Consider the following 282,500-nt stretch of genomic DNA (forward strand, 5'->3'; position numbering starts at 1 on the left):
AGAGAGAGACTATGACGAATCTTGGATTCAAGCTGCGTCTGATCGCTTTAAAAACATGGGCCAAGAAGAATGCCTGGATAATAAAAGACAGGCCAAAACTGACAAAAGACTGACCTGTGTCTCACAATACTCTCCACTCAGCAATGAGTTTGAGAATATTGTGCGTAAACACTGGCCTATTCTATGCTCTGACCCTGCATTACGAGATGCGTCGTTTAGAGATCCGCCACGGTTCGCCTATAAACGCTCGCCAAACATCTCAAATTTGGTCGTAAGAGCTGACCAACCACCAGAAAAACCTGCGTCGTTTCTCTCACCTATCCCCGACGGAAATTACAGATGCGCCCATTGCGCGCAATGCAATTTCACTTATAAGTGCAACACTTGTACCCATCCACACACCGGGAAAGTGCTGAAAATAAAAGGAGTCATATCATGTAACAGTAAGAACATTATTTACATGATCAAGTGCCCGTGCGGCCTCGCTTGCATAGGCAAAACCACACGTTGCATCAAGACACGCATTGCGGAGCACAGAAGCAGCATACGCCTCAATGACCAAAAAAATCCAGTGGCTGTGCATTTCAACACTTTTAGACATAATCTGTCAACATTAAAATACATTGGCATTGAGCAGGTCTCCACCCCCTGACGCGGAGGAGACATTGATAATATTCTATTGAGAAGGGAAGCATACTATATTTATATGCTAAATACTTTGTCCCCCAAAGGTCTCAACATGGAATTTGACTTGAAGCCCTTACTATGATTAGACTATGATATATTGATGCACGTAATGTGTCTTCTGCACAAAAAATCCTTATTTATAATTGTGCAAACTATTGTGACTGATTGTCTTTACAGTGTGTTTTTTATCTTTTTAATCTGCTTTGTTTTTCAGTTTTTTTGTTTTCTTCTGACCACCGGTTGTGATCACTGGTCTTGAATTTGTATGCCAGCGCGCCAAGGCGCATGCTATGCCACTTGTCACCTTAGGGTGCGCTCACCTTTCTGCCAGGTAGCCTACCTGTAGGTCATGTGATATAAGTCAACTAAGACCATTGTTCTCATTGCCTGAGGAAGATCCCTCTGTTGGATCGAAACGTTGCCATATGTTTAAATGAAATAAAGTATTTTTGGAGTTAATACACAGTGTGCAGACCGCTTCATCACACATCACCATAAAGCTAAAATATTGAGACAGCTTATTTACTCAGCTTGAGGTTACTACCTAGACAACCAAGCCTACCTCAAAAATAGCCTACCAAAATGACCACTGAAAATAATTTAAAAACACCAGAGGACTGGAATGTGGCAGTGTCCTTTACTTTGCGTAGGGAAACACATTAAAAATCGCAACAAAAATCGCACCTTTCACTTCATGCCGCAACAAAATCGCAACAACACAGTAAGAAGCTCTGCAACTTTTATCGCGATTTTCTGGAAATCCTTGTGCACCATCCTGCAATTCCGACCGTGATTTTTTGAGAAAATGCCCCCGATTTCCTGGTGGGACTGATATGTGTAATGTTGTGTGTAATGTCTTTGTGTCTTCTTCTGTATTTATGTATGTATGTACTGTATGTATGCTACTTGACACCGAAATTTTCCTCGGGATCAATACATGATACTCTACTCTACTGATGTGGGTGGATATCTGTGTATGCACAAGCGAGCCTTTGAAACTAAAGTGTTTTAGGTAGCTCAAGTCGTTTGTTTTTAGAACATTGCTAAGAGAACTTACAGAGACTAAGAATAGCTTCAGTAGGTTTCTGTCGAGAGCGGTGCATATGCATTTTATTGTGAATGAATAATGTAAAACACCATGATGAACATGTTGCACGGCAAAGCGTTATTTACAGAATAAACTTCAAAAAGTCAAAACGCTATTATTATATACATCATATGAGAGACAAAAGGATTCTTGTTGATGCTGCATCCCTCCCCCACAGAAGTGAAGGGCTGATTATGTCTCTACAGTGAGTCTGCACATGCTATTTTATGCTGAAATTCAGCATACAGCAACACAAAATACACATTTCTTTACAAAAACAATCACTCACTACTAACCACATGTTTTAGCTTATAAGTATTCAAATCATTGTTATTGTCTTTTCATAACAAAGCTCTACTACTAAAAAGACCTGACATCAGCTAGTTTTTAAAATGCTATCCGGATATTTCTGTAATGGCCTGGGATATTTTGCAGAAGACTGTGCACCACACATTCACACACTTTGGATGGTTCCTGGATCCGTTTTCTTCTGCTAAACTGTAGGTGGTGACCAGGTAAAGGGGGACATTGGTTGAATCTTTTTACTGATGAAAAGGGGTATACTGTGTGAGAGAGAATGCGAATTAGTATTTGGCTGGACAACATGTACTAAAATAGAGATCGCAAGCTTACTTAGACTGGGTGCCTAATACAGCATATCACACTCATTTCAAGAGAAGAAGGCTTACCACAACCTCGCTATAGGCGTCTTCAAGATCACCACCTGAAACACAAACATGAGATCACTTACCACACAGGACTGGTGTGTGTGTGTGTGTGTGTGTGTGTGTGTGTGTGTGTGTGTGTGTGTGTGTGTGTGTGTGTGTGTGTGTGTGTGTGTGTGTGTGTGTGTGTGTGTGTGTGTGTGTGTGTGTGTGTGTGTGGTGAGGTTAGGAATGTGGGATCAAAATAAATAGACTGTGGGACATACTGTACGTGGTTAGTAATATGTGTGAGGATAAAAATAAGTAGACCATGGGAAACTGCAGTAGACTACATGTGGTCTGCCTCTATGGCCACTGCCACTAATGACCAGGCCTGCTGACAGCTTTTGTTGGGCCCATGACAAAGATTTGGTGAACATTTGCACAATGATCAGTGAATGAGAGAAGAGCCCAACTCACCTGAGCAGAGACATGATACTGTGAGAACAACCAGGAGTAGACCAACTAAAGATGCCACTACCACTCCAACCAGCACAGGCCAGGGAGCTTCAGTCACAGATGCTATTTAGAACAGGGAATATGACAACCACAGCTGGGTTAGAAATTCAAGACAACCAATCATCCTGAAATCATCTAGCACCTTCTCGCCCCCAAACAATCAACATGAACCACTTGGGATGAAAACCTTTCTTGGAGTAGGTCCACTGCATCAAAGTTATTTTGAGGAATTAAGGAATTTAATAATGCAGTGAATTAAAATGGAATACATATGGTAACAACTACCTTGCTCAGAGGTTGAGGGTATTTCAGGTGTTGGTGGTGGTGTTGTCTGTGTTGTTGTTGCTGTGGCTGTTGTTGGTGGTGGTAGTGGTGGTGCTGGTGTTGTTGTCATCTTTGGTGAAGGGGATGCTGGTGGCATGGTGATCTTTGCTGTTACTGTGGTGTGCTTCAATGTTGTTGTGACGAGATTCACGCCTGTGACATAAAGAAGAAAATAATACAAAGAATCAGTCATGACCACAGAAGGGTAGCCGACAATATTTTTTTAATTGTTACCAAATTCAACAAGTGTAATGTGATATCTTACCTGTAAATTTGAACGGATCACTGCGTGGAGATACAGATGGAGGTTGTGAGTCCACTGTATAGTCACAGCTCACCTCTCTGCTCCTTAGTGACTGTAGACGTTTGAATAAAATATCTTTATTCAAAGCGAACTTACAGAAGAGGTCTCCAGACTCTCTCCTTGATGTGTCTGATGTCAGGTAGTACTGCGGCTCATCTCCAGTGTAGAGACGGCAGCTGGAGGCCTGGCCATAATGTTTGGGAATACCACAGAAAATGAAGATGGAGATGGAGATGTGCTCAGACACGGTTATGTCTGGCGTCTGCAGTCTGTCTGTATTGGGGGATCAGGCAGGTGTGACATAGTTTGATCTGAGGTTGATTGAGGCTGATATTTTGTTGTATTATTGTGGGAATGCCTTTCATCAGATGAGACATACTACATACTATAAAATTGTATGTTTTTTCAGTAAATGAGCAGATACTCACTCAGAACAGTCACCGCAACAGGGTCAGAATGATTAGATTTTATTCGTTCCTCAAGTGATGCCGTAAGATAGTAGCACCCCACTTCAGCCTCCAGAGGGGAAGTCTGACGTGCCCAACGCAGAAGCTGCATACCACTGAGGGAGATCTGACATGATGGGCGATTGTAGGAAGCAGCTTCTACCCCATGCAGGTAGAACAAACACAGAAATGCAGACTGAGACTGGGGTACTTCACAGCTCATCTGAACTGAGCCGCTCTCTCTGATGACTGCAGGGGAGATCTTCAGCTGGGGCTTTACAGCAGGAATTTCTAAAATAAAAATGGGGAAAACATTTAAGAAATAACTTTGTAGTGCTGACCTGTTGTTGTAGATAGAATCTAAAGAAAATTCTGAAGTATGCAAGACATTTTCAGACACGGACATTCAAGACAAACTTCACCTTTAACAACAACGATTGTAACAGCCTGTGAGAGGTGTGATGGTTGAGCACTGGTAGAGCACTGAACTCTGACTTCAGCAGGAAATGTGACCTGGTGAGACCACTTCATCATTTCTTCTCCAGTGAAAAAATTTTGGCATAATGTACTTGCTGTCGTGGCTGCTATTTCATCAGCTAAAGAGAATGTGCAGTAAGACACATGGGTAGATCTCTGTGGACTGCAGGTCAGTTGAACGGATTCCGTCAATAATAGAATCTGAGAAGATGTAGTCAGTATTGGGTGAGCACCTGCAATGCAAGATGTTATTTGACATGATTGTTTAATTAGTCATGCTGCCAACAAGTGAAGCTGGGTGGTGTATAGATAGACCAAGGCATCTTCATATTTCTGTGCAACAATTGAGCAGTAACTCACCTTGGGCTTTAGCGAAATTAAATTGACCTACGTTTTACAAGAGAGAGAAGGATACATGATGAAATGTGATTCCTTATCATAAATGGATCGTGTCATTAAACTACAGTATATTGAATATATTAAAATACGATCAAAGTAGTCAACCGGAATGTTTAATAAAGTGCATTTAAATTATTAATAACATGAATTAATTATGACATTAATGATAACAACAACAACAATTACATACATTAATTAAGTAGCGTGCCTCGAGCCAAATATAATCATTAGTCTGGGAAACATTTCAAATGTAAAACTGAGATGAAGGTGAAATGGTCACAATTTCAAAATAATAATAATCCTTCGGAAAACAATAGGGCTTCGCACCGAGAGGGCAAAGGGCTACCGCGTGGCCCTTGCACTTCGCTGCTCGGGCCCTAATAAGCTATTAGAAAAAAAAGTGGACAAAACAGGCTAGTGCTTACTTAAATACTTGCTATACTTACTGCATAAGAGGGTAAAAAGAAATACTCCATAGAAAAATATCTCTTTTCTGCCAACTGCCATCATGCTAAAGGAGATCTCTTCATGTGACAAATTGTCTGTGACACAGACAGATATACAGCACATGCCTGCAAGAGGAAGTAGAGCCACATGACCCCTCTCACACTAATGGCCTCATTATGATGGCGATAACTATTCTGAAATCAGCATGTGGTGTGAAAAACCACATGCAACTGAGTTTTTGCAGTCTGACCACACACAACATCACCCACACTCAGTATAGTGTGAGCTTCAGCACTTAGCCTGATTATCATCGACTTTCAAGTCTCTTTGACACTTGGTCTGAGCTCGAGCAGGCTATTCCCAAACGGCATGGTTGACCCGTCTTCCTCGGTTTGCTACTGGTCGAGGCCAGATAAGGCTGAGCCAACATTTAAACAAGACATTTTCCTAGTCCCAATAAAACTCCTCTGCTTAAACCACATCACTGCCTTGAACACACCTCTTAACAAGGGCCGTTGGAGCTGCTCAAAGTTGATTGGTTCCTGACAAAGTGGGTGGAGTTCATTATTTTTCCTGAGATCAGAAACTATATTTATATTACTCGAGGCCTGATTAGGGCATAGCCTGGCTGTTCAGCACTACAGTAGCTGAGTGCGGATTACTGGTAGGGGTGTAACAGTATGCAAAAATCACGGTTCGGTACGTACAGTACCTCGATTTTGGGATCACAGTTCGGTACATTTTTCGGTTAAAGGGACACTGTGCAGGAAATGGTCAAAAAGGGTACTGCAACTATGCTGCTCATTGAAACTGGGCTGCCTATTGCAAAATTTGATCTTTACATGAAAGTTTACTAAGTAATAAACAAATATTTTCCAGTATGGTCAAAAGTAGAGTCATTTTTGCAGCTAAAAATGGCTATTTTTGGAAATTCAAAATGGCGGACCATGGAGAAGATCCCCCTTTTCATGTATGAAAAGTGCAATTTTTCCAGTGATAATGAATACTTAGAATTTGATGGTGGTGGTAAGTATTCATGAAAAAGGTAACATTAGTGAATGGGCAGCATGAATTCTGGAAATAAACACGTAAAAATCTCACACAGTGTCCCTTTATAAAAAGAAAATACATTCAAACTGCTACTTTGGTTTGGAGATTTCATCAATATAAGAAATAGTAGGCCTACTTTTCTCAAAGAAAAAGCCTCTGCACTTGTTTTTTTTTCTTGCATTCTCTCTCAGCGTTCTGCATGAGCCACTGCCTGTAGTGGCAGCATAATGTAAAAACATGGACAGAGTTCCCTGTCAATCTACCTTTCGGTACAGCACTGTTCGGTTCGGTACAGGTCTGTTTGGTTTGTTACAAATAAAATACAGTGTACCTTTACAGGCCTACTGATTAGCCTAGCACAAACATAGGGCTACATTACAGTATCTGTGTATAATCATAAACTGATAGACAGTTAGCCAGGCCACACCTTCCTAGTGACGCCACACCTCCGGTGTAGCTAATCAGGCCAACTGCAATATACATATCGTTTCTGAACTCCACAGAAATTGCAAACCCCACCCACTTCGTCAGGAATCAATCAACTTTGAGAAGCTTCAACAGGCCTGGGTATAGGCTCCAGAGAAATCAGGGACTCCACCCACTTTGTCGGAAACCAGTCAACTTTGAGCAGCTCCAACAGTCCTGGGTAGAGGCGTGTTCAAGGCAATGATGTGGTTTAAGCTTCAGCACAACCTTTTCTGGCCTTGACCAGTAGCAAACCGAGGGAGGCAGGTCAACCATGCCGTTTGGGAAACGTTAATCCTTAAGCAAATGATTAGATCAAGACTCGAAAAGAGATTTGAAAGTTGATGATAATAAGGCATATAGACAGTATAGCCTATTCAGACAATGCTGATGCAGAGAGGGTGCAAATCAGTGTAGGATTGCCACTGATATTGCACATGTCAGGGTAGGTAGTAAGTTGGAGCTGAAGTTAAAAACAATGACGGGGTGGTAGAAACTCTCTCACCTCTTCCATATTTCCATATTTCCTAATTATAGGATGAGGATGGTGATGTAACACGTTCGCGCCCCAAGGGGGACGAACAGGTGCAAGATGTCCTCCATCACAGTGACGCTCAGTTGAAGGGCTGCAATGATGTAGAATTTGGACCATGTGTGCAATAGAAAAGACAATTTGCCAAAGTGAAACACAAGTGACAGTCATGCTTAACCTGGTTCTCACACGATCTGGAACATTGATTGGAGAATTTAAGTGGCTTTTTAAAATCACATAGGCCTATTACTTCAACCACTGACTTGTACATACCCCACGCCGCGATTTTGATTGCACAGGCTGTAAAATTTCTGATTCCGTTCGGGCTTGTCTAAGATTTCCAGACCCTCGTGCGAGCTCATGAAGTTGAGCGGAAATGCACGAAGGGTCTGCGTGAGAGCCAGGCTAAGTCATGCCCACCAGATTGTGTGTTCTCCATCTGAATACACTATGAGACAGACCCATTCAACACATCTATTATGAGCCTCACGCAACACACAAGAGAAAAAACACACAGCCACAATGACATCGTATTGTGGGCAATGCTATTATGAGCATCAAGCTGGCACTGTGAGAAAGATCAGTTGGGTTTCTGTGTGGCAGCAGGTACTGCATGTGGGTGTATGTCTCTTGCAGTGCCACAGAGATAGCATTATAGACTACTATCCCTTGGCACCTTTTGGGCTGTCACCTTGCAACAGGTGTGGTATGAAGGCATGTCATTGTGTTTGCACTGTGTCGTATTACAATGACAAAAAAATGATTTTCACACAGAATTGACAGGAATTTCTACTCTTTATTGACTTCCAGCTGTTTATAACTGTAGGCCTACTCTTCTTCGGCTGCTTTTCTTTTCCTTCTCAGGTGATTAGCACCTGAAGATCATATGCTGGAAGACAGTGTCCAGTCAGTCTTGCTACAAAAAAGGGTCCACCCTGGGCAAATCAGTGGGGGATTGCCAGCCACTGATACATGTTGGGGTGGGTATGGAAATTAAGTTTACTCCTCATGTAATTGGACTATAGGCAGTTGTGAAGCCAATCGAGGATGACTTTCATTTCACCTTGTTTTTTCCCCAACAACCAACAGTTGATATGGAAATAATGCAATAGGCTATGTGCATGAGGAGACAAAGACAGAAGCAGAATATTTTGTCAACCACTACATTAGAAACACATATCACCCTTGCACTAAAATTAAGAAGCTGCATAGGAGATATTTTTGAAAATGCATTGGCCTCTCGTTTCAAAACTCATCTAAAAAAATTAAACAAAAATCTCATTTAGGTGGCTGAAATGCACCTGCCACAATGGAGTTTTTAAAAAATGGAATCCTCATGTCGCATTTACACGTAAACAGACTTATTTAAAGAATATTTAAAAACAGCATATCACGCCAGAACCTGATGGCTTTAAGGATCCAGTGACTGGCAGGGGCCTCCATGGTGGTCAGGAGAGTGAAGGTCAGCCAGATGTGGATGATTGACAGATGTGCTCTCAGTTATACAGAAATGTATTGTTTGTCCTATAGGTATGAAGAGGAAAGGAAACAGTGGAAAGGTACTCGTGAGCTTCTTGGACAGAGATGACTTTTATCACTGCCACAGTGCTGGAAAGGGGCACTTTTGAGCTACCTAGCAGTAAGACGGGTGCACTGCTCATGAGCTTCTTGGACAAAGCCACAGTGCTGGGAATCATTCAATTTTGAGCCGCCTATAGCAATAAGGCTATGCCAAACTGATATGAAGAAAACACATCTATGATCCACCCTTTGCAAATATAATGTCTCTTTTCATTGTTATGCTGATGATTTATATGCACTGTAAGACAAATGCTTTAAATCTACTACTTGACTGACTTGAGGACATCAAAGCATGGATGGCCTTACATTTTTTAAGTTTTAACAAAAGTAAAATGAGGTCCTTGTCTTTCGGCTTAGTACTACCTCTATCCCCTCAAAGGATTTAGGCCCCCTCAAACCATATGTAAAGGACTCAGCTGAAAACCTTGGGGTGTTTTCAGATTCATTTTTTTAGCATGGAGAAACAGGTCAATATGGTTGTTAAGTCTAATTTTTATCAGTTACGAGTAGTATCCAAGGCCAAACCCTTTTTATCTTTTAAAAACTTTGAAAGAGTCATCCATGCTTTTATCTCGTCACGCCTTGACTACTGCAATGCCTTGTATGCTGGCCTCAGTGCTTCCTCCCTCTCCCGCCTGCAACTTGTGCAAAATGCTGCTGCCCCCCTCCTTACTAAAACTCGAAGGAGGGAGCATATTACGCCTGTGCTTGCTGCTCTTCACTGGCTCCCTATACGATACAGAGTAGATTTTAAGATTCTTTTATTTGTTTTTAAAGCTCTTCATGGCCTGTCAACATCTTATTTATCTGACCTACTAAAAGTAAACGCCCCCTCCAGGTCCCTCAGGTCATTAGAACAAGCGCTCCTCATTGTACAGGTTGAAAACCAGAGGAGACAGAGGTTTTGCTGTAATGGGCCCCAAACTGTGGAATGACCTGCCACTCCATATCCGCCTGTCCCCCTCCCTAACTGATTTTAAAACTCACTTTTATGCATCAGCTTTTAACACTGTATGACCTCTGTGTATGCACCTAGTTATTTATCTATCTATTTCTATTTGTATTCGTTTTATTTATTTCTTCTTAAACGTTGATCATCCCCTTAGCTCTTATTTTTTCTTATTTTTAAAATGTGTCATTATGAAACTGTCCTTTTATGGTTTGCCCTATAACATAACCTACACCCCCCCCCCCCCACACACACACACACACACACTTTTTTTTTGTTCTACATGATGCTCAGTTTTTAGATCTTATTGATTGTGATTTTTCTTCTTTATTTTGTCCTATGTCCTCAAGTATGTCTATGTGTTCTAAGGTTGAAAGATTCCTTTCAAGTCCTCCTTCTTGTCCAGCACTTTGGACAGCTAGCCTACCTCTGTTGTATTTTAAAGTGCTTTATGAATAAAATTCACTTGACTTGACATCAATGACCCTGTTTTGAGTGCAGTAGTTAGGAGACCTGCATGTTCTTTACACCAGTGTCCAAGACACCATTGAAAACAGATAGGGCCTAAACACCCAAGTTGGGCCTACAAACTCAAAAGAGGTCAAAGTCGGGGAAAGAAAGAAAGAAAGAAAGAAAGAAAGAAAGAAAGAAAGAAAGAAAGAAAGAAAAGGGGAAAACAGTTTTTGAGCTACCTATCCAGACAGCAATTAGATTTGGGGCGGGTCCGTTTTCAAGTCAGCAGATCCGCATAGCAGTCACAGTCATTTGCCGATCAGCGGCAGCTCCGATCCGGACCAGTAGTTTGACAGTCCGTTTTGAAGGCGCCTGGCAGATGCGGGCCAGATAAGCAATCCGGATGCGCCATAATAAAATAATTCAGTCCGATTTGAAGGCGCGTGGCGGGTGCGGGCCACCTAAGCAATCCGGACGCGCCAAAACTGAATTTGTTCCCCAACTGTCACTTTCCCGTAACCCTCAGAGAGAGACCGTTCTTCAGTTTACCTCAGCTGAACTCAACTATCCGTCTGTGTCGCGTCTCGTCCAACACTGCACTGTCGTGACTTGATCATTCAATGGTAAGTAATTATTTAACTAGGGTTAGGGTTTCTGTTGTGTTCGGGTCATTTTTGACCAGTTTTCAAATTTTAGTGTAAAAAAACACACTCTCCATTATTTTCTTGGAATGAGGCTTCATCTAATCCTCAGTCACAAGTGCAATGGGGAAGTATGCATGTATGAAGTACGATGATGTTTGTAATTTCGGACCTCAATGAGACCCTCTTACAAGTTGCTGCCAGCGTCGTTTTCACCAGAAACACTCGTATGGAACTGTGCAATCTTTCGTACAATCGCCCCCAGCGACTTTGAAGATATTGCACCTAACGCACACGTTTGGCTGCCGTGTTTAACGCGTGCGGAATTGACATTAAATAAGCATGAACGAATCGTGACTGCGCAAGCGTCTCCTGCGGCAAGCATGCCGAGACCCTTACTCAACTGTGGTATGGTCAACACTGCAGGGAAAAAAGTCGGCACTTTTTTAGGAGAAAAAAGAGCAGACAAACCCATCTCCCTAGAACACAAATTATTTTGTTTGTTTGTCTATCAATATGGAGATAAATTGGCAAAAACACACTCCTCCTCAACAGTCATAGCTGATGTGTAACACCATTGACGGCGACACATCTTGACATTTCAGCCATTTTCAGGGTGTTGTGCTAACTGAAGACCTCAGAACTTCCACCAAAACACCTTAATCAATTCATGTCTTTGTATGCTTTATCTGTGTTTTTCTACTTTTGATTTCGAACTCAGGTTCTGATTATGTTGAGAACACAGTTGAGAGGCAATTTTGCAGCTCTAAAACCATAAAAAATAAAGGATTAAATTATGCAAGAGGTACCATTATATTACATTGCATTTGGCAGACGCTTTATAACCAAAGCGACTTTCAAAATAGGACATAATCAAGCCAACATCACAAGCCAACACAAAGTGCACAGGAAATATACAGAACAAGTGCAGTTGTAAAGAGGGGTTCGTTTTTTTTTTTAAGAGTAAATAAAGAGTAAATAACGAGTACACACACAACACACAAACTAACCCAAACTAAATTAAATTAAACTAAACTAAATTAAACATCATGTCAATAGTCTGCCCTGGGGCTAGGCCAGCTCAAGCATTAGTCTAGTACATTGATTCTCAAAGTGTGGTCCGGGGACAGTGCACAAGTGGTCCGCGAGGGGATTTCTACTTAAAGGCTAGCTAGGAGTAGGCTATATTTGTAACATAATTACAAAACTAAACATAGCTGAAGTATTATTTTAACTACAAAAATGCAGTCTTGTAATGTGAATATATTGCATCAAAATGAGCAGTGTCAAATAAGCACCCCTCAACTGTCATTTTCCATGATATTTGGGAACTGTACAGTGTATTCCAAAAAATGTAGGGCGCTCAGACTTTAAAAGATGAAATAAGAGGGACTCAATAACAGCTTTGGGACAAAATGACCTTACGGTACCCTCTACATCAGGCCTCAAATTAACCATGTGGGCACTTGATGACTGGAACGCCCTTTTAACCCCATGTACAGTAGCACTGTATCAAACATTCAAACTAAGTTCTTCATATTTATCTTGGCCTTCAAAGTATATGTTTTTCTCTCTATCTTATCACAGTGTCTGTTTTGTTTGCTGCCATCTGCTGGTATAAAAAAGTAACAACAGCGTAATGTAAGAGAACAACAGGGGCTGGAAAATCTTGCACATAACTTACCAATAAAGCACTGTAATTACTATACTGTAGGTACAGTCGCGTTAGAATCGGAATTCTTACACGGACCGCACCAGTAATGTAATTGAAGTTACGTTAATGTGTGGGAAGCTGCGTGTGGATTTACTCCTCATGCGGCTATACCAGGAATTGAAGGTAAAAATCTCGTTTGGGAATTTAATTAATTATGAATTAATTAATATTAATAAACAAATTAATTAAAGTGTAATTTAAGGACCGTCTCATAAAATCCTTGGATTATCAATCACAATATTCAACAATAAATTGCTAAACACGGAATTAATGATACGTTTTGTACTGGGGTTACTCAGCGGGGCACAGTGAACAATGAGACTTATTCTCTGTGATCAGCTGGGGTACACAAGCACAAAAGTTGATCTGAAGGCAAAGTTCTAATAGTAGGTTGGTTGGGTGTACAAAGTAACAAGGACAACAAAATGCAATCAAATGATTTACTTTTATTAACAACTAGGATAACTAATAAAATGCATTACATTCAAAGTCGGTTAAATGGAATAATAACAATAATAAGGCACAATAATATAAAACAAGAAAGAAAATAAAAGAGGGGAAAAGAAAGAAGAGGGGGACAGGTGTTCAGCCTCAATCAGGGACGACCTAAGCGGAGAATAAATCTCAATGATGAAAATGCGCGCTCCATGCTGACTTGGGTCACGGGGAGCGCTATGATGGACATTGTGAGTTTGTGCATATTTGAAGCGGCCATGGATGCCCAATAACGTTGAACATTCTCTGTGCGCTTTACACGTGCTTCTCTGCAATATCTTACAATGATGCAATGGAAACTCTGCCCTTTTGTATGACAGTGGTTTCTCTTATTTAAGATGTGTAGTGGAGACTTTGTAATCCACAGCTCTCTCTCCATTCAGTCAGAGAATGTCTGATGTCACACAAGACGTGAACCTCAGCCGTCATGGTAACGTGCGCAGGAAAGTAATTACTCTTTTTTTTTTTGGAGGAACGGTATTAACCGGTATTAACCGGTTACCATTATTTTTAAATAAGTGTTTCCGTTCCAGAACATAAAAAACAATAACGTTTCCGGTTTTGTTTCTGTTCCCTGTAAAATACAAAAAGTTCCTGGTTTTCGTTTTCGTTCCTTGAACCGGTTCAAAGCCCTGTAGCAAAGGCCTAATGTCGACTAGGCAGGGCCCAAAGGGTCCACAACAATGTCTGGGGTTTCTGTAATAAATGCACACAATTCCTTGTGGAATGGGGAGAGAAATGAAGGGGGATGAGAGAGTAGTAGTCAGTGGGAGGAACTCGCGCTGATTACTATGTGTATGTCTGTTGCTGGGCAACAATGGCGTCCTCTCAGCTAGGTTAACGTTAGCATCAGAACCTTGAACAATGGGGATAGCTAGCAGCTATGTAGCAAGTAAACCGTGTGGTTTCAGGCGCTTCAAGTCCCTTAGTGGACGCGCGAATGTATCAAAGGGTTCTGGAATTAACGATAACAAGTCCGAGTAGAACAGGGAGAGAAAGATAACGAAATAAAAGAAATAGCAAGTGGGAGACGTTGCCGTCTACGCAACCATTACGAGTTGTAAAACTACAGGAAGTGGGGTTTCAGCGTGCTTGTGTAGGCGCTGCAAGCCCAACTTGGCTAATAGCTAACTTGCAGAGCGCTCAGAGCAGGGTTGGCTATTCAGAGAATGGGTTACTACAGATTATGCACTCAAAGTGTATAAAAGAGTACCGAAACGCTCGGAGGGTTCTGAGAATCAAGTATTTCGAAAGGGAGAGAGTGAAAGAACGAGAGAGAAGGAGAGAAAGACAGAGAGGGGAAAGAGAGATGGAACTCTAGTGGCTATGCGTGTCTGTGTAAACAAATGGTTAGCCTTGCGTGGAGCTAACCTAGGGCTTGTTATGGCCCGTTACAACAAAAGGCGCAGCGCGTGTATTTCTGGACTAGTCAGCGAAACGGTCGCGCTATGACGGTCCTCCGAGAGTTCCGAACATTGATGGTTAAATCAATACTTGAACTATTCCGTGCGAACGCCACAAGCGGGGTCGATGGGCTTAGTAGCCAGTAATCACTGTTGGGTAAGTTTCTCAAAAACTGTAATGCACTACTTATTACATGTTACTGTCATTTAAAAGTAATGCCTTACATTACAACATTACTTTTTTTTTTTTTAAAGTAAGGCATTACACTACTTTTGCATTACTTTTAGTTACTTTAGCCAAAATGACTGGAAATAAGGATTTGGCAATCTACAGTGCAAATCTATGAGGTGGCATGACTTTCACCTGCCATTCACAAGTCGTTTTGGAAGCCTGCAGACTGAAAACCAACATTTTCAGGAATTGCGTCTTACCAACATACAATAAGGTCTAAGAAAAATAATAGTTTGGTTCCGGTTGGTTGTCAGGTTTGGTCATCGTCCGGTCGGATTTTTTTTTTTTTTTTCCAATTTTTTTTTCAATTTCTTTTTTTTTATGTCCGACCCCCCAACCCCCCACATGCGCCAGATTTGGTCAGAAACGTTGTTGAACAATGCCAAGGACGATAGTGGAGTTGAGGCTTGATAAGTACAGCTGAAGCTACAATGAAATATAATAAGCATTAATATGAGCCAAGAGGCCTATAATATTTTATTTCAAATTGATTTATTTAAATTTTAGTGATGTTTAGTTGAACAAAAGTGAGGGGGGTGCAACATACTCATCCCCCCTGTCGGATAGCCTACCCTGCCATGTCCCTGTCTCGTGCGAATGGGATGCATCCCCTCCTTTCCTGACTAATTTGGTGGTGCTATGGCACCTCTTCAAATCGTCAAATTGTTTGTAGGCTACTGTTTTTCGACGTGGAAAGTGGTTTGGGTTTCAAGTACAGTGTGCATTTAACTTAAATGTTCTTGGCGTCCTTATTTTCAATGGAGTCAAAGTAGTGGGCATATACCCATCTTGAAAACGAGCAAGCTGGATCTTCTGGATCGGTCATCCTTTCAGCCTGCCATTTCGAGAGACGAAGCGTGAAAGAGGAAGCAATGTTCTGCGTGAAACTTTAAAATCTCTGCGCGGACGTAGGCTATCGTAGGCAATAGCTGATCTCGCGGTGATCAGTGAACATTGTATAAAGAAAACAAAATACCCACACAAAATTTAGGTGAAAAAAATGCGTTGTAATGTGCAAGTTACTTGCATTGTAACGAGGACATATTACCGATTTTTTCCCCTGTAATCAGTTACATTACTGCGTTACTCAAAAAGGTAATGCATTACAGTAATTAGTTACTTTTGTAACGAGTTACTTCCAACACTGCCAGTAATACAGAATGGGTTAGCAGAGGGGAACCTAAGCTAAGCAGAAGGATAGACAGAGAAGCAGGAGAAATGCAAATAAACATGTGCACATGAAAAATATCTCAAGTCATAGTTCAAAACACATCTATCTCAGTACATAAGCTATGCCCAGTGCCTACTGTGTGAGATGAAGAGGACCAGTTCCAAAGGGCTCGGTTGGTCCGTGTGGAAATGGGAATGCAGTCCAAAGTTTCAAAGGGCTCGGTGCGTCCGCTCGGAAGTTTGGGGTTGCAAAAGTCTTTGATGCGGATGAGATTCGTCGGTTGAATCCCAAATGCGAGAAGTTTGTTCCACGGAGGCGTGCGTGGATATTTTCTCGCAGTGAGCTCGCCTTAGCTCACAGTGTCCGGATAGTCTTCAGATATGACCAGGCAAGATCTAAGACTTGACGTGAGGAATTCTTTGCAAAGGTGTTTTAAGCTTACAGGATGTGTAAGATGAACTAAGCAGTCTATGTTTGTTATTCGGCCAGATATCAAACAATACTTGTCCAAATTGTTGTTGCGCAAGTCTCTATAGCGTCTTGTCCGTCCAGCAGCCAAAACTAGAGTGAGGAACAATGGGCCCTTGGGAAACACTTAGGTGTTGCCCAGGTGATTGTGAGGGGGGGCTTTGGTCACAGCGCCTCCTGAAGGAGGAGGACTGAGAACAACCTGGCAGGGACTCTGGGCCAGCCATTTGGTGATCAGATGGGAAGTAACTCTTATACTAATGATTATTGATGACCTTCGTATCAATCATCATCAGTTTGAGTCACATGATTCTCATAACTTTGTCATGAGTTTCTCTGCGTGGAGAGGTGGCAGGAATTATACCTACAATACCGTATATTGCTTTATACTAATTATGATTTTAACAAGCATGATGAATATTTATAGTTTAAATAATTTACTAAGTGTGACTGCTTAATGCTCAATCATGATGCCAGTCCCAAGATGGCCTCACCCTGCACTACATTTCTGCCAGACATGGGGGTGGGGGTGTCCTGGTAGAAATGTAATTATGATTGAGCATTCTGCATAATGCTCGTTAAAATCATAATTAATATATAGCAATATACTGTGGAATTAAAGTGCTTTATTGGTAGCCTAGCGAGCTTAACCCCTAGGGGCGTCTAGACTTCTAGGCTACTTTATTGGTAAATTATGGGCAAGATTTTCAAGCCCCTTTTGTTTTCTTACATTACACTGTTGTTGTGTTTTTTGACCAGCAGATGGCAGCAGACAAAACAGACACTGTAATAAGACATAGACAAAAACATATACTTTGAAGGCCAATATTAATATGAAGAACTTTGAAAAACAATTTTTTTCGAAGCTTGAATGTTAGATACAGTGCTACTGTACATGAGGTTAAAAGGGCATTCCAGTCATCAAGTGCCCACATGGTTAATTTGAGGCCTGAAGTAGAGGGTACCGTAAGGTAATTTTGTCCAAAAGCTGTTTTTGAGTCCCTCCTATTCCATCATTAAAAGTCTGAGTGCCCTACTTTTTTTGGAATACACCGTACAGTTCCCAAATATGATGGAAAATCAATTATAACTCACAAAGGATACATAGTTTCCAAGATCTGGAACCCCAAAGTGGCAAGACTCTTCATCACGCTTTTCACAAATTCAGTTTTTAAGGCTTAATATAGCTAAAAATAATCAACGCATGCCATTTGTAAGTACATCATCTGGTAGACAGGGTCATATTGAGGGGAAATGGTGTTTTTTAGGCATGTATCTTCCTTCAAACTAAAACTAGAGGTGTCAAAATCTGCTTGTAAATTTTGTATGCAATTCACAGGCTTGAAAAGTGGGCATGGCACCCCAATTTTGGAGGGCTTCATATCCGCAACCGTTACCGCAGAGATACACCAGCGGCGACGCGATTCAAGCGACAGAGTGCAGCAGCAAGCGATACGAGAGATTGAGAAGACTAGAGTATGTCCGTACAGGCAGAAGGCAAAGCATTCAAGCATTCCCATTGGCTGTGGTCACTGACCTCTATACAGTCATTGGCTGTCGCGGCTTGTTGCCGAACCGCGTCATAGAAAGTTGAAAAGATTTCAACTTCAAATTGTCGCGCTCGTCGCGCAAATCGCTCTAGTCTCCAGAATCGCTTTTGTCTCTCGACTCAATACAAAGTCAATTACTTCCGTCGCTCGACTCGCTCAGGTCGCCGCTGGTGTATCTCTGCGGTTAGACGTAGGATGCTAATACTTGGTATTCTTTCAATTGACATCAAAAGGTACCTGTATGTGAGATATCGGGTAAATCGGAGAGGTTCATGTGAGGAAGGCGTGTGAATTGACATGGAATGACCCTTATGCAATGTGTTACTGAATCCTTACTTGTTTTTCATGTATCATGCAAGGATAAGGATACCAGGAGATGCATTTGTCACATTCATACAATTATTACAAGTAATACAGTGAAATCACAGTTGTCTACCTGTACGATGCATAGGCATGTGTGGGTGAGGGTGGGGGTGCGGGTGGGTAGTAGTGTGTGTAGGGGGTGGGGGTTAAAGGAACAATAGTAGAAAGAGCATGGGGGATTTGAAGCGAAGAGAAAATCCGAAGTGCTCAGGGAATTGTTCAAAAAAATCTTGAAGGTGCTCTTTGGTGTTGGGAAAAAAAACAATATCTTGTCATTGAAACATGGCTAATAAGTTTAAAAGCATGGGAGCAGAGACCCACGCGTTTCGGCACAAGCCTTCTTCAGGGTACTGCTCACAGGGCTCAACAGGAAATCCTAATGATATACACCTGCCCAGCACAGGTAGGAAGTCACATGAACCATTTCCCAGGTAAACATTACATGCAAGGGCCACTAGGTGGCCACGCAGGTGTCAAAAGCCAGCAAATGGCCAGGTAGAGAGAGAGAGAGAGAGAGAGAGAGAAAAAAAAAACAATTAAAGCCGCGAGCTGCGATGACGGGCCCTCGCACCTACGGCTCAAGGCGGGGCCTATCGCCCCAAATAACATCACATCCTGCCCAAAACAAAAATGGAGTCTCTACGACGTTCGGTTCACGAGATAAAAGATATTTAAGAACTCCACTTTTCATGCAGTTAATTTGCCTACCACATGGTGGCGCTATATCAGGTTGCCATAGTAGGCAAATAGAAAAAGGATTATATTCATTATATGCATGAACACGTGCAATTGCACTGTTTTAAAAACACTGCAAACTAAAATGGTGGCCAACTTCCTGTTTCAATAAGAGGTCCAATTATCTCACTTCCTGTTGGGCGTGGCCATGTCACTGCATGACATTTTTTGTTCGTTTTAGTCAGATACACAACCTTACAAATTTTGAAGTCCGTAGCTTGAACTTTATGCTGAACCCGGCCCATAGGCCCATGACTTAAGGGGGCGCTACAGAGCCCATGTACCGAGTTAGGGGCGGGGCTTGTTCGGAGAGGTACGTGCTGTCCTACCAAACACCTGTGCAAAGCAACGTTGAAAGATATGCATGGCAACCCCCTCAGAAAGGGCACATTAGAGGCACATTTTCTGTAATTTTTTCATCAGACTTCATAAAACCGCCATCTTGTTTTCGTACAGCATATTGAAAATTCCTTCGCAATATATCATCTGCGATGTCTTCAGATCACATACAAATTGAAACGAAACCAAACAGGTGTACGGTTCAGGAGGAGTACTTCAAAGTTCATGGTGTGACAATTTTATCGTATGTCAAAAGTTCAACTTCAATTCCAATTACCTCACTTCCTGTTGGGTGTGGCCATGGCCTCCTGTAGACTTTTTTGCTTGTCTCAGTGAGATACATACCCCCCCAAAAAATTGGAGTCCGTAGCTTCAACTTTATGCCGGTCTAGGACCATTGGCCCAGGACTTAGGGGGGCGCTACAGAGCCCATATGCTGAGTTAGGGGTGGGGCTTGTTTTGAGAGGTACGTGCTGCCCTACCAAACACCTGTGCGAAGCAACGTTGAAAGATATGCATGGCAACCCCCTAAGAGAGGGCACAGTAGAGGCACATTTTCTGTCATTTTGTCATCAGAATACATCAAGCCGTCATCTTGTTTTCTTACAACATATTGTAAATTCTTTCGCAATATATCATCTGCTATGTCTTAAGATCATTTACTAATTGAAACGAAACCGAACAGTTGTACGGTTCAGGACGAGTACATCAAAGTTCATGGTATGACAATTTTGTTGTATGTCAAAAGTTGACAAAAGTTCAACTTTAAGCAGGGTGCGAAATACGGGGGGGTCAGGGGGGGTCCGACCCTCCCGAATAACCCACGAACCCCCCTGAAAGCCTCAAAAGTGAAATTTGAGGGGGGTCTCAAATTATGTAAAAATAAAATAAAAATCTAATGTATTTTTTGTCACTAATGGTCTGTTAAATGTGTTTAAGCATGACTAACCAAATTAAATGGGTTTTCGAACACCCCTTCAATGGACTGTACCACCAGCGGATGTTTCGCATGCAGTTGAGTAGTCAAAACATTCGATTCGGCAGCACGGGGATGCATGCAGGCTGTCAATGGATGCAGCAGGGCTTTGATGCACTTTCAAATTATGTCTTTGAGCTGAGGGAGCTATGTCAAGGTGAAGGATTCCCGTGATTTAAATATGATTTCAACTTTATAGCTCAGAACGTAAACACCCAAGACAAGTGATGATCCCTTTCTACCCCGAGAGGAAAAAAACGATCATAACCAACAGAATTCCATCAATTCAACATGCAAGGACTTCAAAGAATGAGGCGGACTTGCTCCAGTCCAGAATAGCCTACACCAACATAATTTAGGCTATATCAGAAAATAAAGTATGGCGTATCATGTATTTCAAGCACAATTGGAATAATATACCGTAGGCCTACAGAGAAGGCAAATGGATGGTGTGACTCCTCGAAGCAAGGACAGCTGTGTCTAGCAAGGAGCCAATAGCTAGCAGCATGCCCACAACGAGGTAGAAAATGGGATTCTTCCATATGTCCGCCCTGACAAATGTAGGATTAATTATTATTTTGAGTTTGTTTGAAGCCAATGTCATGTAGCAGTCCAGCCGTTTTTACCGTGGCTACTAGCATCACGGATCTGTCTGTGGCACTTTCCAATCTCAGGAAAAGCCCACTGTTTAAAATAGAAGCTATGTTTTGAATTTGGGGGTTGTATTCTTATCATTTAGCCTACAGCTTGATTGTGTAGGCGTCATTTGGTTCACTTTGCTGTTAAACATTTTCTTGATTGCGTTTCCGTTGTCACTACATAGTAATAGGCTAGTTGCTAGTTTGCCAGTGGGCTTGGTAAGCCAGCTACACATCTGTGTTTGAAGTTGGGTCGTTGCTAGGTTTGTTATCATTCATCATTATTATGCATGAGTTGGTTGTGCTGCTGTGTTTGTTGCTAACTAGTGGAAACATTTCGCCGGCAGCAAGGCGTGTGTGAAAGAGAAACTTTGGCCGTGATTGAACTTGTTGACAGTGCTGCGCCGCATGTGGAGTAGAAAGTTGGGTTCGCCGACTGGGCAGGGCAGCGCGGATTTTCGCAGGGTTCGCCAGGTGTTACATTTCCAAACACGCTCAACACACAGGGTTCTAGATAGGATGAAATAGCGCAGAGATCTAGTCGGAGGATTACTCCTCCACCCTCTTTGAGTCGCGGTGTCCCCTCATTCTCACAGTTTCACTAGTTTTGAAGATATTGAGGAGCACTGGCGAACCGTGTGTGCATTTAATAATAAGGCATATCAATGCCCGAGTGCTCCGATTCCGAGAAGTGCAGTTTGAAACATTTTCCGTGCTCGCGCTATTGTACAGCTTCCACGTTCTAAAACCACCCATTATATGTCAACACCCACCTGGAGGGATTAAATCTAAACTAAACCAGTCTAAACAAATCCCTATTTATTTCTATGGCCATAAATCTACACAAACACCTGTCAACACCTGTTTTTTTTTTGTTTGTTTTTTTTTGGGGGGGGGGTCATTATTTGATCCGCAAAAAGTCAGAGCCCCCGAAACGCGGTGGATAATTCGCACACTGACTTTAAGTCTAATTACCTCACTTCCTGTCGGGTGTGGCCATGGCATCTTAAAGACTTTTTTTTGCTTGTCTTAGTGAGCTATACAAGCAGAACAATTTTGGAGTCCGTAGCTTCAACTTTTTGCCGGTCCCGCCCCATAGGCCCATGACTTAAGGGGGCGCTACTGAGCCCGTCGGTCGATTTGGGGGCTGAGCTTTATTGGAGTCCATCGTGCCACCATATCCAACACCTGTGCCAAGTTTCTATCAAAGTTACGCATGGCAACCACCTCAAAAATGGCCCGATGTGCGGGAAAAATGAAAAACAAAGCAAGAACAATTAGTCCACGGGCCAGGTGAGATGTCGGTACCACTCAGAGGGGCAAAGGTTGCTTATATTTTTTGAAAAGATACATGTCTGAAGTTAACATTTTTGTATGATAACCCTTCTGGAAGTACAGCCAAGTTAGGGTTATCAGCCGTTAAAGTAACACCCCCCCATCAAAAATAAAGGTTTTTAAGATGGGTGCCTGTCTTTCTACTGGCCCTTGTTTAAGACATATAGGGATGGTTAATTTTATTATGTGTGGTATCGTTGCGAAGGGGAGACTCTGAGCTATCATCTGACACCTTTCGAGAACATTTTGGTTAAGTATAGCCCTCCCTGCAGCTCTTCAAACATTTACTCAGACACATTTCTTTCAATTTTCGCCGATATCATATCTTGTCTTTTCATACTGTGGCATCAGGGAGCATCAGAGAGACCTATTTAAAACTCTAAAATACTGTCTTGAGTATCAGGAATCTGAAAATATATCCTTTCACTATGTTATCCCATTTTTAGGGGGTGATTTTCAGTCTTGTATCAGGCATGCCACTTTTTTGTTGCTGTTTTTTTGTGTGCTAATGTCTCGTATAGTCAGGCCTTTTTGAGACATTCTGCAGTTGGTTATCATAGCTTGTTATATGTCATCAAGGAAGCTGACGGGGGGGGACAAAGGGATGTCTTGTCCTGGGCCCAGGGAGAGAGGGGGCCCAGAATTTGATCCTCATTACATTGTATGTATTGAATTTGGGGCCCTTTCAGATGTCTTTGTCCCGGGCCCAGCCAAGGCTGTCAGCGACCCTGTATATCATATGAAAGCTTGGATTTTATAGTATACAGATATGACCATGTATTTGGTGTACCTATTTGCATAGTAACCTATTTGCATAGCAATGGTTGCCAATTTGTTGTTGTGACTGAAACTTAATTATATGTCCAAAATACCTCAAGACGTTTCAACCTTGAAGATGAATTTGAGTGGTAACCGTAATATATCTGACTCCCACTCCACTTTTCTTTTTTTACACCGCATTGTACATGACCCCACACTATTCTATCAGTTCCATGTAGTGGTAAACTGGCAATGCTTCTAGGGCCATTCTGCAATTGGTTATCATAGCTCATTATACACCATATTAAAGCTTGGAGTTTGCAGTGTATGGGATATTATGATATATTTTGCTGTACCTATTTGCTTAGCAACGCAGGTAAAGCATTTTCCTTACCAACCAGCATCAATGATACAGTTTCTCAGCGATTCCATTGTGTTATGATACGTGAATCCTGACTACTTGTCCTAATATCAGTGTTGTGATGCAATACATCAAGAGTTTATATACAACATCTGCAACATATGTGATAATGGCCCATTTGATGTTAGTCTTCCAACCGAAATCATAGCAAATGTGTGAGAAATACAATAGGCCTTTAAACATATCGTGTCAACTTTTGTAGACATATTGTGTCATGTTAAATATGACTTAAAAATGTTCGGTTACTACATGTCAGACCTACATGTATCTTAATTTTACATGTGCTTAGCAGCAGAGATGGGAAAAGAGTTGAAGTTGTACTCAAGTGAGCGTAGGCCTATCTTTCTTAAATCTTACTCAAAGGGTAAGTAAAAGTCATGTACTCATCCAAAATCTGCTCAAGTAAAGGTAAAGTAGTTCAAAAAAAGTACTGAACTTAAAATGTAATTTGATGAAAAATAGTTCTTTGTTACTTTCAATTAGATGTCCTCTAGTGGCCTAGGCCTCTTTTTTTGGTCTTTTATGGCTCATTTTGTGACAGGAAAGGATTGGCGAGAGAGAGAGAGGCGGCAGTCTGGTGCCCTATCTAGCAACGGTCCATGCCTAGTCCTTTTGAGATGCTCTTCATTTAGTGGTTTTGTTTAGTCAATAATGACACATCTGGTGTTCCCAGACAGGCCCTCTTGCAGGGAAACCAGCAGGTCTATCATCTACAAACCTAAAGGCCAACTTCAGTCTTGGGTAGTGGTTTGAACAGGCAGCAGGGCTTTGTTGCATCTGGTATTGGAGACCTAGACTGTATCAGAGGTGTCATGATTTATAGCAAAATGTAAAAACTCTCTGTGATATAACAGTTGAAGATCATGAAGAAGTTGAACATATTGCAAAGGAAGAGTGAGGGACAATACCATCAGAAAAGTGCAAAAAGCTCATTGATGAATGAAAAACATGTTTGGAAGCTGTCATTGTCATTGTGCACCCAAATACTACTGGTGAGGACTGTATACTGACCATTCAGAAGACAAAAATATAATTTCAGCAGGGGATGTTTTCTTGGCACACGTTGGGCCCCTTTGTACCAATCAAGCATCATAACAATGCCCCAGTCTACTTGAACGTTGTTGCAGGCAGTTAAATGGCTTCTTATGGAAAAAGGGGTAGGCTACAGCCCAGTACCCAGCCCAGTACCAGCCCAGCAAGGTGTACCTAAGTAGCAGGTAAGTGTACATCTTCTTTGTGTATGCATTTTTTCTTTCTAAAGTGGTATGTAGTATACAGTATACAGTTTTATGCATAAGTCAGTATACAGGTGGGATTTGAACCCTCTGCAACCCTCTGATCTGATGTCCATCTCCTGAACCACTACGCCACAACTGCCCCATGTGCTGTTACAGTATGTGTAACATGGCTGTTATGTAACTGTATGAATGCCACAGTTGGTCCTACTCTCTACATTTACAGTGCATGTGCAGGGAGTACTATTCAGTGTGATATGAGGTTCTGTGCTATTGTGACATTAGCACATGTAGAGTAGCAGGGCAATAACAAACCCATTACATCTACTGTGACTACCAGGTGCATAGAGTTCAATGCTCAGCATGGTCTCCTAATGCACTGTACTCTACTGAACTATACTCTACTGTACCATACAGTTCTCTACTCTACATCACTCTACTCCATTGTTCATTACTGCTGCTTGGGTCTAGGGATGGGTATCAGTGTATGCCTGGAAAGTGAGCTGCAGTTGCTCAGTTGGTACACAAACACTTGTGAATACAGTACATGTATGCATGTTGCTTCATCGGTGGCATGGTGTAGTAGTTGTTGCAGCAGTATGAAGTTCAGAACTCGTGCTGTCTTTGCAAAGCTCTGATGACATTGTACCCCACTCTTCCTTTGCAAACCTCTTCATGATCTTCACCTCAAATCAAGTGTTCTTGCAGAGGGTTTTTAAATGTTGCTGTAAATCATGATACATGTGGTACGACCAAGGCCTCCAGGAGGAGAGAAGTGCCGCAAATTCTCGAATTAAATAAACAAGTTTTTAATGTGACAACTCGAGAGTGTGCAGCACTTCTCTCCTCCTGCAAGTGTGCAACTGCACTCAGGACCCGCCAGGTTAGTGGGGGGATTAATTAACCAGTGCTCTCCACCATCCTCTTCCATGACTGAGGCACCCCAATTATGGTACCGTCCCGCTGCACTGCTGCCTTTCGGATGCCCTTTGGGGGCTGCCCCCTTGCACGGGTGAGGCATAAATGCAATTTTGTTGTGTGTCGTGTGCACAGTGTGTAGTGTGTTGTGGAGTGCTGTGTCACAATGTGAATGTAGGAGTTAACTAGTTGGACTTTCACTTCACTTTCTACTACTAAAGACTACTAAAAAGGGACAAGTTAAGGGATGAGTTTATGTTGTGTTTTTCACACAATTGCTATGATTTCAGTTGCAAGACTAATATCATAGGGGACATTATCACATATATTTCTGGTATATAACCTCTGGGCGCATAACAACATTGATTTTAGTACAAGTAGTCAGGATTCAGACACCATATGACACAATGGAATCACTGAGAAACTATATCAAATATATGATAATATATGAATATGCTACCCACTCCAAGCTTTCATATGGTATATAACAAGCTATGACAACCAACTGCAAAATGCACCTAGAGGTATTGCTTCCTGAACTTTATGAGAAAATGGTAAAACTGTGTTTTGAAAAAAATGACATGCCTCATACAAGACTGAAAATCACCCCCTAAACATGGGATAACATAGTGAAAGGATACATTTTCAGATTCCTGATACTCAAGACAATATTTTAGAGTTTAAAATAGGTCTTTCTGATGCTCCCTGATGCCACAGTATGAAACGACAAGAGATGATATTGGCAAAAATGAAAAAAAATGTGTCTGAGTAAATGTTTGAAGAGCTGCAGGGAGGGCTATACTTAACCAAAATGTTCTCAAGAGGTGTCGGATGAAAGCTCAGAGTCTCCCCTTCGCAACGATACCACACATAACAAAATTAACCATCCCTATATGTCTTAAACAAGGGCCAGTAGAAAGACAGGCACCCATCTTAAAAGCCTTTATTTTTGATGGGGGGGTGTTATTTTAACGGCTGATAACCCTAACTTGGCTGTACTTCCAGAAGGGTTATCATACAAAAATGTTAACTTCAGACATGTATCTTTTCAAAAAATATAAGCAACCTTTGCCCCTCTGAGTGGTACCGACATCTCACCTGGCCCGTGGACTAAATAGGGCCTCGCACCCTCCGGTGCTCGGGCCCTAATTACATGCAAGAGCCACTAGATGGCCATACAGGTGTCACAAGCCAGTGAATGGCCAGGTAGAGAGGAAAAAGAACAAAAAACATATATACAAACAAAAGAAGATACATTAAGAGCCACTAGGTGGCAACAGGCTTAGATAAGGACAGCTACCAATACTGGAAAACCACTTATAAACTGAGAAGTCATTACAAATAAGGACTAAAATCAATTTCTTCATTTAATCCTGGGTATGTCATGGCCTGCAAAGTGCAGATGTAGAACGTTTCCTTTGTAGTAATAATTCTAACCTGTCACCATCCCTAATGTTCTTTTTGATTGTTTCTAGACCTTCAACCATTAACCCATCTGGATTGCTATTGTGTGCTGTGTGAAAATGTTTTGCCATTTGTTTGTGCAGAATATGAATAATTTTATAGTATCTGGGACGATTAATCAACTAATCGAGAATTTTCATCGTCGTCTAATCGTTTCATTTAATTCAATGCTTTTTACTTACTTTACTAATGCTTTATTACTTTATTGAAACCTAAAATTGCCCAGCACGTATGAATTTGACACTATCTCGGAGTAAATAAGCTTCTATCATGATTTAAAGCTCATTGTGAGCTCAGGGACCTAATTTTAACGATTTCTTTCTTTTTTTCCTAATTTCCTTGAAGGCAAATGCTAGAGTACTTCAAAAAATTAATCGTTTGACTAATCGACTATTCCAAGAAAATATTTGATGAATTAATCGGGAGAAAAATAATCGTTTGGGACAGCCCTACTTACAGAAATGTCACACCAATGATGTCACACCATAAGACACATTTTCCAAAAAATGGCAAAAAAGTGGGGTTTTTTTTCACTTTTTTCCCAATTTTTTCCCATCAACTTTTTCAGGAATTGGAATAACTTTTTTTAAAATTGTGTTACACCCTTAAACATCAACCACCCATTATATGAAAGATACATGTCTGCTAATGTCCAAAACATCATTGGCTGCAGTTAATAGTTAGTGCAATTGGCAAATAAAGTCCATGGACCTAAAAGAGCACTCGAATCTTAGAATCACTCAGTTGTTTATTTGCATAATAAACATGTACATGTTTGTCTCTTAAAAGTGGCAGACAATGAATTACAAAAAAGTTTTTGTCCTGTCTGATGAAGAATGGCATCGTCCCCATATCAGACATTGCTTTGCACAATTTCAAAAATGAATTTTTAAAAAGAACTTTACACAACTACAATTTCCGATAAATTTAACCTTACTATAACACTTGAGGCTTTAAGCACCTTCACATTCCCCAGGCTTTAACCGAGCTGGTCAATGACATAAATTGCACCACAATTAAAACTCCAACAATGTTGGTCTTGTTGACAAGTCACAACATCTCTTCCACATAGCCTTCATGTAATTCTTGCAAGTGCTGTTTATTATTTGCTTAGTTATTGTCATCAATATTGAAATCACATTACCGATGCACACGCTGATGAACCTTCAAATTGAATGACTGTGTAAATGTTTTCCCACACTTTAAACACGTATAGGGTTTTTCTCCTGTATGTGTTCGCATATGTTTCTTTAATCCAGTAGTAGAGGGGAAACTCTTTGGGCACACTGTGCATAAGTAAGGCTTCTCTTTTGTGTGGACCCTCCTGTGAACATTCAGGGAGCTAGAATTACTAAATGTTTTGTTACAAAATTCACACTGGTGTGAGCGTTCTCCAGTATGGGTTCTTATATGGCTGTTCAAACCTCCAACATGGTTAAAGGTTTTCCCACAGAAAGAACACAAGTAGGGTTTCTCGCCAGTGTGTAGTCGCTTATGAAAAATTAACTGTGACTGCTGGGCGAACCGCTTTCCACAGACTGAGCACTCATGGGGACGTTGCCCGGTGTGGGTTCGTATATGCGTTTGCAAAATAATTTTTGTTCTAAACATCTTTCCACAGTAAGAGCATGGGTGAGGTCTCTCCCCGGTGTGAATTTTTTTATGTTCTGCAAGTCCATACGGACGCAAGAAGACTTTTCCACAGATGGAGCATGGGTACTTTGGAGCCTTGTGGGCCTTGCGCAAGGTGACTTGTAGTGTGGATAGTCGAGATTGCTCTGTGGACGAGGGGTCCTTGACCTCACTCCAGTCGTTAATCATTCTCTCACAATCCATCATGCAGTCTGAAAAACCAAACATAGAACATATGCCGATATTCATTACATGAAACAGATATTAGCATCAGAAACAGAAAATAGCATCACAGTCTTAATTCGGGAGGGAATGATGGTAACAAGCATTTAAAGATTGAAACATTCTCTTCATTTTTACCTCCGCCAAGAAGTTATTTTTTTCGATCGCGTTTGTTCGTCTGTCTGTCTGTCTGTCAAAAGCATAACTCAAAAAAACAATCAACAGATTTGGACGAAACTTTGTGGGTTTGTTGATAATGACCCAAGGAACAAGTGATTCTGAACCAGAAACAGGACCTTTTTAAAGATTCTTCACCATCCACGCCCCCTAGTGACGAGAAGTTGAATTGCTGGGATTCCACAAAAACAAGGCAGAAAGACTTAAGGCCAATTTATACTTATTGGCACTGACGGTTGCAGATCCTTTCCAACCGTCTGTGCACGACCACGCCCACCGTGCAGAGGCTCTGCAACCGTCGTAGCGCGCCTCAAGAAAATCCTGACTACACGTCAGACGGTCGCGAAGGTCGCAGAGAAAATGCGCTATTGGTCATCTCGCTACTTCCTTGTTCTCGTGGTAGCACAGTTCACCGGTAGTTTACGAGAGCAGAACTGCATTTATGTGAATCTGACACCAATTTTAAGGGAGAAACAGACTAGCAAAGGTTTACATATGAGGGTAGGACACTATGCATTCAGCCTTGATTATATCAGTCAGTCTAAGTCACAAAAAGATGTCTGTGGTGTTATTTGAAAGCTCTTTTCTGGCTCTACAAACTACACAAACAGCATGGAATACAACAACCCTCAAAATATGAATTATCATAAATTAAAAAATTAAAAATTGAATATCAAAAATACCTGCAATGTCATGAACAACTCCTGAAATGCTGGTGTTTGGTTCTTTATTCATTTCAGAGAAAATGGGACTCAAAAATATGGCATCATACAAATCACCTAGCAATAATATGGTAATAGCAAAGTAATATCACGCGAAGGATGGAGATGGTCCATGAGGATGCAGGAAGTTCAGTTTCACCTCTCCAGTGCTCAGCATACATTCCTCAACACATACTAGCCACTAGTTGCCATCATATACAGCTACAAAATACCCTTTGATGCTTGAACATTTAGAAAATTCCTTTACTGAGCTTATTCTTTCAGCCCTGCCTTCTCTGAATGTTGAAAATGGTCTAGCTTCCACTGTGTCCATTGACAATGGGCAGAAGCTGTGTAGTTTTTGAGTACCTGGCATAGGGACCGATGAGGGTGCAGGGCCCACCGGGAAAATGCCTGTTATGCCAGATGGCCAGTCCAGGCCTGTCCCTGACACTACTCTATTACTACTTCATTACAATTCATTTCAACCTTTAGGTCCCATTATCTCTGAAATGAATGAAGAACCAAACACCCCATTTTCAGTTGTTGTTTATGACCTTACAGGCTATGTTTAGTTTAGACAAGAAACCGGCCATTTTAAAATATAAAGTATAAAATATAATAAAGGCTGAATGTATAGTGTCCTACCCTCATATGTAAACCTTTGCTAGTCTGTTTATCCCTTAATATTGGTGTCAGATTCACACAAATGCAGTTTTGGGGTGCTACCTTGCTACTAAACAGGCACAGCAAGTATGATTGAAATCTGTGTCGGTCGGAGGTCTGCGCTCTCTGAGTGCTTCTAGTTATTATTATTATAAAAAACACAGCCTTACCAGTATGTCGTACCAGATGGTCTACTAATGCTGAATCCCGGATGAACTTCTTCCTGCAGCTTGGGCATTCAAATGGTCGATTTCCTGTATGGATGTTGAGGTGTATGGTCAACCCAGCTTTCTGTTGAAAGGTCTTGTCACAGTGGGGGCATGCATGAGGCCTCAACCCTGTGTGAAGTATCTGATGGCTTCTAAGATGATATGAAGAAGTGAATACTTTGTCACATTCGATGCATGGGTACTTCTCGCCAGTGTGTAGCCGCTTATGAAAAATTAAGTGTGACTGCTGGGCGAACCGCTTTCCACAGACTGAGCACGCATGGGGACGGTGCCCTGTGTGGGTTCGTATATGCAATTGCAAAATAGATTTTATTCTAAATGTCTTTCCACAGTAAGAGCATAGGTGAGGTCTCTCCCCGGTGTGAATTTTCTGATGTTCTGCAAGTCCAGACGGACGCAAGAAGACTTTCCCACAGGTGGAGCATGGGTACTTTGGAGCCTTGTGGGCCTTGCGCAAGGTGGCTTGTAGTGTGGATAACCGAGATTGCTCTGTGGACGGGGGGTCCTTGACCTCACTCTGCTCGTTAATCATCCTCTCACAATCCATCATGCAGTCTGAAAAACCAAACATCATGGAACATATGTAGATATCCATTACATGAAACAGACATTTCAGAAAATAGCATCACAGTCTTAATTCAGGAGGGGATGATGGTAACAGGTTGAGCTTTGATTAGGGCTGTCCCGACTATTCGACGTAATCGATTACGTCGATTGCGTAAATAAGTCAGCGTGGTCAACATACCGTCGTTTACGTGATTTGCGCAAAAAAAAGTGATATGCGCGAGCTGCGAGGTAGACGTGCTAAACAGAAGCGGAGAAAATGGCAGAGGCTGAACGTCCGAGGGTGTCAGTGTCAGACGAAGATGAAGGTAGCATTGGCACCACTTATCAGCCCAATAAAAAAAGTGATTTGCGCGAGCCGCGAGGTACGTGCTGAAACAGAAGCGGAGAAAAGGGCAGAGGCGCTGAACGTCCGAGGGTGTCAGTGTTAGACGAAGATGAAGGTAACAGTGGCACCACTAATCAGCCCAATAAACGGACAAAGACATAAGAGTGGCGATATTTTAAATACAAGGCACAAGACTTGGTCGAGTTTCTGTAGGAGACTGACTTGTATGAAGTGAAGGTTTTTCAGATCGAGACGCGGGGTAAATATTTCATGCTGCTTTGTATACTGTCGCTGTGCTGACGGCGTGCATAGCAACGATAGGGAGATAAAGCAATGATTCGTAATGTTCCTGATATGTAAGGGTTAACGTTCGGCGAGAAGGTCGCTGCCGTGGAATAGCAGCACGACAGAGAGAATCTTTAGACCCCGACGCGGAGCGGAGGGGTCTTGTTCTCTCTGAAGTGCTGCTATTCCACAAAGCGACCGACTCGCCGAAAGTTAACCCGCTTATTATATGGATATACTTAAATGATTCACACATGGCGGGGACATTTCTTTAGGCCTATTTAATGTTAAGTCTATTATAGCTTTTAATGTCAAAAGATTGTTGCTGCGCAAAACAAATCAGTGCCGTTGTGGAACACCGCTACAGCTAGGTAGCCAGGACAACAGGTGTTGTCTATCACAGCAGCTGATTAGAGTCTTGTTGAAAAGTCGCTTTAGCAGTGAAAAGTCTTGTTGCCATTGACAGCGGTCTGTTATAGACCAACCCGTCCGTTATCGAAAATTATTATATGGTTGTGACGTCATCGGTCGAATGCTCCATTCATTTCAACGGGGCTCCCCAACGTTCGCACGTCTGTTATTTTTCGATAACGGACGGGTTGGTCTATAACAGACCGCTGTCAATGGCAACAAGACTTTTCACTGCTAAAGCGACTTTTCAACAAGACTCTAATCAGCTGCTGTGATAGACAACACCTGTTGTCCTGGCTACCTAGCTGTTGCCTAGCGGTGTTCCACAACGGCACTGTTTTGTTTTGCGCAGCAACAATCTTAACATTAAATAGGCCTAAAGAATTCTCCCCGCCATGTGTGAATCATTTAAGTATATCCATATAATAAGCGGGTTAACTTTCGGCGAGTCGGTCGCTTTGTGGAATAGCAGCACTTCAGAGAGAACAAGACCCCTCCGCTCCGCGTCGGGGTCTAAAGATTCTCTCTGTCGTGCTGCTATTCCACGGTAGCGACCTTCTCGCCGAACGTTAACCCTTACATAACAGACGTGCGAACGTTGGGGAGCCCCGTTGAAATGAATGGAGCATTCGACCGATGACGTCACAACCATATAATAAGTAAGGGATAATTGACGACACGGTGTGCGTATAACAGGAAAAATAATGCACACCTAGGTGGTGATGCGGCCACGACGCGAAGCGGAGTGAAACGGCGTCCCTTTGCGCAGGGAATCTCTCTCTCTCTCTCTCTCTCTCTCTCTCTCTCTCTTACAAAGTTGACAGAGTGATGGTCAGTTGGGAGAAATAAACATGTTTCAAATTTGATTAGGTCTACTAAGATTTGCTCCAGATTCACGCATTGATACACTGGAGTTATGCGGTCAGAAAAGTGACCTAATAGTGGGACTACTTCAGGTGTGCATATATAGACAGTTAATCAATACCCAATTTAGTGCGTCACAATGGGAGATTCCAGACTGCCGTGGTATAAAGACGCAATATTCAACACCTTGAGGGTGACAGTGGTCGGGGTGTTTGTAGAAGAGCATGTATACAAAGTAAAAAAGTAAATGAAGACAAAAGAAGTGTGCATATTCCTGCCAACAGCGGGAGATGTGGAGTGAGAGGAATGCGGGCCTGATTCAGACCAGTCTTGTGTCCCTTCATCACGGTGCACGGAGTGTACCTCGCACTATTCAATACTGTTTGTGCCCACTGCAGGTCTAAATAAATAGTAATACTATTCTAATAATATAATAATACTCTTAATTATGTCGTACTGGGTCTACATTAGCAACAGAAGGGGGATAGGGATCAGCTGGGTTTTGGTGCGTCAACAGAAACACGTGGACAGAGTAGCCAAGTTCTTTCCTAGCCTACTCATAAAATCTCTGGTAGCCTTTACCCTAACCTATGGTGGTGGTGGCTGATATATTTTTTTCCACTTTCCTTTTATAACTTAGGCCTCTTTATATATCAGTAAATGTAGGCTAATACATTTAGAAATCATTGTCCTAATAGGCCCTAGGTGCATATCAGTTTTTCCCTTCCAAAAAAAATGTAAAAATAATCGTGACTATTGGAAAAAAAAATAGTTGATAGAATATTCAGGAGAAAAATAATCGTTAGGGACAGCCCTAGCTTTGATAGATTGAAACATTCTCCTAGTTTTTTTTTACTATTTAAAAAACAGCCTTACCCGTATGCCGTACCAGGTGGTCTACTAATGCTGAAACCCGGAAGAACTTCTTCCTGCAGCTTGAGCATTCAAATGGTCGATTTCCTCTATGGATGTTGAGGTGTATGGTCAACCCAGCTTTCTGTTGAAAGGTCTTGTCACAGTGGGGGCATGCATGAGGCCTCATCCCTGTGTGAAGTTTCTGATGGCTTCTAAGATGATATGAAGAAGTGAATACTTTGTCACATTCCAGGCATGGGTACTTCCATGGCCTCTTTGTATCTTGCTTTTTTGAGTGGGATGGCATCTTTTGCAAGGTGGCTTGTTGTGTGGATGACTGAGAGCCTTCTGTAGACGGGGGCTCCCTTTCCTCACTCCTGTCGTTTACCATCCTCTCACAATCAATCCTGCAGTCTGAATGAAAAGCAAATATCACAGAAAATCAGTATGTATAAGTGTTAATGTGGCTGGTCAACAACAAATTCAGTCAAAATTTCCTGTCAAATTTCAGAGCATATATAAGGTGCCAGGGGGACTAAGATATAAGGTCTCTCTCCTGTATTAGGGTCTTGAAGATAATTCCTAGTAGCAAATAAATAGTAAATCACAGCCTCCATGAGGATACGAGACTTTATTGATTTCTTAAAGGGACACTTTACACATTTGCATTAGAGTGTTGCACGACCATTCAAAAGTAGTGGGTTTCTAGCAATGCAAAGCCTCTCATTTCCCCCAGAGACTGGAGAAATCCCTATTCACCTCTCTACACTTTTTCCTACAATGACGCAAAATGACGATTTCCGCGTCATTGTAGGAGGATGTGTAAGAGGGGGTGGATTTCTATTGAGACTACAAACGTTAGTTCCCACCCTTTCAACACCACCCACAGGGGGTTGGACCTAATGCGCTAACAGACCTATCACAGATCAGTGCCAGAAGCAGAGCAAAAGGTAGGAGAGGGAGAGAGGCACCGCAGGGCAAAAAACAATGTGGGAAACAACAGAGCACACGCACAGTGACAGGGAAGCGGAGAGACAGCGATATACTGAAGAAAAAAAACGGCTCCCAAATTGGAGAGCCAGTTCCAATCATTACTGCATAGAGCCGGCTCTTTGAGCCAAATCGTTCGCGACCGACACATCATTAGTGCCAGTGTCTCTGAAGTCACTCGCAGAGAGCTGCAGCTAACATGCTAACCGCTAACAGCCAACATGGCTGAAGGTACTGAATATGCAGACGGATGCAATATGGAGGACTGGGATTTTGAAGAAGGCTTGGCAGAAACGGATGTTTGTGGCTTTCTCTACGAGCCACAATAGCGACGACGCACAGCTGAGGGCCGGGGAGGAACAAGAGGCGGCCGAAGCCGTTGCCAGAACAGCCGAGGCAGATGACCTGCCTGCGAGGAGGCCGCAATGGCTGTAGCTGGGGCGAGAATTTGGCGGTGCATTTTTTTCTGGATGAAATGGTGGAATCGAAGGATGACACAGACGTGTGTTTTTGATCGCCCGAGTTTTGCACCCCTGTAATTATTGGCAGCAGTCTGACTCTTGTTCTGTGTCCGGGCTGTCTGCCTCGGCTGCTGGCAGCAGCTTCAGCCGCCTCCTGCTCGTCCATAGCCAGCAGCCGCCCGTTGCTATACCGTGGCTCATGAAGCTAGCCACGGACATCCGAATCACCATAGGCTACCTTCTTCAAAATCCCAGTGGAATATGTTGCTCCCTTTCAATAGCGAAATCAATCTTTTATATCTTCATCATTGTAATCAATCAATATTCTACAAAGCCCTAATCTTCTATTTTAATCACTACCCTAGTCATCCCTTGATGTATTGTTCTTGTGTTATGTTCTGTCACAGTATAGTCACGGGTATTAGAATTAGGGCTGTCAAAAATGCTCAAAAATTACATTCTAATATTTGTTCTGAAAAACGACATGAATTCAAACTATTTGAATATTCAAATACCTCGAATATCATATGGGGGAGTGTTTTATGCAAGTTCAAAGACGAGGCATAATAGTGAAGGTCCTCGCAAAAAAAAAATGAGCAGGACGTTTAAAAAAGCACTGAGCACGGAATAGACACTTGACAGTGGGGAAAAGGTCTTGCATGTCGTTTTACCCGTTTCTTTTGTGACAGAGATCGGACAGATAGATTTGAACAATACAAACTCTAAGTGGGAAAGCAACGAAGAAGACACGGGACCCCCGCGGATGCGCGCTCTCCCTCACTCGCCCACTCTCTCACACACGCGAACAGACAATCACTCACACACACAGTCCCCCAACTTCTCTGTGCAAAAAAATGTGAAGAAGAGTCGCCTATCTGTGGCTACAAAAATGCTATATTTGCGACTTCATGGTGATAACTCACACCTCGCCAGCTTCCATACCACCTTATAATTCGGCTCACTTTTATTCCGTGCATAGTGTGGAGTGCCACGTTGTAAGTCATTCATTTTCTGATGTTCTGCAAGTCCAGACGGACGCAAGAAGACTTTTCCACAGGTGGAGCATGGGTACTTTGGAGCCTTGTGGGCCTTGCGCAAGGTGGCTTGTAGTGTGGATAACCGAGATTGCTCTGTGGACGGGAGGTCCTTGACCTCACTCTGTTCGTTAATCATCCTCTCACAATCCATCATGCAGTCTGAAAAACCAAACATCATGGAACATATGCAGATATTCATTACATGAAAATAGCATCACAGTCTTAATTCGGGAGGGGATGATGGTAACAGGTTGATCTTTGAAAGATTGAAACATTCTCCTCATTTTTATTACTATTAAAAAACAGCCTTACCAGTATGCCGTACCAGGTGGTCTACTAATGCTGAAACCCGGAAGAACTTCTTCCTGCAGCTTGAGCATTCAAATGGCTGATTTCCTGTATGGATGTTGAGGTGTGTGGTCAACCCAGCTTTCTGTTGAAAGGTCTTGTCACAGTGGGGGCATGCATGAGGCGTCAGCCCTGTGTGAAGTTTCTGATGGCTTCTAAGATGATATGAAGAAGTGAATACTTTGTCACATTCCAGGCATGGGTACTTCCGTGGCCTCTTTGTATCTTGCTTTTTTGAGTGGGATGGCATCTTTTGCAAGGTGGCTTGTTGTGTGGATGACTGAGAGCCTTCTGTAGACGGGGGCTCCCTTTCCTCACTCCTGTCGTTTACCATCCTCTCACAATCAATCCTGCAGTCTGAATGAAAAGCAAATACCACAGAAAATCAGTATGTATAAGTGTTAATGTGGCTGGTCAACAACAAATTCAGTCAAAATTTCCTGTCAAATTTCAGAGCACATATAAGGTGCCAGGGGGACTAAGATATAAGGTCTCTCTCCTGTATTAGGGTCTTGAAGATAATTCCTAGTAGCAAATAAATAGTAAATCACAGCCTCCATGAGGATACGAGACTTTATTGATTTCTTAAAGGGACACTTTACACATTTGCATTAGAGTGTTGCACGACCATTCAAAAGTAGTGGGTTTCTAGCAATGCAAAGCCTCTCATTTCCCCTGAGACTGGAGAAATCCCTATTCACCTCTCTACACTTCCTCCTACAATGACGCAAAATGACGATTTTCGGGTCATTGTAGGAGGATGTGTAAGAGGGGGTGGATTTCTATTGAGACTACAAACGTTAGTTCCCACCCTTTCAACACCACCCACAGGGGGTTGGACCTAATGCGCTAACAGACCTATCACAGATCAGTGCCAGAAGCAGAGCAAAAGGTAGGAGAGGGAGAGAGGCACCGCAGGGCAAAAAACAACGTGGGAAACAACAGAGCACATGCACAGTGACAGGGAAGCAGAGAGACAGCGATATACTGAAGAAAAAAAACGGCTCCCAAATTGGAGAGCCAGTTCCAATCGTTACTGCATAGAGCCGGCTCTTTGAGCCGAATCGTTCGCGACCGACACATCATTAGTGCCAGTGTCTCTGAAGTCACTCGCAGAGAGCTGCAGCTAACATGCTAACCGCTAACAGCCAACATGGCTGAAGGTACTGAATATGCAGACGGATGCAATATGGAGGACTGGGATTTTGAAAAAGGCTTGGCAGAAACGGATGTTTGTGGCTTTCTCTACGAGCCACAATAGCGACGACGCACAGCTGAGGGCCGGGGAGGAACAAGAGGCGGCCGAAGCCGCTGCCAGAACAGCCGAGGCAGATGACCTGCCTGCGAGGAGGCCGCAATGGCTGTAGCTGGGGCGAGAATTCCAGCGGTGCATTTTTTTCTGGATGAAATGATGGAATCGAAGGATGACACAGACGTGTGTTTTTGATCGCCCGAGTTTCGCACCCCTGTAATTATTGGCAGCAGTCTGACTCTTGTTCTGTGTCCGGGCTGTCTGCCTCGGCTGCTGGCAGCAGCTTCAGCCGCCTCCTGCTCGTCCATAGCCAGCAGCCGCCCGTTGCTATACCGTGGCTCATGAAGCTAGCCACGGACATCCGAATCACCATAGGCTACCTTCTTCAAAATCCCAGTGGAATATGTTGCTCCCTTTCAATAGCGAAATCAATCTTTTATATCTTCATCATTGTAATCAATCAATATCCTACAAAGCCCTAATCTTCTATTTTAATCACTACCCTAGTCATCCCTTGATGTATTGTTCTTGTGTTATGTTCTGTCACAGTATAGTCACGGGTATTAGAATTAGGGCTGTCAAAATTGCTCAAAAATTACATTCTAATATCCGTTCTGAAAAACCACATGAATTCGAACTATTTGAATATTCAAATACCTTGAATATCACACGGGGGAGTGTTTTATGCAAGTTCAAAGATGAGGCAAAATAGTGAAGGTCCTGGCAAAAAATAAATAAAAATGAGCAGGACGTTTAAAAAGCACTGAGCACGGAATGGACACTTGACAGTGGGGAAAAGGTCTTGCATGTCGTTTTACCCGTTTATTTTGTGATAGAGATCGGACAGATACATTAGAACAATACAGACTCTTAAGTGGGAAAGGAACGAAGAAGATACGGGACCCCCGCGGTTGCGTGCTCTCTCTCACTTACTCACTCGCCCACTCTCTCACACACGCGAACAGACAATCACACACACAGTCACCCAACTTCTCTGTGCAAAAAAATGTGAAGAAGAGTCGTGTAAGAACCCAAAACGTAATAACTGCCCATAACGTAATACATTATTACGTTATGGGCAGGTTATTACATTATGGGCCTTACACTAAAAAAAAATTGATAATGTAATAATAATGATGCCCATAACGTAATAACTGCCAGTAATGTAATAATTTGAGCCCATTTGAAATGTAATAAAGCCAATAGCGTGAAATAGAAACAACGGTAAATGTGTAGCCAAGTGTTTTAAAATTAGGTAAGGTTGGTTGACAGGTAGGCCTATGCCAACCATGCTAATAATACTAACTTGTTAACTATCAAAATTTTATTCAGAAAATATGTAACTAGCTAATGAATGTTGTTCTTATGTCCTGATGGAACAGACATCTATGGGCTGTGACAATGTAGTTTAATGATGATATTAAACTAACAATTATGGTAATATTTCTTATTGTGTTAATGTGATATAATTAAATATATATTTTTATATTGTTTCTAAACTGAAGCAGGTGAGCTGATATGATTACTATACTATCTTAAAAGCTACACTGTGTAAGATTATTAGTTATTTATTTTCAGAATTCATACTACCCATTCACTACCCATTCATTATGACAGGGAAAATCGCACTTTTCATTCAGGAAAAGGGGGATCTTCTTCATAGACCGCCATTTTGAATTTCAAGAAATGGAAATTTTTAGCTGCAAAAATGATGGAACATGGGCCATAGTAGAAAATATGTGTTTATTACTTAGTAAACTTTCATGTAAAGATCAAATGTGGCATAAGGCAGCCCAGTTTCAATTAACAGCGAGCCCAATCTCACGCCTTTCGTAAAGTCTTCACGAAAAAAATAGAGTAATTTTCGTGGTGCATTCACATTATTGCCCGCTTTTCGTAAAGTCTTCACGAAAATAATAGATTAATTTTCACACTGCCTATTCACTTGAATTGCCCCACTGCTGCTATGGTTATCCAACGTCTGCAGGGGCGGGGAGGGGGTGCTGACAGAACACTGCTGATACACTCTGGACTCACTAATTCGACGCCCTTTTGGTACTTACGCCTTATGTCCCCTAAACCTAAACCTAAACCTAAACCTAACCCTACTTAACCCTAAACCTAACCTTAACCCTAACCTTAACCCTAACTTTAACCCTAACCTTGACCCTAAACCTAACCCTAAAATACTTGTTTGAAATGTTTGATTACCATGTGACGGTAGGCTACCGAAAGGGCATCAAACTAGTGGGTCGCTAGGCAACAGTCGGGTAATTCAAGTGAATAGGCAGCGTGAAAATGAATCTATTATTTTCGTGAAGACTTGACGAAAGGCGGGAAATAACGTGAATGCACCACGGAAATTACTCAATTTTTTTCGTGAATACTTCACGAAATGAGTGAGATACGGTTGTAACAGCATAGTTGCAGTACAACCGTATCTCACTCATTTCGTAAAGTCTTCACGAAAATAATATATTAATTTTCGTGGTGCATTCACGTTATTGCCCGCCTTTCGTAAAGTCTTCACGAAAATAATAGATTCATTTTCACGCTGCCTATTCACTTGAATTGCCCGACTGTTGCCTAGCGACCCACTAGTTTGATGCCCTTTCGGTAGCCTACTGTCACATGGTAATCAAACATTTCAAACAAGCAATTTAGGGTTAGGTTTAGGGTCAAGGTTAGGGTTAAGGTTAGGGTTAAGGTTAGGTTTAGGGTTAGGGTTAGGTTTAGGTTTAAGTTTAGGTTTAGGGGACATAAGGCGTAAGTACCGAAAGGGCGTCGAATTAGTGAGTCCCGAGTGTATCAGCAGTGTTCTGTCAGCACCCCCTCCCAGCCCCTGCAGACGTTTGGATAACCATAGCAGCAGTGGGGCAATTCAAGTGAATAGGCAGCGTGAAAATTAATCTATTATTTTCGTGAAGACTTTACGAAAGGCGGGCAATAACGTGAATGCACCACGAAAATTAATATATTATTTTCGTGAAGACTTTACGAAAGGCGTGAGATAGGGCTCTGCAGTAACGTTTTTGACCATTTCCTGCACAGTTTACCTTTAAGAATGCTAATTATAGTACAAAATGAACTGATTAACTACAAATCTAGTCTTACTTAACAAAAGTAGGCTAACAAAGATACTGATAAGGTTAATTACTTTAAGATGTTTTATTGTATTGTGTGTTATTTCACTGCTTTCAATATACTAGCTCAGAGTAGATTGTTTATGCTAAATATGCTTGCACTCAGCACACACAGCACTTTTAGCATTTTCTGTTGGAATGCAGTCTAGTTATAACTTGGGAAATTGCATGCTGCCTTGTCCAATCGTTCCAATGTGAAAGACCGCATGGAAACATTATACCTTTGTGCAGTTTGTACCAGTTTACCAAATTACATTAACTCATGACAACATCTGAACATCTAATGTTATCTTATTACGATGCATTGTAAAATACATTTCCTGTAGATTTATTTATTTGAAATAGGCCTATATTTTACATTTGAGTTTGAAGTGGATTAAGAGAGTAGATTCATTAGAATTGAGGGGGCTGTTTTCCAGAAGGGGGCATTTTACTATTTTTCTTGCTATTTTGCTTGCTATTTTGTCCGGTCCGACATATTTAGACACAAAGGTGTTCACCAGGGTTCCTGTGACTGTGATTGTTCTCATTGTTTTTGAAAGGAGTGTTTCCTATTTTACCATTCATCCAAGCTGATGGATGCTTTATCATTGTGTCATTGCATCAGGAGATAGTGGCTGATCTATCTGTTCATCCATATGAATTGGAAGGGGCACATCTCTCTGAGTTTATTGAGAAGACCTGGGAGGGATACCTACTGAGAATGGCACAAAACGGCACATATGGGACCACTTAACTCTCCAGAGAGCATCCCAATTGTTTAATGTTAAAATTGTGTTGAGTCTTGGTTTAGATGCCAGCTTTGTTATATCACCATCTGGTAATTTCTGTTAAGACTTCCCCAGTTTAACTCTGACATTTTGCTGAGGGGCAAAGTGAGCATTATGTCAGTTACTTTAGATGGTAGTATTCACCCTTACATTCAGTCCTTCAGGAGGCAGAGATGCGCAGACTGTATGGTCAGCTGCCTTGTGTTCATGGTGCTGAAGCTGCCTCCTTGTCTGATGATGACTCTGCCTATGTCCCTGATGTTGATCCTGCCTCTGTCCCTGATGGTAACCCTGCCTCTGCTCCTGATGGTGACCCTGCGTCTGTCCCTGATGTTGATCCTGCCTCTGTCCCTGATGGTGACCCTGCCTCTGTCCCTGATGGTGCACTGTCTCCGTCTCTGATGTTGATGGTGCTGAAGCTGCCTCGTCTGATGATGACTCTGCCTATGTCCCTGATGTTGATCCTGCCTCTGCCCCTGATGGCAAATAACATAATGATCTGCAAAATACCTCATTACGTTATTGGCAGAAGGTTATTACAATATTAGAAGATACATATTACGTTATTGGCTTCATTACATTTCAAATGGGCCCAAATGATTACGTTAATGGTAGTTATTACGTTATGGGCATCGTTATTACATTATCAAAGCTTTTATTTAGTGTAAGGCCCATAACGTAATAACCTGCCCATAGCGTAATACCTTATTACGTTATGGGCAGAACGTTGTTACGTTATGGGTAGGGATGTGTTATTACGTTATGGGCAAGTTATTACGTTATGGGCAGTTATTACGTTTTGGGTTCTTACAAGTCGCATATCTGTGGCTACAAAAATGCTATATTTGCGACTTCATGGTGCTAACTCACACCTCGCCAGCTTCCATACCACCTTATCATTCGGCTCACTTTTATTCCGTGCATAGTGTGGAGTGGGTCTACGTTGTAAGTCCTTCATTTTCTGATGTTCTGCAAGTCCAGACGGACGCAAGAAGACTTTTCCACAGGTGGAGCATGGGTACTTTGGAGCCTTGTGCGCCTTGCGCAAGGTGGCTTGTAGTGTGGATAACCGAGATTGCTCTGTGGACGGGAGGTCCTTGACCTCACTCTGTTCGTTAATCATCCTCTCACAATCCATCATGCAGTCTGAAAAACCAAACATCATGGAACAGATGCAGATATTTATTACATGAAAATAGCATCACAGTCTTAATTCGGGAGGGATGATGGTAACAGGTTGATCTTTGAAAGATTGAAACATTCTCCTCATTTTTATTACTATTAAAAAACAGCCTTACCAGTATGCCGTACCAGGTGGTCTACTAATGCTGAAACCCGGAAGAACTTCTTCCTGCAGCTTGGACATTCAAATGGTCGATTTCCTGTATGGATGTTGAGGTGTGTGGTCAACCCAGCTTTCTGTTGAAAGGTCTTGTCACAGTGGGGGCATGCATGAGGCGTCAGCCCTGTGTGAAGTTTCTGATGTCTTCTAAGATGATATGAAGAAGTGCATACTTTGTCACATTCCAGGCATGGGTACTTCCGTGGCCTCTTTGCATCTTGCTTTTTTGAGTGGGATGGCATCTTTTGCAAGGTGGCTTGTTGTGTGGATGGCCGAGGGCCTTCTGTAGACGGGGGCTCGCTTTCCTCACTCCTGTCATTTACCATCCTCTCACAATCAATCTTGCAGTCTGAAAAGCAAATATAACGTAAACTAAGTCTGTATAAGAAACATTTCCTGTCAAATTTCAGAGCACACATAAGGTGCAAGGGGGACTAAGCTATAAGGTATCTCTCCTGTATTAGGGTCTTGAAGATAATTCCTACTAGTGGTGTAAATCACAGCCTCCGTGAGGATACGAGACGGTATTGATTTCTTAAAGCAGGGATTCGATTATTTTCGGTACTTAAAGGAGAAGTCCACTTGTTTGAACATTAAGGCCATTTTCTGAGTGGTCTGCAATGTTTTAGAGTCCCCCTCGCCGTTTATTGCACGTTTGCTGCAGTCTCTGTTTTTTGTCTGATTTGGATTTGATCTGGACCAGCTTTAGATTGGCCATCTATGGGCACCTGCAACTCTGTTCTTAAAATCACCTTTAACATTTGTTTTTAAGAATATGCAACTCACCAAGTGTTCAGCAGTATTCACTGGTGTTCCTTAACAATTTTTGTAGCGAAATATGGCATCTGTCGTGTTTTATGTAGCAATTTGTAAATTAAGTTTCACTTTCACTTTCTTTCACAAAATGGCAAATAAAAAAATGACAGAAGCCATATTTCGCCTTGAAACTTGTTAAGGACTGCTAGTGAACACCCCTAACCACTTTGTGTGCTGTAGCCTTTCGAAAAACAAATGTTTAAGGTGATTTTAAGAAGAGAGTTGCAGGTGCTCATAGACGGCCATTCTAAAGTTGGTTGAGATCAAATCCAAATCAGCCAAATAACAGAGACTGCAGCAAACATGAAATAAACGGTAAGGGTGTTGATTGATGCTCGTTGAGGGCCTAGACTAACTGAGTGCTCTCAATTAACAACTGTGATTGAGGCCAGGTCATGTGACCTCTACTTAAGCCTCACCTGACAATAATAAAGAATCTCTCTGCTCATTTCACCCCAAACCTGTGTTGGTGCCAGTTCTTGTGTCTTAGTCTCCAGTTGAGTTCAGTTCAGTTCATAACAGGTTATGGGCCCAGAATGCGCTGCCCTGCGCTTAAGTTTATGATAGTTTGAATTTGTCCTAGCATTGGCAAAATGAGTGAAAGAACAAATTCACGTTGGTCTCGGTTGGTGTTTGACGGAGATGAGAAGAACTATGAACTGTGGGAGACAAAGTTTTTGGGCCATCTTCATATACAGAAGTTGAAGAACACAATTCTGCAAGGGCCTGCTGCTGGTGCGGAAGCAGCTGCACTGGCTGAAGATGCTGCAAAGAATGCAGAGGCATATGCTGAGCTGATCCAGTTTCTCGATGACAAAAGTTTGTCCCTGGTCATGCGAGAGGCTGCAGATGATGGACGTGGAGCACTTAAAATCCTGAGAGACTATTATGCTGGCACGGGTAAGCCCCGTATCGTGAGTCTGTACACAGAACTTACCTCCCTGCAAAAGTTAAGCACTGAGAGTGTGACTGATTATGTCATACGTGCAGAGACCTCAATCACTGCACTGAGGAGTGCTGGAGAGACGTTAAGTGATGGACTATTAGTTGCCATGGTTCTGAAGGGGCTGCCTGAATCTTTCAAGCCCTTCTCCATTTTTGTGACCCAAAGTGATGAGACTCTCAGTTTTGCTGATTTCAAGACAAAGTTGCGCAGCTATGAGAACACAGAGGGGATGCGCACAGCTGCACCTGACGACAACGTGATGGGGGCCCGGTCACATCCAAAGAAGTCCAGTGGTCCAGTGGGCGCAAGGGTGCAGAGCACTGAGAGTGGCGACATTGAATGCTACCGTTGCGGCCAGAGAGGGCACATAGCAAGACGGTGTCGTGTTCCACAGCGGTACAGCCCGGGGAAGAGTACCACATGGCGAGGAGGACGGCGACAGCAGCGGCAGGACAATGCGCGAGGGGTGAGCGAGGAGACGGACAACACCTTCGCCTTCATGCTGGAGAGCAGTGATCGTCGGCCAGGGAGTGGTGTCACCAGAAAGGGGTTAATGGTGGACACCGGTGCAACATCACACATCATCACCGACCTGACCAGGTTCAAGAGCTTCGACGAAAGGTTCCAGGCCGAGACGCACTGTGTGGAGCTGGCTGACGGCACACGGTGTAAGGGGGTCGCAGAGCGCAGAGGAGAAGCTGAAGTGTGTCTGGTGGACAGCAAAGGAAGGCACATCAGCGCTACATTGAAAAACCAAAAGCAGGCGCTGTACATTCCTTCCTATCCCCAGGACATTTTCTCTGTGAGAGCTGCAACTTCCAGTGGGGCAACGGTGATCTTCAAGGAGGGTGAAGATGTTCTGCAGTACAAAGACGGTACACGTTTTCTCATTCATGAACATAACAGGTTGTTCTATTTGCCTACTGTGCCTGTGAAGAATGACTGTGATGATCAATGTATGAGTTGCCATGACCTTAAGACGTGGCATGAGATTTTGGGACACTGCAACTTTAATGATGTCCAGAAATTACAGAGTGTGGTTGATGGTATGACAATCAAGGGTGAAACACCCAAGTCTTTGCAATGTGAAGTGTGTGTTGAGGGAAAATTCACTCAGAGCAGGAACAGGAAGCCTGATGTGAGGGCCAAGTCAGCTTTGGAGTTGGTACATACTGACTTAGCCGGTCCCATTGATCCAGTGTCCAAAGATGGGTATAGGTACACACTTTCCTTTACTGATGATTATTCCAGTGCTGTGTTCGTGTACTTCCTGAAAAATAAAAGTGATACAGTGGATGCAACCCAAAGGTTTCTAGCTGATATAGCCCCATACGGGAAAGTTGCTTGCATCCGATCTGATAATGGTACGGAGTTTACTGGACAGGGTTACCAAACACTTCTTCGGCAAAACCGAATTAGACATGAAACATCAGCACCATACTCACCACACCAAAATGGCACTGCTGAGCGCAACTGGAGAACGCTGTTTGACATGGCTAGGTGCATGCTCTTGGAAAGCCAGCTACCGAAGGAGTTATGGCCATATGCAGTTCAGACAGCAGCAGTGATTAGAAATAGATGTTTCACAACAACCGCACCAAACAGACACCTTACTTTCATGCTGACAGGAAGGAGACCAAATGTATCCAGAATGCAGAAATTTGGTACTGTGTGTTATGCATATAGGCAGGACAGGAAGAAGCTAGACTCAAGGTCTGACAAAGGCATCTTCGTGGGCTATGATAAGAACAGCCCAGCCTATATGGTCTACAATCCTGACAACAGAAAAGTGTCTAAGCACAGACTGGTGAGGTTTATGTCCAGTGTTGAGGGACAGAAGACTGATGACATGACTGATGACGATGATGATGGTGTGCAGTACAGCACAACCAGACCTGACCCAGACAAACCAAAGTTGCTAGACATCCCAGACAGTAGCCAGAAAAGTCCACCGCCACCTGTGATGAAAGCAGAACCACATTCTTCAGACACCTTAAGTGAAGAGAGGAGGTATCCTGTTAGAGAGAGAAGGAGGCCACATTTTTATGGTGAGCGGAGTGATCATGCACAGATCAGCATTGATTATTGCTACAGGATGGTATGTAATGTACCCCAGACATTCAGAGAAGCTGTGACTTCATCCAATTCAAAAGAGTGGGTTGATGCAATGGATGAGGAGATGAAATCATTGAAGGATAACAACACATTTACTCTGACCACTTTACCTGAAGGCAAGAGGGCAGTGGGGGGTAGATGGGTGTATGCTATCAAAACCAATGCTGATGGATCTGACAAGTACAAGGCCCGGTATGTTGCCAAAGGGTACAGTCAAGAGATGGGTGTAGATTATGGAGAAACCTTTTCTCCTACTGCTAACCTTACAAGTGTGAGAGTGTTGATGCAGAAAGCTGCTCAAGAAGATTTGATTCTCCATCAGATGGATGTTAAAACTGCCTACCTACATGCACCGATTGATTATGAAATTTACATGGAACAGCCAGAGGGCTATGACGTAAAAACTCAGACAAATGAGAGAGTGGTGTGTAAATTGGAGAAATCATTGTATGGGTTAAAGCAATCAGGACGAAACTGGAACAGAATGTTGCATGATTATCTTTGTGAAAACAACTTTGAACAAAATCCAGCTGATAATTGTGTTTACAAAAGAGAAACCGAACATGACAAAGTGATAGTACTGATATGGGTTGATGATTTGGTTATTGCTGCTAGTGATGAGAGAGCAATGAAAAGTGTCAAGAAAATGCTTACTGAAAAATTCCAGATGAAAGATTTGGGCCGACTGAAGAATTTTCTGGGTATCACGTTTGACCAATGTGATGGAGTTGTGACCATGTCACAGCAAAGTTATGTTGATAAATTGCTGGAAAGGTTTGACATGCAAGACTGTAAACCCAGGTCGACACCTTGTGAGTCGAAGCTGAATTACAGTGATTGCGCTGAAAAGATGAGTGACCCCAGGAAATACAGAGAAGCAGTGGGTAGCCTAATCTATGTCAGTTCATGCACTAGACCGGATTTGAGTTTTGTTGTGAGTAAACTTTCACAATATTTCAGTGCGCCAACAGAAGAGCAGTGGACAACTGTGAAACACGTACTGAAATATCTGAAAGGCACAAGTGATAAGATGCTGTATTACACAAAACATGATGATGGGTTACAGTTGGTAGCTTACAGTGATGCAGATTGGGCAGGAGATGCAATTGACCGACGCAGTACATCTGGTTATTGTGTTAGCCTATGTAAGAATGGTCCTTTGATTTCTTGGAAGACCAAAAAGCAACCAACTGTTGCGCTATCAACATGTGAGGCTGAGTACATGGCATTAGCTGCCACTACACAGGAATGTCTGTACCTTGCTCAAATGCTTAAACACCTTGACTGTAATTATGATATACCAGTGATCTACGAAGATAATCAGGGGACAATTGCGTTGGCAAAGAATCCAGTTAGTCGGCAGAGATGTAAGCACATTGATATTAAATACCATTTTGTGAGATCTACTGTAAATAATGGAGATGTGTCTTTGGAATATTGCCCAACAGGTCTAATGGTTGCTGACCTACTCACAAAGCCAGCTACAAAAGGGAAGCTTCTTGCCTTTTATAGGTCTCTGTTTGGGTAATTGCCGAACTGAAATGTGATTTTGCTCTTTGCAATGTTTTTGTTTTTCCTTGAAATGTCTTTGTTTTTGTTTTTCTTGTTGTAAATGTGAGAACAAGTGGGGGTGTTGATTGATGCTCGTTGAGGGTCTAGACTAACTGAGTGCTCTCAATTAACAACTGTGATTGAGGCCATGTGACCTCTACTTAAGCCTCACCTGACAATAATAAAGAATCTCTGCTCATTTCACCCCAAACCTGTGTTGGTGCCAGTTCTTGTGTCTTAGTCTCCAGTTGAGTTCAGTTCAGTTCATAACAAAGGGGGACTCTAAAACATTGCAGACCACTCAGAAAATGGCCTTAATGTTCAAACTGGACTTCTCCTTTAAAGTGGTGGTTCGCTATTTTAGACATTAAGCCCTGTTTGTGTGACTTCTGGGGTGAAGTAGAGATGTTCTCATCACAATTTTGACAACTGAGCATTTGGGTATCCAAGACTGAAGCCCCCCCACCTTTACATTGACTCCAATGAAGCACTCAAGCAATCGATCATAAAATGGCATTAAACTTTTGTTCGAAAAGACATGGAACTCACTGTGTGGTCAGTGGTAGACAGCGGTAAATTGAACCCGAAATAGCCTACAACTAAGTTGAGTGGGCCTATTCTTTCACTCACGAGTTTGAAGCGCTGACGCGCGAGTTTGGGGAGCTGATGCGCACGCTTTTCCGAGGTTTAAAGAAACTACCACTGTTTATGTAGGCTATGCACGCTTGATACACGTTTCACTTTGGTGTATTTAGGGCATTAGTGGTAGGATGCATAAAGGTAGACTAGATCTAAGGCCAGAGATGACCTGACAAAATGAAGGTTGCTGATCATCAGAGCGGTCAAAAACCTCTCTGAATCAATGAACATTAAGTAACTCCCCGTCAACTTTACCGTTGCGCAGCTGTCCTTCACTGCATGCGTGTATTTTCATTACATTACACATTTACATTTACATTACAAAATGTGATGATGTCTGAACAAATAACATCATCTGCAAACCTTGGTTGAGCAAGATGGAAAATTTGCTATACAAATACGCACTTCTGTTATTAGGGTACTATGCAAATACGATTTATAGGCATAAATAATCACATGAAATTTCAACTCGTTGCAAAGGTTATATCGATTTATACGTTAAAGTGCAGCATAAAAACAGTAAATCTATCTTCTACCCGCACAGGGCGCCCTACTCAATATGGTGGTGGCGCGTGTGCATGCACCCTTGCGCTTGGGCAACATGATCTCCAAAATTTCCGTGCTCCTGGACACGGATGTTAAGGACACGAAAACCGTGTCCAGGAGCACGGATTTTGCCAAAATTCCGTGCTCCTGGACACATAATTATTTTCCGTGATGGACACACAGAAGTGCTCTCTCTATACTCCCACAGCTCTATGTCTTGCTCCACGGTCTTGTGTTTTCTCAGGATTTTTCTAATTTCAATTATTTTTTTCTCAAAAAAACATTTCTTACTGCCAAGTTAGGGTTAGGGATTGTTTTGGTCTGGGCACAGCTAGTATTCTTTCATTCATTATATGAATTTGATAGCTTATCAACCAACTGGAAAAGGTATTTCTCAAAAATATGTCTTTAATGACAGGTTAAGGTTAGGGAATGTTACGGTCAGGGCACAACTTAAATTGCTATAGCATTATTTTTTTCGTATTAGCATTTGGTATGTATTTTCTAATGATAGAGTTAACACAGTGCTGTGGAAATATAGAAAGCACTTCCGTGTGTCCATCACGGAAAACAATTCCGTGTCCAGGAGCACAGAATTTTGGCAAAATCCGTGCTTCTGGACACGGATTTCGTGTCCTTAACATCTGTGTCCAGGAAGACAGAAATTTTGGAGATCAGGCTGGCTTGGGATATCTCTACGAAACCATCTCCCAAGGTGTGAGCATCACACAATATTCTTCGCACATTCATCACAGAGCAGCCACGTCCTTGCAGTGTAGCTCGTGAGATGGATGCATATAGATATCCATATCCCAAGCGCAAGGGCGCATGCACGCGGTACCACCATATTGAGCAGGGCGCCTATGAGGAAGATGTTTCGTCTCACTTGTAAGACTACCGACACAGTCAGCGATCAGGAGATGAAGGGTATACAGAGGTCCAAACTATGTTTCCAATGTTTGCGCAATTGTATTTACCAAAGTAAACCGTGCACGAGGCACAGACTTAATACAATCACTACCAAGTCACGTAAAAATATGTTTAGCCTCCCATGTGTTGGCTCCCAAACCATAAAATTAAGTTTTTACGTTTCGTATTGGATTCTGAATCTACACATTCTAATGCACTTTGTGTGATTTTCGTAATAATGTGATGAACAGAACTGACAGATCATGAAAACACCTACAAAGTCAAAACTCCTACAAAGTCAGGATCTGGATATTTCATCATCTGTGCATTTTATTACACACACAGTATTTGAGTTGTATTACAGCGAATCAAACCACATCTGGTCACGTCACGTCACGTCTCCATTTACTTCCTAGAGCATCAAAACAAAACATTAGGCCCAAACCGAAACCGTACGGTTTGCATGTCACGGAACGGGGTAGTGCGCAACCGCACGGTGCCCATGGTTTCCAAAAAAAAAAAAGAGTGACCACCGGCGGACGACGCAATTAAAATCCTACTACTTTTACAAGCATACAACACAAAGAGGATAGTAGGATATTGGGTGTGGAAAGACTGATTTCTATCAGCCAACTGAAATAATAATAATGTAACAGCATGCACCAGCTGACTAGGCTACAGTAGCCTACAAGCAAGTGCAGGTCGGTCAGCAGTGTCTCCCTCTCCCACCTCTCTCTCCACGTTAGCGCAAGTGACTGCCCCCAGCCTGTATTCTGACCAATTTAAAATAAATGAACATGAATTTACAAAAAGAATTAGAAGAACAAAGTAGACTATGACTTACGCTACAGTAGCCTGGTGTAGTCTATATCCATGTGGCATTGAATGGGGATTCCGGACGGCAAAATGCGAGATAATTATCCATATCCATCAAATTCACTGCTCTGTCTTTAACTGGAATCAACTGTTAGCCTAATGATATGTAGCCAGTTAAACTCTGATGGAATGAAGGGGACTTTGTGCTGTTGCCTAGTTAACATTGATGTTTAACACTATAACCAAAATAAAATTTGACTGTTTTAACAGCCTCAGCTTCACAGGAGTTTTTTAAACATTCTTGTGCATACACTTCTGAAAAAACGATCTTTTACAATTATTTGTTACCTTAACTGTCAAATTTTAACATAACTTAACCCTATCACTTGTTCACTTAAAATTGAATTTGACTTCAGATTTTACTTCTATGCTTCTCACGGCCGGCAGTTTCATGATAGGAAGGGAACTTCCGGCAAGATGGCGTGCTGAGCAGTCGCGCCTTTCGTATGCTCTGCAAGCCTAGCCCCAAATTGCAACAAAATTAAAATATTCTTCAAAATTTTACACGGAAGGCACCACTAAGACACCACACGGAAGAGCACGGTGCATTTGAACTACTACCCCAAGATATTTAAAATGATCAACCACATTAAGTTTTTCTCCATCTACCACAACTGATGATAGCTGCTGATGGACTGCTGATCGTCGTGAGAAATAAATAAAGTACATACAGTCTTTTTTGTATTCAGATGTAGGCAACAGGTTTGGAGCCAATGGGACACTGGTACCATGGCTGCCGAGAGTCTTGCTGCAGCCTCTTGCTGCAGCCTCCTGCATAGAGTTTGCATGACAGTATAATACAGTGTCATGAGCATATAGTTGTATGTTTATGTTTCTACAGACATCAGGTAGGTCATTGACATATAAACTAAAGAAAACAGGGCCCAGAATGGAACCCTGTGGAACTCCAACAGAACAGGTGATCTGGGGGGCATCACTTCCCTCTTTATTATATACAGTACCATAGATTATCATTCCATGTTTTGGTGCTTTGGTGGTATGGGCGTCGTCAAAATTCACTCTGGTCTGGTCGCTTCGCGCCTGGCGAATTCGATCTGGTAGCTTTATTCGCCTTCCCTACATAGAGAAATAATGACTTCAGCTGACCAGATTGCATAAGCCCCTTTTCGACTAGCCCTGTTAGAACGGGGCTGCGCGCTGCTGGGGCGTGGTTTCGTTTTCTTTTTGCATTTACTCCACCCATACACACCCATCATCAGCTCAAACAGGGCTCAAACATGGGCGATTATAGAATCGCGAAAGACGTGGTTCGAGGCGTGCGGAGCTGAGTTCCACTAGGCTAAATGTTGCCTGTGTTAGGATTTACCGGCATGTGCAAACACCTATCCCCACCCACGCACTTTAAAAATCAACATCGCTTTTCTGTCGGCAGTTTTTACAGTAGACAGAGAAAATTTGCTCAAGCAATTATCATGTTCTTTAAAGTAGCCTAACTCCAGTCCTTGGCCAAGGAGTTATATTATTAGCCTATTAGGCTATTATTTTAAAATCACGCTATTTCCAAAGCTTCACGCCTCCTCCTTGTGAGAAGTCGGTTTTTTTTTACCACCATGCAAAATAGGGCACACTAAAGTAGCCCTTTTCATTGCACATATCTTCATATACGAACCTGCAGAGGGATGGCGAATTTGCTGTTATCAAATTAAATGTAAAAATGAAAATTTCGAATGAAAAAGACAACTGTGGTTTATTCGAGGGAACAAAGAACACAGCCATGACAAAAAAGATTTCCTCTCTATCCGGCTGGAGAACAACGCCATTGTTTACTTGAAGTAGCGACCGCTTAAAGTTAAATAACTTTGGATTTAAAGAACATAAACACGTGCCGTAGGTCTAGGTTAAGGTGATCGCTGGCTGTTCGGGAAAAAATGACGAGATAAAAAAAAGGTTGGAAAGCGCTATTTTTTCGCTTGAAACAGCGGCCGCTTAAAGTTATGTAACTTTGGATTAAAAGAACATAAAAACGTTCCGTGAAAACCTGTAAAAAGCTAAGAATCTCAGTTTTCAAACAAGCCCTAACACATGTCTGTAGGTCTAGGTTAAGGAGATCGCTGTCTGTTCGAAAACAAAATGACGAGGTAAAAAAAAAATGGTTGGAAAGCGCTATTTTTTTCACTTGAAACAGCGGCCGCTTAAAGTTATATAACTTTGGATTGAAAGAACATAAAAACGTTCCGTAAAAACCTGTGAAAAGCTAAGAATCTCAGCTTTCGAACAAGCCCTAACACATGTCTGTAGGTCTAGGTTAAGGAGATCGCTGTCTGTTCGAAAACAAAATGACGAGGTAAAAAAAAATGGTTGGAAAGCGCTGTTTTTTTCACTTGAAACAGCGGCCGCTTAAAGTTATATAACTTTGGATTGAAAGAACATAAAAACGTTCCGTAAAAACCTGTGAAAAGCTAAGATTCGCAGCTTTCGCAACACATGTCTATGGGGCAAAGAGAAGGAGATCGCTGGTTATATTTAGTCCTATATGTTTAGATTAGGGCTTAGATTCACAATGGCGTGAAAACACGGTGTTGTCGCGGCTAGTTGCAGCAGCTGATCATACGGCCCAGTTCTAGTCCCTGTTGTATGGAAATGCGTGCGAGACAGCACCATCGACCCCCCGTCAAGTTTCATGAATATTTATAAAGCCCGCACCGGAACGCGGAACCCAATGGAAAAGAGACTATAGTTCGTGCTTAGTGTACAGACGCGCCTTAACTCAGCAGAAATAAAGCTCCATTGAAGATGAATGGGGTTTTATTTATGCTGAGTTAGAATCTCCATACCACCAAAGCACCAGAATGTGGTATGATTATCTATCATACCATCCAAGAGGACAAAGACGGTGAAAGGACGTACTAGATATTACCGTTCACAATTAGCATATCACACATTCAGGGAGTCTCATAGCCAAAAGGGGAAAGAAATCTTTACCATTAATCTCCTTCTTTTTTTCCTCATTCAATGTCCTCTGCATGTCACCCTGCTGGTCGTGTTGACTGGTGCCACTCGCTTTATCTGAGTCTCGTTGTGAATCTCCACCCTCATCAACGTCAACGTCGTCAACGTCGTCATCATCATCATCATCATCATCATCTCCACTCCAGTTGACCACGATGTACGGTGATGACGACAGCCCATTGGATGTTTGGCTGCTCTGCCCTGTGTCACCCTGTTGGTCGTGTTGACTGGTGCCACTCGCTTCTTCATCAGAGTCTCGTTGTGAATCTCCTTCATCACCATCATCGTCGTCATCATCATCATCTCCCCTCCAGTTGACCACGATGTACGGTGATGACGGAGGATTATTTGATCCTTCATCTGAGTCTCTCTGCATTCCTGGATCGTCTTCTTTCACATCTGCACCGCTGCCCTCATCGATTGAGACTCCAAACATGTCTGGCCTGTTCTGGGACATTTGGGATTCGCAGGATTGCTCAGAGGCAGTAAGGGCTGCTGGCACAATAGGGGAATCAGATAATGTGGAGACAACAGTGTTGCTCTTGGTAGGCGATGAGGACCCTGGGAAAAGATTGATCCTTTATCATTTATCTATTTTAATTCAACACACCATTGCCTGACTACTAAACCACTCATCACGCAGGTAAAATGAGTATCAATCAAATGATCAACTTTTACATATTTTACACATCAGCATCATACAAAATGTCAAACATACACACAACATGTATCAGCCCTTTGATAACAATTATTATAATATAAATACAATACAGGTTGTTGAAAAAAAAAAAAAAGAATAAGAAAGAAATGCTTTCACCTTGTATTGCTATAGTTCTCAGCAATCAGTTTTTTTAAATACGTTCTCTAAGCAATACTATTCGATAGCCATGGACAAGTGGTTAAGGAAATGGGCTTTGCATCAAAGGATTGGTTCGAATACCACCCTTCCACTCCCTGCCGCACTCCATGACTGAGGTGCCCTTGAGAAAGGCACCTAAACCCATACTGCTCCAGGGACTGTAACCAATGTAATATATATTTTCCCCCATCTTTAAATGGCCTCTAGAGGTACTGCAGTGCAGATAAATAAACTGACCTGACAGCAGACATGTAAAATGTTTCCTGTGAAGCAGCAACTCCTGAATGGGCTGTAGGTCGTCACCCATTTGGAGAAATTCCTCGAAGAGCAAAGGGTCATCGTCAAACAAAGACGCTGCCTGCAAAGAAATGTTAACTTCAGTGCTATTCCATTCTCATACCTGCCAACCTTGATTTTTTTTTGGAGTAGCAACTTATCGTGGTGCGGCGCAATTAATACCTCCAAACGAGAAAATGTAGTCGATGCTGTGCAGCACCATGGCAAAGCTCATTATCTGATCCCGTTGCACAGAGCATGTTATAACCTAATTGTTACTAAAATTGCAATGACTAAATTTTAATATGTTACTCACTAATGTCATAGCCATATTGTTATGATGTAGACTCTTTGGCATGATGTGTATACTGCTTAATCTTGTGCTAATGTACACTAACCCTACTTAGCATCAGCACGTGTGGTTCTGTGCACTGCAAATCTCAGGGGTGGGCAAACTGTGGGCTGCTGAGCCATTTCATGTAGCCCACTGAGGTTTTATTTTTTTATCGGAAAACTACTTTAGATTCTAATATGATGTTCTCATCCAACATTCTTAAAATATCTACCCAACAAGGATGCTTGGGCTTGGAAATTAAGCAAGACAGTATTCATCAATTAGATAGTCAAAAAAGTTGTTGATGTACATTATATTGTTAATTCTGACACAAGTTCCCTTTTGACATTTGGCCCCTCGGACAATAATATAAACTCACTGTGGCCCGTCAGTTAAAATAATGGCCCACCCCTTGATTGCAAGTCAATTTGGTAAACGAGGCCGCAGGTGGGCCCATCTGAGAGGCTACTTCAGAATTATGAATTCCAGATTTATGAAGTCCCATGTGAATGCGCACGTATAGTATGTGCTTGTGATTGCAATTGTGTGTCTCTTGTCTTTTCCTGCAGAGAATACTGATGAGAGTTTGATTAACAGTATTTCATGGACAAGTGGTTGTATTCTGTACCTATCCCGTGTACATTGAACCAAAAAAACGAAAACAAGAAGAGCTCCAGGAAATCTACGAGACGAAACAGGAGGTTATTCAATTACTATTATAGTGTCCTGGTCACAACATTTTTCTTATCCTATTTTACTTTTAGTCTAGAGGGAATTCGTGAAAATCGTGCACTTTGTGACAAGTTTCTGCTTTTTGGCAGGGTGTTAGGTATGGGTCTAAGGTTTCCAAAAACCATCGACTACAAATTGGTGGCGCCCCCTAGTGGCCGCTATCTATAAAATAAAAAATGGCCCCATTTTGCTTTATTATATCCCCGAAACGCGGAGCGTCGGGGTAATGGTTTTGCGTGCTTAATGGTTTTGCGTAATTCCCCGAAACGCGGAGCGTCGGGGATGTAATGGTTTTGCGTGCACCGCCGCCGCCGCCGCGTCCGCCGCCGCCGCGTAAGGTCTTTCGTGTTAACGCGATAACTTTTGAACGGATGTTTGGATTTGTCCCAGATTTGGTGTGTGAATGCTCTAGGGCAGGTTCATGAACTGATTCGAGTTTGGAGGTCAACAATTTCAAGATGGCCGAATTCAAGATGGCCGAATTTTTGTTTGGCCCATTACTTCTGACCGGGTGGATGGATTTGTCCCAGATTTGGTGTGTGAATGCTCTAGGGTGGGTTCATGAACTGATTAGAGTTTGGAGGTTAACACTTTCAAGATGGCCGAATTCAAGATGGCCGAATTTTTGTTTGGTCCATAACTTCTGACCGGGTGGATGGATTTGTCCCAGATTTGGTGTGTGAATGTTCTAGGGTAGGTTCATGAACTGATTCGAGTTTGGAGGTCAACAATTTCAAGATGGCCGAATTCAAGATGACCGAATTTTTGTTTGGCCCATTACTTCTGACCGGGTGGATGGATTTGTCCCAGATTTGGTGTGTGAATGCTCTAGGGTGGGTTCATGAACTGATTAGAGTTTGGAGGTTAACACTTTCAAGATGGCCGAATTCAAGATGGCCAAATTTTTGTTTGGTCCATAACTTCTGACCGGGTGGATGGATTTGTCCCAGATTTGGTGTGTGAATGTTCTAGGGTAGGTTCATGGACTGATTCGAGTTTGGAGGTCAACAATTTCAAGATGGCCGAATTCAAGATGGCCGAATTTTTGTTTGGCCCATTACTTCTGACCGGGTGGATGGATTTGTCCCAGATTTGGTGTGTGAATGCTCTAGGGTGGGTTCATGAACTGATTACAGTTTGGAGGTTAACACTTTCAAGATGGCCGAATTCAAGATGGCCGAATTTTTGTTTGGTCCATAACTTCTGACCGGGTGGATGGATTTGTCCCAGATTTGGTGTGTGAATGTTCTAGGGTAGGTTCATGAACTGATTCGAGTTTGGAGGTCAACAATTTCAAGATGGCCGAATTCAAGATGGCCGAATTTTTGTTTGGCCCATTACTTCTGACCGGTTGGATGGATTTGTCCCAGATTTGGTGTGTGAATGCTGCAGGGTAGGTTCATGAACTGATTCGAGTTTGGAGGTCAACACTTTCAAAATGGTGGAATTTTTATTGGGCCCATAACTTCTGACTGGGTGGATTGATTTGCCTGGTAACTCCTTAATTTAATGGTTCACCATTTCAGTGAATCTACCATATCAGGTAGGCCTACAGTGTAATAACCAGTGTAACAATATTTAATACCATGTAATACTAGTGTAATACCAGTGTAAAAATAGGCAATACCAGGTACAGTGTAATAACCAGTGTAACAATATGTAATACCATGTAATACTAGTGTAATACCAGTGTACAAATATGCAATACCATGTAATACCACTTACACACAAATAGCCTACATGATATAAGTACAAAATTGGTACATGGTGTCACACTGGTATGACGTGGTATTAAATATTGTTACACTGGTTATTACACTGTACCTAATGTGGTATATCCACTGTAATAGTGAACCATTAAAACAGTGTTACCATTTGCCCCATTTTTTCCTTCATTTTCACAATAGTCATTTGGTTTTAAGCCTATGCACGTCATTGATCTATGTATAGATGTTAAGGTAAGCGTACCCATTAACCCCAAGTACCCTTAAGCCCACTTTCAACTTTGAGGTCAATTTAAAGAAAGGGAAAAGGTGGATTTTGTTTGTTCATCACCCTATCCAATTAAAGGGTTTAGTAACTGACAAAATGTTTTTTATTGCAAACAAATCACATTTTTTATCGTTGAGTAATCCCTGTCCAAGTGAATCCAGTCTCAGGACTACTGACAAGAAGTCGCCTCAAAACTTTGCTGTTTTGGGACATGTCAGAAATCATAGAATTTCAGCTAGTTTAAGTCAAATGTTTTCAAAATACTTTCATATTTAGTGAATTAAGAGGTAAATGTAATGATTTTTATATATAAACGTCCAGTGTTTTGCCAAATTATAGCATTTCCCTTCAAATGGAAAGATGTGTTTTATGAGCGAGCAAACGCCGATATTTTCTTGATACAACCACACACCATCTTTATCTTACTCTGCCGTAAGACTTCAGGTGGTTAGATATGAATTCTAAGCATATTCCAGTTTGTTTGGCATTGATCTTGAAAGAAATGCATCATAAAATGTTTTGTGGAGCTGATTATTTCCATAAAATAGCTTTTTGTATAGGCGGGCTCAATAGGTACTAGGTGGGCTTAAATGGTACAAGCTGGCATGCATGCTAACCAAAAATGTCTTTGAGGGACATAAAAAGTGCTGTACAATCTCAAGTTGTTGGTTAAAAAGGCGTAATGTAATGAACTAACAATAATCAATAAGAAAAAATAAATTTCTCTGTTTGGATGAAGAATTTTATGAAGTATATGAAGTAAGAGATGCCGTAATATTTAATTAGGTTTTATGCATTATTTTTTGAGCAAATCTTACATTTTTGGTCTGAAACCATTTATGCCATGTAGGCTACACTGTTTAAACTCAATTCACACACCTCACCAGGTATTTTGATGGAGAAATAACTATATGAGCTTATTTGGAACACAAGTGGGCTTAAATGGTACCAATGGTACCATTTAAGCCCATTCAGACTTTTCACTTTTCTCGTAAAAAATCTTCATATTGTACTTTGAAATATTCATCAACTCAGTGACAAACATTGAGAAGAGAGGTAAATCTTACTATTTAACAAATTATTTCACAAAAAAATTATGTGAAGATGATTGAAAAATTAAAAAATTTAGATTTTGGTGGGCTTAATGGGTACGCTTACCTTAAATATATTTATTTTATATTTTGTATTTATCATAGACGTTCATGAAAAGGTGGACGGGAGTGGTAGGAATGATTGAAGACTGGAAGCGTCGCGTTTCGGGGATATACCTTAAGCAGTCGAAGGCGACTGCACAGGCAGTCTAGTTGATGAATGGTTTTGCGTGCGCCGCCGCCGCCGCCGCGTCCGCCGCGTAAGGTCTTTCGTGTTAACGCGATAACTTTTGAATGGATGTTTGGATTTGTCCCAGATTTTTTGGGTGAATGCTCTAGGGCAGGTTCATGAACTGATTCAAGTTTGGAGGTCAACACTTTCAAGATGGCTGAATTCAAGATGGCCGAATTTTTGTTTGGTCCATAACTTCTGACCGGGTGGATGGATTTGTCCCAGATTTGGTGTGTGAATGCTCTAGGGTAGGTTCATGAAGTGCTTCGAGTTGGGAGGTCAACACTTTCAAGATGGCTGAATTCAAGATGGCCGAATTTTTGTTTGGTCCATAACTTCTGACCGGGTGGATGGATTTGTCCCAGATTTGGTGTGTGAATGCTCTAGGGTAGGTTCATGAACTGATTCGAGTTTGGAGGTCAACACTTTCAAGATGGCTGAATTCAAGATAGCCGAATTATTGTTTGGCCCATAACTACTGACCGGGTGGATGGATTTGTCCCAGAGGTTGTGTGTGAATGCTCTAGGGTAGGTTCATGAACTGATTCGAGTTTGGAAGACAACACTTTAAAAATGGCGGAATTTTCATTTGGCCCATAATTTCTGACTGGGTGGATTGATTTGCCCGGTAACACCTTATTTTAATGGTTCATCATTTCAGTGAATCTACCATATTAGGTACAGTGTAATAACCAATGTAACAATATTTAATACCATATAATACTAGTGCAATACCAGTGTAACAATATGCAATATCAGGTACAGTGTAATAACGAGTGTAACAGTATGCAATACCATGTAATATAGTGTAATACCAGTGTAACAATATGCAATACCATGTAATACCACTTACGCACAAACACATGATGTAAGTACAAAAAATTACATTGTATTAAATATTGTTACACTGGTTATTACACTGTACCTAATGTGGTAAGCTTACGTACAAAATTGATACATGGTGTTACACTGGTATTACATGGTATTAAATATTGTTACACTGGTTATTTCACTGTACCTAATGTGGCATATCCACTGGAATAGTGAACTATTACAACAGTGTTACCATTTGCCCCATTTTTTGTTTAATTTTCACAATAGCTTTAAGCATATGAACATCATTAATCTATGTATATATACTAAAGGGGCCCTATTATGCTATTTAGAATAACTTTCATTGTTGATATTTTGCTTTACTGTGGTTAGTGGAGTTAATTTCCAATGACCTCGTGTTTTCATGTCCATTATTTTTATCATTGTGTAAATGTACCCTACGCCGCCTGTTTGAAACGCGTGGAAGTGCAGAATTTTAGACCTTCAACATTCTGAAATCTCGGCGCAGCATGGAGCATTTCATCAAGCATTCTTTTACTAATATTATGTCAGCAGCACAGCTGCTTTTGACCTGGAATTCAACTCTGTAGCCTATGTCTAAAGTTGAAAGCCAAATAGTCCACCCAATGTTCACAATTAATCTGAAAAGGATGCATCATAAGTCCCACGTTATGTTATTAACCATTACTTTTGAGCGCCTTGCTGTGTTATTTGCTGAAGCCCATCCCTATCCAATGCAAGTCTTCCGTGCATGGTTCAGTTAAGCTTAGATTTCAAAATCGCTTGGGATAATTAGGCTACCATACATCTGAGAAAGGTTTGAAAAGTGCAGGGTACAGGCTATAACGTCCGATTTGAGGTTTCATGAAATAATACGCATTGCATATGATGCGTAATAACGCGATATTGTGGCCATATAAAAAAAAACCTAAGCCATCTGCGCTGTCTTGTTTATTTCTGATATCCTGCGCCGAAGTCATCTTTATCTTAAACATTACTAACGCAATAGAAGGGGTCTGATTGGTTAACCCGCTGTCAAGCCTTGCATACAGGCCTAAAGTTGAAGTTATCAGCCAAGCCAAGTGTCGCGCTGGTCGTTAGGTGGGAGTCTAGATCTGCTGTTGACAGGTGGAAATTTGGAGACGAATATTCTCGGGGAGGATTGAAATCAGATCACCTTTCCTTGTTAATGGCAAGTTAACCTTCACAAGATGGGCTATCCAAGAAGCTAATCATCTGCAATTATATAGTTGTGGATATTTCTTTTCTTTGCTCCCGCGGCAGCCCCTTGAGCTCTGTCTGGCTGTCAAAGACGCAATCCGAAATTGAAAGAGTGCGCCCAGTAAGACAAGCGGCACGACTTGTCGGACTCAAACCTATCAATTCAACGTCTTTCAGTGATATTGTGACACCCTATTTGTGATATGAACTCTGAATACTGAGCGCAGGCGTTGTTGTTTTTTTAAATAAATATTTTTTTATTTTTTCGTTATACACAGAACAAAGCACACATTGACAAACATTTATCAGAGTCCTTGAAATGGTATTACATTACAGTGCATAGGAGGCTTTCAGGTCTTGCTATATAGGAGTTGGTCTTCTCCTCTTATGTAGGACAGTAGAGGATCCCAAATCTTGTGATAGTACTTCATTTTGTCCATGTTGTGATACCTGATCTTCTCCAGGCTCAACACATTCCCCATTTCCCTTAGCCACATTTCGTAGCTTGGTGCAAAGTCACTTTTCCACATCTGCAAGATCATTTTCTTTACCACAAACCATTTCCTAAAGACACAGCTTGAGCCTCAAATGTATTAGCCAAAAGAAGAGCCCCTGTCCCTCCCAAGATGGCAACCAGTGGGTCTGGTTTAAATGTCTTCTTGAAGGCTTTAGAAAAGCATTGAAAAATATCATACCAGTAAGATGACAACTTAATGCAAGACCAGAGAGTATGGGCAAGTGTCCCATCAGTAATTTTACATCTGTTACAAAGTGGTGATGTTGATGGGTCAAACTTGTGAATTTTGGTTTTACAGTAATACAAACGATGCAATGTCTTGAATTGTATCAGGTTATGTCTAACATTAACTGAGCAATCATTTATATTTTCTAAGCATTGTTCCCAAAACACTTCTCCTATCTCTTCATTTAACTCAGTAGCCCATGCTTGTCTATGGGCAGAGGAATCCTTGGGAGTCATCTCTAGTAGGGAGTGATAGAAATATGAGACTGCCCTTTTGTCAAGGGGGTTAAATCTGTTTATCATGTTTAGGGTTTCATGGCAGGGTTTGATGTTGAAACTGGGAATGTGTTTCTTTGTGAATTCACGTATTTGAAAGTATCTAAAGAGATTACACGCTGGAATGTTATACAAGCTTTGAAGCTGAGCAAAAGAGGCAAAAATGCCATCTAAATACAATGAGTTCAAGTCACTTAGTCCCTTCTCAAGCCATGTTGCAAATACTGCATCCGTCTTGCCAGGGGTGAATGCATGGTTATTGCATATTGGGCTGTCTAAATAAGTGCTGGGTGCTTTTATGTATCGTTTAATGTGACTCCATATTTTCAGGGTGTCAGCAATGATGGAACTCCCAGTGAATAATGTTTTGTTGCATTTGGTAGGGCTGTTCAGCAGGGCAAGGAGTGAGGTGCCATTGCATAAAGCACGCTCCAGTGTCAACCAAGCTGGGCAACCTTCTGTGCTGTCTTGAGGCCCGCTTTTCCACCAAGCAATAGTAGAGAGTGTAGCGGCCCAGTGATAAAGTTTGAAAAAAGGAAGCCCAAAGCCTCCTTCACGTTTGGGTTTGCACAGATGCTTTTTTGCTATGCGTACTGTTTTATAGCTCCATATAAAGGGTGTTATTATTGAATCAAGCTGCTTGAAATATGATTGAGGAATATAAAATGGTATACCTTGGAAAAAGAAAAGGAATTGAGGCAACACAACCATTTTAATTGCATTTACCCTCCCAACTAAAGAGATAGGGAGAGATTTCCAGAAATCTATGTTTTGTTTAAGTTTATCGATTCGCTTCTGCCAGTTGGTTTTCATTAGATCATTTGGGTTTTTCGTAACAGTAATACCCAGGTAAATAAAACTAGTATAGGCTTTTTTGAGGGGAATACTTTCAAAAAACTCTTCTTTATATTTATCTGAGATTGGCATCAGTTCACTCTTATCAAGGTTTATAGTAAATCCAGAGAAAGACCCAAAACCCTCTATTAATTGTAGAAGTGGTGGGATTGACGTTTGCGGCATAGAGACATATAAAAGCATGTCATCTGCATATAGGGAAAGGTGGTGTTTGGTTCCATTGACAACTATTGGGGCTATGTTGGCATCATGTCTAATACTGATAGCTAGCGGTTCTATGAGAATGGCAAAAAGAAATGGTGACAGGGGGCATCCTTGTCGGGTTCCCCTGTGTATAGGGAATGGAATAGAGGCCGTCTGGTTGGTTATAACAGAAGCTGATGGTTGAGCGTAGATTATCTCTATCCATTGCCTGAACGCAGTTCCAAACCCAAATTGTTCCAAAGCCTCTTGCATGTAAGGCCAGCCCATTTGATCAAACGCACGCTGCGCATCCAATGAGATGATGGCTGCCTCTGTGGTGTGTTTACTGTACATAATATTGAAGAGGCGGCGCAGATTAAAGTGTAGTTGCCTCCCTGGCATAAAGCCAGTCTGATCAGAATGCACAATATTACAAATAAACTTTTTCAGTCTATCTGCAAGAATCTTACCCAGTATCTTGGTTTCTGCAGGCAGCAGTGAGATTGGACGGTATGATGAAGCCAATAGGGGATCACGTCCAGGCTTTGGGATAACCGCTATACTAGCATTGTATAACGTGGGTGGAAGCACAGCAGTTTCCTTAGAGTGGTTAAACATGCGCATTAGTAAAGGCGTCAAATCTGGTTTAAACTTCTTAAAAAAGTCCATACTAAAGCCATCTGGCCCTGGGGCTTTATTAGTTGCAAATGATGAGATGGCAGAGTTAAGTTCAGTTAGGGTAAGGTCTGCATCTAGTACTTCAATCGCCTCTTCACTGAGTTGTGGCAACTGTATTCTGGCAAAAAATGCTTTCATTTTTTCTTTATCTATGTTGCCTTGTGATTTATATACTTCTGAGTAGAATTCCCTGAATCTGTCGTTTATCATCTTAGGGTGGGTTAGTGTATGGCCTGAGCTGCTTTTAATTTGATAAATAGCCCTTGATGATTGCATTTGCTTTAATTGCCTGGAAAGTAAGTTATGTGGCTTTTCCCCTAGTTCAAAGTGCTTCTGCTTCATGTGTGTCAGTAACTTAATAACATCTTTTGAGAGTAGGTCATTATACTCATATCTTAGAGCCACAATTTCGTTTAACAATTCTGTATTAGTATTAGATACCTTGTAGCTGTTCTCCAACTCAGTAAGTCTTTCTTGTATGTCTGCTAACCAGAAGTTTCATATGATATTATATCCCCTCTGATAAACCGCTTTCAGGGTCTCCCACAGTGTAGAATCATTTACATCACCCCTGTCATTTGTATTGAGGTAAAAATATTTTTTTCTCCGTTATATATTTACAGATTTTTTTTGTCCTTCAAAAAGGAGTTATTTAGTCACCAGCTGTATTTTACCTCCTCATGGTTCAGTTGAAGGTCCGGGAGTGATCAGATATCACAATATTATGGTAACTAGAACCAGAAACTGAAGAGATTAAATTGAAGTCCAAGAGGAAAAAATATATTCTTGAGTAGGTTTTGTGTACTGATGAGAAAAATAGAAATCTTTTTTTGAGGGAATCAGCAGTCGCCAGACATCCACAAGATTGTAACCTTTCATTAGGCTGTTAAGCGTGGTGCTACTTTTGGATTTCTGTAACTGTGGTCGTTGTCTGTCGACCAGGGGGTCCACCACTGAGTTGAAATCTCCAGCCATGACCACCTTAGAGTCAGAAAGGTTTGGTATAGCCCTGAAGAGGGTTTGAAAGAACCCTGGGTCATCAAAGTTAGGCCCATACACATTAATTAGTGTTACTGGCATTTGATTTAGTAATCCTCTAACAATCAAATATCTCCCGTTTTGGTCAGTAATTGTTTGCTCATGTTGGAACATGGTTCGTTTGTGTATAAGGATAGCAACTCCCCTAGCTTTGACTGAAAAATTGGATTGATATATTTGTGTTGCCCACTGTAACCTTAAAATCCTGGCTGCAGTTTTCTTTATATGTGTTTCCTGAAGGAAACATATATCAGCTTTGAGTGATTTTAAATGCGCATAAATTTTACCTCTTTTTACCGGACTATTCATGCCCTTGACGTTCCAGCTTACTATTCTGACTGCTCCTAAATTACGTGTGTTATGATCTCCTACCGTTGCTCTGTGAAAACACAGATGTTATTTTTTCAAAGACTGTGATAGTTATTAACATGTTTGTGCTTGAGTAAACAAAATAACAAAAGACCAACGCGAGAAAAGAACATTCTCGCCTATCCCTCGTCCCATCCCTCCCCTTCCCCATCAACTCCATCATCTCAAAGTCAACGTCAGCAACGAATGTAATCGCGAACTCACGTTCCATCTTAAAGCCGACTCAACAAACTTCTAGTATTAAATCTGGTGGCAATGTCAAATAAACCTCGCGTGCTGTTTAGCAGTAATACTCATCAAAACAAGAAGAAAAGAAAAGAGAGAAAAAAAGAAAACAGACGGTCAAACGTCCATGAAGGCAAAGCCTACAATGTTCAGAGAATCAACGTTACCGTATGATTACTGGGCATGCACGTTTAATAGTCACTCAGTCTCTTCCTCTGCCGCGGCCGCGGGTGTGTCCTGGCTCCAGCCATCCACCATCTCCCCTAGGAATGCATTGGCATCCACAGGAGACTCGAAGATTTCAGTAGTGTTCCCAGCCGTGACGATGAATTTGGCTGGGTGGCGAAATCCATACCTTATCTTCTTGGTCTTGCACTTCTGTTTGATGTCCGCGAATTTTTGACGTCGTTGAATGATGTCCGGTGACAGGTCTGGGTAGATGAACACTGGTTTGTCGGCATACTGCAGGCCAGAACTTTCCCGTGCGAGCTTAATCACGAGCTCTTTGACAGACAGGTGGTGGAATCTCACCGTGATGGGGCGAGGCTTCGGCTTGGTGCGCTTGCGGTCCGTCCGAGATGTCGAGTTTGAGTTTGAGTTCCTAAATGCATAGTCAATTCGGATGGGCATATTGAAATGTTCCTCTCCCAACAAAGCGGGAAGTAGATTTGACACAAAATCGGACAGCTTGCCACTTTCCGCCTTCTCTTCGATGCCCACTATGCGAATGTTCTGTCTGCGTGCCCTTTCTTCAATGGAGCTTAGCTTGTCTTGATGTTCCTTGCATTGGGCAGCTAGGATACCATATTGTCCTTCCAATTCTTCAATTCGCTTCTCGTGGGAGATAGTGGCTTCCTCCGTTGTGACCACTCTCGCGTCTATGCTGGACACCTCAGTTTTCAGGTTGTTGAAAGTAGTGCCCAACTCCGTAAAGCGCCTATCCACATTGTCACTGAGGGTGCTAATGGCGGCTAGCACATCTTGAATTGTAGCACCTGCTTCTGTTGCCTCGGTCTCTTCTGGCTTCGAATTATTGCCTTTTCCTGAAGGGAGACCTTGTTTTCTTGTCACGGTTTTGCCGTACATTGTTTTATCATTGGTTTTGATGAGTAAAAAAGTAAATAAAGTGTCAAAATGCGAAGTTTAAATTCGAAGTTTGTGGAGCTCTCACAAAACACGTCTACTCCATAGCACCCTCGACTCCGCCCCCCAGCGCAGGCGTTGTTGTTGTTGGCTTTTAAATATGAGTTCTTGTTTGCTCGTTGTCTGTAGGCCTAATGCACAATGGCGATAGGCTATGCTTCATAAAAATACATTTCAGACCTAGTATTTTCAGGTGCGTGGTTTCATTTTAGTAACTGCATTTCTATTCAGTCCCCGGCAGAAATGACGCGCCCGGTGGACTGGTTGCGCAATGGGCTGTCCTCGATTGATTGGTTTCATACTGGGTCTTATAATAACGCCTAGGCCTATCTCTGTTTCGTGGTTTTTCTGTTCGCATTTATCGACAGGACAGTTTCATTAGGCCTAATTGCATGCCGCCCGACGACGCAACCCTTTTTTAAACGACGTCAAGCCAATATCCACGTTGCTGTTGCAGATATGATGAACAAAACTGCGTTGCATTTTAATTACTGAATTGTAGCCTATGCATAGCCTATACTAACTGGCTAAGCGTTGCCAACATTGCTGATGCAAACGGCTACTGGTCATGTCGTGATATAGGCTACCTATTTGGATAAAATCAGCGCACGTCTTCTAATTAATTTTATACTTCAAGAGGCAATAAAAGTGCAGGGTTTTCACATCTTAACAAAAAAAAGTTATTCTTGTCAACAGCATATGCCTATGCAAAACGGCCCTGAAGCGAATAGAGAGAGAAAGGAGAGATTCGAGTCTTTCACCCACTTGGAACTGTTTTGGATTCTCAGTGCGCAACTGAGTTAACGCGTTCTGCCTGTTTTCGACCTTCCTCATTCAACTGTTTCTGACCCGTTAGCCATAGGCCTACGTACCGGTATTTTATCAATGTAGCCTAAAATGCAGCTTTAATATCATAATCAAACCAAAAAATATATAGGCCTAACTTGGGCCACAGGTGAGTAGCCTACAGCCTAGACCGATGCTGTAGCCCAGTGGTCTCCAATTAACTTTTCCCAAGGGCCAAATAATGTAGAGCAAGCGAGGCCGCGGGCCAGACCCCCCCAAAAAAATAAATAAAAATAAACTAAAAATAATAATAAAAATAATAAAAATAAAAATAAATAATAGAAACACTGTTGAAATATTAAAATATTAGTAGCTGTTGCAATATAGTGCCAGGGAGGAATGTAAATAAAGACCAACTGTGGAAGAGAGAGAGAGAGAGAGAGAGAGAGAGAGAGAGAGAGAGAGAGAGAGAGAGAGAGAGAGAGAGAGAGAGAGAGAGAGAGAGAGCACGTTCAACTGCTGAATGCATGTTCAACTGCTGAACGTGCTCTCCAGCAGAGCCACTTCAGTCACGGAGGGAGGGAGGGGGAGAGAGATTTAGGCTACATGACAAGACCTAAAACAAATATAGGTCAATGTGCGCTAAAATTCCAATTCGGTCGAGGAACAAACGTCATTTCCATAGCGATTAAATCTCATTGAACTCGTGCGCTGCATCTCACCTCTGCCTGAACAGAAAAGACGCAAGCCCATGCCACAGGTGACACCCAGGCAGATGAAATAGTTAGTTTCCAGGAATGCTCGTCTATATATTTCTTTATTGCGGTCGTTTTCGAAAATCATATTAGTTTTCCTCCAACGCATTCCCGATGTATCATGCATTCTCTGCTCAACTGATCTCGCATAACGCGCCCCTACCAAACTACGGGGGAAAAATATCCTCCACATTTAGAATAGGCTACTACAGTACGCCAGCTAAAATGCAAAGAGGGTGATATCACAAATACACAAAAATAGTGCAGGGGAGGAGAATCGTCCACATTTAACAGAGGACAGTGTGCTCTAACTGCATAACTGAGCGCTCTCTCTTGGTTGAACAGAGGGAAACACGCTCACCGTTGGGGCTGTCGGGGAGATGAGGTGGGCCATCAGGAATATTAAACCCTATTCTGCCTAACTACTAGCCTACGTATGTTTCCTGGACATTTCTGAAATTCGGGTTAGGGGTAGGGTGGAGCAAGGTAGCCTACTGTTCTCAGATGCTCCCGTGGCGCCTTCAGATAGGCTAAATTAGGAATGCGATACAGTTATACACGTGCGATACAGAAATACAGATACGGTCAGCCAGACCTTCAATATTACGAGTGCAAGACAAAGCAAAACTGATATAACAAAGACATACAATAGAAGCAAAGGAGAATCGTTTACATCTGCAAACAGAAGAGAGTTGAGAAAACTCTGACGACTTGGCTTAAATAACTGTGCGCTTCGCGCCTCATGACTCTCCAGGTTTAATAGAAAGGGCGCGGCTCACCGCGGCGCGCAGGCTGCACCCAGCAACGTTGACCTTCAGGAATACTCAGCTAATCTTCTACCTGGCTCTATATTTCCAAGACATTTTAAAGGAACTGGTTTCGTTTTTGTCCTCCCTTCTTTTGGTAACGACTGTTCTCTGGAGCTTGAATTGCGTTAACGTCTCTACATGTAGGCTACTGCCTTGCATAAATGATACTTCCAAAATACGGGATAATTGTCATCCAAACGTCACATAAATGTGAGTAAACAAAAGACAAAATGTATCTGGCCTGCTAAATACATAAAAATAGGGAAGGAGAGAATTGTCCTCATTTTCAACCAGAAGAGAGGAGAGTGCTTCGATACCGCACAATTGCGAATGGTCTGATGACCGAGGTAAAGGCAATGATAAATAACGGCTTGTCTAGATGTCTAGGAGACAACAGATTGCACTTCACCATTTTCCCTCATTGTCAATGTCTGTCATGAGACTGTTATTATAAGATTTAACTGTTTGTGAATGCTTAGGAGAGATGACTGACGTTTTTTGTGATCGAAAATCGCGCATGGCCACAAATAGGCGCATTTATGGTTTCATTTTTAAGGACCTCATGGCGGGCCAGAAATTTGCTGCCCCCGGGCCGCAGTTGGCCCGCGGGCCGTTGTTTGGAGACCAGTGCTGTAGCCTATTGACGGAGGCAATTTATGAATTGAAAAAAAAACAAAAAAACATGCGTAATGGAATAAACTTGTGGATGGCGAAATCCTACACTATCCTTGTACACTGAGTGGTGTATTCACAAATAGGATACATCTCATCACAATACTGTCAAATTCAGATAGGCCTAGGCTATGTGGCTGCTATTAACAAATGTCTACTGTCTCTGCAATTAGTAAATGGTCTGTGACATCGTCAACACTCCATCCCATAAGCAGCAATGTTAGGTACAGCATGACGTAGACCCGTACAGGAAACAAAAGCTATAGAATGTTGAAAACCCAACCACGCGTTCTCTGGCAGTTGAGAAATAGCGTTCCTGCAGCAGAGAAATTCTCCCCCAAGAGGCCAATTTGTGAAATGCAGCTTTCACCAGGCTTTTACATACAACAGATGCTGTGTAACCCAATAAATGGGTAGTGGACATGAAAAAGCATAATAGGACCCCTTTAAATATATTTCTTTAAAATTTTGTATTGTAGTGGTAGGAATGATGGGGGACTGGAAGCGTTGCGTTTCGGGGATATACCTTAAGCAGTCGAAGGCGACTGCACAGGCAGCCTAGTTTTACACTAACACTTGTGATATTTAGAGGATTTTTGTTGGCATCCATTTTATTTTGTTTCACTTCCAAATAAATGTAGACTTGCATAGATAGAACAATGTTATGTTTTCAAATGATACAAGTCTTTGGATTACTATGGAATTGTATTACTCATTGCGAGGCTACTGTGGTAGCCATTTCTTTTTTTATTTGTAGGCCTTCATGGGTAATTTCATACATAGTACAGTATATCCATAAGTTAGTCAATGTAGCCTATTTGAGAGAATGGGCTTTTATGTGACAAATAAAAGCACTTGACTTGACTTGTATTTTCAGGCCGGAAGTGTAATCTGGCCCCCTAAAGTCTCTCTTCAAAAAATCTGGCCCCTTGACCAATTTCACCCCACCATCTGGGGCAGATTATGATTGGGGGGGGGGGGGGGGGGGTAATATTAGATCGGCCCCGGGCCACTCTACACCGGAAAAATGGGCCTCAACATCAAAAAGGTTAAGAATCCCTGCCCTACACTCGCCTAGCCATATCTAGCCTGTGTATTAATCTGACCCTGCTCGCCATCCATTACGTACCTCATGGAAGCTCGGCACAGTTAGCAATTCTTCCAGTCGAGAGAGGAATTCACACACCAGTAACTGCAGAGCTGCGTCATAGCTTGGACCATAACGCAATGGATAGATTTCCTATTAAAAAAATGACAAGATATATTAAGACAATTTCGACAATTTAACTATTTATTTTCATTTTTCTGATAAGACCATTTTCAAATTTTTTATTTACGTTATTCCTTAACAGATTTCTTTTTCTCCTTTCACAAGTAATGATTTTAAGAAAAAAACCTTTTCCGGTAGTGTCTAATTCCATTGAGAACTCCATGTGACTGTTATATTAGATGATCCCATCCATACTTCCACATTACGGCCCATTTCAACTCCCTTTGCACCAAAATACTTCTTTGTAATTAAGGGATCACAGTGTTTTTTATCCCAATCCAGCCCTCGCTTGCGGTCTCATGCTTTGTTGATGCCCCACCTCCTTGGACAACAAAATTACGTTTCCCCGCTGTCAGCTTAGCCACAACAACTATTGGGGGACATTTCCCCATCCAAGATCTCCATTGCAAATGAGAAAATTATCTTTGATTTTGTGAGGTATTGAACTAAATTTCTGTCGCATTCAATGACATCTTGTGATGTCAACATGAGGCCACAACACAAGCGCAAGGGAGGACAGGAGTTGGATTCTAATATACGGACTTCCGTCCTCCCTTGCTCACTTGCCTCCTTGTGGCCTCGTGATGATGTCACAAACAACAGAATTGTATTTCGATATCTCGCAAAAGCTCACTTCTAATTTTCTCATTTGCAAACGGGATGGTGAATGGAGAATAGTCCCCCAAAAATTGTTGTGGCTAGACTGACAGCGGGGAAACGTCATTGTTTTCTCCACGGAGGTGGGGCATTAGCGAAACGCGCGGCCACAAGCACAAGTGGAGGACGGGAGTCCGCATATTGGAATCCACCCAAGATAATGGAAAGGTTCCCCATGTTAGTCTCACCTGGAAGAAACTCCTCCTGTATGCAGGACTCTTCAGAAGGCCCTGGATTAGTTCTTTGAATTCCTTGACAGCAGCATCTACTGTCTGGCCCATATCCTTTAAAACAGGAGCAGGACAACAACCCATTCAGCACAACAAGAGCCCATACTCTGTGTGTGTGTGTGTGTGTGTGTGTGTGTGTGTGTGTGTGTGTGTGTGTGTGTGTGTGTGTGTGTGTGTGTGTGTGTGTGTGTGTGTGTGTGTGTGAGTGAGTGAGTGAGTGAGTGAGTGAGTGAGTGAGTGAGTGAGTGAGTGAGTGAGTGAGTGAGTGAGTGAGTGAGTGAGTGAGTGAGTGAGTGAGTGAGTGAGTGAGAGAGAGAGAGAGAGAGAGAGAGAGATCTGCCTTGGGCTAAATGTACTGTATGTAAGTGTGTGCTTTATGCTTCAAATGTGAGTAGTGACGTGTGTAAAGTCTTGTGTATTCTGTATTGACGTATGCTACTGAGCACTTTAATTTCCCTCTGGATAAATAAAAGATACTCTACTCCACTCTACATACTGCCCCACAAACCAAAAAGGCAGTAACTGTACAGAGCTCCAAACCTTATTAAATGACTTTAAAATGATCATGTAGTTCAACCAGAGTGTCTGGATTACATAACCTGGATTACTACTTACCAACAGGTTCTCTTGGCATACTTGGCATACAAAGTTCAACACCATGTGCAGTTGAGGACGTTTTACTTTTTCATTTCTTTTTTAACTAAGTGATGCTCTGCGTGCAGCTCGAAAAACGATCATTTGATTTAAAAAAAAAAATATATATATATATATATATATATAGCTGCAAGCAGCAATGCGGGGCCAAGCAGTAAACTTGGCAAAGTTGCCACGGCAACAGAAGGAACTGTAGCGCCCCCTTTGGCCCAAATCTCGCCAATGTTGGGGTGCATTCCTTGGAGGGGAAAATGGGGAGAGAGACGGGGAGGGTCGGCAAAGGACCTGGGCTGGGAATCAAACCCGGGTCAGCCGCATGATAGACGAGTGCCCTACCGGTTGGCCACGGCAGGGCCTGTGCTGCCCTTGATTTATATTGAGTAACACATTTCCATTCCCTCTCAAATTAGTCTATAAAATATCAGCAAGTAATTTCTATACTTGAGAGGCTTGCTCTTTGGACAGCAATTATAATCCTCTGTGATCATTCTATTTAGTAAAATTGTTTATATGACATACAATATTATGGAAAAGAATCAGGAGCCTACTGAAAATAGATATGGTCTTTGAAATCCTAAACATAAGAATCCTATAGGCTGCAATGTAATGTTGGCCAGTCTTTTGAGAGACTGGTCTGAGGAATTGGTGTACATAGAAGTAACGTGTGTGTGTGTGTGTGTGTGTGTGTGTGTGTGTGTGTGTGTGTGTGTGTGTGTGTGTGTGTGTGTGTGTGTGTGTGTGTGTGTGAGAGAGACAGAGGAACCGAGAGAACAACAATGGTCTCTCTCTCTCTCTCTCTCTGTGCAGGGGCTGGGGCAGTGGGGCTTTGGTTGACACTAGAGCAATAGCAGAACTACGCACACACCTAAGCTCTCGTCTCTTGTGTGTCCAGAGACCCCCTGCTGAGAATGGTGTCAGTGAACGTGCGCAGGTGCCGTTGGCAAAGGGGACAGAGAGATGAGAAAAATCCCTCCATTCTTTCCACAATTTTGAATGGCTGCTGTGAGCTGATAGTTTTTTCAATCGTTACGAAAATCCATACCTGGGTGCAACATAGTGTGAAGATGACCTGTGTACCAATATTTTGAAAATTGGGAGTATGGTTAAAAAGATACAGGCAAAAATGTAACTAGAATTTTGACCTGCTGGTGGCGCTACAGAGTTTGAGCTGGGGATTTGATTTTTTTTTGTGGTGGGTCATGGGATGGACTTCTGTTTGTGTAAAGAATCCTAGCCTAATTCGACAAACGGTTACTGAGATATGACCTCACTTCCTGTTTTGCCACTTTTACGACAATTTTGATTGGCTGTCACGGCTAAACGATAAAAGATATCCAATATTCCTTGAGACCCCATGTGTAGCTCAGTCCAGAGATACTATGTACCAAGTTTCGGGCGAATTGATCAAAAAGTGCGGGAAAAATAGCATTTTTATTGAATTTTACAAAATTCAAAATTGCGGGAAAACTATACACGCAGGGTACAATATCATCACTAGTTCCCGGATTTGTCCTGGGCCAAGGATTCCAGGGATACCACATTTTTGAAAATTGGACCAGCGGTTCAAAAGTTACAAGCAGAAATGTACCTGCAACTTTGACCTGCTGGTGGCGCTAGAGCGTTGGGGCTGGGGACCTATAAATCGCTGCGGGTAATGTTGATGCTGCCTCGAATATGTGTGCCAATTTTCACAACTTTCCTATGTACGGTTCTATGGGCTGCCATAGACTTGCAGAGGGAGAAGAATTTTGACTGGAGTCAATGAGGGAACTAAAACACTAGGGGCCTTCGCCAGCTTCGCTGCTTGGCCCCTAAAAAAAACAAGCAAAATGGGAGCAAGTGCGGACATTCAATTTTGTATTCATGATGGTCGGACCCTTTTGTCCTGCACCTGCGATTTGGATGTGTACAGTCCTCTACCTTACATGACATTTATAAACCAATGCCATTGTTTTTAATAGTCAGTTCTTACCCCATCACTGGAAGCGATTTCAGCAATCCTGGAGACTCTATCCAAGTGTGGGAGCATCATCTTGACTGTGATGAATGTCGTATGATGGCATGAATCTAAAGCAAACTGTCAAAGACCAACTTAAGTCAAAGACCAACTTAAGACATGCACTGTGTAGGATGGTGGCCTGAGTAGGTATAGCAACTAAACTGCTCATTGAAATTGTGCTCTCTACTGCCACATTTGACCTTTCCATGCATATTTACTGAATAATAAACTAAAATGTACTACTATGTCCAAAGTACAGCAAGTTTTGGTAATTCAATGTCTCTTTCTGGTCTTTCATAGCGGACAATGAAGAAGGTCCCCCTTTTCATGTAAAAAATGTAATTTTCCAAGTCATTATGAAAACTTAGAATTTGATAGTGGTAGGTCACTATTCATGAAAAAGGTAACATTTGTGAATGGGTAGCATGAATTCTAGAAACAAACTACTAAAAATATCACACAGTGCCACTTTAAAATGTAAACCTTTTGCTTTGTCCTCATTCACCTTTGTTCTCAGGCCAATGAGCAGTTCAATCTTTTCCTCAGTGCTCAGCAGATCGGGGACCAGCTCCAAAACAACAGAAACAAACTCCTCCACCCTGTTGTAGGACTGGACTTGGCGCTGCTGGACCACTTGCCAAATGGACGCTGACAGTAGCCTCAGAGGTGGGAACCACATGCGCAAAGAAGACGACAGATCTGCAACAAGTATGTAAGAAGTTAGGAGTTGAGCACTATGTTCCCAAAACTCCCTAATCCTAAAAACAGTAGGCCTGGTCCTATGGTGTGTGTGTGTGTGTGTGTGTGTGTGTGTGTGTGTGTGTGTGTGTGTGTGTGTGTGTGTGTGTGTGTGTGTGTGTGTGAGAGAGAGAGAGAGAGAGAGAGAGAGAGAGAGAGAGAGAGAGAGAGAGAGAGAGAGAGAGAGAGAGAGAGATACCAGGTGTCAATGTCTGATTTGCAATATAACTCTGTATGTTAAATTATTGCTGAAATCATGCTCAAACAACTGTTTAAATCAACACTCTAAGTGTGAATTGAACTCTCAGAACTTAGCACTAAATTGAGTGAGATATATCAGTTCTGTGTTGAATTAACAACATTTTTTACTGTCTTATTCCATAAGGGACTTGGTCCAGAAGCCCATCATAAAATTCACCCACTCCAATATCACCATGTAGCCTCTCACTATTAAAGTTAATTTGACACATTAATAGTCAGGCCAAGGAAAGAGAAAGAGCGAAATAAAACACAGAAGGTTTTAATTTGTAGACCTATGCCATCCAAGACAGAGAAATAACCTCCCTCGGCGACTACTCCAACATAGTAGCCCATGTCTGTTCTTTCGAGACCTAGACTCACCTCCCCACTTACCGGTGGGCAGACCAGACACTTTCCTCCCCTCAGTGGTCTCCTCTCTGGTTCTGGAGTCAGCTTCAGCAATCTCAGAGGTAGATGTGACGACGGATGTGCCAGTGCCAGCAACGTTAGCTTCTTTCGATAGCTCTCTGTGAATGTGTCTCTTTTCGTGGCGAGTTAAGTCACTGTATCCACCATGGCTAATTGAAAACGTTCGGCAGCACACAGAGCAAAACGCTTTATGTGGGTCGTCGTTGACTCCTTTAACCCACGGAACTATGGCTTCCCATGCTTTCCTGTAGTTAGCGACCCTTTTCTTACAGAGTTGTTCCATTCTTCAACCGTTAAAAGAAGATGCTTCCTCTCAAAGGCTTTAGACACAGGGAGGGACTTTAATCCTTCTACACATATTCGTTCCTTCATGAATTGGAAATACCCAGCAAGGAAAGAACTTTCAGAGTAGCACCACAGTGGGTTTACTACCCATAAACACTCTCTGGTAGCACTAGCCTAGGCTGAATAAGGGCAGCGCTATGGACACATGCCACGTGTAGCGCCTCAATCTTGGGCATGAACAGATACAGCCAACCCTTATTTTCAAATGCCAACTCACTTGTTCAACTACAAGATAGCAACGAAATGAACTATTCAGCATTAAGTGGAAAGCCGAAACGTTCTCTGATAGCTTCTTCACGGTGTTGTTTTGAATTGGCGGTTGGCAACAACCATGCGCATTACTGCCCTCCTCTGGACTGGAGGGTGGCACAACGCACAAGCTCCCAAAAACTGAGCTGGCCTAAATTAAACTTTTCAGGCTACTGGTTCACCGGGAAAGGGTTGTTGTGAGTGCGACACGATTAACTAGGGTGGTTGAGAAAAAGGAGACGGAGTCTATTTTGATTCATTTCAGTAGCAGAGAAATTCCCACTGAGTTCTACTTGGGTTACACGAGATATCGAGTGGGGGAGTTTATACACAAACCTTTAAGATGCTTTTGTTCTGATTTGTTCATTCCATCAAATGCTTTTGGAGAAAAAAGAAATACATCACATGTTAAAATGCATTGCTGAAGAACCTATTTCCATGCAATGCTATTTCAATGTTAGAGAAGTTAGGTGCATGCTTGAACTTCTATGCGTTCACACAGCAGTTAATTCATTTTCAACGTTTTTTTTTTAACTTTTATTTTATTTGATCATGTATTGTATTGGATTGCAATAAATTAGGCCTACAGAAGTAATTTCTAATTTATACCCTATTTCAACTCACTGGTGAATAATTTACATGAATTCACAACACTATATAGGCCTAGATTAGGCCTATGTCACCATGTAGCCTATCTACAGTATGTGGCTCAGACATTGTTCATAATTAGAAAATTGACTAAAACTTATCAGCTATGGTATGTAGAATCTTCATATAATGAATATCTGTCAACATCAAGGACAACATTAGAAATATTATTGATGATGCTTAGGACCTCCTATGGCTTGTTAGTGGTTCAACTAAAAAAATAATAACTTTTTAGAAAATCGTTTTTTCCCCTTATCTTTGAAAGGCTGTGAAATCAAAAGGCTATGAGATGCAACTTGCTATCATACAGCAGTATACTCCAAAGACACATGGATTTCAGGGAAATAGGGAAATATATAGGCTAGAGAGTTTGCCATACCACCTATACCAAAAGCTATTGACATTATTTGTAGGCCTAGTGATGCAATTATGTATGAGCGGGAGCATAAATTGCCATATTATAATATTTTATTTCAATATATTAATGAAAATGGTCATTTTGATGGTGGATATATGAATTGGAATATTTATCTGAATTAATAATGGTATTTAATCCACTCCACAAGGCTGGTATAACAGCCAGAAGTTGTTTAAGAGAATTTTTTATTTAGGCGATTTTACATTTTTTCTTCAAATGGTGTGTTTACTAAAGAGGCTGTAAAACCACAAAGCTGTGAGATCCAGCTTGCTATCATACATGAATATACTCCAGAGATTAGCTTTCAGAAAAATATAGTGAGAATTGATATGGTGGGCGGGATACTTATTCCAATGAAGGCTGCACCAGAAAGTTGCATGGAATTTAGCATGGCACGCTAAAGTTAGCCAAATTATTATAAGTATTATAACTTACATATACCAGTAGATATACACATAAAAACAAAGTATGTTTTCTGTGTGGATGGTATGCACTATATTAATGTTTGTTAGTGTGGCATATTATTACCCTTTTTGGAAAAAAAGTATGTTTATGGTGTTTCAACTGTTAGCTCAGTGGGTTAAGGTAATTTGAGCCACCACGTTCAGCTAATTTGAGCCACCATTATAATCAATGGTAGTTTGCTGCTGTTTGCTGCTGTTTAGCGGTAGCTAGCTCATGTTTGTGTACTTTTGGAGGAAAAATTAAGGAAGATGACATGTGAAAAGAAATGAATGCAGATGAAAAGAGAGGAGACAGAAAAAGTGAAAAAATAGGATGAACACTGTCCAGAGACATGTGGCTGTACAGAATTGTGATTTAGTATGAAAAGGAATTATGAATTATTGACTTTTTCCCTTTTTAATTTAACCGGCTCAAATTACCAGATAAGGTGGCTCAAATTAGCTGAAACGGCTCCTTCCAAAAAAGTTGCCACATCCAGGGTTTCAAGACTTGTGGGGCCTAAATAATTATGTTTTATAATATAATTCCAACACAAAATGATGAAATATAGTAGTTATTAATTATACATTAAAAGTGCATAGATGGTATTTTGTTATTTTCCCAAGCGATTTACCAAAAAGTGGCTCAAATTACCTGAAGTCACCCTACAATAGGTCCAATTTCCTCCCAAAACCCCCAAAGACGGATCATTTTCAGGTTTTTGTTCGATGGTTGAATTTGATTTTTCTTCTGGCAAAATTGTACACTGCTAGTAGTAGGCCCATTCGATTTACCATCAACGTGTACATCCTCATGCAGCCTGCAATGAATTCTGGATGAAAATGTTATGATGGTTAGATTTCCCGTCCAACTTATCAAATATCGGTCATTTTGCATCAACGAGGCAGGTGACATGTTAGTAGCTTGGTTCTCACCGAGGCTCCGGAGTCCCCTGGTGGAGCGAAGCTACACACACTACCGTCTGGTAGCGCTGTCATTAACATGGTCTTCTCGAGTAGAAAGTAAACTGAGCATTTATTGCTTAAATATCAACGGCAGTTCGCTTTGGTGAGTCACAGGACAGATTATAGACTATATTGACTCTTCAGAGATGAACAGATTTTTTTTTTTTTGAGGAATTTGTTGGTCGTGAGTTGCAATAAATGCACCATTTATTTTCTGACTCGAGAAGTGCTACCAGACGGTAGTTTGTGTACACACACGCACCGTCGGTGAGAATCAGGCTAACATGTCACATGGTGCCAAACTATCGCTGGATGAATGCGACGGCAGTCAGACCTTGCAAGCCGTGCAGTTGCTTTTCCCCGTCATTGATGCTCATCTGCAAGGGTCTGCACACCGCCTCCAAGGTCACGCGCCCATGAACTGGTTGGACACTCACTTATGTGTAAGGAGTATTGTCACACCCCGACAGAAGTTTGCTCTTCACTCCACTTCAGCTCCTCCTCCCCACCTGCCCCCCCCAGTGGCCACACTGCTGCTGCCTGCTGCTGTAGCCTAGAACATTTAATTAGGAATATTATATTACTAATATTATGTTGACTCTGCATTGCATGATTCGTATATAATATTTTTGTCAGTGCATCTGCAGTAGACTGTAGGTGAGTTCCTGCTGTGTGGTGTCCACTCTCCTGTGCTGTTGTTGCTGTGAGATAATTTAATTAGGAATCTAAACTAATTTGATGTGACCCGAATTGTTTTCTTTTTTCTAAAGGAAATGGTGATTTCATCAGAATATTGTAATTTTCTGAAATCCTCAATGCATTTTAACTGCAACCCCAAAATATAACGATAAACAAATTACGTTTTTTTATGTGGGCAATGAATCTATAATCCATGAATGTGTAACATTATTGCTGGAATTATGGAAATAAATCAACATTTTTCTGGACAGGAGCTGTAGTAAGTGTGTTAGTGCATCTGCAGCAGGCTGTAGTTGGAGTCTTCCTGCGTGGTGTCCACTTTCTGCTGCTGATGCTGCTGTACCAAGCCCACTGCATCAGGTATACCACAGCCAGTTTGAAGAAAACCTTGCTGAAGACGACACGGGACACGACGGCTCAGTTTCTCATTGTTGATATGTCTACCCATAAGAATGTCATTTCACTTTAAAACTCTCACTATAAATACAAATCAACACAAGTTATCCCATTATAAGACACAACCAGGCCTACACTTAACGTAACGTAACGGTTACTGAGTAGATAAGTAAATAAGGGGAGAAAAGACCTGTGGAATGTATCTGTGTGCAAAATGCAGACATGTGGAGCCTATATTTATTTTTGAGATGTGGTGAGTGTGGGTGTGTACTGTGAGTAGTGTTTCTAGTCCTCTGTGACTCTGAAAAGAGTCTGACAGAGGAGTTAAAGCTGAAACCAGGGCTGGACTGCATGGGAGAAGAAAGCAGGCTGGGTATTTTCAGCCAAGACTGGTCCGCCAGGCATTGAGAAAGATGATGAAGGCTGTGATAAAAATGTTTAGTCATCTAGTATGAGCTACCTTTTGACTGCTACAGACAAAATGCTCAATTTATATCTGACTATCTCAGACATGCCTGCTGTTAAGGCATGAAGACAAATAACATTGAGGGGAGGTTACATCTAGGCCAAAATCATCGACAGTCCACCGGGCAAATGCCCTGTATGCCATATGACCAGTCCAGCCATGGATGAAACTATAATGTGGTTGTGCAGCTCGGTGTAATAATTACAACCATCTGATGGCTCCAGACTATTTGTGTCAGTGGGTAAAAGGTTATTTCCAAGATGTATCTTGTTTAAGTTTCGTTGCAAAATGACGTATCTGCCATTTTTGACTTCTGCATTTTATTATTGGAAATGACTGTTCAGACGAGCTATCATCTACAGCATTTGTGAATTCTTGTCATTCAAATATTTTGAAAAGTTTTCAAACCTAAATAAAATATAAATTACAATGCAATGCAATAGAATTCCCAATACAAAAATGTCAGTTTCCCAAAATGTTCCATAATGGATGTCATTTTGCAACAAAGTTCTTCATTTCTTTTCACGGGGCACTTACTTCATCCTGGCGAGGAACATTCTTATCAGCATCTAGAAGATTTCATGAACAAAATCATGAGAGAAGTGTGTGTCAATATCTGTCATGTAGTTTCTATCATGGGAAATATTTAATATTGATGTTACATGAACAAATGCAACAAACCTCAACACTACAGATAATTTAGCAGGGTGTCGTGTAACTAAAAAATGCACTTAGTGACCTCTGCCAAGGGTGTTGTTTGATAGAACATTTGACTTTGTTACACCCTAATTCTGTTCAAGTCTTTTTGCCTTGTTTTTGTGGAGTTAGAAACTGGAATGTCATTATTCGCCCTATCCCGCAATGGTGGAGATTCCTGGATCAGGATTTTGGGTCACCACCAAAATGCAATCACTGTTCCTTTTGTCATTTCCAACAACTCCACAAACTTTCATCAAAATCTGTTCTCAACATTTTGAGTTGAGTTGTCCTGCTAAAAAACAGACAGACAAACCAACGCGACCAAAAATATAACCTCTTTGGCGGCGGTAAAGAAGGTTTTCAAGGTGTGTGTGCGTGTGCATGCAAGTAATTACCTGAAGCTGCCGCCAATGGTGACATGGTAATAGACTCAGTAACAGTCTGAAGGATCAAACAGCAGTTTATTTGACATCTTTCATCCTCGTCAACAACAACAACTTTATTTCAAGATTCAAGGTCCACTTTCAAAATAATTATAATGTACTGTATAATAACTAATACAATACATAGACAAACAGAAACATTTTCTCTTTACCGTTTTATTCACTAATTTCATTACACCAACGATCACCCATCTTGTCTGCTTTTTTCAAATAGTACCATTGCTACTTACTGTGTTTGTACTTTGTCCACCCCCAGTAGGCCTACCTGAAATAGGTGAAACAGTATGTATATCATTATCTCTGTTCTTTTATTTGGTTACTACTTACAGTGGCTAGTCATGGCCGGATTAAGATGACTCTGGGCCCCTAGGCTAACATGTTGCTGTGGGCCCCCCAGAAGGCAAATTTCCGGACAGAATATAGTGTCATAATTACGAGCTAAAAATTAAGGATAACATGTCTATCAACCGTGGAGAGGAGTGCTGACAGCATTTAGAACTGTACTCAGCACAGCAGATGAATTTGAGTATGAACTTTCAATATGGCAGGTGGGGGCCCCTAGGCTACAGCTATATCTAGCCTGTGCGTTAATCCGGCCCTGCCTATAGTGACATGATGAAGCGTCTTTACTTACTCTGTGTCCTCCTGACATGAGAAGTAGTCTGTGAACTGTTTGAAAAACACAAGGGAGAAGCCTCACCAGTTGCCTCGCCATTTGAGCTTATGAATCAGACTTAAGTCAGGCTCAAACTACACGACTAGCGGCCCGAATCCCGTCTGAAAATCCCCGTTACAGCAAAAAAGTGGAACGTTGCCCCCCGGGACCATCGCAGGCGATTGTCGGGCAAGATTTTCTCGTCGTGTATGAATGTAATGGAGGCCAACTAGCAGAGTGTGGCGTGGAATATAGTAAACCTCCCTCCCGAAGCCTCAATACAATGCGGTAGCAATGAGCTATCGGACTGGCCCTTTAGCTCAGTGGTCTCGTAATGTGCCTCCCATTGTCAAATCGATGTGTTGTTGAGTTTGCGGCCCTGAGGGGGATGAACTGCGCGGGAACACCTCTGTCACACGACGTTCTAAGATAGAATTTTGCCGGCTCAAAAAGTCGCCAATCGCAAATCATAGACAAACAAATATTTTTATATATATATTTACGACTTGAAATAGAACGTTGGGTATTCTCTCTGTGTTTACGATCAGGGATAAGATGGACAGTTGCGATTCTCCTCTAGTGTGCGGCGCAACACGACTTCAAAATCAAGCGAAAAATCGGGAGTTGTGTAGTTTGAGCCTAGCTTTAAACGCTTTAGAGTTCCAAAGAACTTACCTATGACGTTTACGCTTCACTGAAAAAAGAAAGAAAACCAAAGACGAAGGTGATTTTGTGGAATAAGCAAGATGCTAAAACATGTCAAGCCCCTGGCAGACACCATCTGATTTCACACTGATAATGTTTACTCTGGAGATCGTCAACACCTTAGAAAGGACCCTTGTTCACTCCAGTTCCTCTTTAGAATCAGTGGAATAGCAAAGTAGGCTATATGTTCTATACTAGTGTTTCTCAACGGGGGCGGTACAGCCCCCCAGGGGGCATTGGGGAGCCCTAGGGGGGCGTTTAGAAGGATACAGTTGAGAGGGGGTGGTGCTTAGTTGTCATTGGGGGCATTTGTTCATTTACATGTTTTTAATACTAAGGGGGCGTTGACAGGGTTATGATGGGGTCAAGGGGGCACTGAGAGGCTTAGGATGAGGTCTAGGGGGCGTTTGTCCGGAAAAGGTTGAGAAATACGGTTCTATATTGTAGAGGGTTTGTGGGTTCTGTTAATTGTTGTTGTGAAATAAGGTGATCACTTACGACATGTCCGACAGAGACAGAAAACAAAGAGGCCAAACATCACAATCGAGAGAGCAGAAGTCACCACAGCAATCACCAATACTGTCAGGAGAAGAAGAGATAGTGAGATGAGGCACTCTGTATATCAGCAAGAGCAAGAGGAAGTAGGAAGGAGAGGTCTTGGGTCCTGTAAAGCATGAGGTAGTAACTTTCCCTCCCTTCTTTTTCAAAGTCTGACTATAGAACGTTAAGAGAGGTTATGGTATGAATGATTTTCAGCAGATGCAAATAGGCACACACTGAATTTTGTTAAATTGTACACGTTAAAACATTATTTTTGGTGTGTGGGGTTTTTGTTTGTTTTTTAAGTCAATGTGTGTGTGTTTGCTCTCTGGTTGTCATTTTAACTTCAAAACCTTTTTCTGGAATTTAAAGACTTCATAAAGAGCGTCTACTCTACATAATGTGAAAATCCCATCTGTATATAATAAGTATATATAAATTATCTGGCTCACTTATCAAGGATTTGGATTTGAAGTCTTCAGTGGACACCAGACAGAACGTTCCAGCAAATACGCCATCATGTAGGCCTATGTGTGTGCATGTAGTACCTGTAAGCAAACACAGAGGAGAAATAACATGTATTGCCAAAGCAGAAATAACAATGTATTATTATATGGTTGTGACGTCATCTGTCGAATGCTCCATTCATTTCAACGTTCGGACGTCTGTTATTTTTCGATAACGGACGGGTTGGTCTATAACAGACCGCTGTCAATGGCAACAAGACTTTTCACTGCTAAAGCAACTCTTCAACAAGACTCTAATCAGCTGCTGTGATAGACAGCACCCGTTGTCCTGGCTACCGCTGTCAATGGCAACAAGACGTTCACTGCTAAAGCCACTGGCTTGTATACAAGTCAGTGGCTAAAGCGAATGTTTCATATCACTCCGCAGGGGGTCCGGTCTTTTGTCACTCTAATCAGCTGCTGTGATAGACAACACCTGTTGTCCTGGCTAGCCTACCTAGCTGTTGCCTAGCGGTGTTCCAACTTCCACAACGGCACTGTTTTATTTTGCGCAGCAACAATCTTAACATTAAATAGGTCTAAAGAAATGTCCCCGCATGTGTGAATCATTTAAGTATATCCATATAATAAGCGGGTTAACTTTCGGCGAGTCGGTCGCTTTGTGGAATAGCAGCACTTCAGAGAGAACAAGACCCCTCCGCTCCGCGTCGGGGTCTAAAGATTCTCTCTGTCGTGCTGCTATTCCACGGTAGCGACCTTCTCGCCGAACGTTAACCCTTACTTATCAAAGACAGTCAATGTGAATTTGCAGCAGAATATGCATATTATGCTGGTCCAAAAATAAAAACTAAACCAGCGAAATGGAAAACTGGTTAGGGGGCCGTGTATCTCAAAGGTGCACTGAGTAGGATTGTGGCCAAAGTATTTCAACTATGCTGCTAATTGCTGCCTTTTGGCAAAGTTGATCTTTTCATGAATAATTTACTCAGTGATAAAATAATATTCTGGCAATTATATACTTTTTCTGGCAATTCAAAGTGGCGTACATGGAGAAGATCCACATGTGATACATTGCATTTCAACCAATAAATAACAGTAAAAACTTTGAGAAACTACATGAACAGTGGATGGCTGTGAGATAGCCAACCTGCAGATGTAGTTGTTATTTCGCTGCTTTGCCCACTAGTAGTAGGAGCAGTAGTTGTAACTGTAGCAACGTCGGTCGGCTGTGCTGTACTGCTCGGTGGGCATTGGCACTAGAACAAAAGAAAAGCAAGCCATTCAATAGATAGACTTTCATAACAAACAAGAAAACTGGGAAAACAGAAGAGCAAGGAGAGGGAACAACAGTGCTGGTTAGACATAATACTGTACACAGTGTGAATAAGCTACTAAAATTATGTACTCTATCTGCTTACCTGGAACAGCGTGTGGGTCACTAGGTGGAGAGACAGATGGAGGTTGTGTGTTGACTGTGTAGTTGCAGGTCACCTCTTTGATCTTTAGTGACCCTAAACGGCTGAATAAGTCATTTTCCTCCAAATGAAACAGACAGTGTTGTGTCTTTTTTTGTGGAGATAGGTCTAACTCCTGCTCAGTGTTTAGGTGGCATCTAGTGACGTTCCAAGTCTGTGCCGGTATTTCACAAGCAATAGCAAACAGCTTGTGTGCTCTGTTATGGCTGATGATTAGGCTGGGTTTCTGCAACTCACCTGTCAACATACACAAGATAAATAAACTGTCAGAGTGAATGTTATGAATATATAAAGCATTAATGTTTTCTCACACTCACCCAACAAAACCAGTGAAACAGAAGAAGAGTGATCAGAGGGAAATGCAACTCCAGCGCGTATCGTGTAGAAACATCCAATCTGCAGCTCTGAAGGTGGTTCTACATCTAACCATGCCTCGATGTCTTCCCACGTAGCAGACAGCTGGCATGAGGATGTATAGGGAACATATTCAGCTTTTCTGACTTTCTCTTTCTTTCCCTTTATGGAGAAGTTGCACCCAGATGCTGAGGACTGAGGAGGAACCGCACAGGTCAGAGTGGTGGTGTGTGTCGGTAACATGACTGCCGGGGATACAGACACCACGGGAGAATCTATGGGAAATTTATTCCCTGGAAAAAAAAGATGCAATATTGTCTCTTGTCATCATCAACATCATTGGAAAAAAATGAAAATGTGTTTATAAAACTGTAAGCCAGTGTTTCCTAACCAGAGGTACGTGTACCACTAGGGGGTAGGCCTATGCGAGCACACCTCAGGGAGTACGTGGAAAAATGTAGTAATAACAAATATATGGAGTGTAGTCACATTGGGATAGAGGAAAAGATGTACAGTAGAGCATGAGTAAGGGGGCACTCATCATATGCTTAAAGGGTACACAGGACAAAAACACAGCGGTAAGCAATGTGTAAATACAGCGGCTTGGAAACACAGCTGTAAGCAATGTGTAAATGCTATAAATGTGTTTTGTATTTTTATGTTATTTATTTAGATTCCTTCATTCAAAAATGGTACTGCACAGGATACCAGGCTATATGACAAAACAGTTAAGAGAGAGTCATTTAATACTTGCCACAGACATGGGAGAGTAACACCAAACCTACAAATAATAAACATTGCTTCACATTAAATGAAAAATCATGCACTGTAGTATTTCTCACTCAGCTGAAAGCAATGACTTTAGCCTTCAATGGTTTGTCATATTGGGCAGACATTAAATGATAGTGAACAGTAAGTCGGTGTACACTATAGGCTATTACACAGAGTATGCAGACAGTATATTTTAGTAATACACCATGAAATGTTATGATCATGCATAATAGTGATGACAGTTAATTTTAGCATTTGTCACACCAATATAAAGCGACTTTTTAATGTAGCAAACTGTATACACTTTAAATAACTTACAGTAAGGACTGATGACCCAAAGCATAGATGGCTGGAAAGCTGTAAATGATGCCATAATTCCTCTTTGTGTGAGACGGCAAAGGCTGTAACCATAGATATAATCTAAAGTACTGAGGACATGAGATATAGGCCTAGCCTAAAATACTAACGACGTGCCATAGCCTAAAATACTAACGAGAAGAGACAGGAAGTTTAACTGACTACATGTACATGTGCACATGAGACCTTTAGATGTGGTGAAGATCTTTCAAGGTGTCAACACACAGCTTCAATAAAACCATAGAACAGAGTAAAAATTGTTTTTTTTTCCTGTAGGCCTACTTCAGTTTCATCAAAAGTTTAATCTTTTACCAAGTTTCAACGGTGTAGATATATATACAGTACAAATAAGGCCTATCAATTCACCTTGTATTCCACTGAAAGATATTTGTGTCTAATAGTTAGGCTGTAAAAAGAGATTTGCAACAACATGGGCAAATAGGCCCAACGGGCTCTGCACTAGTGGAAAAACAATTTCAGCTCATGTGAGCAGGCCTGCTGTATCATGTCAGCCAGAGTAGGCCTAGAGGGAGGAGAGAAGGTCTTACCTCTGGTCTTTTGTAAAAAACACAAATGAACAAACTAGTTTGACAATGTTAGGGTTTATGTAAGCCATGTAGCACCCAATACTTACCAATGGTAATTATTCAAATTAAGAAAATGTGGTACACGCTCCCTAGCCTGGTCCTGACCATCCCATAACACTAGTACGTAGGATGGTGCGCGAGGCTACACGTTCCCAGCCTAGTTAAAGATTTTTTATGTCATTTTGTAAAGAAACATCTACATAATGTAGTGTGGTCCTACTGAAAAATGCATCAAGCTGAGAGAAGGAGAGAACAATCTCAGAATTAAGTTAAAATGAATATTAAGACCGTCATTTTTTTCTACTTGTGGGAGGCGTTTCACATAGCCAGAGAGTTTCACAACGTGCAGAAAAAATGGTTTAATGCTGGCTGTGGTGAATTAAAATAGTCCTGTGTGAGAATGAGAGCCCAAAGCTATACTAAACTACTGTACTGTATATGGCCATGTCTACTTTCACTTTGTGAGTCATTGTATCTGACAAAGACAACCAGAAAATGTAAATAGTCCTATACACTCATCAGAAACTAAACCTGAAACAACCAAATCTGTCTTCAACAAAAGGCTGTCTTTTTCAAACCATGGACAGTTGTGCAGACAACATATCAGCGGTTAAAGCCAAACAATTTTGTTGTTTTGAGGGTAAACGTGTTCATTTAGAATTTGATCCATCTGAATCAAATCTGAAAACAAGCTGGGACATGGCATATACAATGTTTAATAAGACTAAAGATAAAAACGAAGAAGGACAGACGTGATGACTTGATTTCACATTATGACTTGATTTCATATTTTCAAAAAGACAGTTATACCATGGAAGACTCGATATATCAAATGAAATTTAAGGAATTTATTGAGAACACCAAAGTATGCAGTAGTGATTCTCTTTGGTGCAGGCCCCCGCCTACTTCGAATAATTCTGATGAAGAGGGTGCATATCCAGCCGATGGATGAGGCAGGGGGCGAGAGCCTGCCCCCCTTCACAGGACGGGACGGGGACCAACTGGTGACTTTTGGTAGAGGTGGTGGCATCCACAGCAGACTACAGAGTGAACCATCGACCTAGGACCTCGATGACTGGAGCAGACGATCTCAGCATCACTCATGGTGTCAAGGCTGGAGACAAGATACTGAACAGTGCCTGAAGCAGAGACCCATCGCATCGCCTCCTCACAGGGCAGGGATCAACAGGCAATGGAGACTGGAGGAGAGGAGATTTCAGCAGCTCACCTGGTAGGTTTCTTCATCATGTTGTCCTTCGTTTGTTATACTTAAAAAAAACTTACGCTGAAATAAATGTTGATTCACTTTACTAAATAATTAATAAATAAAATAGACATGTTGACGTGCTGATAACTGCTGACTTCCACCATACTGAGGCATTTGTAAACTAAAAGTGACAAAAGCTATGACACATGCAGTGTCCTCAACAGTCTATGACATTCTTCTGTATAATTGACAACTACAAAACACAAGATTTTAGCATATGGGTGTATATGTTTTAGCATATGGGTGTAGAGGTTTGGTGGTTTGTGAATGTAGAGACATACGCCTACATATACTCCACTCACCTCTATTGAATAGGCTACACTGTGGAGATATAACCAAGCCGTGTGGTGAACATCTCCAGCTAGGCCTACATTCAGGGCCGTGGACAGATTTTGCCGGGCCCGGGACAAAGCCATCTGAAAGAGCCACCCATCCAATACATAGGCCTATGTAAGGAGGACCCAATGTTGGGCCCCCTCTCTCCATGGGCCCATTTGTACCCCCTGTCAACTTCCCTGCCTGCGTACATTATTTGGAACCACTATATCTGTTTGAGAAAGTTTCAAACATGTGGAGACAGACAAGAAATGCATGTTTATATTACATTTCTGAAAATTGGGGCACACGAGGATGCGGGGCCCACTGGGAAATGCCCGCTATGCCAGACTACCAGTTCAGCCTTGCAAAAGGATCTTGATGACAACAGGAGCATGATGACAGCAGGAGCTTGTCTTTGTTAAGTCAGGTACTAGCTTCAGCCAACAGATGTCAGCAGACACACAAATGGAAAATTCTACACCTAAAAAGTACAAAATGTGGAAGGTAGTCTTGTGGGCCCGTGGTCAATCAAGTGATGCGGTACAACATTTAAAGTCACAACAACATCATGGTAGTAAAATCTTTTCAATGACTATTACAGCGTTCTGACAACTTAGAATTAAAGGTGCACTGTATAAAATGTTTAGTAGTTTATTTCCAGAAGTCATCCTTCCCATTCACAAATATAACTTTTTCATGAGTACTTACCACCATCATCAAATTCAAATTGTTCATTATGACTGGAAAAATGGCACTTTTCATACATGAAAAGGGGGATCTTCTCCATGGTCCGCCGTTTTGAATTTCCAGAAATAACCATTTTTAGCTGCAGAATGTGCTATACTTTGGTCATATTAGTAAAAGTTTATTATTTAGTAAATATTCATGAAAAGATTAAATTTGGCAATAGACAGCACCGTTTCCATGATCAGCATAGTTGCTATACCTGCTCTGGCCACCATCCTACACAGTGCACCTTTGAGACATTTCCCACCTGCGTTCCACTGGTGGAAGGGTGGGCATTATGGGGCTACTCACATTATGCTAATAATACTGTAGCAACATAACCCATGCACTTTGGAACAACCAAACCCCTGATCTGGTGAAAAGAATGCATCATCCATCCCAAAGGCATGTATGAAATATTCAAAAAATCCTAAAAAATGAACATAGAAATTTTAATTTGAAAGGCTAACAAACTGAAATGTGCTTAAATGTCTTGAACTGAGTCTAATGGCCTATTTTCACAGTCATGTGGTCAGGTGACCCAATTCTTCTTGGTTCCACACAAACAGGGGGGTTCCAAACAATGTTGTTATGATCAATAGCAAGTGTTGCAGGTATTGTGGTGTACCACAATTTCCTGTCACATGACTTTGACACTGGTTTTGACTCATAGGGTGCATCCCAATATGTGACCTTGCCTCCTCCACTTGCCTCCTCCACTCGCTTATCGTCATGATGACATCACTGACAACAGCATTATATTTCAATATCTTGCAAAAGCTCAATTGTAAAGTCTTTTTCTCATTTGCAATTGGGATGGTGAATGAAAAACAGTCCCTCAAAAGTTGTTGTGGCGAGGCTGACAGCTGGGAAACTTTATCGTTTGCTACACAGAGGAGGGGCCAGGAGGCGGGACGAGGAGACAAGCACAAGTGGAGGAGGCAAGGACACATATTGGGATGCACTCATACTGAAACTGGCATTGATGGGGCAGGGTATAGTTTCATCTTGAACTGCATTCAGTAGAGTTTCGTCTTCATTCTGGCAGATCTTGTGTCCAACTGTGAGCACCTTCAAAAACAAGAAAATCAAAAATGGTGAACTGTGGTCTCGTTACGGACAAAAATGAACCAGGTAAGCAGGATTATGAGCATTCCAAACTTTTTTCATAAAACAAAATTTACATCCTTCTCAGACATAGAAAAATGGGCTATTTTAAATCAGGAAATAGACTGTTGTCAGAGATTCTTAGAGTCAATCTACTGTTGCTTTCGGTCAGAAACATTGCTTAACTGTAGATAGGCTTCATTAAATATGTTGACAAACTTCAAAGCTCATTGACCTTCTGTATTTTGGCTTGAAATACGTACATGTTCAGTAAAATAGGCCACATCTTTTCATCTTTTCCCCTTGTTATGGGGATTTTTGTCATCATTTTCTATTTTTTGAACGTCATCGTGACACACAGTCACATGAAATCTTGTATTGTACAAACTATGTAGCGAATGTAATATTACATGACATGTTTAGCCCTTTCATGTACGGTATTCATGTTTTCCCCTTGTCTGTCCTCCCACAGTCCCCTGAAGAAGCTATACATTATATTATATTATATTATATTATATTATATTATATTATATTATATTATATTATATTATATTATATTATATATTATGTATTATATTATATTATATATTATATTTTATTCTATTGCTGCATATTATATTATATTATATTATATTATATTATATTATATTATATTATATTATATTATATTATATTATATTAAGTTATATTATATTATCTGTCCTCTCCAGTTCTCTCTACAGGCTATATATCATATGATATGATATTATTCTATTTTATTATATTCTATTTTATTATATTATAAACCCATGGATTAACATGTTTCCCCCTTTTCTGTGCTCCACCAGTTCCTCTGAAGAGGCTATACAGTATATGATATGATATGATATGATATGATATGATATGATATGATATGATAGATACATATGGCATGTTTCCCCCTTGTTTGTCCTCCCCCAGTTCCTCTGAAGTGTGTGGAGGTGGATGTCAAGGTGCATGGTCACGTGGCCACAGTGTCCTCCACTCTGCTCTACGTGAATGGGGAGGAGCGCCCTCTGGAGGCTGTGTTTGTGTTCCCACTGCCTGGAGAATGTGCCCTCTGTTACTTCAGTGCCAAAATAGGAGACACGGAGGTTGTGGCAAAGATACAGGATAAACAGAAGGTAAGATAACGTGTATCAGATTTCTTAACAAACAGCAGATGTACAAAAGAAACCAAAGTATGATGTTTTCAGTGTTGCCAGATTGGCAACAGTCGTTTTCGTCCCATAGAAGTCAATGCAATTTATTGAATTTGGGCGGAATTTAGCGCATTTGGGCGGTTTTTGAGAAGTTTTTGGGCGGGATTTGGTCAGACAGATCTGGCAACACTGGATGTTTTCTCACTATCACATGGGAATACTAGAAGCACTTAGAGAGCGCAGACCTACGCTATGTCACACCCTAAGTCAGTGATTCTCAAGCTATGGGCCACGACCCTCTGGTGGGCCGCAGAGGACGGTCCTGGAAAAATTATCCTCAAATGTTGGTTAGATAATCACATGTTGTTTAGTGATCTTATGTATTTTGTACATCCAGAAAAGTGAGTATACTTCCTTATTTGGTGTTTTTATGTGTTATGGAGTTAGGCAGGATGTAGGCTATGTTTAAACATTGTGTCATTATTTCAATCGCGGAGGTAATATTTTACTGCAAATTATTTTGTGTGAGTAACACCCACGATGTAGCCTACAGTGTTACATTTTCTATCTGCCGTCGCGATATGGTGTATTTTCATGCTGGTGGTGTTGATGTATGTGTGCAATGTATATTTGTAGTAATTTTTCAGTTGTGAGGGAAGCATCGCCATTTTGACTTCCTCTATAACTTCCTACTTTCTATATAATATAATATGAGCAACTAACATGATGACTGACAGTCATGGACTGTCATCAAATTAATGATTTCCTGCTAATGCTAAGTGATAAGAGAAAGTCACAATCATTTGTTTCCCTTTCAGATAACCACACACACATGCATAGAAATTATTAATAACTGATTTATATTATATTGGGTGGGCCCCAGAATTTTTTCACATTTCAAAGTGAGCTGTAGTCTTCTGAAGTTTGAGAATGGCTGCTCTAAGCCTTGTTTTTGTGGAGTCCCACAATTCAATTTCTGGTCACAAGGGGGCGTCTAGATGGTGAAGAATCTTTTGAAAGGTCCTGGTTCGTGATTCGTGATCCGGATCACCACCAGAATTTAATCACCTGTTCATTGGGTCATTACTAACAACTCCACAGAGTTTCATCCAAATCCGTCCCTTACTTTTTGAGTTGTCCCGCTGACAGGATCTTTTAAAAACTCCTGGTTCTGGTTCGTGATCTGGATCACCACCAGAATTTAATCACTTGTTTCTCCACTTGGGGAAGAGATTTTTGCCTGCCCGACTGCGGCCATGGACTATGTGCTGGCGAACTTCTCCCAAATACCACAAAATGAGGCGGTGGAATAAGTATCCTTAGCCAAACTTAGGCTACTTACTTCTATTTTTCAGTGGCTGATCTTGGTGAGAACTCCCTTTTCTTAAAAAAAAAACAAAAAAACATAATGTTTTTTTTTCTAAATGCCCAGCCGTGTATCGTGCTATGGTAAGTGTTTCTTGTTTTACCTGGCTGGTTTTACTACTGGCACCTTTTTTTGTTTGTTTGTTTTTTTTGCTCCACAGTGCAATATGCACAGTTATTATATGGTTGTGACGTCATCGGTCAAATGCTCCATTCATTTCAACGGGGCTCCCCAACGTTCGCACGTCTGTTATTTTTCGATAACGGACGGGTTGGTCTATAACAGACCGCTGTCTATGGCAACAAGACTTTTCACTGCTAAAGCGACTTTTCAACAAGACTCTAATCAGCTCCGCGTCCGGGGTCTAAAGATTCTCTCTGTCGTGCTGCTATTCCACGGTAGCGACCTTCTCGCCGAACGTTAACCCTTACTTAATGGGCTACTCAAATGAGTGCAATTATTGTGTTTGCTGACTTGGGTTAGGAAACTGTTACATCTTCTCTCTTTTATCTCTCGTCATGGGCAACGAGGAAGGTAACAGATAGCTTAGTTAGACTAGGTGTACATGTTAGGCTGTATACCATATGGGGGGTGGGTGACTGTCTTGAGTTCTGGGGAAGACATGTCAGGGGGTATATGTTGTGTGCATTGCTTGTTTTTATGTGTCTATGTTATTTTCCCAAGAGTATTCTTAATTACATGCTCAATTTTTTATGTGTTTTACTATAGTTTTCTCAGCACTTGCCTCCAAATGTTAACAATTATGCTCCACCATAGTATTGGTTATGGCTAATGACAATGCAACTCCACCCGGAACAAGGGTCCCATCTACCACATTTATTTCCTGGAATGTTAAGGGCCTTAATAATATCACAAAACGTAACAGGATATTCTCTCATCTGAGTACATTTAAACCACATATTACTTTCCTGCAAGAAACACATCTTGAAACACTAGAACACGACAAACTAAAGAAAAAATTGATCTCTCATGTGTATCATTCTAAATATAATTCTAAGGCTAGGGGTGTGGCAATACTTGTAAGTAAAAATGTGCCTTTCACGTGTACTAATGTTATACCAGACAGCAATGGGCGCTACATTATAGTAAGTGGTAAGATATATAACACAGCGGTTATCTTAATTAATATTTATGCTCCAAACTGGGATGACTCCCACTTTTTTTCAAAACTCATAGAACTGATACCCGATGTGAATAACCACCAGCTTATCCTTGGTGGCGACTGGAATTGTGTTTTACAACCAAGCCTAGATAAATCTAAAATACATCCAAACAAACCAAACGCACACCCCAAATCTGCTGCTGTAATTAAAAACTTCCTCCAAACATATAACTTGTCAGATCCTCTGCGTGCAATCAACCCTTTGTCTAAACAATTTTCTTTCTTCTCTTCAGTACATCACACTTACTCCAGGATAGACTATTTTCTGCTCGACAACACTCTTATTCCATTTGTATCCTGCTGTAAATACCATGCCATTGTAATTTCAGATCATTGCCCTGTTCAATTAGATATTGTGTTTCCAGAGACATGTGCATCACAGCGTGTATGGAGATTTGACACATCACTCTTGGCGGACGAAGTGTTCATGACTGTGTTCACAGCAAAAATTGATGTTTTTATATATCTGAATGATACCACAGAGGTGGCAAAGTCCACTGTCTGGGAATCTCTGAAGGCCTATCTTCGTGGGGAAATTATCTCATATTCCTCCTACAAAAATAAAGAACGTAATAAAGAACTAAAACAGCTAACTGAGCGCATCTCCAGCGTGGATGCACAATATGCCGTTAACCCATCTCCAGACTTGTTTAAGCAGAAACTTCTCCTTCAATCCCAGTTCAATACACTATCCATTCGTGATACAGAGAGACTTATGCTACGAACCAGGCAGCATATCTACGAACAGAGCTGGTAAACTGCTAGCGCATCAGTTACGGAGATCTATTAGTAAGAATGTAATTTCTGAAATTGTTGATGAATCTGGACACATCCTAACAAACCACGCAAAAATTAATGATGCATTTCAACAATATTACTCAAATTTATACACCTCCCAGTGTACCTCCAACCCTCTGGATACAGACTCATTCCTGGACACTTTGGACATCCCATCTATAGACCAAGATCAACTTACAGCTTTAGAAAATCCAATCTCTGAACTTGAGATTACTCAGGCCATAAGTACATTACAAAGTGGAAAAGCCCCAGGCCCTGACGGCTTCCCTTCTGAGTTTTTAAAAGCCTTCTCCGACAAACTGACACCTTTGTTATGTGCAGTGTTTTCTGAATCCCATTTCAAAGAGGCACTCCCACAAACAATGACACAGGCAACAATCTCTGTACTCTTAAAAAAACACAAGGACCCCAGACAGTGTGGCTCCTACCGTCCAATCAGTCTGCTGAATGTAGATTATAAAATTCTCAGTAAGACTCTGGCCCTTCGTCTTGAGAGAGTGATGTCTTCCATTGTACACCCAGACCAGACCGGTTTTATTACGAATCGACAATCCTTTTTCAATGTTAGGCGAATGCTTAACATACTACACTCTGACCACTCTACTGTCACACCTGAAGTTATCGTTTCATTAGATGCCGAGAAGGCCTTTGACCGAGTAGAGATGGGATATCTATTCTGTATCTTAAATAAGTTTGGTTTTGGTCCGTACTTTCAATCTTGGGTTCAGACCCTATACTCTTCGCCTGTATCATCAGTAAGAACCAACAACACTACCTCAGCTTACTTTCCACTACAAAGGGGTACCCGCCAGGGCTGTCCCCTCAGCCCTTTATTACTATACTATAGAGCCTTTGGCTATTGCGCTAAGAGCAAATAATGACTTTTCAGGAATTATGCGAGACGGTATCAGTCATAAAGTGTCACTGTACGCAGATGATCTTGTTTTATACATTTCAGAGCCAGAAAACACTATCCCTACCATTTTGGGAATTCTGCGCTCATTTGGCACCCTATCAGGATACAAACTGAACCTAGACAAAAGTCTTCTTTTCCCTGTTAATCAGCTGGCAATTGATATTGACTATGATCATCTCCCATTTCAGGTGGAATCCACTTCGTTCACCTATCTAGGAGTACAGATCACACGCACCTTTAAGGCTTTGTTAAAAAATAATTTTGACCCCCTAATGGAGCGCACTAAACAGGACCTGACCCAATGGTCGACTCTCCCTATTTCTCTCGCTGGTCGGATTAACTCTGTCAAAATGACAGTGCTTCCTAGATTTTTATATCTCTTCCGTATGATCCCAGTATTTCTACCTAAATCTTTTTTTAAGAAACTTGACAAAATTACAACAGCTTTTATTTGGAATAACAAACTAGCACGAATCAACAAAACCTACTTACAAGGTTCAAGGAAAATAGGAGGTTTGGCATTGCCAAATTTTCTACATTATTATTGGTCATCAAACATTACGAAACTACCTATATGGCTTTCTACCTTTCAATCTGGTGAAGGCCCAACTTGGGCCACTATGGAGCTGCATTCTAGCCTTCCTATCTCACCTGTATCTCTCATAAGTTCCAATCTCCCGATGAATACACAAAGCTGTGCTAAAAACCCAGTTGTCCATAACACAATACGAATTTGGTTTACAGTACGAAGGCGGCACTTTGATTGTAAACAAACACTGACATCTACAGTCCCAAGAAAAAGTTTGTACACCCTTTGAAATTTCTTACCTTTCTGTTAAAATTGGTCATAAAACATGGTCTGATCTTCCCGGAAATCACAAGAAGGAACAACCAGAGTCTGCTTTAACTAATTCAACCCCAACATTTACACGTTTTCATATTTTCATTGGCCATAAGATGTAAACATTCACAGGACAGCAAGGCATAAGTAAGTACACCCTAGCATTCAATAGGTTTTAACCCTAAGTTAGTCACAATAACCTCAACCAGATGTTTCCTGTAGTTGCAGATCAGATTAACAAAACAATCTGGATTTATCTGGTCTCCCTCTTCTTTAGAAAACTGCCTCACGTCAGCAAGGTTTGTGGGATGTCTGGAGTGCATAGCTTTCTTGACTTCATGCCATATAATCTCAATTGTTTTTTGTCAGGGCTTTGACTGGGCTATTCCAGAACGTGTATTTCATTATTATGAAGCCATTCTAAAGTCGATTTGCTTCTAAAGTATGGGTTGTTGTCACATTTCAGGATCCATACTCTTGTGTGCTTCAACTGTTTGACAGACTATCTGACTTTTTTCTGTAAAATATCTCGATAAACTTCTGAGTTCATTGTTCCACTGATAATAGCAAGCTGAAAAGGGCCTGAGGCAGGAAGGTAGCCGCAAATAATGATGCTCCCGCCTTCTCTAGATCTCCTAAATATGACTAAATTGAATTGCAAATGTAATTTATAAGATTCCTTTACAAAGCATCTCATGTTTGTTGTGAAACAGCATTACATTAAAATTATATCGGGGGCCGTAAACGGCCCTAGAGACTTAGGTTCCCCACCCCTGATCTAATGAATCCATCCTCAACCGCAGGCACGGGAGGAGTATGACGACGCTTTGAGTTCGGGCCACCAGGCCTTCCTGCTGGAGGAGAGTGCTCAGAGCCCAGACGTGTTCCAGCTGAACGTGGGCAGCCTGCCCCCAGGAGAGAGTGCTGCCATCACTCTGGTCTACATCTCAGAGCTGGCCATGCAAGCTGATGACGCCCTGCGCTTCTGTCTGCCCACTGTGCTCAACCCCCGCTACACACCACCTGGTGAGTGTCAGTAGCTCAAGTATGTTTTTCTTTACATTAAAGATACTTTAACATGTTTATCACATGAAAGAAACACAATTTCGGCCTTGCCGTGGCCTAACGGTGGGGCACTCATATGCCATGCGGCCAACCTAGGTTCGATTCTCGGCCCGGTTCATTTGCTGACCCCTCTCCGTTTCTCTCCCCATTCGCTTCCTGTCCACCTCTCATATTGTCCTGTTATCAATAAAGTAAAAAAAGACAACAACAACAAAACAAAAAAAAGAAACACGATTTGGACACAATACATGACATTACATTACATGTAACTAAAATACGCTTTTATTAGGCTAAAGACAATTTAACATGTTAGTTTTCAATCGACATGCAGATTGCTTTTCTTGTAAGCATGTCTTGAAGTGCAATTACCATATACGAATACTTAGTATGATATACATGTTAGGTTTAAGCCACCAACATTTATCTCTAACAACCTGTACAAAAGAGACACAGAGACTTTGAGTTAAATTTAAAACCAACTTGCAAGGAGAATGAATAGGAGACTGCTTTCAGTTTACAATGTCCAACTCACTCTGAAAACAGCCTCCTTTCTCTTTACATTTTATTGAAGGATAGCCCTAGTTACATTTGGGGTTTCAATTGGTCTGAGGGGAGGGGTGATTAGCTAAACCAGTTGAAACCAGTTTACACAGTAGTATATTTCTTAGCAGAATACCAGTTTACACAGTAGCATATTTCTTAGCAGAATATCTTGTTATTTAGCTGAAACAGACTGAATGTGACCTTGTCCTTTTCTCCTCGCCTAATCAGGAACGTTTGCTACAGTTGAAGAACATTCCTGCTCTCTCTCTCTCTCTCTCTCTCTCTCTCTCTCTCTCTCTGGCCTGCAGGCACAGAGCAAAAACAATGACACATTCATAATATGCGCACACACATATGCCCTGACTTAAAGCCTGGGCCAAGAGTTAGTCAAAGTGGATAACTTATGTATAATTACTCCAACATTTCCCTCCTGTTTATTCTCTTTGCACTATCTCGCAGTTGCCAAACATGATACCTCTGCATTAATCCACTCCATAACAAACAAAATTCATAAACCCATAATACATTCATAAGGGCATTATCCATAAACACACAAAAATACAGATTTTAAATGGGTATAGCACAGTTAAAACTTTTATGGTGTCATTCTAATCACGTAAAGTTAGGAAGAAATAGAAATCATTCCTATGTTTCGAACATACACATAACTGAAGAAATAGAAATCATTTTCTTGTTCTCCTAATGAAGTTTAAACACACATAAGCAATGTATGACAGGTGCAGGTACCATGGGGGCCGCTAGGGGGGGAAAGCAGCACAGATTCCAAGGGCCCAAGCACTGAGAGGGGCCCCCAAGGGGCCCAAAAGTTGAATCTCCCATGGGGCCCAACATCCCTGGCAGCGCCCCTGGCAGGCACAGGCAACACTCACCCCACCATCCGTGTGTGTGTCAACCATCCCGGGATCCGCATCCACCCACAGAGTCCATGTCCATAGAAAATGTCCAGCACCTTTTTCGTCTCCAGTTTGTAAGGAAAAACACAGTCTCAAGCTTGCTTCCACCATTGGCTTTGGGAAAGTTAAACCTGTAAAGGTGAGGGGAACGCCTTGTTCACCCCAGCAGCACTGAGACGGACGGAATGTAAACATTCAGTCCCTTTTTGATGACAGGTCCACCCCCACACACAGCAACTGGGAGGGTCTGTCCACTCCAAGTCTCCCCAGATTGCCGTGCAAAAGATGTATCGTAACCCTCAGGACAGTGGGCTCCGCACTCGGTTTGGACAGTCTCAACGTGCATCTGACAGCACTTTGATGAACCTCCAATCACTGGCCTTAGTCTTGATCTAGCGGGACTTTTTCCTGTTGAGATGAAGAAGAACAGAGAAAAGTACTCTACACATAGACATTTATCATAGTCAATGTATTAGCCAAATCAGCATTGTTGTAAATGAATGTTTCAGGTTAGGTTAGGGGTGAAGTTTCAGAACAAGGTTTCATTTAACATGTGCCCTATACACATATTTGTTTGATGCACTGATTAATCCTAAAATATCTCTCCTGTTTGAGATATGTGCCATCCACATGACTCAATAAAACTGAAGTAATTTCCGAAACAGACTTTGAGCACAGTAATTGTCCACACAAAATACCTGTCTGCATCAAACTCTGAAAAAGAAAAAATCAAAAATGAATAAACCAAAAATGAAAATTCTGCCAAACATCTCCCCACACCCTCCATTTCATAGGTACATATATCAAGGCAGGCTTCTTCAAACATTTGCTTAAAGAAAGAAGCTCTCAGTCAACTCATCCACACACAGACAGTAGTGTGGAGGAGGTGCGCAGCTGTAACAGAGTAGAGAGCATTATAATAGAAAAGAAACAAAAAAAAACGTTTTGTTAGTGGTGACAAAACAAAACCCAAGACAGACCGACCATTGTCTCATAATCCATACTCAAAATAAAATAGATAGCACTACATTCCGGGAGAACAACAATTATCAAGAGCACAGCAAAATTATGAAAAAGAAAATTACTTAATCCCAAAAGCATAACATGAAACCGACTCTGGTCATATCTGACTATTGTGGCTCACGTTTAGAGTACAGTCCATTACTGAATAGGCGATAAACGCAGACTGAAAAAATATGGTATTGACCACATGGTTACTGCATCCAATGTAGCCCTGAAAATACTCTATGCACAGATGGACATAATAGGCAGAGAAGCATAACATTAAGCATGCAGTACAAAATTACTTTAATCATAGTATTGGCTGGCTTCACATAGTAGTTAGGTCTGCATAAATCCCTCTGTAACAGAACTAAAACATATTGGCATGCAGTCCTCACTGTCCTTCTGTCATGAGGTCATGGTGATTTAGGGGCCTAGCCCAACTACTGCCAATAATGGGAGTGGAACACAAAGTATGGGAACACCTACCACCAAAACACTACACACAATTAACAATCTGGCACCACAAAGCATCTTACTGCTCACATCGTTACAACAAATAAGATAGGGTGTTTTTTTTTTGTTGTTGTTGTTTTTTTTTTTTAGTAATTTGAGAATCCAATAATATTTGTGGATATGTTGAAACGGATATTCAGGTTTAGGGAATTTCCCCCTCTTAGGTCTTAGGTTACCTTGAGCATTGTGCCTTGCACACACTATACATGCTCTACAAAAAAAAAATGAATAGGAATTAAAACCATAAGTAGTATATGCTTATATCCCTCCTGTTGAGACATGGCTTAGCCCATGGCTCCATCAAATTAAAATGAATGACATTTATTACTACTCTCCACTTTCTCACACCATTCCAAAGTTGCGCATTGTCATCACCCAGACATACAGATCACTAGATAAACCAATCAAAATGTAAGAGATAAAAAGAAAGAAAACACAACTGCCATTGTAAAATACGCAACTTTAAAAGAAAAATGAAACAAACAACCAGACAGACCCTTTACCTACGGTATAAAGGTCAGACCTTGTCTAACTTTAGGTCAAACGTCGCATGGTTTGAAAGAGAAAGAAAAAAATGACATGATACATTTTTGTCTAAAAACATGATAAAATTAGACCAACCTTTCACTATTTGCCTTGTGCAAACACTTAATTTTAATCTTAACTTTTGAATCTTTGTTTGTATGAAGTTTCAATCTCAGATTCATCGTTAGTGTACAGCAGTGGTTCCCAACCTTTTTCTTAGGGGACCCATGTTTTTACTATTTTAAGCTTTGGTGACCCAACCACGCGAGCGCCCGCACGAGACGGAGTCACAAGATGCCCTCCGTTTCCTGCGATAACTTATTTTAGTTATTTTATTCCTCAATTCGTCTTTGGTCAAATATAGAATAAATGTTTAATGTAGCACTTACAATTTGTTGCGTCTATGCATTTATTAGTTAAATGCTTTGTCTTTTATTCAACATGGGCTATATGTATTTAAAACGAAACCCCTTAAAATCAAGAGGGCTCCGCGACCCCCGTTGGATCTTTGGCGACCCATAAGGGGGGTCCCGACCCATAGGTTGGGAACCACTGGTCTACAGGTAGGCCTACTTATCTTCACACAGGAAAGAAAAGGGTGTTTCAAGACCCTTACACAGATTAATTCTAAGTATGGCACGGTTACACATATGGTTTACCCGAAAATAACAAACCAAACAATTCAAAACAGTAATGAAATGAAAATACAGAGAGACAACTGTCTCTTCCTTTGTAAATCAAACAAATGAAAATATAAGGATCCCAACGTCCCCAAATTCAAACTTTTAAAAGCAAGTAGAAAACCTTGACATGTCTCATCACCAGGGGTGGAAAGTAACTAATTACTTTTACTCAAGTATTGTACTTGAGTAGCTTTTATGAATACTTTGTACTTTTTAAGTAATTTTTTAAATTAATACTTTTACTTGTACTTGAGTACATTTTGACCCAAGTACTTTACTCAATTACACTGGAACCTGGCCTGAGTACTGAGTAAAAAAAAAAATGACTGAGAGACAAAATGCCATGCACAATAATGACACAATCCGCCGGAAATGAAAGATTGTGCAGGATGGCACACAGCATTTCCACTATTTTACTATCTTGTATCAATGTATTGGATGATGGCTGGTGCCAAGCAAGAGATAGAGGTTATGGAGGACGATATTCAAGAAAATAAACATGACATTCTCAAGAGGAAAGCTAATTAAAAGTAACTAAGTAACTTTTACTCAAATTACATTTTAAGTGAAGTACTTTTTACTTTTACTTGAGTAGATTTTTAGATAGGTACTTTTACTTGAGTACACATTTTCTGTACTCTTTCCACCTCTGCTCATCACACACCTCATTCAATGCCAGGCACTGCATAGTGCCAAACATGTGAAGCAATGTTCACACTTATAGTATTAAACTAATGACAATGATAGATATTTGACATAACTTTAAGCTGTGGTATTGTTTTATCCTAGGTCGGTGTTCAGTTTTAGGTCTTATTATAACGGGTGCTGCCCCTTTAACTAATCCAACATCACAGGGTCCCTTAGACCAGAGTTTGATGGGGACTGGTTTTAGCAAATCTTCCTCCTCCTCTGTGAGAAAGTGGTTTCATCCTTCTTCCTCTAACATGTGCATTCCTGATTGCATAGTCACTGTCCAAAACAGGGCTTTTTTTTCAATTTTGTGGAGGAGCTATACCATGTGTTTAACCCAGTCGCCACCCAATCTCCTTTGTCCACCAATTTTCCCGTTTCATTCCCGTCCAGATTTTTTATTTTTATTTTTTCCTTTGCATAATGGGATATGCGGATTGCCGTACAATTTGTACAACCCTTTTTTCAGAGTCTGGCAGTATCGCTGCCGCTGCTGAGGTAGTGTGGACATCTGAATACACATAAGACACTGTTATCTTTGCTGGGGTGACCTTGTCAAGTGCCTCTGTGTATTCAGAGTCTAGTTTTTGCGTATGCCACATTGTAATATTCAAATCATCTGGGGATTTATGATCTTGCACGTGTTTCACGGCCCCTTTTCCTTTAACTACATGATGATCTTATAAATTACATTGTGCTGCAGACATTAAAATACAGTTCCAGATCATAATTGCATTGTAAAGGACTTGTTGAGTACTACCACCCAACTCAAAATACATAATAAGGCAAGAAATCCGATGAAATAAAACAAAGAAACAAGTCACAGTTAAAAGTCAATCAAAACAAAATGATAACCTAAATTGCTAGCAATGTTTAGCACATGTGATCTAACTCTCAGACCAGGTCCAAATTAGGTTTACTCACAGCACCTTTGGGCCATCAAATAACGCCTGCGTTATTTCAAGATCTCATAAGAACAAGGAGATAAGAACAAGGAGAAAGCTTCATCTATTCTTTAGAAGGAACAAAGACATTTCGGTACAGTAAATCATGAAAGCAAAACTCTTTTGCAAAGTTAACATGTTCAGGATAGTCCATTTAAAACAATAGCATTAATGCACAAACAACGAGTATCACAAATAGGCCTACAAACAAATAGCCTTCAAAGTCTCTTCAACCTGCTTCAGCTTTCTTTACGTTCAGTTTCACTTTTCCATTGTTTATATACAGACGGGGAAAATCTGGCGAACCCAGATATCACAATTAAATTACACCTCTTTAAACCGTTCAACCTCAACCAATTCCCTACTTGCACAAACCATCAAAAAGAGACCATCGCAACGTTACGCTTTTCTTACACATAAAGGGCCAGGTAGAAAGAGCCCGGTGGCCTTCACCACGGTTGGTGATTTCTCACTTAAGACTATTAGTGGGGTCGTATTAGGTGCAGTCATTTCAAATTGGTGTTAAAGTTTGGTTTTCACTTCCAAGTTGAAGTTTAGGGTCTATAGAACAATTTGAGTTCGAGTGTCAAACATACAGATAACAAAATAGCCTGCGGGGGGCGCTCTAAAATATATAAACTGCTATAACTTTTGATTATTTAAACCAAATGTAACATATGAGGTATGTATGGATTCAGCATGAAGAGGAGAACCCGGTGAGCTAAGTATTTGGTTGCCAGATTAAAGACACACTGTGTAATAAACACACTTTTAGCCAATGGACAGCAAAATCCGGGCTTTTTTAAGATAAAGGGTGGAAATGCCCTCAAAGTTGCAATGAAACATCATTTATTGTTACAAGCTATTGTAAATAAAGCCTGGGTTATCACTTAACTTGATTTGTTCAGAATATCCCTGAAGCACACAGATACTTAGGATACCTATACACAAATATGGCTGCATAAAGCCTATGTCATACTTAGCACCCAACTTGCAACTTTGAGTTTATGAATTTAGGATCATGAGTACCAGCTTTTTTTCAATCAAGTCATCATTTTATTCACAAAAAACTTTATATCTGAAAGAAAGTAAATCAATAATAATAATAATAATAATAATAATAATAATAAGGATAAGGATAAGGATAATGAAGATGATATATACTATGAGGAACAACAGTTCTTCTGGCATTCAAAAACAAACAGAAGACCACATTTATCCCAATACTCCACTCTACAATAACTATGACAGAGAACAGATACAATAACAGTCAGTGGTCAGTCTTAGAAATTGCATGTGCACTTACACAGACGTGTGCACTTTAACTCTGCCTTCATGCACTTGCACCAAGATCTGGCAGGTCTATTTGTACAAGTACTAGTACAGCTGCACTTCACCTCTAGTTGGAATACATCTTTGGTAGTGTAGTCCAAATCTGGGAACTGTCCATTTGTTACCAGATTGGCAGGCATTTCTGGCAAATGCAGATAATAAGACAGAACGTTTTTTATTCCTGTCAACTGTGCTGGTAACAAATGGACAGTTCCCAGATGACAGAGATGTCTTCATAACAGCAGATGATTGTGTCTTCCATGTATGAAATAGTCCTATAGTATTATGCATTATGCTTGCCAAAGGCCTCTGCTTGCCCCCAGCAAGCGTACTAATTGTTGTCCGACAGTTTATTATTAAGTATGCTTGCGGGAAAGCATACTAATTGTTCATCAACAGTTTATTATTCTACATTTTTCCATTCACCTCCATTCATTAGTACGGTGACTTTGAATCGTTGCAGCGTTAGAGATAGAGACACGGTTTGAGTGCCAAAACGAACAGCTCGAAAAGGGCTCACGGTGGTGTATTTTTCGCTGGCCTACCCCCTTTCATTTGTTCACCAGACTCGTTTTCTTCAGTTTTCTCTCTGTTTTCCCGCTCATTGAAATGAATGGTAGAATGGTCAAGATGATGTCACAAACTGTGGCAGTTAGAGTGAGAGGTGACCTGTCCTTGGGGTTTTAATAGAATAAAATAAACCATTTCACCTTTCGACTAGGTAAAGGCATTGTCAGAGAGTCCTTGGCTCTGAATACAAACTGTGTTAAGAATGATCATTAGCCAACTCTTCAAAATAAGAGAGAGCAGTTTTAAAATCCCTATGATGTGACCCCATTCACTTAGAGACATTGTGTGAACAGCTCAGCGCATAGGCCTGAATATGTCCACTTTTTGACTGAACCATTTGGCCTAGAAAAGTGATCTCAGCTTTGACATGAAGAACAGGGTTATGCCATTTGTGTGTCAATATCATTTGACAACTTGCAAAACTTTTGGAGATAAGGCTGCACATATTACTCAGCTATTGACTGCCAAATTGTCACCTTTAGAATCTTCATTCATACACACACACACATGCAGCCTTGTAGAACCTGGACAACCGTGGCCTAATATGCTGCTGTGGCCACTCTATACAGTAAGTGGCAGTGGCCTACTGGGTATTGGGTGTCTGTCAGAGGGTTGCAGGTTCGAATCCCACCCTTACCTCTCCCTACCCACCCATTGCTGAAAGGCACCTGAAGCATCTCCATACATGCATGCACCCACACACACACACACCCACACACACACAGGCACGCACGCACGCACGCACACACACACACACAGAGCTCTATCTCTTTCCCTCATGTTTCTGTGTGTGTATACGACAGCTCTGTATGCGTATGTGTGTGCAGAAGCCAAAAGCATACTAATAGCATTTCTCCGGAAATGCAGTCTTGATAATAATATTATTATTATTATTATTATTATTATTATTATTATTATTGATTTATTTTCTTCCAGATATACTTTTTTGTGATTTTATGTGTTAATAGAATATGGCTTGATTGAAAAAAGCTGGTACTCATGATGCTAAATTCATAAACTCAAAGTTGCAAGCTGGGTCCTAAATATCACATAGGCTTTATGCAGCCATATTTGGGTATAGGTATCCTAGGTATCTTTGTGCTTCAGGGATATTCTGAACAAATCAAGTTGAATGATATCCCAGGCTTTATTTACAATAGCTTGTAACAATAAATTATGTTTTATTGCAACTTTGAGGGCATTTCCACCCTTTATCTTAAAAAAACCCTGAATTTTGCTATCCATGGGCTAAAAGTGTGTTTATTACATAGTGTGTCTTTAATCTGGTGACCAAATACTTAGCTCACCCGTTTCTCCTCTTAATACTGAATCCATACATACCTCATATGTTAAATTTGGTTAAACTAATCGAAAGTTATAGCAGTTTATACATTTTAGAGCGCCCCCCGCAGGCCATTTTGTTATCTGTGTGTTTGACACTCGAACTCAAATTGTTCTATAGACCCTAAACTTCAACTTGGAAGTGAAAACCAAACTTTAACACCAATTTGAAATGACTGTCAAAAATTGCACAGGCCTACGACCCCACTAAATGCATTAAACATTAACAATCAATTGAAAACAGTTGCCTAAAGAAACAAACATAACTCCACAACCCCATTTTCTCCTGCCAAAAATAAATTGGTAAGAATGTGTGGAAAAACAAAATCATGACAAAATTCTAGACCTCAAAGTTGAATTGTAGAATAAAATAAAAGGCTTCTTCTTTAAAAAAAAAAAAAAAATAGTTTCAACATGTGCACTCACAAGCTTCGGCTAACTCTGAACACAATAGAGTACCTCCACTAAACACCCAAAGAATGTCTTCCACTCTCAGACATATTATAGGCACACAGATACACATGTACACTCCACAGACACATACAACCTCTCTCACACACACACAGTGGGGTGTCCCACTAGGACAATTCATACAACAAATAGGGCCCATACAGACAGACAAACAGAGATCACAGTTGTTAGTAAACAGATCATATTACTATATGGTATCTGAGACATTAACCGCTCAGTGAGTAATCCAAATGGCTGTCATTTGCTTTTTCACACTAGTTTTGCTATAATTTCCGAGTTTTCAGATCTACTTTTTTTGTTGTTGTTGTTGTGGGCAATGCCTTGCCCAGTGACCCTTTTCTCCACATACAAAGCATTTATCAAGTCTTTTTCTATTCGTCCCGCTTTATCCAATAACACAAAGGTGATATTGCCGTAGGGTCTTCTTTTTGTACTACTTTCCAGTCTTTACACGATAGTTCTTCCAAGAACTTCTCTCTGTCTTTGCTTTGCCCCGTTCCCATTTTGAACTAAAATTTGGCCCAGTGGTTCTTTAATACCTGCAGTATTCTAACACTGGGTTTTTGCAACAAGGTAGCGATCAACGACCGTTGTGGTAAGATTCTCTTCGACCTTCTCAGGTGGAATCTTCTTGCATACGAGCATCCACAAGGGCTCACTACTTTACTCTTGTTGAATTGGAATGAAACACAATCACCTAATGGTAAATGTATTTCCTTTCATACACACTTTCACACTCTTCTCAACGCGGAGAACACAGATTTTAACTAGTTTCTTCTAAACTAGGGGAGTCTGCCCTCCCTTTACTTTACGTAGTCCAGTCTTTAACTTGTTCAACGACACAGAGGAGTCTGGCCTCCTATTTTACCTGATAGAGTCTAGAATTGTCAGGGTTTTACTCTCTATTTACCGTCTTTCACATTCAATCCTTTTGAATAAAAGACCTACTCACAATTCTCTGTTCTCTTGGGGTATTCCGTCAACCCTCAGATCCCAGCCTGCGAGGGAGGGACCAGTCCCGCAAAGGGTCTTAGTGCTGTGGCCACAGTCTTCCTGGATCTCACTCGCACGCTGGAATCGTCAGGTATCTTGGAATCCGGTTCGAAAGGACCAATTAAATGTTAGGTTTAAGCCACCAACATTTATCTCTAACAACCTGTACAAAAGAGACACAGAGACTTTGAGTTAAATTTAAAACCAACTTGCAAGGAGAATGAATAGGAGACTGCTTTCAGTTTACAATGTCCAACTCACTCTGAAAACAGCCTCCTTTCTCTTTACATTTTATTGAAGGATAGCCCTAGTTACATTTGGGGTTTCAATTGGTCTGAGGGGAGGGGTGATTAGCTAAACCAGTTGAAACCAGTTTACACAGTAGCATATTTCTTAGCAGAATACCAGTTTACACAGTAGCATATTTCTTAGCAGAATATCTTGTTATTTAGCTGAAACAGACTGAATGTGACCTTGTCCTTTTCTCCTCGCCTAATCAGGAACGTTTGCTACAGTTGAAGAACATTCCTGCTCTCTCTCTCTCTCTCTCTCTCTCTCTCTCTCTCTCTCTCTCTCTCTCTGGCCTGCAGGCACAGAGCAAAAACAATGACACATTCATATATATATAATATACGCACACACATATGCCCTGACTTAAAGCCTTGGCCAAGAGTTAGTCAAAGTGGATAACTTATGTATAATTACTCCAACAATACACTAATAATAACACAATTTAAGTACTTCACTTCTATCCTACACCAAATGCTTCATAACTACTTACAAATGTAGGCTATACTTTTTCCCACCTGAGTTTTGTCTAAAGCGATTGTCAAGGCCTTGTGCTTAATTCAAGGGCTCACCGTTGGTAACTAATGCACCATGCTGTATCTTCTAACGCCAGGGACACATGCACACACATTTTGATCTTTGCCATTTAATCCTATGAAGAGAAGCGAACAGGAGCGAAGTGAAGTAAAAGTATTCAACCAAGTTTGATATTATGCAAATGAGGAGTGAATTTCGCCTGCAGCAGCCGATCAAATCAACAACATCTAGGTGTTTCATTCCATTTGATTCACCGCTATGACCTGTTGACCTTTGAGCTGCCAGAATGGAACACTGAATTTCGTCTCTGTTCGCTTCACTCGTTTCCCCTGCATGTGTCCCTGGCGTAATGTCTTCTAGCATTAACGCTAGGGACACATAACAGGTGAAATGAGAGAGGCGAAATTCAGTATTCCATTCTGACAGCTCAACTGTCATCAGGTTGCCACAACGAATCAAATGGTATGAAACAGTTATGCTGTTGATTTGTGTGGCTGCCGCAGGCGAAATTCGTTTCTCATTTGCATAATATTAAACTTGGTCGAATAACTTTGCTTCTCTTCTCCTGTTCGCTTGCCTTCGCCTCCCTCATAGAAATGAATGGCGAAGTTCACTTAGCTTGACCACATTTGCGTCTATTGCCTGTTTTCCACTGTCGTTTTTTGGCCTACAGCTCGACACAGCACGAGTCAGCCGCCCCTTTTTGCTTTTCGAATAGGTACGACACAGCTCAATCGTAAAGCAAGAAGTGGCGGTCGAGGCATGCTGTGTGGAGCTGTAGGCCTACCAGAAAACCGGCCGTGGAAAAGAAGCATATGTGTCCCTTGTAGTATCTAATGTCAGGTTCCTCTGACTCATATTACTAGCAATTGGCCAATGTGCAATGCAATAAGTAAGGGTTAACGTTCGGCGAGAAGGTCGCTACCGTGGAATAGCAGCACGACAGAGAGAATCTTTAGACCCCGACGCGTCTCTGAAGTGCTGCTATTCCACAAAGCGACCGATTCGCCGAAAGTTAACCCGCTTATTATATGGATATACCTAAATGATTCACACATGGCGGGGACATTTCTTTAGGCCTATTTAATGTTAAGTCAAAAGATTGTTGCAGCGCAAAACAAAACAGTGCCGTTGTGGAACACCGTTAGGCAACAGCTAGGTAGCCAGGACAACAGGTGTTGTCTATCACAGCAGCTGATTAGAGTCTTGTTGAAAAGTCGCTTTAGCAGTGAAAAGTCTTGTTGCCATTGACAGCGGTCTGTTATAGACCAACCCGTCCGTTATCGAAAAATAACAGACGTGCGAACGTTGGGGAGCCCCGTTGAAATGAATGGAGCATTCGACCGATGACGTCACACCATATAATAATGTAATATAACATGTAATTAAATGTGATGAAGTAATGTAATATTGATGATTACTTTTGGCTTTTCAGGCATGGACAGGAGCAACATGGCCACTGTAACATCAGTGCCAGCTGATAGGGTGCCCTATACTTTGGCTCTGAGAGCTCACCTGTCTTCCCCACTGCCCATCTCTAAAGTGGAGTCCAACTGTTCCCTCGAGCCACTGGAGTTCCTCAACCTAGATAAAACAGAAGCCAAGGTATGGCGTGGTAATAGACCTGAATATCTGTGTGCTCAATAACAACTATTGTAGCTCTTGTACATTTGAGTTGGTCTCTGTGGTCCTGCAGGTGCGTTTGTCTTCAGGCCACATGTTTGATGGGGGTGTGGAGCTGCTGCTCTACTATGAGGACACCCATAAGCCCGCTGCCATCATAGAGGCGGGACAGCCCAGTGCAGAGCTAGGTAAAGGCTTCCTCACTTAATTATCGTTGGAAAAAGATGTGGCTGGCACGCTTTTAAAAGGGATAAAGAGAGAGGTGATAACATTAAAAGTGTCCATCTAAATGTCGCTATTGTTCCTTCCCCCAGAACAGTGAAATTATAGCGTGGAAAAACACACCTTCTTTACCATAAATTGTTTGAAAAATACTTAATGATGAGGCACATACTTCTCATGCTATCTGATTATCTGATGGGGTGGTCATTAACTTGGTTGAGCAGGTTACTCTTTTAGAGGATGTAGTTCAAAAACTTAATGGTAGACATCAATAAATAAAGAATTTCCCATTTATTTCTCCCCTCTTTCTTTGACTTTCTTTTTGATCCTCTCTGATCAGGTTCTCTGATGCGTGACCCTGTAGTTATGCTCAGCTGTTACCCAGAGTTCCCTGCAGCAGCGACATCTTCACTTGACTCCTGTGGAGAGTTCATTTTTCTGATGGACCAGTCAGGAAGTATGGGCTGCGAAATGCACTCTGGAACTGCCGTGAAACGCATAGATAATGCCAAGGTATCACCACTGTAGATGTGTTACAACAGAATCAAGTTTTTGCAGCTTCTTGTTTTGTCATAACCTGATTTACTGTAATTTCTCTGTAGATGCTTAAAGGTGCACTGTGTAAGATGATGCCAGAGTAGGTATTGCTATAACTATGCTGATCATGAAAACTGTGCTGCCTATTGCCAAATTAGGAATAATAAACTAATATTCACTATTGTGACCAAAATATAGCACATTTTGCAGCTAAAAATTGGCTATTTCGGGAAATTCATTATGGCGGACCATGGAGAAGATCCCCTTTTCATGTATGAAAAATGCCATTTTCTCAGTCATAATGAATACTTAGAACTTGAAGGTAAGTATTCATGAAAAAGGTAACATTTGTGAATGGGAAGGATGACTTCTGGAAATAAACTTCTGGAAATTTCACACAGTGCACCTTTAATGAATTTATAGGGAATGCTGTGGTGCTTCATCATGCAGACAGCCATTATGGAAAGGAAGGCGTATTTATTTCACGCAATTGCAAAAAAGTGCATTCTGCGTTATGGTGCGACGCTTTGCAAGTAAAGTCATGCTCCTCAACGGAGCGTGTCGCATGTGACGCACTTTTGTCACGTGACAAGGTTCACACAGTTTTCCCGCCGTGTCTGTGAATTTCTGTTGCCGCGGCAAATTTCTGTTGCTAAACGCAAAAATGCTCTGCTGTGCCCTGATCAAAACCATGCCTAACCCTAACCTGTCAGTAAAGCAGCGTTTCTGTGAAATTGTGACGAAATTGTGCCCTGACGAAAACCATGCCGAAACGTTAACTGTCACAGGCGTTGTGGAGCACGAGTTTTGAAAGACAATAATCAGGCTACAAACCCGATAAATGTTCAAGTAAGCATGTCTGGGGTAAGCGGTTAGGGTGTCAGACTTGTAGCCCAATGGTTGCTAGTTCAACTCCCGAACCACCAGGTTGGTGTGGGGAGTAATTTACCAGTACTCTCCCCCATACTCCTCCATGACTGAAGTGCCCTAAAGCAGGCTACCGTCCCGCTGCACTGCTCCCTTTTGGGCGCCATTTGATCAGGTGCTACCGTCTTGCAGGCATGAATGCAATTTCATTGTGCGCCGTATTCACTTGGGTACTGTGCCACAATGACAATGGGAGTTGGAGTTTCCCCGTTGGGCTTTCAGTTCACTTATTTTAATGCTCTGGTATGAAGACATGTTGGACCCAGACCATAGATTACCATGGGGACCTAGGAACCATTCTGGAAAGCGTAATTTCACAGTCCATCTCTCTGTAATGGATGGTAACGCCTAGTTTGGCGTAGAGCATTAGTAAACCTCTCGCGCTTCATACACTATTGGTAGTGCTGAGTTATCAGTCTGTATGCACCTTTAGCTCAGCGGTATTGTGCTGTGGCTCCCATGCCCGAACTGAAGAATTCACTGGCAGGTCACAGGTGGCGAACTAGCGCAGATGACCTCAGTTATACCTCACTGCCCTTCATTTCCAGTCCCCAACACTGTCCTGTTGAAATAAATGTTCAAAACCACTTTCCTGGAGACTAGCCAAATCTCATACGTGTTTAAAGGTCCAAAAAGCCCCCAAAACACCTAACTGGAGACTAGCCAAATTTAATGTGTGTTTAATGGTCCAACCCCACCCCCCCCCCCCCCCCCCAAAACACCTAACTGGAGAGTAGCCAAATTTCATGAGTGTTTAAAGGTACAAAAAGCCCCCAAAACTGGAGACTAGCCAAGTCTCATGTGTATTGTATTTTGCCATCCTCAGGACACCCTGCTTTTACTGCTGAAGAGCCTGCCAACCGGCTGCTATTTCAACATCTACGGCTTTGGCTCCAGGTTCACACATTTCTTCCCGTCAGTAAGCTTTTGAATTTAACTTTTTATTTTATCACTGCACATTCCACGAATATACATACTTTTAATAAAAATGAGAAGTACTGCTGTATGTTTTCCTCTGGCAGGGAGAGTGTTGAGTACAACCAAAAGACTATGGATGATGCTCTCGCAAGAGTGAAGGCAATGAGGGCTGATCTTGGGGGCACTGAGATTCTTGAACCACTGACACACATCTACGGCCAACCTTGCCTTCCTAAACACCCTAGACAGGTAGGCAATCAGTAGGCCTATTTTTTAAAGCACATACGTAGACTGTAAAAAATAATATCAGTGATACGTCATGGTAACTAATATAGTTAATTAACTCTGCTATACACTGTATAAAATCAACTTGGTTTAAATTGAAATCACAAGTTTACCAGCTGCTCCGGAATTTCAAGTTCATTTAAATCCTTTTTGTAAATTGTGTCTGTGAAGCTTTGAATTGCAGCTTTGTGTTCAAACAACACAACACAACTCCACAAAATTTACAATGAATAAAGATTTAAATTAACTTGGATTTCTGAAGCAGCTGGTAAAGTTGCGATATTTTTACAGTGTACAGTACAAGTACAGCATTTTGTTGTGCATGTGCAAGTGTCATCAATCCCAGACTTTGTGCAGGAGTGTAAAAGCCTTTATGAACAAATCTGTGCTCCAGCACAGTTGATACAGTAAATGAGGCCCCAGGACTTTTTTTTGATGTCCACTTTCTCTCTCTCTCTGCTCTTCATTTTCACTGATGGAGAAGTCGGAAACACAAAAGATGTATTGGATGTGGTGAAAGTTCATGCCAGTTCTCACCGGTAAGTGACTAGTAGGCTTACGTAACAACATGAAAACCTTTTTTGCCCAGTCATGGCATTACATTAGTTTGTGTATAGAACAAGGTTTGTGATATTAAGATCAGGGCTCTAAATGAACACCAGCCAACCAGCCAAATGCTGGTGAACTTTCAGTTTGGCTGGTAGAAAAAACAACTTACTAACCACTTTGACCGATAAGTGAGTGTGTGTTTGGCTAGTAAGATTTACATCTACAAGCCGTTTTGGCTGGTGACAGAAAAAAGTTAATTTAGAGCCCTGATTAAGATCTATCAAACTACTGTTTTAAATACAGGTGCTTCTCTTTTGGTATTGGAGAGGGGGCCAGCACTGCTCTCATCACAGGCTTGGCCAAGGAGGGTGGTGGACACGCTCATTTCATCACAGGATCAGAACGCATGCAACCCAAGGTACAGTGGGAGGAGATGGAACAGGGGGCTCAGAAGTGGAGGAAAACAGAATAGAATAGAATAGAATAGAATAGAATAGAACAGAACAGAATAGAATAGAATAGAATAGAATAGAATAGAATAGAACAGAACAGAACAGAATAGAACAGAATAGAATAGATCGCCTCTTTTGTCATTATATACAGACAATACATAAAGGATAACGGCCGACGAGGTGACCGGTTCCACCTATAGACGGGGAGGAACGGTAGCCTACCATGCCCCCCCCCCCCCACAACAAAACGCCACATTACTTTTTTTAATCTCCAAGATGTCCTGAATAAGAATTTGAGTGGTAACAGTCATATAACTCACTCCCACTATAATTTTCACATCATATTGTATATGACTCCATGCATTCTAGTCCTATGTAGTGATACACTGCCAAGGCCTCTAGAGCCATGATGCAGTTGGTTATAATAGCTTATGATATACCATATTAAAGCTTGGAGTCTGTAGTTTACAGATATTATACAGTATTTGGTGAACCTTTTGCATAGCAACAGTTGCTAGGCAAAGCCTTAGCAACTAGCATCAGTGATACGGTTCCTCTGCGATTACATTGTGTTGTGATGTCTGGATCTAGATGGCTTTTCTCAAGTGCCACATGACTTCTTTGAACCTCCAAGATGTCCCTAATAAGAATTTGAGTGGTAACACTAATATAACTCATTCCTTCTGTACATCATATTGTACATAACCCAGTATGCTCTAGCTATACATTTTAGTCCTACTATATAGTTGTAAACTGTCAAGGCCTTAACAGCCATTTTGCAGTTGGTAATCATAGCTTGCCATATACCATATGCAAGCTTGGAGTGTGTAGGTTATGAATATTATATCATATTTTTGGTGTACCTATGACATTTGGAAAAACATACTTGGTTCAGTTACATGGTGTGTGAGAGCTCTGTTTTTTTTTCAATTCTTTAAATGACTCATCCATAAATATAGGCCTACCGGTATATAAAGACCTTAAAATCACTCCCATCACTCAACCAATTAATGAATCACCAACCACTCAATCAATCAACGAATCACCAGCCATGTTCTGGTGTTCCACTACCTGGTGAAAGATCAACCGAATGCTGCCATTCCTCCACTGTCAGAGACCCTTACAGTATATGATGGAACTGCTTGCTTCTACAATATGCTGCCCTACAATTTCAGAACGCAGTATAATTCAAAATGGCAAACTGAGAAAAAAGGCTTTAAAGTTTCCTTTCTGGCCGCGCAACTGTGTTGGAGGTAAAGTGGTGATGACATTTCCATATAATACTTTTTTTTATGGTGGAAATGTATGCACACAAGAAAAAAACGAAAAAAAAACATTCTCATGAGTTTTTAGCTGAAAAATCATTATACTGCATTCTGTTGTGGTAATACTGCCTACACCAAAACCACGGTGTCAATGGAGAAGTGCAGTATATCTACAAGGCCACTATCAGTATGTAGATCCAGATTTGGTTTTGTATTTATTTTATCTTTTCACAGTTATTTATGTCTGTGTTTAGGATAAGAGCTTTCAGAGTTGACTTAAAGGATTTATCCGGAGTTGGAACAAGTTTGCCTGATTTTTGCATGTTTGGGATGAAATACAGTCACTCTAGAGCAAAATCAAGGCAAAAGGATGCGTTTTGAGAAAGTTTGATAATATCACGTTAGCCTCGTTAGCCATATCAGCTATGCAATATGAAAGATGCGGGCATCGTTTTTCGGCGGTTACACACATTTCAAAAACACAACATTTTAAAGTCTTGCACAGCTCAAAACAACGTCACACTTACCTCGTAATATGTTGAGGGTATCCACACATAAACCAAAGTGTCCAAAGTCCTTCATGTATCCTTGAAAGGTCTGCAGAATGTGTTTTGTGAAGCTACTACCTTGAGAATATCTAAATTACGGTCAAGACAACTATTTGACACTAAAGTCCACCAAGTAGATTGCCGAGTGCGTCGCACCATCAGCTGTGGTTACTCGCTATGGAAATAATCATAGCTGATGGTGCGACGCACTCGGCAATCTACTTGGTGGGCTTTAGTGTCAAATAGTTGTCTTGACCGTAATTTAGATATTCTCAAGGTAGTAGCTTCACAAAACACATTCTGCAGACCTTTCAAGAATACATGAAGGACTTTGGACACTTTGGTTTATGTGTGGATACCCTCAACATATTACGAGGTAAGTGTGACATTGTTTTGAGCTGTGCAAGACTTTAAAATGTTGTGTTTTTGAAATGTGTGTAACCGTCGAAAAACGATGCCCGCATCTTTCATATTGCATAGCTGATATGGCTAACGAGGCTAACGTGATATTATCAAACTTTCTCAAAACGCATCCTTTTGCCTTGATTTTGCTCTAGAGTGACTGTATTTCATCCCAAACATGCAAAAATCAGGCAAACTTGTTCCAACTCCGGATAAATCCTTTAAGGTTGGGATATAGTTCAGTTAGTAGTTGTAATTAGCCCTTTAAATGTGTAAGCAACCTCAGACATGGTAGACATCTATTGAATCATGAAACCATCAATCTCTCACGTTTTTAATGCAATAACATTTAATTATAATAAATAAATAAGTCCAACAATAGCAATAAATACTAGCAATAAATAGCAATAATTTATAACAATAATGTTATACAATAACAGTAATAAATATCATAATAATAGTCTACAATACAGCAACAATACAAACATTGATAACTCAATAAACAATTTCCCAAACTGTGTGTGTGTGTGTGTGTGTGTGTGTGTGTGTGTGTGTGTGTGTGTGTGTGTGTGTGTGTGTGTGTGTGTGTGTGTGTGTGTGTGTGTTGTTAGGCCTATTTATAACAATAATCAATATAATAATACAATGTAACAATACAAACAAATATCAATAAGACAATTAATAAGGCAAATATTATAACATTAAGCTGTCACAAACTCTGTGTGTGTGTGTGTGTGTGTGTGTGTGTGTGTGTGTGTGTGTGTGTGTGTGTGTGTGTGTGTGTGTGTGTGTGTGTGTGTGTATGTGTGTGTGTGTGTGTGTGTGTGTGTGTGTGTGTGCACGCGCTTCACTGCTCTTCTGCCAGAGCTTCCCAAAACTGGCGGCGGCTTTCAGGCATTAATGGCACCAGCTTCGAAATGATCTCTCTTTTTTTCACTCCCTCCACTCCCTTGTCACCAGGGCGCAGTTGAGGGGGGAACCCAAGCTTTGCCTATAAATCAAATTTGTATCCATTATAGCACATACAAACGTGTATTTATTTACTTATTATTTATTATATATATCATTATCTACTACCTTTGCTTTCAGGAAGTCACAGTCCATGAAGTCCTCTTGGTCGTGATCGCGTTTGTAGAACAGGTGTCTGGAGCCCATTCTCACCTGGATGACGGCCATGTCGGCCAGATGTGCCTCATTTTTCATCTTGGCCGATGAATGGTCATCTGTCCAGGCGAGGATGTTGTTGCTTTGGAGCTCCACAACGTTCACCTTTCCGGAGTTGGCAGAGGCAAATACGTCTCGGAATTCCTGAAAATCTAGTACGTTTCCTCCAGGCCTTTTCCTCATGGTCCTCTCCACGCTTGCATGAAAACTATCAGCACTCATAAAAGTGTGTCCGGGTTCGAAGAACTTGAGGGTGATGTTGGTGATGTCATTGGTATCGGAGTTGATCAGCTTGACGAGTGTAGTCAGTAAAACCCAATTCTTGTTCTGGGAGGTGCAGTTGTCCACCCAATAGGTGACGTGTTTCACTCCCTCGACGCTGAGGCATGTCACATAGGCAGACGTTACCTCCACAGCCGATCTCCCAGCAATGGCCTCATGCCAGATGACGGACAGAGTCTTAGTCTGCTTTTGGCACATCTTCCCCACTGTGGCAAATGTTTCATGATAGGCTGCAATTCTTCGAGTGAAGACTGCAGTCTTGACTCCAGGCATTCTGGGCAGCATTATTACCTTTTGCAGTTCCACACTTCGGACCACAGAGTGGACCTCCTCCTCTTTTTCTGCATCCACACGATAATGCTGCCTTGCTGTGATTGCACGGTTGTGATGAGCCTCCCACTGGTGGCATGTTTCGCAGCCACTACCTTCCTCATGCTGCTTCATGTGAATGGCGTGTTTCAGACATGTCTCGCACTCCTCTTCTCCGAGTTTAGTGAATGCAATATTTAGATTGTTGATGGCCTTCCGGTAGGTCTCATATGAGCAGCACCTGTTGTTTTTTTTGAAGTCATTGTACATCATTGTTATTGTAATATCACTGGGGAGGTACCTCCTGTTTGGGGCATGGCTGCGCCTGTAATGGCTGATGGTGGGGTGGAAGGACTCAATATGCTCATAAATTTTAGTGAGATCCATTTTCTTTCCATTGTGCCTTCCTCTTCTTTCCACTGGTGGTTGTAGGCCTACGGATTCACCTCGGCACAGGGTCACAATCAAACGGTCGTTTTTGGGGTGGTATCCCAGCGTTGTCAAAAACATTGTTTTACACACTTGTTGTCGGTTCCCCATTTCATCCTCAAGATGGTACTTCATCGTTGCATTTCGTCTGCTCCCTTGCTTACGTGTAAGTTTGGTTGGCTGCTTTGTTAACATATTGAACATGTAGCTCTTCTTGCCTTTATAGGTTAACTTGGAGTATGCTTGAAAGATGTTGTTACGCTGTTCTGCTGATATTTTATATGTGCATTTTTTCCAGCATTTGGAGCTGCATGGTTCTCTTAACCCTTCCACCATTCTACATGCCTCCTCCTGACAATGGCTGACATTTCCTCCATCATTCTCTTCCACATCCTCCTCTTCACTGCCTGGTTCATACATCTCCTCATACAGCTCAATATCCTCACAGTCATCACCTCCACTTCCCTCACTATCATTTTCATCCTGTTCCTGCTCTTCACTCTCATCCTGTTCCTGCTCTTCACTCTCATCCTGTTCCTGCTCTTCACTCTCATCCTGTTCCTGCTCTTCACCCTCATCCTGTTCCTGCTCTTCACTCTCATCTTGTTCCTGCACTTCATCCGCAGAACTGCACTCAGCCTCTGCATGCATTGAGGAAAACAGTCTTGCCAGGGTCCTCTGTCTCACCCTTTCCTCCTCACTCCCAGTGGCTCCCTCATCACTAACTGCAAAAATAAAAAAATTAATGAATAAATAATGAATGACAAACTGAAACAAACTCAGAAAATAACATAGAAAATAACTCCCGCAGTACTAGAGTACCATAGGTCTGTATGTCTGGCTATCTGTATGTCTGTGACATCAGACAGGAACGCATCTGGATCTGCTCCCATTGACCGCTTCTCATGTCATTTAATTAAGCTTAACAGGGCGTTCTTTGACCAGCAGAGAGCGCAATTGCATAGATAAAAGCAAAAAGCCTACACTCCTCTTGTAGGGTTTCCTTCATGTTGTCACTGTAGCAAATTGCTATGCAGTCGAGAGCATGCATTCATCGAAAGTCGTAGACATAGGCTATGTATGCCTACACTGATTGACATTCTGACTTTTCTGCCCCAAATCACCTGTCATGACGGGGATGTGGACAGTCACACCTGGCTTTCATTTGTTGACCAAGCTAGAATATGCCACCGGAAATAAGAAACACAGAATTCAAACTTTTTCTGTCCGAAGAGGAATGGCGAGTTTCCTCCGATGAAACAGTCTGCTACTTAGTAGCAGCATATCGGAAATATTTAATCACTTCTCAAGAAAATGACTGCGCACCGAATAAAAACGTAGGCTATCGAAACGTGAGATTAGGTCTACACTTGGATTTCATATCGTCTCAAGAGGAAAGCGTCAGTCAGGAGCAGGTGAGAAGCAATGGTCGTAGAAGAGTTATAACTATGATGGCTGCTAGGCCTATTAAGATGATCTTACCATCGCTATGTTTCCTTTTCAACGCGAGTTCTACCATCTTCTTGCCCCTAGATAGTGACATGTTGGCTATGTAGCATGTGTCAGTGCAATGTTTTTTGCTCTCTTTGTTGGTTTCTCAATGCTATCCAGTTGTGTACCTCGGCCTCTATAAGGCAGAGCGAGCGCAGTATACCGCGGGAAAACAACAACAATTGTGTTTTGATGTTTACTGCAAACTGCAGTAACTCCAAAGTGGGGAGTCTTTCAAACTCAGAGCGCAGTATAATCACTTACTGCGTTTTAGCTTGTAAGACGTGTGGTCTTAAAACCACAGAACGCAGTATAATCGTATACTGCGTTCTGATTTTGTAAGACGTGGGGTTTTTGTTTTTTACTGCAGACTTAACATGTTTTTTCTTTAAAACGGGACGGAGTTGGACCAAAATTTTATACCACAAGATAAAGGAGGTATTATAAAGCCCATTTTAAGTCTTAACTCATTTTCGACAATTTTCAAGATACTGCGTTCTGAAATTGTACGGCAGTATGATGGTAAATGGCCCTGGAAAATACATCAGAGTTATCAGCTAGTAATACAGTAATGGAATGTGTATAATTGTGTGTAATGTATAATTTTGTTGTTTTTTCATTTAGAACATTCCAGACACATTTGCAGAGATCTCCTCATTGCTATTTGACAACATATTTACGTCTGGATGTGGAGACATCATTTTCAGCACAGACCAATACAGACCCGAATCCATCAAGTCAATGGAAAGGAAACGCTGTGGCTGTAGAGAGAAGTTAATTATAGGGGGTGGAGCAACAAAACGTCCCACGCAGTGGAAACAGTTTTTAACGAATGAGGAAAACAAGGTGCAGTCCTTGGAGTGGTGATAAGTACGCTTCAAAACTGCAAGGCCGGAAAGTCATTTTTATCTGTGAAAAACGTGCATACCTTCTTACATCAGGGGACGGTTTGACAACAAGAAAGACTGATATTCCATTACTGTTATGTCTGTCTCTTCACCAGTGTTTCTTTTGGCTCCCCCTAATGTTTGTCTGTTGTAAATAGCAGGCAGACTTGATTGGTGGTCGTCCCCATCAACCGGATGGGCAACACCTGATTTGCTGATTGGGTACACCTGCGGCAGCCCTTCAAAAGGACTGCCTCGAGCCGGCTGGAGAGACTTCATTCCTGACCCGTTTTGTCTGACGCTCTTGCCGTCCTGTTTGGCTGTGACATTGAAGCCTTTTTGTATTTTCATATTTCCATTTGTATTTTCATTTTGATGCTCCGTCGCATTCTTTGTATAACCCCTAGACTTTCGCCATTAAAACCCTTTTAAGCTTTCGTTTTGTGTCTGTCCCCTTATGTTACTTGCTTTGTAACATATTACTCAGGTCATCACAGGAAGAGACCGACACCAGGGTTGTCCTTTACAGCCAATTTGCTGCAAATGAGCATTATGCCAACGTACGGATCAAGAGACCTGCACTTTGCTGGAACCATGGGCATCAACATCCTACTTGACACCAAGATACAGAGAAAGTCCAGACTGATCAATGGCACACAAACTGCAGCAGAACTTGGCCAAGAAAAGTGCACAGCTGTTCTTGGTCTCCATGGCTTCACTGATGCGACAAGTGCATTCCGGGGCAAAGGAAAACTTCTTCCTCTAAAGAAGATGCTGAAAGACCCCCATTTTGTGACCAAACTTGCCAAACTTGGTGAAACCTGGACAGTGACAGAAGAAGTTATTGATGATTGTGAAAAATTCACACGAGCATTGTATGGCGGAAAGAAAGCTGAAAAAGTTGATGACATGAGATTGAACATCATTAACAAACTTTGCACCAAACAAGGAAAGTCTATTCCTGGAAATGTGGACATGGCTTCGCTACCACCATGCAGAAAAAGCCTCACACAGCATGTCCGTAGGGTTAATTTTCAGGTTGCCCTGTGGAAAAGAGCCAACATCAACAATCCTGTAATTCCATCCGTGGGTCAAGGACATGGGTGGTTAATGGCAGAAAGTGGTCTACAGCCCCTGTGGTATGAAGGTGAGAGTCAGTCACAGAGGTTGGATGACATCTGTGGTGAAGTCCACTGTGATGATAGCAGTGAGAGTGAAGTTGAAAGTGATTGGTCAAGCACAGACAGTGACAGTAGCAGTGAATGAACTGTCTGCCTTGGACTATACCTTTCCCCAAATGTTCAATAAACTTTGTTTATGATTCAACTTGTTTTCTTCTATTGTGGTGTTCTGCTCCAACTTGCACAGATGTGACAGACACATACAGTACTGCTCGCTATAGAGTATTGTCAATATTTCCAGTAGTTAGTAATTATGCTATTATTATAATTTTACAAATTGTTAATATATTTGCCTGTAAGGTCTTTACATATGTGTATGGTTGTATGGATGAGCCATTTAAAGAACTGAAAAAACAGCTCTCACATCATATAATTGAACCAAGTATATTTTTCCAAATGTCATAGGTACACAAAAAATATGATATAATATTCATAACCTACACACTCCAAGCTTACATATGGTATATGGCAAGTTATGATAACCAACTGCAAAATGGCTGGTAAGGCCTTGACAGTTTACAACTACATAGGACTAAAACGTATAGCCTAGAGCATACTGGAATCATGTACAATATGGTGTACAGTAGGAATGAGTTATATTACTGTTACCACTCAAATTCTTATTAGGGACATCTTGGAGGTTCAAAGAAGTCATATGGCACTTGGGAAAAGTCATCTAAATCCAGACATCACAACACAATGTAATCGCAGAGGAACCGTATCACTGATGCTGGTTGCTAAGGAAGATGCTTTGCCTAGCAACTGTTGCTATGCAAAAGGTACACCAAATACAGTATAATATCTGTATACTACAGACTCCAAGCTTTAATATGGTATATCATAAGCTATTATAACCAACTGCATCATGGCTCTAGAGGCCTTGGCAGTGTATCACTACATAGGACTAGAATGCATGGGGTCATATACAATATGATGTGAAAAATTATAGTGGGAGTGAGTTATATGACTGTTACCACTCAAATTCTTATTCAGGACATCTTGGAGATTAAAAAAAGGCATGTGGCGTTTTGTTGTGGGGGGGGGTGCATGGTAGGCTACCGTTCCTCCCCGTCTATAAGTTAATGGCAAGGCGGCAGCTCCGAACTCCGTCGACATGCGCAGCCTCCGCCAAGCCATTAACCGGTAGACCTCGAAGGTTGTTATCCTGCTTATCTGGCGTTACGTTAGGGTACTTTTTTAAATCTATTACTGTCTGTAAAGTTGTAGGAACCATGTCAGCTGCGCCAGAATCTTTTGAGCAAGATGGACGCGTCACTATGCGGGCGTCTAACTTAGACGCGTCTTCAATCTTGGTTTGGAATGCTGACGTAAATTTTCCGTAGATGATGTGCATGCTTTCTACAGCACTATTCCTTAGATACCGTCTGCATTCTAAATGAAGATTATGTGCATCTAACTTAGTCGCACACTTGACGCCTGACCAGTTCCACGGAATTATTGATCACCCCATCAGCCAATCAGAAAAGAGAATTCTGTTGTGAAGGCAGATAAAGAGAAATATAAAGCCTCCCTTCACATATGAAAGTGTAGATAATGTAACTGGGTGGTTGACATGACGCCATGTTTTTACGTAAGATTAGTTAAAAACCTACAAAAATGTTCCTCTTGAAAATAAATGTAAATGAAAGATGAGAAGAAATATTTTTTTTTCAAATTTATGGAAAGGTTTACATGTCAAATGTCCTGTGGTGTGACTGTAACATTAATACAACCTGGAATATATACAGCTATACAATTATCCAACAACATTTTGAGTCATTTATAAAGCATTGGGCATGATTGCATGAATATTAACTTTATATTAAAAAAATATAATGTGGGAAAAAAACACAATACAGTAATATTAGCTAAAAGTTCAATTTCGTAACACAAATTGCGTTTTACGGGGTGACATGTAAGTCAGGTTTGTGGACGGGCAGCTGCAAGGTCAACTACAAGGGTCTTAGGCTCCTAACCAGTTATACCTCAGTTATTGGAGAGTGGTGTGGAAGTTTAAGGTGACTATTAACCTCTTAATATGTCTACATAATGCAGTGTTTCTGTCACACAATGTTTAGGTTAAGTTATGGTGTCCCGTGATGTGACTGCTCTTATGAAAGGAAAAAAAGTGTTTTATGAGTGAAAACATAAGGTTAAACACAATATCATTATCTAGTTAGCATGAGCTCGGAGGTCAGTCACGAATACAAAAGGATTAAAATGGCCACAATGCAGTGAATTTCCTGTGGTGTGACTTCATGTCCTGTGGTGTGACATGCTTAGGCATTACTCAATCCTCACTTATTTCTCATGCATCATGCAAGCATATAAGGATATCAGGAGCAGGGGCGGTTTTACGGGGTGGCACGGGGTGGCAGTTGCCTCCCCAGCAGGGCTTGACACTAGCACCAGCCAACCGGCCAAATGCTGGTAAAACTTGGCTGTGGCTAGTAATGCTTTCATCGTCACTAGCCAATTTGGCTGGCAGCTTATTCCTTGGTGTGACATATGCATCATAGCCTATATTCTATTGTTCGCCCCTTCTGTATCAATTGTTTGCATTTAAGTTCACGAAAAAGCTCAGTAACTCAGTTTCTATTTGCTTGATATACCTCCATGTAGAAAGCTATACACTCATCTTGCTTTAGCACCTCATCTTCTGAGGTTAGACATACACTATCATGATTTAAAAAAAAGAAGGAAAAAAAAGATATAAAATCGGTGGCTAGTGGAATACCTGAATGGCTAGTGACTCGGGAAAACCACTAGCCACAGAGGCCGGTGGGTGAAAAAGTTAATTTCAAGCCCTGCTCCCAAGGTATATATTTTGCCTCCCCAGTTGCCACCCCATTTTATTTCCAATTTAAGTATCAGTTCTACTTTTCAAACATAGTGGTTTATTCACATAAATGCGCTTACTTTATTCTCTCTGACCCATCCAAGAAGACTACTTTTTAAAACGTCCTCCGACCACACCCCCACTGGAATTTCGAAATGGTTTAGCCCTTTCTGCCAATCGTGAGAAACACCGAGCCCGTTGTAGCTCGAGTCGCTGCTGCCTCCTCCACCGTCACCACCACCACCCACCAGTTGATTCATTCATGAAGAGTGAGGAATTCTTCAGTTGCGTGAAAACGATGAACAATGGAGGGAGAGGTTGGCCAAAATCATTGAAACCCTTTGCATGTAAATTAGGCCAATATAGGGTCCGTGTATCATCCGATCATTCAATTATTCCATTCATTCCGGCAAACGGAAAACGAAATAATGACTCCATATTTTGTTTTCCCGTTTTTCCATATGGCCAAAAAATGGGGAGTTATGTTGATTTTCCTTTTCACAACTCAAAACGGAACAAGTAATAAACGACAAAACCAAAACGAAATAACAACTCTAATTTACGATTATTGGTCCCATTTCCCGCGGTGCTTTTCTGTTGCTCGCCTAAGTAAGACACGATAGTGCACAAGTGGCTGCCAAACGCGTTGCTGCCAAACGCATTTCCCCGAGGCCTATAATCAGCCTGCTGATGCTCCTACTCAACAGAACATCTTTCTGTCCTACTGGTAGCCCCCTATGTCGGTGCCTGTGGGTGGTAAAGATAGCCTAACTCCTTTACGCACCGTAGGCCTACTGTGTCCGGTCCAGTAGGCTATGTCTACCCCATAGCCTCATTAATAATGGTGACTATCCAATGGGACAAGGTTCCTTCCACTAGATAATTGTATTGGTGGAATGAGTTTTGACCGTTGGTGCATGAGTCGGAACAAACTTTTCTTCCACTGCTTGGTAGGCTACCGTCGGCAGATAGCCTGTTCCTGGGAACTGCTACCAGCGAGGTCTCCTCCACAGTTGAGGCGTATCTGGTAGCAGTTCCCAGGAATAGGCTATCAGCAGACAGTACCAAGCAGTGGAAGAAACGTTTGTTCCGACTCACGCACCAACGGTCAAAACTTAATAACTCCTCTAGTAATACAATGATCTTGTGGAAGGAGACTTAGCCCATTGCATATGTAACAGTGGCACGTTTAAAGTTAATTAAATTCAACTCAGCTCTTGCACGACTACGCCACCTAGGGTGGGGGAAGACAACCTAGGAGTGAAATTACCCCCCAAATTAGTAAACCAGGACACAGGTTCGGAGCACTCTTAGGCGAGAGTCAAGTTCGTGTTTATTCTCTTCTCACAAATACAATAGTAATACAGATCAATAAAATATACATCAGGTCATTGAGGTCAGGTGTGTTCAGATGTGCAAATGTACAGTGGTGATGCAAAGGGACAAATACTAATACATGACAAAATACAATATGGATGAATTATATTACAGACAATATTGCACTGATCCCTATTAGACGCCCACAGGCGGGTCGTTATGTGGAGCAATATAGCCACAGGCCACACACACACACACACCACGCACACACACGCACGGCACCTGTGCGAGAGAGGAAGGGAGGCTACACTCAATCGTACGAACCGCCCCCAATACGGGGGAGACAGGGCAATGGTGTCACTCTTAAAGGGGGGGGAAAGCTAGGCTTAGGCTAACCAATAGCAGCACGGTTGAAAAGGGATAGTTAAAGACTAGGGAAAAGGCCACACAAAATAAACACACACAATAAAGTACTCACACAAAATAAAAAGAAAACACACATCTACTACTGCTACTAAGCACAGCAAAATAGTAATAGTCACCCAAGTGCACACAGCAATGGAAAAGTGAGGGAATCCACCACCCGAAGACCGGTGCGCTATGGCAACTCCATACCTATCCAGGGAGGAGAGAAGAGAGAGACACTTAATGGCGAGAATGACACGTGCTAATGTATTACACAATTTGCATACACAGTGATGACTAGATGCAACTTAACTTTCGTGTAGCAAGAGAGAGGGGAGAACTACACCGCCGTAGGTTGACGGGAGGGGGTGTACACTTGTCTCCGGTGCCGTGCCTAGATGACAATCACACACGCACACAGGCGCACCGAACACACACACGCACACTCAACACACACAGGTAGTAACCAGCCCTGCGCAATGCGCCGCGAGGAGGCTGATGTCCCAAGAAATGGGCCAGAAAACAACAAACCAACACAAATGAAAATAATTAAACCAAACGAAAGTGAGGTCACAAGAAAACTAGACAAATAAACAGTGGGCCCAAAACAGGACGAGCAGATGGAGCCAGTTCGGAACTGGCGCAGAGTGTGACGGCAGCAAAACAGCAACCTCCGAGGAGTGTAGCTAGCAATCCCCCTGTAACAGACAGGTACCCATTACTCACTAGCCTGAGGTAATTGGTGACAGCGACAATCAAGAGGAAGAAATGAATACTTACAGCGTCAGAGAGGCACCGCTAACCTGATCATAGATCCGTGGTTCGGAACAATCGCAATTTGGACCACACACTGAGGAAAGTGAGGGTAGATTTAGTGACTAAGGTCATCGTTACCATTGGAGCAACAACATCAACGTAGCATAGGCCAGCTTACCATCCACTGACTGCAGTCAGGAACCCAGGGGCCAACCACTTTGGCTACTCCAAGACCGGCATAAGCACCACAAATCAGGCCTGCCACAGGGCACAGATGATGGGGCGACACACCAACCAAGTGGGTACACACCGGTGCAGTATAGGCAGCGCGAAGTGAACGCCAGTTCACAGCAGAGTGCAGTTCCACGCAAGAATGGCTAGAAGTGGAATGCAGTCACATAATCAGGTCCGTAATTCAGACAATACGGCGATCGGACACATCATAAAGTATGAATGTCAAATGCCTACCTGAAGGTACCAAATCTACCGGATCAATGATCACGGCCAGCAGCAGCTCACACGCCAGCCGGCGTCCTCTGCCGGCAAAACAACAGCGGGGCGGAGAGAGACCCACGTCACGTCCAAAAACTACATTTATCAACATAAAAGTCCTGCCAGTAATGGGCCAGCCAATCACAGACAAAGGACCAAAATCAATACTCATGAACGGCGTGACGTTTTCCATGTGCGTTACGCCCATTTATGGGGGAAAACAACCCATACAAGTCAATTGGTAATGTTGGGGTTCAATAAACGAAAGATACGGACCTGTAGACAAGCGTTGTTCACGCGCAACATGCCGAAAACGTGTTGTGTTGCCGGCTGTTCAAATAATATAGCCAAACAGCCGTGGCTGAAGCATGGAATCTGTTCATTTAGGTTAGCCGATGTAGCATGTAAGTCAATGAGACATTCGGTTTGTTTTCACCCATAAAGGGGCGTAACGCAAATTTAAGAGCAAAGTACCCGGATGGCCGTTCATGAGTATTGTCACAATTATTAAGGAGGTTATGGGTGTAGACATTACTGGATCAGACACAGTACAGTCGGTGCGTAAAAGAGTTCGGCCAGTTCTCAACCTTTTTTGCCCAAACGCTCCCCTGACCTCCTCATACACCTGTCACCTGACAGCTTGACTGAACCCCGCTCGAGGTGGCATGGGGAAATCAAGAAGCAGAAGAAGCGTTCCTTCCCAGAGCAACGGAAAGCACAGACCGCGTGCAGCCCACATCGCAAGCCAGAGATAACTTGCCGGCATCAAAAGCAAACTATTTATCTTTTTAAAAGGGCCGGTTGAGGAAGGGGGTGCAAAAGCACCAAATGCATTAATGTCCTCCCTTGCCGTCTATATTTTTAAAGGACATTCCTTTTTAATTGCGGAAAATAGGCCCAGTCCTCTCACAATTGCCTCTTCAAATACAACACTAAAGCTACAAATTTGCACGTGAGCAAGCTGATGCGTCTCTGCGAGGACTTTGCAAGGTCGCGATTTCACAGGACACACATATTTAAGAACATAACTAAAACAACATGTCTCCAAGGTGTGCACTTTGGGCACTGTTTCATCCTATGCATTGAAACGTAGGCGACTGCCAGGATGTTTGCGAGCTCGCTGGGAATACATTTTCGGGAGGCTCTGTGCATAGCGGACAACAAGCACATGCACAGGCGCTTTTTGCCAGCCCCTCTCGTGCTGCACTGAAATACACACAAAATAAACAGCTAGGCCTACATCGCACATCGCCTTTACAAAGGCTCGCACGGTTTTAACTTATTCTATTCAATCGTATGTGTTTAATGTTCCAAAATCTTTTCAACAGTAGATGTTTCAACACACTTAAAAAAAAGAAAGACACTATCGCCCCCCTCCCCTTCTGTGGTCATGTAGCCAGCGCCCCCCAACGGCTCTCGAACGTTCCCAGGGGGACGCTGGTACCCACGTTGAGAAACGCTAAGTTAGGCTATCTTTACCACCCACAGGCACCGACATAATGGGGACAGAAAGATGTTCTGTGGAGTAGGAGCATCAGCAGGCTGACTATAGGCCTCGGGGAAATGCGTAAAGCAGCGCGTTTGGCGGCCACTTGTGCACGTGTCTTACTTGGGCGAGCAATAGAAAAGCACCAGTGGAAATGGGACCAATAATCGTAAATTAGAGTTGTTATTTCGTGGTTTTCTCGTTTATTACTTGTTCTGCTTTGAGTTGGGAAAAGGAACACCAACACAACTCCCTATTTTTTGGCCATATGGAAAAACGGGAAAACAAAATATGGAGTCATTATTTCGTTTTCCGTATGCCAGATTGAATGGAATGATTGAATGATCGGATGATACACGGACCGTGTACGGTCCGTGTATCATCCGATCATTCAACTATTCCATTCAATCTGGCAAACGGAAAACGAAATAACGACTCCATATTTTGTTTTCCCGTTTTTCTATATGGCCAAAAAATGGGGAGTTGTGTTGATGTTCCTTTTCCCAACTCAAAACAGAACAAGTAATAAACGAGAAAACCAAAACGAAATAACAACTCTAATTTACGATTATTGGTCCCATTTCCCGCGATGCTTTTCTATTGCCCGCCCAAATAAGACACGATAGTGCACTAGTGGCCGCCAAACGCGCTGCTTTACGCATTTCCCCTAGTCTATGCCTATAGTCAGCCTGCTGATGCTCTTACTCCACAGAACATCTTTCTGCCCTACGCTACTGGTAGCCCCCTTATGTCGGTGCCTGTGGGTGGTAGATAACTCCTTTGCGCACTGTTCTGTGTCCGGTCCATGTGTCTACCCCTATGACCTCATTAATAATTGTGACTATCCAATGGGCTATGGCTCCTTCCACTAGATCAGGGGTTTTCAAATCCACTGACTGTGAGCCTCCCCTTTGAGTAGGCCTAGGTAAAGACAATCAAGATGCACACAGAGCCTACAGGAGTGACGCCCGCTGAGATGTATCAACTTATTTCCCCTACATGCTCGTCGCAACTGCCACATCACCAAACGTTTTATTCACATTTCATTTGCAAACATGCATGTGTACTTCGTCATTGATCCTTGTCATGTTACTTGTGCCACTGAAGTTCTTTTTGAGCTTATTCACCTGCACATTGCCCTGCCCTGCTACTACAATTTGGACAATATTGTTTCGATGCATACGAATTTCCTCCGACCTTTGCAAACCAGCATAACTGAAGCTTTCAAAAGGTTCATTACAAATCCTTCAGATGGTTTTTTGTGAGGCATTTCATGCAGCGATTGGATGGGAGTGATGGCACGAGCCTTCACGTCAACTTTGCGCTCTTTTACCTGCGCTTCATATCTCTCTCTCTTTCTCTCTCTCTCTCTCTCTCTCTCTCTCTCTCTCTCTCTCTCTCTCTCTCTCTCTCTCTCTCTCTCTCTCTCTCCTCTCACACACCCACAGGTTACAGATTGCACGTGTACAAAGTTAATCTCCAAGAATAAAAATCGGGTTAAGCACACGGCAGTTCTCCGGTGCTCGCGCCTTGTCTTGGCTCTCAGTTCACTACCAAATAATGCAATTGCCACCCGAACTTAGAACATTGTTTTAAGAAAGTTAAGTGAATTGAATAGTCACATAGCCTACAAGGTCATAGTTCATACGTGTCTGATTCCTCTTTTTTGTTGACTTCTGCTGTGGTAGTGGTAGTAGGCCTAGAAAAGGGTGCAGTTCTTACTATTACACGCAAACAAGCAGGAACAATGCCTACTGCAGATATTGACAGAAAGTGCACTTTTCTTCGCGTGTTCCCCCGCGCGTCCCCAGGGACTCTTTGAAGTGTCTTTCCATAAAGATGATACTATCCCTCGCTCTGGCCACTAACCTACTCTACCAAGCGAGTCGGGTGAGTTACATGTGCTGTCTTGTCAACCCAGACTGCGCGCAATTTGCCCCAAATGGCACCATGGTCACCTTGCATCTCGCGTTTGTGACCTAAGTCACATAGCGTATGGACAGACGCGCCGTGAGAGACAGGGGGTAATACACTCCATTATCAAAACTCCCTTCCTCGACTTGCACTTGTGGAATGGCCCTTCGCAGACGCCTCCATGGAGAAAACAAGTTTCCATGCTGCCGGTCTAGTGGAGGCGTTGAAGGTGGACATTTCCTCCTTCAACGCCTCCACTAGACCATGGGAAGGCGAATGTAGCGTGAAGAATAAAGAAAACCAATAAACGAAAATTACTGTTAAAATTTCGTTTTGGTTTCCCCGTTTATGATTTGTTCTGTTTAGGGTTGAAAAACGAAAACAAACATCAATCCCCAATTTTTGGCTCATACAAAAAAACAGGAAAACGAAATATTGCATCATTTTTTTGTTTTTCCGTTCGCCAGATTAAATGGAATAGTTGAATGATCGGATGATACACGGACCATATAGCCCTGTACGGAGTCACACTGGAATCCAATTATTTATTTTGGTTTTAGCATAATATAATCCACCACAGCTAGGATGGCGCGCTATTCGTGTTCCTGACACATAGCTAACTAACAACCAGTTCCAAAACTAGCACTAGTAGCTTGGTCTTGGCTCTGGAGTAGTTGTAGTAGATTCATTTTAAAATGTGTTAGCATGTGCGATGTTGCTGTTCACCAGAACCCAACGTCAGTACCATAGTAAACATTGCTCACTAGCGACTGGAAACAGCACGCTCGTCCGTGCATGTGTACAGCTCATTGAGAGTAAATAGAATTCTATTTACTCTCAATGGTACAGCTGTTATTTCACCGTTACTAGAGCTCTAGTCTAGTTGCCTGGTGGTGATTGGGGGAAAGGGGGAATGTGACAGAGTCCCGCGGGCAGGCTGCAGGCAGGTTGAAAGGACATCATAGGGTTTAACTGTAAAAGCAATAACTGAAGTGCCAATAATTCGAACGCGGCACTTCAGTTGGCTGCGCACTTCACTCGCATTGAGAGTAATACTCTCAATGACTTCACTCGCATCATTCTAAAAAAAAAAAAAATCGCCACATGCAACGCTCGTATCCAGCCTATCCAGACTCCTTGCTTCGCTGAATCGCTGGAACACTGTTTTGCCTTCCATTTCATTCCATGCCTGAGTTTAGTTTCTCCCACGTAAATCTAATGGTGAATACCGCCACCTAGTGGATTTCTCGCGGTACTGCGCCTTCTGCGTAAATATACTTCCTGGTTAGTTCCTGCCAGTGTTTCAAGTGTTTTCTGCCGTAAAGCCACCGGACTTCATCTCTCCCGCAATTTATATATTTTCACACTTGAGCCTTGGACAATATTAGTCTGTAAGTGACCTTTTGTGTAAGATTTATTTTGAGGTACATTTCGATCTATTTGGCTCTAGAAGTGATGATTTACTTGACTGGAAATGTTGTCTAATCTGATTCTACTTAGCTTGGTCTCGTTGTGTGTGCTGAAATTAGACCGCTGGATTGCGTGTAGTTTCATGTCATGTGGAAATATTTGAGTATGTGAAATGCATGTATTTCTATTTCGTTTTCTGTTTACAGTTTTACAGTTTTGAGAGAAGTGTATAAGAAGTACTAAGAGAAGTGACTTTGAAAGTGAATGTGGAAATGCAAGTCAAGTCAGTAAGGAAATGAAAGAAAGAAAATAAAAGGACAAAATCACACTTCAGCTTGCCTTCTCTTGAACTGTTCGCTAGCTGTTTAGTTCTGCACCAGTAACGCAGGCCGAGGGCAGCATAGACACACATGAACATTCTACAAGTATCTTTCCCTGAGCGAGTTACTTGTAGAGATGTTTGTGAATGTCAAAATAAATGTACAGACCATAGCTATATCTACATGACATTAATCTACTAATTTGCATGTTAATCTCTTATCTAGGTAAGAGACAGCTGAGTATTTTGGGTTTTTCCCCACCCACCCAAAAAAGTAAAGAGGCCACAGACAGGGGTATTAAAGCAGACAGAGGATACACCAGAGGGAGAGGATTGTGAGCATGAAGTGCAGAAGCATGAGAGAGAGGAGGACCAGCAGGAGCAGGAGGGAGAGGAGGTGTGTGAGCAGCATCTGGAGGGAGAGGAGGAGGAGCAGCAGGAGGGAGAGGAGGTGTGTGAGCAGCATCAGGGGCACGATGGAGAGGAGTGTGAGCAGCAGCAGGAGCATGAGGGAGAGGAGGAGGAGCAGCAGGAGGGAGAGGAGGAGCAGCACCTGGAGCTCATGGTATGTCAGAGCAGTGTTGCTCAACCTTTAAGTTAGAACTAGTGGTTTGGGGTGGTTGGGGGGTGGGTTGAGAGATCATGACGCTCATGAGCCTATTTGTATGTTTCGCCTTTTGATAACATGGCATGAGCAATAGCAATATAGGCTTTACGATTTATTTTGCACATTGAAGTTGCATATTGAACTGGTCCATTGATTAAATATACATTAGCCTCTTAGGTATTGTTTGTGTCAGTTGTAACCGGTGGTTATCCTGAACTTTTATTCTGACGGGGTAACGACACTCCCCTTTCCTTCAGGTGTGTAGCATAAATCATTGCGGTGGTAGCTAGTTAGCAAAGACGCCGTGTTTTTGATGCTGTCGAGTGTAGCGTGGGCACACCGCTCTCTCTGTCCCTCTGTTTGTGGTTGAGCCATCGTACAGGAAAGGTAGGCGTCCTTCTCGGTTGGCTTATTGCTCTTTTTGGTGCATTGTAATGTACTTAGTTGTTGGTTACTGACACCATTTAACTTAATTGTAGCCCTGTCCATCGGCGGCTGGCGTGGGGTCGGCTGCTGTTCTGGGATGGTGTGCTGAGCTGGGCAAACTCAAGGTAAAAGATGCGTTCTGTACGCTTCTCTCGTGTGTGCGAACGTAGTCTCTGTTGTGACTGATGTAGTGTTACTCTATCACAGTGTCGCTGGTGATGTTCTTCCACTTTGTGTCCTGTGTGGTTGGCTGCTTGCATGCCGCTTCGAGAGAACCAGAGGTAATGCCGGCATTTTCTGTAAGAGTTTCGACGCTTAGCACTTGACTTGTGTAGGGAGTTGTGTGGGGTGGGAGTGGGGGTGCTCCGCAGGTGTGATGGCGGGACTGGCAGCGTGGTGCCTTTGATATCGCGCTGTGGTGTCGTGGTTGCACCTGTGGGAGCGCCCACATTTCCACAATACGCAACTCCTGTTGAATCGAGTTATAAATGCCGTGCCTAATGGTAACTTTCTCGTTAAATGTACATAGGAGGAGATGGTGCCTTCGACTACACTGATGCAGTGTCACTAGAGAAGGGGGGCATCACTGTTCTTTTCCCAACCTTTTGTTTTGTTTTGTCCTATTGTGTGAGTGATTCATCCTGTGCAACCTTTTCACTTTGACGTCCGAGACGAAGGGGCTTGCAAGTTTCACTCTAACATCCGAGACGAAGGGGCTCGTGTAAGTTTCTACTTAGTAACCGCAAAGACGGAGCTCGTGTCTGTGATTAGGGTATGAACACCGAAGTATTACTGGGAGACGTATCTTAAATCTCAGACTCCTTTTGGAACCTATACTTGCTGTAGGGGGAGACCAAAGACGTGTGTCTAACAGGCTTGTGTGTGTGTGTGGTGGCCATTACCAATTTTGCCCTTTTGGCAGTTTGTTTCCTTTTGTTTGATTTACTAACTTTGTTTGCCGTGCAATTTTTGTTATTTGGTCTGCCCCTCGTGAACTAGCACTTTTGCACAAGTTTGTATATTGAGATGACGTGCCTATAAGTAATGTAAATGTTCATATTCTATTTTTATATTTGACTGAGCCCGTGAGGCATGTTTCATATACAGAGACTCATTGCGAAAAGAAAGAAAATAAAAAGAACTCTGAATTGTATGACAGTTGTATCTCTTGTTATTCACTAACCTGTTGCGGGGAAAGTCAAATCAAGTGTTTGATGGTTGGGTTCTCTCACCCTAACAAATGAGAGTGGCGTAGTCACTAAACATCTTAAAAATATTAAAAATATAAAAAATATTACGGTAAAGAGATAACGCAGGCCACAAGTGTTTCCCAAGCTATGTTTCACTGCACTAGTGTGTTGAGTTTTGAATCAGTTACTATGCTCATTCATCTTTTCAAAATGTTTTCTTGTCTGGTTACATATACAAATTGTACAAGGCTCATTTAGCCTTTTCAAACTGAGCATTAAATTCAGGTTTGGGCCAGTCAGCCATGTCCTCAGGTGCTCTCCCAGTTTTCTCACCTGTGCCCTCTACAGGCCGAAGGTGAGTAAACTGGGAGAGCATGTGAGGAAGTGGCTGACTGGGAGCCCAATTCAAAACCACCAATATACAAAAGGGATTGTTAGACATGGCAGGTAAATAAACTCAATGGAAAATAAAGAAATGGCTCCTACAGTGCAGACATGATTTTATGTTTGGCACCAGTAATTTTACCACTCACCTTAATGACCATAGATATGGCATCTGAATGGATGTTGATCATTCACATTCTGAAGGAATTCTTATGGAATTATAGATAACACTGATTAGGTAGTGTAATCAGTTTTCCTTGGTGTTACAAACAATTGTTATATGACTATGGGAGTTAGAACATTTTTTTTTCCCATAAATTGCTCCCCGCACCTCCGCCCCCCCTCTGGACCTATCGCCCCCCCTCTGCCACCCCAGGGCAAATTTTCTAAAACCGCCACTGATCAGGAGATTTATTTGTCACATTCACACAATTATTACAAGTAATACAGTGAAACCATGCAGTTAAATCACAGTTCTCTGCCTGTACGATGCATAGTTGTGTGTGGGTGGGGGAAGGGGTGCGGGTGGGTAGTGTGTGTGTCAGGTTAAAGGAAAAAAAGGGGGTTAAAGGAACAATAGTAGAAAGAGCATGGGGGATATGTTTGTGAAGAATATTAATCAATGTAGGATCATTCCACGCCAAATCAACAGGAGTCCGCACACTTAAGTCTCAAAAAATTCAGAAAATATTACCAAGTGTACCCATGGTACTTAAGAGAAACACTGTAAATTTATTTGAATGTAAGATGTATACTCTCCGTGTTACAGCCAATTTTACTGGGGGAGGGGGGTGCCCATTTTGTTCACACTCTTTTTTTTGTCAAAGTTCACAAGCCCGTAGCTCAATAACTAAACCATGTAGGAAGCTTAATTGGCATGCTGGTACATAGATAGGAATAGTTTGTTGCTAAGCTGTCAGTTCTGGTCTGTATGATCCTGCATCGTCAAAGCATTCCCTCAAAGAGTTTTTGACTGTGCTCTGTCAGACATATTTGTGCCCAACATAGCCTCCTGATTTTTCCCCTTGTAGAGACAAGTGGGAACACTCTCATAAAAAGCTATAAATAGAAAGGAAACCCCATCAGTGTTTGACCAGAAGACCTCACAAGTCTGACAAATCATTTTGGGTGTCATTTTCAGAGCTCCAGAACCCCTTGTGGGATTGTCCACAGATTTTTATTTTAAAAAATGTCTTCATTCTCCATGAATTCTTCTTTTTAAAAATGCCAATGAGACTTATCTTATGTGACGTTTTTTTTTTAAATTTCCAACCTGAACATGGGCAACATGCACATTGACGGCAATATGTTTTCTATGCTTTTCTTCCGCTGCCATCTGCTGGTCAAAAAAAGTAACAACATGACTCTTTGTGCCTGACCTACTGTCTCTTTTGGTGTGCGAACCTGCTCCCACATTGAACGCTCCTGAAATCATTGAAATTGAAAGGGATACCTGCACCCCTGCACAGGGACTCCTGGGTGATCATGTCTGGGCAAAATTTGCATTTGATTATTTAGTCTTTACATTAAATGTTATCGAAATCATGTTGCTCTCTTTTTGCATTTTGCCCATGTTCAGGGTGGAAATTAAAAATGAAAACATCACATAAGACAAGTCTCATTGGCATTTTTTAAAAGAAGAATTCATGGAGAATGAAGGAAAAAAAAATCTGTGGACAATCCCACAAGGTGTTCTGGTGCTCTGAAAATGACTCCCAAAATGATTTGTCAGACTTGTGAGGTCTTCTGGTCAAACACTGATGGGGTTTCCTTTCCATTTATAGATTTTTATGGGAGTGTTTCTACTTGTCTCTACAAGGGGGAAAAAATCATGAGGCTATGTTGGGCACAAATATGTCTTCTGAAGGCCTAAACAGAGCACAGCCAAAAACTCCAGTACATCATCTTTGAGGGAATGCTATGACGATGCAGGATACAGACCAAAACTGACAGTTTTGCAACAAACTATTCCTATCTATGTACCAGCATGCCAAATTTGAGCTTCCTACATGGTTTAGTTATTGAGCTACGGGCTTGTGAAGTTTGACAAAAAAAAAGTGTGAACAAAATGGGCACCCCCCTCCCCCAGTAAAATTGGCTGTAACACGGAGAGTATACATCTTACATTCAAATAAAGTAACAGTGTTTCTCTTAAGTACCATGGGTACACTCAGTAATATTTTCAGATTTTTTTGAGACCTAAGTGCGCGGGCTCCTGTTGATTTGGCGTGGAATGACCCTGTCTTACAGAAAAGTCGCACCAATGATGTCAGACCACAGGACACATTTTCCCAAAAATGGCAAAAATTAAGCGAAATTCCACGGACCACTGAGTGCTTTATTTTTTTCAATTTTGTTCCCAATTTTTCCACCCATTTTTTCAGGAATTGGAATATGTTTCCTCCTTTAAGTGTGTTACGGCCTTAAACGTCAACCCAACTACAAAACTACTATACTACGTACATGTATAAAAGATGCTTATGCAAATGATCGAAAGAGGCAGACAGACAGGCAGACAACAGATACCACAGACTTAAGTCCAAGTGGTGAGAGTAGTAGAAGTCATGTCAGTGGTAACAACAGAGGACACCATTCTGAAAAAATATGAATTACTGAGGAAATAATTATTGAAATTATTCTACATACAGTTTATTACAGGTATGGAAATCATATTGGGAATTTGACATTACATTTTACATTATTTCACAATATGTTCACGCTGTCTTTTATGATGACCACTCCTTTCCCCAGGTGATGCAGTCTCTCCGCTACGCTCTGCAGCCAACAGTGAAGGACATCTCAGTGGAATGGAACCTTCCAGATGGAATGTCAGTGACGATTTTGTCTCCTTCCCTCAAAGTGCTCTTCCATGGCCAGAGAGCACTTCTGTATGCCCAGATAAAAGGAGAGGTGAGGGGATTAGGATATTTAAAAAATATATGATTCATTAAAAGGTTTATGTATGTTACATTTCCCAAACAGCATTGTTGACCTGCCTCCCTTGGTTTGCTTATGGTTGTTGGCTTATCGACAAAGTGGGAGGAGTTCCCGTATTTGCGAAAACTCAGAAAGTACTTGCATTGCTCTTGACCTGACTAACAAGCAACCACTCCAGTGAAATCCACAAAATGATTTTACTTTATTTTATACATCTCTGTATATCCATCATCCAAATATCCAATTCGGATACCAGTCCATCGTATATTGCCAGGCCAAGGTAAGAACTCTGATTGCTGTTGTTCAGATTTATCAACAGTGTCTTTTCCTGTCTTTCATAAATAACTACTGCAGAGCAATGGACATCCTGAAGGATCCGTGACCATACAGTACAGCCTGATGGGGGAGACGGTAAAGAACAGGCTCAGCTTCAGCCTTAAACCCGCTGGAGACACCGGGTGAGGATGACCCTTTTATATATATTTTTGGAGGGGGGGGGGGGGGGGTTGCCTTTAATGGATAGGACCATGAAGATGTTGACAGGAAGTGAGTGGGCAGAGAGAGACGGGGAAGGCAAAGACATTTAGTCTTTCTCAAAACCTAGGACAGTGTCCTTCCAAGTGTATCAGCTTAATTAGTCACGCCCAGTGATACTCTTTGGTGAACTCTACAGAATATACAATTACTGGGTGTGACTAATTAAGCAATATGACACGAGTGGGAGTGAGGTTGTTCTGGGACACCCTCACGGGTGTGATTCGCCGCAGGCACGAAGCCGCAGGCTGAGTGCCGTAGGTAATTACACCCGTGAGGGTGTCCCAGAACAACCTCACGACCACAAGTGTTATATTGCTTTTATTCAATAGTTCCTTTGCTAACACAATTAGTTCACTGAAAGAAATGTTACACTATTTTAATTACTTTATTTGATTGTTTATTTGCTTGCTCCTCTGCTCCGGAAAATTGTTCCAGTTATTGTCTTTGGTTGCTGCGCAACGCGCACCACGTTGGTTACGGTTACTTTGTATCTTTGGTCGCGGAGTGATTATTAGATGTGAAGAGTCATTCATAGAGTGTTGGAGGATACCCTCACTTCTAGTGACGTGTAGAACGCCTCTTGTCCAATCACAATTTGTNAAATAATTCGACCGGANCTAACTACTGTATAATAAAGAGTATCCAATCACTGGCCGTGACTAATTAGGCTGATACACTTGGAAGGACACTGGCCTAGGTTTTGAGAAAGACCCATTGCATCTCTGTCTTTGGGGAAGGGTTGGCAAAGGACCTGGGCTGGAAATTAACCCTGGTCAGCCAAATAGCAGACGAGTGCCCTACAGCGCCACGGTAGGATCGGATGACAAAACTGTTGTGAAATGCCCCCATTCACACCTCCAAGCTTGCACTATTGTATCTGAATGAGCCTTAAAAATACTGAAATTGTAAAGAACAACAGAACTGTTCAGAAAGACGCTTTTGCACACTGCTGTAGACAGGATAGGTGTGATGTGTGTAGGATATTATTCCAGTGAGATTGTCATTCAAGTGTAAAAAAGATACCGCACACTGTCCTTTCCACCAGCTAACTTTATTATGTTTCAGTCATCCAACCTTCTTCAGGTTAAGTTACAAACACAATTCAAATGCAAATTTTCAAATTTCAACAAAGTCAAATATTCAGTATGAAATTAGTGTTCTTTCAGCATTTCACCTCCCTTAAACATTCACCCAGTGTTGCAAAGATGTGCTGTTCTTCCTTAAATTAAGTTAATGGTCACTGCACATAAGAGTTTTACTGTTTTCCCTCATAATAATGATACACATTTTCTTGAGTATGTTCACTATTGCTGACTTCAATTGACACAAGTGAGCTCATCTTCAGAAAATGAATCTGTTTAATTTTTACCCCCATTTCAATCAATCTGGCAGTTCCCTGCCTTTTGGCCCCAATTTCAACTGACGTTAGAATGGCTTTGACTGTGAATACAAAAAGAAAAAAAGCCATATTTGCCGTAGATAAAAGGACGCTAGTTGTTGGAGCCATATTCCTGATTTCTATCCATTTGCTTTAGGTTTTATTGAAAACTATAAATGATAGACTTTTCAGTTGGTTAAATACTTACCTGCTACCTGTTTGTGTTATATTCTTACATTTTTATGTTTATCTACTTGTGTCACATACTTACCTCTGCTTTTATGTATACTTACCTGGACCTAATCACCCTCTGTCTTTCCAACGCACCTGTGATGTGAGTTTGGTACTGTGAACCCCTCCCTCCGACGCGCATTGGTGGCGCGACTCACAGATTAGTTAATTAGGATACTCACAGGTGCCTGGCAGACAGAGCGTGGAGAGGAAACAGTTTTAGAACGCATAGCGTGTAGGCCTACTCTAAGTTTATAGCCTTTGTTTTTTTTTATTTACTGAATTAATGGAAAGTCAACCGGACTGTTGAAAATAAATATCAAGACCATCTCATTTTATTTCACTCTCCGTGCGTGCTTATTATGGAATGCGCGTCAAAGCAACCTCACACTCTGCCTCACAAGGCCAGAAAAGTTTGGTAGGAAATGGCCTTTACACTAGTTGTGACACAGGTGTCTAGAGTTCGGCTTTTATTTATTAAAATGTAAATCAGACCAGGTTACTAAAAGAGGCATGCAGAGCCGCAGCTAGACAGAAACAGAGTACACAGAGTGCTTAGAGCACCAGCCTTTACTAGGGGCACTGACCACTTTGACCCCAAAATTGGCCTCTTAAATTGAGATTGACTAACAAACGTGGAAAAATAGGCTACTGAATTACATTAGAAAGCGTATTTTTTATTAGTTAGGTCATCATTATTATTGTTATTATTATTATTATTATTATTATTATTTAGGCTAATTATGAGGGGGGCCTCCTGACCAGTTATGCTTAGAGGGCCTCCAAAACCTTAGCAGCGTCCCTGGAGGCAGGCTACTATAAGGGCAAATTATAGCGGAATATAGCGGAAATTGAAGGGGGGCTGTTCTTCTTCTTCACTGTAGAGAGACTCTCCATAAGCTGGGGGCTCGGGCCCTGATCCGCTTCCTGGAGATGGAGGAGAGGGATGTGGGGTCATCAGGCTCCCAGAATGCACCTGTCAGAGAGCGGCTGCTGCAGCTGAGCCTGCAGTCTGGCGTCAGCTGTTCACATACAGCCTTCATCGCCGTCCACAAGGCCACTGGGCAGGCGGTGCAGGGCCCACTGCTCCGTAGAACAGTACCAACACCAGGACTGAGTAGGTCCTCACCTATGACTGTCTTCATGTTTTGTCTTTTTTGTGTTTATCGAATGCTTTCAATGCACACTAGCCTGTCGAACTGTTTTATGTTTGCAGGCCAAGACACTTACACCATAGCACGCAAGGGCACTGGTCTGGGCAGGCTGTGCATGGCTCACTGCCCTATAGAATCGTACCAAATAGTACAGGGGTTATAGACAAAATAATGGAAACACCTGTCATTTTAGTGTGGGAAGTTTCATGGCTCAAATAGACCAGCCTGTTGGTCAATCTTCATTATTGTTGCACATTGCACCAGTGAAGTGAAGTGTGAAGGTTCAATTAGCAGGGTAAGAAAACAGCTTCCTCTTGCGTCCACAGTTAATCCTGTTGGATGTGGTTCATCCTTCTTGGTGGCATGCAGACATTCCCTTGGATACCGTGGCTCTGATATATCACAAAGACTTGCTGTCTTGGTCAAATATGCAACAGTGAGCCTACACGCACACCAAGAAATTCTCCTTTTGAACTCCATAATGTTGTGTGCATTGCAAAATGTTCAGCAAAACTGTTCCTCAAAACCTTTACCCTGCTAATTGAACCTTCACACCTCACTTTACTGGTCCAATTTGCAATTAATGAAGATTGGCCAACAGGCTGGTCCACTTGAGCCATGGAACTTCGCACTCTAAAATGACAGGTGTTTCCATTATTTTGTCTAACCCCTGTAGGACCCACTTGGCCTGTGAAAGTGTACCGTGATGAGCTAATTATTAGGCTGTCATCTTGTCTTTTTGAGCCAAAGTAATTTAGTGCCCAATAACCTGCCAATGGCTATGTTTACATTATGTTTTTATTTCCGAACTAATAATGCAGAATTAAATAATTCCATCAAGTTCACATAAATTTGATTTAAATATATTGATTGTGATATTGATTATATTGATTAAATTGATTGGATTTAATTTTGCGTTATGCTTGCATTGTAGGTCTTTCGTGTATGTTTTCAGGACTTAACACTTTGAACACTTATACAGCTTTGGGCTCCTGTGGGAGGAGGGCCCAAAATTCACCACCATGCACATATTCCCGTACTCGTAAGTACTTATGCAAACTAACCCGAACACAGTATTTTAGACCCTGTTGGATGAAGAGTTGATACTTTGTGGGCAGCCGTGGCATAGTGGTTTACCCTAGTTAGGGAGGTGGACTTAAGATCAGAGGGTTGCAAGTTCAAAGCCCACCCATACCCATCCTCCCTACCCCCCCATCCATGGCTGAAGTGCCCTTGAGCAAGGCACCTAACCCCACATTGCTCCATGGACTATGAATCAAACAGAAAGGGTGCACCTTGCATCCATGCTTTTTTTTAACAACAACAACAACAACAAAAAAACAGTTCAATGCAAAGTGTGCTCCTTTCTATTTCATTTGAAGTGTTTTATGTGGACTAGCACACTCAAAATGAATCGAGAAACTCTGAGTGAAGCCTCACCTGCTACAATTGACTTGCAGGGACTGTACGTATATCCAGGGCTCGAGTGGTAGGGGGCGGCGGGTGCCATCCCCCCAACAATGGAATGAATTCATGTTTACAAGTGACAGTTGACTTTCATGTCAATAAGCTGTTCATTTGAATGAAAATGTTTCCTCTACTTCCACTTTTATTTTAAAGGGACACTGTGTGAGATTTTTAGTTGTTTATTTATAGAATTTATGCTGCCCATTCCCAAATGTTACCTTTTTCAAGAATATTTACCACCACCATCAAATTGTATGTATTCGTTATGACAGAGAAAATTGAACTTTTCATACATGGAAAGGAGGATCTTCTCCATGTCCGCCATTTTGAATTTCCAGAAATTGACATTTTTAGCCGCAAAAATGACTGTACTTGGACCATACTAGAAAATATTTGTTTATTACTTAGAAAACTTTCATGTAAAGATCAAATTTGGCAATTGGCAGCCCAGTTTCAATGAGCAGCATAGTTGCAGTACCCTTTTTGACCATTTCCTGCACAGTGTCCCTTTAATGCGTCTTATAACATGATGCAATATGTCCACCTCAATCCACCTCTTCCATTATGAGACAAATTTACACACATAAGTCTGAATGTGCCTAAATATAATATGCACATCTACATTTTGTGCATTAGGAATTCATTGTTTGCCGATTTTATTGCGGCGCTTACATTATATCTTTGAATGGTGGAAAGGTGAAACGTGGATCAAAACAGTTTATGTTATTGTGAGGAATTTTAACTCATTCCCAACCATTAGGCCTATCAACCTCCTCCTCTCCAGTGATTTGGCAGGACACACAATATCATGCACTGCATGGCACTTTTGCAATGATCAGTCCTATCTAATTCAGATGTCACATGGTTACATAAAATGCCCCACATTATCAAATCTCTATATTGAGTCAGGCCCACATACCCCTTCCTATCCTCCTGCCAGTCACCGAAGTGGGATGCGGTATTGGACAGGGCTTTAGTCCCACTACTCCTGTATCTGCCACTTATACATGGGTTCTCATTGTTTATCAACACAATGTTATGAAGAGGGGCAAGACACTGGCAGCCAACCACGTGAGCTAATTTTTTTGACAGACAGCGGTTTCCAACAATCAGAGGCTGAGTTGTGCGCGGCTAGGTTCGCAGTCAGGTTATAAACAAAATTTAGAACCCATGTATTCTCAAGGCACACAAAGACATCACAACTTGTGCTTGCCTCATCCAACACTGCATCTGCAAGAAGTGGCAGGAAGCGGGAAGGAAATGGTCGGAAAAATCAGGATAGTTGAACAAACATGTCTGACGTCTATCTTTGACGATGTAGGACCGTTTAACAGACATGTCTGATTTTATCCTACCATAGGATAAAATTACAACGTAGGACCGTTTTTCAGAACACCGGCCAAATCCTACCGGCAACATTGCTCCACAGAAAACTGGTATCAGAAGTAGTGTGGAGTCAAGTCTCTTGGCGGAAGTACGTAGGATGAAGGGCTTGACACTAACATTTTTGCTTGCCTGCTATGTGGCTAGTGGTTTTCCTGAGTCACTAGCCAAACAGCTATGCTACTAGCCACAAATGTGAAATTATTTTTATCATGACGCTGTTCATCTAACCTCAGAAGATGAGGTGTTAAAGCAATCAGATTAATGCATAGCTTTCTACATGGAAATACATCAAACAAATAGAAATTGAGTAACTGAGCTTTTTCTGTGAACTTAAATACAAACAATTGATACACAAGGCGTAAAATGCAGTATATGCTATTCTGATATGTCACCATTGAATAAGCTACCTGCCAAATTGACTAGTGGCACTGTAATTGTTACTAGCCACAGCCAAGTTTTACCAGCATTTGGCTGGTTGGCAGGTGCCAGTCTCAAGCCCTGGTAGGATGGTTAATAAAGGCTAATAAAAATGGCACCCTCCTGTCTTTCTCACAGCACATGAACACAATATTCAAAAAAGGACATTCCAAGTCAGCAAGGACATTCAGATTTTTGATACCTCCTCCTCGTATAACTTAACCCATTGTGTCCTGGAGACACATATACAGGTTTTTCAGGATCTTGAGATTTTAGCTGTTTTATTAACTATGTGGGTATGTTACAGCTGAATGAACACATTACAATGCAAGGGGAGGGTATTGGCTTTTAAATGTAACTCATTTCATGTTTGTATGTGCTTCGGAGGCTGAGCTATTGCGGATTTAATAGGAAGAGGGCACCCTTTCCCAAAAAGGGCTTAGGACAAAATGGGTTAATTAGCAGTCCATTTTTGAATATTGTGTTCATGTGCTGTGAGAAAGACAGGGAGGTGCCCATTTCTGTGCCTAGGCACCTTAAAACTACCACTTGCTCTTCTGCCTGCCCTTGGCTCTCTCTCTCCAGCTGAGCACCGTTATTGATACACTGCAGATGTACATTCCAGTATATTTTAACTAGGCCAATTTAAAGTCTATACTTGCACAATTCTACCAACAGAAGATAACAGACAGACTCTCTTTTCCTCCTGCTCCCCTGTTCAGCAGGGCTGGATCCCCACATGGCTGCATGCTGAGCCCCCCATCTAAAGTCTATCCATCCAAGACTGCAGTATGGCCAGCAAAAGGGACTGAAGGTTTCAGCCTGGTGTACAGAGACAGAGACAAATTTCTCTAGCTCTGAATGAAAAGAAAACCAAAGAGATCATTGCTGCCTTCAGGAGGCACACCTATAGCGAGAATAGACCTAGCCCTCTCTGAACCTCCCACTGTCTCAACAGAGCTAAAACATTGTCTTGGACATTATCCTGGTTCTGAGTTCTTGGGTCTCTACAGATGTATCATTGGCACTACAGATGTATCATCAAAGTAAGGACCAAAGACTAAAACCACATTTCACACACATGGACTGTCTGACTGTTCATTACAATCTCTTGTTCCCCTGATCTCCTTCCATCCTCCGGTGTTGAGTTTAATTCTTGCCGTACTACAGATCAAAGGCCAGCCTTGTAATTAATGGTTATAATTGTCACAGAGTGGCCATCTCAGCTGAAATATGTACATTAAGCAAGACAATCTATGCAATAACTGGATGACTGATGTGCAATACCAGCCTGAGTATGTCCTTTGTGTATCTATTCACACACACACACACACACACACACACACACACACACACACACACACACACACACACACACACACACACACACACACACACACACACACACACACACACACACACACACACACAATGCCACTCCCTCATCTGTTCACTCTATTCTATTCTATTCTATTCTATTCTATTCTATTCTATTCTATTCTATATATTATTCACATCAGTCTGCCTCTTGATCCCCTTTATAGGCCTAGATATACAGTGATCTGAGCACAGCAATTAAACCGGAAAGCATGAAGTAATTCCCATTGTACAAAGGATAATATTAGAAAATATTTGATTTAGGGACATTCAGACTCTTGTGTGCATTTATTTTTTATGGGCGAAGAGGTGTGGAAACATTGTGGGGTGGTTTGAGGTGGAAACATTTTTCATGGTATAATGCATTAAAAGTGTAATTGAAATAGGGAAAGATTTAAATACAAATGGTCAATTTATGGAAAAGAAAATCTCCTGTGGCAAACATGAATTCAGTCTACACTGAGCAGAGCAAGGCCCGATTATTAGTAATCTCTAAGTCCTGTTTCTTTTATTATTGGTTCTCTTGTGCAGGGCAGCAGTAAAAATAGAAAATGGATCTCCTCCTAGGCCTTTCGAGATAGAGACACCGTTCAAACACTAAAACGACCGGCTCGGCTTGGAGATCGCGTATACTAATAGGCTTTTTCGTGTCTCTTGTCGTTTTCCCGTTTTTGGCGATTTTGTGAAAGCTTGGGTCCCCATTGAAAACAATGGTGGAACCTTCATGAACCAAGGTTCCGCCACTCTAGAGATTAGAGTGTAGGAGGCTTTTTCGGTCATAAAACATCAACACTTTCACCTAGAAGTTTAGTTGACGCGTTGTTAGCGAGCTCTATGGGATGTCTCCAAATTGTCAAAGTTTCATCTCCCAACTCCCAATACTTTTTAAATGGCAGGTTTGTAAAAAAAAAAAAACAGGCCTGGTTCTATGGGGAATCCCAGTCTTTCCAAAAATGCATTTTTCAAGAGATCAGCGCATGTCCCACACGGAGGTCCATTTGTGCCTGAACCATTTACATTACATTACATTATATTGCATTTGGCAGACGCTTTATAACCAAAGCGACTTTCAAAAGAGGACATATTCAAGCCAACATCACAAGCAAATACAATGTGCACAGGAGATATACAGAACAATAAGTGCAGTTGCAGAGGGGTTAGTTTTTTGGGTTTTTTTTTAAATAAAGAGTAAATAACGAGTACACACACACACAAACTAACTAAACTAAACATCATGTCAGGAGTCTGCCCTGGGGCAAGGCCAGTTCAAGCATTAGTCTAGTAGATTCTCTCGAAAGAGGAAGGTCTTCAGTTGTTTCTTGAAGGCTGCAAGAGATGTGCTTAGTCTTGCTGCCTCTGGGAGACCGTTCCACCACTTGGGTACCACAACGGAGAACAATCTTGACTGGGAGTACCTAGAGCGACTGGATGGCAGAGCCAGACGGCTTGTGCTGGATGAGCGCAGTTCTCTTCCGGTAACATAGGGCGTTAGTAGGTCCTTCAGATACGCTGGGGCCGTTCCTGTGATGGTTTTGTAGGCAAGGGTCAATGCCTTGTGCTTGATCCGGGCGGCAATCGGTAACCAGTGCAACTCAATAAATAGAGGAGTAACATGGGTCCTTTTGGGTTGATTGAATATCAACCGTGCCGCCGCATTCTGGATCATCTGCAGAGGTTTTAGCGCACAAGCAGGTAGGCCTGTCATGAGCGAGTTGCAGTAGTCAACGCGGGACAGGACAGTGGCCTGCACCAGTCGTTGTGTAGAATATTGTGTCAGCACAGGTCTGATATTCCGTACGTTGGACATCTGGAATCGACAGGTCCGGGTGACTGAGTCGATGTATTTGGAGCATGACAGCTCATCATCAATCATGACGCCAAGGTTTTTGGCGACTTTGTTTGGGGTCACGATGGTGGAGCCTATCTTGAGGTTGATGTTGTGACTGAGCGACTCTTTAGCTGGGATCACCAGGAGCTCTGTCTTGGCCAGGTTCAGCTGTAGGTGGTGGTCCTTCATCCATCTTGACAAATCGGTGAGGCAGGCAGAGATGCGTTCCGAAACCGTGGTGTCATCTGGACGGAACGACAGGTACATCTGGGTGTCATCAGCATAGCAGTGGTAGGAGAACCCATGTGTTTGAATGACACGTCCCAGGGAGGAGGTGTATATTGCAAACAGAAGGGGTCCCAGCACTGATCCTTGGGGTACGCCTGTGGAGAGGGTGTGAGTCGTAGACAGTTTCCCTTGCCATGACACACTGAAGGTGCGTCCAGAGAGGTAGGAGTTGAACCATGAGTGGACAACGCCTGTGATTCCCATGGCTGTGAGTATCCTCAGGAGGATCTTGTGGTTGACTGTGTCAAAGGCTGCAGACAGGTCTAGTAGGATGAGGACCGAGGATAGTCCTTCCGTTCTTGCAGTCCTTAGAGCTTCAGTCACTGAGAGTAACGCAGTTTCAGTTGAATGTCCGCTTCTGAAACCAGATTGTTTTGGGTCCAGTAATCCGTTCTGGTTTAGGAAGTTGGTGACCTGCTTTGCAACTGCCCTTTCTAGCGTCTTGGATAGGAAGGGAAGCAGTGAGACAGGTCTGTAGTTTTCGACATGAGCAGGGTTCAGTGTAGGCTTCTTCAGTAGTGGTGTCACCCTTGCTTGTTTGAAGGCGGAGGGGACAGTGCCGGAGGAGAGTGAGGAGTTCATGATGGATGTGATTGCTGGGACCACTGTTTGGGCAATGTCTTGAAGAAGGTTCGTGGGCACTGGGTCCAGTAAGCAGGTAGTGGGACGGCTTCTTGTGATGAGTTTGGAAACGTCTTCTTCAGAGAGCAGAGTGAATTCTTTAAGTGTTGCAGGAGTCGGCGTGTTTCCCACGGGGGTGTCTTCTGGGCGGGAGGTCGGCTCACAGAATTGCTTGCTAATATTTGCCATTTAAGCTATAAACTTCATTCAAAGACTGTTAGAGAGATCACAAGCATGACTCCGATCTGTGAAAAGGACACGTGCCAACTCCTTTTAGTTTTTTACAACGATGTTGTAAAGACAAAAAACTCATTCTCATTCTCTCCCCTGTTAACAGCACAATACTAACTGTCATTCAGAACAGGTGCAGTCAATGAAGGGTTCCATTTCAACTGTCACTGTCTCAAGATTCTATTCTTAACGAGCAGGTGCGAGCAACCATTCTAGAAGTCTATTGTTCAGCTCTGCAATGCAATGTAATATAGTCTTGCTGGACTGTGCATAACAGGTAGCTGCTTGGCTTAATGGGAATGCATGCTGATGGATTAGAGATATGGAGGTTGAGGGTTCGAACCCCACCCATGCCATGTTGATTTTCAAAATTATATCATATGCAGTGTTCCTTAGCCAAGTTAAAATACCATGTATGTCATTTATTATCAATGACAAATGTGCTGGATTACAGATATGGAGGTTGGGGGTTCGAACCCCAGTCGAAGCCATGTTGATTTTCAAAATTATATCATATGCAGCGTTCCTTGGCCAACTTAAAATGCCATGTATGTCATTTAGTATGAATGGCAAATGTGCTGAATTAGGGATATGGAGGTTGGGGGTTCGAACCCCAGTCGAAGCCATGTTGATTTTCAAAATTATATCATATGCAGTGTTCCTTGGCCAACTTAAAATGCCATGTATGTCATTTAGTATGCATGGCAAATGTGCTGAATTACAGATATGGAGGTTGGGGGTTCGAATCCCAGTCGAAGCCATGTTGATTTTCAAAATTATATCATATGCAGTGTTCCTTGGCCAACTTAAAATGCCATGTTGTCATTTAGTATGAATGGCAAATGTGCTGAATTAGGGATATGGAGGTTGGGGGTTCGAACCCCAGTCGAAGCCATGTTGATTTTCATAATGATATCATATGCTGTGTTCCTTAGCCAACTTCAAATATCATGTATTGTATGTCATTTAATGTCAATGGCAAAGAGGCTGGATTACAGATATGGAGGTTGTGAGTTCGAATCCCGCTTGAAGCCATGTTGATTTTCAAAATTATATCATATGCAGTGTTCCTTAGCCAACTTAAAATACCATGTATGTCATTTATTATATCCCCAAAACGCAGAGCTACAACACTTTCAAGATGGCTGAATCCAAGATGGCTGAATTGTTTGGCCCATAACTTCTGACTGGGTGGATGGAGTTTTTCCAAGATTTCTTTTAGCTTTGTTTTCTCAATAGTACTTTGTTTCATCTCTGCCCCAAAAAGGCAAGCCCGCTTCCAGCATTTTCTGTGAGAATGCATTTCTAGTTTCCATTGATATCTATCTGAAATCTGAGTATGGAAATGAATTCTCCATGTATGAAAACCATTAGCTACTGTACATAATGTACTTAAGAGTTTACCTTGTTAAATCAAAGACATGTACCCTGCAGTCTGGTGACGGCGGCCATATTGGATTCCTTCATTTTGATGTACTATTGGAATTAAAGGCATTAAGCACCCTTCAAACCCCCTGAAAATGTTGTATATGAACATGAACACTATCAAAGACATTACAGCTCCAGGCCACTTTATTAGAATAGCATGAAAAAGTATATTTATTTCCATAATTCCATCAATAATGTTAAACTGTCATGGATTATAGATTCATGGGCCAGGTTTTTGTTAACTATTCCAATCATTAAATTGTTTGTTTTTACATATTTTGGTCTTCCAGCTCAAAAAACCCATGAATTGGGGAATTCGCATCATTAGAATATTGTAATAAAATCACAATTTTCTTCATCAAAATTTGTTTCACATCAGTGCACATCAAATCAGTTGAAATGTGGTACTTTCTACACAACATGCAATGCTCAATACTTGGTTAGGACTCTCTCTGTCTTAATATTATTAATAATAATGGCCATGATGCGTTTAACATTGAAGTCAATGGCAGAAACAGTGCATGGGAGTAATGGAAGGCCAGATATCCTTGATGCTTTGCCGTCAGCTGTTTTTGTATAGCTGACCTGGTGTCCCACACTTCACTCTTCAATATACCCGTAGATTTCCATGCCACGTTTTGTCGCTAACTCACCGGTTTAATTCTAAATCACCAGAAATGAAACCCCATTGAAAATGAATGGGGTTTTATTTCTGGTGAGTTAGAATTAAACTGGTGAGTTAACACCAAAACGTAGCATGGGTATCTATGGGTATATTGAAGAGTGAAGTGTGGGACACCAGGTCAACAAACAAGAACAGCTGACAGCAAAGCATCAAGGATATCTGGCCTTCCATTACTCCCATGCACTGTTTCTGCCATTGACTTCAATGTTAAACGCATCATGGCCGTTATTAAGAGAGAGTCCTAACCAAGTATTGATCATTAGCATGTTACTGTATGTAGGAAGTACATTTCAACTGATTTGATGTGCACTGATGTAAAACGAATTTTGATGAAGAAAATTGTGATTTTATTACAATATTCTAATGATGCGAATTTCCCTTCATGGGTTTTTTGAGCTGGAAGGCCAATTTATGTAAAAAGAAAAACTTGAATGATTGGAATAGTTAAACAACTGGGCCATGCATCTACAATCCATGACAGTTTAACATTATTGATGGAATTATGGAAATAAATCAACTTTTTCATGCTATTCTAATAAAGTGGCCTGGAGCTGTATGTCCTTAAAACAAAAATATGGGCAGTGAGAAGTGCAGTATTTTGGGGTCAAAAATCAATGTGTTTTTGTGGTGTCGTCCCATGTTCTACTGCACATAACTAAAGAATGGAAAAAGGTAGACAGAAACTTCTTTTTTCAGGTGAAAGTAGACAGTTCAGTGCAATTTTCCATAGCATTTGTGTTCACAGAGACAAAGAGCCTTTTTTCTGTGGATCTTGAAAGATTAGTAAAAATGTTAAAAATCTCTGCTTTTAAAATGGCGGCCAGCCATTGACATAAGCATTTTATTCCAATCTGATCTTAAATCTGATGACATAATGGCTTTCCCCCTTGTTTACCACCACACATGCTTGACACCATCTAAGCAAATTTGTTTATCTTGGTCTCTTCAGATCACACAACATGGTTCCAGTGATCCATATCCTTGGTCTGTTCATCTCTCTTGAGACCAAGATAAACAAATTTGCTTTAGATGGTGTCAAGCATGTGTGGTGGTAAACAAGTGAGTTTTACAAAAAAGGTGTATCCTCTCAATAGCCAAGCATGGTAGTGGGACAGACATGGTTTGGGGATGCATGAATGCTGTCAACATTGGCAATATGAATTACACCTAAAAGAAACATGCATGTCAATATGCACTGACTAGTGAAGCAGATCATGATATTCTCCATAGGATTGCATTCAAATCTCACACCAATCTATTTAAGCCAGATGCAGACTCAAAATTTAAAAGTTCAATGCAAAGAAAGGTTGAAACGCACACTGATGACCTCCCTTGTCATCCCTTTTCATTTCGATTCATTTCGAGACGATTCGAGCCAACACAGCCCCTTCTGTACCGGATTTTAATCTGGGGTGTAAGTTTACTCACTTTTGTGAGTACATGTTCAAACATCAATGGCTGTATTTAGTTTTTTTTCTGAGTGAACAAAAAATGTAAGCGGTTAAATATGTTGTTAAAAGGTCACTAATCATTGTGTCAAAGTTACATTTCTGTAATGCTGTCCTATGAAAAGATATACTCAAAAATCAGCAAAACTGTGAGGGGTGTATTCACTTTCGTGATATACTGTATAGTGTATAGTGGCAATAAAGCACTACCACTACTACTACTACTACCACTACTACTAATACTACTACTACCACTACTACTACTACTACTACTACTACATTTACTACTACTAATAGGCCTACTTCTTATACGCATGCCGGTAGAGTTTAAAAAAACCTGACAAAAAAGTGTCTCAGAACAAACACACCAGCCACAGTGACTACCGAGCAAAAGAAAAGTAAATATCAAGTCGTCCTGAATACAATGTGTTGAGTTTTACCTTTTATATCTGCCTCTGTTCTCCCCCATTCTATAGCACTGCTTAACCAAAAGGGAGAAAAGTAGCCCACACCCATCTACATGGATAGCATACTCCTTTTTTAATACCACTCTGGAAGATTTTTATTAACTTAATTAATTTATTGTATTGTATTATGCTGTCCTAACAGCTTATGGACCTAGATGATCAAACTCTATAGGCCATGTGTGTTTTATGTTTTTAATGTGCATTTAGGCATATACAGTGCCCTCCATAATTATTGGCACCCCTGGTTGAGATGTGTTAAAAGCCTTAAAATAAATTCAGTGTTTATTGCAGAAGAATACTGTCACACTGAAAATTGTAGGAAAATGTAGCCTTCAACTCAAATGAATTGTAAGAAAATAAAAAAATCCCTGACTAAAAAATAATTATTTTTCATTAAATCACCTGTTCCACAATTATTGGCACCCTTAACAATTCCCAGGAAATAAATATAATTGAAGCATTTCTGTCATTTCTACAGTAGTTTACAAAGTTTACCAGAGTATGTAGGAACATTTAATTAGTAATTCATCACTTCCTGTTTCCCTGGGGTATAAATATGACGTGACACCGAGGCCATTTCTCTTATCCACTCTTAAACATGGGAAAGACAAAGGAACACAGCATACAAGTGAGGCAGATGTGCGTCGACCTTCACAGGTCAGGCAGAGGCTACAAGAAGATTGCCACTCAACTGCAGCTGCCCATATCCACTGTGAGAGGAATAATTAAGAAGTTCAAAACAACTGGAACAGTGGTAAACAAGCCTGGACGAGGACCCAAGTTTATTTTGCCACCACGCACAGTGAGGAGGATGGTAAGAGAAATCAAAAGATCTCCAAAGCTCACTGTTACAGAATTACAATAAATGGTAGCATCCTGGGGTCACAAAGTCTCCAAATCAACCATCAGGCACTGTCTACACGCCAACAAGCTGTTTGGGAGGCATGCACGGAGAAAACCTTTCCTCACTCACAATCATAAACGCAAGCGTCTGGAGTTCGCCAAGCGGTATTGGGGCTTCAACTGGGACCGTGTGCTTTGGTCAGATGAGACCAAGATTGAGCTTTTTGGCAACAAACACTCTAAGTTGGTCTGGCGTACCACGAAAGATGCGCATGCTGAAAAGAACCTCATACCCACTGTGAAGTATGGGGGTGGGTCAGTGATGCTGTGGGGCTGTTTCGCTTCCAAAGGCCCTGGGAACCTTGTTAGGGTGCATGGCATCATGAATGCTTCGAAATACCAGGACATTTTAAATCAAAATCTGTTGCCCTCTGCCCGAAAGCTGAAGCTGGGTCGTCACTGGGTCTTTCAGCAAGACAATGACCCTAAACATATGGCCAAATCTACACAGAAATGGTTCACCAGACACAAAATCAAGCTCCTCCCATGGCCATCTCAGTCCCCTGACCTCAACCCCATTGAGAACCTGTGGGGTGAGCTGAAGAGGAGAGTACAGAGGAGAGGACCCAGGTCTCTGGATGATTTAGAGAGATTCTGCAAAGAGGAATGGCTGAAGATCCCTCTTTCTGTCTTTTCCCATCTTGTGAAACATTAGGTGCTGTTTTGTTGGCAAAAGGGGGTTGTACAAAATATTAACACCAGGGGTGCTAATAATTGTGACACACATTATTTGATGTCAAATAATTATTTCTTTATGTGGGATTTTTTCCCCACTGAATAAATGCACTTGTATTGAAGGTTGGATTTTTCTCTTTTTTTCAATTAAGGTCCCATATTATTTAGAAAAAAAATAAAATAATTGGAAGCTAAAAAACACATCTCAACCAGGGGTGCCAATAATTATGGAGGGCACTGTATGTGGATTGTGGAGAAGAGTCGTGCAAGAAAAAATTCTGTGCAAACAGACAATAATGAGTAACACTAATGAGTAACACTTTATAATAATGTCTGCTAATAAAGACTGAGTACATAATAACCTAATGATGAACCAAACACTAACGTTTTTATTATGATCTAAATTTTATTAATGCTTTATATTAAATGTCTACAAAATAATATGTTCAAGATTTTACAAACATTTTAACAGAGTAGCCTATGTTTATTGATTTACAAACAATTTGTGTAAATGTTTGATGAATATAGAACATTTCCCAGTAATTTGAAAAACATTTCTTAATGTTTTGTTCATTATTTGTTCATTATTTACTAAGTGTTATTAATGCTTTATAAACAGAAATTGTTATAGTGTTACCAGTTTATCTTATTACATATCTTATCTTACCTGAACAGCGCTCAGTGCAACCAAGAAGAAGGACAGCAAGGCCGGTGTCCTCATGAAACCTTTACCCTGGCTGAGAAGATGGGGGAGTGCTGCTGGTATGGACTGGGGGTGAAACATGGCCCGGGCACTTTTGGTTTAAAGGGACCCCTCATAATTAGTGCAGAACTGACTCACCGGTGTGCCTATATTTTGATATATTTTTCACATTATTGAAAATAGGGGCCAAAGAGGGTGTGGGGCCCACCGGGAAATGCCCGCTATGCCAGATGGTCAGTCCAAGCCTGGTGCTGCTGGTATTGCAGACATGTAGTTTTGACAACCTCCGCCATGAAACTAATTTAATTTTTCTATGAGTATTTAACGTTTGTGCTCATATTTCACCTGAGGAGGCAGGGGAGTGCTGCTGGTATGGTAGACATGTACAATAGTTTTCAAGTGTATCAGAGGGCAAGCTCCACTTCTGGAGTAAAATATATAACTTTGGGTGCGCGAAAAAGCCACAAACGTAAGGAGGAAAAGAAATCCACACTCACGAGCTGAGTCTCATTATTTATTTTGATCAATTACCTTTACCACCATGTCCACAAGCAGGCGTCTTTCAGCTCACAAGCCATCACCAGTGCGGATTTTTCCTCTTCTTTAGACATGTAGTTTTGACAACCTCCCTTTTGCTATGAGTCTTTGACTTTTGTGCTCATATTTGAGAGAGCTGGTACACATATAGTTTTGACAACTATCCTGACACTAATTTACTTTACTGTAAGTATTCAACTTTTATTTGTGCTCATATCTGATCAGATAAGGCAGTAGAGAGCTTTACTGAGTCTGATGGAGTGACCATCAGATGTGTGGGTGTGTTCTGACAGTCACACCAATGAGCCTGGCTCTTTGGTGTAGCGGTCAGAGCTCCAGTGTTTTACCCCAGAAGGTCCGGGTTCGAGTTCCGGCTGGGCAACTCTACTCCCCTTCGCTACACTGACACTCTACCTAACATTTATTTCTGGCCATATCTCATATCTTATCTGATCTTATTTCTTTCCACCAATACTCCTGTGGTGATAGAGCCAGAGGTCTACACGTATGGAGCCTCTACACGCGAAGCGGAATTTGCTGGTATGTATTTATCCAAACATTAACTTTTTACATGCATTACATTTCATCATCTTGTTGAATCAAGTGTTTCTTTACTTTCAGACATGTACAAGTTTTATTCTTCACCTGACATGTTTTGATGTTGTTGCATCCGCCTTCATCAGACTGTCTAATGAAATGAAATACAACATTTTATGGGGGGCGACCCCTAAATCCCCAGCGGGAATGAAGTGGCCCTCATCTTTTCCCCATGGTGTGGTCAACCCTACTAGTTCTAGGCGTGATGTTTTTCCTGTCGTCATTAGTTGTTGCATGACAAGTGTAGGAGTTATGAATTATGCTTCAGGGGAACCAATACAGTTTGTTTGTAGCCTGTTTGATATATAGCCTATATAACAGAGAGCATATTTCAGCACAAATTAATCAAGCTACCGGTACTTAATATTCCCTACCCATACAGATTATGAACCATTGAGTTCAGTTCACACATGGCCCCTTGTGGCAGCAGAAGTTGCAGTAGCGAATGAACGAACACTCAACAACCTCGGACGATCTCATAACCCCCTTGTTGGAGGTAAAGAATATCCCTACCCCTTCGTGGCATATGCACTTATTATTCTGTACATTTTCTATGTTATAACCTTACAGTCACCAAAATTGTAATGGCTATGTCTTTATCTGTTACTTCTCAGTAATGTCATAGCAATGTTGTTATGATGTAACTGAGTATTTTCAGCAAATAGTGAGTAGGCCCGCCGGCGACCCCATCTGGAGTAAGAGGCTACGTGTACTTTATTACACTAATAGTTGTTCCAAAATAACAAATTAAATTCACACTTTTGTTAAGATTAATACTGTAAGTACATGCTAAATAAGTGCATATAAAGTATACAATTTTTTAACCAGAGTCCCATCCAGACCCCTGATTTCCCAGACAACTGTAATGTAATGTAATGTAATGTATTTACTTTTTATTTATGGTCTCTTTGATCTTGTATCTCTTCTTTTGTGTTGTTAAATGAAAGCCAATGCTCCTGTGGTGTTATCCCCAGATCCCCATCCAGACCCTCTCCTCCAGCTGGTCTCCCTGCAGTAGGCCTCTGGGTCCTGGGACATGGACTCCTGCTTTGCTCAAGTGCTGGGGAAGACAGACTCAGAGTTGGCCAAGAAAATGCCTCAAGGGGTAACAAACAGCCCACCATACAATTTCATCATATGAAGAACAACATTCGCTTAAGAGTGATTTTACGATTCGACTGCGCTTTTGGCAAAAACAAAATGTCAATTATCAGTATTTTTTTTCAACTAAATGACCTAGATGTTTACATAGTGTATATATTTAAGTTTCCAAACAAACAAATTGCCAAGCTTAATCTTAAATCATTTGATAAATACAAACCCCAACTCCGATGAAGTTGGGACGTTTGGTAAACAGTGAAGAAAATCAAAATGCTATCATTTTCAAAACATTCAATCTATTCATTAGATGGAGAACAGTGAAAAGACAACATATTAAGTGTTAAAACCGAGAAAAAATATTGTTTTGGGGGACATATGTACTCATTTCTAATTTGATAAATCCAACACGTCTCAAAAGAGTTGGGACGGGGATCAGTGAAATTTAGTAAACATCCAAATAAGATAAAACAACAAAGAAGAACATTTCAAAATGAATTGTACTGACGGACAATATAGGTGTCCAGGTATAAGATCATCACAGAGAGGCTGAGTCACTCAGAATTAAAGGTGCAAAGGGAATAATTACCATAGTTATTACATACATTTTTGAATTCCCTTTGATTTACCACGATTGAGTGTATATAAGACATATTTTTGTTAATAAAATCATTGTATAGGTCCATGACATCATGAAATATATATTGGCTGTAGTCTCACTCTAATTCCTGGAGTGCTAGAGCTATTGAAAATTGACCATATTAAGAATGCTTAATGCATGAAAATGATACAGGGGTTTAACATTCTCCTAAGCACCTGAGCTCACTTGAAATAGACCCAGAAGACATGGGAAACTGTCCTTTCCTTACAGAAGTCAGCAGAAGTTGTAGAAGTCCATTCTTTTTGACAATAATAGAGCATTGCACATCCTGTGCTACAGTGAAAATGGACCATCCAACTTGTGTTAGTGCTAGCTTCAAAAGTCAGCCTCCATGATGGCATGCGGATGCAGTAGTGCATTGGTTAAGATGTTCTCACTCATCTGTAGAGTTAAATACAGTGCTGAATGGTATAAATGGGTTTTAAACAGCATGAAAAGCCACTCATGCATTATATTTTGAAGGGAGATCTTCGATTACTGCCACATAGTAAGGTCAAATTGCATTCTCTACTATGTTTTAAGAGTTTGGCTCCATCATAAGGACCAGCAGGTGATAAAATGGTGGGTTTTTGGTCAAGACCTGTCACACTGTAAGCACTACAGAAAGGAAAACATTGCAAAACATGACAAGGAATACACCCACCATTTAAGCTGGTGAAATCATGTCCAAGATAGGAATTAACACTGTTTTTTATATAAAATCATCTCATCGGTTAATGTATTTAACTGTTAAGTGTTGTCTTTTGTTTTGTTTTTAGTCTTCCTCGACATTTGCTGCCATTTATTGTCCCCGTCCCAACTCTTTTGAGACGTGTTGGATTTATCAAATTAGAAATGAGTACATATGTCCCCCAAAACAATATTTTTTCTCGGTTTTAACACTTAATATGTTGTCTTTTCACTATTCTCCATCTAATGAATAGATTGAATGTTTTGAAAATGATAGCATTTTGATTTTATTCACTGTTTACCAAACGTCCCAACTTCATCGGAGTTGGGGTTTGTACTCTAATCAAAGCGAGCATTTGCTTGATTATTTTGTCAACAGTGTTATGGACAAATACTATGTCATTTCAAACATATAAAAATACTACAGAGTCGAATCAACGTACGTTTGAAAGTGCTTATGTCCCTTAAGAATAATGTTGTCATTATGTGCAACTGATATAGAAAATGTGATTGTTGAGCTTCATAAGTAGGATTTTATGATTCACTGTGATACAGACTGACACATTTTTCATTATAAATCCCTGTAATGTCTGATTTGAATTTAGTCACCCTCCTTACACAAGACTTCCTTCTCCAGAGATAATCCCTAGTGTCTGTTCATAGGATTTTTCCAACACATAAGGGATCAATAGCACAAAAACACTTTCAAAACAGTCAATCGTGTTACTCAACTGTGTTACGGTCAACAGTGCAGGGGAACAAGTCGGCACTTTTTTAGGAGAAAAAACAGAGCAGACAAACCCATCTCCCTAGAACACAAATTATTTTGTTTGTTTGTCTATCAATATGGAGATAAATTGGCAAAAACATACTCCTCCTCAACTGTCATAGCTGATGCGTAACACCATTGACGGTAACACGGCTTGACATTTCAGCCATTTTTATGGTGTTGTGCTAACTCAGAAGTTCCTCAGAAGTTCCACCACAACACCTTAATCAATTCATGTATTTGTATGCTTTATCTGTGTTTTTCTACATGTGATTTCTAATTCAGATTCTTATGAATATGTTGATAACACAGTTGACAGGCAATTTTCCCGCTATGAGAACATGAAAAAGAATGGATTAAATTATGGAAGGATGGAGCTCAAAACTTACCAAAAAGTCTTCCCATATCCTGCCAAAGAGGTTATGACATCACGTGATGTTATTCGTATGGCCTAAGACCAAACCATTACTGATTTATGGAGGAGGTTTCAGACCGTGACACAGTTAACACAGTTTTCGTGGACACACACAAAATGGCAAATTTCATGTATAATTGAAAGCACAGTGATCTTTCTGACAGTTTTGTCATATTGTGGTGATTACTGTGAATCAACATTTGCAATCGTCTTGGGCAAAACAAGTTTCTTTACATGCTAATATGAAGACTGAATCTGACATTTGGAAAACAGGACAGCATGAAAACGCCCAAAACCAGTATTAAATATTCATTCTTGCTGAGGGAAATAATGCCATGTCTTCACTTTCTGTATTATATGAAAGATAAATGTGTGCTAATGTCCAAAACATCATTGGATGCAATAGTTAGTGGAATTGGCAAATAAAATCCATGGACTTAACTCATTGGCTGCCAGCCATTTTCATAAAAGAGTACCTCGGAGTGCCAGAGATTTTTCAGCATTTTGGGCGTTTTTTGGAGGCTCACAGAAAATTGAGTTCTGTGTCTATGTCAACGCCATACCTATCAAAACACAGATTAGACGCTCATCTGTCAGCAGAAAAAAACGGTGTCTCTCTACCCCTTTCCGTTCTTTCATAACCATCTGTTGAAATTAAATGGATCATGACAGCAGGTGCCCCTAACTCCGGGAACTCCCTCCCTCTCCCTTCCCCTCTGATTGTGCGCTCTGTACCCTCGTTGGAGAACGAATAACAGCTGGTTTATTTCCTCCAGAAATAGTACCGTGCTGTGTCTTGTGGGGGAGGGAGGCAGGTAGGCAGGCAGCTCCGCTTAGCGTAGCTTACTGCAGCTTCTTTGGCAGAGCGGACAATTTGCAGATTGATGATTACTGTAATCATGGTTCTGCTATAGTGATCTTGTCATATATTGTTCAATGAATTTTCCTTTGATAAAGTACTGATCACATATCCAACATTTCACAAGCCGATTGGAGTGGTGAAGGCTAGCTGGTCTGAGGCTAAGTGCAATGCTTTCTCATGTGAGCTGACTGTATCTGACCAGACACAAAGGCTACTCTTTCCAAGAATCTGCAACCCCCCTGTCTTTTTGATGATACAGTAAGCTGATCATACTATACAGATCCATAAAAAATAACTAGAATGAGTAAAAATAGTTGACTTACCAAGGCTCCTGTATTTAGGCTTAGTTGTAAGTTGTTAGCGATTTCGTGCTAGCTAGCTAGCTAGCGTAGCAAAATTTATAGCCAAGCATTCCCAACATCACCACTAGTCCTGTGCATTCTCCTGTTAGATGATATTTTGTAAGCATCATCCTGATGCTGTGTAGGCTGATCACATTATCCAAAATGAAAGGTTGCCACACAGATCATCTCATGGTGTATTTTGGGCAAGCTAGCTGCAATGCCTTCTAGCTAGATAGCAACTGGGGGTTGTATTTTGGTCATGAGAGGAAGGGGTTTTTTTTGGTCAGGCTCTGACACTAAAATCAGTAGCCTACCTGTGTTAAAATCAGAGGACAAGAAAGTAGACTACTGTCACAGGTGCATTACTTTCAAAAATGATTTTGCTATGCTACTTTTGAGATTATAATAGTAAAAAAGGGGTGTTTTTGTCTTGACATTTCCTCCTGGTCTGAATTAAGCCATGCCTTGACTGTTCCTAAGGACACTTCTGCCACCTACAGGAACAGTTAGAAAATGCCTAGAGGCTTGAAATTTATACAGAAGATAGGTCAGACCGTCCTCGAGGCCTGGCTGTAAAAAAACGCAATTGTCGGCGAACGACGTCGAAGGTAGGGGGCGTCACTATTTGAAATGACGTCATTCGACGGCCAAGGCAGCCAATGAGTTAAAAGCGCAGTCGAATTGTAGAATCAGTCTTAAGTTAGCGCTACTGTGCATGCAAAGGAAATGCATGAAGGAAATGTGCATTGCTCTAACAGTATGTACAGCAATACTTTCAGCTTGGTCACTACAGTACATTGCATCCATATATGTATGTTCACACACACACACACACGTACNCACACACACACACACANACACACACACACACACACACAAACACACACACGCACACCTACTCTACCTGTATAAGTAATTAGACACAGTAAGACATAATTAGACACAATTAGACCTGTGTAACATTCTGACTTTGTGTGTGCGTGTGCGTGTGCGTGTGTGTGTGTGTGTGTGTGTGTGTGTGTGTGTGTGTGTGTGTGTGTTCAGGTGGACAAGGCTGTGTGGGCTACAGTTGTAGCTCTGATATGGCTCTATGGGTTCCAGCTTCCAGGCCGGAATGAATGGATACTGGTGGCCATGAAGGCAACATCCTGGATACAGGGCCAGAGAGGTGTGTGTGTGTGTGTGTGTGTGTGTGTGTGTGTGTGTGTGTGTGTGTGTGTGTGTGTGTGTGTGTGTGTGTGTGTGTGTGTGTGTGTGTGTGTCCCAGTGCTGAAGCATGCTCGTATGTGTGTGTGTGTGTTTGTGTGTGTGTGTGTGTGTGTGTGTGTGCGCGCGCATCTGTACGCACAGAATTTTCTTGTGCTTGTATGCTGCTGTGATAATATGTGCTCGTGTGTGTGTGTGTGTGTGTGTGTGTGTGTGTAATGTTTGTGTGCTAATGTGTGTGTGTATGTGTGTGTGTGTATGGCCCTCTACTGACGTGTGTGTCCTTGTACTGATGTGTGTATGTGTGGGTGTATGTGTGTATTTGCGTGTGTGTGTGTACTGATGTGTGTGTGTGTGTGTGTGTGTGTGTGTGTGTGTGTGTGTGTGTGTGTGTGTGTGTGTGTGTGTGTGTGTGTGTGTGTGTGTGTGTGTGTCCTGTGTTGCAGTGAGTTGTGTGCCTAAGTGTTTGCAGGCTGGGAATGCTCTGCTTGGTTGCCAGGTGCAGCAGGAAACACTCGGACTCTGAAGACCTACAGGATGCCAGATGCAGCAGGAAACATTCAACGTCTGAAGACCTACAAAACAGTCTATTCTTATAATACTACTGAAGATCCATAGCACAGACCTTTCTATTATTACAATGCTACTGGTGACCTACAACACAGACATGTCTATCATGAAAATTAAGCTTTTTTTGAAGCATAAAGCTTTCATGGAAATTGTATTGAAAAATTGATGTTTCAAACTCTATAATGACATCTGCTGGCAGAAACGCTGAATTGCAGCTTGAACCAAAAATCCCTAAATAAATACATTTATACTTGAATAAAAAATCCTTCACGACTGCCTTTTAAGACCAAATTAATGGCTTTTGTTGTGTATTTTAGTCACTGTAATGTGATAGGCTATGAGTCATGGGCATAAAAATGAGGGCTTATTTTGTCCTCAGGCTATGCCCCCTACCATAGCCAATGCATTTTCCAGCCAGTAATCGTACTTCCCCAACCCACTTTCTTTGGTTTAGACCAGTCTTTCTCAAGGGGGGCGCTACATCCCCCCAGGGGGAGTTGGGGAGACCCTGGGGGGGGCGTTAGAAGGATACAACTGAGTGAGGGTGGGGCTTACTACCCATGGGGGGGCATTAGTCTTTTTTATTTTTCAATACCAAGGGGGCGTTGGTGGACTTTGGCGTTGGGGTTCTTATCAAGGGGGCGTTTGTTCAAAAAAGGTTGAGAACCACTGGTTTAGACTGATGCAGACTGACTTACATTTTGTTAGGGCAACTTATTATTTGTGTGGAAAGTAACCCAGAATTAAGCTATAATGTGCATCAGGTCCTGTCTCGGCCTGCTCAATTCTGTATGGTCTGGTTGCTTCTCAGTTCTCACCCTCTTCTGTTTTATCTTTTGGTTTCACATCATGAGTCAGGTACTCTAGTTACACTCACTTGGTGTTTGTAAACAATTCTCAATGCTGCTCAGGGTCATCAGTGCTCAGTGTTTTTTTTTTTTTTACAATACAGGGACATTAAAAATGGTCCCCAGCCATCTTAATCCGGCCCCTGATCACAGTCAGGAACTGTGTTCAGATGGTATAGAACTAGACATTTATTATTATCATTAATGACAACATTCTAGTTAACAGTTTCGTGTAGAGCCTCTTGGTGACAACATGACTCTTAGTAATGTAGCAATGTTGTTACGATGTAATTAAAGGCCAACTTCCGATAAAACAGTTTTACTCACTCCTTTTGAAAATCGGACGGTCACCCCAAGTTAAGCTCACATGCAAGGCTTTCATGGCGGTGCGTCACCTCGCCTGGCTGTATTTCCCGGTGTTTCCCAATTGACATAAATAACAAATAAATAATGCAGAGAAACTAGCGAGTCACGAAAGCCTTTCTGTGTTGCGTTACATCGCCCACAAGAGTTTGTGCCGACCCATTTCTCTAAAAACATGTAGAGTAATTTTTTTCTGCTAGTTTTCAAAACAAGCAACGCCTGGTGGCCGGAAACCTAGCTTAACTTAGCGATCAGCTGGTTGCTACTCTCAGGTACACACACAGCACAAAGCCTCATCCATATAGCTAGCTCACTCTGGTTGCTCCGTGCCTGCAGCTCGCCTAGGGGTCGCTGTCGAAAGAGCACAGCCCTGAATGGAGCCTGCACGCCTCCGTTGGCGCCCTAGTGCAGTACCACCCGGGGAAGTGGCGACTCTGTTTCCCATTACATTCTCTCCAAGAACAGATGGACTGAGCCAATCAGAGATGCATTTCCACGAGAACAGGAGGAGTGAGCCAATCAGAGACGCATTTCCAGGAGAAACCCGGAACACCCTCTCGTTTCTCCACAAGCCACCATGCTAACTTGCATAACGACTTGAAACAAAGCAACCAGAACGTTTTTTAAAACAAGACCAACGCGTAACACATTCAATAACAATGGGGAACACAGCAATATTAATGAAATTAAGTTGAGAGGCCATCTTTAAGCTTTTTCATCAGACAGTGAGTGCCATCCCATTTGCATGTAAGGGCTACAGAGAGCAGGGAAATAGTCCTTTTCTGTGTCCCCACTGCCCACCAAGGGGCTAGGTATTGATAGACTATTTGCAGAAATACAAAGACCTCAATGGCTGAAACATTGTTCTTGAATAAAACAGAAAAGGAATGTATTGTTTAGTGGAGCCCTCTCAAGCAAAAACCTGAATCAGTCTTTGTCCTGCACCTTGACCAGGGATGTAGTACCAGGGATTCTTAACCATAGGCCCAAAGCTGGGCCGTGCTTAGAGACTTCAGGGCCGCAGAAAAGTTTTATCCTCGCACTGCAGGGCCGCGCAGGCTGTGCAACTGCTTTCATTATCAAATAAAGATGCTGAGGACAGCGTGCTTCTACTCTAGCGTTTTTACTCTAGCGAAGTTCTGCTGTTCCACGCACCACTGTTTTTTAAAAGTTGAAGACGTGAAATACAAGATGGCAATATAGTACACTTAGCAGAGAATGAGAAATTACCAACCGGTGTGAAGCGTCTTCTCTCATCACGTAATTACAAAATAAGCGATTGGAACGTTACTCAAAATGATTCTGTTTACTGACAAAACAAAACCGTTATCCATGTGTCCCCCAAATATATTTATTAAAATAATTTTGCATGATAATAGGCTACAGAGCTTTCCTTTTTGACACCCTGCCTTAAGCTGAGGAATTCATGTTCTCGCATCGCATCTGCACATCAATGATCACTAGGGGTGAATCTCCCATTAAGGGTGGTTTATGCCTCGAGATCAGCGTCCCTGCGTCGTGATGCCGTGAGCCGCGCAGTTAACGCAGGTACTCTGGGGCACCTCCCCAAAATTGTGTCTCGACGCAGGGAGTGATGCAGACAGCGCCGGAGTGAAGGGTGAAAATAGGTCTCTGATTGGTCCTCTCGAGTCGAGAACAAGCTACTTCCTTGTTCTAACCTTCGTCGGTCTACGGACTGTGAGCTCTTCATTAAATAAGTTGCCCGTGCTTTGTCGTTTCATTTATTTACACGAACCAAAGACAACACGTGCGCTTGCAAGTTACGACGCTGAAGTTATTTGGACAGTTGAACAGTGTTTCCGAGGTCGAGGAAACATTCCGCTTCGTCCTCGACAAATGAGCCACTTCTTTGTTCCAAACTACCACGGTGGCTGCCAGTGTGATCAAACATGTGCGTGATATAAAGATTTAATGTTTCATTGTCATCGAGTCTGTGAAGCTAAAAAACAACCGACACGTCTAGGTTACTCTTTTAGACAGGTCATCAGCTGGGAAAATTAGGCCTTTCGTCCTACCGCACTTTTCTCTGTGGATTACTGACCAGAAGCCCTATTGGAAGAAATTAAAACATGGGGCCACGTCAATTTTTGGTCAGAATTCAATATGGCCGCCATTTTCCAAAATGACTTGTTTTCATGCATTATTACATTGTACTATAAGGTGAAATTCATGAACGATGAACTACTTTCAGCACTATTCTGTCCTAATTCCTTACATACATGTTTACAAAGATTGACTAAACTAAAATAAATGAAAATAAAGTTGGCCACCTTGCAATATCCAAAGGAAAGTGCTGAAAATAATGATTGAAATGCACATACAGAGTCTATGGCTGCGAAAATTAGGCCTATTGTCCTGTCAGGGTTTTCAGTGGATTACAGACCAGAAGGCCTATTGAAAAAGATGAACTCTATGCGCTCCAAAATTCAAAATGTTTTCTGTTTTTCAGAATGGCAGACTTTCACACATTTTTCTCAATACTGTAAGGCCATAATTACCAATAAAGATGACATATTTTTCAGTTAAATTGTCATAAAGGTTGTCTAGAAAAAGGCATGAATATATATGAAGAGCTCTTTTCCAAAATGAGATATATCCATTTTATAGAATGTTGGGAAATTGACATTTTTGTATTGGGCATTCCATTGAATTGCATTGCAAAATTAATTTTATAGAGGTTTAAAAAGTATATTCCCAAAACATTTGAATGGCAAGAATTCACACATAGATTATAGGACTACTTAACCCTCAATTCCAATATTAAAATGCAAAAAGTCAAAAATGGTGTATATAGCGTTTTGGAAAAGAGCTCTTCATATATACAGCTCCAGGCCTTTTTATTAGAATACCATGAAAAAGTTGATTTATTTCCATAATTCCATCAATAATGCTAAACTGTCATGGATTGTAGATTCATGGCCCAGTTTTTTAACTATTCCAATCATTATTTTTTTTTTATATATATACGTTGGACTTCCAGATCAAAAAACCCATGAATTGGGGAATTCGCATTATTAGAATATTGTTATAAAATCAATTTTTTCTTCATCAAAATTCGAGTCACATTAAATCAGTTGAAATTTGGTACTTCCTACATAACATGCAATGGTCAATACTTGGTTAGGATATTCTCTGTCTTCATAATGGCCATGATGCGTTTAACATTGAAGTCAATGGCAAAACAGTGCATGGGAGTTATGGAAGCCCAGATATCCTTGATGCTTTGCTGTCAGCTGTTCTTGTTTGTTGACCTGGTGCCCCACACTTCACTCTTCAATATACCCTGTAGATTTCCATGCCACGTTTTGGTGTTAACTCACCAGTTTAATTCTAACTCAACAGAAATAAAACCCCATTCATTTTCAATGGGGTTTAATTTCTGGTTATTTACAATTAAACTGGTGAGTTAGCGCCAAAACGTGGCATGGAAATCTACAGGGTATATTGAAGAGTGAAGTGTGGGACACCAGGTCAGCTATACAAAAACAGCTGACGGCAAAGCATCAAGGATATCTGGCCTTCCATTACTCCCATGCACTGTTTCTGCCATTGACTTCAATGTTAAACGCATCATGGCCGTTATTATTAATAATATTAAGACAGAGAGAGTCCTAACCAAGTATTGAACATTGCATGTTGTGTATAAAGTACCAAGGTTCAACTGATTTGATGTGCACTGATGTGAAACAAATTTTGATGAAGATAATTGTGATTTTATTACAATATTCTAATGATGCGAATTCCCCAATTCATGGGTTTTTTGAGCTGGAAGACCAAAATGTGTAAACATAAACAATTTAATGATTGGAATAGTTAAAAAACTGGGCCATGAATCTACAATCCATGACAGTTTAACATTATTGATGGAATTATGGAAATAAATCAACTTTTTCATGGTATTCTAATAGAAAGGCCTGGAGCTGTATACACGCGGGGTGGACAAAATAACTGAGACACCTGTCATTTTAGTGTAATTTACTTCCTCTGGCATCCACAGTTAATCCTGTTGGATGTGGTTCATCCTTCTTGGTGGGATGCAGACCAGTGTTAATTTTGTCAGCTTTTTTTGATTTAGTCGTAGTCTTAGTCACAATGACGAAAATCAATTTTAGTCTTAGTCATATTTCAGTCATTGCCTTCCCAATTTAGTCTTAGTCTTTGTCTAAATGACGAAAATCAATTTTAGTCTTAGTCAATTTTTAGTCATTTTAGTCATTTTAGTCAACACTGTACATAATAGAACTTCTCCACACACTGCTTCTCTTTTTGAACATATATCATTGACTGGACAGAATAAACCTTCTCCGCGCACTGCTTCTCTTTTTAACATGTATGACACTGTTCAGAATGAAACTTCTTCACACACTTCTTCTCTTTTTCTCTATTGTATTTAACAGCAGTGATAATTTAGTCAGTTTTTTTAAATTTAGTCTTAGTCTTAGTCACAATGACGAAAATCAATTTTAGTTTTAGTCATATTTTAGTCATTGACTTCCCAATTTAGTCTTAGTCAAAAAAGGGCTTTGACGAAATATTTTAGTCATAGTCATGGTTGACGAAATTAACACTGATGCAGACATTACCTTGGATACTGTGGCTCTTGATACATCACAAAGACTTGCTGTCTCGGTCAAAGATGCAACAGTATTTCTCCTTTTTGAACTCTGACTTGTCACCCATAATGTTGTGTGCATTGCAACATTTTGAGCAAAACTGTGCTCTTACCCTGCTAATTGAACCTTCACACTTCACTTTACTGGTGCAATGTGCCATTAATGAAGATTGGCCAACAGGCTGGTCCACTTGAGCCATTAAACTTCCAACACTAAAATGATAGGTGTCTCAGTTATTTTGTCCACCCCCTGTATCTTGCCACTTTGAAATATCCAAAGGAATGTTGTCAAATGATTGAATTTCACAAACACAGTGGACTGCTGAAAAAAGGCATATTGTCCTGCCAAACTCTCTGTGTGTGTGTGTGTGTGTGTGTGTGTGTGTGTGTGTGTGTGTGTGTGTGTGTGTGTGTGTGTGTGTGTGTGTGTGTGTGTGTGTGTGTGTGAGAGATCTAATAGCATTTTCTCTGCGGAAATGCAGTAAGCTTATGTCAAAATATGTAGGCCTACCTTATGTTAAGAAAGCTGCTATGACATATGGAACTTGTCAGTAGGCCTATTTGGCAATTATTTATTTGAAAATCTGATATTGAAAAAGTTGCCTCACCAGCCATAAATCCCAGCGCACGTCACTGGTAGAGATAAGTAATGGGAAAGGCCCTGTAAACGCGTCTTGAATCAATGGTCAGCAGATTCATCACAAATAGCAAACAGAGCTGTCACAAATGTCAGAGAAGCATTCAAATGTATGCTATGAATGGCTCTGGCTTGATGCGCTATGAGTGGATTGGGTTTATCATTGAATATAAGAGTGAGCTCAATTAATACAGTTTTTCCATTACAAAATGCATTAGTAGCCCTAACTTACTTCATTAACCGTATTCAGACTGGGCTTTTTGGCATTCCTTGGCCTGGGGGGGGGGCTCTTTTGACCCCCCCCCCCCCCACCCCCCCCCCCCCCCCCCCCTCATAACTCATGAACGGAATACGGTATGACCACCAAACTTTGGGGAGATGATCTACATATGGACATCTATGACTGACATAATTTTTGTGTCATTATCTGGTATTATGACGTCATTATGACATCATATGATTATAATGCCTAAAATATCGCCATAATGTATTTTCCATCAAATTTAGGTAATACACTTAAATTTTAATGACTATATGCTTCAGACCACTTTAATGGCAGAGGAGCGCCACAAGGAACGGTGCTTTCCCCCGTACTGTTCACTCTGTATACGACAGACTTCAGCTACAACTCTGCAACATGCCACATGCAGAAGTTCTCAGACGACACTGCAATTGTGGGGTGTATCAGAGATGGTCAGGAGGAGGAGTACAGGGGACTGGTTGACGACTTTGTGGGATGGTGTCAAAACAATCAGCTGCACCTGAACACCACCAAAACCAAGGAAATGGTGGTTGATTTCAGGCGCTCCATCCCACCCTTGGTGCCTGTCTCTATTGGGGGAGAGAAAGTGGAGACTGTCAGCACTTACAAGTACCTAGGAGTGCACCTCGACAATAAACTGGACTGGTCCACAAACTCAGATGCACTCTACAGGAAAGGCCAAAGCAGGCTCTATTTCCTCAGAAGGCTGAGATCCTTCAATGTCTGCAGCCGACTTCTGCTTATGTTCTACCAGTCTGTCATGGCCAGCGTGCTCTTCTTTGCTGCGACGTGCTGGGGAGGAAGCATCAGGAAGAGAGATGCTGGACGCCTTGACAGACTGGTGAGGAAGGCGGGATCAGTGGTGGGCATGGAACTGGAGACACTCACCTCAATAACCGAGAGCAGAACACTGAGCAGACTAGACTCTATTATGGACAATCAGCACCACCCCCTTAACGCCACCTTCACTAACCAACTGAGTCTGTTCAGCCACAGACTCCGTGCTTTCACCTGCAGGACTGACAGACTAAGGAAGTCCTTTGTCCCATGGGTAATTCAGCTGTTTAACAACACACAGAAGGACACTAAGAAGAACATCATCATAGGGGACTGGACTGCCTGAGATGCCAGAGCTGGCCCAGCCCGGGAAACCTCTTGGTGTGTGTGTGTGTGTGTGTGTGTGTGTGTGTGTGTGTGTGTGTGTGTGTGTGTGTGTGTGTGTGTGTGTGTGTGTGTGTGTGTGTGTGTTTGTGTGTGTGCTGTCCAATAACTGCACTAAGGAACTTTTGACCCTTGACCTCTGGACATACTTGTGTTCCTGCCTACCACAAGCAAAGACTGTGATCTGTCGGAGCTGGCCCAGTTACTGGGGAACCTCTTTGTGTGTGTGTGTGTGTGTGTGTGTGTGTGTGTGTGTGTGTGTGTGTGTGTGTGTGTGTGTGTGTGTGTGTGTGTGTGTGTGTGTGTGTGTGTGCTTGCCTAATACACTTACCTGTACTTTACTGTGACATTGTAAGAATGTTCAACCCCTATCATACTCTGTACACTGCCTACTTCTACATACTATACTATATCATATATGTATCCATCAACACTTGTTATCTACCTTAACTGACAGAGTATGTTTTTCTGCATTGGTCTATCCCAACTCACAGAATGTCTTTTTGCACAATTACCTTTTATACATTTATTATCTCTATTATTTTATTTTATTTTCCCCACCCTGATGACTATTCCTGTGTTTATTTTTGTCTTGAAATGTCCATGTGGGCTTTTGTGTATTTGTGTATTTATGTAAGCTACTGGATACCTGAATTTCCCCCTGGGGATCAATAAAGTTACTCTACTCTACTCTACTCTACTCTACTCTACTCTAATGCTCACAAAATTGTCTGATGCTAATGGAAATAACAAAAAAATATGAAAAAGGAACAATAATGAGACTTAGATTAGTGATTTTTGGTCAGACATACCTGTCAGAAAACCGTTGCCATGGCAACGGCAAAAATGATAAACATAATCTTTTGGTACTAAACTGTAGCCAACTAAATTTTATGAAAAGTCACCAAGTTTCGTAGTCATAGCTTAAGTCGTTAAGGAATTATACGACATCAAAGTTGGTGCGGGCACTTTTAGCTCCCCCCCAGTCTGGATAGGGTTAATAAGCTGCTATTTTTGAACAGGATTAAATTATTTTTAAATAATAATAATAATAGCCTAATAATAATATAGGCCTAATTATATATAGGCATGGGCAATATTAGATGGGCCCTGAGCCACTCTGCACCGAAAAAAATGAGCCTCAACATCAAAAAGGAGAAGAATCCCAAGAATCCCTGATGTAGACTACACTGACCTTAACAAAGGGGAAGTGGGGGGCACTTGGATGACAAAGGTTGTATTGAGTATATGAAAGTGATAATGCAGCACTGCAGGGGACAGTACCATGCAAAAACCATGCGAAAGTGAAAACCCAACTGGGAAACACAAACTTCTATTGTGATTGTGACACAAAATTACGAAATTGCATTTATGCCTCACCCGTGCAGGGGAACAGACCCCAATGGCACCCGAAATGGAGCAGTGTGGCGGGACGGTATGCTCAGGGTACCTCAGACATGGAGGAGGATGGGAAAGAGCACTGGTTAATTATTTCCCCCGTCAACCTAGCGGGTCGGGAGTTGAACCAGCAAGTTTGACGCTCTAACCGCTTCCCTGAAGCCAGACTATACCCATGACTGACTACTCCCACTTCCACTTCTACTTAGTCTTGTGACATAGAGGTGCCCTTGACGGTCTACATTGACAATGGCCAGTCTGAAAAACATTTTAGATTAAATGCTGCAAATGCACCGCATGCCAATAACTGGAGTAAAGAAAACAAGATGTCAATCTTCATGAGAGTGCTGTTCTTTATGAACTTTGTAATCCCGATCACAGCAGGTAAGTGTGTCTGAGTATTGAATGAGGGGGGTGGTTGATAAAAAATGTCATTATAAACATTCATCTGAAACTGACTAGTTATCTAAATTTCTTTTTCAGTCAATCACACTCTGTTGATTGCCAGCACATGCATATCAAATATCACAAGGTTCTTCCCAGCATATGTACAGACTACAACTCTTGACAACGAAACAGTTAGTGTATATGAGATTGACCACCAGAGAACCATTCCCTCTCCGGAATTCCAGGATATGGACCAGGAGCACTGGGATGCCCGCACGAACCAGTCAAAGGCTACAGAGACAGCTTTCAAAGCAAATATTCCTAGAATGAAAAAGTCTTTGAAGCGTCAGGGAAGTAAGTGGGTGCAACAATCTATATGCAAAAATATAAAGTCATAAAGGACATAAAGAAGGATGTCTTAGGAATGGTCATTTGACATAAAGAAATTGATTTAATCTCCATGAATGAAATTATATCAGAGGTCTATGGAATGGCTCTCAGCAACAAAAAATCAACAAAAAATCTAAACAAATAAACAAAAAAATAATTAAACATTTATTTAATAGTATTAATAAGTGTATAATACATTGGACAGAATTTCATATGAAGGGTTTATTACGTTAATAGTTCTGTCCTTTTCACCCTTGCCGTGCTAATTTATACTATCTTTTTATCCTTTCATCATTTAGATATCCATGTACTCCAAGGAGAAGTTTCTTGCAATTGGGATAGGGGAACTAATGCCACACAGAGTTATATTAACTATTATTTTGACGGAGTGCTCACGAAACCTAACATGCTGAGTCTTTCAGAACCTTGCAAAGAGAAATGTTGTGTTGAGCTTCTGAAGACTTACGTTCATTATCTGGATTGGACAGGTATAGCTCTTAAATATGTTTTAAAATGTTTTTATGTTTTTTATTCAATTCCATTATAGTCAGTCAGGAGTGTCTGAATACAACGACTGGTTTACGTTCACATCAAAAGACAAACTTATTGTCGACAAACTGACACAATGTTATTTACAAAATATTTATCCCATCATTCATGTGCATAATTATACCACAGTTCTGTTGACTCATCTAGGCTACTTTGCCTTTTGCTTTTGCTACTCAGCCAAGCCCATGGTGGCTGTGCACAGAGAGTCCGAGTGTTCAGTGGTATGTGAAGTTAAAGGTTTCTACCCAAAGCACCTGATCATCACCTGGATGATGGGTGGAAAGGAGTTGAAGGAGAATGTGAGAATGGGAGAGACAGTGTGTACTAAGAAGAGAACATGCCAGAAATCAGCTGTACTCACTATGCTACCTAAAGAGAACGAGGGCAAGCAACTCACCTGCCAAGTGGACCATGCATCTACTGAACAACCCATTATGAAGAGCATAACAGTGGAGAACACAACCAACTACTGTAAGCATAAAGCAAGCAAAGATGATAACTGAACATACTGTAAAATTGTGTGTGTGTGTGTGTGTGTGTGTGTGTGTGTGTGTGTGTGTGTGTGTGTGTGTGTGTGTGTGTGTGTGTGTGTGTGTGTGTGTGTGTGTGTGTGTGTGTGTGTGTGCAATGTTTGTGTGCTAGTGTGTGCATGTGTGTGCATGCCCCTCTACTTGTTTTGTTTTTGTATTGTTTGATTATCCAGAAAGAAATGCATTGTAGGTCAATTTTTCAAATATTTACATAGGATGAGTTATCCCTAAACGCATGTCAATCATGTTTGATTTAAGAAAGTTCCATTTCATCATAGTAGCCGAAATGCTTGGTTGTGCCTTGGGCGTATCATAGTACTGATAAAGAAAAGCCTCAAATTTCCTGCATCTTTTTGTTCCAAACAACCTTACACTTACGTTGTAGTAAGGAGAGAGTCCCTAAAGACAAGGCAAGGGTGCAGGGTGTGCAGATTGTGTGGGCGGGCCCAGGCTACAAAAGCAAAGTCTACTGACCCCTCCTACTGTCCTAATGCAAAGTACTCCAAATCGCGCTACTATTGACCTACAATTGACACTTCACTAATTCCTTTACGTATTAATTCAATTCATAATCTATGAATTCTAGAAAGGCTATAGTGTATATTGCCAGTTGTGTATTTCAATGTCCATAATAACCCCTCTTTACCGTATAGGTCAACGTGGTTTGGTTGGTGTATTAATTGGATCATTAGCACTGGTAGCAGTATTAGCATTTATCGGAATTGCACGTAAGTAGAAAAACTACCAATGTGTGTTTGTTTGCAGTCTGGAGATCATTACTATTTGCACATTCATGTATTATACTCACTCAATGAAAAGACTGTTAATTTCTACAGTAATTCTACAGTAATCTACAGTAATAAATCTGTCCCAAGTCGGGTTTTAATATGCTCACATTCACCTTTTGTTTGCATGAGAACAAAATAGCAGATAGTGATTTGCTAAAAAAAATGAGGTGGGTGGAGTGTAGGCTATCTTGTTCCCACGCAGGTAAACACAAGCTCTCTACACACAGGCCGAATTCCAAACGAGAGGCAGTGGCTCGATGACTCCCTACTTACATAAACAGGTGTCTGATCAGACATGAATTCCATCGTGAAGTTATCTGATGTCACGGTCGTTACGAACGGCACTAACGAGAGTGCTACCTTGCACATTCCATGTCACGGCAATTCTATAACAGGAGTTACATTCATCATGTTAGCGCTTAACTTAGGTAGGATATTTGAGCGGTGAAAAGCCGCCAGATGGCGGAATCGTAAGAAGAAGATAATCTAGCGACATCATATTTAGATACTTTAATGTTGATTTATCGCTTCAATTCTCAATATAAGTAAATAAATAAATAAGTGTCAGAATAAATAGCATTTTCAGGTAGTAACCTGGGTGGCAACCATGATTATTTTCAGGTTCCCCGTGAGGTGGAGGTGGTGCACAGCATTTTGGGTAGCAGGAAGCAGTATGTCAGCATCTGATGTTGCCTTAAATATCACTGTTACACCCACAAATTCAGTCAACTGCCAAAGGAGGAGATAAAGCAATGTTTCATTTGGAATTGCCCTTGATGACTCGATGTCCAGTCAGTTCACTGGCAGGACAGCGAGTTTTCCCGTTTGGAATTCAGCCACAGAGTACACAGGGAGCACAGAGATAGGGAAGAGACAATGGCAGCATCAAGTTGCATTTCCCAACAATTTCATGAAGTACCTCATCTTCGCATGGTGGCAGACCTCATATCGCTATAGTTCTAACCCACCCCCAAGCCCTGTGCAGCAAGTTTTAGCTCTAGCAAAGAGGGAGACAGAGGCAAGCCAAACCTGATTTCTTAGGACAGACACTAGTGAGTTCAACAAAAAAATAGCCATATTGTTGAAAACATGTTACCCCCACTGGACTCTGAGTTGTTTGAGGGCTCTTGTTGCAAAAGTTCCATCTCGTGGAAGAGAAATGAGCACACCCCTTTGCTGAAGAACGTTGTGAACTTGATTAACATTCATCATTGATTAGAGGTCATGAAGATCTTAGATAATAGATTCTAGTAATCTTTAAGTCAGTTTATTATGCAGGCTTGCAGAGCAAGGCCCGATTCTAGTAATCTTTAAGTCCGTTTATGCTTGCTTGCTTTGTTGCTTTCTTGTGCAGGGCAGTAAAAATAGAAAATGGATCTCCTCCTAGGCCTTTCGAGATAGAGACACCGTTCAAACACTAAAACGACCGGCTCGGCTTGGAGATCATTTGTACTGCTATAGCGTGTCCGTGTCTCTTGTCGTTTTCCCGTTTTTGGCGATTTTGTGCAAGTTTGGGTCCCCATTGAAAACAATGGTAGAACCTTCATGAACCAAGGTTCCGCCACTCTAGAGATTAGAGTGTAGGAGGCTTTTTCGGTCATAAAACATCAACACTTTCACCTAGAAGTTTAGTTGATGCATTTTTAGCGAGCTCTATGGGATGTCTCCAAATTGTCAAAGTTTTATCTCCCAACTCCCATTACTTTTTAAATGGCAGGTGTGTAAAAACGACAGGGCTTTTACACTGGTTTTCCCATTGAGTCCATTGAGTGCCTTTTTCAAGAGGTCGGCGCATGTTCCACAAGAGGTCCATTTGTGACTGAACCGTTTAACCTATAAACTTCATTCAAGGACTGTTAGAAAGATCAAAGGTATGACTCCAATCTGTGACCAGGACATGTGCCAATTCTTTTTAGTTTTTTTTACAACGATAATCTAAAGCCCTAGAAACTGTTTTGGATTCTGCCCTCTGCCTTAGAGCACCATACTAACTGCCATACAGTCAATCAGAACAGGTGCAGCCAATATAGGGTTCCATCTCAACTGTCACTTTCTCTCAACATTCTATTCTTAACGAGCACCTGCAACTACAATTCTAGAAGTCTATTGTTCAGCTCTTCAATGCAATCTGATATAGTCTAGCTGGAATGTTTAAGACAGCCAGCTGCTTGGCTCAATGGTTGAGGTCCTGGAGTAGAGATATGGAATTTGTGAATTCGAACCCACTCGGACCCATGTTGATTTTCAAAATCATATCATATGCAGTGTTCCTTAGCCAACTTCAAATACCATGTATGTCATTTAGTATCAATGGCAAAGGTGCTGGATTACAGATATGGAGGTTGTGAGTTCGAATCCCACTCGGACCCATGTTGATTTTCAAAAATATATCATGTGTTCCTTAACCAACTTAAAATACCATGTATTTAGTATATCCCCAAAACGCAGAGCTACAACACTTTCAAGATGGCTGAATCCAAGATGGCTGAATTGCTTGGCCCATAACTTCTGACTGAATTTTTCCAACATTTCTTTTAGCTTTGTTTTCTCAATAGTACTTTGTTTTTAATTTAGGAATAGAGATATCAAATATAAAACTGCTCATCTCTGCCCCAAAAGGCAAGCCCCGCTTCCAGCATTTTCTGTGAGAATGCAATCTAGTTGGTACTTGTAATTAGTTACTTTTTCAAAGTAACTTTCCCAGCACTGTACAGCACATATACAGTACATGTAATTTTACAGTACTGTATACGTATGCATGTTTTTAAAATATATTGTTGTTGTTTTTTTATCACAGGCCACAACAGAGCACAGTAATATGGTGAATCTATTTACATTTCAATTGTTTTATATGTTTGTTTGTTGGCAACAGTCAGTAGGACCTACTAAGTGATGCATTTTATTCACATTACTTCGTAGGACCCTGCTGAAAGTCGAGAACCTCTTCAATCAAAGTACGTTTTCTAATTCGACTGCAGTGTGTGTGTGTGTGTGTGTGTGTGTGTGTGTGTGTGTGTGTGTGTGTGTGTGTGTGTGTGTGTGTGTGTGTGTGTGTGTGTGTGTGTGTGTGTGTGTGTGTGGTTATTCCATCCATCTCTAAAATGGTTGTTTGCCTTAGACCTCTATTGTGTATGTTTTTCCATATTGTAATGAACCAGAGCGGTAGTCTCCTCAAGACTTTTATTGTCAGAAACAGAGCTGTTGTTTCAGCCACAACTCACGCATAAACCTGAAGTCCAACAACTGTCTGCTTAACGGCAAAATCATTCCATTAAGACATTCCGTACCATTCCAATAGAACACACAGACCCACGCCTCAGTTAACCCCTTAGCTCAAGGCACTAACACAAAAATAATACAACAATAACAGTAACAGAACATTAACAGAACACAATTAGCACGGGAGATCACACTATGTTTTAACATAGCTGTCTTAAGTTCTGTAGTACATTAAGTGCATCTGTCCCTAATATACATGTATAAATCTAGTCCATGTTATTCATTTTCTCTCTATTGTATCTGCTCTTATAATGTTGACCTACATTATTGTCATCCATAATAGGGAACTTTTACTTTTATTAACTTTTGTCCCTCTGTGGGGTGAATTTGACTATCTGTAAACTTAAAGGACAGCTGCACTATTTTGAACATTGATCCCCTTTTCTGAGTGGTTTGCAATGTTTTAGAGCCCCCCTCACCATTTTTTTTGTTCATGTTTGCTGCAGTCTCCGTTATTTGGCTCATTTGTATTTTGCTTTATAATTTGTTATAATTGGCTTTATAATGAACATCTATAGGCATGTCCAACTCTGTTCTTAAAAGCCACCTTAAACCTATCTTTCAACCACATAAAGGAGTAGGCTGTGGTGATTTTCAACCTAGTATTCTACACCCAGCCCATCATGACATTATAGTAGAGCGTTAAGATAACACGGCCAACTTGAACCAGTTTGTGCATCATGACTTTGCATTTTAACTCGTGCTCCACTCGTGCATGCCCTGTGACAGTTGAAGCTATAGGCATGACTTTGGTTAGGGCACAATTTTGCCACAATTTCCCCATTTCACATATTTGTTGTGCTGTTCTTGACAAAAGTAAAGTAGCAGAAACGTTGCTTTACTGACCAATTAGGGTAAGGCCTTGTTTTGGTCATGGCACGGCACATTTTGTTTAGCAACAGAAATTCACTGTGGCATCAGAAATTTGTTGACACAGCGGGAAAACTATGCAAACCTGTTCACATGACTAAAGTGCTTTCTCACAGCATTGAGGACCACGGCTTTACTTGCAAAGGTGTCACACCTCAGCGCGTAATGCACTGGAGTGAAATAAATAAATACGTCTTTGCATGATACAGTCTGCCAAGCCAATAGGGTGGCGAAGGCCACAGCATTGATATGGATTGAGTGTTGCTGAGATCATCAGGGCATTGTGAAATACCAAAATTGGCCACAAGAGAGCATGGATCCAAAGTTAGACTCAATACTGTATGTCTGAAAGGAATTTGAAAGTGGAATTCCAGTACAAGCTTTAAAAATAGTCGGGATATCACACTATGTTTTAACATAGCCGTCTTAAGTTCTGTAGTACATTAAGTGCATCTGTCCCTAATATACATGTATAAATCTAGTCCATGTTATTCATTTTCTCTCTATTGTATCTGCTCTTATAATGTTGACCTACATTATTGTCATCCATAATAGGGAACTTTTACTTTTATTTACTTTTGTCCCTCTGTGGGGTGAATTTGACTATCTGTAAACTTAAAGGACAGCTGCACTATTTTGAACATTAAGGCCATTTTCTGAGTTGTCTGCAATATTTTAGAGTCTCCCTCACCGTTTTTTTAATGTTTGCTGCAGTCTCCGTTATTTGCCTCATTTGTATTTTTGGCTTTATAATTTGTTATAATTGGCTTTACAATGGCCATCTATGGGCATGTCCAGCTATGTTCTTAAACTGTCACTGTTACACCACCTTAAACCTATCTTTCAACCAAATAAAGGAGTAGGCTGCGGTGATTTTCAACCTAGTATTCTACACCCAGCCCATCATGACATTATAGTAGAGCGTTAAGATAACACGGCCAACTTGAACCAGTTTGTGCATCATGACTTTGCATTTTAACTCGTGCTCCACTCGTGCATGCCCTGTGACAGTTGAAGCTATAGGCATGACTTTGGTTAGGGCACAATTTTGCCACAATTTCCCCATTTCACATGTTTGTTTTGCTGTTCTTGACGAAAGTAAAGTTGCAGAAACATTGCTTTACTGACCAATTAGGGTAAGGCCTTGTTTTGGTCATGGCACGGCACATTTTGTTTAGCAACAGAAATTCACTGTGGCATCAGAAATTTGTTGACACAGCGGGAAAACTATGCAAACCTGTTCACATGACTAAAGTGCTTTCCCACAGCATTGAGGACCACGGCTTTACTTGCAAAGGTGTCACACCTCAGCGCGTAATGCACTGGAGTGAAATAAATAAATACGTCTTTGCATGATACAGTCTGCCAAGCCAATAGGGTGGTGAAGGCCACAGCATTGACATGGATAGAGTGTTGCTGAGATCATCAGGGCATTGTGAAATACCAAAATTGGCCACAAGAGAGCATGGATCCAAAGTTAGACTCAATATGTCTGAAAGGATTTTGAAGGTGGAATTCCAGTACAAGCTTTAAAAGTCGTCCTTTCCTTGATTTTTCCATACTTGTACGTTTGGGGTTAGGTTAGCCTAAATAATATAACCCTTCACTTCAGGGGACCCATTACTCTTACAAGTGTGCACAATGATGGAGTGTGCACAGTGATGGTGTGATATAATGTGATGGTCTGGCAACCACTAACCAAATCAATAAAAAGATTACAAAACATCCTGCTGCTAGACCCCTCACCTATTCTAGACCTCTGCATCACATAACACCCATCCTCCATCAGCTACACTGGCTTCCTGTTCAACTTCAAAATCCTCCTGTTTGTTTACAAGGTCCAACACCACATAGCCCCCACTACCTCTCTAGTCTCCTAAACCCATACCTATCCAGTAACACGTTACGCTCCTCAGGCAGACTCCTGGCCCTAAACTCTGGAACAATCTTCCACTTTCACTGTGCCAATGCACTTCCATCTCTACCTTCAAATCCATGCTCAAAATTGACCTCTTGACCCTTGCTTTTCCTTCACTTATTGAAGTGGTATTGTTTTCTATTATTTATTTTTATTTTATGTATTTTTATCTTGCTTTGATATTAATTCTGTATCATGATGCTATGCTTTTTTTAAACATGTATTACTGACTTTCATTTGCTGCTATGCCTCTTAACATGTATCGCTGACCTCTTGCGTACTACTTATCTGACTACTGTTTTAGGATGCTACTACTGCACTTCATGTGCCTTTGGATACCTTGAAAGGCAGTACAAATAAAATCCATCATTATTATTATTATCATCAGTATTATTATTATTGTTATTATTATTATTATTATTATTTGTATTTATTTTACTTTGGCTATTGTTATTTTCTTCCTCCTTATTTCCTCCTAAATTGAATGTATTTTTTATCAATTGTTTTATGCACTCATTCGAGCATGGTTGCCCGCTTAAATTGAGTCACACCGCATGCATATCCTGGGCCATCGTCATACTTTTCAGAAAATGTTTCACTGAATCCACTTTTCAAACTTTTTATGGAAAAAAACACGTTAAAAAAAACACGTTTCACACGTTTTTGGAAGTTATTCCCTGGCCCTGCACTGTAGGTGCAAGGTCCCGGCAATCCTGCTTTCAGAATTTTATCTCTGTCTATGTTACCCCATCTGTTTTCCAAAAGGATTTAATATGTAAATGCTCTGTCTCAATCCCTCAGTGAGACTCAAGCTCCAGACAACAACTCCACTGGGGAGAATGACGGAAATTAAAAGTACGTTTTTGCACACATTTGTCTCAATGATCTATGGACACATATCTTATTTTGTCTGTCTCCAAGGCCTGTGATGTAGTACATTATTCTGCCTGTGTCTATGTTGCTCCCATTCAGGCCGACGCCAAGACAGCTGAACAGAGTCGGGACTTGGAACTGCTTGACATGAAATCTGAGCATTTCTGCTCATTGGACACTCCCATTGTCTCCCATAGTCACCACTCACACACACACACACACACACACACACACACACACACACACACACACACACACACACACACACACACACACACACACACACAAGCACACAGAAAACTCACACACAAACATCCTTTCTGCCTGCTACAATTTTAATGATGCTTTTAGTCATTGCTTCACCCTACAGTTCCAAGGGCAAATAATGTACACGCTGCCGCTGTTGCCTTGTCCTGGTTGGTTTTGATTCATGGGTCAGTGGTCCTTCTGAGTTCACACACTTCGACAAGATGAAAAGTCAGCGTACAATATGTGAGGGTTAACCTTCGGCGAGAAGGTTGCTACCGTGGAATAGCAGCACGACAGAGAGAATCTTTAGACCCCGACGCGGAGGGCTGCTGAAGTTCTGCTATTCCACAAAGCGGCCGACTCGCCGAACGTTAACCCGCTTATTATATGGATATACTTAAATGATTCACACATGGCGGGGACATTTCTTTAGGCCTATTTAATGTTAAGTCTATTATAGTTTTTAATGTCAAAAGATTGTTGCTGCGCAAAAAGCTGTTGCCTAGCGGTGGAACACCGCTAGGCAACAGCTAGGTAGCCAGGACAACAGGTGTTGTCTATCACAGCAGCTGATTAGAGTCTTGTTGAAAGTCGCTTTAGCAGTGAAAAGTCTCGTTGCCATTGAAGCGGTCTGTTATAGACCAACCCGTCCGTTATCGAAAAATAACAGACGTGCGAACGTTGGGGAGCCCCGTTGAAATGAATGGAGCATTCGACCGATGACGTCACACCATATAATATTAACTTATAACATCTATGACTCGGCCACTGTTGTTCATTTGGGCTCTGTATGTATACCGTACAAACTGTATAGAATATCTGTGTCAGTTCATCTGAAGGGAGCTGACCTGTGCCCACCCAAATGTGAATCACAAGGCTCTATGTTTGATTGACAGCACACAGAGGAAAGATTACTTAACGATTACTTAAAGATTATTTAACGAGAATGAATTCTTGAGCATTCTGAAATTCTGAAACACTTCAGCAACATATCGACTGTAATGTTAGCCTATTACAAATATTGCACTTTAATAACCTGCATAGGTCTATGTATTGTAGCTGATTAAAGGATACTGCAGACGCAAAGAACATGACTTCCTTTTTTTTTGGGGGGGGGGGGGGGGGGCTCTGCAGTGCATGATGGGTAGCTGTCATGTATATGGTGTCCTGTTAACATTCACACAAACATTCATAGAAATATTCAGCCAATCACTTGAGTGCATCTTTTCAGTGACAGCAGATTCCATCCAAACAATCAGAGTTTGCATAAGCATCCCCAACTGAGAGTGCAGCCTGGATGTTTGTATACATGAAAGTGACCCCTGTATGTTTGCAGCAGGCTGTGTCTTGCTGTGCTGGTATCTATTCTGAGTTGGATATACAGTAAAAGTAAAAAAAATCTTACGGATGTAATAACAACAGAGTTAAAACCATGCAATGTCATACCACGAGTGTTGTAATTGCATCTGTTAGAGTACTGTTAGAATCAGTGTTGCCAGATTTTCTACGACAAATAAGCGACTGACGTCCTGAAAACAAGCCCAAAAGAAGCGACTGACGGGCGTAGTGAAAACAAGCCCAAAATAAGCAACCGAAGGGGTGGGTCGTCAGTCGCGTGCCTAGTCAGGGAAGACCTTGGTCTTTGCAGGGGTCTGCGTGGCAGCTAAAATCCCCTCAAGTGACCACAGAAAGTGGCAGTTAACAATGCTGTAGTAGGGTCACTTAAGGATGAGTGAAAAAAAAACGAGTTGCCATTGAGAAACACATTCAAATGACCGGCAGAGCAGGAGAAAACAGCAAGCCCAACCCTGAAAAGAGCAAGCCCAAAAAAACCGCAACCCGCGACTTTACAAAATTCAAAGCGACTGCTCAAAAAAAGAAGCCCAATGTCGCTTATAATAAGCGGACTTGGCAACACTGGTTAGAATGCTACTTTATATAGCTCCGCTTCTACAGCTGCTGAACCGAGTGAATTACTGTAGACTGCAGTATAAGATCATGCTCTGCTGCAGTGCATGCGTATCAGGTCTTTTCGTCGAATGAATTGGTGAGAGGGGACCATTCGAACAAAACGTTGGACCATTAGTATAAGGCTGGGGATCTTTAGTCGAGGATGGTCCGTCTACCGCAAAAGCCAACGAAAGGTCCTTAAAATTGAACTAAAGATCCTTAGGTTTCAACTAAAGGTCCCTTCAGTCTGCCTATATTAGAAATGTAAATCAGCTTTTTTAATGCTCATTTTAACGGGTTTTCTTCAGCCTGCCTATATTAGAAATGTAAATCAGCTTTTTTAATGCTCATTTTAAGGGTTTTGTTTATTTAAATATGTAAATCAGCTGTTAAGTTTTGTTTTTTGTTGATTTAAACATGTAAATCTATAAATAAAATGTACTTACTCATTTTAACTGGTAGGGCTATGTTGTTGTTTTTTTAACGTTTCCGTCGTTACATTTTTTGACAATTTACGTTTACGCCCTTACATTTTTTGACAAAATATCTAGACAATATTTGAGAAGCTTTTTTTTTCACGTCGTTACATTTTTTGACAATTTACGTTTACGCCCTTACATTTTTTGACAATTATCTAGACAATATTTGAGAAGCTTTTTTTTTTCACTTTTACGCCGTTACTTTACTCCCATCTGCGGGCAGAGAGGCGGGACCAAGCACAGCCTGCTCGCTTTGAATCAAAGCAGGGCGGTTTAATGTGTCAAGAAGTAGGCTATTGACCCTTGTGCTCGCTTTGAATCAGAGCAGCGCGCGTCTAGGCTGTAGACTATAGTGCATCTAGAAGTAGGCTATTGACCATTGAGCACATTGTCATGCAGCGAGTTTTCTGACTTTCCGTTAACTTTTTAGATGCGAAGCACCAGCAACAAGAGAAAGCTGTCTCCCGACACTTTGATGTTTCTGATTCTGAATGACAACAAATAGTTCGCGCATGAGCCAGAAAACAATATAGGTCCTAACAGTGTTGAAAACATTACAGAACCCATGCACCTGTGTTAAGCCCATGGCTACAGTAGAGAGAGAGAGAGAGAGAGAGAGAGGGGAGGAGAGAGAGAGAGAGAGGGGAGGAGAGAGAGAGAGAGAGAGAGAGAGAAGTTAAATCGCTACGTTAACACTGCACAGGAGCGCGTTCTCTCTCCGCCGCGTAAAGGTCTTTGCATGAACAAATGCAATGGTAATTGAATAATAGTTTGCCAGTATTGCATGGTGTATTAAACCCAGTGTACGTTGGGGTGCAAGGGAGAGCAAGGAAGAGAGCAGCCGCTTCGAAATGTGTGCGTAAAACCTGCTGTTAACCAGTGGGTTTTGTGAAGTTTGAAGTGTACCGCATTAAAAAAAAGCTTTGTTTGATGTCGTGTTTGTATTTTACTTTGACGTTGCCTATAGTCCTCAGTTTATGGGTATTTTCAGTTGACCCCCTACACGTTTTCTTTCTGTCATGTAGGGTATTGTAAATAAATCGACCGTATTTTTTTTTATCATTTTGATTTCGGACTTAATTTAGCCCTTCAATCACCCCTCTCCAATTGCAAACTTTACCCTGATAGAAGAGCATTCGCTACCCTGCACACTCGTTAAGCACTTATTGTCTGACTGATTTTGGCTGCTGCGAATAAGGTAGGTCTATCTTATAAAAAAAAGGGTCTGTCGTCGTTTTGGCTGAAGGTTGACACCACGAACCAGATGACAATTGCAGTCTTGCCGCGGGTCTTGAACAGTGCTCTCTCTTTCCGATTCAGATTGCTTCTTCTGAGAAGGCAACTGGCTACCGCAGGAGAGGGGAAAGGTGGCAATATTATCCACAAGCTTGTTGGATAAATTGTGTTTAGCCTATCACAGATGAGGTTCTGGAATATTTTGTAGTGCATGGAACATTGACAAGGAAAGGTAGCTATTATATCCTCGTGAATAGGTCTTCGACTTTTCAAAATGCATCCTCTCAACATTCAACATGGTTATTCTGTAGTCCAACGCTATCCTGGCAGGAGAATCATTCGTTACAAATACTGCATACACACTCAGCAATTGTGTCTGTTGGTTTTTGCCCTCCAGGTCTTCATAAAAGCATCTACCACCGCTGTGATAATTTGACTACACACCGCTGAACAGTTAACAGTTTTTTAGGCTACTGTATTGACAATTGCAGTCATGCCGCTTGTCTTGAACTGTCTCTTCCCGTTCCATATCGTGACAGCCAGATGAGAAGCGCAAAGGTGGGGGCTATCCGCGATCGCGGAGGAAAGGTGTCAATATCCATAGCCTAACCCTTGAACTGTGGAGCAATTGCATATTGTTTAGGTTCTTGAATACTTGGAATTAGCATGGAATTAATTTTCCATTAATAAGGAAACGTGTAAGATTTATCCTCAATCCTACCCGATAATGTTTTGTCATAGGCCTAATGTTAATGCCCTCCCCAACACACATCCACAGTACAATATTGCGACACGCTTGGCACAATGATAGGCCTACTAAATGAGTTCAATGTTCTTGCAACACTTTTCCCAAGAAAAGTCGGTTTTCATTCCGAGATTCCAGAGCAAATCAGTTGGTACTGCGCTGCTCGCTTGCTGGACAATAAACGTTGAACTGAACCGTGTTGTGTGCGTGTGTGGCTATGTGTGTAGGCTACCATCGCATGTCCATGATCGTCCGTGCTCTTATCATGCAAATGACATGTCATGCAGGCAAGGCGTCCGTTTGATTTCAAAAGTGCTGGCCCGGACAATTACCATAAACCCGAGTAAGGTTTGAAAAGTGCTGGGTACAAGGCTACTTCCGATTTGAGGTTTCATGATAAATAGCCTAATACGCATTGGTGTATTGACGCATAATGTGGCCATATTAAAAATTAAAAGCCATCTGCGCTGTCTTGTTTATTTCTGATATCCTGCGCTGAAGTCATCTTTATCATACATATTATTAATGCAACGGTAACTGAGTGGTTAACCCATCATAACTACATGTAGCCTTGCATAATGGTGCACGTCAATTTGTTGTCATAACTTCGCTCTGTCCCTTTTGATTTCCTCAAGCAATTCATCCCTTTTGTCATTGTCCCTGTTGCAGAGACTGTTTCCTGCAGTGTTTCTCAACCTTTTTTTTAGGCAAGACACCCTTTCAATTAATGAAAAATTAAGGCACCCCAAACCAACAAGCCGTAACATGGCATCGCATCCGATAACACACAAGCTTAGAAAAGTAACACATTTGGAGACGTCACACAACCTAGGTTCGAAGTTGCAGCTGACTGGGGCTACCTATATTTACTTTAGGCTATTGTGCGTAGATAGCAGATGAAATATTCCACTGACCAGCATTAACTTATCAATTTAGTCAAATATCTATTATATCATTCTACATAATTTATTTATCAGCCGTTTCCAGGGCACCCCTGAAGGGCTAAAGTATTCGCTAATGGGCATGAAGTCTTGTCATGCAAATGACCTGCCGTGTTCAGGGGAAGTCATCCACCCAAAGGCAACCCTTTCAACAAAGCCACGCAGAGTGGACAGTTGAATGCTGCTTGAAATAAGTCCATAATGAATAAAATATTACGCGCAACGTCTACAAGAGAAGTAATGGTTATTATTACCGTTGCGCGTAAAGATGAGGAAGAGATGGATGGATGCTGTCCTATGGAAGGGGCCGTCAAACAGTCTACACGACATCTTCATTAAAGTCGTTAAAAAAGTACTTGTCAACAAAATCATGCCCCCGGAAAAATAAATAAAGTGCTTGCATTGACACGCTGTTGTTTTAATTTCGCATTTCTTTCATGTCCACTTAGTATGCTTTATCCAATTAGCCATGGATGCAGGATCATTCACTGGACTGGACACTATTGTAAGAGGTGAAATAGACCACGATTCAGGAACGACAGACAACAGGAGTAAAGGTTATGGTAGTTTTATTTTTACAATTTCATAAAATACAATTAGGAGGGAAAAACCCCACAATATCCATGCAGCCAGCAGCGTCTGTAAACTGCTATCGTCTTTGAATAAATGAATCACAATCTGGAGACACTCGGACTATAGTAGCCTACAAAAGTTAAGTTAAGTTACACACTCAGTCACTGCTGCCGGACGTTGGCTCGTCGATTACTTAATTCAACTATAACACGCGCAATAGCCTACCCAAATGCAACTTACCTACAGTTCCCAAAGCGGCCGGCCGCACGCAATGGATACCTACTGCCTACGTCCCGGCACGACAGCTTGTAGACAGTTCAGCAGCCCCTGCCCCACCCCAGCGCTTAGCGCACAAGTCTACACTATTGTCCAAGTGTTGTTATTTCAAGAAAGCAAACTGTCACTGTCCGCCGGCCGCTGTCGTGACATCTTTCATTAACACTAGTATTGTTTTAACAAGTGAGGAGTCCGTTGATAGTTTCCTTAAGGGTGAAGTAGCCTGCTCTTTAGGCTAGCGTTGCCTCCTCCAGCCAACCATTCGGCGCACAGTGTTCAGACTGTAGCAGGATGATAGGCTAATGATGATGGTCAGGGCGCACATCAGTGCTTGGGTTGTCTATACTTTTATCTGGAATACTGTCGCCGATCAGATAGAAATGACCCTGTTATGAACCCGAGTTTAGTAGATATCGCGCAGTGAACGAGGCAGCCTGCAAACAGTTTGAAGCGCAATGTGGCTGTAACACGTTAGAAAGTAGCCAAACTCTGTTACTTGTTATGAGCGTAATGGTGGGGTGGCGTCCGGCCAATGTCATATCCTAAGCGTATCGCTCGGTGCGTAATTCCAAGAGCAGTATAATGAAAAGGAAGAAAAGGAAGATGATGGGCTAGACCCGAAATGTTTGTCCCCTGTCTGTCGGTTTTATTTACTTTTTTCGGCTTTGTTTACAGTTACAGTAGTTTTTGATTCTGCATTCAGCTCCAGTGTGCGACTCCTTTCTTTCTTTTTAAATTATGAGCGTTCCACGAACTATCTTTCTTTGTGCACGCTATAAAATGGCAATAAACCTGTTACTATAAACTACTGGTTAACTTTGTATGCTTTCTAATGTTGGTAAAGGCGGGATAAGCGGGATAATGTATTGTCCACACGTGACTACGGAAAATATATTTCCTTCCAAGCGGAATAACAGCACTCCGCCTTCGGCATCGGGGGTGTTATTCGCCCATAGGAAAATATTTTCTTATAGTCACGTGTGGACAATAAATTATCTCTTACCTTTACATTACTGTTGTAGGCCTACATTTTAAAACATTTCGTTGATATTGTAGCGGTGCAACCGACTGTAGTTTTAAGTTATGAGATGGGCGCCAGTAAGGCAGCAATAAGATTGCCGTTACCTTTCCAAAATGAATACAAATCAGTGATCAACACATTAGAAATAACTCAGATCATCACAACGAATATCTTTTCTTATTTTTAGTAGTGCATTTTTGCAAAATCCTTGTTTGCAGACTTGTGCGCTTGGTCTCAATTTGGAACAGCTCACATCAATGTCTGGCTTTAGCGATTCTTGCGAATGGTGATCTTCTCGGCACACTTCATGGTTCCCTCTCTCTTGCTCTCTCGGCTTGCTTCCTGACAGTCTCACCCGCCATTTGAAATTAACCCCATTTTATAGGCTGCACATGTAGTGCACAGGGGGTAACGCTGCTATCTCACTCCGGAGGAGGCAGAGGCAGTCCGTTACGATATAGTATATTTATAAAATAGGCTATAAAATAGGCCTAATGATAAAAAAACAGCCTGAACTAAAATAAAAAAAAATAATAAAAAAAATAGAGACGCACGCACACACTTTCTACATGGTTCGATTTTTGTTTTCATTGCATTGTGGTGGTAGGCACACAAGTTTGATAAAATATAAAAAATAATAGGCTAATAAAATAGGCAAACTACACTAAACGTCTGCCCAGTTACACGAAAGGTCTGCATGGGTTGAACGTAACGTCCTTAGGTCTTCTACGAAAGATCCGCAGGTACTGCACGAAACGCCCCATGCCTTCTACGAATGGTCCAACGTTTTGTTCGAATGGTCCCCTCTCAGCAATTCATTAGACGAATCGTCTCGAATTCAGTGCATGATGGGTAGTGTATAATAATATCTGTGGGTCAGTCAGTGCATCTGCGGCAGGCTGTAAGTGGAGTCCTGCTGTGTAATGGGCACACTCCTCTGCTGTTGCTGTGCCGAGATAATTTAATTACAGTAGACGATGTGTACAGTATAGAACTACACTCAACATCATGCCTCTGCAGTGCATGATGGGTATATAATATCTGTGTCAGTGCATCTGCAGCAGGCTGTAGATGGGGTCCTGCTGTGTGGAGTGTCCACTCTCTGCTGCTGCTGCTGCTACCAAGATTTAATCAGGAATGTTACACATCTACTACTAACATTATTTTCTGCTTTATTTGGGCTCTCCAGTAAATGATGTGTAGCTGGTTCAGTGCATGTAGACCATGCTATATAGGCCTAATACTGCACAGTATCAGTCAGTGCATCTGCAGCAGGCTGTAGGTGGAGTCCTGCTGTGTGGTGCCCACTCTCCTGTGCTGCTGTGGCTGCTGCTGCTGCTGCTGCTGTAGCGACCCCAATGACTCAGGTCTCTGCTGCTGATGCTGCTGTAGCAAGCTGTAAGTCTCACTCCGGCTGCAGGCCATGTGATAGGGGTCCTCATTGACACCCACTGCATCAGGTATTCCACTGTATATGTGATGGGGGTCCTTCAACTCGACTGCATCGGGTATACGGCTGTAGATGTGATTTGGGTCCCCCACCACACCCACTGCATCCGGTATAGTACAGTAGGTGTGATAGGGGTTCACCTGGTAGAGGGGTAAAGTGATGAAATATTATTAATTACTGATTGCTCCGAACCGGTAACTAAGTTTTAAAAAATCCTTATGATTGTAATTTCTCCACCATGCGCCGTTTAATTTAAAAGCTCTCAGCATAATACATGCTCAGGTGCGTACAACAGGGCTATACAAGACATAGGTTAACATCAAGAGACACATCACAGAAGTTTCAGCTGCATTGACAAAATGGAGACACATCACAGAAGTTTCAGCTGCATTGACAAAATGGGTCCAGTCAAATTAGCATGACCATAGATAGGCTTCAAGACCCATCAGTATTGAAATGAAGAATACAACATGTAGAATACAAACAAACAAAAAACAAAACCTTCACACATCAGCAGCACTGACAAATGTAGACATGTGGGTGAGAATGGAGAGTGAGGTAGGCGGTTACATTAGCCAGTTTAAGATCTAATAGAGGAAGTTAGTGGTCCTTTAAATGGCGATAAGAAGAAGTCACACGTCCACACACAAGCGCGTATGAGGGGTCATTCAAGACATAATCTATAGCGGCCCTTTTACTGTACTTACACGCACGCGCACACACACACACATACATAGCCTACATACACACACACACACTAACTTACATCATCCTGGTGAGAAACATTGGTGTCCTTCTTGTCAGCCTCTGAAAGAGTTCATCATCATTGTCATACATGAGAAGTGTGCCTGTTACATAAGAATAAACAACTGTGTGTGTGTGTGGGTGTGTGTGTGTGTGTGTGTGTGTGTGTGTGTGTGTGTGTGTGTGTGTGTGTGTGTGTGTGTGTGTGTGTGTGTGTGTGTGTGTGTGTAATTACCTGGAGTGGCAGTCATGGGTATTGTCGTAATCATAGTATAGAGTCCAGCAGGATCTGTAGCCATCTGAAGGATCAAACAACATATTTAATTAACTTCATATTTTTATGGAAAACTTAATTGGTACTATTCCATATCATCAATAGTAAACACTTGCTACAAAAGGTACAATACTTACTGTGGTTGGACACTGTCCTGGCCAAACATCTGAAACAAAGTAATCTGTATATTAGCATGTCTTCCCTAATCACTACATAGAGACATCAGCCCTATTCACATGGGATAAATGTCACCTATTTACCCCTGGTAATTTAAGCAATAAGCCACGAGAGGCCATGGGTTATTCTCGATTGATAACGGCCAAGGGGAGTGGGGCACGACGCGAAGCGGAGTGAAGTAAACGTCCCCTTGCCCGTTATCAATAGAGCATAACCAACGGACTCAAGAGGCTTATTGCTTATCTAACACTGTTACACTTAATCGCTGACCAAATTTCTTTTAAAACACTTTAGTACAAGTTGAGGAAGTGATTGTGGTTACCCCGGCAACGTTACTCGGCATGCGTGCGTCGTCATGCTGCCAGACACACAATTCGCTTAAAAAAACTCAGCAAGGGGCGATAAACATCGCAGAGATTAAATGTCTTTGCAATCACACTGATACCCCAACCACAGAAGGTGCAAAGATGTAATCTTCTTGCAGACTCCCTACCCCAACTGCAACATATTCTCATTACCAACGTAGATGCGCTTGGTCTAACTAAAGGGCCGTACACACATGTCGCTGCTAGTAACTCACTCAGCGATTGAACTCAATAGAATGTCAATGTGTCCCAGCGAGACGAGCAGGCGAGTAGGCGAGTGCTGCGATGCAGGTGGATCCGGAGTTGAAAATATTTTATCTTCGAGCGAGGCGAGTAAGCGAGTAACCAATTGGAAGGCAGAGTTCGGTACTTCTCGCCTGTTCATTGGCAGTTAAAGCCGCGGGAACTTTCAGCGAACGTTCCATGAAAGAGTGGCGAGTAGGCGAGCAAGCGAGAAGCTAGTAAATAGCAGCGATGTGTGTGTACGGCCCTTTAAGCCAGGCTCAAACTACACGACTAGCGATTGTGTGTCCGATGTTGGCGTCGGGGTGCACCGCACACTAGAAGAGAATCGCAACTGTCAATCTTGTCGCTGCTCGCAGCCACCGAGACAATGCCCGACGTTCTATTTCCAGTCGCAAATATCAAACACTGTTTGATTTCTACGACTTGCGATCGGCGACTCTTTGAGCTGCCAAAGTTCTATCTCAGAACGTCGCTCACGACGAGGAAATCTTTCCCGACAATCGCTTGCGATGGTCCTGGGGGGTAACGTTCCAGCGATTGTCGTAAGGGGGGTTTTCAGCCGAGAATCGGCGCGATAGTCGTGTAGTTTGAGCCAGGCTTTAGACGCGCAGAGAATCTTCAGTTGGTTTACGCTCAATTGGCCTTTGGCTAAGCCCCGCCCTCTTTAGTTACAGTTGCTAGGTCGAACAGATAGCTAAACTTTCAATGCTGAGATATCAAAGTCATTGATGCAGTGACTGCAAATCGCAGCAGTTATTCACTCCTAATAAATAAGAAAAACTCCATTCATAGTATTGTGAATGCAAGTATTTATTTCTAGAGATGGGATTTATGGCTCTTTGACGGGATCCGGATCTTAGTGGCTCGTTCCTTTCAAAGAGCCGTTCGAAAAACTGGCTCTTTTTTTAAGAAATGATTTATTCAGTGTTTAGAATGTAATATTTTGACTCACATAATTTTGTCCAAACAACAACTGATTATTATCCTGCTTCTAAATACCGTTTTTGCTAGTCTTTCAGGCAAACAATTGTGTTTTTTCCAAAATTGAATTACTCTGGTCGAGGTCACGTGCTTAAAATGAATGAAAAATGAACAAAATAACAGTCGCGTGGCTCCCCCAGCTGTGATCCGGTTCCCATCGTTCACTTCAGGGAGCCGTTCAAAAGAACCGGCTCGTTTGTGAACAACCCACCTCTATTTATTTCCTGAGCTGTCATGTATCACAGCTGTTAAGCTGTTATGGGCTCTCATATTCTCACCTGGGTATTGATAGGCATTGTAACCAGCACCATGGTAAGCTAACTCGCATATACAGTATATCACTAAAGTGAGTACACCCCTCACAGTTTTTGCAGATTTGTGGTTTTCTTTTCATAAGAAAGCATTACAGAAATTTCACTTTGACACAATGATTAGTGACCTTTTAACAACATATATAACCTCTTAAATGTCTTGTTCACTCAGAGAAAATAAAAATACAGCCATTAATGTTTGAACACTCACAAAAGTGAGTACACCCCAGATTAGATTCTGGTAGAGAAGGGGCCGTGTTGGCTCGAAGGGATTAAAAGGGAGGTCATCAGTGTGCGTTTTAACCTATCTTTGCAATGAACTTTTACATTTTGAGTGTGCGCCTGGCTTAAATAGGTTGGCGTGAGATTTGAATGCAATCCTATGGAGTATATCATGATCTGCTTCGGTAGTCACAGTGACATGCATGTTTCTTTTAGGTGTATTTCAGATTGCCATTCATGTATCCCCAAACAGGGTTCCCACTCTAATTCAGATATAAAATTCCATGATTTTCCATGACTTTCCAGATCCAAAAAGCAGAATTTCCATGGCCACTTCCGTAAAAAATGACGTAAATTTGTTTTTTGTTTTTTTTAAAGTGTGAAAACTGAAGATTATCTTCATCCCTAGAGCCGACGCCGAGCCACCGCCAGACGTCAGTGGGCTCATTGCAATCTAGAATGTTGCACATAACAGCATGAAACCAAACAGTCTCTGGCAAAGCATTTTAGGATAACCAGTAATAAACAATGTTATACACCAAACAAATACATTTCTGCTTTTACACAACTGTTAAGAAAATTCCATGATATTCCATGACTGTGCATGCAAAATGGTAAAATTCCATGACTTTCCATGACCGGAAAAACTTAATGAAATTCCATGATATTCCAGAAATCCCATGACCCGTGGGAACCCTGCCAAACCATGTCAGTCCCACTACCATGCTTGGCTATTCAGAGGATACACTTTTTTTGTTAAACTCACTTGTTTAGCACCACACATGCTTGACACCATCTAAAGCAAATTTGTTTATCTTGGTCTCAAGAGAGATGAACGGATCTGGATCACTGGAACCATGTTGTGTGATCTGAAGAGGTCACTAATCATTGTGTCTAAGTGAAATTTCTGTAATGCTTTCCTATGAAAAGATATACTCACAAATCTGCGAGAGGTGTACTCACTTTCGTGATAAACTGTATTTGAGCCCTGACGCAAACTTGCTAGACGAAAACGAAATCACATCAAAGCCACCACATCAATGTGTAACATTAACGTTTGGCATTTATATCTCCAGTAGCCTAACAAAATCATGTCCATCAGCCGCTAGTCAAAACAATCCTGACATGACTGAGAGTTAACCTTGCTAGCGGTGTTTCTTCATTAGGTCAGAAATCTGAAGTCCTACCCTGAAACAGGTTCGTGTTTTGCTTACAACCTTACTGAAAAGTGACACGAATGAGATGGTGGCAGGATTGGAGCACACAAAGCACGTTTTATGATCTGTGTGCTTTTTAGTCGAGTGTGAGGATGCCGAGACCCTTCAAGGCAGACTATGGATATCCAGCTGCTAGTAGCATTAGGGCTTCCGCACATAGGCTCCGACAAAGTGCTGCGCACTGCTCCGCAAAAGTTCAATTTCTTTATTTCCTATAGAACCCTGCACACTGGCGCCGATGTCCGCGGACATTCGCCGATGTCGGATAGCAATTAGAGACAAGTCCTATTTTGTCGGCGCCGCCCATTGACTATCAATGCTCTGTTCTTGTGAAATTGGGTTTGGGGGTCCGAATTTTGACGGAAGCAAAAGTGCGCCGCAGTGCTGTCGGAGCCAATGTGCGGCCGGCCTTAGACCGGTTTTAGGGAAAGGGGAAAGCGATTACCTATCGGGGAAACTTACACACTTGTCACGAATACCCCAGGCACAATTTCCAATCATATTTTAATAATAACATGACCGTAATATCTTGCTAAAACCGACTTGAAAACATACGATTCTGCATTGAGTGCTGTCAAACTTCTGACCTCGTCCATTTGCTGCGCTGTGATTGGTCAAATAGCATTTTAGGGCGGGCCTTAGCGAAAGGTGATATGACCACGGGTATCAGCCAATCAGAATCGAGAACTGGACCGCACAGTGTTAGATTCTCAATTACCCTCGGATCTCTGTGATTTTTTGTGTCGCATTCGAACAGGAGAAGCAAACATCTGTAATTTTCTCAATTCACAGACATTATAAAGGGGTGCAAACAGCGTGCATATGGACATGGGACATGAAATTACCCCAGGACGTCTGTGTTTCGCCAAAATACAGTAGGTAATTCGCGACAGAATTATTACTTCACAAATCACAGGTATGGCATATTCACACAGGATCCATAGGTCCATAGGTCCATAGGTAATAAAAGTCCCGTCCGAATCGGTCTATAGAGGCTATAGAGATTTTTACTATATTACATGCATTAGACACATATGCAGTGGGTATAAAAACAGCATTTTGTAATACATAGAACGGATATGAAGACATTTATGACCCTCTGTAAAATGAATTTGATTTTTGACTTAACATCAACTTCGCTTCGCTGAGTCAGAAAGTTCTTTGGCGCTACCTCATTGGTGTAAAACCGTTTAAGGTCCATCTCACTGGATGGTATCTCTTACATAAAGTACAGCATCATGGCTATAATGGCATTTTGTATCTTTTGACTGCTATGACATGAAGTGGATATAGGGGTGTTTAGAAAGGCGCTTTTAAGCCAAGTACTGTATATTAATTAATAGTTCGAAATAAGGAAATGGGTGAGAAAAAAGAGAGGCAAAGCGCTTTTGTTCGACGTTTGACTGACTTTGATTGACTGATCAGTCAAATGTAGAGACATTTGATTGGTTAGGCCTATAATAATTGAGTAGGAGGTGCGGGGCACCGCCAATAAAACTGTAAATGGATGGCACCCCTTATGTGCATAGCATACTGTAGCATTAAGGGTATGATGCCATTTTCTATCTTTTGACTGCCTACAATGGGAGTATTGTGTGACTACATACAGTACGTAGAGTGGGTAGGCCTATAAAGACATGTGGCATCTTACTCTTTGTGCTCCTGGCTTGAGTACTCTGTGAACTGTTTGAGAAACACACAAGGGAAATGAATCACTGCTTGTTCTTATTAAAGGACTGAAACGCAATGAAGTTCCAGAGAACATGCTCTTACCTCTGACGTTTACATTTGTCTGGAAGAGGAAACCAAATCAGATGGTGATATTGTGATGTTAGCAAAATACTAAAACATGTCAAACCTCTTCTTCACACTGATAACCTGATAGTTGGCTTCTCAGTGTGTTGCAGATACTATATGGTTTCTCTGAGAAAAGGTTGTATACTGTATAGGCTTTTTGAAAATAAAGTGATTTTGTTTAACATGAACCTTCGTAAAGGTTGGAGCAGGTTGTACGTAAACAGATTTTTTCAAAATAATGTATAACCTGATAAATTAGAGGAAAAAGTTGCACCAACTTTTTAAAAACTACACAGGGGTGCATTTTTTGAGACCATAATTGTTAACTTTGTTAAGTACTTTGTTGTTTGCAATGCAATTTCCCATTGACAACTACCCAAGTTGCTGGTTAACAACTATGCTTTCTGCGTTCTGGCATCTGTGTTGCGAAAAAAAAAGATGCATGGTGTAAATTCGACACCTAAAGGTTATAGCTAGACAACTTAATCATGCATATTATTGCCTATTGCCATAATGTCGAAATATTGATATCATAATATTATAATAATATCCAAATACATTTGTTAAATATTAAATTATCCAATATTGATGTTTTCATGATATCACGCATAATCTGCTGAAACTATTCTGTTATATCAAGCAGATCACTTACAACGTGTCCAATAGAGACAGAATGTGAAGAGTCCAGCCAGCGGAACAGAGAGGGCACAGGTCACCACAGAAATCACGAATACTGTCACAGAGGAAATAACAACGATGCGGATCAGAAACAAAAATTACACACGACACTCTCAGACAACATATGTGACTCTCAGGCAGGGAATGTGTCAGTATATTAGGACCATACATACGTAGGCCTACTGCCATTTGAAATAGTTGGTCAAGAATGAATTAATGAATTTAGAATGTAAATTCACTTTGTATCATGCAATTCATCTGGTGGATGGGCTACTGTAATGGAGAACTTCAATATGAAAAGGCTACAAAATCGACACGCTCAAATACAGTCTGAATCATGAAGAGCCAACCTGTAGATGTAGGTGTTGTCTGATGCCCCATAGTAGCAGCAGCCACCGTGGTTGGTTTTCCTGTGATGGAACGGAAAAGAAAGTCTTGCTTGTTTATGAATGCATTGCAGGAACACCTCAAAAACCACAGTGACACACAGTCTACAAGAGGGGTCCCCAGACTAAGGCCCAGGGGCCGGATGCGGCCCTCCCCTTTGACCGGCCCTCCACCTCTCTGCACCTCACCATTTCAACTGCCCCAAAGAAGCAATCCTATCTTGTCTTGATAGTTTCTCATCTCACTATAATATAAAAAACAGGCCTACCATTTCTATTGTATCACTCGTAAACAGTCAATCACCATAATTGTCTAACCTTTTCTTGGTATTTTTACATGGGTATTAGAATTTAAAAGGAATACCTGTGGTATTTCGTATTGAAAAACATGTTAAGTACTCACTTCTTTTGCAAATCACTTGAACATGAACTAATTTGTGCTAGAAATTATGGTTATAACAGGCAGTGGCCTAGTATAAAGACCACATGATTGATCCCGGACCCTGATCACAGTCAGGAACGATAATGTGGCCCCCAGAGAAAAAAGTTTGGGGACCCCTGGTCTACAAAGACATTATGTTACATACGAGTAGGCCTATTATTAAGTAAAAACAAGTACACATTTGGGCAGAAGCATAATTACATCATCAGCTGACGTAGTATAGCGGCAGCAGCTTTACTCAGATGTTCTGTTATTGATATGACTGTGAAAACAAAGAGTAACTGATAACATTTGCCATTACTTCCAAAAGCCATTAAAGGTATAGTACTGCTGTGTAAAATGTTGGGTCATTTTCACTGAACACACACCATTCCACCACTAACTACTGTACTACTTCACCACTATGACAGTGCACAGGGCCTTTAGTAATACATTGGTCATTTCCACTCTGGTAACTACTAATTTATAATGGGGACAATGTCTGAAGGGGTTAAGAATCAAATCAAATGGCGGGATAGAGGAAAAGTGGGAGAAGTAAGACCTGCAACTGTAGTTCCTCTCTGCTTGTGATGTCCAGTGGTAGTACAGGTAGTACCTGGCTGTGCTGTGGTGGTGGGTATAGGTGCTGTGAAAATAAAAAGTAACTGATGAAATTTCAATATCCCTTCTCTATAATTACGCGCCATTAACATAGCTTTAGCAGGACAGAGGGAAAATGGGTGAAAGACCTGTAACCGTGGTTCCCCTCAGCTTGTGTTGTCCAGTAGTAGGCCTAGTACCAGTAGTAGCAGCGTTGGTTGGCTGTGGTGTGGTAGTGGGGGGAGCTACTGTGAAAATAAAAAGTAATGGATGAAGAATCACTCCATCAATACTTCAAGATGTCATTAAGACACAAGTTAAGCAGGACATATGAAGTAAAAAGGTAAATTGTTGTCTAGTACCGGTAGCAGCTTTGGTTGGTTGTGGTGTGTTAGTAGTGGGGATGATTACTGTGAAAACAAATATTAACTGATGAAATATCACTCCACAGTTAACACATCAGCGACATAAGGAGAGGTTAGGCAGGGTAGAGGTACAGTGGGAGAAAGAAGTCATATGCTCTTATCATCTGGCTGTGAATGTGAATATTACAATACTGTATATACCGGTATAGGTCCGATGCAAAAACCTTTAAAAGCCATCACAAGCCATAAGTTATCACAAATGTTATCTTACAGCAAGTCAAACCGAAACAAAAGTAGATGGACGGATATTTTTTTTAAGTTTACTAAATGTATAGATACACCGCCTGTTTTTGTAAACGCGTCAAAAATGGACTAATAGGGTTTTTCATCTGAACTCTTGTGTCTCTGTGTGTGTGTGTGTGTGTGTGTGTGTGTGTGTGTGTGTGTGTGTGTGTGTGTGTGTGTGTGTGTGTGTGTGTGTGTGTGTGTGTGTGTGTGTGTGTGTGTGTGTGTGTGTGTGTGTGTGTCTGTGTGTGTGCGTCTGTGTGTGTGTGTGTGAGAGAGAGAGAGAGAGAGTGAATGTGTGTGCGTGCGTGTGTGCATGTGTGTATAAGTGAGTGATCACCTGGACTTGCCGTATTATTTTTGGCTGACTCTGAAGAGACACAAAAAGAAAACTCACATCAAATTTAGAAAAGATACCGCATCCAAGTACCATGTCAAAATCTATATGCAATTGTAGACAGACAGACAGACACACATAATCCTGCCAAGGGGACTTACTAGCAACCGATGTTGACACAGGGCTGGTTGTGGTCAAGGGATGGTATCCTATAGAATCATTTTAGGTTTAGACTGGTGGAATATTCTCCGATAAAGAAGTATTACAAATATTTTTTGTTCAATTCAGTACATTACAAAAGCAATCGTGCACAGTAGACACGGTCAGAAATTACGTTTATAATTCGTTTTTAATTATTTACATAGAGAAAGTAACCATACAATCTTTCCAAAGCAATACCAATTACAACAATTGATGGAAATCAACCCAAATCATGCCTACAAGACAGACTTGTTTTTCTATACAAATCCATAGCATTTTCATAACGCTTACCAGGAACTGACTTTGGGTCACTGGGTGGAGACACAGATGGAGGTTGTGTGTCCACTGTATAGTCACAAGTCACCACTCTGCTCTTCACCGATGACAGATGTCTGAATAACTCATTTTCCTCCATATAAAATAGACAGATAAAAGCTGCTATCGATCCTTTTCTGGGCTTAGTAGTTAATATCACTCCTGTCTTGTTTCCAGTGTATAGCTGGCACTTGGTAGCACTCCAGGACTGTGCAGGTATTTCACAAGTGATAGAGTACTGCAGATGGGCTTTGTCAGGGCTGATGCTAAGCATGGGTTTCTGCAGCTCACCTACAATCAGAAAACAACAAGAATCAATTCCCAAACCAGGCGAATCTGAATGATCCGTTCAGAAATGGTACAGCAGCACTGACACCTGCCAAAATGTTAAAATGAGTCAGATACTACTATGATACTTGCCATGGACTTGGGAGAATAACATCAGACCTAGGAGTAAAGAGCACACATTAGTGCAGAAGTACACAAATATTAGCCTACACTGGTATACATTGTGTGTAAATTTCTATATAGTATATAGTATAGTACACCAGCTCTGCTATTTTCTAGTTCTCTGTCAGCGTCTGCCATGGTCGTAAATAACCGTTAGACTGGAAAGACGTGAACTGAAAGTGATGAGTGAGCCACAACACACATTGTTGCGTAATTGCATTACAGAGGTAAAATAAAAAGAATGAAACCTTGTTTTCATGTGTAGGCCTGATAAAGGAATTATACACTGTAAGAAGGAATGTCATTTTTGACACGTGTTTTGTGTTAAGGTGATTTTAACATAATGTGTGGAATATGACACAACGTGTATTATTTGGTTAAAATGCTGTGTTTGACACATTTTGTGTAAAAAATTGCATATTAATAATTCTTATCCTAAATGTATTTTAAATTTACAATGTAGCCAAATACTCATCATAAAATAGGACTGTGGTTTGAATATTACACAAAAATAGTTTTTATTTCTTTGATTCCTTATTCTTACACTTTTACTACTCCTTTCTTACACACATCTACAAATGACACAATATGTGCTGTCCCTGAGAACACACATTCAAATGTGTTGTCCCTGAGCACACACATTATGTGTCATTTCTGACACAGTACTTTTTAGAGTGTAGGCCTATTTTATTTCTTTGTCTATGCAGGCCTACAGTATTATACATCAAAGGTGTATAATATATACTGATGTCATGATTTCCTTGATAAACTCAAAATATGAAGAGCTCTTTTCCAAAACGCTATATCAACCATTTTTTACTTTTTGCATTTTAATATTGTAATTGACTGTTAAGAGGTCCTATCATCTATGTGTGAATTCTTGCCATTTAAATGTTTTGAGAACATACTTTAAAACCTCTATAAAAATATATTTTGCAATGCATTTCAATGGAATGCCCAAAACAAAAATGTCAATTTCCCAACATTCTATAAAATGGATATATCTCATTTTGGAAAAGAGCTCTTCATATTCAAACACAAGCTTAAAAACAAAATGGACATTTTAAAAAGAATCACAACTTACAGAAAGGGCAGATGACCAAAAGCACAGGCGGGTGAGAAGCCATAAACGATTTCATTATTATATAATCTTTGTGAAAGGACTGTGAACACGCAGCAAGAGGTTGTGTCCTAAATACTGATGAATTCAGGAAGTGCTCTGCTTACAACCCCTGTAGGAAACCCACAACCACCTCTAAGAAACATGAACACAGACACCTATGCAATTTCCTGTTCACAATCTATACAGGCACACAGACACCATTGCAATGTGCTACTCACAATACAGGCACAAAGACACCAATGCAATGTGCTATTCACTTTAATCGCTGCTACAAACCCACAACCGCTACTGAGAAACGTGAACACAGACACCTACGCAATCTGCTATTTACAATCTATACAGGCACAGACACCTATGCAATGTGCTGTACTCTGCTACAATATGCAATGTGCACTGTCATTCACATACACACCCAGATGCAGATACCCATGCAATGTGCTATTCAGTGTAATTGCTGGTGCATTTTTACAGACACCTATACAGCTGTTCACTGCTATTTTTACATGCACACACACAGACACCTATGTGCTATTCAGTGTAATCTCTGCTTTGTTTTTCTTGACAGCTACGGTATGCAATGTGCTACTCAGTGTAATCTCTGCACACACATGCAGACACCAGTGCAATGTGCGTTTTGTCAGCTCTGCTGCAAAACCACAATGTCCACAAAGCCTGGGGACTGCAGATGGAAACTAGCTTCATATAGTTATAATGTGGCACAAGCCATCTCCTTCCTCTTGTAGCCAATGACTTGTGTATGGGTGCATGGCCTGTGTTTAAATAAACTAAACTAAACTAAACTAAACTGAGAGGCTGTGTGTGTGTGTGTGTGTGTGTGTGTGTGTGTGTGTGTGTGTGTGTGTGTGTGTGTGTGTGTGTGTGTGTGTGTGTGTGCGCGTGCATGTGTGTGTGAGAGAGAGAGAGAGAGAGAGAGAGAGAGAGAGAGAGAGAGAGAGAGAGAGAGAGAGAGAGAGAGAGAGAGAGAGAGAGAGACCATATGAAAACACTGGTTGGGTCAATAGAGGAGGCCCACCAATATGTACTTTTCTTCTTATTAGAACACTGTGTGACTGCCTCTTTCTTTCTTTCCCTGTCTCTTGTGGTGTGTGTGTGTGTGTGTGTGTGTGTGTGTGTGTGTGTGTGTGTGTGTGTGTGTGTGTGTGTGTGTGTGTGTGTGTGTGTGTGTGTGTGTGTGTGTGTGTGTGTGTGTGTGTGTGTGCGCGCGCACGCAGTGCATGGTTTATGCATTTATTGATTATGGACGAACAGCATCAAACATCATGACGATCATTACAAGCATGTTACACAGAAGAATGTTAGTTACATAATACATGCCGTATATAGCAGAGACCTACATGTCTTTTCTTTAACTCTGTCTACTCTCTCACTTCCGTGTGACCAAACATTCTGTAACACTCCCTCTACTTTCTCTCTCCCTCTCTCTCTCTCTCTCTGTTTCTGTCTCTCTCTCTCTATGTTTCTGTCTCTACAGTGTAGTTTCACACACTTCTAGTCAGCAGCCTTTATTGACAGTAATATTTATTGATTGTGATTAAGCAACATTACACATCATTATGAGCATGTGGTGCAGCAGAATCAGCCCTATTCAAGAGCGCCATGCGGCCCAGATGCAGCCCAGGCATGGGCCCCAACTGTAGCAGTATATGTTTCAGTTTTGATACTGCAGTACAACATTTTTTTTTGCTTTTTCTGCTTGTATTGTACATTCTTCACATTCAATGTGGTTAGATTTTAGGTTACAGGAACATGTTAAGAAATTGTTTGTAGACTACTGATTTCATTACTGTATTAGTGTATTAGTCATTACTGTATTAGTGAGGGCTGAAAATGAGTATGTGTGTCATTTGTCTATCTTTATTGGTCTAGCTTGAATGCATGTAGGCCTATGCCCAATTTCAGTTCATTTTTTCAAATAAAATCGAATTCAGCCCACGACATCATCCCAGATTTTGATTGAGGCACACTCTGAATTTGAGTTTGACACTCCTGCTCTAAAGTATTACTGCAATGTTTATCATCTTCCTCCAGACATAATAGAAAGGGCGCTATTTCTAGGCCTACCATCGGTTTGTAAGGACAATACAGCACTTTTTAAACAAAAGCCACAACTTGTACAGGTATGTACTGCAACTGACAACACATTTTAGAAAAACAAACAGTATCACCACACGGGCTCATATTAACATACCTAAGTTCAAATCCCAACGTTTCCTCTCCCTACCCGGCATCCATGGCTCAAGTGCCATTGGGAAAGGCACTTAACCCCACATTGCCCCTGGGAATACCCTGTAAATAATTTCAAAGTTGCATTTGATGAAAGTGTCCAGGCCCGTCGCCAGCATTGTGGTGGTGGGGGGGGGGATCTTTTTACTCCCGAAAGTGGACTTCATTGATTCCCTACTTCAATGTCCCCCAAATACACGAGCACACTTCAAATCTTTTAATTACCTCCGCCAAGGAGGTTATGTGATCGCCTGGGTTTCTGTGTTTGTTCGTTCGTTCGTGCGCTGCTATTTCACTGCCTGCCACAAGGTGCGCACGGTGAGCACTGAGCACCTTGCCTGATTATCATCATAGACTTGCCGCCGAAGGTGTTGCGTCACTAGGAGCATCCAACTGCAGTTTGCAGAAGTGGGCAGGTCTGGATTTCTGAGATCCCGCCCCTCCCATTTTGGATCTCGCCCCTCCTATTTTTCCTATTATAGTAGTCTGTACAGTCCCACACCATCCCGACGTCACCCTATTTGAGAATTTGCGCCAAATGTCTTCTCCGGCGAATGCATAGTCTAGGCCACTATTCTATGCACACAGCTTGTATCGTGTCTCGTCGTTTGGAGTGCTAAATAAATGTATTTACTAAACACTGGACATAGAATCATTCATCAATCGTAATAGGATATTCGATGGCGGTAGGCCCAAGTGTAGCACACCAGCATAGGCCTACATTGATGACTCTTAGCTGCTTTGGACAATAATAATGCCTAGTATGTAGGCTAATTGCGGTGTGAAGCTTGGTTTGTATTATGTCTCGTCGTTGGTTAAGTAAATATATTTACTAAACACTGGACATAGAATCATTCGTCAATCATAATAGCGCACCATATTTGAGAAATGGACCCAAATTATCTGGCGAATGCAGTAGGCTTATTCTATGCACACAGCTTGTTATCGTGTCTCGTCGTTTGAAGTGTTAAGTAAATATATTTAGACCTACTAAACACTGGACATAGAATCATCCATCAATAGCGAATGCGTTACCCTGTATTCTAGGGAGATTGTGTCGTGTCTCGTCGTTTGGAGTGTTAAGTAAATAGGCCTACATTTACTAAACACTGGGCATAGAATCATTCATCAATAATAGTGAATGCGTAGTTGGCTACACTGTATTCTATGCACACAGCTTGTATCATGTCTCGTCGTTTGGAGTGCTAATTAAATAGGCCTATATTTAGCCTACTAAATATATTTAATTTTCATTTTCCACGTTCCAATTGCATGAGTGTTTATTTCCATTTACATAGAATAATTTGTCCTTGACCTTACTTTCTCTTTCATAGTAAAGGAGAAGATTGAAACGGTCTCTGCAACTGCTTTAGGTTCCATTGATTTAATGATAATGTTAAGCGCTGTTAGACGGTTAAAAACAAAAGGTTAATGCTAAATGTGTCAGGGTGTCAGTTTGGAAGCGGGGCAGATGCACGAAGGATAGGCCTACCAAAGGCTACTGCAATGGCCTGCTCAGAGTCCAGTCCCCAATCCTAAAGAGATTGTGGCGACAGCATCCAGGCTTTGGGACTTTGAAGAATGTGCTCATGCTTTTCAATGATGGGTAGGCCTATGTTTAATTTCGAGCGGATCACACATGGAGTAGCCTAATTCGCCACTGCACAGGCGTTTTACTGCCTACTTTAGTTTTCTTGTAGTATACCCATCTTTCGAATTTTAGAAACTGGCACCAAATATCTGGTCTTCAAACTAAGATACTAAGAAGAGACACTTAATATTAATTCAAATTAGACCCATGCGTTAACAAATACTACATGTATCTTATATTAGCTAATAATAATAATAATAGCTTATATTAATTTCCCTCGGGATTAATAAATTATACTAAACAGGGTCGCGTGCTGTTCATCGCGCGGTTCACTCAAAGCTCCCCGCTCGTGTTTCCTACACTCACCAAACCATTATACATTAGTGGAGTAGAGAGAGTGGATCTACGATTTTATTCGTGAAAACTCTGCGTCTCTGCTCTGCACGGTGCAGTGACTTCCAGAGCTATTTTTCTTCCCATGTAGAAGCTTAGCGCTGCCGCTGAATGACAAGGGGGAGGCACTCGATGTGCTCAGGGGGGAGGAGGAAGATGTGCTCAGGGGGGAGGAGGGAGATGTGATCCAGACCTGCCCCCCGCCCTGCACACTGCAGTTGAACATACTTGCACTAGGAGGGCGCAGCCTGGCTACTGAGCACCGGCGTGCCTGCGCCTTTCTGAGTAACAATAAGGAACAGGGAGAGTCCTTTGCCGCGCCAGCTCCAACACAAAGTGCATTTGATTTCACCTAAAAAGTTGTTCATCCGCATGCAGGAAACAATCCTGTCAAATTAATTTCCACCGCTGCCAAAAATATGGAATTTGTAATTGTGTTGGCCCATATGTTATCATTGCTGTTGCGAGATGGACAGTGACCACCCCCGCAGATCGTTTAGGTTCACAATGCTGTCGAATTAAGTACGTTGTCAAAAATATGGAATGTGATTGTGTAAGTTCACAATGCTGTTGTGGACTGTGACTGAGGTTCGCAATGCTGTCGAATTAATTAGGCACCGTTGCAAAAATAATTTATGACTGTACGTTCACAATGCTGGTACAATTCATTTCATCCCCTTCGCTATTAAAGTTAACCCCAAGTTGTTTGCGAGATGGACCAGGATCAGAAAGCCCGACAGTCTGCATAATGGCCGAGCACCGGCGAATATTCCAATCGGGTGTGCCGCCAAAGCAATAAGGAAAAGGATCTGTCTCCTTTGACGCCAGCTCTAAAACCATTGCTATCAACCTAAAAATGTGCTCATCAGCAGGCACCCTTTTGGCTACACCCTCGTTGAAGTTAACAAACAGTCCTGTGAAATGAATTACCGCTGCCTGCCTAAAATATGTGTGAAGTGGAAGTGCACTGCTGTGAGATGGACAGTGACCACCGCAGATCATTTCGGTTGACAATAATGTCGAATTAATTAGGTAGGCTACCATCGCCAAAACAATATGGAATTTGTGGCTGTGCAAGTTCACAATGCTGGTCAAATGCATTACACTTCACTCAATTTAACCCCAGTTGCAAGATGGACCACAAAGCCCGACAGCAATGCCTATTCTGATTAACAACGGTGATAGTGATTTACCTAGAAGGACCAGTGGCCCATGAGAATAATGCATACCATCGTAGGCAAAAAAAAAAACAGGCCTAACCCTACGGTTGTCTGTGGTTGTTTCAGTTTTGTTGGTCAAAATCATTACATTCCCTTCACTAATCATAGGCCTACAGTTCTACTAGCGTGTGATCACAAGTTTTCAAAGCAGGTTGATTTTTATCTTGTAGTAAGCACAAGGCTGGATTAGGCTGATACAATTGGTATAATTCCACTTAGTCTTTAAAGTGTGATATGAAATAGCTGTGAAATTTTAAATGGTAATAAGGGCATGCTGCCAATCATCAAAACTGTTTATAACAATGTGACCAGCAACTTCTGACCTTCAATAAGTGCATTTATAGGACAGCGCATAGTATGTTCACAATATAGCAGGTAGCACTTTGCCAATACCACAATCACAGGTGAACAAAACAGACCACAGTTAATCAAGGACATGGTAATTAAAAATACAGATATAATCTAGTTACAACTTGACTGTTTAATTCTCTGAACACACTAATGGTGTGTATAAACCTGCATAAATGACACAAATATCCCACTGTATGTGTCTAAAAACAAACTTAACTTCCTTGGCGGAGGTCTGCACACTCTGGGTGCATTTCTAGTTTATACAGATTTTGTTATAAGTTTGTCGTGAGTGTGTTGTTGCTGTTCTTAATGTTAGTTGCTCCCCATTCATAACATAAATGGACATGAATTGCTTCAATTGAGCTATCTCCCCACATGGTGTCAGCCCAGTGTTGGCTCAGATACTGCTATCTGACAGTTAATATCCGTGTTGGGCCAGTTGGCCCAGAGACTGTAAAATGATTTTCTGTTGACTCAGTGCTGGCCCAGATACATGTATTTGACTGCTGAGTGCTGGCTGAGCTCTGGCTGGGTCCAAGGGCTTGTACTGGCCCACATATTAAAAAACAGACAGTCCCTGGGCTACTAGGGAAGACCGGGGCTTGTTGGCACACTTCACAGTTTGAGTGTCGTATCTTTGTCATACATTGGTGTAGCCCCTTGCGCGCCGTACCTCCAGTGGCACACTGTACTAGTCATTGAAATGTAACTACCACAGCACTACAATACTATGACACAACACAGGCCCACAACAAATGTATAAAGCCGCGTCTTAAGGGGTTAAAACTCCCAAACTAAAATATTCTAAAAGGTTTACATCTCAGCTAAATATTAAACTATGCACTTTTAGTTGATAATTATTTTTTATTTCCATATGTGATTAAAGTGGGATTGACATTTTCTTTCATATCCTTTGTGTCGCTGTGCACAATATTGCGAAACACAGGACGACATCGGCCGTCGCCTTTATTAGCGTATGATTGGCTAAATGGCTCTCTAATACTCATGAACGGCGTGATGTTTTCCATGTGCGTTACGCCCATTTGTGGGGGAAAACAACCCATGCAAGTCAATTGGTGATGTTGGGGTTTAATAAATGAAAGATACGGACCTGTAGACTAGCGTTGTTCACGCGCAACATGCCGAAAACGTGTTGTGTTGCCGGCTGTTCAAATAATAGAGCCAAACAGCCGTGGCTGAAGCATGGACTGTGTTCATTTAGACAAGCCAATGTAGCATGTAAGTTGATGAGACATTCGGTTTGTTTTCACCCATAAAGGGGCGTAACGCACATTTACGAGCAAAATACCCGGATGGCCGTTCATGAGTATATTGACTTCCATTAGACGTGGTTCATTTTGAAAGAACACTTGTTGAAGTGGAAAGACATCAGTGACATGCAGAAATCTGAGGGTTGACATTTGCCAATCCTTATGAAACAGCACACAGGCATCATGTTCAACTTATATTCACAAGACGTTTTTATGAAAATGTGACTGCGCATAGTCGCCCTATCTTTTGCAAGGCTGTGTCCCCATATGAGCCCGTGATCAGCTGGTTAGCTGTCCTTAATCCAAATGTATTAGTGGGTAAACATTAGCGGTCATTTAGCATTTTTGTTTTTAACTTCAACTTGGAGTTGCAGTTGGATTATACTGTATGTGTCGTTTGCACAAATGACAATTTTCTATTGCTTTGCTTTCTGAATCCATAGTGTCAAACTGCCTTTCTGGCTAAACCAAGTTAGCGATTTCATGCTAGTTTACGGCAGGTAGCCCACGACATAGACATCATATAGTGTTCTATATGATGTCTATGACCCACGACCTCTCTTCTGGGTAGCTCTAGTTCTGTGGATATGGCAGGCTACTTTTTTGACTTCATTGTGCAGGCGTGTAGGTGGAAATCCTAGTATTCAGATTTTTGTTTGTCTTATTTTGTGCAATTTAAATACTTTGGATAACATTAACTCCTTTTGCCTGTCTGTTTTCCTATGGAAGATGCATTTCAGAATCCGATAGTATCCAATGTTTGAATGAGAATCCTGATCAATGCAGCTGAGCCGAAATGTCCCACGTCTTTGGCATCGCTCGTAAAGGCATCCATTTAAAAATAGGATATATTGTCAACATTATATTGTTGTTTTCAGAGTTGCAGTTGCTGACAACAGCCAGGTGATTAGCCTACAGTTTTGTTTAGCCAGTGCAAAGCTGCCTTTTAGCTGTAGTTCTAGCTCAGACAAGACATGAGAGGGGCTCAGACTGGTCTCTGTGTGCGCGTGCGAGTGGTGATCAGTGTCCGGGTTTTGGAGCAAGGCTGCAGTTTGGACCAGCTTTCTCAAGGCTAGACTTGGGCAAACGACAACAAACATTTTTAATTTCCTGACTTTAACAGGCAAACGTTTATTATTTTATTTCAAAGGCTTATTTTAGTGAGGGGAATGAAATGCCCTTTCAGTCAAAGTGGGGGATGCAACATAGTTGGGGGGTTCGAGTGGGGGTGGGGGACGGGAGGGGGGGTTCAAATGAACCCCTCGAACCCCCCTTGGCTACAGGCCTGGTGTAATGTAAGTGTAATGCAGCTAAGTGTAATGTAATGTAAAAGCCAAGCTGGTGTATAGTATAATACTGTGCTAATGAAAAATACAAATATTTTGTCTCTATTCAGTATTATACATCAAATGTCTGTACAGTGACTTCAACACATAAGGCTACAAAACAGACTTGGAAAAATGTCAATAACTTGCTGTAAGGACAGATCAACAAAAGCACAGGTGACTGGAAACCCTTAAAAACCGTCGCTTAATCCTTGTGAGAGGACTGCTATCAAACAGCAGGCTGCGTCTTAAATTGTAACGAATTAAGGAAGTGCAGTGCTTATAAACCCAGAAACCCCACAACCGCTACTGAACTACGCACACACAAACACCTATGCAGACCATTGACCTGAATATTATAATGTCCAGTACCATATCAGTCTAAGTGACCTGTGATACACTGCTGTAGCGTGCACTGTATTCCCCAACAGTACAATGAACTAGAAAAGTTTACGCTGTAGTACTCAATATAGCAAAAATGTCCAGATGACATACACATTTTAGGTGTTCTCAACAGGTTTTCAGGTACCAATAAATTAACTCTGGTTGGCATTGTATTTTTAAGTACAACTGACATCCTAACACAATGTCTTTGAGTTTGTAAATTGGAACTCTATCTGGCATATGAGTGGTTAGATGTCTTGACAACAGCTGAGGCGACCATGGAGTAGTGGTTAAACAGCTGGTCTTCAATCTCAAAGGTTGCAAGTTCAATCCCCAACATGGAGATAACCTTACCTACTTCCTAGAACATGGTATGAAAATGTTCAGATGGCCACCAGACCCATGACTCCAGCTTTAATTAGCAATATTTTTCACATTTAGTTTTGAGCGAAATTACAAAAGAAAAAGGCTTCGGTAAAGCAAGACAATGTTTGAGTTGCTGTGGTCTGGATAGGGGAATGGCCACAAGATCAGAGGATTGCAGGTTTGAATCCTGTATTACCAATAAAAAACACTCAAGTAGATATTTATTGTTTATTTCTCTCGAAACTGTGAAAGTTACAAATTCTTTAAATCATGTCAATTGGAACTATACAGTATCTGAGATATGAGACTATGGATGTCAGCGTGTTGGGCTTGGGCAGTCATGGACTAACAGTTAAGCAGTTGGCCTCAAAACATGATGGTTTCAAGTTCGATTCCCAGCACAGGATGTTAGTTAAAAAAACAAAAATTACATTCAAACATCATTGTTTTGGTATGATGTCAGTTGGTCGAATTTGAAGTGGAAAGTATGTGTGAAACACATTTGACTGTTAATTATGAGTAAGTCCAATACTTTCTAACAAACAGGGCTAACTTTCTACCAATACAAAACCTGCAGTTGAGTGGTGTAGGGGATAGTCCTCTGCATATAGCCATATTGGCATGTCCTTATCTTGAGGTTGAGAGTTCGAATCCTAAGGCTGGGTCACTCACTTTTTTGGTTGTTTTAGTTGTTTTTTTAATTGTTTACCAGCTTCTGCTTTGTGTAAAGAAGAACCCATCCATGTCAGAACTATAGAAACCCTATTTTATTAAAATGTAACATAAAATACAAACTTCTCTAAAAATGGTGAATCTGTCAATGGGGGATAGATTTACTCAACACCATGTGACCATCAAACCACAACTGACAACTTGGCATGGAAAAATGTGTCTATCAACCTCACTTCAAGGTAAGAAAAGACACATAAAAGTGTGTATGTGTAGTAGTTTACTATGTTGCTGTGTGTGACATTAGGTGCTCTTGATGCTACACTGGGTGTATGTTTTGTTAGCAACTTAGCTTAGAATGTTAGCTACTGCTAGTTAGGCTAGCACTGTGTAGGCCTTTCATACAAATCTTTTTCTTGTATCATACATCTGCAGTGTATTTGCAATTGATGCGTTGCATTTTCATGATGACATATTGCACATTGAACTTCTGTATAAACCAGTGTAGCAATCATGCTGTAGGGGCCTAATCCAACAAGTCCTCATGAAAGCCTTAAACTTATTAGGCCTATTTATGCTCCACAGGCAGCCGATATGGGACCACCAGAACTCTATGATCCATCAGCTCTACTCAACACTCCAAAGGATAAACAACTGACTGTGTTGTGAAGTCTGACACTATTTTGGGAGAAATGTTATTGTAAGTTAGGCTATATGGATCTCCTTCAGCCACCAACTCCTAATAAAAGATTCAGAAATGGACAACAAATAAATGACTAAATTGCCTAATGTGTTGAGGTTGATTCTTTTGTAATATATTGACTGTTGACTGTGTGGTCTAAATTTTAGATTTAGATTTAGATTGTTGTGTATTGTATGATTGTTGTGTTATTGTCTACTGTTTTTGTTTGTCAACCACATGGAACAAAATGAAAAAAAGAACTTGATATAAAGCATTGTTCATGTTTGTGGAATTAAAGCTCATGTTATATTTGGTTTAAACAGAGGGGTGGTAGCCTAGTGCATTAGTATAAACCAACCAATCAATAAACCAACCAAGATTTTTTTGGGCTCTAAAATGGGAAAACATAAAACTTTTAATTTTGGAATCAAAAACTTAGAGCCAATATAGCTAAACAATGCTGTGCTTGTTTACTTAAAAATTTTAACTGTCTGCTTAGTACTAATTGCATTGATTTTTGCACCATTCTCGAAATATTTATGTCAATGGAGAGTGTTAGATCTTGGAGTAGCAGCTACTAAAACATTCAAGATTTTATTTTTTCTCATAACATTTGTTTTCACATAACATGTCTGATTTTATGTAAGACTTACACAAACGTTTTAGTTTTCAACTCAAATCTTTTGTGTAAACCATTGTTTCTGTGCATTTTAGAGTTTGGAGTACATACTTGACTTGGGCTGCTAAAAACTAAAAATCTAATTATGGAATTAAAGTTTTCAATCTTTTCAGTCATTTCAAAGTTTTTGATCATCTTCTGAAAGATTTTGTGTCCTGCATATGCATGCATGTATGTAGTATTTACATAAAACATTTGGTCACAAAACTAAAACTTTAACGGGAATAAGTTTCCACAAAAGTTTAGAGTTCGTGGAACATGTTGGGGAAAACAGTGTAGACATGTGTGAGCATGTGTAACCGAGTGGATATTTCGTTTAATTACTCCGGATAAGAATTAACACCCTGTGGTGTATAGTTGCACGACTACGCCACTGGGGGACTTCCACCCCAGAATATATTTGATCACAACTAGTAAAGGCAACACAGGTTCGTTGTACACTACCCAGAAACGAGGATCCCAAATGATTATTATTTTCTTTATTACTTTCAATTAATAAATACAATGTGCAAACGACAAATTCAACACTCATCCACGCTCACGCACTCACACGCACACCAAGGCCACACAGCACACTAGCCACAAAGGTGAGGTTACAGGAGATGATAGGCCAAATTCCCCGCCCACAAATACCATCAATAGAATAAAAGGAAAATAAATCACAGCAAATCAGTAACGTAAATAAACATGCAAATAAATCCACAGGTAATCAAACATCACGAGACACAAATAAGAAACATGCAAAACACTGCAACCGAAAATTAAAAAGGGAAATTTCCACTCATGAGTGGCATTTAAGAGTAGGACAAGGCCACGAAATCCTGTTTGCCAACAAAACGGGCAGCTAGTGCATCTACGAGTGACCACAAGTAGCTGCGCTCCTGCACAGTGTCTTCAGTGCGCCTCGCACACAACATCAAAGACAGACAGAGTTCAAGTCTAATAATAAGGACTTCTCCCCAAACAAAACGACAGCTGGGCGGGGGCGTAGGGCACGTCACACCGAGTCCTTGCCCTGGAGGCCGCTGGCGAGAACTACAATTGCAGAAACACTCCAGCCATTAACTTGCACGGGAATAGAATACACTTCACTGGAGATGCGTGTCAAGAGTACCCACCGTAACACACGGTGCGCAGTCGTACCCAACTGCTTCAGAGGGGTCACCAAGCCACCCAGGTTGTCCCACGACCAGGTTATCTGACTAAAAGCACAAAGTGGGTCAGGCACCAGCCATAACAGAAAATGGAAACCAATTACGCGTGGGTGTTGCTCCAACTTACCCAAGGCAGAAATGTAGCGCCGCTTCGCACAGCTTATGTGCGCGCTATACATCAATGCCCGTTTAACGGCGGGTCAATATACGATGCTCTAACGCGGCCCCCAGCAAACAACACGGCGTGCCCTCGCCAAAGGTCTGGTCGGAGCGGAAGACGTCAGCCCCGAAGGAACTGGCGTCTCCCCCTTTATAGCCTTCTGCCCGCCTCCCAGCTGTCAGTCAAACCGAACACGGTTCCCAAGCAGGTGCGCCCTGCTACAATATTCCCCTACTTTTTCTGTCTGCGACCCGACGACACATCCCGCTTTATAGCCTTCTGCCCGCCTCCCAGCTGTCAGTCAAACCGAACACGGTTCCCAAGCAGGTGCGCCCTGCTACACATGCAAAACCATAGTAGGTATACATGGGTTGCTGTGTGTGCATATGTGTGTGTGTGTGTGTGTGTGTGTGTGTGCATGGCCTTTGTAAACCACAGTCTGTATGGGTCAGCTTAGACCAATGAAAGTCCACCAATACTTTTGACACGCTCTCTCTCTCTCTCTCTCTCTCTCTCTCTCTCTCTCTCTCTCTCTCTCTCTCTCTCAATTCAATTCAATTCAATTCATAGAAGCTTTATTAGCATGACAAAAAATATTTATGCCCTATGGGCTAGTGGCTTTTGTGGTGTCTATTCAATGTCCCTCTGTCTATGGCATTCACTGACATATTTGGCAGCAAGCATTGCTGTCTGCCCTTGTCCCTGTAAGACCACTAATAGTTTATCTGTGTTCAGATCCAGGAATCCTGGGATTACTTGATTAAATGTTGCACTTCTCTATTTTTTGAATATTTGTCGCATTGAAAAAGGAAGTGCACCTCTGTCTCGACCTCACCTGTCATGCAGTGAGCACATATCCTTTGCTCTCTTGGCAGCCATGATTGTCGTCATCTGCCTTTTTCTAGAGCACGGCTGTCACTGAGTCTGTATTTGGTCAGGATCTGCCGCTGCTTTATATCTCTGACAGTAAAGAGATATTCTTCCAGTTCATAATTTGTTTTGATAGTCCTATAACATTCTAATTTGCTTTGGGTTTTGGTTTCATTTTGCCAATGGTCCAGATATTTATCTTTGGAGTTTTGTATAATTTTGTTTACATTTAGTTTGGAAGCAGTGCTTGTCTGAGAGATGTCAGTATGTGTTAGATGGGGGTCTCTCTCTCTCTCTCTCTCTCTCTCTCTCTCTCTCTCTCTCTCTCTCTCTCTCTCTCTCTCTCTCTCTCTCTCTCTCTCTCTCTCTCTCTCTCTCTCTCCCCTTCACTTTCTTTCTACTTCTCTTTTTCCATCTCTGTCTCTCTTCTCTAATGTCTCTGTGATGCCTGAAACCTGTGACTGTAGTTTTTATTGACCGTGATTGAGCAACATAAAACACGATTATAAGCATGCTATGTAGCAGAATACACAACATAATTAGCATAATTACCTTAAAAAAGGAAAAACCACAACTTGTACAGGAATGTACAACCAACATAAAAAAAAATGTTTTAAAGAAAAACCAATAGCATCACCACCACACAGGCTCATACTACCCCACATCAGAGTACCCAGCTGCAATATATTTCATATAAAAAACTCATTGTCATCAAATGTACCATTGCTCATTGCCTTAACATTTTACAAATAACTAGAGATTGATGACCTTGGTTGTGTATTAGCATAAGCCATCCGTAGCCTCATGGCTAGGCAGGTAAACTTAAGATCAGAGGGTTACCGGTTCGAATCCCACCCTTACCTTTCCCTACACCGACCATGGCTGAAGTGCCCTGAGCAATGCACCTAACCCCACATCGCACCAGGGAATACCCTGTAAATAATTTCTAAGTCACAATGTATAAAAGTGTCAGCTAATGTAATGTAATGTAATGTAATGTAATGTAATGTAAAAGCCAAGCTGGTGCCTATGTGCAGATGGAATGAAGTAGATGAGGGACGTATCGTTGGAAAGATCTGTTGTCTCTTCTTCAGCAGTGGCTGCAGTCATGAATTTGGGTATACTGAGAAAGAAAGATAATGGTTTGTTCTGGTTATGTGAAATGTTCTAAAATAGGCCTACATTACACATGTAGGCCTACACAAATGTAATGTGTCATTCTCATTTCAAGAAAAGCAGACTTACCAGAACCTGGCTATAGGTGTCTTCAAGATCACCACCTGAAACACAAAAGTGCATGAGAACACTAACCACTCAAAGCTCCAGTGTGCATGTATGAGCGTGCACGCGAGTGTCTGGTCACACTAAACTAGACTGTGACACCACACACTGCACTGCACAAACATCTTATGCTGATTGGCTGCTACAAATGACCATGAAAGCACATGCACAGCCACATGTTTCTAGGGCCATGTTGGGGACGTAGTACAAAGGGCATACAGTCTGTAGATAGAGAGCAAGGTGCCTGGTGTGCTTTACTTAAATCTTCCAAGATGGAGGAGGCAGAGTCTATTTAAGACAGTGATTCTCAACTTTTTTGAACAAACGCCCCCTTGATCTCAACATAAGCCTGCCAACGCCCTTTAGTATCTACCAACCAATTGGAAGGCAGAGTTCGGTGCTTCTCGCCTTAAAGCTTTCAGCGAACGTTCCATGAAAGAGTGGCGAGTAGGCGAGCAAGCGAGAAGCTTGTAAATAGCAGCGATGTGTGTGTACGGCCCTTTAGGCGCACAGAGAATCTTCAGTTGGAAGGTGTAGGTTTACACTCAATTCGCCTTTGGCTCTTTAGTTACAGTTGCTAGGTCGAACAGATAGCTAAACTTTCAATGCTGAGATATCAAAGTCATTGATGCAGTGACTGCAAATCGCAGCAGTTATTCACTCCTAATAAATAAGAAAAACTCCATTCATAGTATTGTGAATGCAAGTATTTATTTCTAGAGATGGGATTTATGGCTCTTTGACGGGATCCGGATCTTAGTGGCTCGTTCCTTTCAAAGAGCCGTTCAAAAAACTGGCCTTTTTGGCTCTTTTTTAAATTATTTATTCAGTGTTTAGAATGTAATATTTTGACTCACATAATTTTGTCCAAACAACAACTGATTATTATCCTGCTTCTAAATACCGTTTTTGCTAGTCTTTCAGGCAAACAATTGTGTTTTTTCCAAAATTGAATTACTCTGGTCGAGGTCACGTGCTTAAAATGAATGAAAAATGAACAAAATAACAGTCGCGTGGCTCCCCCAGCTGTGATCCGGTTCCCATCGTTCACTTCAGGGAGCCGTTCAAAAGAACCGGCTCGTTTGTGAACAACCCACCTCTATTTATTTCCTGAACTGTCATGCATCACAGCTGTTAAGCTGTTATGGGCTCTCATATTCTCACCTGGGTATCATTGTAACCAGCACCATGGTAAGCTAACTCGCATATACAGTATACACGTTGTGTGATTTCGTTTTCGTCTAGCAAGTTTGCGTCAGGGCTCAAATACAGTATATCACTAAAGTGAGTACACCCCTCACAGTTTTTGCAGATTTGTGGTTTTCTTTTCATAAGAAAGCATTACAGAAATTTCACTTTGACACAATGATTAGTGACCTTTTAACAACATATTTAACCGCTTAAATTTCTTCTTCACTCAGAAAAAAACAAAATACAGCCATTATTGTTCGAACATGTACCCACAAAAGTGAGTACACCTCAGATTAAAATCCGGTAGAGCAGGGGCTGTGTTGGATCGAAGGGATTAAAAGGGAGGTCATCAGTGTGCGTTTTAACCTATCTTTGCAATGAACTTTTACATTTTGAGTGTGCGCCTGGCTTAAATAGGTTGGCGTGAGATTTGAATGCAATCCTATGGAGAATATCATGATCTGCTTCAGTAGTCACAGTGCATGTTTCTTTTAGGTGTATTTCAGATTGCCAATGTTGACAGCATTCATGCATCCTCAAACCATGTCAGTCCCACTACCATGCTTGGCTATTCAGAGGATACACTTTTTTTGTTAAACTCACTTGTTTAGCACCACACATGCTTGACACCATCTAAAGCAAATTTGTTTATCTTGGTCTCAAGAGAGATGAACGGATCTGGATCACTGGAACCATGTTGTGTGATCTGAAGAGGTCACTAATCATTGTGTCTAAGTGAAATTTCTGTAATGCTTTCCTATGAAAAGATATACTCACAAATCTGCAAAAACTGTGAGGGGTGTACTCACTTTCGTGATATACTGTATTTGAGCCCTGACTCAAACTTGTGTAGCATGTTGGGTCTCGGCCCCTTTAAGCCACGGCAGCAATCTGCTTTGGCATTGAGGCAGTCGGTTCATATGCAAAATAGGGAGGCGGAGCACTCGGAGGGTCACAGGCAGCCTCAAAATGAATGGCAGTGAACGAGGAGCCCGCGTATTGAAGGATAAAACTCGCTGTTTTGAACTAATAATCGTCCGGGGAAACTTCCTTCAAAGTTCACAGCCTGCCTCGTGAATTCAGGGAAATGACAAAAAAGTGGGACAAGCATACGTACATCCAGATGACCACGAGCACTTGTAGAATCCACAGTCCCCCCCTATCAGCTCAGTGTGACAGCTGTCAGAACGCACCCAGCGAGCGGGGCATTCGGAGGGTACACTATTTACAGCCTTCTCGCTATTTAACCCATGCCTGCAGTTAGGGGCGCTGTCGAGACGAGAGCGCAGCCCATTCATTCTGAATGTAGTCTGCAGTCCTCCGTTGGCGCCCCTACAGTGCAGTACCTGGCGAGTGGAACCTCTCGTAATAGAACTTCTCCGAGAGCGTCTTGACAGCTGTCACACTGAGCTGATAGGGGGGGACTGTGGATTCTACAAGTGCTCGTGGTCATCTGGATGTACGTATGCTTGTCCCACTTTTTTGTCATTTCCCTGAATTCACAAGGCAGGCGGTGAACTTTGAAGGAAGTTTCCCCGGACGATTATTAGTTCAAAACAGCGAGTTTTATCCTTCAATACGCGGGCTCCTCGTTCACTGCCATTCATTTTGAGGCTGCCTGTGACCCTCCGAGTGCTCCGCCTCCCTATTTTGCATATGAACCGACTGCCTCAATTGGTGTGTCATGTGGCAGGTGCACCAATTGGCAGGATCTGTGCATTCTTTAAAAGCAGGGCACTGGGCACACTTTTGAGATGGCAGACCTATTTTCTGGTAGTGTCAATTTTGCCGGTTTTGCCTGATCGTTGGTGCTGGTTGTCCATAGCCGGTATGCTCTTGTGCGCACGAAGAAGTGGCAATTCCGTGGCGTGGTTTCCGGAGCGTTAGCGAGGCTCTCTAATACTGGCATTGGCTTTGACTCCTCGTATCGGTATGTACCTGTAGTCCAGTCTTTTCCCTGACGTTAGAGAGTTTATATTAATTGTGCCATGTAACTTAATGGCTGCATTGCCTTACCAGGATTGCCTGGGTGTGTGGTCATCCCCCCGGCCTTTTGCTACTGAAGACGATGCTGTTGTTATGATGAAGACTACCATGGTATGTTGTCGCACTCATGCCCCGTCTTTGTTATTAATTTGAATCGCCTGTCACTCATACCCTTCCTTGTAACTTTTGTGTGCAGGTGGCCCGGTGATTTCCCGTGCAGGGCTGTTTGATGGGTTGCTGTTTTGTTTAGCCTAGATAGGACTGAGGTGCGCCAAGTGCGCGTGCGTGTGTGGTGGTTTCCTGTGGGTTCAACTGTGTGCGTGCGGACAGTTTTATTTCTGTTTCTTTGTTTCTTTTCTTCTGCACGTCACATGTAGTGCCTCCAAATATCTGTGCCTCTACACTTAATGCTCCCCGTTTGCAGTGAATTAGACTAACAATCTGTGCGCGTGCTTATCTTTTAACTTGTGTGCTGTGCTCACTAACTACTGTGTGATATATTTATTGGAGTTTACAGAGTGTAGTTGGTCCAGCCATTCTGGCTCTTTCATGTTAGTGCACCTTGTCCTTTTTGTGTCCCTGTGAGTATATGATCTTAAAAGAATTTGTATTTTTATATCTGGTGTAAATAAAAAAGAACGGATTAATAGTTCCCTGTCGCCCGTCTCTGTGGTCCTTAGCGAACCTGTTGTGCCTTTTGTTAATTCATATTCTGAGGGCGAAATTCCCTCAGTGGCGTAGTCGTGCAATTACACACATCAAAAGAATAATTATTATTTTAAGAAATTACCAGTAACAGTCCACTTGGTTACATTTGCTAGACGAAAACGAAATCACACAACGTGATGGCTGTAGTCATCCTCAAAGCTACCACATCAATGTGTAACATTAACATTTGGCATTTATATCTTCAGTAGCCTAACAAAACCACGTCCATCAGCCGCTAGTCAAAACAATCCTGACATGACTGAGAGTTAACCTTGCTAGCGGTGTTTCTTCATTAATTAGGTCAGAAATCCAAAATCCTACTTTGAAACAAGTTTGTGGTTTGCTTACAACCTTACTGAAAAGTGACATGAATGAGATGGTGGCATGATTGGAGCACACAAAGTATGTTTTTGATCCGTGTGCTTTCTAGTCGAGTGTGAAGATGCCGAGACCCTACAAGGCAGACTATGGATATCCAGCTGCTAGTAGCATTAGGGCTTCCGCACATAGGCTCTGACAAAGTGTTGAACACTGCTCCACAAAAGTTCGGTTTTATTATTTTCAATAGAACCCCGCACACTGGCGCCGATGTCCGCGGACATTTGCCGATGTCGGATAGCAATTAGAGACAAGTTCTATTTTGTCGGCGCCGCCCATTGACTATCAATTCTATGTTCGTGTGAAATTGGGTTTGGGGGTCCGAATTTTGACGGAAGCAAAAGTGCGCCGCAGTGCTGTCGGAGCCAATGTGCGGCCGGCCTTAGACTGGTTTTAGGGAAAGGGGAAAATGATTACTTATCAGGGAAACTCACGAATACCCCAGGCACAATTTCCAATCATATTTTAATAATAATATTACTGTAATATCTTGCTAAAACTGACTTGAAAACATACGATTCTGCATTGAGTTCAACGGAGCGCTGACAAACTGCCGAACTCGTCCCTTTGCTGTGCTGTGATTGGTCAAATAGCATTTTAGGGCGGGCCTTAGCGAAAGGTGATATGACCACGGGTATCAGCCAATCAGAATCGAGAACTGGACCGCACAGTGTTAGATTCTCAATTACCCTCGGATCTCTGTGATTTTTTGTGTCGCATTCGAACAGGAGAAGCAAACATCTGTAATTCACTCAATTCACAGACATTATAAGGTGGTGAAAACAGCATGCATATGGACATGGGGCATGAAATTACCCTAGGACGTCTGTGTTTCGCCGAAATACAGTAGGTCATTTGCGGCAGAATTATTACTTCACAAATCACAGGTATGGCATATTCACACAGGATCCATAGGTCCATAGGTTATAAAAGTCCCGTCCGAATCGGTCTATAGAGGCTATAGAGATTTTTACTATATTACATGCATTAGACACATATGCAGTGGGTATAAAAACAGCATTTTGTAATACATAGAACGGATATGAAGACATTTATGACCCTCTGTAAAATGAATTTGATTTTCGACTTCACATCAACTTCGCTTCGCTGAGTCAGAAAGTTCTTTGGCGCTACCTCATTGGTGTAAAACCGTTTAAGGTCCATCTCACTGGATGGTATCTCTTACATAAAGTACAGCATCATGGCTATAATGGCATTTTGTATCTTTTGACTGCTATGACATGAAGTGGATATAGGGGTGTTTAGAAAGGCGCTTTTAAGCCAAGTACTGTATATTAATTAATAGTTCGAAATAAGGAAATGGGTGAGAAAAAAGAGAGGCAAAGCGCTTTTGTTCGACGTTTGACTGACTTTGATTGACTGATCAGTCAAATGTAGAGACATTTGATTGGTTAGGCCTATAATAATTGAGTAGGAGGTGCGGGGCACCGCCAATAAAACTGTAAATGGATGGCACCCCTTATGTGCATAGCATACTGTAGCATTAAGGGTATGATGCCATTTTCTATCTTTTGACTGCCTACAATGGGAGTATTGTGTGACTACATACAGTACGTAGAGTGGGTAGGCCTATAAAGACATGTGGCATCTTAAGGGGGATTCATACTTGCCGTGACTGGCGCTACCCTCCTTCATACTTCACTAGCGACCTCACTCGCGACCTCACTCGCGCCGTCACGTGACCCAAAATGACATCACACGCCGTGGCGCGAGCTGCCGTGGCGCGACGTCGTGCACCCCACATTTTTTGTAACTTGTCGTGCGCCACCAGCGACCATGGAGGTAGGCAGACAAAGCAGGAGTTGCGAAGAGAGGCTACAACTACTGTAGGCTACTACAGAATGGATCCTGCATCATTTTGAGGATAATAAAATGTCCCAGAGAGTTATTTTATCTTCTCTCTTAAATGTTGTTCAGTGAAACAATTGTTTACTTTGTTCAGAAGCACGTTGTGTTCGGCGATCTATTTATAAATTCTGCCGCCAGAACAATGCTCTCACATGGTCTTGGAATGATCTGGCAATGTAGGCTACAACACAAAATATATGTTTCATATGTGTGGTAAGTCACAAGTCAGACGTTCAGTAGCCCTACAGCAGCCGTGTTTGGCTTTCTAGTTTATACATCAGTAGAACTCACGCTGCGAGTTGCGAAAAATACTGCCGTTTCTCTCATGAACAGCAGAGGGCACTTCCGACAATGCGCTTTTGAAGTATGAATAGTCTGGCGCAAGTGATGACGTCATTAATGGTTCACGCGCCAAAGTGCGCACGTGAAGTATGCAGAGCCCTTTACTCTTTGTGCTCCTGGCTTGAGTACTCTGTGAACTGTTTGAAAAACACACAAGGAAAATGAATCACTGGTTCTTCTTATTAAAAGACAGAAACGCAATTAAACAGTCCCAGAGAACATGTGCTCTTACCTCTGACGTTTACATTTGTCTGGAAGAGGAAACCAAATCAGATGGTGATATTGTGATGTTAGCAAAATACTAAAACATGTCAAACCTCTTCTTCACACTGATAACCTGATAGTTGGCTTCTCAGTGTGTTGCAGATACTATATGGTTTCTCTGAGAAAAGGTTGTATACTGTATAGGCTTTTTGAAAATAAAGTGATTTTGTTTAACATGAACCTTCGTAAAGGTTGGAGCAGGTTGTACGTAAACAGATTTTTTCAAAATAATGTATAACCTGATAAATTAGAGGAAAAAGTTGCACCAACTTTTTAAAAACTACACAGGGGTGCATTTTTTGAGACCATAATTGTTAACTTTGTTAAGTACTTTGTTGTTTGCAATGCAATTTCCCATTGACAACTACCCAAGTTGCTGGTTAACAACTATGCTTTCTGCGTTCTGGCATCTGTGTTGCGAAAAAAAAAGATGCATGGTGTACATTCGACACCGAAAGCTAAATAGACCACTTGATCATGCATATTATCGACTATTATATGCCATAATATCAAAATATTGATATCACCTAATATTATAATAATATCCAAATACATTTGTTAAATATTAAATTATCCAATATTGATGCCTTCATGATATCACGCATAATCTGCTGACGCTATTCTGTTATATCAAGGAGATCACTTACGACGTGTCCGACAGAGGCAAAATGCAAAGAGTCCAGCCAACACAACAAAGACGGCAGAGGTCACCACAGAAATCACGAATACTGTCACAGAGGAAATAACAACGATGCGGATCAGAAACAAAAATTACACACGACACTCTCAGACAACATATGTGACTCTCAGGCAGGGAATGTGACTCTCAGGCAGGGAATGTGTCAGTATATTAGGACCATACATACGTAGGCCTACTGCCATTTGAAATAGTTGGTCAAGAATGAATTAATGAATTTAGAATGTAAATTCACTTTGTATCATGCAATTCATCTGGTGGATGGGCTACTGTAATGGAGAACTTCAATATGAAAAGGCTACAAAATCGACACGCTCAAATACAGTCTGAATCATGAAGAGCCAACCTGTAGATGTAGGTGTTGTCTGATGCCCCATAGTAGCAGCAGCCACCGTGGTTGGTTTTCCTGTGATGGAACGGAAACGAAAGTCTTGCTTGTTTATGAAAGCATTGCAGGAACACCTCAAAAATCACACAGTCTACTATGACATTATATTATGTTACATACAAGTAGGCCTATTATTAACCCTATCCAGACTGGGGGGGGGGCTAAAAGTGCCCGCACCAACTTTGATGTTGTATAATTCCTTAACGACTTAAGCTATGACTACGAAACTTGGTGACTTTTCCTAAAATTTAGCTGGCTACAGTTAAGTACCAAAAGATTATGTTTATAATGTTTGCCGTTGCCATGGCAACAGTTTTCTGACAGGTATGTCTGACCGAAAATCAATGATCTAAGTCTCATTATTGTTCCTTTTTCATATTTTTTTTGTTATTTCCATTAGCATCAGACAGATTTGTGAGCATTAAAGTGGTCTGAAGCATATAATCATAAAAAATTATGGCGAGATTTTGGGCATAATAATCAGATGATGTCATAATGACGTCATAATACCAGATAATGACACAAAAATGATGTCATTCATAGATGTCCATATGTAGATCATCTCCCCAAAGTTTGGTGGTCATACCATATTCCGTTCATGAGTTATGAGGGGTCAAAAGAGCTACTGTACTACTTCACCACTATGACAGTGCACAGGGCCTTTAGTAATACATTGGTCATTTCCACTCTGGTAACTACTAATTTATAATGGGGACAATGTCTGAAGGGGCTACGAATCAAATCAAATGAGAGGTTACGCGGGATAGAGGAAAAGTGGGAGAAGTAAGACCTGCAACTGTAGTTCCTCTCTGCTTGTGATGTCCAGTGGTAGTACAGGTAGTACCTGGCTGTGCTGTGGTGGTGGGTATAGGTGCTGTGAAAATAAAAAGTAACTGATGAAATTTCAATATCCCTTCTCTATAATTACGCGCCATTAACATAGCTTTAGCAGGACAGAGGGAAAATGGGTGAAAGACCTGTAACCGTGGTTCCCCTCAGCTTGTGTTGTCCAGTAGTAGGCCTAGTACCAGTAGTAGCAGCGTTGGTTGGCTGTGGTGTGGTAGTGGGGGGAGCTACTGTGAAAATAAAAAGTAATGGATGAAGAATCACTCCATCAATACTTCAAGATGTCATTACCGAAATATCACTCCACAGTTAACACATCAGCGACATAAGGAGAGGTTAGGCAGGGTAGAGGTACAGTGGGAGAAAGAAGTCATATGCTCTTATCATCTGGCTGTGAATGTGAATATTACAATACTGTATATACCGGTATAGGTCCGATGCAAAAACCTTTAAAAGCCATCACAAGCCATAAGTTATCACAAATGTTATCTTACAGCAAGTCAAACCGAAACAAAAGTAGATGGACGGATATTTTTTTTAAGTTTACTAAATGTATAGATACACCGCCTGTTTTTGTAAACGCGTCAAAAATGGACTAATAGGGTTTTTCATCTGAACTCTTGTGTCTCTGTGTGTGTGTGTGTGTGTGTGTGTGTGTGTGTGTGTGTGTGTGTGTGTGTGTGTGTGTGTGAGTGTGTGTGTGTGTGTGTGTGTGTGTGTGTGTGTGTGTGTGTGTGTGTGTGTGTGTGTGTGTGTTTGTGTGTGTGTGTGTGTGTGTGTGTGTGTGTGTGTGTGTGTGTGTGTGTGTGTGTGTGTGTGTGTGTGTGTGTGTGAGAGAGAGAGAAAGATAGAGAGCGTGTGTGTGTGTGCGTGCGTGCGTGCGTGCATGTGTGTGAAAGTGAGTGATCACCTGGACTTGCCGTATTATTTTTGGCTGACTCTGAAGAGAGTGTCAGAAACACAAAAAGAAAACTCACATCAAATTTAGAAAAGATACCGCATCCAAGTACCATGTCAAAATCTATATGCAATTGTTGACAGGCAAACAGACACACATAATCCTGCCAAGGGGACTTACTAGCAACCGATGTTGACACAGGGCTGGTTGTGGTCAAGGGATGGTATCCTATAGAATCATTTTAGGTTTAGACTGGTGGAATATTCTCCGATAAAGAAGTATTACAAATATTTTTTGTTCAATTCAGTACATTACAAAAGCAATCGTGCACAGTAGACACGGTCAGAAATTACGTTTATAATTCGTTTTTAATTATTTACATAGAGAAAGTAACCATACAATCTTTCCAAAGCAATACCAATTACAACAATTGATGGAAATCAACCCAAATCATGCCTACAAGACAGACTTGTTTTTCTATACAAATCCATAGCATTTTCATAACGCTTACCAGGAACTGACTTTGGGTCACTGGGTGGAGACACAGATGGAGGTTGTGTGTCCACTGTATAGTCACAAGTCACCACTCTGCTCTTCACCGATGACAGATGTCTGAATAACTCATTTTCCTCCATATAAAATAGACAAAAAGCTCCTTTCCATCCATTTCTGGGCTTAGTAGTTAATATCACTCCTGTCTTGTATTCAGTGTGTAGCTGGCACTTGGTAACATTCCAGGACTGTGCAGGTATTTCACAGGTGATGGTGAACAGCATATATGCTTTGTCATGGCTGATGCTTAGCTTGGGTTTCTGCAGCCCACCTACAAGGCAGAAACAAGAATGAATTCCCAAACCAGGCGAATCTGAATGATCCGTTCAGAAATGGTACAGCAGCACTGACACCTGCCAAAATATTCAAATGAGTCATATACTATATGATACTTGCCATGGACTTGAGAGAATAACATCAAACCTAAGAGTTAAGAGCACACATTAGTGCAGAAGTACACAAATATACACTGGTATAAATTGTGTGTCAATTTCTATATAGTATGTAAAAACACACCAGCTCTGTGTAGGCCTGATAAAGGAATTATAGGCCTATTTTATTTCTTTGTCTATGCAGGCCTACAGTATTATACATCAAAGGTGTATTATAGTGATGTCATGATCTTACAGACTTATTTTTCCATACAAATCCATAGCATTTTCATAACGCTTACCACGAACTGACTTTGGGTCACTGGGTGGAGAGACATATGAAGGTTGTGTGTCCACTGTATAGTCACAAGTCAGCACTCTGCTCTTCACTGATGACAGATGTCTGAATAATTCATTTTCCTCCAAATAGAATTGACAAAAAGCTCCTTTCCATCCATTTCTGGGCTTAGTAGTTAATATCACTCCTGTCTTGTTTCCAGTGTGTAGCTGGCACTTGGTAACATTCCAGGACTGTGCAGGTATTTCACAGGTGATGGTGAACAGCATATATGCTTTGTCATGGCTGATGCTTAGCTTGGGTTTCTGCAGCCCACCTACAAGGCAGAAACAAGAATGAATTCCCAAACCAGGCGAATCTGAATGATCCGTTCAGAAATGGTACAGCAGCACTGACACCTGCCAAAATATTCAAATGAGTCATATACTATATGATACTTGCCATGGACTTGAGAGAATAACATCAAACCTAAGAGTTAAGAGCACACATTAGTGCAGAAGTACACAAATATTAGCCTACACTGGTATACATTGTGTGTCAATTTCTATATAGTATGTAAAAACACACCAGCTCTGTGTAGGCCTGATAAAGGAATTATAGGCCTATTTTATTTCTTTGTCTATGCAGGCCTACAGTATTATACATCAAAGGTGTATAATATATACTGATGTCATGATTTCCTTGATAAACTCAAAATATTCAAACACAAGCTTAAAAACAAAATGGAAATTTAAAACAAATAACAACTTACAGTAAAGACAGATGATCAAAAGCACAGATGAGTGGAAAGCCATAAACGGCTTCATTATTATATAATCTTTGTAAGAGGACTGTGAACAAGCAGCAACGTCTGTGTCCTAAATTCTAATGAATTCAGGAAGTGCTTTGCTTACAAACCCTGTAGGAAACCCACAACCGCTACTGAGAAACGTCAACACAGACACCTATGCCAATGTGCTATTCACAATCTATACAGGCACACAGACACCATTGCAATGTGCTACTCACAATACAGGCACAAAGACACCAATGCAATGTGCTATTCACTTTAATCGCTGCTACAAACCCACAACCGCTACTGAGAAACGTGAACACAGACACCTACGCAATCTGCTATTTACAATCTATACAGGCACAGACACCTATGCAATGTGCTGTACTCTGTTACAATATCCAATTTGCACTGTCATCTCTACATGCACACCCAAAAACAGATATGCAATATGCTATTCAGTGTAATCACTGGTGCATTTTTACAGACACCTATACAGCTGTTCACTGCTATTTTTACATGCACACACACAGACACCTATGTGCTATTCAGTGTAATCTCTGCTTTGTTTTTCTTGACAGCTACGGTATGCAATGTGCTACTCAGTGTAATCTCTGCACACACATGCAGACACCAGTGCAATGTGCGTTTTGTCAGCTCTGCTGCAAAACCACAATGTCCACAAAGCCTGGGGACTGCAGATGGAAACTAGCTTCATATAGTTATAATGTGGCACAAGCCATCTCCTTCCTCTTGTAGCCAATGACTTGTGTATGGGTGCATGGCCTGTGTTTAAATAAACTAAACTAAACTAAACTAAACTGAGAGGCTGTGTGTGTGTGTGTGTGTGTGTGTGTGTGCGTGTGTGTGTGTGTGTGTGTGTGTGTGTGTGTGTGTGTGTGTGTGTGTGTGTGTGTGTGTGTGTGTGTGTGTGTGTGTGTGTGTGTGTGTGTGTTTGTGCGTGTGTGTGTGTATGTGTGTGTGTGTACATGTGCGTGAGAGAGAGAGAGAGAGAGAAAGAGAGAGAGAGAGAGAGAGAGAGAGAGAGAGAGAGAGAGAGAGAGAGAGAGAGAGAGAGAGAGAGAGAGAGAGAGAGAGAGAGAAAGAGACCATATGAAACCACTGGTTGGGTCAATAGAGGAGGCCCACCAATATGTACTTTTCTTCTTATTAGAACACTGTGTGACTTACTCGTTCTTTCTTTCCCTGTCTCTTGTGGTGTGTGTGTGTGTGTGTGTGTGTGTGTGTGTGTGTGTGTGTGTGTGTGTGTGTGTGTGTGTGTGTGTGTGTGTGTGTGTTTGTTTGTGTGTGTGTGTGCGTGCGTGCATGTGCGCGCCGCTGTGTGGGCCATGCGTGTGTGTATGAGTGAGTGTGTATGTGATGTCTGAAGAACCAAAGTGAATATGTAGGCCTATTGTTCCAAAGGCCTTCAGCAGTGCATGGTTTATGCATTTATTGATTGTGGACGAACAGCATCAAGCAGCATCATTACAAGCATGTTACACAGCAAAATGTTAGTTACAAAATACATGCAGTAGCCAATATAGCAGAGACTATAAATGTCTTTTCTGTAACTCTCTGTCTACTCTCACTTCCGTGTGACCAAACATTCTGTAACACTCCCTCTTTCTCTCTCCCTCTCTCTCTCTCTCTCTCTGTTTCTGTCTCTCTCTCTCTATGTTTCTGTCTCTACAGTGTAGTTTCACACACTTCTAGTCAGCAGCCTTCATTGACAGTAATATTTATTGATTGTGATTAAGCAACATTACACATCATTATTAGCATGTGATGCAGCAGATTCAGCCCTATTCAAGAGTGTCATGCGGCCCAGATGCAGCCCAGGCATGGCCCCCAACTGTAGCAGTATATGTTTCAGTTTTGATACTGCAGTACAAGATTTTTTTTGCTTTTTTTGCTTGTATTGTACATTCTTCACATTCAATGTGGTTAGATTTTAGGTTACAGGAACATGTTAAGAAATTGTTTGTAGACTACTGATTTCATTGCTGTATTAGTGTATTAGTCATTATTGTATTAGTGAGGGCTGAAAATGAGTATGTGTGTCATCTGTCTGTCTTTATTGGTCTAGCTTGAATGCATGTAGGCCTATGCCCAATTTCAGTTCATTTTTTCAAATAAAATCGAAGTCAGCCCACGACATCATCCCAGATTTTGATTGAGGCCCACTCTGAATTTGAGTTTGACACTCCTGCTCTAAAGTATTACTGCAATGTTTATCATCTTCCTCCAGACATAATAGAAAGGGTGCTATTTCTAGGCCTACCATCGGTTTGTAAGAACAATACACCACTTTTTAAGCCACAACTTGTACAGGTATGTACATCAACTGACAGAAAAACAAACAGTATCACCACACGGGCTCATATTAACATACCTAAGTTCAAATCTCACCCTTTCCTCTCCCTACCCGGCATCCATGGCTCAAGTGCCCTTGGGAAAGGCACTTAACCCCACATTGCCCCTGGGAATACCCTGTAAATAATTTCAAAGTTGCATTTGATGAAAGTGTCCAGGCCCGTCGCCAGCATTGTGGTGGGGGGGGCTGAGGTCTTTTTCCCCCGAAAGTGGACTTCATTGGCTCTGTAGTATCTTTCAGTGGATCTATTTACTTCAGCGGAACCACTCCCCTAGCTACTGAGTTTATCTATAGGTTGTCCGCCGGTGCATTGATATGTGTACATTGCAACCACCGTGAATATCTATGAAGTCATCTTCATTTTACCTCCGAGTTGAATCCTTTATTATTGTACTATGTTGGAGTAAAGACACAACAAATTGGCGACGAGTAATCTGGACCCTAAACGACGGCACGAAATGAAAATTTAAACCGGAGGGAAGGAAGAAAAGGACGAAATAAAGCAGGAGATGAAACGAAACCAAGAGACAAAAACGAAACCTAGCAAAGGATCCGTGAGTAACAGTGCATAGCCCACAGTGAAATGATAAACGGATAATATCTGGATTTCAAAATGTCTTTCGTTGGAAAAGTAGAAGAGTTTGATAGTTCAAGTGAAGACTGGGAATCATACTTAGAGCGCGTGGAGTTGTACTGCGACGCTAATGATATCGAGGATGAGAAAAAAAGTTCCGTTCTCCTCAGTCTAATGGGAGCTAAAACCTACAGTCTACTGCGTAATCTCGTGAGCCCTGCAAAACCGTCGAGCAAGACCTACAAAGAAATTGTTGACACGTTGCAGAAGCACTTAAATCCCGCACCATTAGTGATAGCAGAAAGATTCAGATTTCATAAGAGGAATCAAACGAAAGATGAAAGCATATCAGAGTATGTGGCCGAGCTGCGCAGGCTCTCGCAGCATTGTGACTTTAAAACGGGACTTGATGATGCCTTGAGAGATCGATTAGTCTGTGGCATGCACTGCACGAGCACACAGAAAAGGCTACTGTCAGAAAAAGAGCTAGATTTGAAGAAAGCACTCGAACTAGCTATCTCAATGGAAACAGCAGCGAAGGGTGCATCAGAGCTACAGAAGAAAAGCATAGAAAACGAAGTGCATCAAATGTCCTTAAATGGGAAAAAGCAAAAATGCTACAGATGTGGCAAATCGTCTCACAGTGCAAATGACTGCTGGTTTAAAGAAAAGACATGCAGGAAATGCCACAAACAAGGCCACATAGAAAGAGCATGCAAATCAGAGCAATCTAATGCCCAGAAAGAAAAATCTGGGAAGAAAGGTTTTAAACCTAAATCAAAGGCCAAAGCAAATGAAATGCACAAAGTTACAGAACATTCAGACAACACTAACAGCAGTGAGGACGATGACCTGTCATGCTTAGAGCTGCATAGCATTACGGAAGAAGACAAAAAAATAATATGGGTCGCGACAACAGTGTCTGGAGTGAAACTAAAAATGGAACTGGACACAGGTTCAGCTTTGTCAGTGATCTCCGAAACCGATTATGACAGGCTGTTCTCCCACTTACCACTGAAAAAGTCATCAGTGATGTTAAAAACGTACACAGGTGAAAAAGTGTCACCAAAAGGAAAACTGAGTGTGGATGTGGTCTACGGTGACCAAACACACAAGCTAGAGCTCTATGTCCTGAAAACCACAGGCCCAGCATTACTGGGGCGTGAATGGCTGAGGAGAATTCAGCTTGATTGGCATGAAATAAAAGCACAAAATATCTCAACAGGCCTCAAGAGCTCCACCCGCAGGCCTGAGCAGAGACTGCCACAGTTGTTGGAGGCTAATGCACATGTGTTCGAGAAAGGCATTGGTAAACTAAAACATCTAAAAGCAAAAATTGAACTTGAGAAAGATGCCAACCCAAGATTCCACAAGGCGCGCCAGGTGCCGTATGCCCTACGTCCCAAGATAGACGCCGAACTGCAGAACTTGGAGACGTCCGGTATTCTCTCAAAAGTTGACTGGAGTGACTGGGCTACGCCCATTGTCCCCGTAATAAAGAAAGGCAAAAGTGAAGTGCGGATATGTGGGGACTTCAAGGTGAGCATTAACCCGGTTCTGCGCACAGTGCAGTATCCCCTTCCACGAATAGAGGACATCTTCTCATCATTGGCTGGTGGGGAGAAGTTTTCAAAGATTGACTTGTCACAGGCCTAAAAGTTCCTTACGATCAACACTCATAAGGGACTATACCAATACAACCGCCTTGTGTTTGGTGTTGCTTCAGCCCCAGCCATCTGGACATACCTGGAACACAATGCTACCTGGATGATATTATCATAACAGGGAAAAATGATGATGAACATTTCCAAAACCTGAGCAAAGTACTCACCAGGCTGAATGAGTATGGCCTACGGGCAAAGAGAGAGAAATGTGAGTTTTTCAAAACCAAAATCTCATACTGCGGACATGTCATTGACAAGCACGGCTTGCACAAATCACAAGAGAAAATTGAGGCAGTGCTGAAAGCACCCAAACCTGAAAATGTGTCACAACTCAGATCGTACCTGGGTCTCGTCAATTATTACCACAAGTTTCTTCCAAACCTTGCCTCAGTGCTGTATCCACTAAACGCGCTGCTACAGACAGGAGTGGAATGGCATTGGTCAGAAAAATGTGAAAAGGCATTCACAGAAACAGAAAGGCTAATAACATCTGACGAGCTACTTACCCACTATGATCCAGCCAGACCCATCCGTCTAGCATGTGACGCGTCCCCGTACGGCATTGGAGCTGTCTTGTCACACACGATGGATAATGGACTCGAACGCCCAATTGCATTTGCTTCAAGGTCCCTCACCAGTGCTGAACGCAATTATGCACAGATAGACAGGGAGGCCCTTAGCCTAGTATGGGGCATTAAAAAGTTCCACCATTACCTTTATGGCCGAAGGTTTACCTTAGTGACTGATCATCAGCCCCTACTGTCAATATTCAATCCACAAAAAGGAGTCCCAGTGATGTCAGCCGCGCGACTGCAGCGATGGGCCCTGTTCCTAGGAGCACACTCGTACGACATCGAGTTCAAGGGGACCAAACAACACTGCAATGCTGATGGTTTGTCACGCCTCCCGCTGTCAACATCTGGGGAGGAACCACCATCAAAAGGTGACCCGGCAGAAATATTCCACACGACACTGGTAGACCAGCTGCCAGTTACAAACGCCATGATACGAAAGGAGACGCGGAATGACCCAACACTGTCCAAGGTGTATGAAATCACAGTACAAGGTTGGCCTGCCCATGGAAATCCATGCTTTCCTGAGTTTTCAGCAAGACGTGATCAGCTGTCAGTCTGCCAGGGAACCTTGATGTGTGGATCACGTGTGGTAGTGCCCTCCAAGCTCCGCACCAGAGTGTTGGACAGTCTGCATGAGGCTCACGTAGGTACGGTGAAGATGAAAAGTCTGGCCCGTAGCTACGTATGGTGGCCAGGAATAGATAAGAAAATCGAAGACATCACCAAAAACTGCACGGGATGCCTGAGTGTCCAAAACGCACCGCCACCAGCTCCCCTACATCCGTGGGAATGGCCGTCTGCACCCTGGCAGAGAGTGCACATTGATTTTGCTGGCCCGTTCATGAACTCTATGTTTCTCATAGCTGTGGACGCACACTCAAAATGGCCAGAAGTAGTCCCTATGAAAACAACAACATCAGAAAAGACTATCTCTGTCCTGAGAACCATCTTCTCCAGGAATGGCCTGCCTGAGCAGATTGTGAGTGACAATGGCCCACAGTATACTTCCGAAGAATTCCAAGACTTCATGAAAAAGAATGGTATCAAGCATTTCAAGTCAGCACCTCACCATCCAGCAACAAACGGGTTAGCAGAACGGTTCGTTCAAACATTCAAAAAGTCCATAAAAGCAATGACAAAAGAAGACATCTCACTTCAACACAAAATTGACAATTTCCTCCTGGTGTACCGCAAATCTGTCCATGCAACAACAAATCAGACACCTGCAATGCTGTTTATGAACAGGCAGCTCAGATCTCACATTGACCTTCTGAAGCCGAACCTGAGGGGAGAAGTGCAGAACAAACAGTTCAGCAGCTTTTCAAGTGAACCGCCAAGGAGCTTCGATGTGGGACAGCAGGTCCTGGCTCGTGACTACAGAGGAGAAAAGTGGACGCCTGGAAAGATAGTCACTAGGAGCGGCCCTCTGATGTACGAGGTGAACACTGGAGAGCATACCTGGAGACGTCATGTGGATCAGCTGTTGAATGCTCAACCAAAGACACCTGAGCAACCAGAGCTTCCACCTGATCCTGTGACCAACTCTGAACCCAGTTCAGTGACACCTACAGTTACAGAGGAAGTGCCCCCTACCGAGAGCACTCCGCAAGTTCCCAGGCGTAACCCTGAGCGACTCAGGGCACCCCCAAAAAGATTGGATTTATGAGTGCACTAATGGCACTTATGGACTGTAAAAAAAAAAGTTTCCTTATATGTCAAGTGTATAACAAATTGTGTTTAATGCATTGGCAATTTTATGTTACTTTTAGTTATGTAGCATTAATCTAAAAGGGGAGGAGTGTAGTATCTTTCAGTGGATCTATTTACTTCAGCGGAACCACTCCCCTAGCTACTGAGTTTATCTATAGGTTGTCCGCCAGTGCATTGATATGTGTACATTGCAACCACCGTGAATATCTATAAAGTCATGTTCATTTTACCTCCGAGTTGAATCCTTTATTTAATTGTACTATGTTGGAGTAAAGACACAACAGGCTCCCTACTTCAATGTCCCCCAAATACACGAGCACACTTCAAATCTTTTAATTTATACAGATTTTGTTATAAGTTTGTCGTGAGTCTGTTGTTGCTTTTCTTAATGTTAGTTGCTCCCCATTCATAACATAAATGGACATGAATTGCTTCAATTGAGCTGTCTCCCCACATATAATAGTGTCGGCCCAGTGTTGGCTCAGATACTGCTATCTGACAGTTAATATCCGTGTTGGGCCAGTTGGCCCAGAGACTGTAAAATGATTTTCTGTTGACCCAGTGCTGGCCCAGATACATGTATTTGACTGCTGAGTGCTGGCTGAGCTCTGGCTGGGTCCAAGGGCTTGTACTGGCCCACATATTAAAAAACAGACAGTCCCTGGGCTACTAGGGGAGACTGGGGCTAGTTGGCACACTTCACAGTTTGAGTGTCTTATCTTTGTCATGCATTGGTTTAAAACTCCCAAACTAAAATATTCTTAAAGGTTTACATCTCAGCTCAATATTAAAATATGCACTTTTAGTTGATCATTATTTTTTATTTCCATATGTGATTAAAGTGGGATTGACATTTTCTTTCATATCCTTTGTGTTGGCAGCGTCGCTGTGCCCAATATTACGAAACACAGGACGACATCGGCCGTCGACTTTATTAGCGTCTGATTGGATAGAATGGCTCTCTAATATTGACTTCCATTAGACGTGGTGCGTTTTGAAAGAACACTGTTGAAGTGGAAAGACATCAGTGACATGCAGAAATCTGAGGGTTGACATTTGCCGATCCTTATGAAACAGCACACAGGCATCATGTTCAACTTATATTCACAAGACGTTTTTATGAAAATGTGACTGCGCACAGTCGCCCTATCTTTTGCAAGGCTGTGTCCCCATATGAGCCCGTGATCAGCTAGTTAGCTGTCCTTACAGGGATATGCCACTATTTTGGGGCTAAGTACAGTTAAAATCCCTGCCCTGCGTTTAGTAAGGAGGAAATTGGTCCGATTTTTCATGTCAGTGGCTGTCTCGTTTTAGACTCCCTCTGGGAGGCAGTATGTTGCTAAGCTAACCCCCTACACATGATTTGAGAAACATTTTTTTTACTCCCAATTGACTCCTGATACACGCTTGTTTGTACAGAGTCCACATAGCGAGGAAAGGTCCCTGAATCGCCGCTTTGGCACATTGGACAGTTGGGACTATTTTCGGCTGGCCGTGAGCCACTGCGGAATTATACATCCCGATTCGCGCTTCTCCACAACAACTGATTAGCTCGCGCGTCAAGAAGTAGTCCTACCTTATCAGTTGCGACTGTATGTGACTTTAGTTGCGGCCCATTCATTTGAGAGACACATTCCTGTTTCTTTAAACACTCCAAGGCCTTTCACTTTTTTTTGTGCAGATTTTGCATCCAAGACATTCACCATTGACAATAAGCCAAGCGTTATCTTTTTTAAACCGTATGTGTTGTTTTTCTGTCCAGATACTGGGATGGCATCTGCTCTCTCTTTCTCCTCTCACTGTGTCTTCAGTCTCAGATTCTGCATCTCCCTCTACTTCAGACTCTCCACTCTCCTGTCCCTGTTTCTTCTCTTACTCCTCTCGCACTACCTGTTTCTTCATCTCCTATTTCATCTTTCTCTGTTTCCTCATTCTCTGTTGGTCCTCTTTCATTCCCTCCTCTTTCCTCTTCTATCTCTATCTGATCTCTGGTGTTTCTCCTCTCCCTGTGATCTCTGCCTCATTGCCTGTACCATCACTGCCTGAAAAAAGTAGAATTTAAGAGTTGTGGGGCTGAGAACACCAGTTAAGCAGCCTGCCAATTACACTGACAACATAAGTTAAAGGATCACTCATGTAGGCTATAACTACCTATGTCAGCATAAATAGCCTATACAGCACATTTTTTTGTTATATTGTTTTATATTTAGAAAATATAAGATTGCTATTTTTGTTTTACACGTGCCAATTCAATGGCTGTTTAAAAAAAAATCATATATAAGCCATCATATAAATCGTATTTTTGCGGTATTTAGAATGACAATTGACCTTTTATTTGATTTGCTATTCTCATTTCACCTTGAAGCACGAGAACGTCTCATGCTGTAAAATTATTTAATCTGAAATCTAATCTGAAAGCTCGTTCTGTCATTGCCATAATTCGTCAAGTCAAACTTATTTATAAAGCACATTTAACGACTCATGTAAATTGATCTCTGTCAGTCTTACTTTGTACTTGAGGCCTTTTGCTGGCATCTGCGGAAGTGGAAGCACTGGATGGTCTTTTCAAATATCTCCTAATATCCATGATGATTAACTTTGAACAGGTAGGCAGGCAGGCAACTACACAACGTATATGTGTTTACATATTTCCTGGATCCTGATAGGTGTCGCCGCCGCAGCCGAAAGGCACTGATTGGAAGGTCACATACCCGAATACAAAGCAGATGAAAATGATTCCTACTAAAGCGTTAAGTATGTTCAACAATATTTTTTTAAATGACACGAAATTTATTTTGGATTGTTCCAACCGCAGATCACAAGGCGCAGGGCACTTTGACAAGCGTAATTACCATTAAGAGCTGCGTAAATGCTATTTAGAGGTGGGTAAACGCTATTTAGAGGTGGGTAAATGCTATTTCCTAAATTCCAGAGGTGCGTAAACGGCGTTTACGTGCGTTTACCCTCCACTACAGCCCTGCGCGTACCCCCTGCCATCACCTTGTGTACCCCCTAGGGGTATGTGTGCCATAGCTTGGGAAACACTGTACTACACCAATATTTGAGCTGGCCCAGTGCCATGGGCCAGATTCTTTGATATGATGTATATGTGAGTGTACTCTTCTTAAAAACCCCTTAGCGCAGCACCTATGTTATAACCTTACTGTCACCAAAAGTGTAATGTCTATGTCTTAATCTGTTACTTAAGGCTTACTGCACTGTCATAGCAATGTTGTTATGATGTAGTTGAGTATTTTCAGCAAATAGTGAATAGGCCCGCCGGCGACCCCATCTGCAGTAAGAGATGGTTCAGAGTAGATTCACCCTAATGCCATTTGAACCGTGACATCCATCCAGACGTCCGGCTTGGGCGAACATTAGCAGAGTATGGTTATTCTGAATAGTTTGGCGGGCATTCACAGTACAGCCGAATAGATTCTGTCCTGCTAAAGCTGCGCCGACGTTACTTCCGTCATCTGACACAAGACCGTAAAAGTCCTCAACAAAGTTCCAGACGAGAGTATTAAAAAACGTTTTCATTGAATTGTGATTAAGGCTTATATTTTCAAGGCAACACTTACAATATATTTCAAATGTTACCTACTATCAATTAGACAAGGATTGTCGTTATTCCACTTCTCATTGTGCATAATGATGAGTTTCGTGGAGGACTTTTACAGGTTTACGGAAGTAACGTTTCTGCAGCTTTAGCAGGACAGAATCTATTCAGATTGTGTTGATAATAATAAACTCCTGTACTATTTCCAAACTTCCAAATGCTTAGTTTTGTGAGTAGAGTCCATATGTGTACTACTGTAGAAGTTTGATGTCATGACATGTGATTTTTGTGGGCTAAGTTTGGAGATACTGTGAATGCCCAATAACGCTTGTGCCAAGCTATTCGGAATAACGATACAATAACTCGGTAACTCTGCTAATGTTTGCCCAAGCCAGAAAACACTTAGGGTGGACTACATGATGGATGTCGCGGTTCAAATGGTTTTAGAGTGAACCATCACTTTAACACTTAACCATGTGCTAATGTAGCCTACTTACAAAAAACCAATAATAATAAAAACGACTACTTTGTCTGCACTTATGGTTCTGTGAATTTCCTGTGCACCTTGTATCTGCTAGTGATGTTGGCTATGATTGTGTCCTCGATTGTATGTCGCTTTGGTTAAAAAGCATCTGCCAAATGCAATGTAATGTAATGCAATGCAATGTAATGAAGACAAAGAAATTAAATATTTTGCTTTACGTTCTTTTACTGAAGAAGGCCACTTTAAAGAATTGTTAGTTCACGGCCCCTGATACCTGCATGTCCTCCTATTTCACAGGTAGGCCTATAGGCAGGCCTATATAGCCCATGTTTTTAATTGGCATGCTGCGTGACGATACTGATGGTAGAATAAAATGTATTAATCACAGAGGAAATTAAGGTGTAGTATATTAAATACACACACACACGATAGTACTGATAGTGTGAGGGCATGATGGCTGTGTGGTAGACTATCATAAACCAGATAATCTCAGTATGCAGAAGGTTCACAGGCGCCAACTAGCTGCAGTACCAAGAAGCTGCATTACCTAGCCTGGTGAACCAGCGCCACCCGCTGGACGGCAAAATGTTTTGTCTACATACCGGTAGTCTGGTTTATCAGGCTATGCATTACCACCACAGACAAGTGAAAAATGAATGGGTTTCCATGGAGCAGACTACGATAATATTTGTTTTTTTTCTCGCTGTATATTTTTTAGCCATGAATATTAATATTCAGTTCGAAGCTAGTCCGAAAAAGAACTCATTTGAGTATTATTTTAGAATTCTTTCTGCTTGTATATTAGTATATACTGGGTCAGCAAGCTGAATTTATGAGGCTGAATCCATAAACATTAGCAGAATGCATACCTGCCAACCTTTGAAAAAAAATTCGAGTAGCAACTTATCGCGGCGCGGCAATTCACGGCGCAACAACTTGGCATGGCAAAGCAATGGGGTCGCCGGCGGGCCCATCTGAGAGGCTACTTTGTTTTGCATAGTCTGCCCTACACCTAGGGTTGCCAAATGTCAACAGGGAAGACATGAGACACTTCATTCAGGCAGGGGGGTCCTCCCCCTGAAAAAAATGCTTTTCTTAGATGCAATTTCCTGCATTTTAATGCATTTTAGCCTAACATCCCGTGTATCTGGCAAATAGTTTATCTTGCTCTTCACAGTACTTTGAACTACCATAATTTATTAAACTTTCATGAAAGATTTTTTTGTTTGTTTCACACCATAACACCAATAAAATTCTATGATATAGTGTGCTGGAATTCAGGCCTCTAAACTAACTTTCACTGATCACCAGCCAATACTGCTGTTAATCTTACTAGTCAAACATACCACCAGTCTGGCTAGTAGGCCCAAGTGGCTTGGGGGGTGTTAAGGAGCTGGAATTGAGTATGAAATTGAAGCATTTGCTGATTATTTTTTTGGCTGTAGAAGGTACATGTAGGAAAATGTATAATTTGATCATAAAAATCACTGAAATGCCTCGGTATTTTATAAACAAAAAGTTGAATTGTAATGATTCTTACATCATCTCCCCCAATACTAATAAATGGTGATGTTGTCACCTACTGTGAAGAAGCATCAGCAGTAGAGAAAAAGATAAAGACAAGTGTTATCTAAGCTAGGATAATATCAGGTTAATATTATTACCTTGGGGGCTAACATCAAAATCACACTTTCAGTATTCATTCAGTGCAAAATGCGTCATGTAGTGGCTCTACTGAGGGACGGGGGCTAATGGCCAATGCGCTTGGAACTTGCACAGTTGAGGAGCATCGCTTCTTTTTTTCACTTCTCTGCATAATAGTAGGCCTATCTACCCTCATCTGCCGTCATGAGTTGGCTATTGTTCACTGTTCGGCACATATATGATGATAGGATAATTGATTTTATTAATAGATTACCATACGTGATTACGGATAGTAGTCGTGGAGTGATGCATATTTGGTATGACGCCTGTTACACCTGTTCAGAATGGGCCATGACTCAGGGGGGAACAGTATTCCGGTGTCATGGTAGGTTACGGATGTAGACCTACTCCGAGCACAACCGTTAGAACTATTGCTTTATTTCCCCGAGTTAAAATGATCCGGCGCAAAGGGAAACCGAATTTAGTTTGCTGCTAATCTGCTAATTTATAGCGCGGTCATCGACACATTTTCTCATTCGGAAGTAGGCCTAATCTCGTTTCGGTCCAATATCAAAACAAGCAACAACATATTGCCGTCAAATACGGCGAAACATTGGGTGAATCATTACGACAGACCTCGGCCTTTATTTATTTTCATAAGTTTAGGGATTTAGCAACTGGACGCAATTCACTATTCCCATACAGGCTACCTTTCTCAAAGTCCATTTACCTTTGAAACGGTGATTTTGACGGTGCTCACTTGTAAAACTACAGCGACAGTACCAAGATGGATAATACATGATGACAGGAGGAGGACACGAGATTATAGGAGTAGGCTACATTAACCAGTCTCTCTGCTTGTGTGATTCCGAAGCAAACTTTCTGTCGGCACGCAGCTGATGCCTAGGCTCGAGAGGAGCGCAGCATAACAAATGAAGACATCCAAACTAGCGCTCTGATTGGTCAATATTCCCCCCACACGTTGCTGGCCAATGGAAAGGCCAGCGCGAGACAATTGCAAGCAGAGCCATGTCTACGGCTCTGTCTGGTTGCAAGTCTACAGAGCAATTTATAAGGGCCCATGAACACACTTTGCTATTGGTTTTTCCCGTATTTTGAAGTGACAGCGCCGTAGTTTGATGTCAAAATCCGTATCTGCTACACAAAATGCGTAATGGTCGGCAGGTATGAGAATGCTGGCCAGTACAGGTAGAAATCTTCTTCCCTGCTGGAAAAACTAAACTCCTAAAAAAAATGTACAATACAGACTCTTATATAATACTATTATTAGGCCATAGCTGTTACCAGAAATGTTTCATTTATAAGCTTTGTGACTAGAAATTGCAGTCACACCACTTGCTACTTTCAACTAGATGGCAACTAGGGGGAACTGCAAGATTTATTGGCTACAGTGGGAATCAATCAGAGTGAAGCTTCTCCTCTATTCAACTTCTCTGCATATATTGCTGAGGGAGTTACAACTTACATCCTATAGGTGTCAGTAGCACATCACATACAGTGAAATCACATGTCTGCATACACTGTGCAGAGTGGTCCTAGTGTTGGGAGCCGAAACGTGGCTTATTTCCTTATATTTCTTCATCAGTCCTCTGTCAAACTCAGTGCCGAAACACTTTTGGGACAGGACTTGATCCACCCTGACCACTAGGTGGTACTGCTGTACATTGTGTGTTTGTGCGTGCGTGCGTGTGTGTGTGTGTGTGTGTGTGTGTGTGTGTGTGTGTGTGTGTGTGTGTGTGTGTGTGTGTGTGTGCGTGCGTGCGTGCGTGCGTGCGTATGTGCGTGCGTGTTTGCGTGTGTGTGTGTGTGTGTGCGCGCGCGCGTGCGCGCTACACCAATCTACCTTTGTGAGGCCACTGCTATTGGAGCACATCCACGTGCTGAGGCCCATCCTCGACTGCAGATGCTTTGACCCCTTTTGCTAGGGTAGTTTTGTTGTTATTGGTAAAAGTAAAAGTGTAAAAACATTTCCTCATTGACAGGTTAGGGTTAGGGATTGTTTTGGTTTGGGCACAGTTTAGCATTCTTTAGCTATTGTTATGGTTAATATGAATGGAAGGGCACCACAAAGATAGGATGGGCTCCCACAAAGATATTAGGATTGAGCTGTGTGTGTGTGTGTGTGTGTGTGCGTGTGCGTGTGCGTGTGCGTGTGCCACTTGTTGAATCAATCATGAATCATGGGTATAACTGCAAATTAGTTGTTCTTGTGTTTGGAAGCATTTGACATGTACATAAACTGGTCATGTGAGGACTGCAACTGTGTGGATTATGCAAAAAGAGTGCAAAGGGACTGGCCAAATACTACTCTATTTCATATCATCAATCTTACCAATCTACATGACTTTTCCGATGTCTGAATCTGTAATCCTTCCCTGTGTGACGATCCAAATAAGAGTACTAAACTGTGTGTGTGTGTGTGTGTGTGTGTGTGTGTGTGTGTGTGTGTGTGTGTGTGTGTGTGTGTGTGTGTGTGTGCGTGCATAGATTTCCCGTCCATGATATTTTCTTTCAATTTCCATTTCATTGAAAAGTGAACTGAAAGTGAAAGGTGACAGACATCTAGTTGCCACAAAAGTGACAGTTGCTGCATAAGTAACATTAAGTTGCTACATAACTTACAGCTTGTTTGACTACAGTAAAATACATTTATCAAGATTAAAAGCATAATTAACAAACTGCATTACAACTCATGCCTGACAGTTGTATCGGCGCAGTGAATATTTCAAAACAGCTGGCCTTGCTTTGGGAAAAAATGCTGACTTTCAATTTTGTATTTAAAAAAAAAAACTTAACCCTGGCAAGACCCATATACCACTAGATTCCAGCCAAGGCCCCCTTACATGGATTGTGCCATACTATACACCGCACCCAGTCTAGGTCTGTGAGTAAGTGCCTCACTGGGATATATAGCATAACGATAATAGTAGTGATGTTCAGAGATTAAATAGTGTATCAGGGTTTCCCAAACTTAACCATGACAAGGCCCCTCATACCATTCAATTCCAGCCAAGGCCCCCCTTAAATCCGGCTCCACACAGAAGCGTGGCGGAACTGCAGTGAGACGATTGAGGTCTTTCTGCTTAGTATCGGCCGGTGTGTTCTACTCAGCCAAAGCTAGTGTGGTACTTTGCCGACACCGCCGGTCACTGCCGTCCAAAATCTGAGTTTTTTTTCCAAATGCAGCGCAGAGCGGAGCCGGCTCCCGCGCCGCTGATGCCCGACTACTGCCGGCTGGTGTGGAAGGACAGATATGTTTCCATGTATTTTTGCCACCACGGGTAAAAATTGCTTCTGTCCCGCAACGCTTCACTGCGTTGGTGTGAAAGTGGCCTTGGGACGTGGGAAACTATTTTTTTGTCTATGCACTCCCTTTCATGACCATAGTCTATGTGTCAGTGTCCCATTGGGATATTTAAAATAACGATAGTGTTTATAGTTGCAATGGATTATTATGCAGTAAAAAGAGAGAAGTCAACCCGGCGCTCAGGTGTGTGGAAAAAAAAGTCCAAAATGGTGCTCTTGGGGTTGGGAAGTCCAGAATTAGGAAAGCAGAAGGTCCCAGGCACTCAGAGGTGAATCAGTCCGGAGAAGGAGGTATATTAAAAAGCCTTTATTATCTGTGGCTACTCATAATTGAAATTAAAATGCCAACATGTTTCGACCATATAGGTCTTCATCAGGGCAAAGCAAAGACAATGGATAGACACGAAGTTTAAATCATAACAAAACAGATTCTTCTCATACATTAACAAAAAACAATAAGCATTAGTGTCAACAGTAGGCCTACCATTTTTGACATTCCCATATCAAATATTGCATACATAGAAAATATTGTAAAAACCATTTGAACTCAATATCTTCATTTAGGCCAGGGTATCTAAGTGCATCTAATTGGTGGATCCAAAAGGTCTCCCGTTGGTTTAGGCTCACATTAGGTGCACATTAATTTATCAATTAGCCTATTTATTTTGATGTGCTATAGTTGTTTTCAATAGATAATATTATAATGCAATTCTTTACTAATGTTGTTTATCTTATTTTTGGTTTGTTTTTTCTCACTTTCTATTCTGGTAAAACTAAAGGGTATGTTAAGTTTTGTTTTCCCAGTACCAGCATGCCACACCTTTGCAAAACCAGTTTGACCGGATTGTCTGGTCAGCATGAGAGGAAAATTACCACACGTTGACTATCCAAGAGCGCAAACATGCTGGCAAATTTATTTCCTGCAAATGACTTTGGATCATGTTTGTCAATCAAATTCAAAATTAACTGAAGAATCGCAAATTCATGAATTATAAGGGCTGGGGTAATAATAGTTGTAAGGTGTGAGGTGTAATTATTACACACCTTTAATAGTGTTTGAAATAGTTGATAAGTAAAATAGTAAAATAATAATAGTAAAAACAACAACAGACATTGATCCTCAGCCTATGCATGTCACTGATCTATGTATAGATATTAAATATATTTCTTTCATATTTTGTATTTTAATATATAAGTTTATAAATAGGTGGAGTGGAAGGAATGATGGGGGACTGGAAGCGTCATGTTTCGGGGATATACCTTTAGCAGTCGGAGGCGACTGCACAGGCCTAGTTACCCCTCTGGTTATAGACCAGGAGCCCAGGGGGGTCAGCCTAGTTGGGAAGGTTACCAATTTTTATGGGTACTATGATGTCTGGTATGGTCCCCAGATAGAGGAACAGCACGTCTGCCGGGTTCCCTGTGGTGGGTGTGGCCAGGGGGGCTGTAAAACTGGCACCCCAAAAATGGGCTAGATCAGTTGGTGAGGTTACCACTTGGAACCTGCTGTAAATTGTTCATCATAGTCCCCTGATAGAGAAATGACCACTGCCAGACATTTTTAGTGGTGGGTTACCCCCGGCAGACGCCCCCGTATGATGACACCCCCAAAAATGGGCTAGATCAGTTGGTGAGGTTACCACTTGGAACCTGTTGTAAATTGTTTGAGATGGTCCCCTGATTGAGGAATGGCCACTGCCAGATGTTTTTGATGGTGGGCGGGGCTTGCCAGACATCATTAATTGGGGGGTAAAAAATGGGCTAGATCAGCTGGTGAGGTTACCTCTTGAAACCTATCCTGAATTGTTCATCATATTCCCCTGATAGAGAAATGACCACTGGCAGACATTTTCAGTGGTGGGGGACCCCCGCCAGACGCCCCAATATGATGACACCCCCCAATATACTGTAGGCAAGATCATTCACATAAGGTTTGAACCAGACATGGTACAAAAGACAAACGACACACCACTTTTTTTAGATAATTCCAACGTGGGGAATTGATTGGAAGGGTCAACATGTTCATAGAAACTTGTTGTGGGTACTTTTTAGGACAAAAATGACTTTTCTTTAACAAATATTACAAATCCGGGCAGGAACCAGTGTGTAGGCTTTCAAAATCAATGCAAAGATGACGTGTTTCTGACTTAAAAGTGCATTTTGTAGGATGGTGGCCAGAATATTTAATTAATATTTACAAAATAATAAAGTAATATTTACTATTATGACCAAAGTACAATAGGTTTTGCAGCTAAAGATGTTGAGGAGATCCCCCTTTACATGTATGAAAAGTGTAATTTCCCCAATCATAATGAATACTTAGAATTTGATGGTGGTGGTAAATATTCATAAAAGGTAGGCTAATATTTGTGAATGGGCAGTATGAATTCTGGGAAATAAACAGCTAAATATATTACACAATGCACCTATAAGCAATTCAGGGACCAATTACGCTGACATTGAAGGCCTGTGAATTATACCAAGAAATTGCACAACTATGCACTACTGCACCACTGTATGTTAACAGCAATTTGAAATTCCCACTTTCCAGCAGTTCTGAAGATTTATAAGCAAAATACTTAAAGGGGTATGCCACTATTTTGGGGCTGAATACGGTTAAAATCGTTGCCCTGGGTTTATAAAGGTGGTAAAGTGCCTTATTTTTCATGTTAGGCGTTGTCTTGTTTTAAGTAGCGTTGTCTTGTTTTAACCACCTTTATAAACCCTGGCAAACGATTTTAACTGTATTAAGCCCAAAATTAGTGGCATACCCCTTTAACATAGGCATATACAGGAGGACCAACATTAACAAACAGACATTAAAGTGCAAGACATGACCAGTAACAGTATACAAGTACTAAGAAATACTTGTTGTTCCAGTTATCAAGTCATAACATTTGGAAGCAGCAGGGTGTGTTGCATATTGCAGGTGCCCAGGCAGTTGGTGTGAGTATTGCAGTCACATACGTATGAACGGCCGTCTGGGTACTTTGCTCGTGAATGTGTGTTAAGCCCCTTTTGGGGGGGAAAACAAATCGAATGTCTCATTAACTTACATGCTACATCGCCTAGCCTAAATGAACACAGTCCATGCTTCAGCCACGGCTATTTGGCTATATTATTTGAATAGCCGGCAACACAACACATTTTCGGCATGTTGAGCATGAACAATGCTAGTCTACAGGTCAATTGACTTGCATTGGCTTTCCCCCCAATGTTTTCAACCAAAATGGGGTGTAATGCACATGACAAAAGTCACGCCATTTATGCGTATAGTGCAGTTCCATGTATGTTTGTGTGTCTTTTCCTTGGGGGCAGCAGCAACAAGAAGACATGTATGGTGTTAAGAAGACTGCATGCATGTCCTGTTTTGCCTTGTTCTCCAGCTTATCAAATTGACCTCGATTAGGTGTTAAGGAGTGGCTTAATTGATGGCACCTGACTCTGCAATCAAGCTGCCTTTAAAAGCTGAAGGAACTGACGGTTCTTCATAGGTGTTCTATTTGGACCTGTGGCTGGTGCCGCACCAGTCAGGGTTTTTGTATTTAGGCATTATGATTTGGACTTTGTTTAATATTAAGTTTGTTAACGTCTTATCCTGGTGTACTTTAACAAAACCCCACAGGTTGGGTAACTTTTAAAAGATGTGTGTTGTCCTTCAAGGTTAAGATTCGGTTCTGTTCTTAACCCCATAGAGCATGTCCATATGGGGGCATAATAATGGTGTGTTGTATGTTACAGGGCCCAGGCAGTCCTTGTGAATACTGCAGGTAAAGATGCAGTCACTGTGCACACCAATTCCATAGGTAGGCTATTAGGTGTGTGTCTATCTGTGCAAACATGTAAAAAAAAAAAAAAGGCAGGTGGGAATCATCTGTGTTCTAGGGCCAATCTCAATCCTTGCAAGTATTTCTCCTCCCATCCATCATGAACATTGTGCTCAGCTAGTGCCACTCATTCAAGTTGTCTCATAATGTGCTCTGTGCAAGTAGGTTTGCTGTGTCCCCTACCACAGTCCACAGCATGGAGGGGATGCTAGGAGACATGCCAGTACACCAAGGGACATGGATGAGGCCATAGGAGAGTTTGCAATCCAGCAGTGGAATACAACAGCAGTGAAGAAATTAGATTGGCCCTAGAACACAGATGACCCCCACGAAAACAACTTTCTTGATGCCTTTGCACTGTTTGCCTTATGAACAAGAAGAGGTCCTGGGAGGGTGAATTCATTTATTACTGGATGTCTGACATGACATTTCCATGCCCTTCAAAGCACTTCATGATGCATTATGGTTGGTAGTAATTTAACAGGATAGGGAGGATGTATTTGTCAGTGTCAAATGTTCAGTTGTTTTTTATTTGTTCACTTAATTATTTCTCAATACTTATATACTGTTACAAGCCCTGTCTTCCACTTTAATGTCTGTCTTTTAATGTCAGTCCTGTGTATGCCTATGTCGAGTATCTTCATTCTAAATCTTCAGAACTGCTGGAAAGTGGGAATTTCACATTGCTGTTTCTTAGTACAATTCACAGGCCTTCAATGTCAGCGTAATTTCTCCATGCATTACTTAAAGGTGCACCAGGGTAATATTTTTGGTTGTTTATTTCCCAGAATTCATACCGCCCATTCAAAATATTATCTTTTTTTATGAATACTTACCAACATCAAATTCTAAGTATTCATTATGACTAGGAAAATTGCACTTTCCATTGTTCTCCATTGTCTGCCATTTTGAAAGAGACATTTAAGCAGCAAAACGTACTGTACTTTGTTCCTAATGATACATATTGGTTTACTATTTTGTAAATATTAATGAAATATTCTGGCCACCATTCTACAAAATGCACTTTTAAGTCAGAAACATGTCATATTTGCATTGATTTTGAAGGCCTACAAACTGGTTCCTGTCCGGATTTGTATTATTTGTTAAATTAAAGTCATTTTTGTCCTAAAAAGTACCCACAACAAGTTTCTATGAACATGTTGACCCTTCCAATCAATTCCCCACGTTGGAATTATCTAAAAAAAGTGGTGTGTCGTTTGTCTTTTGTACCATGTCTGATTCAAACCTTATGTGAATGTCTTGCCTATATTGGGGGGTGTCATCATATTGGGGCGTCTGGCGGGGGTCCCCCACCACTGAAAATGTCTGCCAGTGGTCATTTCTCTATCAGGGGAATATGATGAACAATTCAGGATAGGTTTCAAGAGGTAACCTCACCAGCTGATCTAGCCCATTTTTACCCCCCAATTAATGATGTCTGGCAAGCCCCGCCCACCATCAAAAACGTCTGGCAGTGGCCATTCCTCAATCAGGGGACCATCTCAAACAATTTACAACAGGTTCCAAGTGGTAACCTCACCAACTGATCTAGCCCATTTTTGGGGGTGTCATCATACGGGGGCGTCTGCCGGGGGTAACCCACCACTAAAAATGTCTGGCAGTGGTCATTTCTCTATCAGGGGACTATGATGAACAATTTACAGCAGGTTCCAAGTGGTAACCTCACCAACTGATCTAGCCCATTTTTGGGGTGCCAGTTTTACAGCCCCCCTGGCCACACCCACCACAGGGAACCCGGCAGACGTGCTGTTCCTCTATCTGGGGACCATACCAGACATCATAGTACCCATAAAAATTGGTAACCTTCCCAACTAGGCTCACCCCCCTGGGCTCCTGGTCTATTACATTACACTCTGCACTGTATTGGCGCCAACGAAGGAGCGCAGACTGCATTCAGAATGAATGGGCTGCGCTCAACAGCGCCCCTAGATGAACTGCAGACATGGGCAGTATTAATTTCGTGACAAAATATTTTTGTCATAATTATCGTTAACGATTGTTTTTCCCCTGACGACAATAAAAAAGATAACTGAAAAAGCAGCATGCGTTTGTACGAAAAATATAACTATTGATCCTATATTTTCGTCAAAAAAATAAAAATGTGACTACAATACCACCAGAGACGAAAACCATAGGAAGCATTTTTGTTAATATGTCACTGAAACATTGAAAAATAATTGCCTGCTATTGCATGCCTGCTCTTGCATGATTTTTTTTACACATTGAACGCATTGGCTTTTAAGATGCTCTGGCAGTTTTTGTTTTTGACAATATTTTATTATTACAATATGTCATTTTAATCATTGATTTCCCCAAATGGTATTTTAGTTTGACAATTTTATAGAGAAGAGGAAATTAATGTAATATTTTAGTCGACTAAAATTATTTTAGATTTCGTCGACTAAAATTGTAAGAATTTTAGTCGACTAAAGCGAAAATGATTTAGATGACTAAATTGTGACTAAAACTAAAATCACATTTTCGTCAAGAGGCTAAAACTAAAACTAAATTGAAAATTCCTGTCAAATTAAACACTGGACATGGGTTGAATAGCGAGTGGGGCATCTGTTTGTTCTTGTAGACCGGCTGTGGGAGTATGTTTTCCCGGGCCTGGCCAAAGGGGCAGTGACTCTGCCGGGAAAGGCCAGAGTAAAAGCTGCACTCAGTTATCATGCCCAGGGAAGCTGTCAGGGGGGGACAAAGGGATCAATTGTCCCAGGCCCAGGGAGATAGGGGGCCGAGATTTGGCTCCTCATTACATTTTACTGTAGGCCTATGTATTCAGTTTTGGGCCGTTTCATATGCAGAGTAGGCCTAGAGTAGGATACTTTTATTAACCCTTTACTGCATGAATTTTTAATTTTGGGAGGAACATTTTTTGGGTGCTTTGGGGATCCTGATCACACATCAATAATACAATTTGACACCCCAACACTTTACCCACACATCCTCTCATAGATAGTTTACACACTGGTAATACTTGCAATTATACACGCACAACATGCGCAAGCTCACACATACTCCCAATTGACCCCTGACCCAAGATCCCTGACCCCTAAAATATTGTAAACATAGTAAAAACGTCAAGAACGCATTATTATAGTACTGCAATGGATGCTGTGGTGCACAGTGTTGTCAAGAGCTGCTGAATGTCCAAGGAAACCAAGGTCCTATCCATTTCAAGTCATTTTGCAACTATAACCAATTTTGGCAGCTGGCTAAATGCATTCCAAACTTATTGAATGCATTAATGTGAATAAATATCCATGTCCTGTCTACATGTCTTAAGATTGTAAGTAAAAACATTGACGGATCATTTATGCATACAAAAACAATTCAAATGCATTAGGCTATATGGCTGAAAAAAGTTGGCCTAACTGCACACTGTTCCCTTGAGGCAATGCACAAAAATATAGGCTACAGTTTTAACATATAAAATAAAATCAAAATAAGTATCTAAACAATCCAAAAAATCTTCCCAATTGGGTACGTGTTGCATGCCGCCTGACTTCCAGAGAGGGCTGTCCCATCCTCACACAAAAGCCCATATATATATATATATATATGTGTGTGTGTGTGTGTGTGTGTGTGTGTGTGTGTGTGTGTGTGTGTGTGTGTGTGTGTGTGTGTGTGTGTGTGTGTATAAAAGAGCCAGTCTGGGAGTCAAGAAGATGTATTTTGTTGCCTCAAAGCTACGGTATACAGTAGATCCCAAAGGAAATTAAGGTGTCTGTCAGCTTACATAAATGCACAAATACAAAACATACAGAAAGACCCTATACACATAATTGCACATTACAGTAAAAGTATAGGACACTTTTGAGAACCTTACATTCTCTCTCTCTCTCTCTCTCTCTCTCTCTCTCTCTCTCTCTCTCTCACTCACTCACTCACTCACTCACACACACACACACTCTCTCTCTCTCTCTCTCTCTCTCTCTCTCTCTCTCTCTCTCTCTCACTCACTCACTCACTCACATACACACACACACACACACACTCTCTCTCTCTCTCTCTCTCTCTCTCTCTCTCTCTCTCTCTCTCTCTCTCTCTCTCTCACACACACACACACACACACCACACACACACACACACACACACACACACACACACGACTGTCCAAGCCAAAGTGGTCAGCTGCCCTGGTCATGCCTGACTTGCTAACTCACGAGGCGCATGAATCATAATTCAACCCTTCAGCTGATACCATTATTATTTTGTTATTGTTATTTTTAGTTAGACAGAAATTGTGTGGAAGCAATCGAGAAAAACTGTAAGCAGAGGAACAATCTAGCCAAGAGTCAGTCATATTTTTGTTAGCGTCTTTCAACACTTCGGTTGCTGTATTCAGCAAGGCTTGGTTCTCCATTGCTTGGTACAGGATATAGTCGTGCTATTACAGTATATGCAGAGCCGCCGCTAGACATAACCGCAGAAATACTCCAGCGGGCGATCTGAGCGAGGCGAGCGACGGAAGTAATTGGCTTTTGTATTGAGTCCGCGACAAAATCGATTCTGGATACTAGAGCGATTTGCGCGCCAAGCAGTTTGAATTTGAAATCTTTTCAACTTTCTATGACGCGGTTCTGTGACAAGCCGCGACAGTCAATGATAGTGGTGTGGATCGGCACTGCCCTCACGATCCGATTCGATCACGATTCGGGAGGTAGTAGATCCGATTCGATTCGATTCTATTAGATCCAATCCGATTCGATTCAATTCTACAATGCATTGCAATGCATTACATTTCTACTGAACGCAAAGCAAATGTTCAGCCATGATGAGGAAATACAAGTAGTCAGATACTGAGCAACAATTTATTGGCTGTTTTCTGTATCAGTCTGTATCAGTCTTGCTCGTGTTTTTATTTAATTTAACATTCATTTGCTCCCGAAATATCCATGGAAGTGATTGAAACTTAAAAAAATTGCCGGATTGATTCTGGAACTTGCCGGATCTGGATCTGGATCGTCCATGCCCCGGATCGATTCGGATCGCCGAATCGATCATTGTTGACACCACTAGTCAATGACTGTATAGAGGTCGGTGACCACAGCCAATGGGAATGCTTGAATGCTTTGCCTTCTGCCTGTACGGACATACTCTAGTCTCCTCAATCGCTCGTATCGCTTGCTGCTGCACTCTGTCGCTTGAATTGCATCGCGCCTGGTCTATTCGCGCGGTTAGCAGAGTACGCAGTGCTTAGGGCACCAACCAGTGCTTGGGACACCACCAACCACTTTGTCCCCAAGATTGGGGCCTCTTAAAAAAAACGTAAAAATACTGAATTCCATTGCAAACATATGTAACCCAAGTACTGTTTTCAATTGTCCTCCTGCAGCCACCATAGCTTACTTCGTGCTGACACACCCCCAGGTAGCATGCCGGTGGCTACGCACCAATTAGCTTCTCATTCATAAAAAAGGGCTCTGACAGACCGGTCACACACAAGCCCTGCTTTGTCACGTTTTGCCCCAATCCTCGCTGCTATACGGGAAGTGTTGGCTTCCGCAGCATATGAAATTGCTTCTAGGTAGATGGAGGATGCCTGCCCTGAGGGTTTCGTTTTGAGGATGCTGGGGGCACCCTAAGCTTTGGTGTGGTGTGTCAGTCTGCTTTGGTCCTGCAGGAGGTATGTTTTATCTTTGTACATGTGTGTATTTCAATGTAACATGTTTGTTTTACAATGTAACTTGTTTGTGGCAAGCGTGCTAATGTTGAAACTGTGATTATATTGTAGTGGATGTTCTCTGACTGCTGGGAGCGCTGATTGGAGATGCGGTTGTTTATAAGCTTCAGTTGTTTGCAACAAGGTAAAACTTGTTTTGTTCACCTACTGTGTAGGCCTATGTTTGTACACCATTACCACCCTGATGATGTTTACTTTAGCTTGGTGTGACGTTGCATGATGTGTTTAACGTGATTCTGGAACAACCTTGCATGCCTTGTGTATTGTGTGTTTTCTGAAAGTTTCATTGCATGATTTAAGTGTGTGGTTCTGAAATAATATTGCATGCTTATCTAAATGTTAGTAAACATTCTTAGTACGGTGTAGACCTCACTAGTATGTATGAACATTTTTGACCTTGTCACTTACTGTTGTCCCTTTGTTCTCAGCAGAGCCACGCCACTGCTGCTCTGCTAGGCCTATTGTGTGTGTGTGTGTGTGTGTGAACCAGTTGTTGCCCTTTTAATGTAGTTTTTGTTTTCAGTAACATTAGCAAAAAGAGAAAATAACTGAACCTACACCAGCCTGCTTTTACAGATGGTTGTATGAAATAAATGTTTTTGTTTTCAGTAACATTAGCAAAAAGAGAAAATAACTGAACCTACACCAGCCTGCTGGTTGGAGCTGTTAAATAAATACTGACAATTGTATTATCACTTGAACCCATGCCTCTGCCTTTACTTACTTACCTGTGTGCGGGAAACCCTGGTTTAAAGCTTGGTCTAAGAACCATTGTTCAACAAGTATATCTGGTGGTGCAAGGCCACCAGTGGCGTAGTCGTTAAAACACACACTTTACCCAAATCTCCAACCCTCGGTTACAATATATTTATTAGTTAGTAGATTTTTATGATCATTATTTAATTGTGAGTTATTAATTTATGCCTAGGGCCTCCAAAACCTTAGCAGTGACCCTGATTGTACTGTATGTATTGTATGCATCTTCATTACCCTTGATCCAACAATTCAAAATGTAGAAATCACCTCTTCCAAATGCTAGGCGTGTTGAAATAGGTTAAGTTTCATTTCCTCCCTGCTGTAAAGGGCATGCATCTGGTTTCCTTTTAGATTGTTTCATCATCGTATTCATTCTAAGGCCCCACATTTTGTTTTCAATAATAACAAAAAAGAAAAGCTCCATTCATTCATATTTTGTTTAAACCTCAATTACGTATATCTTAGAAAAACTAAGAAAAAGAAAAAAATACTTTACGGACCATTCTATAACAACAGTTTGTATTGTTCTTTTTTAAATTGTTAATCACTTCTCTGAAAATGTCACATATCAAATCATTGCCATGATATACATGGACTGTAGCACAATGCAGTTGTTTTGACAACTTGGGCAAAATTTAGAAACCTCTGGCCAAAGTCCTTTGTCAATTGATAGTACAGCTGTGAAAAAAATAGAGGGCTTCCATTCATCTAGCCATCTCTAAACTCTAAAATTAGGCAGTCACAGAAGTCACCTCTGTTTAAAGAAAAACAAGGCAGAGCGTACATTAGAAACATGCCATGGAGATACTGGTTGGTAAGGTTAGATGAGGGCACAGCGTCTCCACCTCTCATGCCTAAAGGGTTGGGCTCATGCTATCCACTAGAGAACACATCACTGGAGCAGGAGAGAACACATCACTGGAGCAGGAGAGAACACATCGGTATTGCCTATCTATCAGCAGAGTGGACTTTCCACAAGCCAAGGGAGCCGAAACATCAGAGCGAGATGTAACATAATGCTGTCACTCAGCATTTGTATAATCTCTTTGGCTCCATTCACGTCTGCTGGTGAGTTTTTCCACGTTTTTACATCTTTGTGACAGGACAAAGATAATGTAGAGGTTGAACTGCCGCCTTACGAAATAAATAAAACAAAAGAAATCATATGATCTCATTGTGTTCGTCGTCAGTTCTCACACTCTTTTACAGTAACACTAAAAAATATCAGCGTTATTGTAAGTTGTGTGGAGCCTTGAACACATCAAAACTTCACTTAAAATAAGGAAGTTTCACCTAACAATGAGGATTTAAATTACCTTAGAGTTCTGAGGTAGCTGGTAAACTTTGTGATTTCAACTGTGGTATCAACTGTGGTATTTTTTACAGTGATATCCTATTTTATCCTTACCAAAGATACACACACATTAAAAAAACAATTGGCTCCATATAGCCTACTGTATACGTAGGCTTATATTGCACTTTTATAATTTACATGAAAAAACAAGCTCCAAACTAACAGTTGAAGTTTAAGTTTTCGTTCTCCTCCTATATTGGAATACGCAGAGCCGTATATAGAGAGAGTCTGGCCAACTCGAATCATGGACGCCATTTTCGTTCCCCACGGCGAGGATTCTACAGTGTAACCCTATGGGCAGCATACCGTCAAAATCGCTGGATCTAAAATACAAATAAGGCTTCATAGACCATCAAACTTGGGTTGTAGTATTATCAAGATCCCAACATGTGAAAACAAACGTTAACAAGTTTGGGTTAAAAAGAGGGTTTGTCAGCATTTTGATGTGCTCAGCAGTGTATTCAAGCGTTACTTCCTTGTTGTTGCCTAGGTATAGGCCAACGTCAGAGTAGATATTTAAGTAATGTACAGAAATAATATTCACAACAATGGTCAAGTTCATGTACAGGGGTAAAGGACCTTATTAGCGCGACAGAAATAATAACTTGGTGGGCAAAGTTATGTTTTCACAGTATAGCATAGTTACAGGTGGCAATTAAGATTTGACAAGCTAATTTCAAGTTATGACAGAAACCTAACTTCATTCGTTTTCAAAGTGCGGACAGGAGTTTTTGAGAGCATGCCATCATCATGACTATTTCTTTCAAAAGTAATTGTTAACAAAAGTCGAAGGGGGAAAATAGGTTTACAACACGGAGAAATCTGCTGCTTTCCGGTTATTAATTCTGACCTTTATATTCCATAAAGGGGAGTTTATATCCGTGTATGTCCCAAATCCTCCGTTTCTGTCACGAGTTAAACGATGCTGTTTGTTTCTCCTGACCCGGCCCTGCACTACAGCCATATGCACAACAGTTTGTCATAATAATAATGTAATAATATTATAGTGAAGCGTTATTTTTTATATCTGATAATGCTCATTAATGGGAGCGTGGGGAACGAAAATGGCATCCATAAAACATGTGACCAGCCCAGAACCAATCAAAATAGCGGGATAGCTCGAACGTTCGAACCCATAGTTGGCCAGACTCTCTCTATATACGGCTCTGGGAATACGGTTGCTATTTAGGCTACTTTACCTCTCAGTAACATACAGATTATTTTCCGTGATGCGCCCTTTCTCAATGGTTCCACGCCCTACAGTGGTTGACGTCAGACTAGTTTCTACCTGTCTGCCATTACAGGCTGTTGCGAGCTCTCACCTGAAATGGCAGTGTCTGTTTAATATTGTATGATCACATGAATGTCTGCTTGCCTCTCTGTCTTTTCCCTATCCAAGCCCCACCTACTTTCTATCTCCTCCCCCCATCCCCATGCTCGTCCTCGATCCTTGTCTTGCTGTTTTTCTGTTATTGAGTGATTGTGGGAAGTTTTAATGACTTGTTCATTAAATGACAAAATAAGTAAATAAATACACATATGTTTATGCTGAAATATACAGAATTTTAAAGCAAACAACCATCCCCCTCCTCTCAGTCACATACACAGCTCTACACATCATTTTTCACTATCTGGTTTTCCTTTGTCTCAGTGAGAAATATGTATATGACTACAGACTACAAATGAAGCTATGGAGCTGCAATTTTCTGGGCACTTAACTTACATTTTTTGTGTTTACAAACCATTCAGCCACCAAAAGCAGAGCATGTAATGACCATATTTTCTTGTGGCCGGTTTTAGATCACAGAGATAGAGGGAAGAGATTGGATGGTTTTCCTTCAGGCGTTTTGGGTGTGGCTTTCCCCTTTTGCAAGGCATGCGTAGATTTTGTTCCTGTTCAGTATCATATGTGGTCTGACTGGTTTGGAAAGGAACCCACAGGCGTTAAGTCTGCTTCTCTATAGATGATGTTTCATTCATCTGGAATGTCATTGGTTGATTGTTGTATTCTGATTGCTGATTTGCTGAAGTGAACCAGCAGTGGTGTATTTGCAAGCTGCACAAACATGCATTGTTTGAGGCCTTTCAACAACAAGGTTTTTCCAAATGACAAAAATGAGCATGGACCTTTTCTGTTTTATGTAATTTCTGCACTATAGTGATGAAAATTCCAGCAGACTTATGCCCCTTAAATATAGCCTACCTATACTCTGCAAATGCAAAGCAAGAATGCAGACAAATGCAAAGTAATAATGTTTGCATATGTTGTCAAAAGCAAAACATTTATTGAAATATTAATTTGAAAACTAATATTTGCACTGTTTGATGATGGATTAATTTATCCATAAAAGTAGTTTCCACACAATATCATTTTCCAGAAATACTATCCAATGTTCTTGTTGCTCTTGTGCTGTAATCAATAATTATTTGATCTTTTTCCAAGTGTAGCCTTGGCCGTAAAGTAGCGTTAGCTTTAACCTGATGAGCAATTGCACGACTACGCAACCAGGGGACTTCCACCCCTAGAATATTAACCATACAAACACATCACAGTAGGACACACAAGGTTCACTAGGCTAAGAACACCAGACACCAGAGTTATGAAAATACAAAAAGGTCATTTTATTTTATTACAATATTCATAAAAATACACTCTTACTTAATAAAAGCAACATCACATTCACACACTGACACTAGGAGTGCGTTTTAATATGCGACCTTGCCTCCTCCACTTGCTTCTCGTCATGATGACATCACTGACAACAGCATTATATTTCAATATCTTGCAAAAGCTCAATTGTAAAGTCTTTTTCTCATTTGCAATTGGGATGGTGAATGAAAAACAGTCCCTCAAACGTTGTTGTGGCGAGGCTGACAGCTGGGAAACTTTATCGTTTTCTCCACGGAGGAGGGGCCAGGAGGCGGGACGAGGAGACAAGCACAAGTGGAGGAGGCGAGGTGACATATTGGGATGCACCCTAGGTTCCACGTAGAGCAGGAGCAAGGGAGAAATTAACCTTAACAGGGCTGAGGCCTACCAGCAGGGGGGCAATATACTAAGAAATGGAGGAATCGTTCAAGGGGCACACCAAGCAAGCACACGTGTCACACTCACAGCAAACCAAAAGTAAATCAAAAACAATGCAAACTGAATAAACTAAAATCAAAACACGGCAAACCAAAAGCACTGCAAACGGAAAATAAGCCACAAGCATATGTGAACACACACAAGGGAGCAGGGGGAATACCGCCACCTAGGGAATACAATGCCACCCTACCTTGGGCACACAGCACCTGAAAATATATAAACAAAGGAGATATAAGGGAGGGACTCAAATGCATACAACTGAAATAAACACACACACACACACACACACAATAAACACAGGGAAAGGGGCTATGAGAGCCACAGCTGGCAATGCCTCCCACCAGTACTGACATACAGTTGGCAACAAAGGGTTAATTGTCACTGGCAATGTTCAGAATGGTAGGTAAACGTGGTCACTAACCACACATATTTACATAAAGTGACTCTCAAGCATTAAACCAAATACACACACACACAAAAGGAAAACATAAATCAGGCCCAATAGGTAGCCTACTGGCTATCCGCAGCTGTAAAAGGGCCCCCTGCCAGCAGGTAGGACCTGCGCAGAACTAGTGCAAATAAACAAAAATACAGAGAGTAATTTAAACAAAGTATCCCTTACGCCAATCCCAACACAATCCAGGAGAGATGGGCAGACACCGTCTCACACACACGCGCATTCACGCATGCACAAGATTAAAGGGACATTCCACCCATTTCCATTAGGCTTTCCATTGCTAGACACGCAGTCATACTTTTGAATGGTCGTGCAACACTCTCTCAATTCCCCCTGAGACAGGAGAAATCCGTATTCACCTCTTAACACTTCCTCCTACAATGATGTAAAAATCGTCATTTTGCATCATTTAAGTGTGAGAGAGGTGGATTTCTGTCGAGACTACAAGCCTTTTTCCCACCCTTTCAACCCCGTCCATAGGGGGTTGGACCTAATGCGCTAACAGACCTATCACAGATCAGTGTGCCAGTGCTTTTGAAATCCCTGGCATTGAGTCTCCAGTAAGTCACTGGCAGAGTGTGGCCTGGGTGTGGCCTGTGGAACTTGAGCATTGCAATGCATTATGGGGATTGTTGTCAAAAATCCACAAGGACTAAAAAGTCATTTTATGCCTTTTCTCGGCCAAGAAGGTATTAAATTAAACATTTATGCAACTATTCTAATACATATATGACCCACTTTCAATACATATTCATGTCTCCATCGGTGGAATGCCCCTTTAAAACAAAGAGGTGTCGTGATGGTTGGTGGTAGTAGCCCCGTACGACTTTGTTGCTGTCGACCAACGTTGACGGAAGCACGTGAGCGAGAACTTGTTGTCACGATGTGGGTGTTATTAAATACAGCGCATTTAAAGTCGGCCACAAATATGAACGAGACGATGAGCTCGCACCAGTTTGCTCTACTAACACACCACGTGTGAGGAGTGGGGGGACAGGCAGTGAGGAGGAGCTGAAGTGGGGACCTGCGCAAACTTGTGTAGAGGTGTGAGACAAGACCCATATACACACGTGAGTGAGTTGTTGACCAATCAGTTCATGGGCGCGTGACCTCGGAGGCAGTCCGCCGACGAGCGTTGAAAGGGATAAGCAACTGCAGAGGTTGCAAGATCTGACTGCAGCCGCATTCATCCCGCGATAGTTTTACACCATGTGACATGTCACCTCGTCAACGCAACGTCAACGAAATTTCGAAGTTTGACAGGAAATCTAACCGTCATGCAGCATTTTCATCCAGGGTGCATTGCTGTCTAAATGCGCATGTACACGTTGATGTCATGTCGAATGTACTTAGTTTCGCAGCACTCGTTACGTAGGGCAGCTGCACCAAATCAGTGAAACGAGCAATCAGGGTTTTCTCGTTGGCAAGAACAGCAGCGAACTGGTTACACCAAGTGATCCAAGGCTTCTGGCATAGTCCCAGCATGATTCAGAGTTCCATGGGCCATCTGGACATTAGTAACAGATGCCAAAAGCACATTTGGAAGACACATCCCAACCTACGCGGCTGAGCGTGCCTATAAGAAGCCAAACGGCGGATGCACTGAAAAGCGATCAAAGGCAAGTCAGCATAGAATCAGACTAGGTAACACCAAAGGAAACCGCATGCTTAAGCAAGCGTACCTACCAGGCACTGGCAGACGGGAGGTCAAGTTTCAGAGTGCCTCTTAATATGCGACCTTGCCTCCTCCACTTGCTCTTGTCTCCTCGTCCCGCCTCCTGGCCCCTCCTCCGTGGAGAAAACGATAAAGTTTCCCAGCTGTCAGCCTAGCCACAACAACTTTTGAGGGACTGTTTTTCATTCACCATCCCAATTGCAAAAGAGAAAAAGACTTGTCAGTGATGTCATCATGACGAGAAGCAAGTGGAGGAGGCAAGTGGAGGAGGCAAAGTCGCATATTAATACGCACCCAAGAAGTACTGTTGACCGAGTACAAGGCCAACAGGTGGGAACATAGCCACAGGTAACAGGGAAGTGACAGCACCAGCGGGAGGGGGCGGATTGTCGCGCCTCCAGAGTTCAAAATTAGGCCACTTTAAATAGGCAGGCAAACGCATGCCATAGGTTGAGGCTGCTCCAATGGGCAACAACCAATTACTTCAGTGTGTATCACTACACAAGCAAAAAGATGTTACAATATTCATTGGCAATGAACATGTTTCACTGCAGATAGGCTGAACATGTCGCTCTGTCCATATGGCATCAACATGTCTCACTGCCTATATAGTGCAGCAAATACCTCAAACAATCTTTCACTTGGTGAGACAAGCATCAAATTTGGTTCAGAGATGCTTCAGACCCTACCCTTTTAGAAAAGGTCGCTATCCAGGTGAAAAAAAAAAAATGGCGGCCATTTTCCAAGATGGCCGCCAATTGAACTGCTTTTAAATGGCTTTTATGTATATTTTGATTGACTGATCATATTTTGAATATTTATGTATGGAAATATATTATGTTGAGCATGGCAAATTCAATTATACACTAAAAAAACCCGAAAATATTGAAAATTATAGTATTTTCATAATTACATGTAAATAAACTAACACTCACTGAATGATTCTAAATATTACAAAAACAGTATGCCTATAATGATTACATGTTTGTTGTTTGGGTTTGTTGTTTGGGTAGGAAAACTCTCTGATGCACATGTTGGATTAGTTATTTTTAGTCCTCACATTTGCAGGAACATAACTGTGTACAGTTAAGGCTAAAGCAATAGCATTTGCATCTTCCTCGGCAGTCAGTCTTGCATCCACATTTTGTCAGTTGCTGGCAACTCTCCACAATTGCAGGAAGCTTTGACCAGAGAACTTTCCAGGTATCACCATCTTTTTGCCACCCCCAGTTGGCAGGGCTTTCAATTTGCATTTTGCAAGGGTTATACAATACCCTTACAGAGATATAAAGTGCAAGACTGGGCAACAGCAGGCATACATAGAACATGTATTATTGTACATTTTCAGTTATGTCCTATGTGACAATTCTGACACAGTGATAGTAGCATTGTGAAATAATAATACATAAAAAAGTAAGCAACTTGCGATGTGCAATATGTACAACTAGTTGGTATCAAATACATTAAGTAACAGGCATGAAGCAGCAGCAATATGTGTGTGCATGTTTGTGTGTGCTTTTGAGTTAGTTCAGTGTGTGTGTGTGTGTGTGTTTTGAGTTAGTGCAAGTAGAATGTGCAATCACAATTCAGTGTTGAGGGGGGGCTATCAGTGATAGGAGGGCAGGTTAAGAGTTCAGCATCCTGATTGGTTGGTGTATGAAGGTCTTTGCCAGCCTGGTGGTACGGGAGCGGAGGCACCTGTACCTCTTTCCAGAGGGCAGGAGACTGAACAGTTCGTGTGCAGGGTGACTTATGTCCTTGGTGATCATCAGTGCTGAGGCGGGTGGTGTAAATGTCCTGCAGGGAGGGGAGTGGCGCTCCAAGGATCTTCTACGCTGTGTTCACAATGTGCTGGAGTGTCTTCCTGTTTTGCTCTGTGCAACCTCCTCCCCACACTGTGATGCAGCTGGTCAGGATGCTCATGATGGCTCATCTGTTGAATGCTGTCATGATGGAGGGTGTAGCACTTGCCTTCTTCAGTTTGCGCAAGAAGTAGAGGCGCTGTTGGGCCTTCTTCGCCAGTGATGATGTGTTTGTGGTCCAAGAGAGGTCATCACTGATGTGCACTCCAAGGAATTTTGTGCTGCTCACTCTCTCCACAACATCACCGTCGATGGTCAGTGGTAACAGTTGTTTTTGGCCCCTCTGAAAGTTGACAACAATCTCCTTGGTCTTGTTGACATTCAGTAGGAGGTTGTTGTCCTTGCACCATCTGACCAGCAAGTCTACTTCTTCTCTGTAGTGAGTCTCGTCACCCTTAGTGATGAGGCCCACCAGTGTTATATCGTACGCAGACTTCATCAGATGGTTAGTGCAATGGGTCGTTGTGCAGTCATGTGTCAGCAGCGTGAACAGCAGGGGGCTAAGCACACAACCTTGCTGGGCCCCCGTGGTCAGGGTCAGGGTGCGTGAGGTGTTGTTCCAGACATGTACTGCAGCTCAATGGATTTTTAGCAGACATCTTGTGTAATACGGTTAAAGGCCGAGGGGCTATCCTTTCACCACCCAACCGTACAAAATATCAAAGCACATTGAGATATGGGACACAACAAGGTTCAGTCATCTTCCGCCCTACTGGTGACAGCTACACACAGTAGGGCCAGGAGCTTGCTCAATCCCGCTACAGCGGGATCTGAACCCACTTTGTCTAGAACCAATCAACTGAGCATTTTCAACCGTCCTGGGTAGAGGCATGTTCAAGGCAGTGACGTGGTTTATGCAGAGACGTTCTATTGGGCTAAGAAATGTTTGGTTTAAACTTCGGCACAGCCCTCAACCAGTAGCAAGCCGAGGGAGGCGGGTTAACCAGGCCATGGAAACAAAGTTCGCCCTGTATGGAAACGCTAATCGTTATAGTCCTGGTCAGACCAGAATCGCGGTATGTGATCTGAAGTCTATGAAAATCAGGCAACTTCTGCCCTACACCCAGCCCGATCGTTCATCCAGTGTCATTTAAGTCCCGTGCGATCTGTACACCATCCGGGTAACTGAAGCCCCGTTACCCTTGGCTCGGGTCTCCCGCGCTGGCACATCCTGTCAATTCAGGTGTGGCTATCTAACTAAATGTGAATAAATTCACTATATCACCTTAACAATTTCACTGTATTACCTTATCAAATTGACCTGAAAGAACACACACAGAAACAGAGGTAGCATTTAAAATCTGCGAGCAGCTCGGGGGTCTTGCACTCACAGAGATGTTTACAGATTCCTTGCAAGCCCGAGTCTACCAGCAGCCGGGCTAAGCCTTTATTGCCTCATTCTAACAAGTAAATACTAACGTCATCTTTCCTATCATGCATATGTAAAACTATATATGAGAGACATATACAGTATGGTCTGTCTCTCCTCTGTTCCCTAGTGGCGTTGTTCTGTGATGTATAGCTTCCACGTAGCCTAAACATCCAAGGTCATAGTTCAGCAAAGTGGTAAAAACAGTCTGGGACAACCTTGGGAGAGATGTCTTCTCGTGGTACAGAGATGTCACATAACTCAATGAGCAGAGGAGAGAGAGAGAGAATAACAGAGAATAACAGAGAATAACGAGAATCACAGAAAACAAGAAAATCCTAACTAAAGGCTACACTTTTATCACATTGTATATTTTCAATAACACATGCAGAGAATTTCTTAACACTAAATTTCTAACTACACTAACTACATTTCTAGTTAAGGTATATAGAGGGTCTTATTAGATAGCATATGTGAGACGATAAATACTAACAACTAAAGTGAGTATACTACTAAAAGAGTTAGTAAACTACAACTACAGCTATTGTACCACAAGCCGACACTGAACCCCATACTGAGTCTCACAGCAGTGATGTCACCAGTGTGCCCTGGTTGTGCTATAACATCACTCTAATACAGAATGTAAACAAAATTGTTTTTACGACATTGTATTCCAACAGTGATGGCAAGGTTAGTATGTATTAATGAATACCTGCTATCGGACAGCTGTATGTCATAAATATGCATTTTCAGTCATGTAAAGGCTGCCATTTTGAAAAATGGTGGCCATTTTGTGATGAAATATTGATACTATTAAGTTGTCTTGGTCAGAATTCATACATGTCAATATTTCCATCACTCAGATTTCTTGATTACTTGGCATTCTAAGACGAAAACAGTTTTTTTCACCTTTAATGAGGCGGCCATCTTGAAAAATGGCCGCCATCTTGTTTTTTCACCTGGATAGCGACCTTTTCTGGGAGAGTAGGCCCTGGAGAACCTGTGTACCTGATTTGGTGCTTGTATCACCAAGTGAAAGATTCTCATGGAATATTGACTTAACAAGTCTCACTAATATGGGCTGAACATGTCTCATTGCCTATGGCTTGAAGATGTGTCACTGCAGATGGTTGAACTTGTCTCACTGTCTATAGTAGCATCAACATGCCCCACTGCCTATAGGGGCGCCGCCAGAAATTTTGGGCCCCATGAAACATTTGAATTTTGGGCCCCCTTAAGGGCCCGTGTCAGTGCTTGAGCCCCCTTAAGGGCCCCTGTCAGTGCTTGGGCCCTTAGAATCTGTAACACCTTTCCCCCCCTAGCGGCACCCATGTCTCACTGCAGATGGTTGAACATGTCTCACTGCCTGTATGGGTTGAGCATGTCTCACTGCATAGGCTGATCATGTCTCACTGCAGATGGTTGAACATGTCTCACCGCCTATATGGGGTGAACATGTCTCACTGTCTATATGGCATCAACTTGTCTCACTGTCTATATGGGTTGATCATGTCTCACCGCCTATATGGGGTGAACATGTCTCACTGCAGTCCAGAAGATGTGTCACTGCAGATCAAACAGTTTGCACTGCCAATATGGTGAGCACGTCACAATGGTCCGTATTGGGGACTGAAGATCTTCCACTGTCCGTAGAGTTGAAGGTGTCACACTTTTCATACTTATATGAGTTAGGCTATTATTTCCATCTGAAAGTAAATCTATTAAATGAATAATCTGCTGCTTAATGTAGGAAATGAATATAGTACATCAGCTGCATTTAGCAATAATTTGTTCTGCTATATGGAGTCTACACAGGTACTACTATACTCTTTTGACATGTTCTGTTTTTGTGATTTTTGTTGAAGCTGTCCATTCCTTGAAGTACTTCTACACAGCCACATCAGGAATCTCAGCTTTCCCAGAATTCATTGGTGTAGGTAAAGTCGATGATTTAGAGATCAGTTACTATGACAGCACCATCAAACAGGCAGTCCCCAAACAAGATTGGATGAATAGGACTACATATGGATTCGATGAAGGCTACTGGTCGACAGAGAAAGAGGTGGCTATGGGATATGAGCAGACATTCAAAGCAGACATGAGCATTTTAAAAGACCGCTTCAATCAGACTGAAGGTTATTTTTATTTTTGTACACATCTCATTTCATTTGCTCACCAATGTATAACTTGATTGAGTTACTGCTGTGACTGTTATTGCATTCTTCATTTTTGGTCCTTAAAGAATTTTCAGCATTATTGTTTGTAGTTCAATGGGAATTGATATGAACTGTTTTTCTTTGCTATGTAAGGGTATTAAATCAAGTTCAAGTTCAAGTTCAAGTAATTTTATTTGTCACATACATGGTATTGTAGTGAAATGATGATGGGGTCATCAGCTCTGCATTTTAAGAAGTAAAGTAAACAAGGAAATAAAAGGTGAGAAATAAGTTAAAGAAAAACAAAGAAAATGATTATTTTAAAAAAGTCTCTGTTCAGCAGTCAAATGATAAGGGGAAGAAGAGAAAATAAATGTTAAGAATAATTGTCTTACTCAGTTTATTATTACTGATCCCTACTCGGGCCATCCTGCTTCAAACATTCTTTGGATTGTCTGGACGATACTAATTTTGATCTGATTCAGAACTGTCTCTGAACTATAGATTTTGTTGTTGTGCTATACTCACATTATCTGTATGTCTCAACTAGGGTTGCATGCCTTTCAGAAGACGTATGGATGCCGGTGGGATGATGCCGGTGGAATCATTACTGGTTTTGAACAGTTTGGCTATGATGGGGAGGACTTCATGTGGCTAGACCTGAACAACATGAGATGGATAGCAGTCGTGCAACAAGCAATTCCTACCACGCAGAGGTGGAACAGGATGGAGATGGCATTTCCATACAGGAGACATTATTTCCATGGTGAATGTGTTGAGTGGCTGAAGAAGTATCTTGACTATGGGAAGAGCATTCTGCAGAGGACAGGTACATCAGCATGCTGATTAGAGCTGTTTCTGCAGGCTACGATACTCTTGTTGTAGGACTTAAAAGACATTTCATTTCAAAAGTATCTCCAACCTGTAGATAATGCTGCGAAAATATTGTCAATGAAGTTTAAGAGTGAAATGCACTTCTGAATATCTAATTTAATAGATAGAGCTATAACGATATACTGTAAATTTGGAGGACAAAAACACAAGACAAAAACAATTTAATCATATTCACATTTTCACCTTCTTCAGCCTGCAGTGAGATTCACATTGATAAAGCACATGTGGGGGCAAAGAGGGAATGATATATGTTCAGCGGGGACTCATTCCCCTGTCTTCTATAACTAGCATATGAGTGATTCTACGATTCGCCTACGCTTTTGGCAAAAGCAAAATGTCAATTATCAGTATTTTTTTCAACTAAATTAACTAGATGTTTACATAGTGTATATATTTAAGTTTCCAAACAAACAAATTCCCAAGCTTAATCTTAAATCATTTGATAAATACTCTAATGAAAGCGAACATTTGCTTAATTATTTTGTCAACAGTGTTATGGACAAATACTATGTCATTTGAAACATATATAAAAATACTACAGAGTTGAAACAATATATGTTTGAAAGTGCTTATGTCCCTTAGCAATAATGTTGTCATTAATCTGTGCAACTGATATAGAAAATGTGATTGTTGAGCTTCATAAGTAGGATTTTATGATTCACTGTGATACAGAATGACACATTTTTCAATATAAATCCCTGTAGCGTCTGATTTGAATTTAGTCACCCTCCTTACACAAGACTTCCTTCTCCAGAGATAATCCCTAGTGTCTGTTCATAGGATTTTTCCAACACATAAGGGATCAATAGCTCAAAAACACTTTCAAAACAGTCAACCGTGTTACTCAATTGTGTTACGGTCAACAGTGCAGGGGAACAAGTCGGCACTTTTTTAGGAGAAAAAACAGAGCAGACAAACCCATCTCCCTAGAACACAAATTATTTTGTTTGTTTGTCTGTCAATATGGAGATGAATTGGCAAAAACATACTCCTCCTCAACTGTCATCAGTGTTGCCAGATTGGGCTGGTTCCCGCCCAATTGGGCTGCTTAGGATGGCCGTGTGCGGGTAAAAATGGCATCTATCAGAAAAACCTGCCCACTTTTTGCCATAGAAATCAATAGAATTGGGCGGGATTTTGTGCTTCTAGGCAGATGTTGAACATTTTTTGGGCTGGAAATCATCAGCCTCATCTGGCAACCCTGACTGCCATAGCTAATTGCAACACCATTGACGGTAACACGGTTGACATTTCAGCCATTTTTATGGTTTTGTGTTAACTGAGGACCTCAGAAGTTCCACCACAACACCTTAATCAATTCATGTATCTGTATGTTTTATCTGTGTTTTTCTACATGTGATTTCTAATTCAGATTCTTATGAATATGTTGATAACACAGTTGACAGGCAATTTTCCCGCTATGAGAACATGAAAAAGAATGGATTAAATTATGGAAGGATGGAGCTCAAAACTTACCAAAAAGTCTTCCCATATCCTGCCAAAGAGGTTATGACATCACATGATGTTATTCGTATGGCCTAAGACCAAACCATTACTGATTTATGGAGGGGGTTTCAGACCGTGACACGGTTAACACAGTTTTCGTGGACACACACAAAATGGCAAATTTCATGTATAATGGAAAGGATAGTGGTCTTTCTGACAGTTTTGTCATATTGTGATGATTACTGTGAATCAACATTTGCAATCGTCTTGGGCAAAACAAGTTTCTTTACATGCTAATATGAAGACTGAATCTGACATTTGGAAAACAGGAAGGCATGAAAACGCCCAAAACCAGTATTAAATATTCATTCTTGCTGAGGGAAATAATGCCATGTCTACACTTTCTGTATTATATGAAAGATAAATGTTTTCTAATGTCCAAAACATCATTGGATGCAGTTAATAGTTAGTGGAATTGGCAAATAAAATTCACGGACTTAAAAGCGCAGGTGAATCAGAGGATCACTCATATGAGCTGAAAAGAATTGCTCTCTTTAGACTTCACTGCATGCACATGCATTTTATATCATAATATATATATATTTTTTAATTATTTGCACAACTCACGTCTAGACACTCAGCAATGCTCTCTGTTTATCTTTGAGAACGAAAGGGACTCTCCAATTTCTTCTCTTTTTTGCTTCCAGTTCGTCCCGAGGTGACTCTCCACCAGAAAGGTTCTGGGGTAGCGTGCCATGCTACAGGCTTCTACCCCGAGGAAGTGAAGGTCACCTGGAAGAAAGATGGAGTGGAGATGGATGACGATGTGGATGTAGGACGGACACTGCCCAATGGGGATGGAACCTTCCAGAAGAGAGCTGTGCTCACTGTCTCACCTGAGGAGAGGAAGAATGCCCAGTACTCCTGTGAAGTGACACACAGGAGTGGAGACCCAATTGTTCTGGATCATGAGGAAGGTGAGGAGTTTGCTTGGCTGATGTTTATTTTGTTTTCGTTACAATGTTTGAAGAAGCAGGTGGGCAGGGCAGGTTGATGGCTTTAGCTGAAATATGCAACATGGGAGATCACATAATGTACAGCTTGTTATTACATGTAGAAATTAAAGAAAAAAAGTAATTATTGTGAAAATAGTGTAATCACAAAAACTTTCAGGTGCACATCGGTGTCTCAGAGAGCAAATCCAAAGACCCATAGACAATAGAAGACAAAAGTACAATTTGAATTAAGAAAAGTTTTTGTAATTGTACTTTTTTCTTATATTGCCTATGTATACTATACATACAGGGCCGGATTAACGCACAGGCTACATATGGCTGCAGCCTAGGGGCCCTCAACTGCCAGGGGGGCCCTTGTAGAACAAACGTGAAAAATTGCAGAATTGTGACAAGGTGCCGTATTGAAAAAAAACATGTACTGTGTTGAGTGCAGTTGGTAGACATATTGTTCTTAATTCCGAGCTTGTAATTATGACACTGTCCATGTAAATGTGTAGAGAAATTAGCCTTACAGGGGGCCCCATAGCAACCTGTAGCCTAGGGGCCCCAGGCTATCTTAATCCAGCCCTGTATACATAACTGTAACTTAATCACTTCAGAGTGCCTCTGACCTACTCCTGAAGTGTTTTAATTTGTGTAGTGAAATTCTGTGCAAATTACCCCCCAATAAATATAGTGGAAACCCCATTAGCAGTAGTGCAAGGTTCACCTATTACAGTTGTCTTAGACTGTGAACAGCTGCTGCACCCTTGTGGCATTTTCCAAAAAATGGGTAAGTATAATTANTGAAAGCGAAAGCCCATTGGGAAACTCCAACTCCCATTGTCATTGTGATATTTTGCTTCCGTGTAAGATTGACTTGGAATATAGTACAATATTTCCTATTCTTGTCTTGTCTTATTCTCTTAATCTTTTTTACAGAGATAATTTCTTCAAACATTGGAGTTGTAGTTGGTGTGGTAGCTCCGATACTGGTTCTGATCCTGATTTCTGGGGTTATGTTTAAGAGGAAGATTGGTAAGTTGACATACAGTACAGGCCAAAAGTGTGGACTCACCTTCTCATTTAATTAATTCTCTTTATTTTTGTGGCATATACATAATACATTTTCAGGGAGGGCATCAAAACTGTGAATGAACACATGTATAATTGTGTGTGTAACAAAAAAAATGAAAGTGAAACAGTGATACAAAAAGTAAAAGAAGAAGAACTGAAAAACCCTGCCACAGATTCCCTCCAACACAGGTTTGACTTCTCCAAGTAACTGGCTATGTCTCAATATTAGATCAAGAAAATGTCTGTAAAATGCTTTTGCCAACAAGGTGTTTAAAACTAGGTTTTAGGTCTCAAAATTATAGTTCTACAATTCTAGTGAGTTATTGGAGGACTTTAATGTTCAATTAGGATTGACATAACTGACTCGACATTTTTATTTGAATTTTATTTTATTTGAAATGTGTGGGGCCATCAGTTGTGTCGTGTTGACGTCAGGTGGATAGACAGCTGACATTGCTGTTGGACAACAGCTAGAATGATATGTTTTGGTAAGCACGTAATTCTCCACGTGTTCAAGCACAGTTTTGATGCCCTGCATGAAAATAGATAATGAAAATCCACAAAAATAAAGAGAATGCATAAATGAGAAGGTGAGTCCATACTTTTGGCCTGTACTCTGTGTGCTATGATAATTAACCTTTTTTTGCTTTTGTTTGCTCATGGTTTGGTAACATAAATGTAAGATCCAATTGATCAATGCTACATCTAACAACGAGGCTAGAACAGATGATGAACATTTAGCAAAAAAGCAGCAAGATCAAATGATATTTCATGGATCTGTGAGCTCATAAACTGACACATTTATGATGGTTATGTTTTTCAGACTACAAGAAGGCATCCCGTGAGTACATTATGCATACACAGTAGAATGTTTTCAATGGCGGGTATTAAGCTTTTGCTCACACTTAACGAGGGAATCGCAGTTTAAAAGACACAACAGGCATGCTTCCCGGGACTGCAGATGACAAAAATGAGGAGGATAAATGTGCATCTTAGGTGGAGATGAGGAGGCGCTCAAGAGCGAATCGCAATGCCCTGTCAATTTGTGCATGTGTAGGCCTAGTGTCAAATCGTGTCGTAGCACTGCTTTAACTGTGCTATTTACTCACGAGGGTAGACCAGGATTTCAAACCATTTTGATGTTCTTGCGACTACGATTGCACGATTGTGAGGTGAAATCGCTTGTTGTTACCCCAAACTCACGATTGACCTCTGATTGAGCAAGAAGTCGGCCCGACCAAAAAGTCGTGCGAGTGACAAATTGTGGCAAAATCGTAGCCTGGGCGAAAAGCCGACTGTTGACTCTGTCAATCAGTCTGGCAAAAGCCATGAGGAATCCGTCTCCGTGGAGGGTGGTAGATGGTCTGATCTTACTCTATTATTTAAATTAATTGGAGTTCCAAACTCAAATTAAAACCCATATTGTGCTTTACTAGCATGACTGTTACGATATAGCGTCGCAAAAGCAAACAAATAACAAAATGAAAGTGTGAATATAGTTACCTTAACCAATCAGTAACGGAGCTCGCGGGTGAGTTCCGTGTCATCACTCTGAACTGTTAGCTCATTGGCTAAATACTGAGAGAACCGAGCTCGAGGCATTCGCCAGACGATGTGCGGAGCCAAAATCTTTGGGTGGAGTACATAGGATGGGGTCGCGAGGCTAGCAAAATCGGCCCAAAAGTCGGACAGTGTAAGCTTAGCTTCAGTTCTCAAAATAATTTTGTAAAATTAATGTGCTTTGTGTATTAGCTTTCACAAGATCCTTAGAGGTGCCCTGTGAAGGATGGTGGCCAGAGTAGATATTACAACTATGCTGCTCATTGAAACTGTGCTGTCTACTTTCAAAATTTGATATGTTCATGAATATTTTCTAAATAATGAACTATATGTACAATGACCAAATCACAGTAACTTCGGCAGCTAAATTTTCCCATTTTACCCGGTTTCTGTCCTGAGAAGTTAGGACTTCCTTCGAAGTCGGGAGTTCATTTGTAATGGTTGCCAACTAGCAAAAGTTTGGTAGTTGAATTAGTAAACCTCCCTTTCTGAAGCCTCAAACAGATGTAATGGCACTGAGCAGAGCCGGCCCGCCCATTAGGCCAAGTGTGTTCAACTGCAGTGTGCAGGGCGGGGGGCAGGTCTGGATCACATCTCCCTCCTCCCCCCTGAGCACATCTTCCTCCTCCCCCCTGAGCACATCGAGTGCCTCCCCCTTGTCATTCAGCGGCAGCGCTAAGCTTCTACATGGGAAGAAAAATAGCTCTGGAAGTCACTGCACCGTGCAGAGCAGAGACGCAGAGTTTTCACAAATAAAATCACTCTCTCTACTCCACTAATGTATAATGGTTTGGTGAGTGTAGGAAACACGAGCGGGGAGCTTTGAGTGAACCGCGCGATGAACAGCACGTGACCCTGTTTAGTATAGGCCTAATTTAGGCTATTAATCCCGAGGGAAATTAATATAAGCTATTATTATTATTATTATTAGCTCTAATATAAGCTACATGTAGTAGCCTATTTGTTAACGCATGGGTCTAATTTGAATTAATATCTTAGTATCTTAGTTTGAAGACCAGATATTTGGTGCCAGTTTCTAAAATTCGAAAGATGGGTACTACAAGAAAACTAAAGTAGGCAGTAAAACGCCTGTGCAGTGGCGAATTAGGCTACTCCATGTGTGATCCGCTGGAAATTAAACATAGGCCTACCCATCATTGAAAAGCATGAGCACAAGTCCCAAAGCCTGGATGCTGTCGCCACAATCTCTTTAGGATTGGGGACTGGACTCTGAGCAGGCCATTGCAGTAGCCTTTGGTAGGCCTATCCTTCGTGCATCTGCCCCGCTTCCAAACTGACACCCTGACACATTTAGCATTAACCTTTTGTTTTTAACCGTCTAACAGCGCTTAACATTATCATTAAATCAATGGAACCTAAAGCAGTTGCAGAGACCGTTTCAATCTTCTCCTTTACTATGAAAGAGAAAGTAAGGTCAAGGACAAATTATTCTATGTAAATGGAAATAAACACTCATGCAATTGGAACGTGGAAAATGAAAATTAAATATATTTAGTAGGCTAAATATATTTAATTAGCACTCCAAACGACGAGACATGATAGCCTACAAGCTGTGTGCATAGAATACAGTGTAGCCAACTACGCATTCACTATTGATGAATGATTCTATGCCCAGTGTTTAGTAAATGTAGGCATATTTACTCCAAACGACGAGACACGATAGGCCTACATCTCCCTAGAATACAGGGTAACGCATTCGCTATTGATGGGTGATTCTATGTCCAGTGTTTAGTAGGTCTTAACACTTCAAACGACGAGACACGATAACAAGCTGTGTGCATAGAATAAGCCTACTGCATTCGCCAGATAATTTGGGTCCATTTCTCAAATATGGTGCGCTATCATGATTGACGAATGATTCTATGTCCAGTGTTTAGTAAATATATTTACTTAACCAACGACGAGACATAGGCCTAATACAAACCACTTCACACCGCAATTAGCCTACATAGGCATTATTATTGTCCAAAGCAGCTATAAGAGTCATCAATGTATGCTGGTGTGCTACACTTGGGCATGAATGATTCTATGCCCAGTGTTTAGTAAATACATTTATTTAGCACTCCAAACGAAGAGACACGATACAAGCTGTAGTGTGCATAGAATAGTGTAGGCCTATTATATGCATTCGCCGGAGAAGACATTTGGCGCAAATTCTCAAATAGGGTGACGTAGGGATGGTGTGGGACTGTACAGACTACTATAATAGGAAAAATAGGAGGGGCGAGATCCAAAATGGGAGGGGCAGGATCTCAGAAATCCAGACCTGCCCACTTCTGCAAACTGCAGTTGGATGCTACTCCATTAGGCAGCCTAATTGTTTGCTAAGGGCACTGGCCATGAGGGGGCGCCACAGCGCCAGAAATTGGGGAGGGAAAAAATATCCTCTATTTTGAAAGGTGGTATCATGTTTTATTTTCTATTCATTTTACCGTTGAAATAGGCCTACCTATAATAATAACAATGACAATGATTCTATATTATTTAAGAGTCTCCCTGCCTTTCCACAACCTCCCTCTGTCTAAACAGACTTTACCCAAAGAAGGTGGATCTAACAAGAAGCGTCATTTTTTTCCCTTTCCGGTATCCACTTGATGTCGGGTGAACGCCCCTTTAGGAGACCTTCGGTTAGGAGACCTTCGGAGTCCTGAGGTTGAGAATCAATGAAGTCCCCTTAGCGCTGTAGATGGTGGTAGCGCACGTCTTGTGCACCTCAAAAAGAGAAGAAGAAGTAGGGGACAACACCCCCTTAGGAGACCCAACTTGAGCACACGCTTTTGCATTGAGTGGGCGTGTTTTGCGATATCTTAGTTTGATTCAGTATTTTTGCTTTACCTGCAGCTTGGGGAGTTGGGGAACCACTAGCTTGTGCTAACGGCATCTGTTTATGAAAGCAGGGAGACTTTTCTAGTAACAACATTTGACTGACTTTGATAGAAGGGCCCAAGGCAAGCTTTAATGGAAATCAGTAGTCCTTATCTTCCTCTGTCCATTTATTATCCACCAAGTGCTGTTTAGTAGTTAGTAGGGTAGGCCTACCATGTATTTTGACATCTGGTTAGCTTAACTATTTCCTAGGCTTTAATACTCTGTTAATCAAAATGCTATTTATTCCCCTGTGTCTACATAAGGCTATGTAAGCCTGCTGTTCATATTATAGTGTCATATTCTAAGTATTATTATAGTGTCTAATTATAAGTTATCTTAATAATACTTATGTTTATTGTTGATTATTTCTTTGCGAGCTTTCTTGATTATTTGCATTCCACTGTAATTACAATAACATTGATATCATAATAGGCCTGGCCTACTAATATACAGTAGGCCTACCAGTATACAATTACTAGTTTAACAAGCATTTTATCTGTTGTTAATGCTGGACAATAATTTAAAAAATGATTTTATTTTATTTGTCATTTCATGTTCTTTTTGTGTTATCATTTTATTTGTTGTTTCACATCACTTGCTTGAATAGTGTTTACTTCTCTTCTTTTCAGATGCCATGCTTAGATTCCTCCATCCTACCCTTGACAATCCTCCTGTTGCATCCACCTCTTCTACCAGCACCAGTGATACAGTAGCATCAAGCTCACCAGCTACCTCCACCCCTACAACACAGCCTGGTGACACAGCAGCATCAAGTGGGCCTCCAGCTACATCCACCCCTGCAACCCAGCCTGGTGACACAGCAGCATCAAGTGGTCCTCCAGCTACCTCCACCTTTGCAACCCAGCCTGGTGACACAGCATCATCAAGTGGGCCTATTGCTATTCTACATTTTTGACAAATTCTTAAATAAAACAATTGCAAAACAAAGCTATTTGACTTCTTGAGTATGTACTCTAGCAGTGTATTTTTCCGATGCAAGGGGCGCCATCTAAATTCTTGCCTAGGGCGCCAAATTGGTTAGGGCCGTATATCTGGTAGACCTTAAACTCAGGTTTTGCACCTCCCATGCCAGAGGGTTGCAAGATTTGTGTCTGCATAGTGCCTATATACTACTCAAAAGAATGTTCCTCTAATCAGACAAGGCTTGCGATTTACTCTGTTATATTATGTGAATGATCTGACTGTTACTTGTGTTTTTTTTTTTCTTACCAGAGTCGGACGCCAGTTCTGAAAGCAGTGCAGAGTCACCCAAGGCAACAATGCCCATTGTTGCTCTCTCTGTCTCCACACGCACGAACCACCGCTGGACTGGCCATAGGGCATACCGGGCAAATGCCCGGTGGCCTGACGTGTATTTATTATTTTTCATTCGGGCCAAGTCCGTTACAAACGTACCAGGCCACCTCACATGTCTCGCAGGCCACTACCTGCAACATTGACGCTGCTTAAGTCTAAAGAAGGAATAGTCTTGCATTGTAGACACTCAACTTGAAAGTGGATTTTTCCAATAGGCCTATACTGTTAATTGGTGACAGGCAGTGTTATTGAGGTGGGTACATGTATGTACTTGTACTGTACTATGTTAAGTCATTTGTCAAAAATTAAAATTCCTACAACATAGTGGAAATATAGTACAGAAGTGCAATTTAAGTAAAAACAAAATGATCTGGTTTCATTTGGTGTGTTTTATGAACGTGTTTAAGAAGAATTTGCAAACAAAAATGATGTGGTGCATGATGGTAAATATAAAGACGCACCCCTTTTACTTCCTATTTTCTGCCGTTCAGTTCCACAGTGTGGAATGAATGGGTATGTTGGCGAAATACAGGCAATCTACTGGCTATGTCTGTTAAAACATGTCGCATGCACAGACCTGTATTAACCTAGACTGGCAATGGGCGGTTCTAGCCAGTGGCAGCTTTTCGGATTGACTGGGCGCAGCCATCTTTGCCTTTTTCGCGCCCTGTGGGCTCCTCCCACAGACGTAGCTCCGCCTAGTGGAGACTATCGCAGCTGTGAGCCATAGGAATGCATACGATTTCAAACGGTGATTACAACGTTATCAAAGTGGGTTTCAATCATTTTTTGTAAGATTTTGACAAGTCGTAACGTCTAAATTCTCACTCCACTAATGAAATTACCCTCACTACCACCAAACGTTTTATTAGAGAGCCAGAAGCTGAGCGGTCTTGCCAGATCGGGCGGTTTCCCGCCCAATCGGGCCGTTGAGGAAGGCGGTCTGTGGGTAAAAATGGGCAAAAATAATCAGTATCATCTGGCAACCCTGAAGCCGACTGTTTTCGTTGCCGCTTATGCAGGTTTGTGGATATTTGTGACACTGAATCGGCCATGCTTACGTGTATAAAGCTTATTTTATGTACTTTACTCAGATGTAATGACAACTATGTATATAGGTATGTATATTTCTTAAATAAGCCGTACGTTTTCAGCACTAGCCCCCCAAAAGGACGATGAAGGTAACCTAGCAACAACACGGCATAGCTGTTCATTACAAAACACATTGCAGCTGTGAAAATAACGAGCCACTTGAGAGCGAGACTTTTCTAGAACATTAATTTATACTAGAGCTATTGTTCTAAAGACGTTACACATGGCCTGGTCCAACTTTAACCTAGGGCAGAGTGGTCTTTTCGTATTACATGACACCAACGTAACGCTGTGTACAAGGACACGCAACACATGAAGCACAGAACTACAACATTGTATATATGGGAAGGTGAAGATATGTGAAATTTAACCGACCATGGGACACGACATGTTAATTACCAAACACATCGCAGCTGTGAAAATAACGCACAAGCCCCTTGAGAGCGATACTTTTATGGAACTTTAATTTGGACTTCCTCTAAAGATGTTAAGGTCTAGTTCAAGAAAGTGCCAGACCAGACGAAAGCCACAACTTGAAAGATCCGGGCCTCAGTAAAACAAAGAAACGACACTCTCCGAGTGAGTTTCTCTTTTCTGTTCTTTCGTTTAGACATACTCAAATAAAGACCTTTCTCGGAGATGACATTCATTGAATCTACTTGGTATGCCTGCACAATCTGCATCTTGAACCAGTGTTGCAAAAAAAATCTTTAAAAAAAAAAAAAAACCATCAGTGCATGACGTCATTACGTAATTACGGGAGTCTCCACCAAGATGGCGGACTACGATTCTGAGGCTCTGAGAAATCCGAAAATTTCGATTGCCAGTCTAGGTTAATACAGGTCTGTGGTCGCATGCCATTCATTCTAATGCTGAGAACGTGAAAGCTTGACTCGTATAGCAACCGTTGCTAAGGGGGGAGGAGTTTGCGAAAAGGTCAATTCTGATTGGATAGTATGTTTCAGGACAGTAACCCTTTCATTGCTGATGTGAATTTGACAGTAAACTTAACTTTGGAACATAGATTAGTGAAAATGTTGTATTAAATTAAATGAGAGTGATGAGGTTTTTTTATGTATACATATATTATTTAATATATTTTTTGTTCTTAAATTTTAAGGCCTTCTCTGAAGGCATAGAAGGCCCTGATGGTTCCCCACTGATGTATACACTTTTGAACTCAATGTGCTCTTATAAGTAGGCCTACCTTATATTATAGATTGTGTAAACATAAGCTGCCAGTGATGTCCCATGCCTCATGGAATAGACGCTCATACTTAGTGTATCTTTAAAGTATTATACTTAACTATAGTATGCTTACCTTGGTTCATTGTGTGGGGAGTCCATATCACCAAAAACTAGTGGACAGCTGTGATATATAGTGTTAATTGTTTGAGTGTCTGCATCCTGATGAAGACCACAAAGGTCAAAATACGTTGGTCTGGTTGTTGTTGCCTTAAATAAGTAAAACTAGAGTGCAACAGTTTCCTCTCCTTTTCCAAAATGCTTTATATCCATTCTCAAAAATATTCAAAGCTGAATTCTTCTTATTGTGTATGTTAGTAAACCTCCCTCCCAAAGCCTCATACAGTGTCGATGCCGTTGGACTGAGAGACCATTGTACCATTGTAGTTGACGAGGTCGCAGGTTCGATCTCCTAACCTCTAGATAACCTCTGTCACATGTAGGCC

The 282,500-nt window shown here is 41.6% G+C and overlaps 3 protein-coding genes, 2 long non-coding RNA genes and 2 pseudogenes across 6 annotated transcripts; 4 read left to right on the forward strand and 3 right to left on the reverse strand.

Moving 5' to 3' along the window:
- Positions 1–3,500: 3,500 nt before the first annotated feature.
- Positions 3,501–4,417, reverse strand: LOC134463487 (uncharacterized). Its single transcript, XM_063216684.1, has 2 exons — positions 3,994–4,417; positions 3,501–3,838 (listed from the first exon to the last, which is right to left on the reverse strand). The coding sequence occupies exons 1-2, from the start codon at positions 4,415–4,417 to the stop codon at positions 3,501–3,503; spliced, it is 762 nt and encodes a 253-aa protein (XP_063072754.1).
- Positions 4,418–27,951: 23,534 nt separating this feature from the next.
- On the reverse strand, positions 27,952–77,819 carry LOC134462778 (zinc finger protein 850-like). 2 transcript variants are annotated; one of them, XM_063215986.1, is made up of 14 exons: positions 77,139–77,819; positions 76,285–76,478; positions 75,753–75,857; positions 73,085–73,180; positions 72,099–72,209; positions 55,964–56,084; positions 54,841–55,428; positions 43,456–43,848; positions 43,067–43,303; positions 36,957–37,349; positions 36,570–36,803; positions 34,178–34,570; positions 30,790–31,404; positions 27,952–29,065 (listed from the first exon to the last, which is right to left on the reverse strand). In XM_063215986.1, the coding sequence occupies exons 1-14, from the start codon at positions 77,467–77,469 to the stop codon at positions 28,362–28,364; spliced, it is 4,515 nt and encodes a 1,504-aa protein (XP_063072056.1). In that variant the 5' UTR covers positions 77,470–77,819; the 3' UTR covers positions 27,952–28,361. The 2 variants fall into 2 exon arrangements, with proteins under 2 accessions (XP_063072056.1, XP_063072057.1); XM_063215987.1 differs by lacking the exon at positions 27,952–29,065 and having other exon boundaries at positions 31,341–31,404; positions 34,191–34,570.
- Positions 77,820–81,204: 3,385 nt separating this feature from the next.
- LOC134463377 (uncharacterized) lies at positions 81,205–82,956 on the reverse strand. Its single transcript, XR_010037737.1, has 3 exons — positions 82,911–82,956; positions 82,354–82,385; positions 81,205–81,345 (listed from the first exon to the last, which is right to left on the reverse strand). It is a non-coding gene; the product is annotated as an uncharacterized LOC134463377 (long non-coding RNA).
- Positions 82,957–92,274: 9,318 nt separating this feature from the next.
- Positions 92,275–166,034, forward strand: LOC134462780 (von Willebrand factor A domain-containing protein 5A-like; annotated as a pseudogene).
- Positions 136,220–137,082, forward strand: LOC134463378 (uncharacterized). The gene is made up of 3 exons (XR_010037738.1): positions 136,220–136,532; positions 136,615–136,688; positions 136,937–137,082. It is a non-coding gene; the product is annotated as an uncharacterized LOC134463378 (long non-coding RNA).
- Positions 166,035–235,261: 69,227 nt separating the features above from the next.
- On the forward strand, positions 235,262–238,227 carry LOC134463488 (uncharacterized protein K02A2.6-like; annotated as a pseudogene).
- A 20,283-nt stretch (positions 238,228–258,510) lies between these two features.
- LOC134462782 (major histocompatibility complex class I-related gene protein-like) lies at positions 258,511–274,006 on the forward strand. Its single transcript, XM_063215989.1, has 5 exons — positions 258,511–258,646; positions 269,249–269,518; positions 270,090–270,368; positions 272,587–272,856; positions 273,817–274,006. The coding sequence occupies exons 1-5, from the start codon at positions 258,595–258,597 to the stop codon at positions 273,966–273,968; spliced, it is 1,023 nt and encodes a 340-aa protein (XP_063072059.1). The 5' UTR covers positions 258,511–258,594; the 3' UTR covers positions 273,969–274,006.
- The last annotated feature ends 8,494 nt before the right edge of the window (positions 274,007–282,500 follow it).

This window comes from Engraulis encrasicolus, chromosome 14 (assembly GCF_034702125.1).
Source record: "Engraulis encrasicolus isolate BLACKSEA-1 chromosome 14, IST_EnEncr_1.0, whole genome shotgun sequence".
NCBI classification, from domain to species: Eukaryota; Metazoa; Chordata; class Actinopteri; order Clupeiformes; family Engraulidae; genus Engraulis; species Engraulis encrasicolus.

Coding starts and splice junctions, on each gene's coding strand:
- LOC134463487 (XM_063216684.1), bottom strand. CDS start 4,417: ATGTCCGTGTCTGAAAATGTCTTGCATACTTCAGAATTTTCTTTAGAT. Junction 3,839..3,993: donor TGTTGCGGTGACTGTTCTGA/GTGAGTATCTGC, acceptor CCCCCAATACAG/ACAGACTGCAGACGCCAGAC.
- LOC134462778 (XM_063215986.1), bottom strand. CDS start 77,469: ATGGAACAACTCTGTAAGAAAAGGGTCGCTAACTACAGGAAAGCATGG. Junction 73,181..75,752: donor AAATCGCTTCCAGTGATGGG/GTAAGAACTGAC, acceptor CCTGTTTTAAAG/GATATGGGCCAGACAGTAGA. Junction 56,085..72,098: donor CTGTGCCGAGCTTCCATGAG/GTACGTAATGGA, acceptor ATTTCTTTGCAG/GCAGCGTCTTTGTTTGACGA.
- LOC134462782 (XM_063215989.1), top strand. CDS start 258,595: ATGCTGTCACTCAGCATTTGTATAATCTCTTTGGCTCCATTCACGTCT. Junction 269,519..270,089: donor CCGCTTCAATCAGACTGAAG/GTTATTTTTATT, acceptor TGTCTCAACTAG/GGTTGCATGCCTTTCAGAAG. Junction 272,857..273,816: donor TGTTCTGGATCATGAGGAAG/GTGAGGAGTTTG, acceptor TCTTTTTTACAG/AGATAATTTCTTCAAACATT.